Consider the following 288,358-nt stretch of genomic DNA (forward strand, 5'->3'; position numbering starts at 1 on the left):
AACTGCAGAGGAGGGGGAATTGGTCACTTACCCACCAGTGCCCTCCAGTGGCTCACACTGTGACTTGAGGAACTGAAGACCGTAATGCTGCAAAGATCTGACTGTTCTAGAGGTCAAACACAACATTTCATTGAAATTGCATCACTAATGGAGAGAAATGAAAATGCTGACATCTGAATGTCATATAGTAATTTTTCTTTTTAAGTTCTAGCATGGCAATCTCATATCTTGCTCTGATGACATAACATCATGTATAAACAACTGCATTCCATGAAGTGTATAAAATAGTAATTGCAAACCATGTAAAGTGACACAACAGAAACCAAAGTGATTCCCAAGACAAAATGTTTATTTGTACTAATTTTTCAAATGGGTATCCATTTGCAATCTTTAAATAAAAAAGTACACATGTCAAGGGCCAGTTGAGTATATATCATTAAAAGATAATGCCATTCCTTAGTGATTAATGTTCTTTAATTGGTCAGTAGTTACAAATTTAGGACCTTGGATGCAAAAATCGTACACAGGGGTTAATGTTTTCAGTAAGACCATCCCAGTACTAGGCAAAACAGAGTGTTTGTAGAATAGAATTCTAATCATTCAGTTCCAATATCGTATCACAGTTTCATAATTAGTAGTAAATATTAGTGGGGAAAAAACACAATGCCAAGCTGAATGTTCTCAAGCACTGAAAAGCAAGTACAAATGTTGAAATATCTATAGAAAGTAAAATAAATTATTGTAGTTACTGAAACCACTTTTTGTCTAGAATATCATTGCAGACTGAAAGAAAGTCCCATAGAAAGCCTTCCTCCAGATTTCTCACTGAATAGGCTTCTGTACAAAACAACAGCAGTTAAGATTTAGGGTTTCAGTGAAAATAAAAGTATTGGAATAATACAGAAATCATCTTAAAATATATATTAATTTACCACATTTAGCTCATATAGCCCTTTACATATCTTACAAAATACTATCGTTCTATATACTGCATGAAAAAGAAAATTATATATATATATATATATGCATATATCTCTAAAGGCAAAGCCAGCCAGCTTGGTTAAAAAACAAAAACAAAAACCACTACCAACAAAAAAAATGTAAGCAGACACACTGGAAGTTATGCCCTAACAAAGAGTGTATGCTCCATGTGTGCGTTAGTGTAACAAAGCCTCCAGCCTTAAAACATCTTTTTAACTAAACAGAGTGCTTTCTCCACACCAGCTCTACCAGTCATTTGCCCAATTGCCACAAATGTCTGATAATACTTAACTTCTGGCCATCTCTGTTATATTTAGCACTAAATTAGAAGGCAGGAATAAGGCAAAATAACCTTTCATGTCCCTGAATATCTGATGACATTCACATGATCTTCCTAAATTACTGCAAAACTCTACAGGAGCTCAAGAAATGGCACTCCTGAGCTGAAGCATCTTCCAGTCTATACAAAGCTGCCCCAACACTTGCTTATTCCAGGGTGACCCACGCTACTCAAGTATGGATGATAATTATTCCCAGGCATCTTCTTTGTTTTAGCAAGTACTGAATGCCATACTAAAGCTTCAGGAAGGGTTTGTGCTTGCAATTTCTGGTCTACGAACATCATCGAGAATACTGAAAAGAAGGTAATCACTTCTGATGTGGCTCAGAAGGCTGGAGTGGATGTTCAGACGGGATGCATGTTCCTGTGACTGGCCCAGTGTTAAGCTCTGTGAATCTCAATGCTAACCCTTGTCTCTCTGCTGCAAGGATGAGTCCACTCGTTATGTGCCTAGCATATATTTTACCAAAAAGTATACAGCTTAGTATACAAACTGTATACTTTGCTATTTGTAAAGAAAAGCAAGACAAAAGATTTCATCCATCTATCTTCTCTTTCATCAACCTTGCTAACAAACCACCCCCCCACCAAATCACAACCCAGTGCTGACCAGACAGTTGAGCATCACAAGTCCTCTAATAATAAATCAAATTAACCTCCCTGATAAAGCAAAAGTGTCTAAAAATACGCAGCTGAGGTATCACAAAAATAAAAGAGAGACGCCTTTGAGAAGCTTTCAGGGCTTGGTCATAGAGGACTTGAACCAGCATCCACTAACTTTTTTCAAATGAAAGAGTAGCATCAGAACTCATGATTTCTCTGTGGAGGCTGGCAGTCCAGCTGACAGGTCAGTCACCGGCAGGCACTTGAATGAATGCACTCAGCACACTGGTGTACGATCTTTTTGACAACACAAGCATGAGCTACCAGGGAACCCCCCAAACATTCTGTGCTGTGTGCAGTTCAACACATAGTACCTGATGGTTAAGGTAGAAAAATAGCATGACAGTTCTGAGCAGTGGATACCCCAAGAGTATCCTTCCCCACCCAAACTATACCAAAGAAGAACCATCACATGTACAGCACTAAAACAAACCCTAAGCGCCAGGATTCAGAACCCCCAGGTCAAAATCTCCCACTTGTTTTTTGGAATGAGATTCTAGAGGAGCATAACAACCAGGAATGGCAAGAGAGAAATGCAGAAATACAAAAATGCAAGGATTAAAAAACAGAAGGGGAGATAATGATCCCCCTCTAGCATATTCCCTTTAAAACAGTATACTTAAAAACTTTAAATTCACTTAAAAATTGGTTTCAAAATAGTCTGATAGTTTGAAAGACTTTCAAAAATCATGATATTGTTCAATGGAGTTCATTAAAACATTCCTGTAGCCTCCTGAATAACTGCTACCACTTGTTTCCATTAATATTGCTTAAAAGAATATAATAAAAAACATGCAAAACATTCAAATTTCAATATGTACGCACAATAAAAATGAGTTATAAAAAAAAAGACTCCTAATACTTTAAGATGACTGGCTTGATTCAGCCTCCATTAAAACCAGTGGGATTCTTCCCACCATGTCCAGTGGATTTTGGACTGGGCCTTCATGAGAGACAACTAAATATTGTTTATGTCTTATATTGTAGGAACACACACGCAGTACACTTGTGTATATACACTATATATGTAGTGCAAGTATTGAACTGCTTATCTTAAAACAGTTGTTTTAGCCAGCAAAATGACAGTCACCAAGCCAACACTACATGCTATGTTGAACTAGGCCAAAAAGCAAATAAACCAGTATCCACTCAGACACATTCATATTGTTACAGCTGCCCAGTGAACAGCTTTGTATGAAGCTTAATGATACAGCCACTTGAACCCAAATATAAATTTGAAAGGCAGAAAGCTGCATTAGTGCAATGGCCTGATTGATTTTATATGTGCTCTGGATGACTTTGAAGGCAGGATATCATCTCTTTGACAGGCTTCCCTTCATAGCAGATTTGATATACAGCAGTGAATAGTGGAAACCTAAGGAAAGAGGAGAGGAAGCAAACGCAGCATATGATTATTTTATAATATTCTGTTAAATGAAGGAAATAAAATAGAAGGGGGGAAAGAAAAATGAACAGAGACTGAAAAATCAATTTCTTTTCGTATTTGTTGGGCATTCATGGTGGGTTGAAAAATGCTGGATAAATAAGACCCTACATAACATCCCTAGAATGAGTCACTCTCTCAAAAGCCTAGCTAGCTATAACAGAGACATTCACTATGTATGGCACAATCACTAACTTCTTTAAAGAAAACAAAAAAGAAACACTTGCATCTTTCCTTGATAATCTTATAGCAGTGCTAATCTGGACAGAAAAGATGCCTGGCCTGTCAGTTAAGTATTATCTCTGAACAATAATTTGATAAAACAACTGCAGAATATGACAAAAAGACACAAGAAGAATTTGAAGATCAAGTTTTTAACGATAAGAGTCTAAAATTAAACATGGATTTTGAAATGTTAAATTCAAACTCTTTTTTTCTTTTTTAAATTGGCTACGTTTCCAACAAGTCCCAAATTATTTAGGCTTCTTTGACAACATGAAGGGTTATTACAGCCAAGACACTTTACAGAAATTTAGTTTATTTTCTGTCCTTCACTCAGCCTGGACAGTGAGAACGAGACAAGTCCAATTTTCAGACAGAGCTTGGTGGATTTTAGGGATTAATTCTCTATTCACCAAAATAAATAAATATGCAATTTCAGTGTGGCTTTATCTACTGATAAATTCTGGCCAAACGCACTAACTTATTTTGAATGAAATAAAAAATAAGGAGCATTGGAGATGCTGAAATAGTTAATTTCCAAGTGATTCAAAACAGATCTGAACCAGGAGCTTTTCCTCAGCAAAGTGATCCCATCGCTCACTCTCATATATATATCTGTGTATCTGTAACGCATAAATGCAACACAGAGTAGAACTCCTAGATAATACTGAGCACTATCCATGCATGCCAGTATACTCTGCCAGAAAGTGCTATACTGAAGTAACTCTGCTATCTCTACATCGCTCTGAGCCATGCCATATAGCAATCCCTCTGTTCACTTGTGTAGATGCCTCAGAGAGCCAGAATTCACAGAAGTCAAGAGCAACCCATTCAAGAGTACCCTTATAGCATACCGATAAGAACACTCTCACAGGCAGATACAGGATTTGTTCTGGGGTGAATGAAGTACTTCTCATTACTGCTCAAAAGAAAATGTGGGGGAAGGGACATGACTGCATACTTAGTCCACTGTTTCTGTGGCTTTTATTACAAGTACTTGAAAAAGAAGTGTTGTATTTTCATTATCAGAAACATTCTGATGTCCTGCTATGAAATGCATGTTCATTTGTTTGTGCATATTTTTGTGGAAAACAAGACAAAAAACAGCAGTGATAGGAAATATTATTTCAGGTCAATTCAACTGACTTTTGATTTTTGTTTTATTTCACCAGTGGAATCAATATTAGCATATAGCCACACAGCTCTTCTTTCAAACCCGCTTAAATGTGGGGACTAAAATTGAATTTGTCATGCCTGTGTGAGATTTCTGCTGGAGATGGCCACAAAACATACTGCACACCTTATGAAACAAAAGCAAGTTTCACATCATTTTTTTTAGATCCGGTACCAGGAAGTCTGCCAGGAAGACTGCCAGGTACCACGACGCTCAGAGAAGGGACCGCTACCACAGACCACATCTCAATACATAATTCTTGCTGTTTATCACAGAGAACATTACTCTGAGCACAGCTCAGAAGCACTTTACTGGAAGAGGGAGAGAGGCTTCGGTGCTAGTTACAGCAATGCGACACAGAGGTCTACCGCACTTCACCCAGCAAACGCAGAATTAAGGCTGACTGTGGGATCACGGCCAGCAAACTCCAAATGTGCCTTACATCAGAGCACTTTAAAAGGGTTAGTTCTACAACTGTTATTGAAATAAAAGACTGAATTGCACTGTAAATACTACTAGGCACCAATCACGTTACGGAAGCACCTCTGCTGAACCTTGTTGACTCTATTTGCAGGACGAGGGTACGAAATTTTACTCTTACTTGACTCTTACCTCTTCACTTCAAAACCACAGCTGTTTTATTGCGTTCTGTGTTTTAAAGCAACAGCAAGCCCTACAGTTTTCAAAAAACAGTTTGAAAGTTACTTTCAAAAGTCTTGTCAAATGAGACCTTTCATGAAAATTTGACAGATATATAGTAGAGGCTTGGTAGACCAAACAGAAATTAGCAACTGTCCTATTTCATATCTTTCATTAAAAGCACGACCAAATTAAGTGCACTATTTGTTATAGGATGGAATGGGGAGGGGGGAACAAAAAACACAGCAACCTATTTTATTTCAGGTATCATAAGCAGGAAGGACCAAAGCCAACATTTTAATTAGATTTTTCTGCAGTTAGCTAAATTACTATACAATGCAGAGACAGGACTTAGGTGCCTTACTCCTAAAGATAACGTTAACGAGTTGGCAATTTAATGCAGATGATGCATTCAAATAGACTTTAAAACTACTTTTTGGGAGAAAAAAAAAAGTATCAGGGCTTGGTCTTCTGACTGGCAAATAATTTATTTTTCCAATTTTGCTTCATCTGAGAAGAGGAAGAGATAAAAAATAATGCATCCCTTAATCTCATAAAAAGACAACTGTGTGCTTGGCTTCAGGAACCATGCATGTGCTGACTAAACTGAATAAAAGACAAAGAAGCCAGGACCACCTACCATATTTCATGCCACAAAAAAAAAAAAAAAAAAAAAAAAAAAGAAAAAAGAAAAAAAAGATCTAGACAAGCAGATGGCAGGTTTATCCTATATAACAAACTGGAAGTCACATAAGGAGAGAGAACTGCAGTATCAAAGCTAGAATCCATATGGATAGAAGAAGCCACTCTATTCAGCAGATCAGCTGTAACAAAGCTCCTGTTCCTTGGAGATAAGCAATTAATTTACTGCTACGAAATGGGCTATAGAGCCTCTTTACATGGCTCTTTAAGAAGCTCAGCTTTTGCTTTCATGTATTTTATTCATTTCACATGTTAAAACACACACTGCTATCTCTCTCTCTGATAGGAGGAGGCCACCATAGATTCTGTAAATGGAAAACTATTCACAAATTTAACACCACACTATTAGTTCAAACAGAAGTGTATAAAGCAAATATTATTTTGAGTTTTTATTCAATTATTTCCTGTGTTTTTAACCAGGGATTAAACTGCTTGTGTTATAGTAATTTGCTTTTCAGCCATTACCTTCAAAATCTCAAGATCAGAAAAGCAAAAGCAGTTAAGAAGATAAAAAAAAAGGGGGATGAGGAACTTGCTCGATTTGTTCTTTCTTACTTTTCCACCATTCCTTTCTGCTTGAGGATGCGATACACTTCTGCAGAAGTCTGTGGTCCTTGCAGTTTCTGACCATTCAGCATTTCTTGCTCCAATTCTTCAATAGACTAAACAACAGAGAGAGGGAAAAAAAAGGAAGAAAAGGAGAGCTTCAATAGTTTATATAAACCTGACATCATAATCTGGATGAAAAAAAAAGCCCTTCAGTAACATCTTTTTTTTTCCTGTGTCGAAAGCTAAACTGGGGAAAAGTCTGTGCCATTGAGTGAGCAGATATAATAGTCTCTCGTATTCCTTCTGTAAACAGTCTCCTTCTTACATCCAAATCTCCCAATCAAATCTCCCAGATCTCCCTTTCTTCCCTGTCTCCTTTTCTTTTTTCTTTTTTATTTAAAACACCTGTCCTTTTTAAATACCTTTCCATGCATTCTAGTCTTGTAACACTCAAAATGAAAGGAAAGAGAAGGGTACTCACTAAGAACAGCTAGTGTGTCTCAGATGGCACTCCTGGTTTGCTGGAGTCATAATATAGCTAATGCTTGCAACAATGGATTTTACCCAGTGGATAAGGTACCTTTCCAGTTTTGACAAATGCTTCTGCTACCCGTCGATTCCGGCCACCATAACACGTTGTGATAAGATCAGCAACTCCACAGCTCTCCAGGAAGGTGGCAGTAGACACCTGTCCTTTGCAAAAAATTCTGGCAAAGGCAATCATCTCCATTAGGCCAAGGCGAATAACGGCAGCTTTAGTATTGTCACCACAGCGAAGGCCATCACAGAACCCAGCTCCTACTGCCACAATATTCTAACGAGAAGAGAAAAAACAAACAGGAAATGAGTCAATTACTGTTTAGGTAATCCCAGAAGACACCAAGAGACATAGTGCAAGTATCCTTCAGAACTGCATATCGAGTTGTTTATAGGATAATCTAAAAAAGTCTTACAATAGGAAAGTATTTCCAAGGATAAAAGCATAGTTAAAGCTCTGGAAGAAGTTGCCCTGCAGGCTGTGGAACTATTGTCATTGACTACGAACAGCTTAAACTATACCCAAACATGGTTTGTCTAGATATAACTGATTCTGCCCTGAGGAGGGCGTAGAGCTACGCTGACATCTCAGATCTCGAGCCTTATTTTCTTTGTGATTAAAGCAACGCTGAATCTGAGAAATGTTTGTTTACTTTCATGCTAATATGCCGAGGGGCTAAATTCAGCTAAGCTAATAGCACTCATCCCTTTTAAATATGCAGAGTTCCTAGAACAGTAATGCTTAATAGAGGCTTCCCTGCAGGTTCATGACACAGTGAGACCTTTCCTAAGCACAAAAAGGTTATCTCCATAGACCTGGCTACACCCTTCTACAAGGAAGGTACTGTTTCTTCATGATCGGAGAGCTGTACGGTCCCTTCTTTGGCTTATGAACATAAAACAAAGATTAGTTGAGAGACTTTTGAGCAAAGTGACTGTAAAAGCTATTTTCTGGCCTGGAAAATAACAAGATGAGCCACCAGAAGACAAAGATTTGCCATGGTTAGCTTGCCCATCCCCCCCAAAACCACTCCAAAAGAGATGGAACTATGAAGCCCTGGTAAAGCAGACAAGGAAGCAACAGATGTAGTAACATTTTTCTGCAACAATAACAGCAGCAGCCCCCTCAACTGAAACCACAGGATAACTGGCATTACGAGCCCCTGCTGCAGAAGAAGAACTGTAACTTGTTGAAGCAACAGCAGCAGCATTTGGAAGTTGCTAATGAAAGCAAGAAGACTATTAACAGCTGTTTTTGTTCTGTATGTTGGATTATGAGACACAAAGACCGCAGGCAGCTGTAGTGCTGCGAGGCTGATCATAGCTAGATGACTCTCACTCAAAAATGGGGCCAGAGGATGAGTCATTGCTTTTTGAACAGCTAGCTGAGGTCTAAATGTGACCCTTGGAAACCGCTCTCAGAAGTCCAGAAATTAGACATGACAGCAGCAAAAGATGACCAGACTTTTAAAGCTGGCACTTTAGATCATCTTGGCTTAAATCTTCACTTCAGTGATTCAGGCAGGGTATCTTTACATGAGACACCTCTCCTAGAGCAACAGGCCATCACCTCCAATATTTTTTCACATGGTGGTTAGAAAATTTTTGGGTTGAATAACCCATTTAACTGGAACTTGTATGTATCTGAAGTCTGAAAGTATTTAGTACTCAGCTAAAAATGAGAACAGCCTTGTTTGTGAACAACCTCTGGACTTTTTCCATGCACTTTTCAAACACTCCAATACTATGTAAAGCTTCCTCTTCCCTCCAACTTTGTCTACTTTGACTTTCCTTTCCACTTTTGAAGCAGCCTATCCTATCACAATTTACAGTACAATTTGGCCCATGGTGTTTTGTTGTACGTTTCTATCTTCCGCAATGTTTGTCTTTGGAGCAATGGAAATATTGTTTCAAGGAAGTCCTACACAGACCAGTTACTTCTGAGAAAATGGAGGGGGGGGGGGAAGGGAGGCTGTGATCTAACTGGGAAACACTCGGCTTCTCTTCTGTACAGTGTCCCCATTGTAAGTTCTTACATACAGTTTGCAAATAATGAGGAAACAAGATGACTGATTATTCTCTAGAACACACACCCATACCTAAGAGACTATTATATTCTGGTCAACGTAACTCTTAGGCCACAATTATAAATTTACATGCTCTATCATCTGGTTTCACTTAAATCCTTGAAGAATCTATGGATCTCTCTCTTTCATTTGACATATTGTAGAGACCTGGATTACACCACATTGAAAGCTACACCTTACTGGAAGGGAAGTCTCTCCTCTTAAAACAAAAGGAAACAGAAACCCCACTAAGTTAATCATCTTTCTGCCCAAAACAAAACAAAAAACATTCCCCAAGCAGCCTGGTACCTGAAATCTCTGGGTGCAGGCACTAAACTGAGTTTGTTTCAGGAAGACGCATGAGCAAAACACATAAGCCTCATGCCACTAGCACTGTAGAGATCCTCTTGAGAACCAGATCAGGGAGGAGGAAATCACATTTCCATCTGGCCAAAACATCTTTGCCGTATCTGATGCATCCGAAGTATATCAGGCCCACAGCACAAGCACAGGTCAGTGCATGTGCAGTTAAGTCAAGACGTGCTTGACTCACCTGAAGAACACAATTAGCATTTGCCAGCCTCATGGACTTACTGCTCCTGCAGGCTTCTCTGACACTCAGAAGCTCTAGGCAGTTCTGGGTCACTGTCTCTTCTTCTGAGGAGTAAGTGGAAAATGAGAGGATGTCTGAGGAAACTTCAAATTTATGGCAGCTACAGCTTCTAGGAGAATAGCTTGAAAGTCTCCTAGATTTCAGTCCCAAATGTCTTTAGCTGTTTGAGCCTCCTTGTGTTCAGAGAAGTAGGATATGCTTACGAGTAAAAAAAGCATTGCATCAAAGATGTCCAACTACATTAACGGTTCTTCCTAAGTGAAATAACCTGCAAGCCCCAAGTTTTCGCTAGTTGGTCAAACTGAAGAATGATAATATTTCATTGTCAACATCTGGAAAAGCCTTTTCTTAAGGCTGCTCAACACCTCCCTTCAGTGTTTTCTTTTTAGCTCCTATAACCTGGAGAAGCTTCAATTATTTCTTGCTGTAGCAAAAATTGTGTTTTGCTGTAGCTTTCCCACATTAGAAGATTTTTAACTAAATTAATACACATATTTTAGAATGAATCTGGGAAAAATATATAGTCTAAAATACATAAATTAGAGGATTCCAAACATCCATTAATGGGTTCTTTTGGGGGAAAATGGGGGAGGAGGGGGGAGATTAATTAAAAGTTTGATTTGGTCACACTATGGGAAGATAGTGAGATTCTGAGATACCATGTTCCCACAGACTAAATTTTAAGAATTACTAATCTAGACTAGTCAGAAGATATGAACCTGCTGCATAAAATTCAGTGGATGATTCTTGCAAGAAGATTAACTGAGCATAACTCCTTCTGGCATTAAAATAAAAACAAACAACTGGGAAATGCAAGTTTTCAACAGCTGGATATTAAAAAAAAACAAAAACCAAAACCAAAAAACTCAGATCATGGGTTCTACATCTCTTTCTGCTTCAGCCTCCAAACCGGAAACAAAACTATCACAAATTTTAGCCCAGCTGAATGTCTTGGTCCATTACATTAAATGATGTGCATTTAATATCATCAGGAGTTTAAACCAGAAATTCAATATTAATGCCATCTCTGATTTAAAGGACAAGTAACATCTTCCCCGTGGCAACATATTTCAAAGCATTTCTCAAGGGACAATAATATAATTGTTTCCATTTTACATAAAAGGAAAACAAAGACACAAAAGGGAAGTGGTAGAGCTGGAAACTGCAGAGTATTCCTTTTTCTCGATACCCCGCTATACCACACCACCTACCTAGGATTAATAAGGTCAAAATAAATGTTTAGACACTCCTGCTGTCACAACAAGAATGATCCTTTTCATATTGTTGACATTAATAACTCCACTTACCCTACTGCTGAGGATGAATTCAATTATTTAAGAGATGTCAGCTTCAGGTACCATCTGCTATCTATAATATTTAATCAGTATTCCTATTAAAGTGAAGCAGAAATATCCTGAACACTGCCAGTGCCAAAGCCTACATTTGCAGTTACAAGAGTTCCTGCAAATGAAATGGGTATACATTTGTGCAAGAAAAGTGTCAAACGCTGACTATATCGGTGTATACGATATGGTGGGGGGACTTGAGGGCCCGGTAAGCAAGGGTGACTGTAGTCTACAAACTTGTTCTAAAGGTTCAAAAATACTGTCACAATGACCCCAGAATAACAGCAACTCAGTGTTCCTTTTGGCCTGTGGGATTAAGAGCACTCAAAACCACTTTACACTCAAGTGAAGACATTTCCCCCACCTTGGCATCAACAGCTTTTTACATCAGAGCATGCATCCTGCACGCAAATGTTTTTAAACTATTAAAACACTCTGCAGGACATCAAACTCTTTAGCAGGTCTAGTATCCAGAAACCAGTGCTAGTCCGAGTACTAATTATTCCAGAGCTAGGACAGACCTCAGTTATTCTGTCGCTGGGGTATTGAAGCTAAACTCCAGAAAAGAAATGTTGATGCCAGGCAGTGCTCAGAATATGCTTCAGAGCAAATGAGAAAAATTGTCTTCTCTTTGCAGATGACCTGGTGTAAGCATGCCAGAGGCCAAAGAGCAAGTTCAGTTGATGACAACAGGCTACCGAGACCACAGACTCTGCTGACAGATTCTCTCACACAGAGTCAGTGCTCTGGAAGATCATTTCCAACTTACAGTCCTACTCAGCTTACAACAAGTTTGTGGAGCGGTCATGCAGACAGCTTCAGAGGCTATTTCTCAGGCAACCCTCACCTCTCCACAATTAAATGGATCAGAGAACTAAGCACAGAATTCACCTGGGACATCCAGCCTTCCTTGAGGTAGTGTCACAGCTCAGCACAGGCTGTTTTCTCTCCTGCTTACAACACAAATTTGGAGGAGCTCCTTGCTTCGCACCATGGCTGAGAGAGGTCAAATGGAGACTCAGCAAATCAAAGACTATCAGCAGGACTGTCAGAGAAGTTCAGCATAAGCTGTTTGCCTACTCCTGGTGAACTTGAACATGAATAATGGATTTCCTTATCAGTTCATCTCAGAAAACAGTAATTACCACAATCAACTTCTCTTCTACAATAGCTGGACTGACTATCCAATAATGACTGCCATAAACACACTTTGCAGGACTACCTTTGTAAATAATAATGCAGGGTTACATAACCTGGTAAACAAGAAAACTGTAGTTATCACGCTGTTGCTTAAGGTTAAGCTGGAGCTGTAATATTTAGAGATGGACCTGAAGCTCTTGTGGGAAAGGCAACCACAGCAGCTGTTCTCTCCTTCCTGCAGTAACTTTCACACCTCTGTCTTGATCCTTGACTGCTACCACTGAGGGCACTTAACTCTCCACAGCCCTCAACAAATGCACCAGGCAGCTGGAGCCTGGCCATTATGCCATACCCCAAACTAGGTTTTTGTTCCTCCTTTCTTCATGCTCATCTGTAACAGCTACACTGGGTAAATGATTCCACTAAAGTTTACACATAAGAATACAGCTACACTGAAACTGCCTCTCAAGTATACGCCTTGGTTCATACACCAGTTCAGTCTTGCCTCCTGTCTACGCTGTTTGATTGCAAGTCTGCATTAGGGCACAGAACTAAGAACTCCTTAGACACCTCAAAAGGGATCAATTTGGGTCTGTGCTACTCTGCAGCACCACATCCGTAAGGACTCAGGAGCATATCCATAGATAAGCTGGGCATACAGCTCTTATGGTGGTGTCTTAACTGTTGAACACTTCCTAGGAGGGCTCCAACATTGGCAAATGGCAGCTGGAATTCGTAGGCAGCCTCAACTCAAAGCTGCCTGTAGAGTCATTTGGCCACCCTGAAGATGAGCTATCCAAATTTGAAGTTTGCTTATTTCTGATCTTAACCCTTGAAAAAAGTCAAAAAATGAATGCAAAATGTGCTTCAGTCCTCAAGAGAAAAATCCCTGATAGAGAAGAATATGCCAAGCACTTTTTCTTCCTACAGCCAACAAGTTACTGTAAGCAGCTGTTCTCCCTCCCCAATACTGTCAGATTGTGTAAAACTACCAACATTCCCTATTGAGCCAGTCTCTGAGCTGATGCAAGACTGCAGTTTCAGTGTTCTGATTTCTATACTTCAGTACATCTCCATCAGCCCATTGTCAGAAAAAATAAATACAGCAAATTAAGTGGATTTTCAGAATATATGCATCTCTGAATAGCAAAAAAGCACATGTTCTTTCATGATCACCCAGCTGCAACACCTATTATTACAGTCTGAATTTAAATATGCCTCAAAAAAAAATTTCAAGCCTAAAATTATCACTAGCAACAGGAAAAGCAGTGTTCAGAACACCCTCTGCTACTCTTCTGTTCATCCATTCCCCCCCCCCCCCTTAGTCAATCATCCACACTGGAAATTCTCCCTGCTTAGAGAGGCTTGCAGAAATAAAGAGTGAAAGCAATAAGACTTTTAACAAACACTAGTCTATTATGCCAGAAATACCAGAAAAGTCTCATTTTCCCAAGCTGACATTTATTGAAAATGCAGAAGCTGGGAGAATATACTATTTCTTATAGCATTAATATTTTTCATAGTACACTATTTCTTATCCTTTAAATACCAATACAGGAGTTGCTTTTACTATTTCCATATAAAAAAGAAAGTCTGGACTGGGACATGTGCCTGCTACTGCTGTTCTTCTAAAATGAGGTCTGCAGTGATGCTTCAGACAGTTTGAACTGGCAATACTATAGAAATTCATGTCAGAAGCTCTTTTTGTACCTGTCTCTTCAGATAACACAATGCTGTCCTCTCCTGAAATACGAACTTCCTCAATTCAGCAAATTAAATACCAGTATATTTTGCAATTTTTCATGAAGTAACTTTCCAGTTTCATAAAGTAACTGTCAGCTGATGGAAGCTACACTTGGGATTTCTCCCTAAAAATGATCACATGAAAATATGCTTAGTTTTCCCCCCACATTTTTATTACAAAGATTACCTGAATAATCACATAAAAGGCAACAAGCACATAAAATGCTTGTTGTTACCATTAATAAATAATTCTCCTGCTAATAAGCATGTATAGCTTATAAGAAAAAAAGCTCGGATTTATGTTTTCATTATTTACATTTGAGTTTTGTGTTTTACTTTGCATAGGCAATAAAAAAAAAAGAGACCCACCCATTTAATTTTAGCTTCTCATCAATGGAATACATGTTCCCAATGAATTAATAAAATTCAGCAGCAACACTTGACTGGCACAAAACTCCTCTGTCAAGCAAGAATTCAAGCTAGTCAGAAAGCATCAGTCTGAGTAGATTTTGAAGAAAAATAAATCTGTAAAATTTTCTGACTCATCCTTTAGGTCTATACACAGGAATTTATTTCCTGCTGACCTCCCACATCACCACTACAGTATTTTCAAGCAATAGCTATGGAGCCAAATTATGAGTTCCAGAGTCTTGAGTATAAATACAGTAACTCCAAAACACATTACACTAATACACAGTCCTTTAGACCAGTTCACAGGCCCATGATCTCCTTCTACTCAGGACTTCTAAAATGACAGTTCTCAATACAAAACTATTTGGAAAACTAGTATGCTAAAATTTATGTTATTATATCTATCAGTCTGCCTCCCACTGATTAACAGGAGCAGAAATCAGAATCTGTTAGGTTAAAGGCGTCATTCATTGGCTCAGAAACTTTGCAAGTGAATGGTACAATTTCCACATAATTTTAACAAAGAAAACAAGCAATGCAAAATAATTATCCAAAAAGTAAAAAAATAAAAAAGCAAACCATATTATCTACTGTATCACCGCAACCATCAAAAAAGGTTTCCATCACAGATATCAGATAATGTGAACTACAGTACTACTGGCCAAAGTCCCAAGCTACTAATAATTTCTCTTCGCAAATGGCCTATAAATTAACCTGAAGAAAATATCAATAAGAACATGTTTAAGCTAGGCTTCACTTCCTGCCAGCATCAATTTTGTTAAGGAAAAGAAGTCCAGACGCTTAACTCTTTGAAATAACCTTTTTTCTCTTCAAGTCATTTCTGAATGTGGTTATCCACATGAACCTTAGGCAGTGTATATCCACAAAATATAACAGTCCTCAAGTCAAGTAAGTCGATGAATAAGGAAATAAATTGGTTAACAGACAAAAAATTAATACTAACTTCATTCTCAATGTTCTTTTGTAAACACACTCTTGCATAAAGAAAAAGGAAAAATGCCATGTCCCTTTGGGAACCGAAATGGATTTAGAAAAATTCTGAACACTTAGACAAAACAAATGCTTGTTTTGTGACTGCATGCAAGCTAAGTAAAAGACATAGGAAGAGAACTTAAAATGCTATGAGACATGGGTATAAATGCCAGCTCTCAGAACACGCTGCTCTGCAATTTCCCGTCTGGTTCTTTCAGAAATTTGTTTCATATGTTAAATAAAATATAATAAATGTAACCCTATAGATAAAAATACCCGCTTGTTGCTATGAGGATCACTGTTCCACTTGTGTACGAAACCACGCCCTGTTTAACCTTACCTTTAGAGCACCACAAAGTTCAACAGTATCTGCATCATCTACTACAGTTATTCGGAAGTTTGGAGTCTGCAGGAGTTCTTTGAAGAGAAGGCCATTCTCCAAGATCTTGCTGCCTGTGGAGATAGAAAATGGAAGAATAAAAAAGCCAATGAATAATTTATTTGGGTATTATTTTGGCTTTCCTTTGCAAGTCAGAATACTTGAAAACAGAGTTTAGGTTGTTCTATCTTTATCCTAAACGGATTCCCTTGTTTTAAGTGATTAAGAGTGTGTCTACATCACATTGAAAAGCTCTGCACTGAGTTACTGTGGGCTTCTTCATAATTCTTTGTCTGCTCAGCAAGAGAGCCTAGAAATATAATCCCATTAATTCTCTATACTCTCCCTTTTAAATCTTTCTCTTTAAACAAACGCTAATAAAACAAAGGTAAGTTAAAAATACAACAGGCACAATTCTACCAATTATTTTAAGGCTGGTGTTCAAGAGAAATACCTACTGATAAAGGCAAGTCAAGGATATTTTAACTGAGCATGCTGACACTGGCAGCTAAGTTTCTGTGTATGGCAATTCAACTATTCAAAAATAAATGAAATGCAAAAGCTGTTGATGAGCTGTTACAAAGCTAAAAATGCACAAAAATGAAAAAAAACCCTCAACACTGAGACAATAACATTAACTCCCTGCTATTATGCATGACTATATGTGTACATATGTGCATGCTTATCCAGACACTGTGAAATCCAAGACTTGGCACATCTTTATGCAACGAAGGTGTGCAGAGACCAACACAGGACTAAAACTATGCCTAGGATTTGGGGGAACTAGTTATTCTGAGAACTTAAAAAGGATCAAAACAAAAAAGTTAAAAAAGTAAAAGTAGTAAAAAAAAGCAAAAAAAAAAAAAAAAAAAAAGTAAGACATATAGAAAGATACCATCTATGACCAGAACACCTGAGTTGGAATATATAATCATTTATCCATATTAAGCACCCAAGAAAAATCTTAAGCACAGCATTAAAATAAAGCAGTTTTATTTGGAGGATGAGAAAAAGTATGCTTAGTATTTTACCTGCTAAGGTCACAACAACCCTAGCGAGACTATAAAATTCCATTCCTCCCTCCCTCTGTTCCCAGTACTCTCCTAGTACTTTTGGAGGTATAAACATTCTAGAAAATTCAACATTAAAACAAGAAGGACCCCACAGTTTCTGATAACAGCTGACTAACGTTGAAAACTGAAACTTGAGCTATTGGATGTGCAATTCTGAGGACACAAGCATATTTTAAACATTTCAATTACTTGGAATATTACCTATTGTGGTTTCACAGAATTTCTCTGCCGCCACCTCATTGGCAATGTTGGCTCCCATCAGCACACTGATGTCTATTTCCACCTTCTCTCGAATAATGTCAGAGATCAGCTTGAGTCCCTCTGGGCCTTCATCTATTCCCTGCAGCCAACATTAAAGTGAATTACTAAAAAGGCATTAGACATAGTGCAGAAGAAGAGCACATCACAATTAGCTTTGCCCATGGACAGGAGCTACAACAAGGTCTCTTCAGAGAATAAAGGTGACAGACTTGTTAGCAGAGAGACAATTAAGTTCCATGAGATGCTTCTGCTCTCGTTCTGACCTCTTTAAGATGCCTTCTTACATGATATGAGGCAGCACCTCAAGAATAAGGAATAAACTAACAAAATCTAGATGATGTTAACAGGCTTTATGCTATGTTCAATAAAAACCTGATTCTAAAAAGTGCCGACTATTCAGCTCTGTTGTTCAGAATCTCAGCTGGTTGTAATCAGTGTGTGCCTACTAAAACCAGTGAAGAATCACTGAAATACCAATTGTGAATCAGCCCTGCACTTGGATCTGAAGCTGGACCAAAACTAACCAGATGGCATCCCAATGGCTTTTTTTGCAAAGAGGAATCTGAATTAAAATGTCAGAGAGAGATTCCCTTGTGTTTAAACCAACAACAGCTTACTACTGGAAAGACAATTTAATCATCTTGAAGAATACTGTAAGTTGAACAACAGTTCACAAATCTGTAGAAAGCTAAACAACTGAGAATACTTTCATGTCTAAGTACATTTTTAACCCATACTTATAAAGCACCCTTTACAGAAGGTGAAAGTAGGGGCAGAAACAGGACCTTAGAAAAGATCACCCCAGAGATTAATGCTGGAACAGACAGACTCCAGTGCTCTGAATCAAAGACTCCAAGGGAGGCCACTTCCTTCTCACAAAACCTTTCTCCCACCCAGCTAAACGCAGATTTTTTCTGTGCTTTGAAACCAGGGGGAAGACAGACAGGAAAGGAGGCACAAGCTACTGAAATGATCTCTCTTTCCCAAAATATGGCTTATATAACCTTCTATATAGTAGTATTTTTTAATCTTTGTGAGGAGGGAAAACATGATAATTTCAAATTATACAACTTAAAGGCAAAAAAGGCAGTGATCCACTACTACTTTGACATATACTCATATACACATATATATGTACATTACATATTACACACATTATATATTTAATCAAGTGACATTTCAGGCAGGCAGGATTTTGGTGTGCACTCCTTAAAGGTGCCATTCCATAAATAACATGGTGCAAGAGACATACAGAAATGCCTGTACAAAATCAATCAGTTAAAATATCAACAAGAGTGGCTGCATTTCTGCATTATTTTTCAACCTACAGTTCTTAACGCCCAGCTCTTTCTCGTCTTTTATGACTTATACGGAAAAAATCTGAAAGCAAGCAGATACACGTCATATTTTTCCCTAACAGTGCCAAAGATATCCCCACAAAATAACTATAAGATTTCTTCCCCATCCTTCTAAGCAGGCAATTAATAATCAAAAACACATACATACCAGGAACAATTCCCAACATGTGACATGCACCTCAATTATTCATCCAAGTGAAAGATCAGATATGCTTAGGTGCCAAATTCAGCTCTGCTATGAAACAGATGCAACTTCTGACAAATTCAAGGAGAGCTGCACCTGTTTCTTCCAGAGTCAAATACAATACTGGATGACAGATGACAGAAGAAAAATAAATAAATGAAAATCAAAGCTTCGATATGGGAATTTCTACCGGGCAGCAATGCTCCCCAAGCAGTGCAAGTCCAATTCTGTGGTCTTACCACCCGAGTCCTAACATGCCTGCCAGAGCAATCCCAGGGGCCTGCATGCAGTTATATGGAAATGAGATTAGTATTGAGGTTGTCTGAAGTGTATTTTGAGTGATGGCCACCTACCCCGAGTCCTGTGCTCTCTGCTGTACTGCATTGTAAGCTGTATACAAGTCAGACTCCATTCTCCTCCCGCAACAAAAGATTTGTTAGGTTTTGACAGATATCGGTGATCAGAACATATGCAAAGTAACACAACTGCAAATGTTTCAATGGGAGCACAGATTAACTAGCAGACAAATGTCTTTATTTGCCAGAGACTGTTTTATTTTCAGACATTAGGCTCTGCTTGAAGATTTGTTTAAAAAAAATTAAAAAAAGAAAGGGACTAAGAGAATACATACTGCTAACTCACCAAACAAGTACATCTAATTTAGAAAGCAGAGAAACAAAGGTCCCACTAATGACATTTTTAGAAAAGAACTGCACTTTAACTGCCAAAGTTAACACAAGCCACTTCAACAGCATTAGTGCCAAGCATAACAAGACAAAGACCACTAAAAGTCTGATGAAAAAAGCATGCATATAAAAGTTGCAAAAGTAGGGGACAGAATGCATTCCTGCCTCTATTAGTTTCATTGTTCTGTTCAACCTCTGCCCTTTCATCTTAAATGATACATATGCAATTATGCCTGTTGATAAAAGCTGACAACATGTACTTCGCATCCTCCTGCAAAGAAATTAAAAGGCCTTGCACCATTTCTTTCAAAAGACCACCTACTGATGCAGAGATGCAACGTGACAGTGGGAGGCTGCCTAATAATCAGTTCTGCTTTGCATGGTAGGTGTCACTACACTCTTAACACTGGACAGAGTGCGGATTTTTTATTATTATTATTATTATTAAAGATAAATGCCCCCCTCCCCCTTTTAAACAGAACCCATTAATCAAGACTCCATTAAAACACCGTAAGCAGTACTCCTAAAGGAATACAGGCCCGGATTCTGATTTCGGATATGCTGATACAAGTCCTCATTTACTCCACAGATTTCATTAAAAGGTTATTCCTAGGATTAGAGGCATGAGAACATAGCTTACATTTAGCAAATTAAAGAAGAATAAAGTTTATCTTGAGCATATAGAAGAAAGGGGCATAAATTGGCAACTTCAAAAGCAATAAAGGCTTTGACATTTAAGGGCATCCAGGACAGTTCTATTGTTTTGATGCTATGCATTCAAGTTCTTTCAGCTCTGCTTTATTTTATCCTTCCACCATACGATACGAAAAGCTTTTCCACAAAATGCAGGAAGTGCACTAGGGCAACATTACGTTTTCATACATCTCAGCACTGCTTCAGGTTAGCACAGACAAAACACAGCACAGCTTCAATGAGCTTAGCTAGCCAAACTAGAGAGACAAGCTTGCAGTCAGTAGCGATAAGGTTTTTTTTCTTTATTTTTAACACATATCTGTAAATGTATCATTTGCCAGAGAAGACAAGGAAATGCGTGCTGAAAAATACAAATGGCCTACTCTCAACAAGTACCAAACAACAACAGTGTCTTCTGAACCTCGTGGGAATAGCTTATCCTTTGCAGCTAAGCACACGGGGCGGCGGGGGGGGGGGGGGTTAACAGGACACGACACCCACATTTAAGAATTCTCTTGCCACCAAAACTACAAAAGCCCCTAGTGAAACACTAATCCTTATTTCCTACACCACTGCCCCTTCCTAGTTCCCATGCTTAAACTGGTTTATCTTTTTGGATCGTGCTGAACAGTCTCTCTTGTTACAACATAATCTTTGACACGAACAAGAGCACTATCATCTCAGTCACATGAGATTCTCTCAGCAGTTCTTAAAATGATCAGCTCAGTGTGTGGGATGTGCATTAACAACTAGACCATTATGCCTGTGCTCTGCTCTCCACCTAACGATGCGTTTGGAAACAAGTAAAAGATTGGAAAACTTGGTGGTGCAAAACATATTCCCTCCCCCTTTCCTTTTAAAGGAGGCCTTGTGAACAGCCTCATTTTCCTCCTACTGCAAGCACTAACCTAAAATAAAACACTGCATAACAATCCACTAATGGCTGAGAAATTCCAGTCGTATTTCTGGGAAGGTTTAATGGAACAATCAAGTGAACGGAACAAAGACTTCTCCTATCAAATTCTAAGCCTTCTGGTTTTAGATGATTCCACAGTACCTTCTCCATATTAACACGTAGCATTTATTATACCTTTATAAGAGTTATACCAAGAGCTTTCCTGGGTACTCGTCCTGTGATTTCATCGCAGATCTTATGAATGAATTGATGAGGAATGACAAAGACCAGCAAGTCTGCATCCTGTACAGCTTCATTAAGGTTTGGGACAGCAACCTGTATAGTTATGGAAGAGAAAGGCCATATAATCTTTTAAAATTAACACTATTCACATGTGTTGTCAAATACATAAAAGCACATTTTGGTCTTACACACAGTGCTACAAATTACTGTGCTTCATCATTGAAAACAAGTACTAACATAATCTTCCCACAAAAGCAAAAGAATTGAAGCTTTCAAACCAGCCACTTTATGCCTTGAAAGGGGCATCTCTACAGCCACCTGTACTGTTAGTGCAAAGAAATGCATAATTAAGTGAAGGAATTTAAAATACCAAATTTGCAAGAATCCAAATTCAAAATGCTCCTTAACATTCAAACACACATATTTTGAGTTAGAAAATATAAAATAAGAAGCTTCTTTCTCTTTGACAAAATAATCTCAATTTTGATACGCTACTGCATGCTGAAAAGTAGCTTCTTTACTTAGTTCCTTGTACACTCAGATTTCTTCTCCACTCCTTTTACACCTGCTAGTTTATACCCTCTTTCTGCGTACTCAGATTTTGTTTACCCTTTAAAGAGGTGACCTATTTCCAAATCACCTGCCAGACTCCACTTTTTCTAACATGTGATGACATGTTAAAATAAGTCAGGTTTAAATTCTAGCAATAAGCACAACCTACTGATAAAGACAACAAACATGAATGGGTAGGTCACAAACAGCAGAAACACCATGGGATTTCAGCTTCATCATTAGAGACAAAACTGCACTTCATGGCAATTTATGTTTTTCCTGCCCAGAATTTCGTACTGAGTTGTCAGCCACTGCAGTTTCTGCCTATAACGTTTTTGGGGCAAGATTCACCACCACCCACGTACCATTCCATTACACCAACCCAAAGTGGATGTGGTCCTATGACTCTGCCCTGGCAGAGTTAGAAACATGCTGGCCTAACTGACTGCACATAGCAAAAGGCAGCCGGGAAATCGATAAACTGGATATAAGCTTGAGTTCATTTGCTCTTGCTCTCATCCTGTAGCACTTTTTAAACACTTCCAGAATATCTGAAGCCTCCTCAATCCTAGTTGACCAGCCTGCAACCTTCCAAAGTCGAGGCCAAATTTTTGTATCAAGCATGGTCAGAGCCATTAATCTCTCCCTCATTTTCACATTTACTTCCATATACAGAAGCTGTAGTAACATAAAGATAACAGCCAGGCAAAAAAAGATTATATGTTGAATATACCCACCTCAGTAATTTTACCTGTTCAAAACTCTGATCTCAACAGTAAAATAGCACACAGTTTGAAATATGGTAAAACCTAAAGATGTCAACAAAACAAATTTCTACCTCAGTTCACAGCATGAGCAAAATTCCCTCAACTCCATAACTAGATCAAATTTAGCTTCTGATCCTTACCACATTATCTGGCAGCTTGTATCCAGGGAGATATTTTACATTTTCATGTTCATTATTTATGATATCTGTCAGTTTTCTCCCATTAATGTTCTCCTCAAACACCCACATCTTCACTGTAGAAGCAAACTTCTGCAATTTTTTTACATTATTGCCTATTATTTTGGCAACTGCAGAACCCCTGCAGAAAAGAAAATAAAAAATGTACATTCTAAAAAATATATAATTTTGTTCTAGAAGAAATTGTCTTTAAGATAAACAGAAATCCACAGGTTACTAGACCAATTACTATTTTGCTTTTCCAATCTAGTAAAAAGAGTGGAAAAAATACACCAGTTATTCACACCTGCTGCTTTCTCTCAAGCAAATATATCTAGAATACATTGGACTGAACCATTTATTGAAAACCTCCTTACATATGTTGTCTGCTTACTGGCTATCCAGTGAGAACTTGGGTAATTTCATTTGCCCAAATGAAATGGATTATATCTTCAACGCAGTGGTAAAAGTTACATATTATGATTTAATTCTTAATTCCTAAATTCATTTTTTAAAAATGGACTATTTTCACCTTTAACAAAGAGGAAGTTTTCTTTGCTAAGATGCCTAACCTATCAATTTCTGCAGAATATTGATAGGCATTTAAAGCCAGGAAGCATTAATATCTTGCATAAATCAAATGCATGGTCACGTTGCCAATCTCACAGAATTTAAGCGTTGTAATGGCATCCTCTGAATTTGCAGGCAGACAATGCCATTGCTGTTAGCCTCATTTTCTCCCCAAGAACAGCACAGCGAGGCTTGTAGGATTGTTATCAATTTTACTTGTACTACTCAAACCTCTAAGCAACAGTGAAATTACTCAGAATTAGTGAAGCTGCACACAAGAGGGATAAACGCAGCCTTCCATTCCAGTAGCCTGGATGCTCTAGACAAGGAAAAGATGCAATTTAATAAAGCCTATTAATCTAACTTCCTTTCTTTGGATCAGAAAAAGGCTTCATAATTACTGATAATCTAGTAGATTATCAGCAGACCAAAAAGATTAGAAAGATATGATAAAGATATGCAGAGTCACTGACCTGACGTTTACCCATTTCTGCATATTTCCTCACTTCTCTCTGTCATTACAACTTCTGATACTGTGACTTTCTAATACTTGCTATGTTAAGAGCAGGAGGGGAAAATGCTGCACACTATTAGAAGGTAAGAGAGCTTTAACTTTACAAACATAGCTATACACAAAACATGCCTCTAACTTTATTCAGGACATTACTTGTAATAAACTCATGGTTGGCAAGTAAACCAAGCGGATCCAGTCTGCCTTCAGAGCTTCTCATATGGCACAACTCATTGTGCTGTATTAAAAATGTGTGCAATCACAGGCCTTTCTAAGGTCACTAAGTAGTGGCAGAAAAATGTGTAATATCTGAAGTAGGTCTTCAGCTAAACCATAAAAACAGCATGTCTTAGAAGATGAGAATTTATTTCACTAACAGCAGTGCACACACTGCAAAGCTCCCTGGGTTGAGGAGGTGATACAGAAGCCTCAATTGTTTTTCAGACTAAACGTCTTGGCCACAACTAAGGCAGCTTGGAAACCACTCACGCAACTCCGCCTCAAATTAATTTCTTCACAAAACTGAAAGCGGAAACAAAGCAACTGAACCTAGACACCAAGTACATTTTGGCCATTAGATTACATCTCTGCCCATCCACCAAGCTGTCTGAACAGACCCCGCAGGCACTTTGGGCCTATGAGGTTACACTGAACAACCTTAACTTACTAAGCCACAGTTAAGTCGGTCGTCTCTTATCAAGCTCATATTCTAGACCACCACGCGCACATGCTGTGGTTTCCCCTGCAGTGGCAGATGACTCACCAGTTCAATCTGCCAGATTTCAGATCTGCACAAATGCAAAGTATTTTATTCACACCACAGAGGTGCGTTCTGCAGAAAGTGTTTTGAATTCCTTGAACAAAAGCAAATTCACAACTGCAGATTTACACACAAATATAAAGTCTGGTTCCTGGGAAATCACTGTCTTCAGTTTTGAACTTCACTAAGCATTCTGTATGCTTAGAGTTGATACGGAAAGACAGAAATACCTGATTCAGTAACTGTTCAATTGGGATTTTCAAATGGTGTGTCATCATAAAGTTTGACAGTGTGTACTTCTTAAACAAGACATTAATTCTATTATTATTTAATACTTAAATGTCTCAGTTGTCTCTTTTCAGCCTTTAAATTTATTATTTTTAAAAAGTGAGGAACTGGATAGTCCTAGTCCCTGAATTCAAGAAGATTCTCCAGATCCCCATTTTATTTTATGTTGCAAGAGCTGCTGTAGGAATGAATTAGACAAGGTCAAACAACTGACACTGAGTCCAAGACTGCTCTAAGCAAAGTGAAATATCAGCTCCCAACACCTGCTAATCCAACAAACCAGTCTCCATTCTCTTCTGCATCGCAGAACTCCTCAGTACATAATCTGGAATCATTTTCTGGGATTTCTGGCTCGTCTTGCAGCATACTCCTGACACACCGTAAGGCAAAAGAACTGGAATTCTTGCCCGTTTAGTTCTAGCAGTAACAGTTCTAGCGTGACCTGGATTGTAATACTCGGTACCTGCAGCAGCTCAGCTACACAAGAAAAAAAAGAGTGTGACGTTCCCTCATAAACCTTAATAACCCTAACATGCTCCAAGTGAACGTAAATGCTATTCAAGTCATGCAACAAGGTAGTCCCATGCCAAATAGCTGTTCTGCTCCTTGCTGCAAGTACAAAGGTATGCTCAAGTACAATCACATATACGTATTTAACACTGTTGGAGAACTGTATTTGAAGCTCACTGAGCAAGACAATGCACTTTGTCTCCTGCCCTTCACTGTTCACCAACTACTGTTCACCTACACCAGCTGTGTATCACTGTTGGTCTGCTTTCCCCTCATCACTTTAAAAGGAAAACACAAGCCCCAGAAACTCCTCAACTTACTGTGACAGACAGCAGCATCAGTGGAGGCAACAATATACAAGTGCAACCAACACCGTAACTGCAGCCCTGCCACTTTTTTCTTTGAAATCACCTCAGCTAAGCCACAAGCTTTATCCCCTCACTTTTCCCTAGCGGGTTCCTAGCCCTGTGAACCCCTCTGTCCCAATAACTTCCTCTCTCTCCCCAAACTCTATGGTTCAAGTTGAGCAATCAGATTAAAGACTGGTTCCAGCAAAACATACAGGGACAGAAAATGGCTGTGCACTCCTTGTTAACTTGTCATGAAAATATTTTCAGAAGAACAGGCTATGGTACATACGGGAGCCAATGCATGCAGTGTTTAAACTGAATCTAGGCACTGTCCTTGAATCCTGAGGCTTCAAGGCATATCCCCGAAGTGTACCCGCTTCAGGCTGAGGAGGGCCTTAAAGATTTTAATACAATCACATCTGCCAGATGAGCAACTACAGATGGACAAGCAGAGCAAAAAAGCACAGCTCCTGCTCTTCTGTGACTTCTGAACCATCTGTCCTGTCCCATGATCTTCCATGAGGTGCTAAGAGACCTCGCCCAAGTAACTTCATTGTTAAGGTGACCTTCCCCCAGCAAACTGACCAAACAAGTTTGACTGGAGGTAGTTTATCATCTGAAAAGATTAGTGCAACCATTCTAAACTGTCCTTGTTATGCCAAGCTCCTCCAGCCTGTTTTTTCTGTCTGGGACATAGGTTAAAGGGCTGCAGGAAAGCAAAGACACTGGCACTTGTGGGACAAACAATACAAGAGACTCTTGTGGAAAACACAAGTCTCCAAACTGCTAAACATGCAAAGTCCTACTCAGTTCAGCTACTTACATGCTTACAACCTAGGCATCGCCAGTTGTACTCCTGAAATCCAGGCTTCAAAAATATATAACCCAAAATTACCAATTATAAGACGCATGTAAGTGCTTCAATCTCCTTCTCATTCCATGCTTCTGAACCTTAAAGGCTTCTGCTTTAAGACCGCAGGCCCCAACTGAGCGAGACACTTATGCGCACAGATACACACTTCAGTTAACAAAGTCCCGTTTAGTTCAATGGGTACATACATTCTTGAATCAGGCTGCTCTCTTCAGTCTGGATCTGATGTCTGTCATCCCTTGGACTTGGAGTGGAAAAAAACCACCCGCCTCTCCAAGAGTTGTTTTCAGAAACATTCATGGGGGTGGGGGCAGGGAAAGCTGCTACACATCAAATCATTTGCTATTACTTCCTTTTCTTCTCTCCTGCCACATAAATTTTGCCACACTGCTATCAAATATGAAATCAATTATCAGTTATTTAAAGAAATTTATCCCAAAAAGAAAAGAAAGAAAAAAGCTGAGGCCCAGTAACAGCATCAACATTTTCCAGCATCACGGATATGGGCATTTTGCCATTCAGATATGCATCCCATTAGACAGGAGCTTTTCTCATTATTAAACTGATACAGTGAAGTGAAAACAAAACACATACGCACATGTTTATAGCTAGTATGTAACCTCCATGAATCCTGCTGCTTCTGGCAAGCTAGTTTCACAATGGCTCAACTATAAATACGGTTAAATTATTTGTAGAACTTTCTGCTAATTTCAAATATGGAAGAATGACATCAATATTCCTAAAAGACAGACAGGTCTAACTCCATAACTTCCTTTTGATACATACTGAAATGCACTGTATCTCCCAGTTCACCTTACAAAGCTAGACCAAGGCGAGCAAGAGCCGCACCACTGAAATGATGTCAGCCCTCCTTCAACAAGCCATCAGGAAGAAAAACATAACTCTGCAGTGGCTGATTTTTTGAAGTATGCAAAATAGCACCACAAGCCAATTGCGCTTGTGTAAGTAAGCATCAACTCTAAGATCACTTTGACCAAAGACTGTGAAGTTTTGTTTAACAACCCGTAGTACCTTGCTCTTGGAACACCAAACTCCCCTAATGTTAGACTGAATGTATAACATATTATGTCTACCTCACAAAACAGAACATTATCAGAAATAATATGCACTTAGCATTAGTAATTAAAGCAACAAACTGTGAAGATACATTTACATAATACTTTGTACTTAACTTACACCTTGTAAATAAAGATCCAATGCAAAAATAACAAACAGGAATGATAGAGAAATTGAGAAAATGGGACAAAGGAGGATTATGAACATGGTACTGCTCTCAGGAAAACGATTAGGAAAACTTGTTTTCAGTGGACACGACAGTGAGACCATAAGTTTATAAGTCTAATTATAAGCTAGTGATAGACAAAATAAAACCTTGTCTCAAGCCTTCAGTGTGCCTCAACATAATCTACTGAAAAAGAAGGGGTGTTTCGAATAATTTAGTGTCTTGCTACTCTTCTCGGAAAACAGGTAGTACAGAAAAAAAAAAAAAAAAAACCCTAAACTCACACACTGGCATTTCACTTTTGGAGGGTGGTGGGCTTGGTCAAGAAGCCCTACAGCAGCACCCAGTTAGCAATGACCTGCCGAAAAAGCGTTCAGCATCTTTAATGTCCATGTCAGCTGGAGTCAGACAAATCACTCGAAACATACCAGGTTAAGAATATCCCAAAATAACTTCTGTACAGCAAAGACTGGTGCCTACCACACCGCTCAATTCTTTAAGCTTTCTAGCTCCATTTACTTCTTTCTAACTCCATTTACTTCAGGAAAGTCTCTCTGCTCCGGAGAGGCAGGCTGAAAGGACGAGCTCTGGCCGCTGCAGGCATCCCTGGGGCCGCGACCCCACGCGCGGGCTCTTCACACGGCACAGCCCCCACCCGGGCCCGGCACGAACCCCCCGCCGCCGCTTCCCGCCCAAGGGGCGGCGGCAAGGCCCCAGGATACGCGGGGCCTAGGCGGCACTCACCAGTTCCCCGAGCCCACGATGCAGACCTTGAGGGGCGCCGAGGAGAACGCCATGGCAGCAGCGCCGCCCGCGCCCCGCCAACCGCCGCGGCCAACGGCTGCGGGAGGAGGCGGCGGCGGCCACGCGCTGCCCCCGCCCCCGCCGTCGGCGGCTCCCTCCGGGCCTGCGGCTTGCCGGGAAGTGTAGTTCAGTGTCGCCTCCTCCTTCTTCCCTCCGCCCCGTGGCTCTCCTGCTCCTCTCTGTGCTGGCTCTGTGGAGGGGCTGCGGCCGTGGCGGGGGGGGGGGGGCGAGGCTAACGGCCGCGGCCGTTAGCCTCGCCCCCCCCCCCCCCCCCCGGCCACGGCCCTCGACCAACCCCACCGTCCCTGAGGGGACAAGTAGCCTGATTTCGAGCACCGAGTGCTGCATCGTTACTGTCACCGTTTTCTCTTTGACCGATACCACACACTTAAATCACGCGTGCCATGAATGTATTTTCAATTCTTTTGTGAGCGTATTTCGATTCTTTTGTTTGCTCGAGTGTCGCTGAGTAGCCTCGGAGTAGGTCTCTACACTGAGGTGTAGAGGGACAGAGCTATGGCATAATAAAGCAGGCCAGGCCATGGTGGGGAATCTTAATAAATAAAAACGTTTTCAAATACTCCCCGCCACCATTAGCCAAAATCACGTTGTTCTCTGTCTTCCACGAAAAAGTGGATGTGCTGTTCAATTGGTTAGGTAAGGAAGAGTGGGTTTTAGACAGCTGTGATAAACTATTTTATGTCTAAGCTGTATTTCAGATTACCTCTTACAGCTGTATTTCATAATAACCTGGAAGCACTCAAATGCAGTGCCCTCTTCTAGTAGGGTGCACAGAGTTGTTGTCCCCCCTGTCTCTTAATTTTGCCATAATATATCAAGTCATTGCCCATTAGGCTTTTCATTTTAGGGAGTTGTAGCAAACTTCTCTTGCACCTTTTCCAAGTAGCTTGCGCAGGGCCTGACGGTGTTAACTGTTCCGGAAAAGCTCCTTCAGTTAGAGGCTACCGGAGACAAAAAATTGCACTAGATAGGTTGCTTTTCGGAGTCATTGTAGCTGAAGTGGTGTTAACTACCACCTGCTGTTCTCCTTTCTGCTTAAAAGTGGGGTTGTCATTCGCCCTGCTGGCCAGTATGCTATCAAATTAAACAAAAATGAAGGAAGAAAAGCATACCTAAATCAAATCAGCTTGTGCTAGTATCTTCGTGTCCGCTGGTTTCATTTTCTAACATGGAGAAGGCCCTCGTATTATTATTGTTTCAGCCCAGTGAGGGATTGTTTGCTTGTGTTTGCCTTAAGGATCCGGAGTCAAGAAGATGCAGCCTGGCTTTTGGGGGGACTGGGGAAAGGAGAATCCCGTAACATTGAATAAGGACACAGGTGATTGGAGTCTAAACACTTAATGAAGATAGGGGAAGTAAAATGATAGGAAAAATAAATTCTTTAAGCACTTCAGAACCATTTTTAAAAGCTGGACAGAAAAGATAAAAATATTAAGCTATATGGGAAATATAAAAAATACAAATTATAATTGGTATGGATACTCTTATAAAGAAGACAGTTCTTCAGCAGCGTGGAAGGCGGTGGTCCACCACTATGCAGCGTTCTGCGAAGAATTTTGTGTTTGTGTTACTTTTGTGTTTTACAGAGACTTGTAATTGTCTTTCTGGCAGCTTGCAGCCTTAAAACACAACCTCACCATAAACTAAACTGCAATCTAGTTAAACAGTTTAAGCTTATACAAACCGTTTTAACAATCAAATGTAATGTACATGTATATTTAGTGTTTTTCATCTTGAAGAATCATCAAATACAGCGCAGAAGTACATTGCAGAGGCAATGTGCTCATACCATTCCAAATGGAGATTTTTACCTAGGAATAAAGTATTGATTAATTTAAGCTGTCTCTCAAGTAAGAAGTGGCCAATGCTTTAAATAAAAACATTGCAGACAATAGAGAAGAAAGAGCAAGAAAGAAATTTTCTGTTGTTAAAAGAAGTGCTATCAGATTGTTAATGTTAGCAAGGGCAAACTGAAAAAAATACATTTATGGGCCTTATCTGCAGACCGAGACAGACATGTTTGGGCAATCTGTCTGTACTGATTTAAGATATTATCCTCATATTCTAGTAGTTTGTACCAACCTCAGCTGAAGAGTCTTACTTTTTTCTCAATGTTAACAGAAGAAATTACCTTCTGCATCTTGATGGCTTGAGTTCAGAGTCTGGCACCCTATCTTAAATTGTTACTGAGAGGTGCAATAGAGCAAAGGCAATCTAATAGGCAATCTCAGGGAAATCAGGAGGGTAGCACCTTTTGTAGAAGAGCACATGCTCATAATGGAGCCATGGCAGTCCAGGTACACATGTCTACACTGAAAACATCAATGAATTGAAGTGATATATACTCACATGCATATTCCATTCTACTGAACATTACTGAACAGATGGCCAAAAGGGAAGCAACAGACAGCTGGTGGCTCTAATATATCAAGCCAGACAGCTGTTTGCCTGGATCATATGCGTTAAGGCCCTAAAATTTTGGACTTTGTATTGAAGCAGCTGAGGAACAAGCATATGTTCCCTAATGCCAACTCTTCTACAGCAGCAGTATGAGCTCTTCTGACAGGTGAAACAGGCATCTGGGACTTACTAAACCACTGCTAAGATTTGACAGATCCTATCTGTCAACTTCCCTAAAGATTCAGTAAGCATTCACATCTAGTGTGTATCAGAAAGCAGATGGTTTGGTATATGAACCTATAATTCCATTACAGGAAAAAAAGAAGATTGATATAGACAACAAAGATACAATTTGGATGGGGGAGAAAGTAATAAACAATGAGATCACTGCTAAGTTCTTATTTTATGGAATAGGAGTCCAGTTTTTCTCTGTATTTAAGTGGTTCATTGCTCCATTGTCTACAGAGATTAATCCTTTTTTTTCTCCCATTGCTTTATTTGACTCTACATATGCTGATGAAAAACTGCATGCATTAATCATCACAAGATTGAGAAGAACAAAGACAACTCCCCTAAGGGCAGTATAAGGCTCTGATGTTCTCTAGTTGTATATTCTAGACTACTTATATGCAGAGTCACTGCACTTATAGCTTAATCTATTTGGACTATTCTAGATAGTGCTAAGATATCTGTTCCTTTGCTTCTAGGAAGTTCTGTATTCGTCTGACATCCCACCATTTATGAAAACCTGGAAGCTCCTTTTAAAACCCAGTAGCTAGAGATAATGAGATATGTTAGTTCTAATCTACAACTGCAAAGAGTCCTGTGCAAAGCAAAAACATATAGCAACAGGAAAATACAGGAAAGGTACAATAGTTAAAAATTTTTAGTATTAATTGCTAATTTCTGAAAACAGTCCTGATTACCTACCTGGAAAATTTCTGTTTAATATGCTGTATTTCTCATTGAATAGATTATTATACAAAACATTTTTCTTAGGCTACATTTAAAAACAGTCAATAATGTGTTCCTTTCATTTTCTTCTTATGTTCTGTGTGAAAGATAGGAATCTGATTAATAACGAATTAGGTAATTATGGCACTGGAAGCTGTTAAGGTCTTGAACCCCTTGAGTTATCCTAAATTCTCCTGATTTCATAGGAATTTCTTTTACATACATGCTGTTGGGTGAGTGTGGGACTGGCGAAACTATGTGACTTCTTTGTATAATCTCATTAGCTCAGCTATGAGTATGGATTAGGTAGCACAGCTCAGCCTCTCCGAGTAGATGACCTCGAAGGGAAGGAGGTTAAGATTTAGTAACTAATATTGACATAAGATGCCTCAGTTTCTGAAACATCTTATAGACAGATGGGATGAGGTTCCTGCCCAGTTTCAGCACACATAGATGTAATCGAATAACAGAATTAAAAGGGTATTCTGAATGTCCCCCAGTCTTTGACTTTTCGAAGGTGGGCAGAAGGGCAACCAGTTAGGTTTGGCTTTTAGGTGTTTTTTTTTTTTTTTTTATTCCCAGTGACTGGTGGGTAGTCTTAAGGTCACAAAAAAGACAGGCCCACTAAGGCCAGCAAGTGCTAAGAGACCCAAACATCTTTATCTTCCCTCCTAACTCAGATTTCCTCCTCACCACCAACTCCACCCCTTATTCCTGTTCATCCTTTCTTCACATAACCTGTTTGCCCACCTCTTATCTGTGCTTATTCTCTCAGTTCTGCACTCCTTTATCTGTTCAAAAATTTCTCCTTTATACCCATTCTCACCTCAGACTCCCCACTCCAGCTCTCTCTCTGGCTGACCATTCTGCATTTTTGATGATAAAAAGTTATGAGAAAAGGAAGGTGTTTTGAGTATTAAAAGCGATTTTACTTCTTCTTACATTCAGGCAAGTATAATCACTATCTGTAGAGAACTACCCACCTCCTGCAAGGTTGACAGGCACCTTCAATATAAGTCAGTCTTCCACATAAAACAGTTCTCTGTTCCCAAAGGGAAATGATTATTTTCAGCTTTGCTTGGAGATCATACTGCAGCTTAACAGGGATTACAAGATAAATACAATTTTATCCTAACTTGGAACCTAGGTCAAGCACAAATTATAAAGCTTAATGGATAAGGAAAAAATATGGAAAATAGATGTCTCATTTTTGTTTCATAAAGACTTTGTATCTTACAGATCCTGCAGGTGCTATTTTCTAATAGCTTGCCAGTCCTCATCTGTGAAGGCAGATTTTGGTTACCTGACACCTAAGTAAAACTGAAAAATCAAAGAAATGCAGAATAGGATTCATGTATGTGTATGCTTATGAGCCAGGTTCCACCTGCCCTGCACCTTTCAGTATTTCATGTACTCAGTGCTCACCTTATTTAAACCTAAGCAAAACAAGGGTTCTCTATGGGTCAAGCAGTCTGCACAGCTTCCTTTTCTTTTACTCATAACTTGTAGTTAATTGTATCTTAAGTCCATGCAAGAGAAACAACAAGAACCCAAGAAATATCAGCATGTATTCCTAACTTTCATTCTTGAGACAGATGGAGTCTTCCCCCTGCTCCTGCCTGCCATGGTGTACTTCTAACAGGTGACCTATTACTGACAGTCATTTGTGACCAATTATTCCATTAAGCCTTTGTGTTACATCATTATTGCTTAAGGTTATGACATCACAAACCTGTTGGTCAGTAAAAAGGCCTTCCTCCTCCAGCTGCTCATTCCCCTCTCTGTACCTTCTCTTCCCTTGTGTTGACACAACTGTTTGCACAACTGTAGTCCATATAGTGAATCAGTTTGGAGAACTGGCTGGGTTTGCTTGTTTTTCCAGCTTAGTGTTTGCTGGACAGCAATCTAAGCCCATAACATAAGACAAATATCTGACTAAGCAACTTACCACAATTAGATTTTTATTCTAGCATACAAAGCCTAAGCATGAAGAAGAGACAGCAGGAAATGGAATTATATGGGCACAGGGCAATACACCACACTGATTTTGAGAAATACAGGTGTGTACCAAGTAAGTGTTTGTTGCCTACAATCCCAAGGCAGTGGAGAGCTATTTTAGAAGATAGCTACATTCTGTCATTATTCTGTCCTATAAATAAACAGTATTGAAAGATATTCCTCTTAAAAGAAAAAAAAAAGGCAAGCTTTGTTCTACATATGTAGAGAAGAATTCTTTGTTTCTCTGAAGTGCAGAGGGCCCCAAATCTTTCCATTCTTTTGAGCCTTCCATTCTTATCTTCTTAAAGATGAATCAGTCTTCATCTCACCTTATTTATTGAACCATTCTGGGGGCACGGGAGGAATGCTTTCTTTCTAACCTTTCCCCTGCAAAGCAAACAATAAGCGAGACCTTTATCTTTGGAAGCTAGAAGAAGCAGTGGCGAAAGAATGTAGGGCCCATTTACTGCTGTTTAACAGTCAGCTTTAGTAAAGCAGTCAATTTGCAAAGCATAGATCAGAACTTCTGATATGACCCTTACATCTGCTAGAGACAAGCTAGTGTCTCCATTCTCATGCTTGTGGCAGCCATGTCCCACTCTCATCACAGGTCTGCTTTGCATATAACTTCTGCTCGCACAGTTGTCCCATCTTGGACCTGGCTTCTTCCAGACAATGTGGTGACTGGGTCTCTTGCAAATCTCTGAAATCAGCCTTGCACTACTGTGCAGCCCTGATCCACAGAACTGTCCTTTAGTAGCTAAACAGGGCTCTTGCCAAGGACAGTAAAGTATAACTGAGCTCTAGGAGGAGTGAGCAAAATTATTAATCAAAAAAGGTTTGGATGATGTGTCAACTTTTTCATGCAGTACATCAACTGCTAAGGAGATTATCGCAAAAAATGCCAATGAAACTAAAACCTGGATCTTTAGATAACTGTACTGGCTAGTGTCCATGTTACATAACTGTTAGCTGTTAACTGTGTCAGCTAGGAACAAAAAGAATACTAGATCTCTCTGTGCACGTACCATTATCTCATGGAGTGCTGCAATTAGGAAAATTCTCTTTTAACTCAAGTTAAATGGTTTGTGCCTCTTTGTTTATGACTGTGATGCCCTAGATGACTGCAGATCTGCTGCAAATTTGGACTGCAGTTTCTGTGGATTTTACTGGCATCATTGCCTCCACCTTTTGATTTCAGGGAGTTTTGAGTGCCATTGCAAGCTCTTAATAAGCAATAATGAGGATTTTCTTAAAGTTGCTGTTTAGTATCACTGGTTCCTTAGGTTGTTAGGTATATGCTGTGTGCTAGCATCATGTTGATACTGGGCAACTCAGGAGGCATTTGGCCTCGGTACATTATTGCAGTGAAAGATCTGGTAATAACGAAGTTAAAATGACTTCGGGGCTTGAAGTGAAAGCTGATTCTAGCTGGTCAGCTGTTAAATCAGTGTCTGGTCAGTTGAACAATGGAATCAAAAGTTCATGGATATAACTTCATTATTGTGGATAATGGTTAATAGGCTAATAAAGAGGGTTAGCTGGGGTAGATTTATCAGAAGTCCCCCTTATTCCCCATACCTCCCAGTCTGGTATACGCTTCTATTCACATGCCGGGGAAGCACAGCTAAGTGACTCCACAGCTCTCCCACCCATAACAGAATCTGATGCACTCTCAGACTATCTGCAATCAGCATAAATCCTCATATAGTTTTGCTTTACTATGCTCTGGTAACTTTTGCTACATCCAAAATTAAGTTTAACCAGTATGCAGCTACACTTCAGTTTGAACAGGTTCTGAAAAACAGCCTCAGCGCTTTCACTAAAAATTTTGGGTAAATCAAGATGTGAAATTTAGAATTTCCAAAATGAGGACTGAGACAGTGAAGGCAGTTCCATTAGCATGCTGAGTATTGACCTAGATATGTATGCCTTTATTTCTGTCTACATATCAGATATGCAAAGCCTTATGCAGTCTGAAGAAAACATCCAGATAAAGTTATTGTAGAAAGAGATGTATTGCCTGATTTTTTTGAAATAATTATGTTCCACAATTCCTGCTGGATCAGTGGTATGCTGACCTGGTGCTCTCAAGAGGTGTTTCTGAAAGTTGGTTTGTCACTGCTTAACAGCTTTTCATTGACATAGATCATGTGGAATTGCATGTAGTTCACAATTGATTTTTTTGTTGCATTCAAATTTGATTACATGTCATTGTCATTTTTGGAACAAATTTGTGAAGTGTCTATTGAGAGAAACTGAACTGGGAACCCTGGAACATGTTTTTCACAATGTAAATATTTTGAAACAATAAACAATGAAAATTCACTGTGAGCAATCAGTGTAAAATGCTAAAATCAGAGAGTAACTCTTGGTTCATTTTAAGCAAAATGAGAGGTTGAACGTTTAATGTAGCAAGGACAGTAAGATACAAGAGAAAGGTGCTCCATTTTTAAAAGCTCTATTTTTAAATTTTTTAATTTTTAAATGCTTGCTAAAAAGTGTTTCCTTAACATTTTAGCTAAGCTGCTGTCAGGGCCCTCAGTGCATGCAAAAGCTCTAATTGACCTGAGCAGTCTGTAACCATCTTTCCCTGTAACCCTGCTCTGCAACCTCTTCTTGCCGTTCCCCTGGCTTTGGCTGCCTGTGTTCACACTCAACTGTGGTATGGTGCAGCTGTGTAACCTTGGATCAGACTGCTCTGAAAACAGCTAGGTCATGAGAAAGAACTGTGAGAAACCTCATGTGGGACCAAGATGCACACTCCACTGATTGGCTCAGGAGCTGCATTTCAGCTCAGGCCTTGCTGTTGGTCCCTGCCTGATCTATGTTGTAGGTATGTGATGCCTTGTACACTGCCATTCCCCATCTCACCTTCCTGATTTGTCTTCCTGGCTTGATCTTGAACCTGCTGGATGTCTGCAGACTTTTCTGACCATCGGTGAACTTTCGGCTGAACCTGGGTGCTGTCACAAGACCTGCTCGGCTCTTCTTGTTCAGGTACTGTGGGACTGCACCCTTGCTGGGGAGGGTGCTGTTCCTGCCTGCCTTGCTGTCCCAGCTCACCTTTCTTTGCAGAGCAGCTCGTTCATGTTGCTCCCTGATGGCTGAAGCTAAAATGTTTTTCTACACAAGCTTTAAAAAGCTATAATCACACAGGTGTACTTAAAATTCACTTTTAGCACAGTAAAAGCATAATTATTTTCTTAGTTATGTGGATGTACCTGTACTGGTCATGCATAGGTGAGAGCAGAAACAAGCCTAACAACAGGACAAAGATCACCTGCATAGAAAGGCAATTACTTGTGTTCCTGTCTGATTTCTCTCATGCGAGCAGTCACAGAGCCAGCTCATTTGAGTAAAGTTATGCAGGATCAGGGGTTAAGTCCATAGGAAGTAACAATTAATACATGACTCACTCATAACAAGGAAGGTACATACAAACGGCAAATCATTCCAGATTACAAAACTATTTAAGACTGGAAGTGAAAACATGTTCTTATTCCATTGTCTGAGAATTAAAGCAAATCACTCTATTATTATGGAGATCACATTAAAAATAAATAAGGTAGGATAAAGGAAATGTATATCTATAATATATTATATATGAAAAGTACACTATACATGCCAAACAAAACTAATACCAGCATTTAACAAAAAGCAGCTTACTAACTCTTCCTGCAAAATGTAAAAACCCCAGCAACTGAAGCTAGCCAAAGCTATATTAGCTACGAAACACATAACAGACATAAAAATTTTGCCCTAAGAGGCTCTTGAGAAACTTAAGAGAACCGTCATATCCAGTGGCTCCACCTGGGCATTCAGACTGGTTACTTAGTTAAATCTCAGGTGACATGTTTGTAATCTGTGATTCTTCATAGCTGGAAGGATGTTTTGGAGCCTTTGGGCTCAGTACCAAGCCAGACTGGTTGTGGATGAAAACTGGGTTGCGGGATGTCACTTGTGTAAAGCCATATGATCTGTAGGAAGTCTACTCCGTGGGATTACAGGGTGCCAGTGATCCCAGGAGAAAACTATAGGCTAAAGGAGTAAGACAGCCTAGTTGTACTTGGTAGTTGCACTGGGATAGGCATGTCGTTTCTTGAGCTCACTGTCTTAGTCCCCTTATATCTCTATTGTAGAGACCCTCGTTCTCTACGGAGTATATGCTCACTTTGTGCTGTTTTAGCTTGTGCACTGTAGGGACCCCTGCCATGTGGCAAGGTACAGAGAGAAGTATCTTGCCAACATGGATCTGCACAGGGCATGTATATTGTCTAAAGTGGTGCTTTAGAGGTGGCCACCACATATGCTTCAGGAGGGGCTGCTTGTACTTCAGCTTTTAATCTTAAGACTGCAGAGCTGCTGGTTGTTTAGGACCATGTCAGGTGATATAGTGAGATGGGGAGGAAGACCTGACAGTACAGCTTAGTCCATTTCAGGAGGAAACACTGCAGCTATTATGCAAGATTCCTATGTGGGTACATCAGGGCAAGAAAGAAGCACTGGTTGGGCTATTATATAATTTCTTCTGGTATGGGTTGAGAGGGACATTCTGTAATTCCAAATTTAGCCCCAGTTGTCAAACAGTAGTTCTGGTTCCTGCACCATTAAGTCCTGGTACTGCTTTCCTTGATACAGATACTACCAGTACAATGGAAAGTGTGTCTCTGATACATATGGACTATAACAAATGTTAATCACAAGTGGTTCCTTTAAGGTCAATATAGACCCCAGTAATAGCAGAGCTAATTAAGACACCAATCAGAGACGGCCTGCCAAGTGCAGTACTTGCAGGCCCAGGGATTCACATCATATCTCATGCAAGAGGTATTTTACTGTGTTAAACAGAGCAGAAGCTGAGGGAGGACAGGACTGACCTCTACTAGTAGCCTGAAGTAACTGAAAATCAACAGACTAAGCCATAGTGGCTGTCAAAACAGTCTGTGGGAGGCTTAATGACCAAAGCCATGTAGCTGCTGGGAAGTTTGTTGAGCAGGAGGTGTAGGGCCATGCTGACCCCAGACGAAGACTGTCAAGGAGTGATTCAATAAAGCAGTAGTAATTATGGTATTGTTTCTGGTTTCATCCTTTTTCTAGGCAGTAGGTAGTAATGAGTGATCCTACAAAGGTTGAGAAACACATTTGTTTGGATATCAGATCATTTTCTAAGCTTTACAGCGCTTACTTGCAACAGGAATTTCTAGTGAGATCTCTTCTATGAACCCTGTTTCTTTTCCACCCACAGTGCTTAGTGCCCCTTCAGGATGGAGGGGAGGTCTAGCACTGCAGGTTCATCACCTCTCTGTAATGGAGGTGGGACAGTTTCCCTGCTGCTTCTGGGCTCAGTCGGTGGGATGCGATTTTACTTCTCACCAGCAGTGGGCTGTTTTTTACTGTTACCACTTACACTCATGCTGTCACAGGGCTGTACATCCAAAAACAATGTGAGTTGTGCGATCCTGACATGTGCAAAGCCCATCTGCTTTGAGCCTGGCAATCTCAGCAACCCTCGTGTACAGTATGTGCAACGTAACAGTGGGAGCAGCATCCAAACCCTGTTATCAGCATACCGAGCCGGCATGGAATGTCCCACATGGAACCAAGCTGCCTCAGCGAGTTGTTAGCTCAAGGGCGTAGGGCTTTGTTTGTCTCCGCTGCAGATGATAAAAACTCCCATGGGGGTGTTCCAACTTTCCGTTTTGTTATTCAGTGGTAGAGTCGATTCATGCATATTAACCTCCCAAGTATAGACACCTAGGACAAATTTAGCATCCACATGAACTATGACTGATTTCAATGTTTTTGTTTAGATAGAAATTATACACTTGTCATAAATGGTGAAAGGCCAGGAGGTTCTGAAACAGCTTTCAAAGATGGCAGCTAGCCAGCTTTAGTGCCTGTCTGGTAGGGTCTAAGTTTGTAAATCAAAGCTTTTCAGTGTGCTTAGCATCATTTGTTTTGAAGAAAAATTCATCAGTGCCAAGCAGTGGCCTGATCTGCAAGCACAGAAGTGTTTTTCCATTAAACTTTAGTGCCTGCCGACACTTGTGTTAACAGATACAACAAAGCCCAGTAACAGCGGAATAGACTTCTGAGTGCAATTTTCTAATGGGAAAATAATATTAATCTGCAAAGAATGACTTCCACTGGAGACTAATTTAGCATGCTGTGAGGGAGGAAGCTTCTTTCGCATTAGGGGGAGTCACTGCTTCCCAACCACATAACCTGTCCCATGCAGCTAAAATTCAGAATAGGTGGATTTTGCTGGTTTACAGAGTTTGTATGCAAGCTGGCTGAGCCAATGACCACAGTGGAGACAAAAGAGGCATGAAAATAATGTTTTCACTCAGTTTGCATATGTCAGTTGTTATTGCAATTATTAAAGAGGACTAAATGAATTCATCTTCCAGTATGGACTTAATTCAAGTCTCTCCCCTTTACATCTAAGAGACACCTGCATGTTCTTCTTAGCAAACCCAAAAATCTATGGATAGTTTCACTGGTTTTAACGTCTGGCTTAGGTTTCTGCTCAGCACAGGCATTTTCAAGAGAGCTCTGAGTTCTGAATTGCTGGATGATGCCTCAGTTAGTTTCTTGGGTGTGGGAGAAGCAACAGCAGAAAAAACATCTCTGCATGTTTATAGAAAAAGAGTGATGAATCATGATGACATCAACAATTTCGTCACTAATTTTGCTTTCCTTTAATTTTGGATAGATTACACTTCATAGTTTGTTGTGATTATATGTATTAATGTGGTATTCAGACCTAAAATAGTGTTCCAGTGCCTGAACTATTCATCCCCAGAGCTCCTGCAACTTGATCTCCTCGGATAGAGTTGTGCTGGGATAAATGATGAGTGTATAAGATGCAATCCTGTTGATTGACAAACAAGGTGGAAAAGAATTATGTTTGATCTGTGTTGATAGGAGTAACACCCAGTAAATATCAGTAAGCAGATATCAGTAAATATCACTAGAATATCGCAGTAACAGAATTCTAATTTTGAATATGCACAAGGGATAAATCCACTTTTATTTGTTGACTTTCAGAGTCAACAATATGCCACAAATTAATGTTTCAAAATGGTTATTGGCTTTTTTGTATAGAGGAGAGGTTCTAATACTTTTTGACAACCTAATTTGTATTAATTTGGTTAAAGAGGAAAATTCTTGACAAGTGTGAGCAGGAAGAGACTATCTTCCCCATAATTATCCCCATCTCTTCAAACTTGTCTCCTTTGCTCTGATATTCAAGTTTATACCTAATACATAATGATGGATACCAGGATGGTGTAAAAAGCATTTGAATTGAAGAATGAATTAATACAGTACATAATGAAACCTCTTATCCTTTATATTTGTTTTTCTAAACTGCTATGAAACATGCTGTATCTTTTAGAAGAAATATTACAAATTCTCTTGGAGATACAAGCATTCATATTCACTGCTACCAGAGATCATTCATTGTATTTGTTTTTTTGTGCACCCATAACCTCTATTGCATGACTAATTAAGCTGCCATAATAACACTGAACTTAGTAATGTAGTTTATGGCTTTGCTTTCAGGTTTGCAAGACTGTTTATTTGAAAGTTTTTAACTGTTCAAAGTGTTTGCCCTGCAGGCACTAAAATGTGCGTGACACGTGCATGCTTTGACCATTCAAAATTCATCATCAATAATCCAGTCAGAAGTCTTTTGAAGTATATGAGCTGTCCAAATTATAGTGAAATGGATAATTGACTTTGTAGTTATTAATTACCATGTTAGAAGGACATTAACTGGGCACATTCTTGCACCTTAAAACCTTGGAGATTTTATTAGAAAATTGGATTAAAGAAAACAAAATGATTTAGCTTTTTCTGAAAGGGGAAAGTGAAATATATAAACATTTCAAAATGGGCTTTTGCAGAAGTATCTGGAAGATTCTGAGAACAGATTGAGCAAAGAAAAACCCTTGGCATCAGCCGTGTGCCCTAAGTATTCCTTCCCTTTGAGGAAATGGAACAAGTTTGCTTTCTAAATATTTGCTGGATTCTTTGGAACACATGCATAAGTGGATCTTTTTTATGATGTTTGAATGTGTTTGCTTTTTTGGTTCTTCTGTTTGCTCAGTGACTCCCAAAATGGTGAATATATTCAGGTTCTCTTCTTATGCTATGTTACACAAGAGGAACTTTTCTAGAGACATGAAATGTGAAGTGCTTGTACTTCTCCAGCTCTATTCTGTAGTCTATGAAGACTTCCCTGTTCTCTAGGAAGATATGTTCAGAGTATCCTGAATTACTTTGTTTTCCCTCTAACCCTGAGTGTGGCCTCCTTAGAAAGACCAAGGATGTTAGTAACTTTTAATCAAAAAGTTGGGCTTTTTTTTTCCTTTGACACTGTTATAATTTATAGAAAATATAACCTAATTAATATATTATGTCAGTGGGAAGAAGCCTACCACTGTGAGGACTAGGTCCTATTCGATCTCCTATTATTAGTGGCTTTTTATTAGAAACTCTGCAGTTCTGATGATACATTAGTTTTAAGCTGGATGCTGGTGCACAAAGCAATATACACTTCCCATTTGCTTTCTAGCTGATAGTCCATTCATTTCATGGTACAACTCCTAGGAGGAATTAATCAGACTTAATGAGGCTCTCATTGTCTCCTTTTTAATTTTGTCCACCCTGCTGGTGCAGGCAACCCTTGCAAAAGGACCTAATGTATTAGATTTTTTGCTTCTCTTTCTACATGTTTTGTGGCATACTTTCCTAGATTGTGCTGGCTATCACAGAATGTAGGGTTCCTTGTGTTATTTTGTTTGACTTTGATTTTGAACTTTGCACACATATTTCTTATTAGTCTGTGAATGTGAACTGATACCTGAGTTGTGCTTTTTACTGGCATTTTGAATTTTCAGTCACACCTGCAGAATTCAAGTGCTGTCTGTCCACCAGAAGCCTTGTTCTAGAGTGAGTAAATCTTGAATTAGTTCTAAATAATGTGTCCAGATTTGATTTGGAATCTTCCAGTCTCTTAAGTGTTTTCTGAAGGTTTTTATTTTTGTCCTAGATTTCAATCTTCTTTTTTTTAAGAGAAAACGACGTTGATTCTTCATTTTTCACTCAGCCACCCCTAGGGTAACCTTGTACCCTAGATAAAAGCATATTTCTATGTTGCATTTTATGGCAGAGCTGTTGCACTTCTTACATTTATATACTGCAGCTTCACTATTAGTCCTTTGCCTCCTTTGACCTACGTTAGCAGGAGATGTCTAAACATACCATGTGCTTTGGCACCAGCCACCATAAAAAAGACGACAACCTTCTTGATGTCATTTTTTCTTTTAATGTTGCCCATTGCTTTTGTATACACAGTGTAACAGTGTTTGAACTTCCTTCCATTGTCTGCTGTATTTCCAGAGAGTTACAGCTGTGATTGAGTCTTTAGGATATGTATTTTTAATTTTATTTCTGATGCTACGCAACATTAAGAAAACTCTGGGACACAGGATGCTTAGCAGAGATCAGCTACATTAAGTTATTTGATTCCAGCTGGGTGTGAAATACTTGATCTCTATTATATAGCACAAATTTCTTAGAGGCACAGTTCCTCACAAAGGGTGCCACTAACAGTATGGAGAATGCAGGGGAAGTTCAGAAGCCAGTGCAACAGGAAAGTACATGCTTCCTGCTCAGTCCTTCTGTGTGTGCGTTGCTGGGTAGCTAAGGGCAACACTGATAAGAAAAAAAACCCTTTATTCTCCAAGGAAGGAACATCAGCTGCATTGTGCTACAGGTTGTAAATGAAAAATGTGCTACCTTGGTTATAGGCTACAAATGGATTTTTATCTTTTTTTTTTTTTCTGGTAACTGATACTTCATAGTACTTGCTGTTTATATCTACCTGCCCAGTTCAGGTTGAAGCAAACTGCTCTTGGCCAAGGAAAAAGAAGCCAGTAATCTTGGTTTTCATTTTTCGTGACTTGAAATAAAGTGGAGAATTTTCCTGAGTAAAGAGGCTGATGCAAGATTATTTTCCACTTTTCCTCACTTTTATTTTTTCCTTTTGGCAAGACCCAAGCCTGAGGACCTGTATTGCACTTAAACAACTTCAGAGAATTTCCAATTTTGAGGACTGTACTAGTTATATGCTAAGCAAAAACATTGGGAAAAAACAAACTGGAAACAAACTGCTTTGTTTATTTCTTCCCATATTTATTAATTAGCACTTCTGCATACGTGATCGCAGTTCCTATGCTCTGTGGAGAAGAGAAAATTACTTGAGTGCAAGGAATGCATCAGAGGTGTTATGCATACAGTTTATGTAGCTGGGAGTGGTATTTACCCTCAGAACTGCTAAACTAAGGAAAAATAATCTTAAAACCTATGGCATCGGTTTACCTTTATGTACCAAGAAAGCTTTTTTTTTTTTTTCTCTTAAACCCATCTTGCTTCTTGTATGATGGCATGGGTTTGCTTCTTAGTTCCATCTTCCCCTTGTAATATTTTGTTAAGGTTGAAATTGCCCTGAAACGTTGGTTGTCTCTTGGTTATCTCTGGTATCTGGTTGATGACCTTTGACTTTTTTCTGGTGTCCTGCATCACCGAGCAACATCAATTTTCCTTCTATAGTTGTATGAGAGTGCGAAAATCCTCTGGTTAAGTCAGGAGACTTCTCTTCTGTTTCTTCAGTTAACTGCCAGGATTTTGACACGTATGGTTTATGTGCAGCCTCTGAAGACTGCATCTAACCTAGCCTTTTTTGGCAAACTCCCCATTACACTCTTAGGCTGACACTGAAGTAACTCCACCTCCACTGGGAATTATAAAGTAGACCAGCTGCCTGGGTTGCTATCAAAGTGTTGTCTAAACTTGGTTAGAACAGATCTAGCTGGCATAATAAGGCAACAGCAGCTGCCAAAATCCTTGCTGATGCTCCTAATCTGGTGTTACAGTCCGCAAAGAAAAAATCTAAAACTCTTTCAAGCTGTCTGACTGATCCTTCTCTTTGCCTCTGTTTGTGAGCCCCTTTTTTCCCTGTTAGTAACAAAAATCTATGTCATTTACTGCTGAAAGCAGTATGAATTTGATTTCTGCCATGAATGAATCTGGGATCGGATTAACTTGGTACGTGGGCTACATTTTCCTGTAATAAGACCCTATAACAGTTTATGAAGTACATGCTGTGTATAAGTTTATTTATAACTTCTAGATGCTGTTTTTGTTCAAGCAGTCTTCTGAAAAAAAGGAGGTGCATGATCTTTTGAAGACCTTTCATTTTCCATTTGATATTCATACTAATAAATCTTTTCTATTTGTTTTTCATGAAATGTTTTGAAAAACATGTGGACAACTGATAGAATTATTAAATCTGACATCAGATTAAGTGAAGCCTAATTTAGATGGGGAATGTTCTTATTCAGGCTCTTTAAGGTTTTGGTATATTGTTTGTTCACATCTTTAGCTCCAATGACTTACAAATACTTGTGAGAAGATTGTTTTCTTAGAGATCCAGTGCTTGTCCTATCAGTTAGAGGTTGACCTCTCCTGATTGGGATGTCAAGGTCACCCAGAAGTAGTCCCTATTTTCCCCAGTCGAACAGCAAGACTAGACATTCCTTCTTCAGTTTCACACAAGCAGGATATTGGAGAAATTAAAACAAATTTGTCCATTCCCTATTTGTCTTATAAAGAAGAAAGAAAAAATGGTGTGTGTGTCTGTGTGTGGGGGGTGTATGTGCAAACCTCTGGTTTCTTCCTCTTATTGTCATTACAGGTTGCTAGTTTCTGGGACCTGTTTTACCAGCTTTCAAAACTTAATGGTATGTCATTTTCTGCAAGTTTAGCTCTGTTTTTAGGCTGTCACCCAGTATCACTGTAGTAGTGGGAAGTTTATGACTGATTGAAGCTGGCAGAGCTCAGAGTTTAGAAAATCTGGATTTGTGAAACTGCAGCTAAAGAGTTTCAAGCACTCTCTGTGAAAAAGACCCAAGGTCAAGAAAAGTTAAGCTGAAAAGCAGCAGCTTCCTGAACTTGTAGTTTGCTTGCTCTAAAAAATTAACATACGTTTCACCTTTGAAATACAGGCAAATACTCTCATATCAAGCTGGGTATGAATGCACATTCAGTTTTGCAGAATCAATTCTGAAAAATCAAAGATCAAAGCTGACAGCTGGGTTTTAGAAACTGGAGAGACAGAATCATAATTCAGCTCTTTTCATGTATGAGGTTGTCTCCACTGGATACTCCTGTCAAGGCTGAGTATGATATGAGAGAGTAAGTAGTATCAGCAAATTCACTGGAGGAGGGGGAGAAAAAAATTATGGGTATCTTTTGCTTTCCAGCACCCAGAAGAGAATTAAATAAATGACCTGGTCAGGCTTTTATAAACTTCTGTTTCTAGTGTTCTTCAAAAGCAGCCAAGTCAATATTCAATTCTGTGCTGCAGGGTCCTGGTGAACACAACGTGGCATATCTGCTATATCAGCCTTGAACCTGCAGACCACAAAACAAGTAGCTGAGCACTTTCATTAAATAGGTTATATGATGAATGCTGCCTTTATGCATTTTTTAAACTAATCTTAGTTTTTGTAATATGTAAGAAATTTTTGATTTGCATTTTTTGCACAAGCTTATTTGCTGACAGCTGATAATTTGGCTATTAAAAAATCACTCAGAGGTGAACCCTGGTAAACAAAATGTCACTTTGGCTTGGGATAATTGCAGATATCACACATTCTAGAGTTAACTGAAGTACAACCTTCAATACTGTGAATCCCAAAAGTATAAAAAAACAGTTTTGGACACTTACATACTTATGTGACTAAAATAGTTTTATTGGTAAAATAGTTTTACTGGTAAAATGTAAAACTGAATGACTAAAAATATGCCAGGAGTTTATTGAATTTACAAGAGATTTATTTTGATAGTGAAATGCAGTTAAAATATAGGTGTCATGATTTGTTCTAAGGTTCTTGCATTTCATGTTAATATTAGTCATAAAAAATTAGGAAATCTCTGCAATCTGCCCAACTTCTAAAACACTGTTATGGAAAGATGAGTGAACATAGTGATTGATTTAATAAGAGGTTCTGCAGTTTCAGATAGTGTTTCAGACACACTCAGTCGTCTGGCATGTCTCTGTATATTTCAATCATACACATTGAAATACCTATCAGTATTTGTTATACAGACTTGTAGGTTAAAAAGGAGCCAGTCTTGCTGCATAAGAAACTTCTATTTGTTTCAGTTAGGTTTCTATACTGCTTGCAAAATGGAGCCTGAAATTAGTAATCTGAAATACTTTCTGCATAAGTAGTTGTTAGCAAGTTTTATATAAGTTAGTTTTCCTCCCTTTTTCACTGCCAAAAAGTCTTAATGTTTGTGTTTTGCTTTTCATCTCTACTGCATAATTTTCTTTTTTTTTAACTGTCATCCTATTATGGAACAGATTCTAATACTGTTCCAAAATAGTACTTGAAAGTGCTATTAAAGATGTTGTAAATAAAATACAGGTCTGCCATGGGTGAATAAATGAATTAGAGTCAGGTCCAATTTGAATCAGACTGGTTTTTAAGATATAAGATACTGTAAAATATTACCTAATAACTACAGAAATTGCTGGTGGTATAGTATGAGATCAAAACCCAAGTAGCATAAGCAAACATTAAATTATTAATAAATATACACTCTGCAGTGTAATATCTCTATAGCACTACTTCTAGGACGCAAAAGTAGTTTTGAAAATTTGGCATAAGATTATAGGTACATGGATATTTCATACAGAAAGTCGATGGACAACAAGCTGGCTGTTTTTAGAGTGATATACAGCAACATGCATTATGAATAATAAATATTAAAACTTCACAGATTCCACTGGAACCACTCATCTCTCCAAGGAGATAAAAGGGGATAAAAAAAGAACTTGAGCAGTAGTTCCAGATATGATGTAAGAGTGCAGGGACCAAACAGATTCAATGTGGTCTTGAATCTGAATTTGGCCCTTTGTAGTGAATTTGGCCCATACTTTTCAAATCTCTAAATGTTTAACTATACAGATAGAAAAATGGTAAAAATGCCTGCATCATGTTAATATTTGGTATATTAACATTTTTGTACCCATTCCTGTAAAGGGAACTGTGCTGCTGCTGTCTCATGACAGATAAAGTATTCCTCTCAGGACTTCCCCTGAACTTCCACGTTGATCTATTATAACAAACAAAAGCATTAAGGTAGAGAAATTCATATGTGAAGAAAAGTAAAAATGCTTTGCTTTCAGATTCACAATTTATTTAAAAATCATTTTAGGAAGTCATCTTGATTTAAATATATTTGTAAAGGAGGTGATCTAGCTCTAATCTAGATGATTTTTGTTTTGATGTGGAATTACAGCTTTGCATTTTAGGGTTTCTGTTATTCAGTAGATTACATTAGACAATCTCAGTGTTTTCTTCTGACCTTAGTGTGTGAATGAGTCTATTTTAAGAACTGTATTTGTGATTACCTATAACAACTGTTCAAACATCACTGGAAAAGAATGAGGCTGTTCCCACCAACTATACAATACATACTGTCAGTGATATTTATGCTCAGTTTCTTTATGCGCTGACTTCCTATTTGCTTCCAGTTGAAGTTCAGAAGATTGATTCTAGCTACACGGAAAATTGCTTGCATCATAGTTATCATACACGGCACCTCCCCTGTGCACAGTTAACGACATCCTTTGCAAATATACATAATATAAGCTAGTATGCTCTCCAGCTAACCACCCCAGAGTTTGTGCTTCAGAGGCTCAAGCATTCTGATCAAGATTGTTTCAGCTGGTCTAAGCTGCAAATTACAGAGCAGTGCACTGTAGCTGAGTAAACAAGCTATAAGAAGTCTAGTTGTGGCAGCACAGATCTTAGTCCAGATGAATTTGCTCTGCCTCGTGGCAGAGTGAGTCAACCTGCACTGAGGTCTCTGCTTCCTGGGATATATTGTTTCTGGCAGCCAAGGTAGTTTCGGTATTTTTACACTATGCCATGTTTCTTTTGACTGTTTCCCTGTCACTAGCTTTAAGTTAAGTGAGCTTTAGAGCAGGATGGTTACCCTGCTGGATGAGAAGCTTGGATGAGAAGCTGCTGCTAACAGGATGAAGTGTGGCAAAGAAGCATGTTTACTGTACATTGCAGGCTTATAGGCACCAGAGAGGGAGAGTAAGATGCATACTGATTCAGCAAAGCTCATGCTAAAGTTGGCAGACACCCAAATTAATGGTACCTTCTCTATTTTCTTGAAATTTTCTTGTCAGAACTGTTTTACCCATGGATGTTATGCTGGTTAAATCTGAATGAAACTATTATGTAAAATAGAACATAGTAATTGTATTAAAATTCTTGTGCTGTGTTATGAAAATGGTCAGATTAGGGGGGGCCAGTGCTACTTTTCGACCTTCAAATCCAGGAATCTGTGGAAATAGATCTGAGGAAGGACTAGGAGAATGTGCTGTGGCTCTGCTCTGCTGCAGCTGCTGCATGTGTCCCAGCTGCACTCACTCTCTGGCACTTGCTGTAGATGACTGGGGAAGGATTAGCGAGGGCAAGCTTGGCGCAGGTGTGACTGTGGTGTGGACTGAACCTTAGGTATTATGCCTGATTCATTCCAATGCTGGTGTCTATAGACAGCAATGACAGAGATACACAATGGTATGTTTTTGCTTAAGTATTGCCTGCAGCTTAGTGACACCTGAATTTAGTCTCACAAAGCTTGTGGGAAATGAAGCAATATCTCAGGAGGACTTTGTAGGGCCAAAAGGAGGAGACAATAAAACTGAGGAAGCCTTGGGTTGTTTCCATAGAAAAAGTTCAATGTTTGAGTGTAGACTGGGCAGAAGTAGTTTCTGTAGTTAAATTCCTTCATATGACTATGACTGTAAGAAGTTGTGTGGAAATCTGATGGGAGGAGAGGGGAAGAGAGAGAAGAGGTAGAAAAAGAACCTGGAAAGTAGTTATAGAAAACTGCTAAAGAAGCATTAAAAAGGCATAGAAAGCCAAAGTAAGAGGATCAGGAAATGCTGAGGGGTTGGGAAATGGACTGTGAGCTGGCTTTTTTCTGGAAGCTAAAACTAGGTAACTTAGCAAAGGACGGGGAAACTTCTCCATTTCCTGATAAGGGAAAACACTGTTGAACTTGATATCTTACCAGACCATTTGCTCCCTAGAGGATGGGATAAGTAATGAGTTACTTTCATTTTAGGGGGGGCTTTTAATGGATGAGGCAAAATTTTGCTTTGAGCAGAGAGTGAAAATAGTGTACTTTGGAGGACTATGAAGTTGCAGCTGTGTTACCTTGGAAACAGTGAGAGCCCTCATTAGACCAGTTGCTGTTAATAAATAGCTAATTAAGAATACTTATAACAAAGCATACATCATGCTGGATTGCATCAGACTAAGTCAGCATGCATTATCCTAAAGTCTAGCTCCTCTAGGACAGACTGTTAGCTAGTAAAAGTACAGGTTCAATCATTTTGAAGAACTTTGATGACTTAAATGAGCATAGGGCCTCACTGATATCAAGATTGCCATGAAAAGTTGTCTAACTATGGTAGATTGTAACAGTAGGTTCATACTGGGAAAGGAAAAGGGATGGAAAAGTTGGGTCTAGCATATTCTTGTACTTAAATACAATGCAAAGAGCTAAGTATAGTGCCAATGTTTGACTCAGAAGGACCTTTGCTTAATAAATGGGAAAGAAGCGTTAATATATGAACAGCTGCACTGTAAGTCAAACCAAAAGACTGTCTAGCCCAGTATCTTATTCCTGCCAGTAGTAGATGCTTAGAGAAAGTCAAGAACATGGCAAAGATAAGGGGTTATTGCATCAATAAAGTAAGCACACAGTCTTCTGGAAGTTGGAAGCTTAGGGCCTTTCTGAACATAAAATACATCCAAAACACTGGTGAACCTTGTTTAAAGGTTGTTCACAAACAATTGTCTAATTGCTTTTTTTAAAACTTTCTCGACTTTTGGAATCCAAAAATGTCTTGTAACAATAAGTTCCATGATTACAGATCATGTTAAAAAGTATTTTCTTGTGCTGATTTTAAACCAGCTGCCTCTGTACTTCTTGCTTCATGAGAAACAGTGAAGAATCATTCCAGATTAACCTTTTATAACCATATTAACAATTCACAATTTTATATACCAGTTGCCTCTTTTCCAACTGAAAACCCTATATAGTTAGCTCTCTCCTCATACAATAGTTGTTTTTTATACCTTTTCTTTGTCTACTGTGTCCTATATTCCCTATTGACAGAATTTTATAAAAGCAGAGTATACAGACACTGGGTGTACTATAGATTTATATAGCAGCATGCTGATACTTGTTCTCCTAATGAGCTCATCACAGATGTTTGACTTGATTACCCTTGAACACTGAGATGGGTTTCTCAGAGGACTGTTTAAAAATGACTCCAAGATCTCTTTACTGAGAAGCCACAGCTAATTCATGCACAGTAATTTTTTCCTCGTATGTTTTACTTTGCTTTTTATCAGCGTTCAATTTCAGTTACCATTTCATCAGTGAATTAGCCACTACTGTGAAATCCTTCTCCTATTTTTCGCAGTTGATTCTAGTTTTAACTATGAATGAATGAAGGGATTATGATTTAAGGTGAAAGGGAGTAACACAGATCTGAACTCAGAGTTGTGGGGTCCCTCTATCTGAAAACTGGCTGTGCATTCCTGAGTTTTGTTCCCTATCTCTGAAGTAATTAATCTGTAAGAGGACCTTCTATTTTATCACATCACAGTAATCCTTCTAGCAGCTGTGAAGAATGGTTTGGGATTCTGTGAAATTATCCTGGGGCATAATACACTTACAGTTTATTGTCCCTTCCATTTCAGAAACTCCATAATGGGCATGCCCTTGTGATTTGGGTTTTATTGTATGGAAAGGTATCGAGAGTGTAGAAGGCTTCTCTTCCTGGCATAGTTTTATTCCACTAAATCCTGTGGAAGGTGGGAAAATTCATATTCATTCATAGTGTAAAACATACATAGTCAATGTGTTGCAAAGGCTAATGAGAGACCTTATGATGCTGTCATTTCATTAAACCATTTTGTTCCACTGTTTTGGGCTGTAGTTGTAGCTGATTATGAGGAGAAATGAAGGGAGGGTCTCATGCATATCTCTAAAGAGAAGAGCCTGAGCTTCCTGAAAGACCAAGGCCTTCTTCATTCCAATGTCTTCTGAAAACTGTGGGCATCAGAAGCAATGGAGCTATCCGAACCTGAGAATGGGGATTTCCAGGCTGTGGATGTGGAGTTCCTTTCCATGATAAACAATGATCGGGGAATTTTATGCAAAGTAATAGTTCTGACTTGAACAATTAGTTACTCTGAAATACTTTCTGTATTAGAAAATAACTAGATTTGTAATCTTCTTCATCCGTACTGCAAGAGATGCGTACTAAATGTTCCACCAGTGAAAAACTAAATTAAAATTCAAGTCTCCAGACTGTAATGCCTCAATATTTAGCTACAACATAAGAAGTTTAACTACCCAAAATTCAGGATCAGGCCCAACACTTCAGTTACCCAACTACAACACATATGGCAGGATTTTCAAGAGGTAAAACTGGGAGAATCTGGTTAGGAGCCCTCCTCCCTATGGTGATTTATATAGGGAACTTAGGCCTCTAACTGTGAGCAGATTTGGATAGTTTGAGTATCTCCTGAGGTGCAGAACAGAGGGCACATGATACTTGGTACACTCCAAATATCTCTAGTACACAGAAGTGCAAAACTTCCCACAAGTTTAAAGCGCGGAAGCTAAACTTGGTTCATTTTTTTTTCAGACTCCGTGAGCTCCTCTATTTTTCAGGTCTCCAGTCATAAAAGAGCGTCAATAATAACTACATCTTGGCATGCCATGAAGATGCACTCTAACAAAATTGAGGTACTCGGCTAAGGCAGCGGGGATGGCCGTTGAATTGACTCGATGGGATGTAACCATATAGCTTTGTACCTGGCTTACGGTACGAGGATCTGCAGACCTCTTTACAAAGATCTTAAATGAGTAGTAGAGGTTACATCCTCTCTTTTCAGGAGATGTAACCCATACGGATGCTTTTTGAAAGGCCTGGGATCAGTGGTATGACTGACGTGGCATGGTGATAGACACGTCGCGCAGCGGTGCGTTGGGCAAGGCTGTTGTGCCGTTCCTGACTGTCGGGCACGCCTGCCTGCCGGGTGTTTCACGGGGCTGGCTGCGCTCTGCCTGCCTGGTGTACTGTATCGCGGGCGCTGGTCTCCCTGGTGCCGTGCTTTACGCGGTAACCCCCGCCCCACACCGCCGCCTGTGGGGTCGCCGCTCCGCTCCGCTCTGCGTGTGCGAGACGCCGCCGCCCCTGCCTGCGCGCTCCCCGCGGCCAGGGCCGGGCCGGGCCGGGCCGGGCGGGCGCGCCGAGGGGCGGCAGGAGGCGCCGCAGGGCCCCGCGGCACCAGCCACCGCCCCGCGCCCCGCGCCCCGGCCCCGGCGGGGGGAGGCGGGCGGCGGCGGCCGGGCCCGGCCCCTTCTCCCTCGGGCGCCGCCCCTCTCCGCGCCGCCCATGAGTCAGGGCTTTGCCGGGCGCTGGCGGCAGCCGCGGCCGGAGCGGGCTCGCAGCCTCTGCCGCGGGGCTCCATGGAGAAGGCGGCGGCCGCGGCGAGCGAGGGCGGCGGCGGGAGCAACAGCAGCAGCCGCAGCAGCAGCCGCCCCACGTCGGCCGGCTCGTCTCCCTCGTCGTCCTCCGCCAGCCGCGGGCCGCCGGGCCGGGCGGCGGCCGCGGGGCGGCTGGATGGAGGCGGCGGCAGCGGCAGCAGCCCCGGCTCGGCGGCGGCCAGCCCGGGGGGCGCGCAGGCGCCTGGGGGCGGCGGCAGGCGGCGGGAGCCGGTGCTGGAGGGGACGCTCAGCAAATACACCAACCTCCTGCAGGGCTGGCAGAGCAGGTAAACCCGGGCCCGGCGGCGCCTCCCCCCGCCCGCGCCGCCCCGCAGCCCCAGCCGCCCCCAAGATGGTGCCGGGCAGGTAGGCCGGGCCGTGCGGCAGCGCTGCCCGGGGCAGCCTCCCTCCCCGGCCTCCTCCCGCCGCTCGGTTTGTTTTCAACCGAGAGAGCGGCGGGGCACGGGGAGGGGGGCGGTGGGGCCGGGGCCCGGCGGCGCCCGCCAGTAACGCTGCACAAGCCGCTCCGCCGCCGGGCTCCGTTTTTAAGCTCTTCCCTGTCACGTTAGTTTCCGTCCCCTGCGAAGTTATCTCGCAGGGCTAACGAACGAAAAACAGGCAAGGAGCTGCCAAAATAACTGGGGAAAATGCCAGGCTTCCGACTGCTTTATTTAGATACGGGGTGGGACAGCGAGGAAGCGGTTACCTGTGCGTTTAGTCGCAGCTCTTCTGTTTGTCCGTCTAGTTTGGCAAGTCCTGATTCGCGTCGGTGCTGGTGACGGGCCCCGCTCTCGCAGTGCGGGTGCGGGCAGGCTGCCGTGCGTCCCCGCGAGTCCGGGGCGGGCAGGCGGCGAGTGGAGCGGCTAAGGTCTCGCGCTGGTCCAGGGTTGGAACCGCGTGGTGGGATTTGTAGTGCTGCCTTGGGGTCTGTCCGAGTCGAGAGAGACTTATTTGCGTTTTACTCCTAAACTTTGCCCTATTGGTGGATGGATGGGGGTGAACATCTAGAACTCAACTCTGTAAAGTGAGGTGTCAATGCGATGGTTTGGAAGAGGAGCAACGCCGGCGCGGAGAACGTTCTTCACAGGACTAGTTACAAACTTCTGTACAAAGCATTAAAAAAAAAAGCCAACCCCAAACTACTGTTGCTGGCACTAAGTGGTCCTAAACAGTAGTAACGTAGGAGTGGCTGGGTCCTTCATCTTCTGACAGTAATTTTTAAGTATTTATAAGTGACAGAATTAAATGGCACAAGTGCTCATGATGCCGACTTGTGCGGGGCGAGCTCAGTGGAAGGAGTGCCGTAGCGATGCCCCTGTACGGTTCCAGATCAGTCTGGTTCCGTGCACTGGGAGGCGTGCATGGGTGCACTCGCTGGGGGCGACAACAGATAAGCCTTCCGCAATATGGACAGGCACTCATCCGCATAAAACTAGGCTGCTTCATATAGGGAAGGCCCTTGCCCATCATTTGGGAACGGTAGTTCTGTGCGAGGTGAAAACTCTTATGTGTTTGTTAATTTATACAGTCCTCCTGTTGTTTTGGTAGCATGACTGAAAATTAAAATCACTCTTCTATCCCCCCCTCCATTTTTTTGGTACCTCTATCTCTTTTTGTAGAAACAATAACTTTTTTTTTTTAATCACATGAATGATTTAAGGGTTATTTTCATGTAAGCTGATGAGATTACAAAATAATGGTCTTTGCTTAGAAATCTTTGGGTCTAGACCTGCCTCTGTTGTGTCTGGGCAGTGCTTAGCACTGATTAAATCTCTGATAAGGCTGACAGCTTAAAATAACATGTATAATCCATGTATCTACAAGAAACTTTTTTCTGAAAACATCATGGAAAAACTATAAATGTGACTTAAGTAATTCTGCCATAGCACTTGGAAATTAATGTCATTTACTTTCAGCAGTCTTTTAAATGTTGCTTTATCATACTTTGTCAATTGCCAGTTTTATTTTGTGTAAATCTGGCTGTTTGAGCAAGTGGCTTATGACGGTAGAGCTTCTATGCTTAAGTAACTTTTTTGGTTTGTTCCGTTGTTCTGTTCTATCCATCTGTCAATCTGTATAGCTGTTTTTTAGGATGGGGAATCTTCAACAAATTTTAAACAAAAAATGTTGAAACCTGAGGCTTACAAAATTTGATCTTATTATAATGTCCAATAAGCGAGTAGCAATTCACAAGTTAGAGGGTGGTTGTCTGTTTGGCCATATGAATATTTGCTGTTGAGTCTGTTTCCTGTGAATCGGAGCTCAGTCTATAAGAGCTGATAAGGGATTTTGTAGTTGGCACCTGCACAGTTATCCAGAATGTATGTGTTGTTGAACAATTGTACAAATTCCTTTGAATTTACTTCAACTGAAAAAAAACACAAAATTGTTTAACCTCATGATCAATACAGCCAGATGGCATGAATATAAATAAAATGGAAAAATAAAAAAAAATTCCATAATCACTGAACTCTGTCAGTTTCTACTTTAAGATATCTACTCCTTATCCATTAGCCTAAATAATTTAAATGTATTTAATGTTAGCTGCTGCCATGTGGCATTGAAGTTGAAAGATTTTTCTAGCTTATCCAACACTTGGTGCACAGAGTAGCCTCTGCAATCCTAAAGAAATTCCTGTCTTGTCATTTGGATTATCATCCATTAGTGTTACTCTTTTGTATGTTATCCTTTAAGAGGCATATGCAAGATATTCTTATTTCATAGGAGACAAACAAGTATGGATACTGAAACATAAGCATTGACTGAAGCAATTGGAGGCCTCAAGTTCTGTCAGTCTTAAGGCCAGCGTTGCTTTTTCTTCTAGGAATTTCTGAGGGTTTGTTGTCTGTTACTTAGAAGCAATGGATGTGTCCTGTTCTAGCAGGTTTAGGAACAGCCTTATGTGTAAATGAGTGAGATTCTTCTTTACCTCAAAGCAGGCAGAAGGAAAGGCCTTTTTTAGTCTTGAGGCAGTTTGTTGCATGATAAAGGTGTCGGGGGGCCAGGCATGTGCAATGTCTCCACTAAAGTCAGTAACTTTCTCTGGTTTTACACAAGTATGAATGCAGGGAACAGAATTTAACTGAAAGTACAGACATTTTGACACAATGATGCTTGTGTCTGGCCTGAGACATCAGGACATCTGACTGTCTTTACTCTTTTTACCATGAAATTACAAATAATTATATTTCTGGAATTGAAGTACTCTTACAAAATGTTTCTGTTGGGATTTACTTGCTCTACGTGTGTGGGAGAGCGGTAGCCTGTATTTTAAATGGGAATTGTGTGGGTTTAATAGACAAACAAGTCTCTATAGGATTGTCATGTCATGCAGAGCCTATTTTGCATGAGCTAATTTGATATTAATGAAATACTTATTGCTTGTGGCATTATTATCCTGTTCTTGAATTCAGTTCAGTAGAATGTTGCAAAGTGTCAAAAATCCGTTTGCCCAAGGTAGCCCAAAATTTGCATGTGGACTGCTTCTTCCTTCCTCCCCACCCCCGAAAATGCTTTTAGCACTTTAGTTTTTAAGGTTTTGTCCTGCAAGCATGTATAAACCCCTGAATCATCTGTATCTGGGCTGGGGCTTACATTTGGAATTGTAACAGCAACAACAACAGATGGAGTCCCAGCTGATGGATGTTGCTGCAGCTTTTCTGGGTTGAACTGCTCTTTGTAGATTATTTTGTAGCCTGGCTGTTTTCTAAGGCATTACTTTAGCCTGTCCTTGTTTCCCTTCTCTGTTGAGAAACATAACTTGTTTACAGTCTACGCGAATTGTGCCCTATGTGTTTCTTGTGCTTGGACAGCACCAGACTTCTCTTTGGGATTAGCTGTGTTCCTTGTAGGTCAACAAAAGTGTACTTTGTTTGGGGTAGTTGGGGTATTTTTGCACTCATGCTCCTCTTACTGGGCTCCACAGCACTGTAGTGTGGTCTCTTTGCTTGTTTGGCTGAAGAGAAGAGTTGAGGTCTAGGTGCTGCCACTGCAGAAAGACCTTTATTTCCACTGCCCGTAACAGCAGTTGGATGCTGCTGGAAGAACCAGCAGACTCTGCTCCCTCTGCTCCTTCTGGGGCTGCTCTTTGGTTCCCAGAGGTTGTGCTGCTCTGACTGTGCTGTTACAGGAGGGTTGTTGTCTAAAGATGTTAACAGAAAGTGACCATCTTCTTCTTTTCTTTGTCCATGTCTTACAGAATAGCGTTATGACTGCTCTTGATATACCATCACATGTGCAATAATGTCTGGATTTTTGACTAGGGACACCAAGTCCCAAAGCTGCCCTATTTTACACTATTTATAAGCCTCATGCTCTTAAGTGAGAGTAAGCTAGATATTGGGAGGAAAAATGCTTGTGCCATAAATACCAGGTGAAAAAGGTCCAAGGACAATTTGAAATGAGCAATCTAACATGAGAGGTTAAAGGCAAGAGAGGAAGATCTGTAAGGGAACAATTTGGTGATTGATGGAGAGAAGAAAAGTCAAAATGAATATGGCTGGACTCAGTGGCATTGGACTGTCATAGAGTGTGTTGGGTGGGTTGTGAGGGAGCAAACCTGGGTTTCTAGAGAAGAGGAGCTTGCAGAAGGTGAGATAAGAATGACTGATCTGACTTAAAATTGCTGTGAGAGGAAAAAATGCAGATTTTTGTAGGTGCTGTAGTGCAAAGCAGTGAGTTTTTGCATTATATATAGACATATATGTATTAAAAAATAAATATATAAACATATATGTATGTGCTGGAGAAAGAGATTGTGACCTTTTAGGACAAAGGAAACTGTGCCTTTTTTCCAGTACAGAAATGTAGAAGATAGTTACCAGAGAAACAGATGATCATTGTTGTGTAGGTATGCAACTATATACCTATACAGCTGTTGGGAGGGAAGTCTGTCCAAGAGAAATGAGCTGTTTACTTTATATATAATAAGCCATACTGTCAGCACTCTAACATAGAGAATATCTGGGAAAGAGGACGTACTCATGCATTCTTTTCTTTAACGTTTGTCAAGTTTGTTACGTGTGTGTGTGAGTGTGTGTGTGTGTGTTCTTTCACTAGAATCAGATTGACCACTGATTTCTCCATTGCTTATCATTTTGTCTTTAAATAATGTTTCTAGCCCTGTCTATACAGGGCTTTGTTTAGTGTTGTAATGTCTCTTATCTACAGAGTTCAGGAAGGGGAAGACTCTGTTCTACAGAGCTGGAGATACAACCTTCGCTCTTTCTTCTGTTGTTGGAAATCTGCTTGCTGAATTTGGAAACATTGATTATAATTTGTGTGTTACAATTGGGGAAGCAAACACTTTAAAGTTTCAAGGCATTTTGTTAACCTAAAACAGAACGTTAACTCATTATTTTCCTTGCAAAACAGTTTTTACTAGAAATAATGTGGTCCCTTCACATGTAGGTTCTGTTCACACTAATAGGTAATATGGAAAGGAGGAAAACTACCTGAAAGTAATGTGTTTTATTTCTGTTGAACATATGAACAGGATATGTGATGAACGTTTAAGAGCCGTATATCGTATGTTACTGAAATTGTCAGGATATATGTCATAAATTCCAAATAAATTTGGAATTCAAAGGATCAAAAACCAGTTATTAATAAATTAAAGCACTAATCTTTTTTTTCTTTTCCTAATCCCACAATCTATGTAGCAAAAAGAATCGTGTTCAAGTATAAGCTTTCTTATTCCCTCCTCTACTTTCACTTTTTGTTATTGAAACTTTTTTGCTAGATACGTATTATTGAAGCTTAGTGTTTTGAAAAAAAAGCTTCACCTCTTCAATTGTATTCTACTAATTTATTTTTAGGAACATGAAAACTTTTGGTTAAGATACACGATGCCTTTTTCAGTTAGTGATTTGCTTCATAATTTTGCTGTTGCTCCTAAACCATCTCTGTTAGGGGAATGGAGAATGCTGTTTGAGCAGTGGAGTGAAATTAGAGGAAGAATTTCAACAAGGTAAGAGGCACGCTGAGAAATCTGTCTCGCGCTCTGATCTTTGGTGGTGTTTACAAGGAACATTTGAAAGAAGACAACTTTAAATCTTAGGCTGAAATTGGAAAGGATGGTCTTGTGATTAGTTAAGGGATTGGTCTGGACTGTAGAGATGTGGATGCTGTTTGGAGAACTGCTGTGGACACTTTGTTTGTTCCCAGGGAGGTAACCTGAGTTCTTTGCTCCTCAGCTGCCCACGTCATGTGGGGTCAGTGCTGCTTATGCCAATGTGGAGGATAACTTCACTTAATGCATATAAGATGCTAGATGATTGGCAGTGTAGGAAAAGTCTGCTTAAGACGAAGGAGACTTGAGCATTTTCGCTCAGATGGTATATTTGGGACTTGCAAGTGCGTTTCAGAGCTGAGGAACAGTCTTGTACTAGAGAGAATGAAGTGACAGGCAAAATAGAGCGTGGTCTTCCTTTCACCCAGATGTCACACTTAGCTTTCAGACTGTGAAAAGAAGTGGCAGTTGGCACTAACGCTGAAGCACTTGCATCCTCTTATCTGGGTTTTGTTATTACTGGCGCATCTTACTGCTAGCTTTTGAATGGTGATTTCTGTACTTAGCAATGGAGTGATAAATTTGGTAAGAGGGAGCACATGTGCACTTACTGGCTTAGATTTTTCTTTTTTTTTCTTGGTGGATACAAGATTATGTTCATATAGAAGGAGAAGTGACAGTAAGTAGTTACACTAAGTAATGTGCCTGGATTCCTTTTATGAGTACATAGAAATGTATTAACAAGATTTCCCTACTCATTTTATGCTAAAACCAATTGTTTAATAAGAGTGCATTTGGAGTTTAGCTTCTCTTCAGCTAAGTAACACTAAAGTTCTTATCTGGCTCTTTATGATGCATTTAAAGGGTTGAACTAGTTTCCTAAGTGAAAAGGATGCTGAAATTCACCACAGCTATTGGCTTTTAATGTAAAATGATATTTGCGAACTTCATATTATTGAATTTGGTTCAACTAAAAATACTGAATTTGCTCCTTTGATTTTAACACACTTCCACAACTTCCCCCACTCTCCCCACCTCACCCCACCAAGTATCCTGGCATCACACTTTAAATCTCGTAGGCTTGTTGTTGTCTTACTGACATGTCTGCATGTGTCTTAGAATCCAAACCAGGGAGGGGAAGCTTGCTTTGTATTTGTTAACTATTGCATGTAATAGTGTTTCCAACGTTGTGTAAATACTTCTGCACTTCTCTTTCCAGGACAGCATTTGATCAGTAGGTAAATTAAAGTTGGGGAATGTAGATGCTTGACTACGCAATTATGTAGCACAAGCCATAGGATTTGCCCTGGTTTCCTTTCCACCTAATTTTTTGTTTATCTTTGGATGTCTATCTACGAATTTTTCCTCCAGTGATGGAGAATCCCTCACTGTAGATATTTGAACAATTTGCCCAGTTTTCATTGCTCACTATTTAAAAATTTGCCTGTTGTTCTTAGTGTGCCAGCCCCCCCCCATCCTTGTTATGCTTATTATCTGTGAGATTGAAAATATCTCTTACTGCATTTCTGTTCCTTTTGCAGTCCTTTTGGACTGGCTAGTTTGTCTTTTGTCCATCTTGGAATATGTAGACTGATGGAGTCTTTTTTGCTGCAAGTCAGGTCTCCCAGCAGCTTTAATCATTTTAGTGATAGTTCTGGTTATTACTGAGTATTTCAATGTTTTTCTTCAAGTGTGGACACCGGAGTTGTATATGCTGTTGCGTTAGTGGTTGCACTGGATCCAGCAGAGTAATGCCTCCTGTTTCCCCTTACTCAATATTCCCTGCTTAAAAAATTCAGAAACTTCTTTAGCTTTTTAGGTCTCCATGATTGTTTTTCTAAACCTGGGTTGTTAGTTTTGCCTTATCAGTCTAACTGTTAGTCTGATTACACACAACACCTAAGACCTCACGTTCCCTAGCCTTGCCTGGGTTCCCCAGACAAACGTATTCACACCCACAGTCTCTTGCTATTTCCTTCTTGCCTTGCTCAAGCTCTCGGTAGTCCAACACCCTGGTGCTTGTTACGCTTTCTTCCCTGATGTCCTGGATACTCCTTTATCCAGTCACGTACTCACTTTGGTAGGAGTGCCTCGTGCCCTAAGTGTCAAAAGGCAGACATAGCCCTTAACTTCCTTTCTCAGATGGGAGGGTAATAAAAGGGAATACTGTGGGAGTTGTCTGCCTGCGGTATGCTCTCTCCCGAGTTAGCATGTTTTCTGGTATTTCCTGTGATAATTCTTAGGCTTGCTTATGATGTGTGCACGCTCTCATTTTGAGGGGGAAAAATAGTAAAAAATTATTTGTTTATAAAAGACAATATTTTAAAGATATATTTGGGGAAACTGGTTATTAGTTGGAAGAATCACTCGGACCTAGTAATCAGTAGATTATCCTTACCCTGAATTTTTGGAGTCACTGCTTTTCAGCCTCTATCCTGTAGTTATGACTGTTTTCCTTTCTTTTTTTTGTCACTAGATGTATGATTTTATTTTGACAGTATTGGGATGCATGTTGTTTGTTCAGAATAGCTTATTTTCATGTCATTGGCAATCTTTATAGTTTTTTTTTTTTTTTGTCTTCTAGGTCATTGCTAAGCACTCTAGAGCCAAGAGCTGATTGCCAAGGAGCCCTGTTAGAACTACATTCCCTCAGAGATCCCTGTTTAGTTATATTTTGAGAGTGGCCACGTCAGTTAACTGTTTTCCAACCCATTTAACATGTCTCATGCTGATTTTTGTACTATATTTAAGCTCAGTACTGCATTAGAACATTGCTTCAATGCTGTTAGCAAACTTCTAATATCATCAGAAACATACCAAGTTTTCTGGAGGAAACTTATTTTTTGTGAGCTCATACTGATTGGCATTACCTACCTTGCTTTAAATCTTTTTGTTAAAGATGTCCTGTAGCATTATTTCATTGAGCATTGTGTGGGCCAGGAAGCCTATAATTAACTAGATTTTCCCATTTATGTATATGTTTTTAAATGTTGGCACAGTGTAGTTTCTTCCAATTTGAGAACTTTCCCATTGTCCTTGGTGGAAGGGAGCTGGGTGCATCAAGGAGCTGTACTGGCTGGTCTCAGCAATTTGAATCATTTAGGATATGTTTGGCAAAATCTAACAATTGCATTGGCAGTGTCTTTCTGCTAAAATGCAATCCACGTTTTGGAGTACAGCTGTTTACAGTAATGCTGTGTGTCAGTGTGTTTTAATTGCTATATGCTGGATGCTTGTTTGGGGGCCCTTCAGCAGGCTGACTGGGGTGGCTTTGTGCCTCCAGTGCACCCACTGGACTGCGCGCTGCAGCATTTGCAGGTGCCTTAGGGTGCTTGACTGCGAAGGCCTTAGAGTTTATCAGTTGGATTGATGTAATTTGAAATCCCTAAATTACTGTTTCTCTGTTGTTTTGAGTAAGCTTGTGACTACCAATTCATACATCAAGTATGTATTAGTGACCTGGGAAGTGGCTTTGCTTCAACTACGCAGCCTTTTAGAGACTAGCTGTTAAAATATTTAGAGCTGTGCCTTGTATACTTCACCTTTCGCCGGGTCCCCAAGAGCTTTTGTAAAAAGAAGTCAATATTATTAAACTGAGTTTCTTGAGAATAGGCTTGTAGCACAATTAAGGGTTGTGCCAGAGCAGCTTGTCTAGGTTATTCAACAGTATGCTTAAAAGTTATTGATAACTTTTACAGTGCCTAAATATAGGTTGGGGCTCTGTGCTGATAAAGCTTCAAAGTTTATTTTTTGTATAGAATCATGAATTGCACTGCCACTTACAGCTGTACTCGTTGCTGCATCTTTAGTTGAAGTAGGATGATACTTTTCTGTAAGGGGACGGAGATGTAAGGAGAGGTCTGCGCGCTGGAGTCGGGCGTCGGGAGCGTTTGGCCCCGCTCGGAGCGAGTGTGCGCTTGTGTTACCGAGTCTGGAACTGGGAGAAAACCTTCCTAGTGAACGAGGAATGGGTTAAGCCAGTGCCAGCAAGACTAGGTATTCTGCTGTTGGTAACCTTCAGGCTGTAACAAAATGGGGCAAGGGGGGAAATGGCCTATTTCTTGTGTGTTGCCATTATTTGGAGCTGGCAGGATATTGAAGAAGAGTATCAGTTTCACTATACAGCTTTTATGCTAATCATAGGAGGCAGATAATGAACCTGATTCTGGAAGAGATGCCTTAGTGTAGGAAAAAGGAAGAGTCAAAAAATATCTAATTCGTTGCTGCAAGCATTAAGGCATTTTGGGCTGGCACAAAAATCTCTCCTGAAGGTTGTTTTGTTTTGTTTTTTTTTTTTTTCAGTTGCCTTATCGCAGGGAGCTTTTTATAAAGGCTCCTGCTGTTGAAAACAGACTAAAAAGATTTTTCTCTCTCACCTCGCTCTCTCTCTCCCCCCCACCCCCCTTAAATACTGGAAGGTTTGCCTTCCACACCATAAGGTGGGTTGTTTTTCTTTTCTTTTTTTTTAAATTTTTGTTGCCCACATTTTTATCTTATCTGCTTAGTAGGCTTCTTGGTTTTGTGACTGTTGGGTTTGTGCCAAGCTTTATGTTGTTTTAGTGTGCAAGAAAAGGATGATTTGGCATTAGAACAGGGGAGGAAGGAGAAGAGGTGTGGAATGGTGGGATAGGTTCATGAAGAGGAGTAAAACCTTCTTGGGGAGGACTGACAGAGGAAAAGAGCCACAGAAAGGGAAGAAGTCAAGAGAAGAGAAGAAAGAAGTAGATACTGAAGACAGTACAAGGAGAGACCTTGCACTTTTGTTTTTTGGTATTTAAAAAAAACAAAAGGCTAGTGGAAAATACAACATGAATCTAGAATGATGTCTAGGAACCCAGGTGAGGTAGTTTGCTGTACCTTATCTGTTTTCTGTTTTAATATTGCCATTAGGAATAGCACAGACAAAATAGAAAGTAACTAGTATTTTTCTAAATCAAAAAATGTGTAGTGCAGAGAGGATTTTTTGTTTTCTATTTTCTCTCCTCCTCCACCTTCTCTAGCAGAGCCAGTCTCAGGCTGGTAGATGACTGCAAATAGCAGCCAGAGGAAGCTACTGACAGCGTCCACCTGGATATATATTAACGTGCCAGGCTTACCTTTGCCCTTTTCAACGCAGTATTGTTTGTGTGGGAATTAAAGCATATGTGACGATGAAACTGTCTTCCTGGTAAAGGTCATAAGATTTTTCTTTTTTTTGACAAAAATGAGAATCTAGGTTTTTGTGCATATATAGAACAATTTTTGTTGTTTGTTTGTTTTTTGAAATACGTGTGTATGAAGCAGCAGCGTAATGCATGCAGGTCTTTAGAAGTAACTGTTGCTTGCAAATCAAACCACGCTGTCTGCAGAAGAAGTATCATAGCTAAGACACTGAAGATCTCACAACATATTGATGAAACAGATGAAACAACCCTTTGATGGACTCTGTGAACGCCATGCATACGTTTCTTAGAAACAGTGTTGAAAAGGTACTCTGTTATGAATATGGCTGGATATCAACTGGATATCAGACCACACATAGAAACTTTTCATTTCAGATGATGAATTGGTGGTCTCAAGAATGAACGCAAAGAAGTCCCTGTTAGATTGGAAAGTACTGGCATAGAAAGCTGAAAACTTCCAACTATCCTAAGATGATAGATGGTGTGAGAAAGGTCTGATTTCTGCAAAGCTTTATTTGAACTAGTTGGGGTGGAGAAGAGATGGCAATTAGCCAGCAAGCTAGTAACTTGAAAGCAAGCTTCTGTAGCTTGTGTGTCGTCTTTTCTTCTATATGATCTGTAAAGACAATACTGCATAGTCTTGGATATGTTAATTCTTTCAAACGGGGGATTTTTAGACTAAAAAGAACCTCAAAAGCTAGGAAGAACAAATGGAAGAGAAGGGAGATGTTGAAGACTTCAAAAATTCTGAAAAGCAAGACCTTCTTAAGCTATCTTTTGTATTTTTTGGTTTTATATAAATCTGTGTTTAAAAAAAAATGTATGCAGCTCACCAAAAAACAGTGTTGGTGTAATATAGCTGAGTTCTCAGCCCCCTATATATGAGCATGGAATGAATATTACTTGTTGAACAGGTTCTGTCAGTGAAATAATAATGTAAATGAGATGGTGTTGGGAGAAATGCCAGAGTTCATGTAGTTCAATATTAGGTAATAAATTATCTGCATCTTGAAAGAAAAAATACCAGTTGCTATAAACAGTACAGTAATAACACAATAAATTTAAAATCGGGTGTTTTTATTCCATAAACTTTCACAAAAATTAATGACTAACAATAGATATGTTCAGAAAGCTTTTGTCAGCTAGAAAGTGTCTGATGGTTCATACCTTCACTTAGAAGGTATTCTAATAATTTGTGTTTAGGACAGCTACTGAGGATAGACCCTTAGTCATATATGTAAGAAGTGCAGTGTGGCCTGAGAGACAAATGAGGAGTTGATATGAGGACCATTGTCTCCTGGCATCATGTGTATATCTTTCTCCATCAGGAAATTACCTGTGAAATTTTTGTGTTTACTGCCTCGATAGGTAGTGATCAGCTCTTGTTATTATGTGTTACAGGGTTTGTTTTTAATTGTCTTTCAGACTGTTTCTCCGTCATAAAAATATGTGAGTGATGTACATATCTCCACAAGCCAAAAATAGCTAGATGAACCTGAGAAAGACATCAGGAGCCAGATCCTTGTATGTACAGATTTAATATTGGCATTATTACTCTGATGGCCTGGATTGATGAAGTCAAGCACAGTTCAGGTGAAAAGGAAATGTTATCAATACTTTCAGCATACCACAATAGATTAAAACAAACAAAAAAACCCCTGTTTGTTAACTCTTACGTCCTTGTCAACATTGCAGTGCATTACTCAGTAAAAATAAAATACTGATGTAAAATTAAGTTGTAGCACAACTGTTCTTTATCTTCAACTTGTTTAAATTTTGCCATCGTATTTTATGGAGGCAGTGTTCCCGTATACTGGGAAAAAAAAATTCTGATACTATTTCTACCTGAGAATACCTTAGGAACTTTACAAAATTTTGGCAAGCTTCAAATGTGGTACTTAAGCTGCTGAAGTTAGAGGAAGAGGTGTTTGATCTCTAAGTAAGCATATTTTTCCTCATTAAATTGAACATCGCCAGCTGTAGGGTTTTTTTTATTTTTATATATAATTTTTTTTTCTTGTTTTGTGGAAAACTGAGATCCACCAGTGGCTTCCACTGATTACAAGGTACTGTGGCTTTCACAAGGAAAGATTAGTCTTCCCATTTACAGGAAGGTTATCACATCTTGAGTCTTTTAGGCTTTGACGTTTTTAGCTACAGGTTAGAAAATAATAGTGAAGAGTTGCTGAGTCTCGGCAATGATTCTTGCTGAGGACAGGGCATTACAAAACAAGGGTGAACTATGAAGGTCTGGCAAAGAAATCGGTGAACTGTGGTATAACCTCTATAAAACTTTGCTGACTCAGGGCAGCTAATTGAAAATTTATACTGTATTATTCATTGATGGGATGTGGTTATTCTTTGAACCTTGTAATACAGTACAGTCAATACATTTCTCAAGTTTTTGTTCTTAAAAATTTGACTTGGACAAAATAACTTCTGAATATTGAAAAGATGTCAACCTGAAATCTAGTTGCTCTAAAAATAAACAAACTGGGATTAGTTTTGGATATACTTGTCCCAAAACACTTTCTGCTGTTCTTTTAAACATATGATAATAAAATGAACTGCTCTATACTTGGCAGTCCTTAATATAAAGTATACTGAGAAATACTTTTCTGATGTATCATAATGATCTTTACCTAACACAGTTACTTGCTGTTGTAGAAGAGTAGACCTCTCCTTTTAAAGATTTAGTTTAAATTGACTGTGCAGTCATGCTGTACTTTTATTTTTTTCCCCCCTCCCCATCACTAGTGTCTCTTTATTGTCTTTGGTTCAAGTTTTTTTTGGGCATCCTAAGGCTTTTCCGTAATTCCTTGATATGGCTAAGAATTCTTTGGAAGATATGCATATTGCTTGGTAGATGATGTGACAGAAGATAACATTGGAACTCTTTGTAGATTTGCGGAAAAAGCTTGTAAACTGTCGTAAAGATCTTACAGAGATATATTTTATGTAAACTTCTAGGGAAAAAATAGGTTCCTCCAAGTGCATAAGGAATACATTTATGCTAACTTGCAAAACTGTAAGAACAATTACTGTTAGTTATTTTTCACAGGGTAATCAGAATTGATTCATATTTGTATGAATTTCACCTGCAGATCTACTACTTAATGGCCATTGACAGTCTCATGTTCAGAGCAGCATCTTGACTCTGACCAGTTCACTCCAATAAAATAAGGTGTGTCAGCCTCTACCCATGTTGCTTGTGTACCAAAGAGATCACATACTATATCTGCAAGTAAACTTAACAGAAACAATCAATTTAACCATTTGCCATGGCTGTTATCCTGTTTCTTTGTTATTATGAAGTGTTTTTGTTGTGATGATACAGTTTCTCCATACATGAATCGTCTTACTGTATGCGATGCAGGGCTGTGATGTTTATGCAGGGAAAGAATGAAGCATTGCCTCACAGGTCATCATAGTCTACTTATAAAGATGTCTTCTTTAGTTCCTTTCATATAGTTGTCAAAGCATTTTCCTTTGGAAAATAAAACTGAGCAACACTACATTTTTGTTGACCTGTCCTCCAACTCTTTAAAACGTACGGTTACAACTAGTGCAAGTTCTGTCCAGTTAAGCCTATGTGTATGGTTTACTTAATGCTTACCAGTTTTCGTACAGTACACATCGGCTATTGTTCCACAGCCAGTGGGGAATGCAGTTCAGTCTGCCAAATAAATTTGCTATGAGGGAGATAACGAATCCAAATGCAAGGGAACTGGAGGTTGCTGATAAAATGTATGTGTGTGGGGTGGTGTTTTTGGACATGTAAACGACTAAATGTGCTTTTGGGGCTTTTTTTAGAATATCCTCTTCTCTTCTCAAGTTCCAAATTGCCCTGGTAAGGGGGAGATTGGTAATTTTCTCCAGAAGAGAAGCCGGGACACTTTGCCTGAGGCTGCCTCTGCCTAGCTGCATCTCTTCGCTCCTGAATGAGAAACGCTAACCAGAGAATGGAAGAGCAGAAACTTAATTCTTCAGGTCTCTTCTGTGGTTAAATAACTGGCTAACAGGACTGACAGGTTTTTTTTTTTTCCCAGTTGTTATGTTTTGATAGTAAAAATCCTAGTGTAAATATAATTATTCTGGGAAAATAATCCCTTTACTGGTGCTGTTAGCCTTCATTTTTTATTTAAGATGCTAATTTGGACTTGGTAGTGATAAGGAGATAAGATAAAAGCCAATATCTTAAAGCAGAGCCCTTAGATGCAGATCCAAGCATGCGAATTGATGGCAGCCAATAAGTGACTGATAACCTGTCAGCTGCAACAGGCTCCTGCAGCTGCCCAGTCTTTCCCAGGGAGAGGAGGCTCAAATTTCGACAGTTTTTTTCATTCTACAGCTTTCCGGTAATTCTTGTGCATTCCCAGCCCTTACGTCCTCGCTTGCCCTGTGCTGCTTACAGGGTGTGTGGGGTGTTACTGTTTCAGAAAGCTCTCTAACATACTGTTGTGACCGTTTCTAACGCAGCCCGCACCGCTGCTGTGGTACGCTCAGTGATACGCAGGTGGGGGTTTGTGTGTGCGTGTGAGCTGAGGGTGATACTGTTAAGGTAAACTGAACTAATTCACAGTCCGTGGGCCCGAAGGAAAAGGACAGCTTTCAGGTATGGTGTAGCTTACTTTATTCAATACAGTGGTTTAAGAAAAAAAGAACATTCTTTCCTTCAATGTATACTGTATTTTCACCAGGTTGTGGACTAAAGCCTGCCGAAGTGTCCAAAACTAGACAGAGCTCAGGGCCCTGAGGATGTGCTCCCTTAGCACAACTTGTCCCTGTCAATGAGGGAAACCTATGGGAAATGTCCTTCCATGTGTGCAGCTCTTTGTAGGGGGGGTCAGATGACTGTAAAGGTAAGAGGCTTAGGTGGGTGATCCTTGGGCACAGTGGTTCTGGCAGGAGTCCGTGAGTCCAGGGACGAGCCACGGGAAATGGCTAGACCTTCTAAGCAGACTCTGGAGCAGGTTATCACTTTTAAGCAGGTAGTAGCTTAGGTTCTTATCTCTTCTCTGTACTAGTTCTTAAGTGGAAGAATTAAAGATAAAACCTTGAGGAAAAGGGTTGAACAGATGCCAGATAATACTGCTCCTTCTTGGGCTGAACGAACAGATTGACAGTTAAATATGAAACTCTTCTTAAGGAGCAGAAAGGCGGTATGACTCCACCTGTCCTCCTTCCTGTGTTCCAGGGATCTGTCTTGCCTCATTCGCCTTTACTTGATCTTGCATTTGATACCATAGGAGACTAAATACAGGAGGAGTAGTGCTCTGGGCGAAGGACTGAAGAGAGAAAGACTTTTGAAAGTAAAGAGACCAGATATGGAAATGTTGTGTGTACTAAAAATCGGAAATGGTCAAGCTACAAGCTGAGGTCTTGGAGATGAGGCTAATGACATGAAGAAGCTCTTTTTGGTTTTGTTTTCTGTTCCCCTTGAGCTTAAAAATAGATTTTTCAGAAGTGACATTTGAACAGATTGAACACAAGGGATGTGGAATAGGTATCTTGAGCAAGGGATTTGGAAAGCGTAATGGAACTGTCAGTGGTAATAGAGGAGGCAGCTGGTAGAGAAAAAATATAGTGCAGTTTCTCACAGATTGCTTACTTGAGCTGGTGTCAGGATATCGAGAGCAAATGTCTGAGACACTGAAAATACCTATTCTACTCATGTGCTGAATTTTGACTCTCGTTAAATACTCTCAACTGGATTTAATTACTGGAATACTGAATTGCACACTTTTTATTGGAAAATACATGAATTATGAAACTGTAACTTAGTTCTGGACATGTAAAACCTACTAAAGCTTTGCTCTTGCAATTTATTTATTGATAATGATTCTCCACTTGTTTGAGGTGGTTTTTGTGTGTGTGTGTGTGTTTTTAGTAGCATCGTGACCTATTAGAAACTTGGACTGCTGCGATGCGTATCTTCTATTTATAGAGTATTTTACCCCTTTGAGGTCTCCTGTTCCCCCCCTTTCTGTTTGCATTTGCTAATGCTGAGTTCAGGGGTTCAGTTAAGCTGCGGGGTGTTAAACTACTGAAGGAAAAAAATGACCACCTTATTTCTTTCCCTTTTTGGGAAAAGAAATTCTATTTCTTGAAATCCCTCTTACTAAATTTCTTCCTGAAATCCTTTTTCTGCATTGTTTACCTGCTCCATTGTTGTTTCACAGACTGCACAGTACTCAAGTTTGCTATTGCAGTCTCTTAACAGCAAGCACAGTGTTTACTAGAGGGAGCCTAAGGAATCCCTTAGGCTTATTTGCTGGCATTTTGGTCTGTTGTTGAGCACTCTTCTTCTCCAAGCTACTTAGGTTGTTTTTCTTGGTCCTTTTATCATACAGTCCACTTGTTGCTGCTCAGAACGGAGTGAAAAGCAGAGAGGGTGGCTTGTCTAGATGCTGCAGCGCAGGATCCGTGTGAGCACTGAGAGTGCAATGAAGGAAGGTCGTAGGGTACCAAGCAGCACTGCAGAACAGGAAAGACCTTCAAATATCAAATCGCTGTTAGGAAAACAGTTTTTTCCAGGTTGAGTTCTCTAAACTGAAGGACTGACACTTCTTTACAATGTTTTCTTTTGATAAATAAGTGTGCAAAATAATGATTTTAGAAATGGCTGTTAAATGCATCTCTTCTTGTAGTTCCAGTTCTCAACTGGGACTGACACTTCCTTTGGGGAAGCTTTTCTTACCAGCATTTCTGGTTATAGTTTGGATGTCTCAAATACGAAGAGTGAGAGGGGTTATTTTGTCGGAAGGAATAATGGTACATTCTGAAGCTCCCAAATCAAATCTTGTCCATTGGAGGTGGCAGGTAAGAGAAACTAACAGTTAAGGAGCAGTATCTTGTAAGACTGTTTCCAAACAGTTGACAACATTTGAGAAGAAACTAAAAGAAAACTATAAAGAAGTGATTAAACAGAGAAGTACTTACTGCAGCATTGATTTTTGCCATAATTAGGGTCAAGGGAAAAAGCAAGAAAGCTTTCTGAATTGCACTTAGAGGAAAAGAAAATAAATTGTAAGTCATTATTAAAGGGACCTTAGTGCAGTAGAACAATTTTGCTTGCTCCTGATTTTTGAGGCTGCAGGCTTTTGGTAACTGAAGGAAAAACATTGCTTATAACCTCTAGTTGGGGAGATGACTAACCTGCAATGAATTGATCTTTCCTTCTGCCAGATCTCCCTGTAGAGTTTCCTTGTTATGTCTGTGGGCGTTCATGAAGCTATGTTTCTAATGCAGCCTAAATGTTCATGCAGTAAAAATAAGGCTTGGAGTTCTAGCTAGTGTAGGTGGCGTACTAGAAAGTTAATGGAAACCCCACAACTTGAAGTTACCTCCCATTAAATAATAAAAAAAAGCTATTGTATTGCTGTAATATATTTAATACTGATCTTACCAAAAAGATGAGCACAAATCTGACCTGAGAGGATCTGTTCAAATCTGAACTGGAAGCAGGCTATTAATTTTTTCTCTAAAAGATACTTCAGTTGTCTCACTGGGTTGGTTGTTTCCGTGGTTTCGTCTTCTACAGGCAGAGAATTCTGAAAATGTGTAGTTTGAATGCATTAGTATTTTATTCCTAAGTTTGTAATGTGTCAGATGTAGTCCACCCCCCCCCCCCCGACTGCTTGATGCTATTGATAAAAAGTGACATTGTCAGCATGCTTTGCAGACATTGGGTTTGCTATCATATTTGCATTACTGGCAATATAACTTTTAAGGTCTTCCCATTTTTTTCCTTTAGAGCTGACTTTAACAAAAACACTCTTTCTATTGCCAGGAAAGAGTAACAAATAGTAAGTGATGACAGTGAAAGAAAAAATTCTCTGCGTATCCCATAGGAACTCAGCACTAGATGTGTGGAGTGCAAAGGTAACTAAGGTGGTCTTTAGGTTCTCAGTTTCTCCTGTTTTCACCCTCTCTGCCCTTCCTGCACTCCACTGGTGCAGTTGTGTTAGTTTTCAGAGTCTGCAATAATGAAACAAGATTGTTTGGAGGTAGGTGTTTTGCTCTGAAACCCAAATACCTACCCAGGATGCATGCATTAACTAAGGTGTACGCACTAGGAGGTTGAACCTTAAATGCTTATTTAAAACATCCTCTGCCCTCCAAAATCCTTTCAAACACTCAATGTTTAAAAAAACAAAAAGAAAGACCCCCGCCTCCCCCCTGCTCACCCCCCCCCCCAAAAAAAAAAGAAAAGTGGGCAAGTGCAGAGCAGATGTACCTGAACCCTAGTGACCCACCACTTACCTTATCATCAGGTTTTTGCATCTGGAGCATATGCTGCCAACACAAAAAATAATGAGAGCATCTGATAACAGGAGGGGGTCTTGGTCCAGTGTTTTCACAAGTTACAAGAAGAGTCTCACATATGCCCTAGCTCCTATGGCTGTTCAGTCAGCAAGCAAGTCATGGAAAAATCCTGCCTTCTACAGGGTCTCTTTTGAAAGTGAGGGTACATCCTACTAGGTACTCAGAGGAGAGAAGAAGTATCTGTATTTTTCTGTCAGATTAAGGTCAGTGGAAAGTAGAACTTTGATCTTAAATTTAAAACCATTAAAAAAAAGCTTCTTGGGCTAGCTACGTTCTTGGGATAGTTCAACTGGGTAAAAAAAGGGGGAAGCTCTTTCTATGGAATTTCTTTAATATCCATGTACTGGTTTGCTGCAAAAGGTAAAGAATTTAAACTTCGTTTTCAAAACTGTTACTTCATGATTGTTCATAGCTCATGATTAGTTCATGATTTCAGTTATGGTAAAAGAACTCTTTATTTGGAGGATGAATTAAATCAGAAATTTCTGAACTGCTTTGATAACTAATACGACTAACTACAGGAGTGATAGTAGAAATTATGTGGTTTAAAAAAAAGAAGTTAGTGAGTCTGCCTTTTTATAAAGTAAACTGATTACACTTGGATTAAGAATGTTGTCAGGTTTTATTTAAAAGTACCTACTTGCTAGCTGACTAGTGAATATGGGTCTTCTGACCAATTAAGTAAGATATTACAAGGGATTTTGCAGAAATGTGTGTAATATGTAGGCTGATGCAAAATGCACTTTTTTGATAATTTAAAAATGGAAATTGATGTAGGACCTGAGTACAGTGAAAATTATACTTGGTGGGACTGCTGGTACTGAGTGGTAAGAATTGTTCTTCCTATCTGTTTCCTTTTAGCAGCTATCTAAGATTCATATTAGTAAAGTTGTTGTTAGTGTAGGGAAGGCTGTGTTTTCAGTATGGGAGAAAATTGTTGCAAATAAATTACATAAAAGCTTGCTTTCCGGGAGTCTGGACTAGTTGGAAGTAGTTGAAAGCAGCAAGGGAGCTTCTGTTTGTGTATTGGACAAGCTGTCAAGGAAGGACTCCCATGTGCAGTGACTAATACTTGCGACCTACAGCTGAAAATACAAGCCCAGTGTTTTCCAGGTATTGCTAGTAGCGGAGAGAAGAAACAGGTCTCTTTCCCAGTGGATGGGCTACTTTGCAAAATTCCTCTTCTACCCAAAGACTGACCTGGCAAGAAGCATGCCACATTATCCTTTAGCTAACTACTGCTCTTATTTCTGTATGAGCTCTTGGAACGCAGTGCTGAGTATTACTAATGACCAGTGATGGGAACAAAGAAATTAAGACAATGCACCAGTAGTTCTGACTTGATCCTGAATCATGGTAGGTTTGTTTAGAAGAACTGGGTTTTGAAATGCTAGTCAGCAATTTTTTCCTTGAGGAGGAAGAGTGAGAAGTTACAACTAAAAGTATTTTTCACATATGATTTTTAAGGGCAGCTATTTTCACCTTCCCTAATTATGTTGGTTTAACAATTGACTGAGATTTTGGGGGAGAATTGCTGTTTTGGTTATCTTACACCACTGCTGGGGACTGTAGTGTAAATGTGCAAGACATTGTATTTCTATCTAAAAATAAGTAATTTAGAGACTAAAGGAGTGTATTTGGATGTTTAGCCTTTTGCATTTAATTTACTGATAATAAATTGTAGGTACTGATAAATGTCGGAGCTACTTATATAATAGTTGTCTTCAGTGAAGCAGCTTTGGAACGGAGTTGTTCACATAGAACATGAATGTAAGAGGATGTCTCTGCCGATTTCCTAAGTGTTCCTCTGAAAATGTGTGAGATGTAAATCAGATCAAATGTTACATTTGGGAAGGCTTTAACTTTCAGTAGAATGTCATGTTCTTTGAAGTCTCATATCAGTAGCTTGCACAGACTTAGATATCTCTGACTTCCCTCCAAATAATAATGTTGCAAAAGCAGATAAGGACAAGAAAATGTAAACTTTACTGTATAGCTGGGGAGGCAAAAAAGAACATGAATTATCTCTCTTTGTAGGCTTTTATAACAATTTAGTAGTTACGAATTGTTTTGCAAATTCTACCTGCTGCCTGCTGATGTAATAAGCAATAATATAGTTTGTGGTCTGGGTCGAGCTGGTGGGTGGTGTCTGAAAGGACTCCCTTTGCTTTTTTGCAGTAGCTTGTACCAGCCGGTTTCATGAGAGCAGGAGAGGAGCTGCTGGGTCCCCTTCCTGCTGCTCGAGGAGGAGGAGGAGGGTGTTCCCCACAACCGGCTCTTCCTGCTGCTTACTGTGAGCCAGTTCTTCTGCTTGCTGGATCACCTCGTTAGTTGTTTCTACTCATTAACCTTGATAATAGTACTAATGAGGAGAAGGAGGTGGGGAGAGAAAAAAGGTAGTGTTTTTTGTTTGTTTGTTTTTTTCTCTTCTGATTTAGCAAAGAGAATTAGTTCACATGAGGTCTGATGAGCACTAAAGAGGATCCAAGGGATGGAGCAGGACCGCATGGCTGGGGAGGAGAAAGGGAAGAGGAGCAGGACTTCTTAGTGGTGCTGAGCTATGAGTTTGAATGAGGTTTTTACAAACAGTGGAGCTGTAGACATGAAATGAGGTTAACTGCCAGTGTTTTGTGAAGGAAATTTTAGATGTGTAGGTGTAACCCACGGTTGGCAGCAAGCCTAGAACAATAGTTTCTGAGGGAGAGGGAATGGGTCATTCCTCTCAGTGAGGTATTAACTGAGGCTTCATCTTGATTGCTTATTTACCGTTCTTGCTTCTTCCCCACTCATTTAATTATTGTAGCTAAATCCAGTGGAGGTTGAGAGTCAGTGCCATGAGCTGCTGATGCTCATAACTTGGCATAGTGACACCCTGTCATCCACCCACAGTCCATCAGGTTAAGTTTCACTGAGCTGAGAGTGTTGAAAGCGTTGCTTGCTCACCACTGCAGGGGATGGTGATCTCTGGCAATGAAGTGGAGGGGAGCAGACAACCAGAAGACATAACAGCTTCACCTGCCATAGGATGCATTACTGGCAGTTACGATTTGGAGCCTGCAGATGTTCGGTAATAAATGTGACTTTTAAATTTTTATTTTTAAATAGCACCTGTCTGAAGTCTTTCAAGATTTGGAATGCAAAAATATGTTGCGAGAAAGCATGCATGGAAGATGATGTGTCTTTAGCGTCCCGTGTACCTTTTCAATATGTCCCCGTTTGCTCTACATGAATAAATTTGTGTGTCTGGGGGGGGTGTTTTTCTTTTCTCTCTTTTTTTCTTTCTTTTTCTTTCTTTTTCTTCTTGGTAGTTTTTCAGGAAGATTAGGGACAGCTGGAATCAATATTTCTAGGCTGATACTACAGGAGAAGAGCAGCCTAGGTATCTCTCATACCTCCCAAAGAAACAAAGAGGATGCCTTTTCTGTTTGCAGGTCACCTTTAAGCTTAGCAGGAGCTGTATAACTAGATCTACATACGGCATGCTTGAGGGTATAAAAGAACATACAGAATATACTAGAATTTGTTTGCACTTGTAGGTTTACTTTTTCCATAGTAGCTTTTTAGATTAGCAGATGGTAAGACAGAAGCATCAAAACAGATGCTTCAGATGACGGAAGTCAAGATGATGCAAGCTAGAAATGAATGGGAAAAAATAATATTATGGTTACTTCTCAGTAATTGAAAAACAACCCCCCAAATCTCTCTCTTAAAAAAAACAAAACAAAACAAAAAAACCCAGCCCCAAAACCAAAAGTGACAAAAAATCCTACGTTATTCATGATTCCTAGTACTGTTGGAAATAGAAAAAAACAAATCAGAATGACAGAAGCATCAAAATTATTTTCTATAGTTTTATCCCTGCTGTTAAAAACAATACAGCAGTGTGTCACATAACAGCCCTATGAGGGTATGGTTTCACGAGTTTTCTTGAACTGAAATAACAGCATGTTGCCAACAAAAGGGGAGATCTCCTTTCCTGCTCCGTACTGTGCACCCTCCTTCTTACCTTGTCCTGATGCTGGTGTCCTGCTGATCCCACAGTAAGGGAATCCAGCTTACTAAAATGGCAGAAAATGAACCTGGCCAAAATGAGGATAAAATCTTAGACTAAATATTTGGTGTTGACATCTTTCTTGTGCAGTGCTCCAGCTTCAAAGATAAGTTACATCTTTGCTGTTTCCAGTATGTACTTGCTTAACATATTGAAGCTACACCAGGACCATGAGGAAGTCAAATGCTCTATATAACTAAAGAAAGAATGATATGAATGTATGGTCAGAGTGTGGTGTAGTATTGGCTTTTCCCTGTCAGTCATCTGTTGAGGATGCTCTCTGGAAGGAGTGACCAACTAATTCTCATCTTTAAGGATATGTTCTAGATATTAATGAACTAATTTTGGTGAGAACTAGGGAAAATTCCCATCTCCGCTAAGCTAGTATTTAGCCTGTAGCATGTGTAATTCTGTGAAGAGGAATGCTTTGCTCTGGTGGTGGTTGGAAATCAAGGTTATAGGGTGCTTTATTCTTGACTAGAGTATCCAGTGGTTTTGATTACTGCTTGCTTAGTTTTAGACGAATCTACTGAAAACCTTTTGACTCCTCCTCTGACCAAGCTGCTCTGCTTGTCTTCTCTCCTCCATTGCTGTCCCTGCTTTCCTCTGTTAATTGTCCCTCACTTGTTGGCAGCAGAGTGGTTGTAATAAAACTGAAGTCCTTTCTCCATAGGCTTTAGTTAATTTACAGTAACATCTTTCTGTAGAAAGCTTATAGACTGGTGTCTTATTTTTATTAAGAGAGTTTGTGAATCCTATCCAACTTATTACCTTTCATGTTTATTAATTAAAAATGAGCAAAAAGCTAAGTAAGAGTTAGGTATTGCAATTTAGGTATTTTGTTCAATTAACAACATAACATGTACAAAATAGACCAGATTTCGTAGCATAGGATTTATCATTCTGTTGTGTGACTTAAGATATCTGTCCTATGACTTCGGGGTCTTTACACTCTGTCCTAAAGCAACCTTGGCTTCCAGTAAGGAGTAAAAATGAATTGGAAGAAACTTCAATGACCAGTCTGCTTGCATTGACACTTACTGCGCTCTATTTATATGCAGGTCTACTCCCTGTAATTCCCTGACTTACTGCTGTATTGTACCTGTTTAAGTGATAAGTTGTCACTGTTGCACGCGGAAGTGTATTCACCTGTGAAGAACAGAAAGGTTACGATACACCTACACAGAGATTTTTCTTTGGCTCTTAACTCGGAGACATTTCAGCCCAGATGCTTCCAGCTGAAGCATCAGGCTTGTTTTCTTTGGGTAGTGGGTGCAACATAAACTTTAATTTCTGTTCTTTCATTGTTTGAATTAAGCTAAAAGCACTTAAGGTAGCTGAGCAGCACTCGCGTTGAAGCTATGGTATTCTTGTAGTTTGAGCTACTTCTACTTACAGTGTACTTTATAGCCTGATTATCTGAACAGTTTCCCAGAATTCCCACCCGGAGGGGTTTGGTCTGTCCCTTTGTCTCTTGGGCAGAATTTCTCTCTCCCCAGGGTCAGTGTTTGCGCTGTTGCCTGGGGTCACTCTCTGCGCCTTTGGTGTTTCATGAATATTTCAGTCTCTGGAAGTGTTTTATCTCTAGGTGAATCCAAACTAACATCAGGTCTTGTGGAAAAAATTCAGGCCCATATTGGTGGTCCTGTGGAAGGTGCTCTTCTGTATAGAAATTATTTGCTTGGAGCGAAAAAGGAATGTGAAGAAACTGCAGGTAATTGATATATGAAGGTGCATCCCCAGACAAGGTACAATATCCAGTCACAGGAGTCTTGGAGCTGGGGTTAATCTTTACCAGTGAGCAATACGAGTTGTTGCAGAAGAGAGAAGAGAAGTGGGGAGGCACCAGTTAGAGAAGCAGTTTTATCTCTGCAGTTGAAGATTGGATTCATCATTTTTATGCTGTATGAGGGAAGTGATATGAATGCTTAGGACAAGGCTAGTGGAAGATGTTCATGTTACAGAGAGGAGGATCCTGGCTCTTTGCTTCCTGTATACATTTTCTGCCTGCCAGACACAGAAATAGTGTCCGTCTCTGTTAACATAGTACAGAGAGCAGGCTCTAGCTGCTGCGGGCTTAAATAAAGGGTGGTGGTCGGGGAGAGGGAGGTGTGTGTGGGGGGTATTTCTATTGGAGATATATATAGATATTTTAATTCAGCAGCCTGTTTCTGGTCTGTGTGTTTAGGATCCCAAAAACTTAGGAGCCGCGAAGTGTAGAGGATTTGGATTATGGAGAGCAGTAAGGATTTTGAGTTTAAGTCGTGATTCAGAAATGGCTGGCTCATGCAAGTTCAATGGGATGTAGTTTTCTTTAAGTTCTAGAAGGAAAAAGAACCGTTGTATTCTTGGTGTGGGTGGGCTTTTTATGTTTGGGGGGGGTTGTTTTTGAGTCACCCGTCGCATTTGCTGGCAGCTGCACCTCTTTGTTGCATGGTGGTGCTGGGGCAGAAACAGCGATCCTACGGCAAGTTGTAGGCAGCAGTCTCTGGAAGACGCTGCCCTATATCAAGTGTAACTTCATTATTGGTCTGTCTTCATGTCTGGCCTTCCTGGCAATGTGCCCTGAGGGGAATCCCATGTGCATCCGTCCCTGTTTAAAGTAGAGGCTGCTGAAAAAATGATCTGTGGTAGCGTCAGTCGCTGTTGGACTTGTCAGTGCTCGCAGCAGCTGCGTTCACAGTGACTGCATTCACTGCCATCTTCCTTTGACTGCTTTCTTTCAAATAGGTCTGCGAGATGCTTACATTTAAAAAAGGCAGTTATAGTGCGTTTAACGTATGTGGGCAGAGCTGTCTTATTCAATGCTTTAAGCTTCCAGAATATGGTATTTGACTTGTTGAAAAATTGTGTTTTTGATATGTTAGGCCACTTTCTCAGCTGCTTATTTTATATTGTGCTTTGTAGTTGCTTTGTGGAGATGGCTTGACACGAGATGCTAGACGAGTTTTGCAGTGAAGCCTGCGTGCCAAGCCCATCAAGTCGTAGGCATCTCCTTACAGAAAGTAACAAGCAAGCTAGTGACAAGCTATCTTTTTATGGAAGGTCAAATATTTCTGTATTATCTGCTGTTCTTGGTCTGTTATCAACTGCTCTTTTCTGGAACAAAATAAGTTGGCCATAGGATAAAGGCTGGTGTGTATGGTTGACACTGTTTTGCACGATCTTTAAAACTTTGTGGTGATGCAGCTGTTGGGTCAGCAGCAGTTTTAACAACTGCTAATGTGAGCAGAGAGAATTAAAAATGCTAGTATGCAAAAGCTGCTTTCATAACCTAGGGATAACTGAATACCTCATTAAAAATGTATAATGTTTTAATTTCAGGGGAGAAACTCAACTTTTTTCCCTGATTTTTAGTCTTTTGTTTGTTTTTTTTGGTAGGTGATTTGTTATAGTTATGCAAGCAGATGAGGAATTTTCTCTTACTTTTTTCCTCAATTCATTTTCTCATAGGTCCTCCAAACAGTTGTTTCTCTGGAAAGTCTATAGGCACTTCCTGCTTGTAACTTTTTTTTTTTGGTTAAGCAAAGCAGAAGCATTCTGCATGGTTGCATCCTCCTGGGATGACTAGATGAAATCCAAACATCTTGATGTAAAATCCAGTTTAAGTGTATTTTGGGAAAACTGAAAAGATGAAGATAGTTTGATAGCTGGGACACTGTGTGGAGACTTGGAGCAGAGATGCAGTTGTCCGTTCAGGTTCATAAGCAGGCCTCTCTAATTTTACTTTCTCAAAGGAACAAAGTCTTGCTCCACGATCAGATGGAAATGAGGCGTTGAGAGAGGATGATCCAGGCAGCTGCTGCTTATTTCGGTGCCCAAATGACTATTCTGTGGATCTGGCTTCAGTGAGAACTAATTTATCAGCAGAGTCTTGTGTCATATGGAGCAGTGCCTTCCCCTCTGAGTAGGGAATGGCATTTGGGTGTTTAGTGGATTGTGTTATATATGTTTGTTGTATGTTGTTTTAGAATTGCTTAAAAGTATGGCTTTTTAAAGCTTAACTTCCTTTCATTACACTTGAGTTATTAGAAATGACGTGGAGGTATTCTGTTCATTGCTTTGTTTTATATCATAGCTGTTTCTCCTGCACAGGATTTTCCTAACTGCAAGCTCTGTTTTTGATCTGTGACCCCCATCAAACTGGATTAAGATTACGCTTGCCCAGTTATTCCCCCAGTTATGTCCCTGCTAGCCTTTCCTCTGATCTGCAATACAAAAAGTGGAGTCTGCTTTATTTATTAAGTAGTAGTAAACTTGGAACAAATAAAAAGGAAGGTGGGAGGGGCTGCAAAATGGCATGAAGTAGTGTTGGGCAGCCGGCCAGTTCAGTGGCAGGGCAGCGAAGTGCCGCTTATTGCATCAACCTCGGCTCTGTACCTCTTCTTTGTCCTTGCCCGCTAAATTGTTCTCCCTCTGTGTTCTGTCATCTCAATGTGTTCTTACATTTTTTTCATTAGAAAATGACAGATTGAAGAATCTCAGGAGTCTGTTAACAGGAGGTTAAACAGTTACTTAAATGTAAGTGTGGTCTCCCAGCCACCTCTCTTTAAATGACAGCTTTAGAGATTTTTTTTCTCTTTTACCTTGAGCCGTAATATTAATGGAATTATTCATGCTGGTAAAGATAAAGCACTGCACACACATTTGAAAATCAAGAATTTGATTATTAAAAATTAAGTAGTTGCATAAACGTCTCCAATATTTTGTCCTGACAAAACACAGTTTCATAAAATGAAATATTTGTGTGACATCTATTTCAGTTACTGGAACAATAAACTTTGTTTTTCTTTGATACAGTAACTTGCTTTCTATCCCACAGTTTTTTTTAACTACATAAGAAGGAAGAGAATTGCTCAGTAATTTGGTTCCTTATTCTTGAAAGTGGGTTTTCGAGAGGGTTTTTTGAGGGTTATGGAAACACTGAAGAAAATGCAGCCAATACAGTGTTTGGATGAAAATTGGAGCAGTGTGCAAGTAGCATGTTCCTGGAAACTCAAGAGATTTTAAGAACAAAGTGAAAGAAGAGAAAGCAGTGAGATTCTGTTGCTGAATATTTGAGCTAATTTGATGCTGAAATGTATAGTGCAGCATAGAACTTGCCACATTGTCTGGAGTAATAAATTCAGTGGTCTGAGAAGTAATACATGAATCATTGCTTGTCTAACATGCTGGAGAAGATAACTACTGAGGATTTAAATTTGAGTGACGCCCCTGTGCTGTTTCAAATCAAGGTATTTTCATTTGAACAGTTTGCATTATTGTGGTTAAAGCAAAATAAAAAATAGATCATGAAGTATTATTGTGAGACTGATTTAGGAGAAAAGTGGGTCTGGAGAAGAGCTAAAGTGGTGTTTGGAGAGAAACATATCCGTTAGTGGGAAAGTAACAGAAAAATCCTCTAAAAAGCCAAAACCAAGGTCAGCCTGCTGTAGAAATACAGTTTGCTTTTCCATCCAGTAGTAGTAGCTGGGTTAGGTCATTGTGTAACGTTAAACACTTTATTGCTTGGAGATTATGGAAGATTTTGTCTTTAACCAAAGGACTTGCCTATGCTGCTGTGCAATATTCAGGCACCCATGCTAATTTTAAACAAATTAGCTGTGGGATTAGACATAGTCAGTGTAGCATGGATCTCAAGCTGACTAGTTTAGGAACCCAAGGACATAATTAATACAGTTCTGCTTTCCAGATGGGTTGAGTTTTGGCAGATTGTGAAATGTCCATAGTTGAAGACATGAGTGGGATTGCAGTTGTCCAGTGGCAAAAGTCTTTTTATAAACTGTGTCACATTTTGTGCAACCTCCGGTTTGATACCATAATCTGGAACAGAAAACTGATTAATGGGGAGTGGGAGGTGGGATTCAGAGCATTAGAAAGATTTGGCAGCCCTCCCTTGAAAACCTCTTGGGATTAAAGAGTAATATAAAATCTTAATTTAAGATGGTTGTTTAGTTTCTGAAGTGTGTTCAGGATAAGAGGTGAAAAGAAGGAAGCTGTTGTAAAAGATGCTTTCCTGCCAGGAGCGTACCTTCGGGGAGCATTGCAGGTTACGTGTGAGCGACAGCTTCTGTGGGCAGCGCGCAGTGTTATGGATGTGCAGCTGAATGTTGAAATGTCAGGAAATGTTTTGGTTTGTTCTTCATCAAAATAAAATGCGTTTCCATCTGAGAATATTGAAATGCTTCATTTTACTGCACGTGTGCAAATGAAATTTCTTTACCCAGTGAATAGAGAAAACTATATGGGAAAGGTGCACATCATGGTTGCTTCTGTGTTTGTTTTGTTTTTTAAATCGCCTCAAACTGGGACAGCACTGAAAATGTCGGAATTTGCTCACGGAAGGACTGTGTAGCTGTTGCTCTCTGAGAGGTTCTGATGGTAGATCATTTTGATCTCCTAGTACACCACTAGCATTTAGTCACTTAAGCTGCTCTTGAAGGGGAACTCTTTCCCCCGCCCCCCCACCCCCGCCCCCCAAAAAAACAGGCTTAGACGGTGCTTCCGAATGGGTAGTACTTGTTCTGCTTGACTTCTTCTTGTTGATGTTTTTTGAGTAGCTGTCAAGGTGAGTAGGTAACGGGATAGGAGTGAGACTTCTATGACGAGTGCCTAATTGACAGGTAGTTACATAATTCGTGAAACTAAGTTAATTAATTCTGAGAGGGAGCAAGTTTTGAAATATGGCAGGTAAAACAGAAATAAAGTGTCATTAGTGGATCATGTTGACAAGATCATAACTTGCAAAAATTCTGGCAGTCTCAGACTTTTTTTTAAGCTTGATAGAACAGCAATAAAATTCTAGTTGGCGGAAGGTGGCAGAATGCTTTATTTTGTAACTGATACCGTTTGGTAATGTATCTGAATTTGGTTGCTGTACTCGGATAGCTGTCAGGCACTTACAGATATTGAGAAGTTAAATATTTGAAAATATCCTGTCACATCTAGCTAACAGTAATGCAAACTGCCTCTTCCATTGTGTGTTTTATGATACATTTGTAGATGTTCAGTGTCCTTTCATCAATCAATTGAATTGAAAGCAATTCAGGAGCAAAATACAGAAATATAATCAGTTTATTTGGGGGTACTTGATTTACCTTGCTGCATGGTGCTTATGAAGAGAAAATCTGAATGTGAGTATGGATTAACTGCAGATGGTCTCTTCGGTAAATAAAATGCCTGGTAAGAGACCACAAGGGCTGCAGCGAGGTCAGTGGCAAGCACCATGAAGGCAGTGGGAGAGAGGGGCCATCCTGGGAGCATCCCAGGAGCTTGAGGAAACTGGTCAGCTGGAGCCGGAGGCCTGTGTCCTGTGGATGGGCTCGAGGCTGAAGTGAGACGTTCATTGGACAAGGTTGCTCCTCTGTGAAAGGACCTGCTTGGTCTCACATGTCCACATGAAATAGTGCATAATCAGTTTTAGTTTGTTAAAGTAATAACGCTCTAGCTTTAGGTGGACTCTTCTAATGAATATTAGTTACAAAAAATATTGATTTTTGTCCATGCTTGGAATAATAGAAATACTTAGCTGTCAGTCACTTGGACATCTGGTCATTTGGACAGTTGTCAGTTATTTAATCCCTTCTGTGTAACACTGTGTTTGCGTGTATGTCTAGTATTGCATAGCTCAGCTCTGTTACCTCCCACCTGGTTATTCTCTAAAGAGTATATAAAAGTTTTCATCAATGTTAATCTTAAAGTTAATTACAGAAATATGACATCATGGGTAAATGTGTGCTATGGTAGGAAGGGCAGTAGAAAGAGAGAGAATAAGGTGGCAAGATTAATCAGTTATAGAGAGGTTAGTGATGTTATTTCCCTGGTGTGCAGAACAAGTGATTTCTGAAGCTCAAGTTAAAAGATGTCCCTGTTCTTTTGATACAGTTGCATGAGGCTTCTAAAATGTGATACGTGCCATTCTTTTACTTCTGCCCTGCTGTATATATTGCCTTTATATCCTCAGAATGAAAGACTCTAGTCTCCTATTTTTCCTGCGTTTTTGTGATGGTCTGAACTGGGTCATCAGCTGTGACTCAAAAAAATGTTTTTGGAAGCTGCTGCTGCTTCTATCTCTTTCTGATTTTTTTTCCCTCCCTCTGAAGTCTTTCTCTGCTTAGGTTAACATTTAGTGCTTTTTTTCTTCTTCTGCCTTATCCTATCCTTTGAACTATCCTAAAGTGCCTCATCCCCCTGCTTCTGATGTGAGACTATTGGTGTCTGTGCAGTTTCCTGCTGTCCCTCTCTTTCTGTGATACGGCTGTGTGCAAGGTGAAGAGAGGAGCTGTGCATCAAACCCAGGCTCTCGAAGAGCAAATACCTGGTTCTGTGTCATTTAAGCAATGTCATGGTCAAGGTGACTGAAAAATTCTTGAGCTGTTGGCCTCTCCAGAGTTGCAGGAAAGCTGTCGTGTTGACATAGCCAGTTTTTGCTGGGTACTCAGGATTTAGGTTTTTGTAGATGATTCTTTTTTTCCCCTCTTGTGGCTTTCAAAGTTGGCAGAAATACAAACTGATTCATCTGGGACAGTGAAAAAGGTAGGATGCTTGGAGAGGGCAATGCGAAGGCTCACAGCAACTGGTTATTCTTTCTTTCTGAAGATTTGCACTGAAAGTATGTTGCATACTTTTACAGGCAATTAAGACATCATTACAAGTCCTAAAAGCTGAAGGTACAAGGCCAATGAAAATGTTCTGTTTTTCTGCAAGTTACAGCTGGCTGGAAGCTCAGATTAACATCTGTAGCTGTGATGACAGTAATCTGGAAGGATGCTGTCTCTGCGCATATGCGGATTTGCAGAAGTGGCTACTCTAGGGTGTCTTTATACAGGTATGGCTAGTTTACTTCTCTAGGGTAGTTTCATAGCAATGCAAAGTGCACCTTTGTGGAGCTACATTCATTCTGGGGGTGCTTTGCCTGGGGGTGTACACGAAGATTTCTGAGCTGCTGAAGAGCTGGTGGTGTGAATGTAACTTAATAGACTCCTTGCTCTAATAGCCTCAAAGGAACTCTTCTTTCCAAGCGTGTTGCTCTGGAAAGGAGAAGGAAAGATGATTGTTCTTGCTTGCTTTTGCATGTGTGTGTGGCAAAGAGTTGTAAAGTATTAAATAGTTGCTTTGCGTAATAGCGTACATGGTTTCCACTTGGAAATGGAATTTAAGATCTGTGCTGTTAAAGATGAGATTAAAAAAAGAATTGCGTTTCTGACTCTTGAGACTTGGACACTAAGTAGAAGCGTTTTCACTTGTGTTTATTTAGTGCACCTGCACAAGGCAATTAGTTTATTTTGGTCTTATGACTGTGCAGTCCCAGCAGTTGGTTTATTGTGGAACGGTTTGTGCCACTCAAAACGGAGTGAATGAAGACTGACGGAGAGGAGGGGAGGTTGTTTAGGCTTTATTTAGTGAGAGGGATCCATTGCCACTTTGCTTCCCCACAGCGCTACCTTGGGAGCAAAACCTTAGTGCTCTGCAAACAAGAAATGTTACTTAGCTTAGTAAGCCTAAATAGGAATATGGGCATCCATTTGCTTCTAAAAGTATTCTCCGTTTTTGTTACATGAAGCATTTGCTTTCTCTATTTTAACTTCCCGAGACTTTCCTCAAAATCCTATGGAAACGGATTCTAAGAAAACCAATTTAGGAACTAGATGATCATCAAACTCGGTACCTTCCAGTTAGGTGTTATGTGCTTAGTCTGTCAGGTTTTTTTGCTTATGTGTCAGAATAAAGTCGTGGAAGAGTTTTCAGGCAGAGCTGTTAAGCTCTCCCCCTCCTTCTTTCCACCCCCTTTATGCTCTTCCCTTCCCCTCTCTCTCCCTCCTCAGTCTACTGTGACTCTGAATAACTCCTTTTTTTTTTTTTTTTTTTTTTTTTTTTTTCTTAAATCTTGGTGGTTACTGGATTTTTACTGCCTGAATACCTCCTGGTCCTAAATATATGATCATCAGTAAACAATTTTTTCCCTTGTTACTAGAATTTGTTAGCAGAGTGACTGAGCAGGCTGTAGGCTTTTACATCCCTCTCCTCCTAACTGTCGCCTTATGGGTGGGCTCCTGTACTTGTTGCCTAGTGTTTAATGGGAGCTGGATGTTTGTTTGCTTTGGCCAGTCTTCAAAATCCTGCTTATAACAGCTGCATGTGAAATATGATCATGCAGGTGAAAATATTACGCTATCTTAAATTGTGCTCATCCCTCTGTGAAAACACTATCATATTTCAAAAGAGTAGCTGTAGGGAGGAAGCATGTATTTCAGGGTTATATATACCAGAAAAAGTATTAAATAATTGCTTTGTGTAATAGTGTACATGATTTCCACTTGGAAGTGGAAATCAAGATGTGTGCTGATACTTCTTCAATGAAGCCTCTTCAGTTGGAAATTCAGTTCCTTGCTTCACCTCTTGTGTGAACCTCACCATTAATTTAAAGAAATAGGGGTAAAAAACCCCCCTAAAACCTGTCCTTAAAAAAAAAAAAAACAAAAACCAAAAAACCCCCAACCCTACCAAACAAATAACAGTATCTTATAAAACTGAGTTCTTACCAAAAAAAAAGACTTTAATCTCATTTGTTTGTTTGTTTTTTTGTTGATGGCCTTAATATTAAGATCAATCTGTGCTTCTGTTTGAATAACTGCATGTAAAACGCTTTAACAGAAACACTATACAATTGCAATTTCTTTGAACAGGTACTTTGTGCTGGACTTTGAGACGGGGATTCTGCAGTATTTCGTGAATGAACAAAGTAAAAACCAGAAGCCACGAGGAACCTTGTCTTTAGCTGGAGCTATAATATCGCCCAGTGATGAAGCGCCACACATGCTGGTGGTCTACTCTGCTAATGGAGAGATGTATAAGTTGAGAGGTACAGTGCTGCTTCAAGTACCAGCAGAGTTGTTGTTCTGCCCTACTCCTATTTCTGCCTCGCTTCTCTCATTTCTTACTTCCTCCTACTGCCAGAAAGTAGTGATTGTATTGCTATGTTTTTGCATATTAAATTATAAAACACAGTGGAACAGTAATGTGAATTTAAATATGTAGGCATTTACAGTATAGAGAATATTAGAGCTAGATGATGCCTCAAGAATCCTCTTCCCACTAGCTGTTAGAGTGGCATATTGATTGCAGTGTATCTTCTTTGGTCCAAAAGATGCAAGAATTGTTTTTGCTGCTGTCCACAGCATAGCATTTTATTTCTAATATTGTCCCCCCTTCCCATCATCCTGCAGCTAATGTGCAATGATGAATCTGCTGGTGGGTTGGAGAAGGTAAAAATGCTGGTGGAGGGCTGTTAAGATACTCCGTTCTTGTAAGTTTTGGAATCATTTACTGCACTTTTAACATAAAATTTTGCATTCTCTTGCCCTGAAGTGTAAGAGAGATAATATAGGATATCTGAGTTCTCTTGAAGAAAACGTTATAGACTGCAGACAATATTCTCAATAACTTTTACAGCTGACTTTTAAGGGCGGATGGGGGAGACTAGTGTTCATTCTCGTTTCTTTATGTTGCATGAGAATAACATAAGGGTTTAAGGAGAGATTTAGTCAAACTATTTAAAAAAAAAATTGTGAATTTTTCTGGGAACTGGTAGCTTGTTTAATTGAAGAGCTGATTGACAGCTTTAGTATAGGGGTTTCACTGATTTAAATGCTATGGTATGCTCCCTTGCCTTTAGAGAAAGACATGAATAAAGCAAAAGTTGATTAAAAAACACCTTCTTGGGCTTGGGATAACTATGCCTTTAATAATACTTGGAGGAGATGACTGTGAAGGACCCTTGTAAACTTCTCTTCTAATTGGCCACAGCATATTGAATTCAGGTTTAGACATGTTGTTCTTAAGAATTTGTGCATATTTAATTAGTGTAAATTAAGATTTACAATGTGTCCTGACTGATAAATAGCACGCACACACTATATATAATACATGCTTTTATATGCGTGCACTTGCATGTAATAGTATATATAATCTACATTTAAAAACTGTTGCCTTCTCTTATGCAAAAAAGGAGTATCAATTTGTGTGTGATGCCTTCGTTCTCTTTTTTCTGTTCTAGCTGCTGATGCAAAGGAGAAACAATACTGGATAACTCAGCTTCGATCCTGTGCCAAACATCACACGGAAGGTAATTCTAAGGTAAATAATTAGGAGAGAGGAAATAACTATTGTTTTAAGTAGTGTACGTAAAGAACAGCGTTGTCTGGATGATAGATTGGCTGCAGTATTTGGTGTGTACATATTTAGATAGAGGCCTATGAATAAAAATACTAAGAAATAATGAGTTGTCTTTCCTCACCTACTACTCAGAAGGAGCAGTGGTTTTTTTTGTTGTTTTGTTTTGTTTTTTTTTAAGTCAGTCAGGCTTCTTTTTTAGTAAATAAATATTGTATCATAGTGAACTTACGGGAATTAGGCAAAATTCATGAAGTGAGTTTCATAAGTTGTCAGTAGATGGTTATTGCCTGGTTGGATGAACAGTTTATAAACAAATACCTGTGTAATATCCTGATTAATACTTAAAATGTTAACTAATACTAATTTTATTGGGAGTCCAGTTGGTGAGAGTTTAATGGCTCTTCCGTAGTAAGACTCATGTAGTTGTTAACAGTGGACAGCTTTTAGTCTACCAAATCTGAAGGAGGACATCCTATGAAGATTTATATTATTTATCTTTCTGTAGAAGTGATGTCTGAATCTTTTCTCCTCAAACAGATAAATATTTTGGACAGGTACTTTAAAAAGCAGACTGATTGGGGTGGGGGTGGGGGGTGGTTCCTTGTCACCAAGTAGTAATAGCGTAAATCTTGTTTAAGCTAGAATGGACTTTGATAGCGGGAGGGATTTAAAAAAAAAAAAACAAAACAGGATGCTGTGATTAGAAGCAAAGGAATATACTGTTTATTTTATATATGCTTTTAGTATTTATATTAACCTGAAACAGTTACTAAAACAAAATAGAAGTTTTGCTCCTATCTTTAGTCTTCCAGGCACTTCTATTGATATCCTTACCAGAATGAGAATGTTTTCTTTCTTCATGACTGTTTATAAATATTAAAAATTACATATAAATATAACTGCAGGTGGAAAAGGTTCCTTTTATTTCCCCACCTCCCCAAGATGGTGAGAACGTCAATCCTGTGTTAACTGCGGTGAAAGTCATGATTCTGAGTGTCTTTGAAAATTAGACTCCAAGCAGCTAGGTGGTATTTTAGGGAGGCTGGCAGTCACTGAAGTGTCTGAAGTACAACAGAAACAGCCTTTTTTCTCTTTGAGGCAATGTTGAATTGCCAGGAAGCTATTGTATTTAAATAAAGAAAAACCTTTTTTGAGGAGAATAAACAACTCTTAATATTTCAGTAGTCTGTCTTTCAGTTCTCATGCTGAATGGTTAAATGCTATTTTTATACAGCTGTAGCCCAGTGCTATTCATAATACATTTTATTTATATATACTATATAATCCCATAATAATATTTTATAGTAACATTCATAATATATTTTGATCTCTTATGACACTTTGTTCCTTATCTGAAGTCTCTCTGGATTCTTGCAGGCATAAGCAGCTGTATAGCTAAATCTAGATCTGACCTTATGATATGAAGAAGGGGTCTGAAGATCCTTTTCTGATATGAATGTATGTTGTGTTTCTGTTTTTGTTTCACAGATCAGTCTTTATAGTATGCTAATTATTTTGGCCTCTTCTGCAACACAATATTGGTAGTATTTATATTTTAAATAAGCTTTATCAGGATTTCTTAGCATGTTGCTATTTGAATCAAATAAACCAAATTACTATTCAAGTAAAGCTTTCAGAAAAATGCAATTATTGCCATTCTTCTTCTTCCATTTCTTGCATGGCTAGCAGGGTCAGGTCTCTATATGGATACAAGAGGAAATGATACCAATGACTAATGCATACTAAATGAGGTGAGACAGCACTTATGAAAGACCTTCAAATGATACAGAGAGGTTGCAAAACCTGTTAGTACTAATGTAGTAGATGGCATTCTTCCTTGTGATTTAGTGGTGAATCAACAAATAAGCAGAGATTTGCTAAAGAAGTTGGCTTTTGGATGCTAATCAAAATGAAATTCTGGCCAGTCTTAATGGCTGCGTGCTCTAGGCTGCTCACTTCTGTACTGTGGAAACTAGCCATATGGCAGTGGCACTACGTATTTTTCTACATACTTGTCTTTTGTGTTTTATGTTACTTTATACAGTAAATCCCTGCCTGCTCTCCTTTCACTCTGAGCAAGAAATGAACAGAAAATAAATCAAAATCTAACTCCCAAATACTTCATGTTGATTTCTTCTCTTTTTTCCCCCTTTTGAAAAGGTGTAAGCATGAATACATGAAGTCCACTCTGGAGCTTTGTGCTATTGGAGAGTTTTTGCTGTTTTGTATAGAAAGAGGTCAGATAGAGAGATTGGTGGTAGTACAGAAACTCTTAATTGTGTTACAAGAATCATTCTGTAGTTAGTCAGCTGAACCTTTTAGCTAGAGGTCGTTATATGTATACACCCTTTAGGTACTTCAGACTTGTAAAAACTAATGTGATAGGACTCTTACACTGAAAAACCCAAAGTTGTTTCGTTTTGTTTATTGTTTATTAAGTTTGAGTAAACCTCCTAGAACTTTGGTAACATTTTTAACCTAAATTGTTGAAATTCTAACTATATTTTTCTATTCTTTTAACAAATTTGAATTTTTAAGAATCTGCTGGGTGTGGAGTTTTGCTTTTGGTACAGATGGCAGAGTTACAAATCACTGTGGAGTATAGGAAAATGAGAGTCCGTGGTGATGCAGAGGCAATGGAATGTAGTCTGTGGAATATTAAAATGAATTTTGTACTTATTAGTGTACTTTAGATGTACTTTATGTCTTTAGGACCTTTTGGATGCTCTTACTTACCCTTTGAAGTAACTTTGAAATCCTGAATAGGGAAGCTGGATGCTGTAATTAATATCGAGACTATCAGCAGGATTTTGCATTATTAGTTGCAGGCTGGTAAGGTGATAGCAGTTAGTTTTTTGAAGAATTCAGGTGTCTGGCTTGATCTTGGTCAGTCAGTCAAGGTATATTCTCCGTTCTAGAATTAACAAATAAAATCATGATTTTAAAAGGAAAGGGATTAGGAACTTGTTTGTGCTCTAAACGCGATTAACAAGTGTGAATACAGTGCAAATAAATGAACATTAAGCCCTTTCTCATTAGGCTGTAGTGCTAGGATGTAGGTTCAGAGTTTCTCCGGGAGGACAGAGGGATAAAACTAGCAATTTTAAGCAGATTCAAGACATATAATATCCAGAACTGAAATCATAGCATAATGCACTCTTCAAAGCTTTTTGCTACCTACAATTTACAAACTTCAGATCAAACTTTTTATCTGTATGTTCTATATATTTTATTTTTCAGTTTAACAGTACTTTTTGTGAAGTTACCTGAAAGTCTTAATAAATCCTTCTGCAAGCAAATCAGCAGTAGAAAGCCTGGTAGGGAGTCTCTGGGACTAACAGATGATCATAATGTAAAAGACATGCTAAAAAAAAGTGAAGACTATTGCAGAAAAACTGAATTCTTATACCTATGTTCAGTGTAGAGAGACTTGTTGAAATTTTCACACTGGGATTTTGCTTTATGGATGGTGCATCGGAAAGAATAGCCTTACTGGATCAGACCAGAAATCTCTTTACCACAGTATCCTGCATCAAGTAGCCAGCTGGAAGTGCCCGGTGAAGAGCATAAGGGCAGAACAAAGGTGCAACTCTACTTGGTCAGAATACTCTTGCTGTTGATGTGCACATCAGAGACTTCCTGAGGTAGAGGTGGTATCTTTATATATTTAATTTTCATCAGTTATTTCTTCTTTGATAAGTTTTTCTGGTCACTTCTCAAAGCCATTTAAATGTTTAGCACCTAGTAAGTCCTGTGACAAAGCGATAGAACTGTTGTCGGTATGTATGATGTCAGAGACTTGTGCAGTGGCATACTGATGGCTTTACCTTTGTTCTCTGTTCATTCGCTGATATTTCCTAGTACTGGATTTGGTTTTCTTTTTTTGCTTACTACTGATCAATAGTTCTGCGGAACTGTCTATTACAGTACCAAAATCTCATTCCAGAGTGGCAATAATTAAGATGAAGCTTAATCATATGCAGTTTGGATTGCTTATTTTTTCCTTTAGGTAAAACTTTAGTAATAATTTAAGTTTATGTTCTGTTTTTAACATCTGGCCTCTCCATGCTCTCTCTCTGCAGTATCTACATATTTTGAGAGGCTCGGAATTAATTATTATGCCAATAGAAAGATCTTGGTATTATAATAGTGAGAATGTCCAGCAATTGGTAGTGGTCCAAAAAAAGCATGTAGAATATTAGGAATGATCAAGAAGGAAATAGAGAAGAAAACTAAAAATACTTAAATTGTTCTATAACTCTGTCATCTGTTTGTGTCTTGAATATGTCTTATCTGTTCTACATGTCCTCTTCCATTTCTGAAAAGGAAATAAAAACTGGGGAAAGTACTTTTCATCACCTTTGCTATTCTTCTGTACAGAATGAAGTCTGTACGAGGAAAGATTGACTGGACTGGAACCTCTTTTTGATGGTGGAGGGGAAAGAAGGCAATTAGGAGGAGCAAGGAAGGGTAGTGTTAATGAGTGCCATGGAATGGTTCAATAGGAGATATTTGCTGGCTGTTAATATAGGTATGAGGGAACATCAAAGGAAATAATCAGATAAGAGGTTCAAAATAAATGATTGCAATCTGGAGATTGATATGGGATGTTTTGGATGCCGAAAGCCTGTATAGATTTGAAAAGCAATTAGAAGAATTATTAGGAAAAAAATGCTTGACCGGGTGAGTAGGAGGCTATTGAATATAAGGACACAGCTTCTGTGACAGAAAATCTCTGAGCTGCAAACTGTTAGAAACAGGAAGGGCTTGGAAGGGGAGCATCTTTTTAGGCTTGTTCAGGCTTAGACTCTTGGCTAGTAACCTACTACTGCCATGGTTTTCTTCTGGTTCCTAGGCCCATCCTGCAAGAAAATAAAAAGATTTCCGTGACTGAGGGGTGGGTATACATAACTGAGGAACCAAATGAGTGGTTATTTTAAACTGCAGGAGGAGGTAAAGATCAAAAATGTTGGAAGAGGTAATAGTCTGAGGACAGCAAGCAGAGCACCAGCAGCACCCAGAAGGGGCAATACAGGAAAAAAGACTCTGCGGTATTCAGGGAGGTTGCAGGGCACAGCAATGTAGTGCTCTGCTCTGGGTGCTTACAGGTGTTGTGCAAGTAGGCTCTGTAGTTGTTGGGGAGCTGGGGATTTGTCTCAAAGTCTCTTGATATATTTTTTCCCCTATCTTCTGAGACTTGAATAATATTACCTGAGAGGTAGATTTTCCCCTGAGCTTAGCATTACATATAGTGCTAACTTGGTTTTCACCTGGAGGTATGTTTTAAAGCTTCTCTCTGCTTTTATCTGTAAAAGGCAAGTGATCAACAGCTTGATTTCTACAATAATTAGACTTTGGAGATGAGATACTGGTTACAAGGGAGCGATACTTCATGTAGTTGCCAGAAACTAGGAAGAAGAAAATGTGTTTCTGTAACTTTTTTTTTTTTTTTTTCCTCTCCAAGTCTCTGATTTCAAAACCACTGCAAAGTAGGAGGTGAAGGAAGCAGAAATGATGCATTTGTTCATGTTTTTTTTGTTTTCATAGTTTTAATACTTTGAGTGCTTGAGTAAGTGATAACAGCAAATTGTCTGCCTCTCAAACTGTTGTCAGCGAACAGGCAGATGGATACTTATGTCTCTTAACCTTCTAGAGTTTGAACAGAGCCCAAGCACTGTCTCTGCTGGGGAAAGGCATGTTTCAGCATCTGGAAAGTTAGAGCCCATGTATTTGCCGCTAGCTACTTCTACAGCTTAAACTCAGCTTTTAACAGAAACTATGAAAGGCAGAATATTCTAGCTACTTTAGGAATCACTTAAACGTATGAAATGCAGTCTTGCATTTTCTCCCCCTTCCTCATCTCCATCACACTTGGATCACAGCTCACCAGCATAGTCTGTCAAATACATGTCTGAGCTATCATTTAACATGCTATGTGTTATTCTGTTGCTAAAACATTTGCTGATTCCTGACTAGCTAAGTCAAAATTTTGTCATCTTGAGTGACAGGCAGAAAGAATCAGAACAGCAGGACACCAGCGTAAAATACGTTCTCTTTAAAAAAGCTAGGGGATATAGAAATTTCACTTTTACATATTAAAAAAAAATTGATAGCATGCACACGCTGATACACACATGAGAAAGAGATGGAATAGGAAGAGTAAAATATGCAGTGGGGATGGATATATATATGTATGTATATATGTTTCTTCTTTTGCAAGTGTGATTACATGATATCTGGGGGAATATGATGGGATAGCAATGGAAGGGACCACAAGAATACCAGTAAATAAGCTCTTCATACTGAAGTAAAAACACATTTTTGAAGTCTTGAGTAGATTTTACTGGAAGGAGATTCATGGGGAAAATGTAAAAATTTGGAGAACATTCTTAGAAGCTCATGGTATGTCACTATTTCTGTAAAATATTGGTAGGAGAGCATTCCTTCTTTCTGCATGGGATCCAGATCAGGACTGGTTTCCTTTCTTTTTCATAATTATTGCATGCTTGTGAATGCTACTGTATGACTTTCTTTGAAGCTTGGATTGGGGACTGGAGTGGTAGAGAGAGGAAATTAAGCAGGGTAGTGATTAAAAAAAAAAAGCTATTCCTTGCATACTGATGACTGAATATTGTCTAAAGGTGAGCTATATAGCTAACACGTGGATGTAACATAAGCTAAGTCTGTCGCTTTATTTTAATTACATTTTACATCTTAGCAATAAAAGCACTAAGAGGATAATGTTTCCTGGCAAATAATTGCTATGCTGTAAGATGGTCTTAATGTTCTTGTAATTCCTGTACAAGTCTTACATTGCTTAATTAAGGATCCCTCAACCTGCCACAGAATGCCAAATCATACTGTATTGGAAGAAGTCATCCATGTCTGGATAGGATTGGTGGTTTTTATAGACTGTTTTAAGTGAATTTGATTGTCCAAGTCTTAATTAAAGCATTAGTCAAATTGGAATTCAAGGTATAAAACGATTCCAAGAAAAAGTAGGCTTATATGTGTATTTCAGTGGTAAATTCCAAGAATAATTTTATTCCTGTGAATTGTCAAAAGCTTGTTAGTTCTTCTGTTTCATATCCCTTTTTCTTGACTGTTTATTGATGGAGGCTGTGAAAGTAGTACTAAAACAAAGCATAGAGGTTTTTATAGCAGCTCTTATTGCCAACGTATGCAGCAGTTGCTGGATTGGCACATAATCTCACAGATTAAGTGCACATCAGGAATGTGGCAGGGAACAGGAACCTTCAGCTTGCGAAGTGGGTCGTATCTTAAATTGTAGTTAAGTGGTAACTTCCAGTGTGGGTTTGTGCAAGAGTAAGGGGCAGACTTCCCCTTGTTCTGTGTTTGGCTCGTGGAACTGAACAGTGAGCTGCGTCAGGGAGCTGATACTGTTAGAAGCTGGCAGGAGCAATTTTGCAGTTCAGCTGAGCCTGTCTGCTGGTTCCCTGCAGCTGTAAAGGGCGGTCCATCCCCTTCCTTCTGCTGCCACCTTTTGTGCAGGCTCTGGTGTTTATCTGGCTCTGTAGTAGCTTGGGCTTCTGAAACGGGAAAAAACACATCCTGCTTCAAAGGACTTAATTCTCTGACCAGCTCCCTGAGGGGGTCAGATGAGCACTGGTGCAAGGGAAGGAGGGGAGATGATCCTGCTTCTAGCAACCCCAGGTGGGAAGACCCCACTGTCTTTGTCCTCCACTGGTTCCTGTCTTCTGGCTTATTGGTGCAACTGTTAGTATACTGAAACCATCATGGATCCGGCCAAAAAAGCAACCCTTCTCTGGTTTAGGCTGGGGCTTTGTGTTTACAAATGAGCCAGCTAGTGGCTGCTCAGCTCTGTGAGGGGCAAACCTGCCCTCCCTCACCTCAAGCAGTGCTCCTGGTGCAGGTTCTTTTCTTCATCTAGCCCTTTAGGAGAGGCATTTTGAGAGATAAATCAGCAGATAACTCTGTGTGTGTGTGTGTGTGTGTGTGTGTGTGTGTGTGTGTGTGTGTCTGTCTGTCTGTCTGTCTGTCTCTCTTTCTCTCTTTCTTCTGGTTTAACTGCCTGAAATGTTTCTCCATGGGGTCAGACAGGCCTCAGAGTCAGCATGAGGAGGTGGTGGAGAAAGAAGAGCAAAACTGCCTGTTTCAGTGGCAACTGCAGTAGCAGTTTAGCTATAGTGTGAAACAGCACCCGTAGTAATGCCTGGAAATTTGAAGTCAGCAATTTTCTGAAATCTTTACAATGCAGGCATGTAGTTCCTCTCCACAGCTGGAAGAATGGCTATCACAGTGCTGGGACTTGGAGCCCTTCGTCAGTTTTATCAGGTTTTGTTTTGCCTTAGTAATGAATGGCCATGGAGACTCTTTCCAGATGGATTGTTCACCAGGTATTTTGAGCATCCACGATAGCTGCTTCCATAAAGCTAATTTAGTGAAACTTTCACGTCTTTGGCAGTATCGTTTTGGTTCTTATCTCCGTGTCAAACCTCTTACTCCTTTTGAGTAAGTTCACTCTTCCTTACTCTTGTCTGCTTTTTCCTCTTCTTCCTCTCTTCACTGCCCTATAGAAGGCAACTATAAAAGTATGGTGCTTCTAATTAAAATATCTTTTCAGTTTTGGAAATCCTCATGGTGATGAGGCTGAGAAGGAAGCACAGCTTGGCTAGAGATGCATGTTTTTTTGACACTTATTTTTTCCTTTAGAAGTTGCGTGAAGATAGTTGCTCACATCCCTCTGGTTTCAAAATCTTTCTGCAAAAATGAAAAAAAAAATTGATGTTCAGGGTTGAATGTGAGTGTGCTCAAATGCTTCTTGACAAATAAGAGATTTTATGATCAAATGATCATCATAGTCTCTTGCTTAAAAGCAGACACATATATTGCCTTACCTAAAGATGATAAAGCACACTAATAGATTCTGTCTGAAGTTTGGATGTTATATAGATTGTCATTTGCATTTTAATATTTGTGACTGATCAGAATGTAGATTAAACAGATCTCCATGCATATTTTTCTTTTTCGGCATTTATTTACTGAAGATGCATTGGAAAAGATGTAGATGGGAATTAAAATACTGAATGGTGGTATCTCCAAACCATTATTGCTTGCTGATGGTGTGTGACTTCTCGTTGCTCTAAAACTTTACATAGGGGTTGGTGCTGTGTGTATATTAGGCTTACTGCAGAGGAGTAAAGGAATGTAATTTCAGCATTTATAGTTGTGCAGAAAACATCTGTGGCTCAGTGCTTGTGAAGGAGATGATGATCAGCCATAAACAGATATGACAGTCCACTTCAGAAATTAGTTTACTGATCTCTGGAACATTGTATTTACTTTCTGAAACAAACAAAATTGTGAAAAACAGCTTCAGCTTCTATGTGAGGAGGAGGAGGAGTAATCTCCTGGGAGAATGAGTCACGAAAGCATTAGTATAGTTGGAACTTACTGTTCTACAATTACATTATTTTAATTGGATTTTTCTTATTCAAATGGAATCATTCAGTATATTGCTTTTTCATCTTGGAGGTGGACAGTCTACTAAAAATAAGTCTTAACCCAAATCTGTATTAGCTAGGCATGCTCTAAATAGTTTTAGGTCCTCAAATCAAGATGAACGCAAGTTACAAACTATTCTTTTATTAGCTTTTTGTTACACTTTTATTCATTTTCATTTTATTAGCAGGCAAACAGTTGGAGCTATGGTAATGGGAAGCCTTGTGAAAGAATATTTGTAATCCCTTTGGGATGCGTCTGCCCATGGGCTTCTTGACTCATTATTAGCACCTTGTATTACCAATTACTGAAGAGCTCATTATGTCTTCTTTTTATCAGTCCGTCATTATCTCTCTTATTTGTAAACCAGAAAGCAGCAGGGCTAAAGAAAACCACGTACGATGGTACTTGGAGGGGGCAGATCAGTCACAGCAGCAGTGCTAGGGAGAGCAAGGGACTAGGAACGAAGATCCCACGGTTATTGTCTTGTCTTTGATTTTTCTGGAGAAGTAATGTTAACAATTTTTGTAGTGTGATGTATAATTAGATATTTGTTAGCTGTGGAAAACATAACACCGATTTTGACAAAAAATGGAAATTCTTTGGTTTTGCACAGCTGTGTGTCTAAATATGAGAGATGCTTGTCATTCCCAGTATTTAATTTGAAAAAGTTCTGCAAAAGAAAAGTCAAGTATTTGGCTGGGACATAGGTGTTGACAATGTGCTGTGAAATTCCAAAGCGCGTGAGGGTGCCAATATGTAGTTCCAAAAGAGGTCTCTTGAAGTGGCAGCAGAAGTTGGCGGAAGGAATTAGCTGCTGTCCCTGTGTCCTTGGGCTGAGCAGGCACAGTGCTTCCCTGTCATTACTATTCTCTATGGCAGGCTTCGTGCTCCTCAGCCACTTAGGAGTGGGGCCCCGCTTCCAAAGGCTTTGAGTGATTGTAGAAACTGCTTCCTGCAAACATTCTCCAGCCCTTTGTTAGGTGGCCTGCTTCTTGTATCTTCACGTGCTTCCTCCTTACTGGCATCAACTCTTGCAGTCTTGTGTCATTTCAGTCATTGTTAAGTTTTGTAACAATCTTTTCAGATGGTGTGGAACAGAAGGACTTACATATAAGTTGGAACTGGTTAAATTTATCTTAGAGACTTGCCTAGGGAGAGAGAGCCTCATGGGTAGCCAGAGGTCCTATTACAGAGTTCATTCAGTTTAGTATATTATAGACATACTATAAGGCATAATCCCAAATTAGGTGCCAGGGGATGTGTCGTGGGCTGGTAGAGTTTTCTGGCACACAGATTAGAGAAGCTGGATGACTAGCTGGAAGGAAGGTGCGAAGGGGCAGAAAATGAAGAGGTGAGGAAAACTTCCATAGGAGCCATTCATATCGATGTATTCTGCTTTGATGTTTGGTACAGACTGTGGCTGCATGTGCTAATTCCAGTTGGCTGGTCTTTCTGACTTGAAAATTTTTGAGCTGCGCAGGATTGGTAGGTATCTTGTGCTCAGAGGGAAAGAGGAGGACTCTAGGAGAGGCTCACAGGCATACATGATCTCTTCTGGGAGATTATGTAGTACTACTGTGGGGCAAGGTGTACTGCTGAATGCCATGCTCGTGTGGCAGTGTTGATCTACAGAGCCCTTGTTGTGCCATGAACTCACACACCTGGAGAGTCGGGGTCTCCCAGTGCCCCTCTAGCAGTACAACCTTGCTGTTGGCCATCTGACATAATTCTAGTTTGGGATTAGTTTTGGAATCTATTGAGAGCCATGTGCTACTAAAACTATAGATGATCTGTTTTTCCTGACTCTCTCTTCTTGTCTGCTGGTTTCCAAACTCCATACCCTAAATGATTGTCTACCAACAGCTGTTGTGAGCTGCCACATGCCCTTATAAAATGAAATTAAATTAAATGAAAAAATGCAAATAGCTTGATGGGGGGAAAAAGGCTAACTTTTTAGCATCCTCAAACTTGAAGGAAAAATTCTCAACTTTTGTGCTAACGGTCCACTGTAAAATTCATAGGATAAGTGGGGTCTGGTGAAAGGCATGTCATATGTTAGGTGACATGATGAGAAAAAATGTGAAGTGCAAGCTGCAGCCAAGGTGTCTGGGGACACTTTCGAGCTGAGCCTGTTGTGATCCAAGAGTCAGTTGCAGACAGTTTGTTGTGGTTTGAGAAACATTGTTTTGAAGGAAAATAGTATCGAATCACAAAACAACACCATGGACATAGATATTAATTAGAATATATGTACAGGTCAGTTTACTAACATTGCTCTCCAGCTGTGCAAGTTAAATGAGAATATTTTGACAGATATTTTCTGTGAAAGCTAATCTCTTTGAAATTTTCTTCCTGATTCTGTGTTTAGATAGAAGTAGTACATGGATTCTTCAGTATTTGCTTTATATTGTTTTTGTTATTTGCAGATGAACTTATTTTTCCCCCAAAGGAAAACTGAAACATAATACAACTTCACTTTTCAGAATGTTGTTTTCCTTCAGGCAAAACTAATGGCTGGGCTTACTCTTACCTTGTTTCTGTTGGTCTGAGTTCTGTGATAAGTTTTGATGCATGAAGGTAGCAGTGATACTGTTAGTATCTTGGAAGGTTTCCTTCCAAAACCAAAATAACTTACATTAAACTAAGATAAACTGCCAGTGAGTCTCTCTGAGAGTCCTCTCCTTCCCTTCTCAGCACAAGATACCTATTAAGCCTAAGCAGTTCACTGAGTCAGGAAGAAAAATAAAAGTTGATCTTTCTCTCTTTTCTAAGATCTTCCTCCGCATCCTAAATTCCATTTAGAACTATTCTCGTGCTAGTCAGTATTAAAATATATATATATATATATATATATATATATCTGGGCATATATTCTGCTGTGAGATACTAGGGATAGCCCATTTCTGTGAAACTTCTGTTTTAAAAAAGAAATGAAAACACCAGTTCTCTTCAGTCCCTTCTGCCCAAACACCTTTCACTGACTCTCTAGTGCTGTTATTTTCACCTGTAAATGCTGTTATGTCTAAGCAAGGCTGTTTCACATACAAGACAAATTTAAAAAAAGTGTGCGTGTGTGCGTGTTGTTTTTGGCCTTTAGCATGATGCCTGCCTGACTCTAATTCCGGTGCTAATTGGAACTTGTCCACTTTGAATTTAAAGCCCCTTAATGAAATGACTACAGACCTGCAAAGTTTGAGAGTGATCTGTAAAGGGTAAAAAGATTGTTCTTAAGTAACGTTTTTGTGTACTTGCAGACACACTCAAGTACTCTCCGCTTTCTCAGTAACTCTTAGTATGAAGGCTGCCATCTTTACTTCTGCAGAGTTTGTAGGAAAGGAAAATTAGGGTCCTGGTATTTCACCCATAGTGCTATATCTAGTTACCTCACTTAAAGTTCTAATAAGTGTCATTCTGTAATGTGGTTTATGAGGTAAGAATTACTTTGTTTCAATTTTAACCTTACAGAGGTAATGAACAGTTTAAATAGAAGAGCAGAACTGTCATGCTCTTTCATATAAGGTATGTCACACTGTTGTGATGTGCCCCTCAGCTTGATTGAGAACAGCTGTCCTAAAGAGAGTCTCCAGGATAACTCAGGCTTAAGGGTTGCAGTAAACAAACTGAAGTGGCAACACTGATAAATGATTAGATAGGAAGAGCAAAAGTTCCTGAATATTCATACTTATTTTATTGGTTGCATGTTTAGAGTGTTCGTGTTGCAGATGCTGTTGGAAATTTATTTGTAGCCTGTTTTGTCTTATCTGTTCATCCTAAGCTTACTCCAAAACGTGTTGACAGCTTAACGTTTGAAGCAAAAGCACGGCTCTATGTTTACTTGGTATTTGGATTGGCCTTCTAAAATTGATGCCTCTTGAACATTAGGAGAGTTGCACTCAACTGTTTCAGAAGCTAATTAGGTGGAAGCATTAAGATTTATTTATGCTTCCTGCTCATACTAAGCAGTTTGATGAGTTATAGGTCACTGACTTAATAAAAACTATTTGTGTTGGCCTTGTTATTAATCCATCTTCAAAATCTTTTCTAATATTTCCTAAAACATATGGTTGTACAAACTTATCGACAGCATGTTAATATGTAGGAGTGTTTGGAATTTTTGGGGGGCCTCTTTCACACCATCAAAGAAACCAAGGCGATAGCCACAACACTTCCAAGAAGATCCCTGCTGAGCAATGCAGATGGTTCAGAAGGAATAAATCAGTCTTGAGCACGGTTAGCCCTCCATGCTCCGGTTTGTGAGGGAAGTAGAGCAGTGCAAATCTGTAGCCTGAATTGTAAATTACCTGCTTTTATAGTAAAGGTAGTAAAAGTCAACATCCCATTGTTTGTTCTAGAACATTTCATCCTCACGAAGTAGAAGCTCATCTCTTCTGCCATCTGGGACAGTTAATTCTGCGTCGCCTAGTGGCCAGAAACACATGAATCAAAGCGGGCCAACCGTTGTTACCATCACGCATCACAAATCCCCTGCAGCAGCCCGAAGGGTTAAGAGCCAGCGTTCTGGACAACTCCACGAAGTCAGAGAGGTAGGAGATGTCCATGTGATGTTTTGCTATAACTTTAAAGTGCTTATTTTGCTTTAGAATAAGCAAGCAAAGTCTGACAAGTTAAGCTCTCTTTGTTTCCTACTCTGTTTTGTTTGACTGCTTTGTTTTGGTCCCCTCATTGAGCAAAAGGCTGTCTTTAGCTTTGGTTCAGCTTGAGTCATGAGGTATATACAGGCTTCTTAGGCCAATCTTAACGTTACTGTGTGTACATGCTTTAAAAGCTGGAATAGGTTGGCCACAGCTCCCAGACTACAGTGGTGCCACAACAGTGGAGGAGCACTCTTTTAAAACTACATGCTGCAAATCCCTTCAGATTGGTAAGAGAGTCCTTTAAGTATTTATGTGTAACTTGGAAAAAAGACTCAGGTAAGTCTGAATAAGAAAGGATACACAGCTCCCCGTGCTCAGAAGTTTGTTTCTTTATGGCTGTGGTCTTAACTTTGTCCAGTTTTTATTGCTGGCCTTGTGATGGTAGAATGCTTTGTCCTTTTTAAACTCATCAAAAGCAAACAAAGTATATGTTCTTTTCAAGGTTTTTAAATGCTACTGCAGACTTTCACAGAACTCACTTTTACCTGTCTTTTGTCTCGTTATTTTTGCTTTGTCTGAATTTCTCGCTATTCTTTAATAGCGCCTTCCTCCCTCCCTCCCTTACCAAAGAAACCAGCTGTTTTAAAGCATTCTTTTATCATATGCGTTTAAAATTTCTGGCCAAATCCTCTTATAGTTACTGTATCAAGAATCTGCTTTTTAAGCTTATACTTCCTGAATGTTTTATAACCTGAGAACTTTTGTAGTAAGAATTTGAAGACATTATCTTAGTAGCCCTAGCTCACAAGGAGGACTTAAAATATATTGCGATATGATGTCACTGAAGAAAGGTAAATATTAAGGCAAAGCAGGAATGCTGCAAAAGGGCCGTCCTTCACTTGGGGACTTATGGTCTTCAGTAGCTCGGAAAATGTTCTTGGGAAGTGTTGAACCTGGAATTGCTGCTCAGTTCTGGACCAATTTGTCTTGATTTGACAGTGTTATTTGCAAACAGTGAAGTGCATCTGTATTGCAAATTGAACAGATGTGCTCCTGTATTTTACATATTGCAGCGATATTTTGTAATACTTGTTCTTTTCTTTTCCTATTTTTTCCTTTGACAGTAAGAATAAACAACAGGTTGTTTTCTTCTGTTTATTCTGTATGATTTGTTTGTTTCGTAGAGAACGTAGAGCAGAGAATTTTAGTGCAAAAGGACTGATAGCAGAGAGGTTTACTTAGAACCATACAAATGTGCAAAACTTTATGAAGGTAGAAAAAAACAACTATGTGGTTCCCCAAAATGACACAGTAAGTGTTTCAGTTCTAAAAGTAGAACTTTGCCTGTTTTCAAATTCCTGGTAATCTTAAAATTGAACACAAATATGGAGCTTTTGCACTGCTTTAAAAATTAACTTTCAATAGTCAAATTACTTTTGTATAGTATCAAATTGCAAAGGTACTCAGGAGTATTACTTTTCATTATAACGTAGGTTTTTTCCTGTTTAAAATATTGTTCTTTAAATGATATTTTTGCTTATATTAACTTGTTGTTAATAGTCCAGTCCGTATGAATTTAGAGTATAATATCAAAATTGCAATTGACCATAATAATTTGGGAGAGCTGGCATACTTGGTGTTGCACTTTATGCAGGGTTATTCAAAGTCCTACCTCTTTTATTCACTTTAATGATAAAGTAGTGCTTTCAAGTGATTTTTAGTAAGTTGTGCAGTTTTTATGGTAACATAAGTGAGTGTGGTCTTGAAATTGCATTCTGTTGTTTTAAACTATGCATAACTATGCATTTTATTATTCTCCTGGCAATTTTGTGATAAAAGGGTTATACTTGCAGAATTTTCTACTGTAGGTGGTTAAAATTAGCTGGAACATAAAGCCAAGCGGCTGCATCACACTTGCTTACTAAGTTTTGACTGCCACTGAATGATGCATCTCCTTGGAGATGCTCGAAACCCGACTGGACATGATCCTGGGCAACCTGTTCTAGCCAACCCTGCTGGGGCGGGGGGTTGGACCAGACAATCTCCAGAGGTTCCTCCAATTGCAACTATTCTGTGATTCTGTGAAGTGAGTGGCAAGCTTCGTTTCGGAATGATGTTTATTTTGATTGAGAAGGTTTGCCTAGAGTATGACCTGTACCAGTGTTCCCACTTCTGTTAGAGAAGGAAGGCTTGCAATATGAGAATGTTTTGTAGTGACTCATAGTAATGATATATTTATTCATAGACATTTAGAGAAATTAAATACGATTAAATGGAACAAGTCTAGAGAAATATTTTTTCCATCATTTTCCTATTCATATCCTTGTAGACAAGAAGCCAATTTATACAACATAAAAACAGAGGAAGCCATCTAGTATCTTTTGTGGCAGTCTCTTCTGAAGCTATTTGTCCATAAAAGTATGATCTCCTAGGGCTGCTTATTCTAGCTCAAGTTAGTACTGTGAGATCAATTAAGAACATGCCTCTTTATGGGATAAATGGGATATTTCAGTCTCTGCAAGTGTCAGAAAATCTGACAGAAATCTGAGTTATTTTAGTATCATAAAGCAATAATTATTAAGTCACATATGCATGAGTTGAAGACTTTTCAGCGTTCTCTGAATCTTTGCCTTGCTGTTGCAGTATCTCTGAGATCACTAAGAGTGCACGTAGCTTATGTTCTGTATATTTGATTTTTGTATTCATGCAAAAATCAAGTCATCCTGGAATCCAGATACAGCAGCAGGGAGCACTGAGGTTGCTATGGGAATCACAGAGCAAATGTTCTACCAAAATTACACCATTTGTCCATGGGAGTTATGTCAAGAGTGAACTTGGTTCATTGTGTGTGTGTGTGTTAATTCTAAATCTGAACTATTAATGATGCAAATATGACTTATTTTTATTAAGATTTTTTTCAACCTGTAGCTTTAGCAGTAATTGAATACGTGTAAAGATCATTTTCAATCACTCAGAACTTAATACATGGCAATTTATAAATTAGGGATAATATGAAGTGTATGAGAGCCAAATCAGGAGACTGTTGTAGCATTCCTTTTCTTAAGCAGCTGCAGACAAGCTAAGATTACCATTCATAGTTATTAAAGCACTTCATTAAATTTTAAGTGTTTAGTTTCCAAAGGAGCTTGAGAGAAGTGAAATTTGAAGGGAATTGAGTGTCCAACTTTTGCATGCCTTCAAAACTGTCATTTGATTTTGTGTATAAAACAGAATTAAACTATTTTAACTGGTAAGAAATGGTATGAAATATTATAGGGTATAGCATATACTTATCAGTCTACATTTTTGAAAACCTGTACGTCTGTTTTCTTTCACAATATAAGCACAAATACTGCAGCAGTTTCAATTTAGAGTCAACAGTTTGAAAATGAAGCATTAAAGAAAACATACTTCTGTAAATAGTTTCTCTAGATGAGAGTATCACATTTCATGGCTTTTTGTCTGGTGGCCATAATTTCAGCACTGCCTTCTCGTTGGCGGGCTGATGCAGCAGCGTTACTCACAGCGAAATCCTAGTGCGACAAGGTGCATCAACCTTCTGCAGCTCTGTTTGTAATGGGATGCTAGTATGTGTGCTGTTTTGTTAACCCACACTTTAATGCTATTTTGATTAAATTAAGTTGACAGTACTTTTGAATGTTCTCAGGGGTAATGGATGACAGTATAATATCAGGTGGCCAGCCAGGTTTCAAATATGAAGTGCAGAAACTGCTTGCTTGTAAATGCCCTCCGGAAGAAAGTAAGCATAGAAATGGCTCCTGCATTTTAAGCGTACCATTCAGCTTACATTATTGTACACAATCATGGAGGGACTTACTACAATCTCCAAATTCTTGTGCGACTCCTGAAGTGCTGCATGCTACAGCAAGAAATACAGGAAACATTTTAATTTTTGTAACAAATGAAGTAGTAAACACCATAGTTCTCATCTGTTGTATAACAAAGATCTGATCTCTGGCAGCTTTAGCTAAAGATCTGATCTCTGGCAGCTTTAGCTAAACATTACTGTGATTTCCTTCTGTAATCTTTGCATTTCAGGTTCTGAATGGGTCAGAACTCCTGTTCTGAGTTTCTTTGGAAACTTCTGATGTGTTACACTGATGCTTTTAAGCATTTCAGTACTTTTGTTTGTTTCTGAATCTTCCCCTTAAACATCAGGTTCTTTCTGCTGTGTGTTTTGGTTTGGAAGGGGGAGATGTTCTCCTCTTCTGATATTAAGAACTGAGAAGGGACTCTCAGAAGAACTGGGGGCAGGGAAGGGGGAGGGAGGAAAGCATTTTTTTTTCACAGTCATGAAATGTGAAGACATTCAAAGGAAGCTGAGTACCTCAGGATATTGATTAAGTTTAAAAGCATTCTGTAGTTCAGAAAAGCCAAGATTGCTCGTCTGCTTGGTTGCAATCCTGACTTCTGACAATAAGCTTTTAAAAATACAGCTAATAACTAAGATGGCTATTAATACTTCATCCCAACCAACAGGCTAAACTGAACAGTATCTGCCTGAATTTGGCATATGCTTTTATGTACTTTTGTATTATAGCTACTAAGTGTATAGCTGTAACTGTTTTTTTTGTTTGTTTGGGGTGTGTGTGTGTGTGTGTTTGTTTTTTTTATTCATATATTTGTCACTCTAGTGAACAGGCTCAGGAAACATTAACTCATGTTTTTGCACATAGTGCTTAGATTGTTCTTCAGATAAGCTGTCAGTTTACTATGTTCTGGGATGACTACTTGTATTTTTTTCCCCAACAGAGCTCCCCTCTTTTCCAATTATAGTTTTACTAGTAGGTGCAGACTGGCAGCCGCAAACACACGAATTTGTGGAGAAGTTGCTGTAGAATTGCTATTCAGTCGTGTTGCAGCGTGCCATAAATTGGCTCAAAACCGTGGTTGTGTATGCTGAATCACTTCAGTGCTCTGAAGTAAATGATGTCAATTTAAACCAGTTGACTGTGTGCTTGGTGACGCTGGAAGTCAAAAGGGTGGCTTTGTCTCCGAGTGGCTTATCACAAGTCGTGGGGTACGCTTTATTCAAGGCTTCCCGTGTGGTCCAGGAATTGCAAGATTAGATAACGTTAATGGGGACAGCTCACTTGCTTCTCGGGAAACACAAGCCGAATTGGTTAAGATAGGGAAGTAATATCTACTCTGAATAAAATGGAGTGTTGTTCCAGTGCACATCTTAAAGTCATTCAAAGCATACTTCGTGGCAAGTAAAAGCAAATCTAGTTCTCCTCTTGCTCAGTGGCCTCCCAGATTATGAAAGTAATCTTGGCTGCGATAGTAGTAAAATCTTACTTTACGCTCGGACACTACAAATTAAGTGGCTAACTGGGAGGAGGGTGAAAGAAAGTAAATGTGAAGTTTGTTGAGGAAGGGGAGAAGTGCTGTTAATACCTGTCTGAAGTTTGGAGAAGTAATATGTGGCATATTGGGCTACCCTTGTATGGCTGTATGGGTGTTCATAAAATTTCAGTGTTGCCCAGGTGGAATGAGATGATTTTTGAAAAAAGGGGTGGGGGAGAACCAAGGATCCAGTTATATATGCTAGCGAGCACATATTCTGAGAGACGGCTCCCCATCCACAAAGGTACACCTCTTGCACTGTATAATTAAGGTTCCAGTGCAATGTGGCCTCTTCTCTTCTGTGGCCAATTTTACTCAAAATGTGGATTTTATCAATAGTATGCCATACAGCGGTAAACTAATAGAATTTTCCTGTGACTGCTGATGTTGATGTAAGGACTAGCAACCTTTTAGGTACACTCTTGAATGCTTAAAATTCACAAATGTGCCTTAACTGCTAATAAGCAAAATACACTTTCCAGCTGTGTGGTATAACTATTAACTTCGCTGAAGTGATGGTTTTGAAATGTAAGGAAAACTGCTACTCTGAAGCGCTCACAGAATAACATCTACTTAGGAGCAACACTTAATCCCTAAAACTAATGGCTTGGCTTGCAGATTTTGAGGTAATCATTGTAATAAAATTGCACAAGAATTATTTCCCACGAGAAGCTTCTCGGAAGCTGTGTTCTCGGTGCGGCGTTCTGTGCCTTAGCATACAACAGCGTGCTTCCTGCTTGGCTGGATGGCAGCCAGTTGCCGTCCAAGATTTACTTGAACTTGCAAGGTCCTTCCTTTGCTTCTCTAATTTATGGCTCTTGATCGTTGGAAGCAACTCATACAGAAAGCAACCTTGGCAGCCACTATTTGCCTTTTTCCTTTGTGCTTTTACCTCAAGTTCCCTATGCCCTGCTCCCCTTGAGTCCTCTTTGAAAGTGAATGGTAAGTCTTACTGGAAGGGTATTAATGGGATAAGATTAATATACCAGGTAAACTAGCAAATTCTCAAGGAAAGAGCTCATGAGGTATAGAGGGAGAGCCTAGCACTTACTAGCTGTGTATTAGTAAAGCTGTGTGCTGGTGTAGGAAATGGTATACATCACATACATGTGTGTGGAATACCTACAGGGAGTCATAATATAGCAGACTAGCAAGCAAGAAAACAGGTTGTATCTCCTGCAATAGACCCTGATCCTCAGATATTTCTTCCCAGTAGCAAAATAACCACTGCTAGATTGATACTGATCTTTTTGCAAAAAATATATTGCCTACTCACCCCAATAGAAGGAAAGAGAAGCTGATTTGTGAGGAAAAATAATGGTCATTGCTACAATCTGTCTGAATCATGCTCTCTTACTTATTTATTATGGCAGTCGGATGTAAGTAAAAAGCTTTAACTTCAGCTCACCTAAAGACTTGCTGAGTGGCTCAATGAAACAGTCTTAAGATAGCTGACACTATCAGAGGAATTGCTTTCCTTGTGTGTTTCAGTAGTTTTGTTTGTTTCTGAATCTTCCCCTTAAACATCAGGTTTTTTCTGCTGCGTATTTTGGTTTGGAAGGGGAGATGTTCTCCTCTTCTGGTATTAAGAACTGAGAAGGAAGGGACTCTCAGAAGAACTGGCAATTGGGGGGGAGGAGAGCATATTTTTTCACAGTCATGAAATGTGAAGACATTCAAAGGAAGCTGAGTACCTCAGGATATTGATTAAGTTTAAAACATTCTGTAGTTCAGAAAAGCCAAGATTGCTCGTCTGCTAGAACATTCTGTTGAGGTTTGAACTTTTCATTCCAGTCCATCTCCATGGACACAAGGTCTTTCTGTAATTTCTCTCTACATTTTTTTTTCTTCCTCCAGTTTCCTTTCCTTCTTTCACTGACTCATTCCTCAGATGAGGAGAAGGGCAGATTGTTTACAGAGAACATATATTTAACCTTGAGTCTGGAGCTGTGATCTCAACCAAATGTGGTAAGGAGTCCTCCTGAGGTAGCAAAGGGAAGCATCTGATCTGTTTTGGCCTGAAGTAGGTGAGCTGTTTTTCTCCGATTTCTGCTAACACTCTCTGGGATCCTATCTACTAATTAGTAGATCTGCTGTACTAACTAATGTACATGTTGCAAAAGATGTGAACCTGTCTGATGTCTCTCCTTATTTTCCTGGTATAAGAAGTAGAGTTTCATGGATACTCACAGTCAGGTTGCCATAGTGCGTTCTGCACCCAAAGAAAGTGTCTGCATAAAGTCCCAGGGAACATTAACAGTTACAAATATTTCATATGCTCTTTGGTATTCAAAGATGAATCTCTTCAGAAGAGCAAAAAACAAGATATTCTTGACAGAGATATGGTTTTGTAAAAACGGATGGTTAGGTCAGCTCAGCAGTTCTTTTTTTTTTTTGCTAAGATTTCACCAGTTTTAAAGCCTTGAAGGAAAGAAGGAATTTTCTCCCTTATGCTTGAGTTGCAACAAACTGAGATTTCTTTGAGGAAAATAGATTACATCTTCTCTGGTGTTTGAAGGAATGTTTAAAGCTTCCAGACCTGTTGCCAGAAGAGACCCCCTGTCCCCCAGTCCCTCACTCCCAATCCAGCATCTCCATAGGCTAAAGCAATACTATGCAGAGCTGCAGAATTCAAAGTCTGAATACTGTAGCTGTGCAACTAACATTAAGGGAGCTTGAAGGTGTAACTGATAAGCTACTAGATACTAGACCAATGAGCAAGAAGTCTGTAGTCCATCAGGTGACTAATGAAGGACTGTCTACACAAAATACGATATTATGTTGAAAGGATATGCAGCAAGTTACAGAATTTAAAGATATAAAGCAGAAATTGAACATGCAGTTCTGGTAGAGAATGGAGCATAGGTTCATACTTAGTATATAAATAACTTTAGTTAAATTAAAAGCCAGTTTAAAAGGTGCATAATAGAAGATGGTAACTAATGGCTGCTTTCTTAAGAGTAGATAATGTGCTGAGATCCCTGGATAGCCAATAGCCTCTGAAAGCGCTGATGGTGACCAATGGAACAGCATCATCATCAATGGAAACAGCAGAATCACAGAATAGTTGGAGTTGGAAGGGACTTCTGGAGATCATCTAGTCCAAATCCCTTGGTTGAGCGGGGATAGCTAAAGCAGGTTGTCCAGGACCATGTCCAGTTGGGTTTTGATTATTTCCAAAGATGAATCTCTAGAACCTCTCTAGACAATGTGTTGCAGTGTTCAACCACCCTGACAGTAAAGTGTTTTCTTGTGTTCAAGTGGACCTTCCTGTGTTTCAGTTTGTGCCCCTCGTCCTGCTACTGGGCACCACTGAGAAGAATCTGGCTCCATCTTTTTTACACCCTATCAGATATTTATAAACGTTGATAAGATCTCCCCCAGGCCTTCTCTTCTCTAGGCTAAGCAGTCCCAGCTCTCAGCCTCTCTTCATATGAGAGATTCTCCTACTCCTTACTGATCTTTGTGACCCTTTGCTTGACTCGCTCAGTAAATTCATGTCTTGTACTGGGAAGCCCAGAATTGGACACGGTACTTATGATGTGGCCTCACCAGTGCTGAGCAGAGGGGTAAGATCACCTCCCGTGACCTGCTGGCAGCACTCTGCCTAATGCAGTCCAGGGTGCTCTTGGCTGCCTTTGCCACAAAAAGCTTATTGTCTAGCAGGACCCCCAGGTTCCCTGCAAAGCTGCTTTCTAGCTAGCCAGCCCCCAGCGTGTGCTTGTGCAGGGAATTAGTGCGCTAGGAGAAGACAGCAAAAGACTCGAAACAAAACCCCGGAGGAAATTTTGTCAGTTGAGAAAACGAATGCATGTAACAGCTAGCTTTTTAGTTGTTGCCTTAAACAGTGATGGTGTGGATTCCTTGTTAGGGAAAGGAGAGCAGAATGTTTTTTGGTTTTGTTTTGGGGGTTTTTTTTGACCCTGCCCCTCCCCTCCCCCCCCCCAAAAAAAGTGAAAGCAGTGGCAGAGGCTGAAAAGAAAAATAGGCCCTGGTGATCAGCTGCCATCCTGATTGTGAGAGGTATAGTTCTGTTTGTGCTGTCACTTTTTGTGGCTCTGTCTGCAAATTATATGCCAAGTGAAAATTAACTTGCTCCTTTGAAGCTTCGTTGATAGGAAGTGTGTGTCTAAGCCTTAATAACTATTATATAACAGAGTCCTTCCAATTTTACTGTTGATTGTTTGCTGCTTTAAAAATGATTGAGGTCAAGCAGGCTGCTACACTGAGGTGATAATAATGGAGAATTACATGCTTTTCCTCTGTAATGGGAGGAAAGTAATAATCAAGAAAGGATAATTGATACGGATGTCATTGTCTGGTTCTATTTTTTCTTCCAAGATGTTTTCGGAATATCTCACTTAATAGTCTAGGATCCTTTCTTAAAATGTATTTTTTTCCTCATTAGCATACTAATGTTCACAGAGGCTAAAGCTGATGGCAGCTTTGAGGATAGAATGCTGTTCTGGCAGTGGCTCTTTTTTGCCAGAAGCTCCTGATTTCATTGTAGGCAAAACGTACAGATGTGTTACTTGTAGTCATGTTTGTAAGTCATCTCTTCTTGTACATGTTTTTATAGCAGATACTGCTAAAGCTGGAGTGCAAAATGCTGTGTATAAGAGACATCTTGTATGCTGCAGTGCCTTTGGCAAGAACCTCTGCGTTTAGCTGTTTCACTTTAGTTACATATTAAGCTCTAATTTTGCCTTCCTAGCTTGCATGCTGTTGATGGAACCTCATTATAAGATCTATGGATGTGACTTGACTGAAGAACAGGGAAAAGCTTGTAAGTCCTTATCAGAAAATTTTCTTTTGTCGAGTACTAAGACCCACCTCCAAGTGACCTCAAATAAGTTTGAGAATGCTTTTCAGAAGTTAAGCCTATGCAGAATTTCTCTTGCTTTGTTATTAACACTTAGCTTGTAACAAAAGTGCATTACATTGGAAAAAATGCAACTTTGACTGCAGCTGTAGAGGTTTTCTTTATTTGGCAGACTTTTCATTAGGAGAGGTGTACCTACTGAGCTGGTGATGGACAGCACTGAGTTCTGCAGCAGCTGAAGTTGAAAGCCAGCAAGAGCAAGCAGGCAATTTTATTAAAAATAGTCTTTCTGCATATTTATGTGTCTGTGCTTTTTCCTTTCTCAGAACAAATAGTTGTAAGTGGGAGAGTTTTGTGGAAATACTGGGAACTGTGAATTTCAGCTGAATTGACAGCCAGTGTGTCAGGTTAATGACTGGTATGATTGCTTTGATGACAGTGGAGTTACTTGTTACATTTTGATATATACTTCGTACGTGTATCTAGATATTATACTTTGATATATAGTTGATTGTCTGTTTTAACTTAATTTTTGCGATATGAAAGTTTTTCTTGTTGATCAAATCTCTGTCAGGAACACATTGCAAGAGAAGTACTTGCTCAAGGTCAGAAATAATGACTCAAAAGGTTTTTATTTTTTTCTGTGTGGATTTTCTTCTCTTGCATCATGCCTCTTTTTGTTTTCAAGAAAAGCCATGTTTTATGTTTTTTTTTAAAAAAAAGCAGTTGTGGTATATGTTTGTTTAAAAAATGTAACAAAGGTCAGGCCTAATAGCATTTATGACTATTCTAGGGTTGTTTCAAAAGCTGGCCTATTTTCATATCCCTTTCTAACCTCTTTCAATATGCTTTTCTTCTGGCATTATATTTTAAAAGCAAGAAACTATACATCCATAAAATGTCTTTTGCTATAGCTTCTGGTTTGTGTGTGTGTGGGGGGAAGAGAGAGAGAAATCGTGTTTTCATGTAACATTCAAAAAAAAAAAAAAAAAAGCAAGTTGACTATTTGTCTGCTTTTAAAGGGAGTAAGCCTATCACAAGAGCAATTTGACACAGGATTGGCAAGAAAGTGAACCTGTTGCTCTTCTGTTATTATTTGAATGTCCAAATCTTTTCCAGCAAAATCCTATGTTTTTACAGATTCTCTGTTCTCATATGAGCACTGTTCTGTTCACAAATCCTGTTTTACAGGATTGCTAACTGCATACAAGTTGAAAACAATGAAAAGGATTTAAAAAAAAATCTTAATACACAAAATCTTTCAGAGGAAATGCACAGAGAGAAGTAGCCAGACCATGTGCTGCTAGTGCTGGTGTTACTGGCAGCCTGTGCAGAGAATGCTATGATAGAGAAGGAGAGTTATGAACTGACACAGCTGAATGTATGTTTGATGAATGCTTTTGAGTGCGTTGCAGAAAACTTGATGATACAGGATGTCTGTGGGTTCCTAGTGCTGAAAGAATGTTTTCATTTCGCTCCAGACTGTATTGGATTTTTTTTTTCCACGCACACTTGTAGGCATGTCTTTAATACCTACTATAAAGGGATTCTGTATGTGTGAAGTTCGGTCGTAAAAAGGAGAATCCCACACATTATATTTTGAATTTCTGAAGTATTCATCCACATTGTGTCTGGGAAGGTCTGAAGAAACTTCCTGAAGTTTTCTGTTCCAAAGAAAGCGTAGGAAGATCTGAAGTACTTAAATCTTTATACAGAAAGACTGAATTGATGACACTACTTATTTTCTTGCCATGCTCCACGTGGCCCGTATGACAAATGGAGAGTGCCTGCCTGCCCTTTCTTAGGTAATACAGCTGATGCCGTTCTTCTTTGCAACAGGGAGCTTAGAGTCACTGTGTCTTAGGATGCCCCTGTGGCTGCTGTGGGTTGGGCAGTTTTGTAGATAGCTCAGGGCTAGTGTTTGCTTTAGGTTATTGTGATGTGCTGTATAGTTGAGCAAAATCTTGTAAGTTTGGTAGTTCTAGAAAGAAAAATGTTCTCATCATTGTAATGCCCATCTGGGCTGGACAAGCAAGACTTAAGTCTGTTAGTCTTGGAGTCTGGATAACAAAAGCACTTCCACTTTAAATAAAATCATGTCAAAAGCAGTCATATGCACCTCCATTTAGGTGTGTCTAATCAGGCTTCTTCGTTTGATGATTCAATTTATCTTTTTTTTAGGATGGGAGGAAAAATCTTTTAAAATATAATAATAAACCCTTTAATAAAGTAGGAATCTCTCTCTTTCTCTCTGTCTCTGTCTCAGTCAGGATTTGTAAGATGGCATCTCTGCATTAGAAAGATTAATATATCATCTAGCACTTTAACAAAATACTGAATTATTGTAATTTCTCTTGATTATTTCTTAAATGAATTTGTAGCAGCCAATTTTAGCTTGCTTACTGTATAGCAGAATATTCTTTCTTCTCATTTTCTCAGAAGCGCCCTAGGTTTGGAAAGAAATGTGTCTTGGAGCTTTTTTCTGGTTTTCATATACTCTGTGGGTGACCCTGAGAATAGAGTCGTTTCTGTTTACCTATTTGTTTGGGGTCTTCTCACATAATCATATGGTCCCGTATATTATTGTTGGCATTGTATTCCCAACACAAAGACCCGGGAGGTGCAAGTGCAGCTGCAGAGGAGTAGCTAGCAGTTGCTTTGACTGGGCTAAGTGGGGAAAGCAATCGCATGGGATTTTCAGATCAGTCAGGGAGAGGAGGAAGCGGGCAGGCGCGTGCGGCTGGGAGGTGGCTCTTTGGGGGCAAGCAGCAGAGGAGGAGTGACCTTTTGATGCAAATATCGGAAACTATTTCCTTGCGTTTTTGGTGTTCTGCTGAAGGTGTCATCAAGTGGCAGGTTTCCGTGTGGGTAGTGTTATCTACAGAAAATAGCAAAAATAATTGAGATTTTCTGGCTGGCGAAAAGGTCTGAATTTTCTTCAGGCTTCAGGCATGTCTGCTGATAGGAATATGTAATGCGGTTTGCTTGCTCTCCTCTTACCATGGGCAGAAGATGGAGGAAGGAGTAAGACACACACACAAACTGGTCTTTTCCTAGTGTGATGCTCCCTTTTACTGAATGTTTTGCAGTAGGTTGGATCTGGCCCCGCTAGTGTTGCATATATGCACACAGATAATTCATTTAATGCATGTAATCCTGATTTAAAAAAAAAAGAAAAGAAAAATCTTTTCATTCTTTTTCTGTTTTGTATCTAGCATACAGTTATATTTCTGAAGTCTAAGTGGTATTAATGGGAATGTGGTTTCTGTTACATATTGGGTGAAGTTGTGTACAGGTGAGCAGGGTGTGCCAAAGCTGAAACAGGAGTGGGAAGAGAAACGGGTTGAGGCTGGGTGAGGAGGCAGGCGCGAGTAGGCTTTGCTGTTATCAAAGCAGAGAGGAACTTCTTTGAGTGGTCTTTGCTTTCAGGTGAGGAGGAAGGGTGGCTGGAAGCCACAAAAACCACCCAGTGTATCTCCATGTAGAGCAAAGTCATTCAGACTCGGACAAGTCACTTAACTCTGGAACAGGAATGTTGCTGTTGAACTTTTCTCCAAATCAAGGCTTTTCATTCTGGTTTTGAAACCAACCAGCTTAAGTGTTGATAAATCATATAACCTAATAATACGTGGTTCTTGGTTTTACTTTGTAATTAATGCCTCAAAGACATACTGTGAGCTACTTCCCCCCCTCCCAGCAAAAAGCAGACTCTCAAATAAGAAGATTTTGCTGTAGCTTGCTATAACTGTCTGGCCTAGAGTCTGTGCTATTAAGGAATAATGTTTTTAATGAGTTTCTTCTAGCATCATTTGGTCCTTTTGTGTTAACTTCTCAATAGCTTATTCCTTTCAGAAAAAAACACCTTGCAAGTCTTTTTAGATCTTTTATCAATGACTTGCCAACAAAAGTGTCAAGCATGTTTAAACAAGTAAAAAACCTGTCAGTTTAATAGTATACCTTCTTCCCTTTCCTGTAAGCCACAGAGATTTGGTTTACAGATCTCTGGAATAGAGGGAGGTTTTTCTTTTTGTTATGTTTATGTAGCATCTTAAATAACGCGGTTTTGATGAGCGTGTGAGCAGTAAACGTTCATCAGGAAGTCGCCATTCTTGGTGTCTGCTGCTGTTTCAGGCCCCTAGAAGAGCTACCAAGTTTCCAAGTATAATGGGAAGCTAGGTGACATAGATAGGATGAATCAAAAGGGCCTCTTAAGACTTTTTGATCATCTAGAGAGTATTGAGACCCAGAGCAATAGCCATGTCTTGGATGGAGGGAGAGTGAACAATTGATTTTTATTTTAATTTACGCCTAATCTAGGAAGACTATAGTTGGCCAATGCCTGTGGAGCTTTGGGCTAAGTGGTAACTGCAAACGGTTAATTTTCCAAAAGTTTCCCAAGCTCTTTGGTTGGTTTAACTTGCACTCTTGTCTTAGCTGCAGAGGAATATATTTGTGCTTTATTAAGGAGGGAGGGAGGGAAGCTTCAGAAAAATTTACTTCTGCACTACTTCTCCTTAGAAATTTCTTACGATGATCTTTAGAACCTCTTTATTATAACATACTACTATTTTCTGGCCATGGATAATGGCAGATCATTCCTCTGCAGGTCATTTTTCCGGACTGTGGGACAAGCAAGGCTGGTGTGAGGAAACTGCTGAAGTAGTATGGGCAAATCAGCATTTCCTAGAAGAAAAGGTTGGTCTTGAGGCAGATGTGTTAAAAGGGAAAGGACTAAATTGTAGCTGATACTTTTAGAGAGGAAAGTGGACATGTTTGAAATTTTCAAAGTTTTATTTTGGATTTTTCTTTCCTCCTATGGAAACATGTTTTTGGAAATGTAAGCTGATTATACGAGAAAATGGAAAGTATGAAAACCGATCACTTTGAACTGAAAATAAAGCATTTCTGTTGGTGTGAAGCATGAGAGAGTCAGCGTTTCAACTTCACACCCTTACTCAGAATGGGAAAGTGGGCGGAAAGTGTTCTTCCATAGAACTGTATTGTGTAGCCTTTTCTAGAATATTTTCCTCCCTTTCATGGCCGTTCCTTCAGTTTGCCTCCCCGAGCATCTTGCCTGGCTCTGCTTTTGGGGGAGGGAGGGAGGGAGGGAGGGAGGGGGAGAGAGAGAGATATGGAGAGAGAGAGAGATATGGAGAGAGAGAGAGATATGGAGAGAGAGAGAGATATGGAGAGAGAGATGGAGAGAGATGCTCTTGTTTTAGCTCTGCCTGTGCTGCGGTGCTCAGTTACCTGGGTTGCAGCTTCTCAAACCTGGAGCAGTGCCTGGCTCCATGAGTAGTGTCTCCTGGGTCTTCCTCGGTGTCTGAGGGATGGTTTTGTTGTCTGACAAATGGAGTCAAAATTGACCATGCACATCTTGCTGTAAGAATTCTCATAAGAGTAAATTTTCAGCAATAATTTGAGAGTACAGTTCATCTCGGTCTTTCTAGCCTTTGCACTTGCTTAATTTATATGTGGTTACTAAAACTAAAAGAGTTTGGCTTTTACTCAAGCTCTTGAATCTGTTTTTAAATGTTGACACTTAAAATGTCATTATTTTAACTTGCAGCAAGAAGTTTAACTATATTTTCTTACTTATCTTCCTACAACAGCTTTTCAGCTAATTCTGCTCTAACTTATTTGTGAGGCTGGTTATTTGCATCTTTGAGTTCCATTTCCTTTTTTTCTGTTCAGTGCAGTCGATGTATACTTTTTTATCATTGTTTTTACCAGCGTGGGGAGACTACAGGAAGCACAAGCTGTACTATTTTTTTTTTTTTTTTTTTTTTAAAAGGGGTTATGGGTCATGAAGTTCGTCATGCCTTTTTACAATATAGTAGTTTGGTCAAATGGGGCTTGAATTTTTATTGCTTATAAAAAGTGGCAGCTTTTTTGAAAGTTTTTAGCATCTCAACTATATGCCTTTAATTATCTTATTAATTAAACTCGTAATTTTCTTTCAAGCCTTTTGTTTATATTTTTTGCAATGAAATTATTCTTTTTAGGAAGACAAGTTTAAAACAGTATGCTTTAGAGAGGAGTAGTTAATTTTTGCGACTGCATCTAGTTCAGTTTTATAGACACGTTTTAGCAAAACAAACAGTCTTTTATCAAGTTATGACTTTGCCTAGAGGTACCTTTCCTATCTGTAACCAGTATATAAACTTCTTGTTGACATACAGCGTCACATTAGTGCCCACAGGCTCCAATCTGGCTGGATTATTATTTGACTGTATTGGAGAAGAGATGATTGTGTTAGATGTTGCATGGATGTAAAATAAGGAGAATGAATACAAGCCAACTCCCAACCTGCTTTGAAAAGTTTGTCATGAATTTAATCTAAAAGTTGTTGTATAAAAGAAAATGTACACGCTTGTTGTCTCATAAACACTGTAATAATTAAGCCAAATGTGCGTGTTTCTTTGTTCAGGCTAAGTTGGGGAATCAATAAGCTGTTACAGAAACATTGCCATTAATGTGATCCATCGTATGGTAAATGTTATCAGTGTTGACACATTCAGTAATCTGGGCCATGTATGAATACAGATAGCTGAAGGAGGTAGGCTTTGATTTATTTATCTCTAGCCGTATTTAAAGTTTGAACTTTAGCATGTGAGATTGAATTTGTATGCTTCAGAAACCTATTAAACATTGATCACTTTTTCTTTAAATAGTTTCCTGCTTAGACTGCCTAAAAATATCAGATTTAGCAAAATACACTGAGAGGGGAGGGAAAGTGACCTAAGGTACTACTGATGGAGTATCCTTCATGTTTTGTTTAAAAATCCCTCACCAGGTACATATAAATAATGTATTTTATTTTTATTTTTATTTTTTCCCCCCAGCCCTTTCTTCCCTTTGGTTGGAGTTTGGGAGGAATGATTGGCACTTGATTGTCCTACCTTTCTGACCTAGGAAATTACGGTTTTTAAAGTGCTGCAAGTCTGAGAGCTTCTGGAAATAGCAAAGAAATTTCTCCCATTGTATCAATCTGGCAGAGAGTTGGTAGGTTATTTTTATTTCACCTGCCATTCAGGAGCGTAAGCCTGTAGATGTACTGAAAGTAGAAAGATTTGAAAATCAGGTTTTTAGGGGAAGTAAGACAATTCAGCACATTGTAACCTATAACCATTATTCACTATGGATGAATGGGAGAGCTTCCACCGGTAATTGAGCCTCAGGTTTTTATTGATAGATCTTAGATCTGCAGGGGAAAGTCCCTGTGAAATGAAGTTGTCTGCCTGGTAGTATATCATCTGTGGCATGTCTTGCCAGGTTGATGACCAGTGGTGAAGAAGGTGAGAGATTTGATGCTGAGTCATTGGAGAAAGTTCTGAATGGTTTAACCAAAATTATTATTTAGATGTTGTAGTCTACACTGTAATTGAACAAACGCTTCAAATTTCCGGGGTTAGGGGGCCCCAATTGCGTGCCCATAGTTTGTTTTGTTTTGTTTTTGTACACTTATCAGATACCATGATAAACTTGTAAGGAGTAAATCAATAACATTTGAGGTTGTCGAGCAGAATGACACAATTCTCGCATTATCCCTCTGAGATTAGATATATAAACTCTAGCTCTTTAGGCATAGGCTGTTAGGATCTCAGTGCTTTAAAGAAAAACATAATCCTGAGTTAATTTGAGTTCTGGCCCCCGTGGTTGTGATTATGGTGTATTTGAAAGACACTCCCAAATGTGGTGTGGTAGATGAAGGTGGCTTCTGGTCTTCAAGAAAGGTAAGTGGAAGAGGAGACTTGTCGTGCATGTATAATTTCCTGCAGGCTGCAAAAGTGGAGAGAGAAATTTTAAATATCTTCCTCTTTCAGCTGTAGGAAGGATTCTGGAAGCTTGCCAATTTGTTTAAAGAGCAGCCTACTCAGATAGCGTTGTTATTTCATCTGCTGTGCAGGCATGCATTTCAACTTCCTCTTGATGGTCCAAATCTAGAAACAGATTAACTTTCTTGCTGACAGCTGGTATTCATATCTGATAGTAAATAAGTACTGTACTCTAAGTTGCATCCTATGATAATGTCTGTAAACTGTAAAATGCCCTTTCTTAGACTGTGATTAAATGGTTCGTAAAGGAAAGAAGGCAGGAGAGCAGCTTAGGTTCCTCTGGTGTCTCAGATCATGCACTAAGGAAAGAAAATCTAACCCTAACTTAATAATGCGGAAAGAGGTGGAATGTTCATCTCTTTCCTTAGGAAGACTTCTAGAAAGTATGAGTGACACAGTTAACCCTATTGTGAACTTATTTTGAGAGATTGTTTTCTTTAACATAGTGTTGAAATTTTTACAGGCCTGTGTCAGTCTCGATCCCTTCGTTTTTGTAGATAAGCATATGGTATGTTTGGATCAGAACATTAATGTTCATTTATGGCAGTTCTTTAAGTTTAGTTACTATATCAATCCATAAGAACTGAACAGCTGCATAGTGTTACTTCATATGACAGCAGATGCGTTTGGACCTTTACAGATCATGAGCCAAGTAGAGGGACAACAGAAGAATCTTGTACAAGCCATTGAAGCTCTTCCAAGTTCTGGGCCCCTTTCTGCCTTGGATCAGGACTTGCTGCTTTTAAAAGCTACCTCTGCTGCCACCCTGAGCTGCCTTGGAGAATGCCTGACTCTACTACAGCAGAGCATGCATCAAGTGGGTCAGCACCATAATAGGACATTGTCATCAGGTGAGCACAAGCTGTCTTTGTTATTTTTTTATGTGCTTTAGAGGGTTGTGTGTGTGTGTGTGTGTATTGGTTTTTTTTTGGTTTTGTTTTTTTTTAATTATGGTCCCAAAGTAGGCAAATTGAACTCTTTCTCAAAGAGGCAGGTTGGGGTGAACAGCATGTAAGCTTCTACAGCATCTAGTATTGATATTCTAGTCTTAGTCTAAAAAAAAAAAAGCTGCAAAATCTGTTGAAATCAGAAAAGAGAAGGAAAAAGTGGTTGTCCTAAGTCTTTTCAGAGAAATCAGGTTCTGAAGAAAGCAAGAAAAAAATGGGGGCCAGAAGGATGGAGAACAGGGAGAAAAGCCTATATTCTCAATGATAGTGCAGAATCTGTTTGGTATTTTTTATAGAGACTTTTTATAGAGACTTAAATGGTGATGTATTTGACTAAAAATACATTTAATATTATGTACTGTGGTAGTGAAAATCGTATTTATAATTTTCTAGATGGAAAGATACTAAGGTAGACTCATTCCAGCCTGTGGTTAGCTTTAAATCTGAGAGATCTTCCTGGTGCTTTTTAAATAAATCTGTAGCAGATTATTATGAGCCTAAAAAGACAGAGTGATTCTACATTTAGATCTGCATCCCTCTGAGTCACTATGTAATGTGTCGTGCCTTTTTATTTTGTTTTATTTTGTTTTAAATTCACCCCATTCTGGGTATGTGTCTACAATATAGGAAGTTTGATCTTCATTTTCCTGAAAGGGTGATCAGTTCTTCCTTATACACAAGCTGCGCTGCTTAATCTAAGAGCAGGATCAGGACTTGATACAAGAGGAGCAGCAGTAGCAGAATTCTGGATCTGGGATGGCTTTTCATCATTTCTGTATTGGCTTCAATAGCAACAAAATCCAGTTTCAAGTAGACACTTTAAAAACAAGCTTCCTTAGTTACAGTAGGCTTACCGTGGGGCAGGATATGCCCTCAAGGGCTGCTGAGACAACAGGTTAGGAAACGCTCTGAAGAATTTCCATTGTGGGGAAAATAGAAATGTGAAAGCATCAGCTGAGAAGTACGCAAATGATGTATTAAAAAAAAAAAAAAGTGAGAGGAAGGGTTCTTGGCAAAACCAGTGTAAAAACTGACACCTGTGCTATGGTGTATTGAGATTTTCCCTAATCCAGATTCTGAAATATTTTATAAATGAACATAAAAAATATTTCTTTTACTTTCTGCATTTTGGTTTTCCTCTAGAAAATGCAAAAAAAAATCTTGCACACATCTGAATAGTAATGATAAGGAACATTTCTTTTGAATTATTTGATATAATTTGATTTCGGAAGAGAACATTTTGGAACAAAGATGAAAAGCATCTTTCAAAGAAAAAAGTCAGTTTCGAGTTACTAAGTCCCTGGAGGTTGTTTTTCATGTCCAGGTGATTTAACTGAGCTGCCAGCAATGGACGACTTGATGAGTGGTACATCCCTTGAATATGTGTCCAAATAATCTTCTGAAAAAATCAGTGTCTGTATTTTGACTAGATAATGCTGTTTTGAGGAGTCTATGCACAATAACAGAGAAAAGCAAGCATAACATTACTAACTGCTATAGGGTAATTCAACATTTGGAAATAAGTTGAAAGCTGCTATTATGAAGTATTTAATTTAATATAAAGTGTTTTTTTTTCTCCCTGAGACTGAGTTTTGTTCAAGAACTCCTATAGGAATCGAAGTACTGGTTTGGTAACTGAGAACCTGAATGCAAACAGTTAATTCTTCAGTGTCTACATGTGCTTACACTTCTGTACGTGATTTAAAAAAAAAAAACAAAAGAAAAAAAAAAGAAATAGAGAACCTAAAAGCTGCTGAAATATTTAGTCTCTTCTCTCCTTGGCTGAAAGAGTCTGCAAAATCTGCAAAATGATTTTTTTTTTTCTTTTTTTTTTTTTTTTTCTCCAGGCCTTGTTATGCAACATAGTTGCCTGAAAGAAGCTGGACTAAAAGTCTTAATTACTGATTTTCCTACATGCTTAATCTTGTTCAGGCCTACTTTGATAGACTTAACATTTCTGCAGTTGGTAGAGGTTTCTAAGTCATCAAAGCTGCATAAACTCGTACCTAATCAGACTAATGCCTTTAAGTAATCCTCTAGCAAACTCTAATTCTGGAAGATAATATATTTAATTTTGATTCTGTATTCTCCAGGTAAACTCTTTTAATTTCAGCCCCAGCAGATGCAACCAAAGGAGGACCTGTACTGTCTCCTCTTGAAGCTGACAAGTCAAAATGACTCTTAGTTTAACAGCCATATGTTCCCCCGATGGGAAGTCTAAAACACTGTCTTTCATGTGTGACGGGGTGGCCCTGTGGCATGTATTACCAAAAGCCAAGTGCTTTTAATGCTGCTGTTCCAGTGCGCTCTCATTACCCGCCCGCGCAGGGTCTGCGACGTTAGTTGAATAACTCCTGAGGGAAGGCAGCAGGCATTGCAGGGGCAGGATCCCCAGGTTTCGTATAGGCAGACAAGATAGAAATCTGACAACTCGCTTTCTTGCCCTCAGTTCATCAAAACTGGTCAGCAAAGCAGGGCAATCCTGCTTACATGGAACAGGAGAAGTAATCAACTATTCAGCCTAGATGAGCTGAAGTTACCCTTGAGTTTACTGTCACGTACCATCAAAAGCTCTCACTGTTATGCCATAAAGAGAGAAAACTGCCTGGAAAGCAGATATGCATGTTTCCTCATACATTTGCTCTGCTTGTGTTTTTTGAAGTCATTATTGCTGATCGGTGCAAGGAATGCTAACTTTTTCTCTGTGCACCAGGGGCCTTGTAACCTTATCGCAGGCTTCTAAAGCAAGGACTTGAGCACTACATCAGAAACACTCAGTTACTTTAGATAATACACCAGAAAGATTATTAAATGCCTACTATTTGAAATGTATTTACTGACCTTTACTGTTTTAAAAAGAAAAAACAAATTACGTCAAGAGAAAGGAGACAAAATTTTTTAGTTTCACTTTTCAGTAGCATGAATGGAAGGGAAGCAGCTTGGCATTCAGCCTTGCAGAATCTCTTCCAGATTCTAGGATTGTATAGGTCTCGACCTTAAATTCCTCCTGACATTGTTTGTTGTGGAATAATTTATGGAAGACATGACTTTTGCTCCTCATTTCCATGTGTTTCATGAGTTGTCAGTCTTAGACCTCAAGACTACAAGCAGTCGGGAAGATTAAACTGAAGCCTTCAATCTTGTCTTGAATGATAGTCAACATATGCTTTCTACTCTAAAGCTTCAAAGAAATTTTTTTATGATGCTGGATCCTCTTTCTGCTGCTAGTGCTTATTTATTTATTTATTGGAACTGCATCAACAAGAACAGTCAATGAATCAAATTCCTGTCTAGGGTTTACTCTTGCGTTTCTATTTTTGAGTCATAATAGTGTCAAATTCATATCTAGCTGTCTTTAGTAAAGATATGTGCATTGATACCTGGTTAAATTGTTGTCTTTCTTACATTGAAAAATGTGCTGGAGAAAGATATTATTTGTGTTGTCTGAAAAGGGTTAGTTACCGTTTACTTTGAATGTGAGATCAGGAAGGAGGATTGTGTTTATCTGCACAAGACTGTTTAGGTTTGGGATTTTGTTCTTTTTCTAGGTGAAAGAAAACTTTCAAGGTATGTGGGCTTCTGGAGTGCGCGCGCGCGCGTGTGTGTGTGTGGTTTTTTTTTTTGTTTGTTTTTTCCTCCAAGGACAGTTGTCATTTGCATATGTTTATAGTATTTGCTATTTTGGCATTAAGTGCTTTGCAAGAAGCTTGAGTTCATTTAGTGTGTAGACAGGAAAAAGGTGCCTTTTTATTAAAAATGTGGAGAAGAACTTTTGTCTTCTCTTGAAACTTTAAAACTTCAGTGTTGTTTTAATCTTGTGTGTAGCCTTGGACAGAAGGATCTCTCTAGCACCTATTGACTGCTATGCTTAACATCTTTCTTTTTCTCCCAGATTAAGAGCACAGCAAACTTCAGTGTCTGGTCTCATTTAAATGTCACTTTTTCACTTTATGTTGCATTTTAAGGCTGTTTTTTATTTTATATTTTGGGTAAATAGAATCCTGTCTTACAGTCAACAGCCTATACAGATAAATCAGTTTTTTAAATTTATGTTTCACGTTAGGCATTCATTTAATGAATAAAGCATCTCCCAGAGAGGAATCCTCTCATACGTTTTTCTTTCTCACTTCTCTGAACTGTAAAGTAGAGCTTTTTTTTTTTTTTCTGAGAAATTTCTTTTTAAAACAAAGAACTAACCCACCTTCACTATGGATTTACTGGAGTTTGGAAATGCTGGAGTGTGCAAATGCCCCTTTTTTGGCTCCCATGACAGTAAATGGACTGAAGAGGATTCTGGAACCACGGCGATGTGCTTGAACTTTGTTTGAGCAGAGTCTCTGGTGCCCTGTTCTCGAGAAAATAAATTGACAGGGGAGACAAGACCTGCATGCTTTCAACTTGGGGTTCTTTTGTAGTTGAGATAGTGAGAGGAGAGAAAAATGAGGAGTCCTCTTTTCCATTAAAAAATAATAGGAGGCAGGGAAGGGTGAGGAAAGGAGAGAGAATAAATTCTTGCTTACTTGTTCAACTTGCTAAATTCTGCATGATCGGTCAGGTCTCCCTTAAATGTGTTAGCACTAGGCTTGCTTCTCTTGGGAATAATTAAAATATGTTTGCTGTTCTTTGTATATACAAATACATTATCCTTTATATGTTCCTTCTTTCTTTTGGAAATAACATTATTTTCTAGTCCCTATGCAGTATTAGCAAATAAAATGGATTGAGAATAGAGCAAAACTTTGGCTTGAAAACGGAATAGTGATAGTGGTTTTGTCTTTTTCTTACCCAGCTCTCTGAAGATACATCTTTTTTCTCTCTTCCATGATATGTTTATTTTTTATATATTTTTTTCTTGAAGTCTTTAAAAGGATAGTAGTGAATTAGTGACAGAAGATTAGAGTGCCGTAAGTCTGAGTGAAATTATTTACTGATGGTGGCTTAGTCTGGATGAAGGAGAGTAAATTCCAATAAAATACTTGGGTTGATAGGGGATAGAGAGCAATTAATTGCTTAGTTTGGTTGTCTTGGAATCGGCATCAATATAATTGAAATTAAGATCCTGAAATACAGAATACAGACAATTTGTGTTTCCTGTTATGTAAATAAATCTCTTCCCCATTGTAAATGCATACCCTACTTTATAGGTTGAGGAAATGCACCATTGTCTGGTAAGAGTAGTTTATGCTGGTGCAGATGAGAACGCTTTGGATATACAATTGAGTAAAGTAGGACCCATGTTTTCAGGTCCTCTCACTTTAGATATGGAGATTCTGTTTTGATTTATTTGATTTTTGTGATGATTTTTAAGGAGTTCTCTCTTAGTACTTAGCACTGTACTTTTCAGACAAAAGCAATACGAGATATATGCCAACTCTTTTTGGATGATACAAGCATGCTGACATCTCAGAGCAAGACTGACAGATTAAAGATAGTCAGAGATTCCCTGATGGCACTTTGAAACCAGGCACGGAATTTTTCGAACATACTCAGAGAGCTGACTTTTAATATTCTTACTTCTTTAGGTTTCTGTGGTGTATGACTGATATCTCTTACTGTCCCTTTGACGGAATATGCCGAAGGAATTTCACTTCTGCTTTGCTGAGAGGCTGCATATGTCCGTAGTCAGGTTCCAAGCAAATACAATATTACGAAATGATTTTTCTCTCATGAAGAGATGCTGGGGAAGCAGATAGACTTTACTCTTTGGACCTTGATTCTTGGCATCCTGTTACTGTTGTTTAGGACAGAATGTGTTGTTAAGACCTATAAAAAAAAGTATTTTAAAAAATCGATTAAGCTGATAGCATTTGTTGTTCTGTGAGGGTAGCAATTGCCCTTGGGGCAGGTGGGAAAACATGCTTGCGTAGTTCTGATAGACTCTATTTCTGTAAGAGAGTTTAAAACGTGGGGAGAATGATGAAGCAGCAAATGATCCTTTTTTCTTTTTCTTGTTTTTTTTCTTCCTTACAAGACATGTTTGTGCTGAAGAAAACTGCTATAGTGTTTTTTTAAAAAAAATGTAAATGTTTGCATTTTCAATAAATTTCTTCTGAAGTGAGGTGTTTGTTCAAGCAGTGGTTTTCTCTTGTGTCTATTTACAGAAACAAGGTTCTAAAAATATATTTAATTAAATTAATTCTGTAGGGTGAAGGCCAAATGTATTATTTTGGAGAGCAAAAAATAGATGGCCTAAGGGAGTAACTTGGATGACTTATTTCCAGACTTGCTTAAAGAGGAGTTGCTTCAATTTTTTTTAGCCTCTCTGTAACTGGAAAATAGCAATAATAATCCAATATTCAGCTGTTTGACAGGGAGGAGCAAAACAATAAATTACGGTTAGTTACTGCTAAGTAATGAAGAATGAGAAGCACAGGTATGTGTATTGTTGAAGGGCTGAAGTGCAAGCATCAAAAGACATTATGACTGCAATCGTTGTGCTCTCCATTCCTTGCCGTGTATACCAGTATCATTTATGTGTTCCTTTAATCCCATTTTTTCAGTGGGGGCAGAGATTGGCTTTCTGATGTGTAGGACCGAAGTGTAGGGCCAATCAAACATGGATATGTTGATAAGTTTTCTCCAGCATGGCTCACGTAACTCAGCCCGGGTTTAAAACATCTTCTGGCGTAGTCCTCAAAGTCATTGAAGCACAAAAGGTTTTGCAGTATGTCACGGTAGAAGCCTGACAGCAGAGCTACAGAGATGTTCTTCCTCTGTCAATGGGAAAATGGAGTAATTGTGTGAAATATGTATTTAAAAAAAAAAACTTTTCTTTTTTTGTGTTTACTTTTCTGATCTTTGAAAATCGTTTCATAATTAACTATTTATTCATGCTTTCTTCAGCAAAAGATGGTTCCAGCAAAATCATGCTGAGCAAGTAGACCTGTTTTTAATTTTGTAATGTCATCAGTTATTGCAGGGAAACATGGAACATTCCTGGTATAGGCTGTCAAGTAAGCACAGGAGAAACTGTTCAATGTTTGAGTTCTAACTCAGTTAGAAATATATTTTAGTAATCTTTATTCAAGATCCAAATGATTTAAGACACTTAACATGTTCTAGAGAAGAGGATTTTTTTTTTTATGCCGCAGGCCTGTACTTGGACACACTGTGGTCTAGAACAATGTGAACCACTGAAATAATTTATGAGCATAATGTACACATTTTTCTTTACAGACCCATGATGTAGGGGATAACTTAGTGCCATGAGATGACGAGAGGAACGTTCTGTGATTATTTTATCTTTGAATTTAGTAAGAGTTCAGCTACAGGATGCATGTTCCATTTTCAAAAACATGAATATTAAGAAATGTACAAAGCATTACCTTACCAGATAAAACCACTGACTTTATTTACTAGGCAACCTCTGGTAACACCTGATACGGAGATACGGAGGGGTGAAATTATGTATCTGTAATGTACTTCCCGTTAATTTGGATTATCTTAAAAAGTTGGCAGTGACAGAGAGAGATCCTCCCTATGGCACTAATCGTATTTTCGTATTCTTATTATGGTAATGACTCAAGAGCTGCAATTTTGTTATCTGTAACTCTACATTTCATAACACTGTGTAAATAATAGCAGAAATTTAAGCCCTGTGCTGAGGGCTACGGATTTTAATGTAGATACTGTGTTATAGAGCAGTGAGGGGGGAATGATCATGTAACCCCTCTCAGCTGATTGATCTTTCTGTATTTGCATCCTTAAAGACTGGCCTGTGCTGCAGTCCAGGTGCCCCCAGAAGTCAGGGTTCTTCTGATGTCTAGTTCTGTTTGATGCATATTTAATACATTAAATACACATCTTTCTGATGAGACCTCTTTTAGACTGTGTATCTGGGGACAGGAGAAGCATTTTAACACTTAATCTAGGAAGAGCTCTTAATGGTACGGAAGGAAATGAAATGCAGCTGCTAAGCTTAAAACTCTGATTTCAGATAGAAGAAATGGAGGGAAAGGCGACGTATTTTCTGACCTGGTCCCTGGGCTGGGGTCTGGTGCAACAGATAGATAACCAGTCACTTTTCTGTACTGATCCATACTTATGAGATGTGGCAAACCTTTGCGCCGTATTAGATTCAAGAGTGTTTACTTGGATGACTTCATAACTGTTAAAATACAGGATAGAGAACACGTGTTGGCTTTAATTACCAAGGTGTGCCAGTTTTTATATTCTTTCAGTATAATTATATCTGGTGGTAGGAATAGCATTTCAAAATGGTATTCCTCAATTGACTCTCTATTTAAAAATATTTATCATAGATAAATTCGTATATAAGATGCAAAGTATTTTTGTTACTGAAGTAAAACTGTACATGGAAGCAGAGAACAGGTAACAGTTCATTTATATTAGCAGAATAATGAGAGAATTGGAAAAAATCTGTAACTTTTGTAAGTTAACACTTGTTTTCTGCTTTAGAAGGTATCCTGGGATGGCCTGGCCCCAAGTCACATTCCACAGAGCAACTGAAAAATGGTGCCCTCAGCTCCTTATCATCTGCTAGTGCGAACATTACATGGGCAATAGTACCATCGGCAGCCCAAGATGGACACATGCTCCAGCCAAATACTGAGGTAAGCATGCTAGGTCTCTGTAGGCCAATTCTGTTGTATCTGAGACTTGTCACATTGATTAGATGCAAACCATGTGTGATGGTGGATGCTTTTATTAATTACTCACTGTCCTTTTTGCTTTACAATACCCTACTTTTTGAAATAGTTGTTAAAATACTAGCCTTATGCAGAAGCACACTCTGAAAACTAGAGAAATGTTTACATATTGCTGTGTGCTTTTGCATCTCTGAGGTCCTTTGGATGGAGACAGAGGACTGTGGCAAGTGTACAGTCTCTTTTCTGGTTGTAAAAGCAATTAACAGACTGTCAATATGTGTTCCTGTCTTCTGGTGACAGAAAAAGCTGTTTGTTTTCTATGCTGGTTTGAAACAGGAGACACTAGGATCACTGGATTTGCTTGCTACTTGATCTTGGTTCCATGTTGCTGCTTGCTCTTGGGCTTCTCCAGGTACAGCTGACTACTCTCTGAGCTGAAAAATTCTGTAGTGTTTTCTGACACCTTCTCCTGTTAAGGGATTAGGGGCAAAAGTTGTGCATGTTATCCTGCACCAGCCTGCTGATTTGTGCGTTTGTGGCATTCACTTGATAAAGGGTACTTCTGGAGTGAGCCTCTGCAAAGGGTTGGCGTGGCTGTGTATTAGGCATTTGATGCACTTAAAGTCTCTCGCCAGACTTTGCTAGCTTCCACCCACTGCTTCATTTATCAGTACCATCTTCCAGGAAAACCCTTCACTCTGAGACCCTGCAGATTGTTGGGCACCTGGAGTGGTTGAGACCTGGAGAACCAGAAGGAAGTTCTGAGAGCACTGCAGAAAGTTTTCTACATGTGAATGCTCTTTGGCAATTGAAAAGGCTTAAATTAAAACGTATTCCCTTTAACAGTGTGTATAATGGCTGGGGACATAAGTAAAGCCATTTGCTTTTTCCAGTTCTTTCATACTATCTTGAGTTTGAATGCAGTTCAAAAAATCCTGGGCTAAACCAGATTTATTTTTATTTTACTCGTTACTTAATCTTTTTCTGGTTCTGCCTTTAGAAAGTATTTTCCAATTCTGTTACTTGTTGTGTCCATTAATCTCAATGTTTAAACTATCTAAATTTGCTTTCTGTTAGGAGGTTGTGTAATTTGTTGTTCAGGTAAGCCATCTGCAGTTCTTGGTGTGTTTTTAAGACAAAAGGATAGTTGAGAATATTGCCACGAGAGTTGTGTCATTATTCATTGATAAACTGCAGCTTGTTTTGTTAGTTTTTTTTTTTTTTAGGTATTTCTTGACCACCTGGTACAACCAAATGTGATGTGGAAGCGTGGGCTTTGCAGCAAGACTGTAAACAGCAGCAGCTGATTTAATTGGTCTCAGTATCATTTTGCAGTCAATCTGAGCCATTTATGATTTGTTTTGAATTGTAAAATGTCAGTTTGAAAAGAGCCAGGAAAAAGAAAAAAAAGCCTGGTCTCCCCCTCCTCTCTTGCTGCTTTAAGATACTGAGTTGTGTGTGTGGCTTGAGGTACTGCTTTGCTCGTGGAGCTCAGGATTTACTGAGAGGGGAGTACCCTGGAGATGACGCGTATGAGTGAGGGAGCAAAACACGGTTTGCAGTACGGAGTTCTGAATGCTTTGTGGGCCATCTTCCTGAAGTCAGCAGCCTGTCTTTGGTGCCCCTGAGGCACTAACCCTTAAAAAAGTAAAAGAAAGAGAAGGAATAAGATTTTTAAGTTACAAAAAGCTTGGGTGAAGATACAGGTTTTTGCTAAAAGTGGTAGCTAGATGTTGGGTTGGTGGAGCAAAGAGAAGCAGCTGAAACTGAGCATGTCATTTTGGTTATGGTAGTGCAATTGATTAAACAGGAAATATGTCCTGTCCTATCCTCCCCCCCCGCCCCGAAGATGGCCTGAATCAGGATTCGTTCAGGTTCTCTAGGAAGCTCTTTCCTCAGTTACGTTCCTTCCAGAGTCCCTGTGTGCATCATGTTGTCTGGCATTGATACTGTTGGCTCACAAATTGAAGCGCTCTTTTAAATATAGCAGGTCCTAGGTATGTTTTCAGTTTAGTCATTTTGATCAAGACATTAATGCCCCATCAGAAGGCTGAAGCACAACGGCCTGAACTGTGGAGGAGGTGAACGCCTGCATCTAATGTAAGTTGGAGCTTTTTTGTTTTTTGTGTTCAGCTTCAGCTCCAGCAAGCTATCTTACCCTGTTAGAGAGGTGACACCTCTCCTGTACCCTGTTAGAGAGGTGACACCTCTCCTGGTTGCTGTGGTCAGATCTTTGTCTGCGAGAGGAGATGAAGTTTCCCTACAGAGCTGCAGGTTCTGCCCAGTAGTCTAAGCTGGGCGACGCGTGGAATCGGAAGCGGGGGCCTGGACTGTTGTGACTAGAGGAAGGAGAGTGGGAAAAGAGCAGACTTTGCAGACGAGGGAAATCTTTTCAAGAAACATAACTGCTACCCTGCCAAAGATGCTGTCTAAGCCAGATAATCACCTTGGAGATGGTGTCTGGCTTGTCTAAAGTTATCAAAATATTTTAATTAATACTCTTTAACAATTTTGTATGCAGGATTTCAACATATTTTCAAAATATATTCTGGCCTGTTCTGTATCTGAGGGAGGAGCCTAGGATTGGCTCTAAGGAGCCAGTTTTATTCAAAGGTATAAAATACTGACTGCGCTATTTACTTAGTGTGTTTAGTTGTGAAATTAGACATAAAAGCAACTGCAAATCATCACATGCTAATTGCTTCCTAGTCCAGATACATCCTTGTAAATGACTGTGGTGGCATCAGTGAAGAATGAGAGTTGTTGACATGTTTTTGGTATTGCAGGCCATGATGGTTTCTTTTATTTGTCAGATAGTTACGTTTAGATGTGGAAGGAAAGAGGAATTAGCAAATGTCATTCAAATGAGACTTCTCTTAATGATTTTCTTCTGATAAAAAGCCCAAAGACTCTTCAGTGATGATCGTCACTTCTGAAAAAGATGGTTATCTGTTAATTGGGCTAAGCTTTCAAAATATACCTGCTGAAACAAGGGATCCTTACTTCTAGGGAGGTTGAGAGACACAAGCTCTGGTTCCTCTTTCAGTAGAAATCAAAATTAAATTGAGTTTCCTCTTTGACTGTGCCTGGGTTTTTATTAAAGAATTCTGTATGTTTTATGATACACCCTGTGTCTCTTAGAAGCTATAGCCCAAAGGAGTAGGAGAGAGCTTTTTGGCTAACGTTCAGCTTAATATATTAGATGTGCGAACTTAACAAAATGTGAATTGACCTGTAGCCTAAAATAGAAAAAGCCCTTGAATTGCTAGCCTTGAGGAACAACCGCCTCAGCGGCTTGTATTACAGAATGCTAGTTGCAAAGAAAAGATTGAGTGTTTTGTTTTCCCAAATGGCATAGAGACTTACTGTATAATTAGAATCTGAGTATCTGCATCTGATTATTACTTAAAATATCCATCCCAACGATAAAGCAGAAAATAAATTTCTTTTTTTTTAAATGCTGTTGCGAAAGGTGTTACATGCTGTTTAGCTACATGGATCAGTAGTGATTTAAACCAAACCAAACCAAAGGTGTGTGTTGTGTTGGGGGGAGCTGCTGAGGAATCCTTCGCTTACAGCAGGCTGCAACTGGCAGCAGTTTCCTGGCAACACAGCCAGGTTGCCGAATGCCTTTAGTGATAGCCGCGTTAATTCTCGGCACAGCATGAAGCCACTTTGCAGTGGTGCATTAAGCAGCGTCATTAACAACCAACGACTTGCTCTCTGCCGTGTTTTATATGTTTATGAAGAAAGCCTGGGTCTTTGTAATTCTCCTCTGGAATAACAAGGCTCGTTTGATGCAATTTTCTGTTAGCGCTTAAACGTTCTTGAGGGCTATAATAAGTTTTGGAGTTGAGTTTGGATGCCATGTGTAACTACAGTAAAAACCACCTCTTCTGGTCTGTCACTGTCAGCATTCAAGGAATGCAAAATTTCTCCTCTGGTGAAATAATGTAGCATCTAAAGAGTCTTATTTTAGATAATGTGACAGTGTTTACTTGCTTTTGCTATTAGAGAACTTCTTTCTCCCAAATGTAGGGATGATATTTGAGATATTTCTTAAACTAGCTCAGAAAATATATAAAATTCCATGACAGAAATGATTTTCCTGCATGTTTGCTCACCTATTTTAGCTTCTTTCTTGATGTTATTGTTGTTTTTCCAAGCTGAGAATTTGCTTTTAGGGTCATGGTGTAGGGCAGCACCAAGTTAAAGCCTGCGTTATTCACTGAAGTAAATACCATTGACAGTGAAATGCCTGGTCAAGTGCCTGTATCCTTCATTTTTTTTTATTTTTATTTTTTTAATATATCTCCACGTTTTAGCGCAATGCCACTTTTGGATGGTTTTTATTTTGCCTGCCTGAAACATCAGATGGAAGTGGGGATAAGAGTTGAACTGGATAGAGCTATTCTTCACTTGATGTGGGTTGACTTAGAATAGTTTTGTGCATCTTCTGATTAAACCAGTTAGAACACTTTGGCTTAAATTATAATATAACTTCAAGGTCTTGCCTTTTAGGGTTTTTCTCTTAAAGCAGAACAGGACAAATCTGGCATAAGATATGCCGGAGGGTACTCTTTCCAGAACTGCCATGTGAACTTGGTCCGTGTTCAGCCTGCAATAAACAGTCACCTGCCCCCTTCGCGTAGTGGTTTAAACTTTTGGGTTCCCCTTTAAGAAATTCTGAAATTAATTAGTTTTAAAATATCGAGGCTCATAGTAGATTCAGTTGTAATAAAGCTTCGTGCTTAAGTAGGATAAAGTCATGAAGCATTTCCACGTGTGAGCTGCTGTTTGGGTTCTCCGAACTGTCCTTTGGGGTGTCCGATTCCCCCTTTTGAGGAGACAGCATATGGCTGCAGGCCAGAGGTTTCCCCCGGCAGCCACGTCCAGATGGGAAACGGGCTCTTACGGAGATCATGAGAGGGAAGGAATCATTTTCTCTTGTTTTAATGATTTGGCTAAGTCGGATTGTAAAAATCGTGCTGCAGCTACAGCTGGGCCGTTGCTCTCTTCCAGGTGACTTTATGCCTTAAAATGTCGTGGCAGCTGATTCCTGCTATGTTGCGGATCCAGGATCTATGCAGTCTCCCTGCTTTCCTGTCTCTAACTTTCCCTCACTTGTATGCGTGAGAAACTGTACTCGTGTTCCATATTGAAGGGCCTTTTTAATAGGATTGAAGCTTTAGCTCTGCAGGATTGAGGCTTTAGCCCTGATTATGTAATGGCTAACCAGGTCTGAACTGTGGTGGTGATTACAAAGGTAGTTAAGTTCAGATCGTTAATAATATTTCTTTCCACTAGTTGATCTGAACCTCAGTGTTTTCACCTGTAAGAAGGGTCTGCTTTATTTGCAAGAGATACTGTGTTTTATTTCATTCTCAGATGTGTTTTTGTCCCGTCTGTTCAGGTGATGGCTTCTTTCAGGCCAAAGTTGTTTCTGTCTGTAAGTTAGTATGATGAGGCTCCAGCCCCTACAGAGTCTTTAGAGCTAGTACAGCATATGTTAGAGATGATTTAAAAAACCCCAAAAAACAACCGCCCCCCCAAAAAAAAACCGTTTGAAAGTCTTTGTGTAAACTTCAGAAATTAAATTGGATACAAGAAATAGTAAAGAACAGTTCTTTCTATTTCTGTCTCCCAGCAGACTTGCCCAAGACACTGGCTTGTTTCCTAGTATTTTTGTACTTGGCATAAATCAGTGTAATTGATGTTTGAAGATCAGCCTAATGATAGACATATAGTGCTAGCCACAAGCACGATAATGGAAAGAGAACAGATCGGGGTGGGAAAGTAACATTTGCAGTATTACAGAGAGTTCCTTTCCACTGTTTAGTACAGATATTAGAGGATTTATAAATGTGCTCTGCTTTTTGCATTCTGTGTGATTAAATACTTTTTGGGCTGAAGAGGACAGTAAATGGCCTGTAGTGACTTGGACAGATAATTAATCTCTAGGCAAAGACGCTACTAGTTAATCCATTCACTGTCAGACCATCCAAAATTAAAATCTGAGATAATCAACTGAAAATTTCCAGGGAAGGTATAGTTAAGGATTAAATATACAATTAAACTAAAAGTAGAATTAAATGATAAGCCTGCTACAGCAACACTGATAGACAATGGCTTATAATAGTCTAACTAATCTTGATTTTTTTAAATGGTTTCAGCAATAGTTACTGTGTCAGCAAACAATCTCTAGTAAAACTGATTATGCAAATAGTTTATACAAATTTACCTCCAGCCAAAGCCCTTATACTTTGAGTCACTCCCACCTCCATAATGTATGCATTCCACCTGCTCTTTAAATAATGTGTGGATATGTATTTGAAAGTAATATTCTACTTATAAAAAATGTAAAGCTTTAATACAAAATCTGCATGTAATTTAAATAAACATGAAGCTCAAATTCATGTGGCATTCCATAATTACTAGTGAAATTCAATAAGGACTTATCATTGGCGTATAAAGTATTCAGATTCCCCTGCAGTAAGGTTTAAAAATTGAATTTAAATGGATCAGTTGCTTGCTTTGTTCATCATAAAGCCTATGCTCTCTGCAAAGCTAATAACTCCAAAACCAATGTTAATTTTATTTCAGGATTGTGTGCCGATTGATTTGTTTTGTGTTCTCAGTTTTATTTCTCATTAGGTTTACATATGTGGGGTTGGCAACACTGCCCGTTAGTAAGCTGACCCAACCCATCTCATTAAGACTGCCAGTAACTTTGCTAGACTTTAATGAGTTGGGCTGAACTCTTCTACGCCTAGTGTTTGTCTCAGGTTGGAATTGCTTTATCCTTCTAAGTAAAAGCATCATCCAGACAGGCTTCAGGTGTTCCAGCTGGTCTGGCTAGAAGAAACTTGGGTTTTCTGCCTGTGATGATGAATGCCAGCAACTCTTTATTTGAAAAGCCTAGATTTCAAAAGAGTTGGGATGAAAGTATTTAAGAATAAAATTTTGCCTCAGCTGAGGAGCTGGGTACGGAGAGGTGAAAGAGACAGGACTCTTCTGCGTTGGAGCGTAGGCTAGAAGAGACCCTGTTTGGGGAAACAGCCAGAAGCGTGTGCCCACAGAAGTGCAGTCTCCTTCACAGTCCGAGGTGGAGTAAGTGATTGATGAGGCTGAGAACAAATCTTTGAAGCTTTTCAAGCAGAGTTTTCTACAGTCTCGAGAATTTAGCCGTATAAAAGATGACAGTCCACTAGGCTCAGTTTATTTCATTTGTAGATTAGGTGTTCTGAGATGATTTATTTTATTTTGAAAGACTTGAGCCTGTTTTTTTTGCGTGTGACAGCAGTGAGAAGGTATATAGTGAATGGGGTAAAAAATTGGAGGATGAGACAGGACAGTTAAATGAGCGTGCTGCCTTGAGGAAGGATTGTTAATACTGCTTGTGTTAACATGGCTTTACCATTTTTCCCCTCAAAAATATTCTGGCATGTGATATTGCATGCAAGAAATAGCACTACAAGAACTGATTTTGCAGTGTAAATACATACAGATGATTGTAAAGGTTAAATTTATAGTTGTCCATCTTTTTTTGTCTTCTTTGCATATGTGAATGGCACGTTATTAGCTGTTCACTAACATTGTGGCTTTTTCTACTATAAATTTGCTTAGTTAGCATACAAAATGATACCCGAGAGAAGAGAATTAAAACTGGCTGAATGACTTGAGATCTATTACTGCCTAACTCTTCAGGTCCTTGGCTTTGCGAACAGATTTACCATAGAATCATAGAATAATTTAGGCTGGAAGGGTCCTCCAGAGATTGTGCAGTTCAGTCTTCTGCTCAACGCTGGTCTAATCAGATCAGGTTTTACAGGGTCGTATCCAGTCAAACACTTCCAAGGATCCTCTGATGAGGTAGTTGCAGGTAGCAATGAGGTCTCCTCTTAGTCTTTTCTTAAGACTGAACAAGCTCAGTGCTCTCAGCCTCTCTTCAAATGTCATTTTCTACAGCTCTGACCATCTTGGTGGTCCTCTGTTGGGCTCACTCCATTATGTCAGTTCTTCTTGTCCTGGGGATCCTGTATCCAGTTTTGGGCTCCCAGGTACCAAATGGAAGGGATGAATCACTTCGCTGGACTGTGCCTTACTAATACAGTCCAGGATGCAGTTGGCTGTCATTGCTGCAAGGGCACAGGCTCATGTTCAGCTTGCCACCTACAGCCCCCAGGTCCTTTTCTAGCTGTTTCCCAGATGGTCAGCCCCCAGCCCGTATTGTTGCATGGGGTTATTCTATCCCAGATGCAAGGCTTTACATTTGCTTTTGTTGGACTTCATAAGGTTCTTGTCAGCTCATTTCTCCAGCCTGTCAAGGTCCCTGTGAATAGCAGCCCTGCCCTCCAGTGTATTGACTGCTCTGCACAATTTGGTGTTGTCAGCAAACTTGCTGAGTGTGCTCTGTCTTGTTATGTATCATTAATGATGATTTCCATTACTGTTTACAGTATTGAGCCCGAGGGGACACCAGTGGTTACTGGCTCCCAATTGGACCTTGCACCAGTGATCGCAGCTCTTTGAGCCTGGTAGTCCAACCAATTTTCCATCCACCTTATTATCCACTCTCACCAATTTGGTGGTAGGGAGACTGGGAGACTGTGTCAAAAGGCCTTGTTAAAGTCAAGGTATACAACATCCACTGTCCTTCCCTTGTCCGCAGGTCCAGTCAGCTCATCACAGAAAGCAATGAGTGATTTGCCCTTCGTAAATGCATGCTGGCTGCTCCCAATCACCTTCTCATCTTTCATGTGTTTAGAAATGTCTCCTAAGAGGATTGGCTCCATTTATTTCCCAGGGACTGAGGTGAGGCTGACCAGCCCGTAGTTCCCTGGATTCCCCCTTCTTGAGGATGGGTGTGACATTTATCTTTTCCCAGTCATCATGAACCTCCCCCAATTGCTGTGACCTTTCACAGATGTTGATAGCATGCTGATAGGTGAGCTTGTAGTGGATTTCTGAAATAGGTGATGAATGTGTGATCCAGCGGGAGCTTGCAGGCAAGGACAGAGAGGTGCAGTGAGCCCCTGGGTCTGTACTATTTCTTTGTTTACTGAAGTAACAAAGTGAATTAGTTTACTTTGAGGAATGAGCTTTTGTGTTGATGCTATGTTACCTACTGTAGTTGCATGGTATGATGTTTTAGGAAAATAACCCATTGTGCTCTGTTGAATCATTGTTGTGAAGTAGGATGAGAATGGAGTTTGATTCAAAGCAAAAATTACTGGGGTTTACTACGTGGTACCTAGCTCTCGCAGCTGACAGATTCCTCCATGGATCTGTGTGCAGTGCTTCTCTTCAACTGTGTTAGTCCTCCATTTCTCCCTTTTTCCTAAGCAACATTTCTAGAAGTAGAGAGAATAGTTGTAGGGAGGCACAAATCCACCTTCCCTGGGTGCTGGGATTCAGAGTAAATAGGAAGCCTGCATTTTTCTTTAAGCATTGCCAAGGGCTGTGTGAACACCTTTTATCAGAGGAACTCATTGGGGGAGTAAGAGGCAAGTTGCTCCTGAGCATCCCAGGGGCCTCATTCTGGAGACGATCCCTTTTCATTCAGGGGCAAGTCTAGGGAGTAGAGGCTTCTGCTCTTTGCTTTCTAGCATACTGCCCTTAATCCCCCACACTGACCTGCAGCTCAGTGCAGTCTTTTGTCTTTGGCTCCTTAAAGGCTGTGGGTATGTGACTTCCTGACCCCTGAGAATCCCAAAATCCTGCCTGGCTGCTGATGGGAATCTGTGCTACCACACTGTGTGGTTTGTAAGCTTATAAATTCCAAGCAATTTATCTTTGGTAGTGTCAGATGCTGTATTTATAGTCATATATTAAAAAAAAAACAAAAAATTTGATTCACAAAACAACACTGAACATCTTTCAGGAAAATTTTCTTCGCTGTTATCTTTTGCATTAGGAATAGGCTTTCTTAAAATTGTTTATTATGTAATACTGAATTACTTTTGTTTGCCTAGGTTAGCATAAAATTTGCTATTGTGATTTATGCTAGGTTTTAAGACTTTTTTGCCTCAATTTAGGGCAAGTCTGTGGGGCTTTTCTCTTTAAGCATTTTTTTTTCCTAATCTCATGTTGCTGTTCCTTTTACTTTTCTCTGATGATACCAGTGATGAAAAAAGCTTGTTCCCAATTCTCACTGAGTCAATGCAGTGCTGCAAAGTCTCCTTGTGTGTTAGCATTCAGATTAAATGGTGCTGTAATTCAGTAGCTCTTATGTTATGAAAGATGCTCACAAGATGTGTGGATGCTGCAGGGCTTTGGGCTGCACTGGTAGGAAGAAGGGAAGCAATGAGAGAGCAAGGTAGGAGCTGTATTTCGAAAGCTGCTGAAACCCCCTGGCAGCAGATCTTCCTTTCTCACCTGTCTGCGCCTATGGTGCTGTGAGCTTAGCGGTTTCCTTTGGGAAATAGGATAAAACATCCAGGCTGGTGAGAAGGCTGCTGGAGCGGGAGGTGGGCCTGATAAACTAGCCTGTATTGGAGGTGTAGCACAGCTTTAGGGGACTGGAGCGAGGGTAGTGAGTCATCTTTTACTGAACGGTGGCACTGAACTCAGATGTGCTTTATGGAGAGTAGGTGGTCTTGCTTATTTAAGGGTAGCTTATGCTAAACGTATATTACTATTGGGCTTCAGTACCGTGTTTTGTGTGATACCACACCGGAAATAATTAAATTAACTGGGGAAGTTTGAAATAATTTAAAGAGTAGTTAGGTAGGTGGTGCTCTACTGAAGAGATGGTAAGAGATGCTAAAACCATTTGATTGTGCTATAGCTATAGCCAGCAGAAGCATTTGAAAGTACAGATCCTCTCTGAGGAGTCAAATGCTGCTATCTGATCACCTTTTGCTGTGGAGTCTGTGCTTGGGAATTAGCTGCTTTTCAGAATTGAGTTTATGAAATCAAAACTTGCAAGAGGAATTTTCTTATCATGATGATTACGTTCATATTGGAAAAAGGGTTGTCTGACGAACATGACTTGGTGCGTAACAAGATTATAGTGTTACAAGTTACCTCGGTGAGGGTCCCTGTGTTCAAAAGGATGCTGTGTCACTAATGATTGCTTTTTTTCTTAAGAAAAAATGATTACTGGTTAGTTTCCACCATGTTTTTGGAAGGCTTCTACAGGCTATACTGCAGCGTAAACGCAGGTATTTTGTGTCTCATGCCACACACATTTTTTCTTGTTCTTTAAGCAGTGAGACAACTCTTTTTCTTAAAATCTCTCCGCTTGCCTGGTTCTCATCCCGGCTATTCTGTGTTTTGTTTTATCTGTGAATGTGGTCATAGGTCAGACTTAAAACACAACTGCAGTGTAGGAAAGGGAATTTTTCTGAACTTGTTTTTTATGTATAAAAAGACTCTGTCCCCAGAGATACTGCTCCAAAACATTAACAAAAATAGGGTCAGTGAAGCTCCTAAAATACTGAATATCCAGCTGAAGTTCTTGCCTTCAGGTGCCTGGCAGACTTTTTTGGGGGGAAGAAAAAAGATTGCTGACCTATCTGTCACCTAAGATACAAGTGTATCGATTATTTTTTCTTTGCTTGCATCATCTGTGTCAGCTTGCCTACATTTACTGAGTATTAGTATCAAGATGTATTTCTACAAAATGGCTTTGCTGAAGCCTTCACAGTGAAGGGTCCACTGAAGAGAGCAAGTTATTAGTGCGTTCAGTAAATGGCTCAGCTGGTGCACATTGTATCCAGTTAATCTCCTGTGGTAGTCAGAGATTGTCCATGTTGCCACGCTTTGATCCTTGTACTTCTCCCTAGCTGGAGAGATTTTCTAAACATCTAGGTGTGTTTAGCATATTCTAATAAAAAAAAAAAAAAAAAAAAAAAAAAAAAAAAAAAAAAAAAGCAAGCTGTGTATGATTTATCCACTGAGATTTGTTTTAGTCGTTCAGGAAACTATTTTGAAGAACTTTATTTTCACTGAAGCCCTGCGTTGTCAAATATGAGCGACAGACTCGTTGAGAAATGACTTTTTGGGCACTTTGGAAGCATTCTTTCCTGATGCAGGCTTTTTATACCAAATACTCTGTGCTTTTACTGTCAGTAATGAACCATGTACCTGGGGTTATAGAAAAGCTTCAAACCTTCCTCTTCCTCTTCCCCCTGTTCCAACCCAGTGGTGGCAGTCACTTATCTATCTGGATAGATATAGCCAGATTATTTTTCTTGATATGTTTAACTTAATAATCTTAGTTTTCATATAGTTAGATAAGTAGAAAATCTGCCTCTTACACCCTTCTACCTTCATGTAGTTGGATGAAGGAGGAACTAAGTGTTGTGCTGATTGGAACTAGATGTAGGTGGCTATAGTTGAGCAAAGAGAAAGGTAATTTTTCTGACGTGCTGTTGTTGTGTGCAAGTTATAGCTTGCTCGCTTCTTGTTGTATATAAGTTATAGCTTGCTCACTCTTTATTTTTTTAAACTGTAAAACCCTCTTCTGATTGTCATCCTCTGTTACCTGCTTTGATACATTAAAAAATTATCTTAGCTCTAATTTTGATTCATTGATATCCTATCTAAGCTATAATGATCGAATACTAGGGAAAGGTTGGTTGCTTTGTTTTTCTTGAGGTGGATTTTTGCATGTCAGTACTGTGGCAAAACTTTTCCTAGCAACTGGAGTAAAAGCTACTGACGGACGTAGTAGAGGAATCGGCTTCTATGAAATACCATTGAAGTCTGAGTACATTGAGCCACCTACTTTCGCTGCCTTTAAGAGACCTTTTTCAGGGTGAAGCCGGAGTGTATGGGCTGTAATAAGTTTTACTTTCTAAATTCTCCTTCTAAGCTCTGCTTGCTAAACCTTCTGTAAAAAAAAAAAATACTTGGACACTGGGGAGCCTTAAGTCTCTTTGAAAGTCATTGGGACTTGGGTTTCCAGGTGCCCACATTACAATTGGAATATGGGATGTTGGTACTTTTGAAATTTTACCTTTGATCTACTCTCTTTGCAGTGATCAATCTAAGGGTTACCAGGAGTAAGGCATAATAAAGCTACAGTAGGATGGAGGCCAGGGCTCAAGCAATGAATGACCTGATCTGAGTTTGCTCTGATGCTGCTATTCCAGCCCTCTCTTTTTTTCTCCTCCTGTGCTTATACTGTGTAATGGGGGGTGGTAAATGCTGAGACAAGTATTTTTGGTTTTATTTGAACTGTTGTTGAGGAGGAAGAAAGCTCACATAAAGAGATATGGGAACTTGCTGAATATAAAGAGTGCTGCTACCTTATGGTTAAGCTTAACTTTGTTAATCAGTTAATGACAAATGCACTTGTGAGTTAAGAGAACTGCATAGGTGGTGGTGATTTCAGTTTTTACAAGTGAGTTTGAAGTAAGTGTGTATCTGAGGTTTTTGTTTATTTTGTTTCAAGATTTAGGTTAATCTCGACTGAAATTTTTTGTTTCCTATATGAGGATTTTTCTTTCTTTAAGAGCACACTAATAAGCTAGTCCACATGTAAAATAATCTAAAGTATTCAACCTACTGGACAAGCTAGACTGGAGATTCAAATCACTGCTGATAAAGGAAGGGGTACTGTGTGCTCACATGTTACTCTTTCAGGTGCCTGCCACAGCTGGGAATAAATACAATTAAATATTTGGAAGGAGTACATGCTGGAAAAGAGAAGACATATGCAAAGTCTGTGCAGTTTTGTCAATTCTGATAGAGTGGCAAGCCCTGCAAGAAGTTAGCAGCTCATTATACATTATTACTTTTGGAGTATTATTAATGTATTTACTGTATAAAGAGAATTCTAATTCTGGGATTGAGATTGGTTAAAAAAAAAAGTACAGGGCTAACATCACATTAATGTAAATGTGCTGAAGCTCTCTGGCCTTCCATGGAGTTATATTTAATCTTACACCCACAGGAAACCTGTTTGCAACCTGTCAAGTTGCACAAGTGCAAGTGTAAGTCATGCTTGCAAACCTGTATCATTAATGAAGGGAATCTTAAAATCAAAATGAAGCCTTTGACTTTTATGTGCACTAGTAGGACTAATTGTAATCAACTGACTACATAAAATGTGGCAATTCTTCCCTACTCCGAAAATGCTAATTACATTTAATGTTGCTTCTGAACAAGCCCTGCAACTCATTTATTTCATCTTTCTCTCAATGGAGAAGTGTTTCATCCAATATAATTTTGCACAATCTTTCCAGTCGTTCTTTGAATAAGGAAAGACTTCTTAAGACTACTCCCCTTGGAATGTTTTTAAATAATATTTTTCTATCTAGATGTTTGAAGCTTGTCAGATTCATTCTGTTCCTTATGACTACAGTCCTTTTTGTACTACATATTAACTTTGCCATGCCTTAACATAAATTCTTAAAGTATTTTGGTCCAATTATAATCCAGGATTGCCTGGCGAGTCCTATATAAGCCCTCCCTGTGTGTGTGACAGGAGGCATGGTCCCTGCTTATTACTCTGGACTTGTGTATTCCTTTCTCTCCCTCAGAACAAAGAAATGAGCTTAGGAGATGCACGTCACAGTTGATAGTACTGTTCCCTGATATGACTTGTGAAATATGTTTGAAAACTGAGCCCTAAGCCTGAAAAGTTCAGTTGCCGAACAGCAGTTAAAACTTGCAAAATTGAAAGTTGTGGGAGAGGCTTTGGAAGAACAGGGGGAGTTGTGCCCTTTGACAGGACCATAGCTTTTAACTCAATTATTTCTTTTAAGGTTTGAAATCATCCTAGCAGATGACCTCTCTAAACTAATCGGTGCCAATTCTATTGAAGCAAATTGTTTAAAATGATGCTATTCCAGAGCGTGTTTTCATGTCTTCTGCCTTTGAACTTTAAACCTTGGAGTGAAAGTAGTAGGCTTAAAACCTTAAATAGGATTCCTAGAGATGATCTGCTGTTTCCATACAGATTTTTTCAAAAACTGTGTTTGAAAGCTGATTTTGATTAAAATGCCTTTCAATATAAGCCCCTTGTTTGATGCGTGTGTGGAACTGCTTTTGTATTTGACTTTCTTAGGGTTAGCATCCAAACCTAGCTGTAGTGGTCATTTCCAGGCTGAGCTGTGCAGCTCAATAGCATTACACCCACGGGAACGGAGCAAATCCCTGCCTGCCTAGTTCAGCTTTGCAGTTGTATTTTACAGGGGGAAAAAGATCATTTGTATGTCTGTCTGTAATAATTCAGAAAAGCTGCCATTAAAGGATAATCACTCAACATAATCTTTTGCATTCTACTGGATTGTTAGGCATAGGTTTATATTAAACTGCATACTATTTCTGTTGAAAGAGAGAGAATTAAAAACTTGATTGGATTTCTGTGACATTTTAAAGATAGAGTAGCTTTTTTAATTTTGTGGTTATATGTACGCATGCCTTATATGGTGGTTACAGTTTTTTTTTTTTTTTTTTGAGAAGATCTGCATTTCTGAAAAAAGAAATCGCTATTTTCTACAGCCTTAACAGGTAATTCAGGTAATTACCTTTAACAGCTAATGGGAAGAGAGGAAAATTTGTAAAGGATATTGCTTATTGAAGATGACTGCTGTTCAGTTCCTGTCATGGAAAATGGTTATTTAAGTTTGCTCTTTCTTGGAAGGTGAGAAGAGATGCAGGCAGCTGAGGTTGCTCCAGGTGCCCTTAAGAGCACTAGTGTGTTGAAACTGCAGCAGTAGAGAGTAGGATTGTGGGTGTGTTGGTGCCTTTGCACATGTTCTTAAAAATAGGGAAAAGTGAAGATGAGCAAAATTAAGGTCTTTATTGCAGAATGGTCATTAAACATGTGTGATCCTAATGTTACAGGTCGTTAACCTCTGTGGTAAGCAGAAAGTCCTTCATTTAAAACAGTGCAAAATCTACTCACCTTTGCACTAAACTGTTCAGACTGTCGCTCCCTCCTGTTGTATTCATTTTGTAGGGAAGCAGTGACAGGCAGTTGATCTTTTTTGTTGGTAACTCTTTAAAAGGCATGGAAAACTTGGTATCTATTTTAGCAAGCAAGAAAGAGGGATTTTTGCCCTTGACTGAATGTGTAGTCTTCAGGAGAGAAAGAAAATTCTCAATATGTTGTTTGCTCATTAGCTTAGTCTCTTACCTAGCGGATTTGTAATTATTTACTGATGCCGTTAACAACTACAGGTTACGTAGCTATTGCCTGTTCACTTACAACACTAGCAGGTGAGAAGCTTTCAAGGGTCGTACACACGCGCGCACACAAGTCAACCTTCAGTTCATGATGCTTTTGCTGCCGGCTGTCAGCCCACGGGCTGCGTGGAGGAGCCAGCGCGCCCTCCCCAGCCCTCCCTGCAGAGCAAACCCCGCGAGCGGCTCGCCAGGATATCCTTTGAGAAGCAGCAGCAGCGTTTTTCCAATTGAAGCAATTTGCGGTTAAGCTTGTTGATCCAATGTCACGTGACTGGAAACGCAGGGAGCAGATTGACATCTAGCACGCTCTCTCAAACTCGCTGGAAATTAAAAAAAAAGGCGCGGGGGTGTGTGTGTGAGGAGGGAGGTTCCCTGGCTTGTTTCTAGCACTGTTAATTCCTGCCGGAGCTCGTTCGCTGCGAGCTCGGTTGGCAGGAGCAGAAGCAGCAGTGCTTATTCAGTAGCTCTCAATGAGGTCAAGCTGGATCAAAGGGAAAACCCCCGTGGAAACGTCTGCTGTGAGTTGTTCTTCCCTTTTGCCACGGTTTCTGCCAGTGAAATGCAGCCTCTACAGCAGAGCTGGGCTTCAGAGTTCTCCATTTCCCTGGCTGATAACTCTGTAGGAGGCTCTCAGGTTTTGTTAACTGGGCTTGTCAATAAGGCATCAACTGGATAATAATGCGGTGCATGTTGGGAGGAAAGGGGTTATCACGCTGTGTATTTTTTGAGGGAGTGGGAAGGGAAGAAGAAAGTGTGGTTTTGTCCTTTTGAAAAGCTCCAAGATATTGAGGTTACAGCTCACAAGATTCTGTTTTATGTAATCTGCATATATAACTTTGTAGGTAAAGTAGTTGCAAAGTACCATTTAAATGTCCTTGGATTTCATCAGATAGGTATTCTTTAGCTAACTCGAGCTTAGGGGGCTAATAATAACTTATTTGGGGGGATACCTGTCTAAATATGTAATTGATGGGGAGGGGAAAAGGAAAAGCTTAATTCAGGACTTGGAAACATCTGTATGTAACTAAATTTCAGGAACAATCAATCTCCTTATGTAAGCAAGCTGCTGCTGTTCACTTGAGGGGTCTCTAATGTGATCACTCAGAAATGTTTTTTCAAAATCCACTTCTGAATGTCAGCTATTTTAAATGAAACTTTTCAGTGGCGGTCTTTCACGATGAGCCAAAAAATTTCTCGTGTAATGAATGAGCCGTTTCTCCAGAAACACTGCTCTTCAGCATGCAGGAATGCTAACTTTGGCAGGTCGTGTTGTCTCCTTTGCAGCATGGTATCTCTGGGGAATAACGAAATGCTGGGCTGTAAATGCGTTAGTGCCGTAGCCCAACAATTTTTGTCAAAAGCAAACAAAGCCCTTTCCTGAATATGTATCTGGAAGGCTTGTGGTTTTATGGACTACTGAAGGATGTGAATTTCAAATTAAAACTGAACAAAGTAATTACCACCTCTTTGGAATATTATTATTAATGTATTGTAATCCCTGAGAGGAAATAAAGTATCACAGATCATTATCCTCTGCTGTCAAGTTCCTCTTGAAGGGAGATGGCATGATGCTTGTCTCTTGATCTTCAGCTAATATGTCTGGAAAATGGTCAGTGATATCACTGTTGCACTCTGAATTACGAGCGGCATAACGTTGCAAATGTCAGAAAGACTCGTGGCATTGCCATACCCCTCCCCCCTCCAAAGCACAGTATCCTTGTATTTTTGAGGTTATGTACTTTAATTTCAGTCTTCTGTTTATCTCCTTCAGTTAATGGTCTTGACTGTGGTGATCAGTGAGCTTTGGTTAACTTTTTTAAGGCTTAGTTAGATTTATAACTTTTGAAGTTGGATGGAGGAATGGAGGAAAATAGTGTGAAATTCATTCATGTAATATCTAGGCATAAAGTATGAATATTTGCTGGAGAGATTTGTGAAACAAACTCCTGAAGACTGATTTTCAATTATATACTTATATTTAATAAATAGAAGAGCAATAATTGCAAAAATGCTGTGATTCTGCCAGGCATCACTGCAATATAAATATAAGAAGTATCAGATGTTAATTTATGCACTCTTATCACTCTTGTTTTGAGGATAGAATAAAATTGCTCTACAAAACCCATCACTGGATTTTTTTGTTTTAAGAGGGACTGTCTTTGTTTCCCTTTAGCCAGCTTCATTTTTAAACATAACGGAAAAAAATCATATTGTATCTTATTGGTCCAAATGGCGATGTTTTTTTTTTCATTTCAGCATTCAGCTTCTGAGTTGGTCCTAGTTGAAGATGAAATGACAGATACTGAAGATAATGAAGAGGAAGATTTAGGAGTCATGGATGATCAACGTAGTGTAATTCTCCATCTCATCTCTCAGCTCAAACTTGGCATGGACCTTACCAGGGTATGGACACTATCTCTCTTTTATAATTGTTTATTCTTCTTTGTGTGTGTGAGTAATTTGTGTGAGCATGTTTTACCTTTGTAGAAAATCTGAATCAGAGACAGCTCTTGCAGGTTTGCTCCTTTATGAAAGTGTGGTTCCAGAGAGCTGTGGAGAGCTCTCTCCTACTATACAGGCTTTCATATGAAGTGACCGCAGCAGATGCTTCAAAAAATAAGGATGAGTTTCTGTTTCCTGTTCTTACAAGTCATATGAAGTGACTGTATGTTCTGTATGCATCCCAGATGTATGTTAAGTCAGGGTGCATAGTGTGTGCAAGGAACCATAATATTAATTTTCTGGATGAAGGAGATACATGCTCGAGTTACTGCTTTAAGGCTTGGATTCCATTTAGTTACTTGATAGCTTCAAAAAAATCTTACAGGAAAGAAGCTACAGTCCTCTGTGCATCACACTTCTTGTCTATGTTAAGCAGCTGACCAGTTCAACCTTCTGTGCATCCTTCTTGTCCTGGAACCGTATCAGTTTACCCACACTGATGTGAGTGGAGAGGATATGGTGTCTGAGAGATTTACCATAAGCCCGTAGAGTTCTGAAAATCACGTAGATGTTCTAGAAATAGGAAATTCATCCTCTTAAGTAGTCTTACGTTCCTGTGATATCTTCTCATGTGGCTCTAAAAATCAAGTGGATTTTTCTAAAGATACGGAATACCTTTTCCTTCCATAGAAATTTTCTTCTTAAAAACAAGCAAACAAAAAAACCCATAACCCCCTCCCTCCCTCCAAATATAACTTACTCTGACTTCCACAAATAAGAATGGTTTGGGATGATTGCAGAATTGCACTTGTGCATGAAGTAGCTTCTGCAAGAGATTCTTCTCATTGGCATTTTTATACTCTGAAGAGTTACCTCTGATTTCCTTTCGATCTTACACATTAATCAAAATTTATTATTGCTTTCTTACAAAATAAAGCTTTCTTAATATAGTCTCTTCTGCTTCCTCTGAAACAACTGACAATATTTAAAAACACTTGCCTTTTTAAGACTGAACAGTCCTGTGATCCATTGCTAAGTATAGCTATTGAATAGCTGCACTGCAATTAATATTTTGTTCTGAATAGAACAAAAGTTTCATCATTTCGTTTGTGAATAATTTATACCTATCACTACTAAGTATCGCCAGGGTTATGTACAGTTCATTTTTGGTTTTGTTTTTTTACATTCCTCAATTTTTCATAGCTCTTCTTCTTTTCTATTTTGGTTTGTTGAGGCTGTCTGGATTCATAATGTTTAAGCTAGGCTAAGACTGTGCATGTGTGTGCATGTGTTAAAATATTTTGTCTTCAGTGATGAACAAGATTTTTTTTCCTTGATATCCAATGTCATCTTTTTGTCACAGCAGAGGGACAGAAATCCCAAAGACACACAATTAATGTAAATAAGAAAAGTGTAAATACTTGCAAGAAAAAAGGAAGGTAAATGTATGTTAACCTATTTCTTATACATTGTTCCAAGATCATAATTTTTGAGGGTAATGCCATGCTACAGATCTGATAGTATTCGTCAAAATATTAGCAGGCATGAATGTGGGTGTATTATACACCCAGTCTGAAAGGAGGTACAGGCATATGGCTAAGTTAGATACATCTGTAGTCTGTGTGATGCATGAATACACATATGATGAGTATTAATGAGACATGCCACATGTGCACATCACTTTTCTGACCATTTTGGGGATTAAAAAAATTGCAAGACAGCTGGCTGCTTTTCTTTTTTTATTATTTTTAATTAACTTTGCTTACTGACATGAGGCCCTCAAGACCACAGACATGAGATGATAAAGCTTGGTTTGTTGGCTGTACCTCTTTCATTTTTCGTTATTCCTCTAAAAGCGAGATTTCAGATAACCTTTGTGTTAGTAAGCTTGTACTGCAACTAGTTGTGACACAGTTAACGTCAGAGGATGTTTTAAATGTTTGCATTTTCCAGTGCCTTTTCCCCTAGGGTTGTTTCTTCAGTTCCTTTTATGAGCTAGAGCTTGTTACATGGTACACACATGGACAAACAGCTCTTCTGAGCCCAGGGTGGCTTTTGGTTCTGGATCCCTAATCGTTATCTTCATGTACCGTATCAGAGGAAACAGCATCTTTTCCTGAGGGGGTACTTGCTTGTGTTAGTGTTGGCCTTGCTTGCCGTGACACACATTCCCTATGATGATGATAGCCGCATTAAATGTTGGAGAGGTGTTTCACTTTTAAAATGTCATGCTGCCGTGCCTTTTAATGAAAAGCTAAACAGTAAAAATCTGCTGTGATGGAAGAGCCACAACGAAGTATCACATCTGCATGGGGATTTGCTAGGACATGCTGCAGTGGACAAAGCGACTTCAGTAGCTGCTAGAGCGCCCTTGGTGGGTTCACAGTAGCAGAAAATAGTACAAAACGGATCCCTTGGACTGGTCTAGGATTGTAGACTTCACTTAGAGTTGCTGAAGAAACTTGCTTCTAATTTGTTGATTCTTTAAACTTTTTTTTTTAATGAGAAATAGTGCCAAAAATCATTGTCAGCCTGATAAATGTATTGGCAATTGGCATCTACTGGATTAATGCTAACAGTTTGTACAGATGGCTGATGACTCTCCCCCATTCCTTCACCTTCCCTACACAGTTACTACTGTGCTAAAAATAAAGGGCTGTTATTGTGTATAAAAATGATGCCAATAATTCTGTAGGGTATTAGCCTGCTGTAAATTAACATTGTAGTTTGCTTCCTGTGTCTGAGTTTTAAAGTTGTGCTTCATACTTTACAATGTAAGTGGGATGAAAATAGTCTGTTTTATTCCTGCAGTGACACAGATGTAAGTGGAATGCTTTTTTCCCTCTAAGGTGGTGAAAATCTCAGCATGGCATGCCCTGTTCAGATTTCTGGAGGAAAAAAAAAAAGCAGGGAGCAGTGCTGACACACATGTTTTGCCTCAAAGTAAATAGTAGAAAAAGGGATAAATAGCTCTGTTCTTAAGAAGTTATGCTCTTACTTTTTTTAGCTACATTCAGGTCTAATTAAGTATAGGTGAAGTCAAGCCTAGAAGGAGATTAAAATCAAACTCTGAACCAATACCCTTTTTCTAACCTCAGGAAAAAGGGAAAAATATGTGTTAAACCATTTTCTTTTCACTTTGAAGCCTGAGGGAGAAGAATAGAGGCTCTTCTGACTTTTTTAGAATGTGGTGGGGAGAGTTTTTGCTGCAAGATTTAAGCTACTTGATATGTGTTCGGCAAGGCTGCTGTTCTAGCCCTTTAGATGTCATTGCCAGCTTTTCCTCAGAGGGGAAAGAGTAGGCTGATTTGTCCTTTTATGCAATTACAAAAAAAGTCTTTGTAGTCCGGAAACAGTATAGAGAATGTAGATCTGACGTGTAGTTTTCCAGGTAGTGTATTCTGTTTGGCTACAGAAGAATTGAAAACCTTGTTCCTCTTGAAGCTGGAGTACTAGCACAAGGATATGATGGTCTAATGCTGGCAAGGAGAATACTGAATGCTTCCAAATTTTATTTGTTTCTATGAAAACTGAGCAAGCCAATTCAAGAGAGGACCAGTTGCCAAAAAAAAAGAAAAATTGATTGGTGTATGGTATGGCTATGGTAGTTTGTGGTGAAGTTACATATTGGCACTTACGGGCTGTGAGGATGTTTATTAATAGGGAATGTTTTCTAGGCATTTTTTGTAATATTGTAATTGTGTAAGCTTTAAACCGCAAGTATTTTTCATATGTAGTTCTGCCTCCTTTTGAGGAAACAATTCAATTATTCTGTTTTGCAGTGGATCCTTTCCCGCTTACAAGCGAGGATGTAGATTCCCTGTTTAGTTGGGCTTTTAAAACAAAGTAACTGAGCTGGAGTTCAAACTTTATTAAAATTTTAAATTGGTGCCTGAAACTGAATAATGAAATGTGTCCAGTGGTTCTTAATGTCTTATTTAGTGACTATGTTGGCATAGCTCTGTTAAGTGTATGGTTGCAAAGCATATAGCTGGTAGTTGAGGGAGTAGATACGAGGGCTGTGTTTCCATGAGCAAGTTGACAGGATGAAAACACTTCAGTCTTTATGTTGTATCATAAAATTTGCATCATCTTAAGTGTGGTCCCTAGTTTCCTTGCTTTCTCTCCTATTTGTGCTAATAAAAGCCACTCTTCATACAGGCAGCCACTTGGGCATGTAGAGAGATGTGGAGCAGAGTTTACTGAAATAAGCTTTCCTACCTTTGCTTGCTTGAAGTCTACGTGGTGAACTCATAGTCGCTTCTAGTATTTCTGGAAACAGCTGCCTTTATTTATTTATTTTTTCCTTCCTATGTTTTGGTGTTGGTTTCCCCTTTGATAGCCCAGTCTTTGAGTACTCAGTTTATATCAAAATGAGATCTTGTATTGAATATTAGTAATGCTGAATTGATTTTTTTTAATTGTATCAGACAAGAAATATTTTGTCAGAACGAGAATGCTACAAGTAAGATCAAAATGGAGTTGTTTCAAAAACTAAAAATACCGTAAGACAATCTACTAGCTTTCTACTTTTCCTTCCAAAGTTTTAGATTTCACTTTCTAAAAGTCAGTCTCCTCAGCTCCTGCTCCATCACTATCATACCATCATGGGCACCATAGCCTCTCTTTAGCACTGAAGAGTTTGTCATACATAGTGTGACATTCAGATGCTGCATCTTTAGGGAGCTCCATACAGATGCAGAGATGCAAATACATGCAGCAAGTTGAATGATTATGGCCTAGGCTAGTAAGACAAACCAAGCAGAGTCCTCAAGGCTTACAGAATCGGAGGAATATTACGGGAACAATTTTGCTTGATTTATATCTAATTTGTAAAAATTACTCATCTACAAAACACTGTATATTTTTATATACACACACATATATAGTATACATATATATACATTTATATATACGCATATATATAATATATACATATGTTATATATATAGTAGGTATGTATGTTACCAAATTGAACAATGACCTGTTTTTATGCACTTGCAACATGTTGACTTACTGTGTAGATACAGATTGAGTTTGGACCATTGTGACTGGGGGAAAAATATATTTTTTATTTTTTAAAGAGCTAAACCTTCAATAAAAGTTTGATACTTTCTTTTTCATTATCCGTGGGATCCGAAAGGATGAAACTGTTCTTTGGTCTGACTCGGAATTGGAGGGAAACAAATTTAAGTTTCAAGGGTGGTTCCTTGCCTGCTGTAAATAGCCCTCACTTTTGGGAAAGGAGGAAGAGTAAATGCAGTGAAGAACTAAAGAGAAGACAGAAGGGAGCTAAAGAGAGGAAAGTAAAAGAATTTGTTTGTGTGACCCTGGTGTCACATTTCTCTGTGACTGTTTTTAATAGAGTGGGGCAGTTCTGCATGGAGCGTCATCGAGCCGCTGGTTTCTAGGTAGATTTTTGTCTGTCAAGGACAGATCTGTTCCTTGTCATCGCTGGAGGGACCTCGGAGCTCCCCTGCGGCTGCCCTGCGCAGGCTATGGAGGGTTGGGGCACGGGGTGAGAGAAGGAATGGGGAGAAAAATTCTTCCAGGTTGCTCAGCCCTTGCCTCTCCTGCAGTGCACTCCATGATGTTTTACTGAAAACTTTTAATAAGGTGTTGTTTCTAAGCAGGTGACTTTGACATCTGCTTTGCTAGATGAACCACTGCAGAGATTGCATCTGGGTTGCTTGGGGCTGGCCCCCTGCAATGTAGACTGCCCAGGGCTCAGTCCCGGCTTTCCTCTGGGCACCATGGGGCCTCTGTAGCCCTAGGACTTAAATGTAAGGGTTTGGGTGCTTTTTGTTTGTTTCAACAAGTCAGAACTAAGGAGAAGATGTGCTGTGGTCCACCACAGTAGTATAGTGTAGTATGAAACCAAGGGGATGTGCTGTCAGGAGAGCATGAGGGTGGCAGGGAGTTTGACAGGGGGACAGTATAGGGCAGAGAGAGCTGAACCTGGAGCATTTTCTTCCCTTGGGTCTCTTGGAAGGGGTTCTGGGGCTGATTTTTATCCTTGGAAACGCACCTGAGACTTGTCTGGGTTGGACCTTGTTGACTTGGCTCACGCTTGGGAGTCCAGTACATATGCAGTGGGTGATCGAGGGTCCAAGAGCGAAACAGGGAGCCTGGTTGTTTGCTGTGATGGGCAGATGTACCCCTGTGTCCTCCACCACTTGGATGCTGGGGATGTGCTCGTTTACATAAAATACCTGTCTTCTAGTGGTTTGGGAGGGCTCCCCTCCCTTTTTTAGAGGGTTAATGATCAGTTGGGTTTGTTGATGTCAGAACTAAATTCCCATCAAAGTATGCTTTTGTGTTCTGTAAACAAGGAGAGCAACTAGAACAATGGTTTGTTTGTGAGCTGCGAGGGGAGGAAAAGGAAAATTTCCATGCGATTGGAACAGCACATCCCTGTTGCCCGATCTACTGTCGAGAATCATAATGAAATAGGAAGCAGTCTGCACAGCTATCAAGGCTGTTGATTTTTCCTTGGCTCATTATTTACCCTGCAAACAAACCGAAATTTGCTGTGGCAGAGGGGAGGAAAATACGCTCTCCTGAAACTTGGCTAAGCCAGAATTGCAGCTGTCTTAACTGTTCCCTCCCCCCTCCCCCTCCGCGCTGTGGTGCGATCTCGGGGCAATCACATCTGCCTTTGTCTGCTTTGCATACAGGTAGTGCTTCCAACATTTATTTTGGAGAAAAGATCCCTGCTGGAGATGTATGCAAATTTCATGGCCCATCCAGACCTGTTTTTGTCAATTGCAGCTGGAGCCACCCCCGAGGAAAGAATTATCTGCTTTGTGGAGTATTATCTCACAGCTTTTCACGAAGGCCGAAAGGGAGCCGTTGCCAAGAAGCCCTATAACCCTATAATTGGGGAAACGTTTCATTGCTCGTGGGATGTGCCTACGGACAGAGTGAAACCGTTCAGAACTAATGGCGCCTCGGCGGTTTCTAAGGAGCCAGCCAAGGAGCTTGGCCCGGACCAGTCCACGTGCTACAAGCTGAGGTTTGTAGCTGAACAAGTGTCCCATCATCCGCCAGTATCTTGCTTTTACTGTGAGTGCAAAGAGAAGAAAATGTGCGTGAACGCTCACGTATGGACCAAAAGCAAGTTTATGGGCATGTCAATAGGTGTTTCTATGGTAGGTGAAGGTAAGAAATACGCTTTTATTTTATTTTTTGAGGAAAATATTGTGGGTGTCACTATGACAGAAATCCATATAGCTAACTGCTTGCTCTCCCCCTGACTTTTTATTTGAACCTCGTGGCATTTGTTTTTGCGAAGTTTGGAATTAAAACTGTAGGGTTTGTGTAACTGTTCAGATTTTGTTGTTGTCCTTTCCACATGTGTATGTGAGACATTACACATGTAAAGATAAGCACGTGTATCTGAGCTGTTTATATCTGATTATATCTGAAATGTAGTAGTGTGTTAGATTGTAATACCAGATGGATACTGACAGTGTATCCTGTAAGCATGTTTTTAATTGTCTTGATCGTTTTTAAAATAGTATCCAATTCAGAATGGAACAGCTTCACAACTGAAGGAAACTAGTAGAAAAATTGCATGTTTGTACTTAAGCCTTTCGCTCTTTTTTCATAGCTTCTGTGAAGAATTGCGGTTTCTGTAGTTTCCTGAATTAATGTATTATCTCAAGCTTTATAGCAAGTCATGTAGGTGAGATAAAAATCATGATTTGTTCTATCATACACCAGCCTGCTTTGTGATAAAACATTGCTCAATATGAATTCAGAAAGGCAGGGAACTGTGACAAATTATTAATGGATGATCTGAACTGATAAATACGCCTGGACCAGTGTGGCTACTGACTGCTAATGAATTGATTTAGCGTTTCTAAACAACTTAGTCCCTATTTGAGGATAGTTTCCTGTGTGTGGTTTTTAGTGTTTTGTCTTAACTACTTTTAAGACTGTGCTCTTAATAAATAATCACAAAAGCACAAGGGTGACTTACAGTAAATGCTTGTCTTGGCCAGTAAAAAAAATAGAATGAGAAACAGTGAATTGGTTTTGGTTACTAAGAAAAACAAAACAATTATTGTGATTTTTAAAGAAAATTTGATATCCGAAAACATACAGAGATATGTTCTGTTATCTCTACTAGGCAGAACTAAAGGACAAGCAGTAGAAAAAGGCTACAGTGGCTTCTTTTCTCATGTCAATATTCCGTCTTCTGTAACTGCAAATGCACGAGTCTTGAAACTTCCTCGTCACTGGGTTTGATATTGTTGTGATAACTAAAGCCTATAACAGCACTGCTGTCTCATTCTCCCTCGGATTTTGATATTTTGCTTTGAATATGGAGTTACAGGAATTGGGAAGAGAGTGTCAGAGAAAGGAAGGAAATGGGTTCTCCTGTCTCTCTCCTTGCTGTGCTGTCTCAAGCCTGAGCCTGCTAGTTTTCACAGTGAATTGAGATATTTAGTGGAAATATAAGGGAGCTTGCATTTCATTTTAATTATGCAGGAGTAAGGAAATTTCTTTTTCTCGCTGCTAGCACACATAATTCCCTGGGATTGAGGGTGTCTACTGTGGGGATTATTTAAGACTGCGAAGTCCTGCTATGTCCTAGTTTTGCAAGATGACGGGTGTAGGAATTAACTGCTTCCCTAGCCCAAAGATTGTTTAATGTGTATTTGTGAGAATAAAATCTTCTTCCCTGCCTCCCCCCTTTTTTTCATGATTTCATGATCCTGGAGGGAGCCCAGGAGTGTAGGCAGGTTTTGGGGAGTCTCTGTAATGGTGCACCCTTTTATTGCAAGGTTTGCCGCTGTCTTTATGATGGGGATTTAGGGAGGAAGTTTGGGCTTACCAATTAGTAGTTGTCACTTACATTTTTTTTTTGTTTCACCTAAGCATTGCGGAAGTGCGTGGCCGTGTTGCAACAGCCCTTCTGTGAAGCCATGGAGAAAGTCTAGTGCCGCCCCAGCATTTCATTTCAGTTGTGTGTTGAGGACTGGAAATAGGAGCGGGAGGTTCCTCCCACTGGATCTTTTTTATAACTTGCAAATGCACAGCCTAAACGTGACAACGTTGGTTTACAAAGATTTGTTCACAGCACAGTTTGTTCGCTCGAAACTATACTTTGTCCAAATATCTGTGTATATATATGTTTTATATTAGTTCTAGGAAAATTTTCCGTTTGGATAGATTTGTCAAGCTATGTAAAAATTAAAAGCTACTGCAGATGCTTCTCTCGTGTTATATAAATATGAATTCTGTAGTAAACTGAGGTCAGCGTGAATACTGGGGAATACATTGCTGAACCCTGGATTTATAATGTGAAAAAGTATGTAAAGGTAACGCAGAAACCTGAAATCTCATTTGGCAGATTTTCTTGGTATTTAAGGACACTTTTCGCAATGCAGCATTTCAAATGGGCTGAGTTAGTCTGGCAAAGATTAGACTGAGGAAGGACGTGGTAGTAATCGGAAAGTACATAAAGAGGTAGTTAAGATAGGTAGAAACTTAAGCTTAGCTACTGGGAGAAGCTTTCTGACAATAAGGTTGGCTGGAGAGGCTGTGGGATCTCCTCGTTAGAAGCCATTAAAACCAGATTAAGCAAGGTTTTCGGGCATGATACAAGTATGGCTGAGCCTGCTTTTGGTAAGAGACAAACTGACGTCTCATGAATCATAGAAACCTCTGATTTTTGTTGTTGTTGCTACTGTGTATTGGATGACCTAACTAGTCATGTTCTATTGATTTACTCCCCCCCCCCCCCCCCCCCAAGAAAAAAAGCCACTCAACTTAATTTTCTTGCTCCTGCTGGCTACCTGTTTGGTGACACTGACAATGCTTAAATAAGCTGTAGAGGTTGCTTTGTATACGCTGATGCCTTTGACTTTTTACTTGGTCTGTATGAATTTTAGATTCGGCAATATGCCCCTTGAAAGGGAAGTTTTCTTAATATTTATAATATACCTATGCCCATCCCAAGACTCAGTTCAAGTCATTCTAGTGGTGGTGTAGTGGTTCCATTGCACATATTCATTCAGTGTGATTTGACGTATGGGGAGAAAATACCCGTTCCAAGCAGACTAGTGGACTAGTGCTGGTAGTGACCACCTTGGCCTAGTTAACAGACGTTTCATGGAGTGATTTCGTTTGATCTTGTAACTCTGCTGTGACCTCAGTATCGAATGCAGGCAACAGTGATGTATCTAGAAACTTTGTTCTCTACTAAGTGTTTTTGTGTGGTTGTCTAACAGTTGAATGAAGCTTGCGGTTGGCTATTTATGTAGAGTAGTAGTAAATTTTTGGATTGATATCGTATAAGGAATTTCTGTGGTGCTTCCGAAGCTCCTTTTTTTAAAATTGTCACAGTGTCCTTGGATATATTTGGGATGTTGCTTTTTATGCTTTATTGTCAGAAGGACCCGTGGACTTGCTGAAATAGGACAGACTTGGAACGTACAAAGGTTTCTATAAGAATATAAATAGTCATGAGATTTAAGGACAGTATGGTCCTGTCATACCGGTGATATAGCTCAGTATCTTAATTTTACAATATTTAGTGTATGTTGCTTCTCAAAGTGAGAAAGATTTTTTTTTGTCTTTCTGTGATTTTTGTTTATTAGTTCAAAGTAAGTATCAGTTGCAGAGGTGCAGAATGAGTGGGAAAACACTGCTGGAAATCCATGTGAAAGGTGTTCGTTTTTTTTTTTTTTTTTTTTTTTTTTTTTTTTTTTTTTTTTTTTTTTTGTGCTACCCATTCATCTTTGGATATGTATGATTTACCAATGAAATATGGTAGCTTTTTGCTTACTATATGACAGAAAGTGTTTCTCAGAGTAGTCAGAGTTGAGTTTCCTCATGAGAAAGCCACCCTGAACAGAAAAGAGTATTTTTGCCTTTAAGAATTGATGTTGTATGCATGGTCCCTAATTCTGATTGATGTTAATTATGTACTAATGGGTGAGTGAGGGAGGGGAAGAGGGTGTAATGAATAGAATCATATTAGGATTTAAATTGGCAAGGGATGGGAGAGTTAAAGTAAATATTTAATGTTTTCTACATGATCCAAAAAGTCATCGGACAGATGCTGGTGGTTGTAGTATAGGATGCTTCAGTGGAAAAAGCTGTGTTGAACACACGTAAGTGTGGACTATATGTGTTCCTTTACTGCTACTGCTACTGCTTTTTGCTCCAAAGCGGCAAAATCCAGCAAAAACCTCGATTCACTAGTTAATTTTGTAGAGGACATCAAGTATCTTTAGGTGGGTTGCTCTGTGTAAGCAAGTGGCTAGCTGTGTTGTGTTTTTACTGCTGCTATTTTAAATGTTTTAAAAACTAGTGAGGCATAGGCTTCTAGAAACTATTTTCAAAACTTAAAATCAACCTTTGAAAGATTTGGTAGGTAGGGAGAAGATTTAGTGCATTTTCCAGGGTAAAGCTAAATGAGCCTTGTCCTGTGTGAATCTGCGGCTGAGGACACCCTATGCCCACGTGTGGTTCATCCTCCTATGTAACTTCTTCTTTGTGCCATGCAATGAATAATGTAAATAGTGGGAAGAGCCTGATAAATTGAGAAGCTGCCCTAAGCCCTTTGTGACCCAAGGCCCGTTTGTTGTTTGTATTGATGGCCAAACAGTCAGGGGGAAGCATTGAATTTCACATGCCTCTTCGGCCCGTTTATTGATCTCGAGCCTCCTCTCTGTGTTTTGTCAGTATGTGGGACTGGAAAATCAATTCTCAAAGCTACAACGTCAGCGAGGGCTGTGTAACAGTCAAACAGGCAAAATCATATGGTGCTAACATCACTTCCTTTAACGTAGGCTGAGGCATCACGGAGGGGGAGCATCACTGTTGCCTTAATTGAAGGTAGGCATGATTGGCGTCGAGGACATCTCTGGGGGAATTTCAGAACTCCGAACCCGTTTATCAGATATTCACCCTTCTCTGGGATTCTTTCCAACAGTACACTAGACTACTAAGTCCACTTTTTCTCCTGGAGTGCGTAACTGGTGCATGTTTTCCCTTGCATGACAGCTGCCTGTAAATATTTAGGATTTTTGGAAGGAATCTGCAGTTTCCAACAGAATTCTTTAATGTGAGAGGAGGAAATGTTACCAAAAATGGTACAGTCTTCTACAACATTTCATCTGTGTTTACTTATAGCCAATTGCTTAAAAAAAAAACCCTTACAGTAGGGGAGCAAGGGAAGAAAAATAGCCTGTATATTTTTTTAGCAGGTATTTTTAAAGATTGACTACATACAGTGAAATGATACAAGCAGATGTCACAAGTACACATTACTCTCTAAAATAACTATTAGTGTTTAGTTTTTTGTGCCTTTAATTGCTCAGAATTACAGCTGGGCAAGCTAGGGCATGGATTCATATTCTGGTGGCCAATATAAATGTTGTCCTTCAGTGTCATTTGGGCTTCCTCTTCGCAAGGAGAACGTGAAGCTCAGCTGGGACGTGGCGCTGTAGCTGTAGTCTTTGTGGTACTCCAGTTAAGTTCTGTATGTGGGTTCTGCAAATGGCAGAGCGTAAAATTAACAGACAGCTGTTGTTAATAGAAGTAATATCATGGTAGGGATATTTAAAATCTTTCCTTTATTCTTGAGAGTTCAGCTCGCTAATTAGAATCTAATTTCAAGTGAGATAGCGCTTCATTAAAAATGTGTTTATTCAGGTGTTCAAGGGAAAAAAAACTGCTGAACCCTGCAAATACTGCTCTGCCGTATTTACACCACTCATGGCACTGGGAGGTTTCACCTTTGGTCTTTCTAAGGTCAAATATCTAATTGTTTTTACTTAGAGGTATTACTACAGCCAAGAGAGCTGAGTTGAGTTTTTAATATCTAACTGCTGTGTACGTTAAAAACATTTACACTGAAGGTCGCTGCAGTTTTTTGCTGTGTGCTTCTCAGTGCCTTCGGCACCATTCCTGAGAGCCCCGGGCCATCCCCGGTAGTGGGCACAGCGTCCGTCCACAGTACATTAATATTAGGCCTTTTGTCTTAGGAAAGCCGTCAGGCTGGAAGCTGGTGCCTCCGGGTGGGCCGTGCTTTGGGAGGACCATACGTTTGCGTGGCCTGCTGCGGCTGGGAGGAGCGACTTTGCTGTGCCCTGCCCTCGCGGTGCCGGCACCGCCGCTGGCGCCTGCTGCGGGGCTGCTGCTTGTGTCTGCAATGACGCAGATGGAGAATAAATGGCAGGAAAAATAACGCCCCAGAATCTGGTTTCTCGAGAGCCAGGCTCGCAGCTTCTCAGCTCTTTGCCCCCTGTCGGTGCTAAATGAAGGATGTGCAGCCCCAGCCGACCCGAGCCCGTGCCTGTGGGCTCCTGCCTGGGTGATCTTGCTGCCAGCCCCAGAAGCAGCCATGGTGCAGCCAGAGCCCTCGCTCTTCTTTTTTTCCAGTTAGGAGAAAAACCCAGCTCCTGTTCTTAGTCTTTGAGTGCCCCATCGTTGTCCCTGCTATCAGGCTGATTTCCCTTCGTGCAGCTGGCTGGGCTCAGGAGCGCCCCGGGCCTGGGCAGCCATATGGCCTCGGTGTCAGCGCGCGCGACCGCAGTCCCCGTTTCTGGGAACCAGGGAGCCTCAGCTTCAGCCTCCCTGCTCCGCGTGACAGAGGTGGGTCTCAAACCTGCGGTGGCCCTCCACGTGGAGATAGCCCAAGGGCAGACCGTCAGCTTTCCTTTCTGCATGTTGCATCAGCAGACATTAGCCAGCTTTGTTTCTTTTTTAATTTCACAGTCTAATTGAAAGGTTTCTTTAATAATGTCATATTATAATATCATCCTTTTAATGACTGCCAGGATAAGCAGAGCTTTCCTTTTGAATTTCCTTGCCAAATTGCGTAGTTCAGTCTTCCTGCAGCATCAGGAGCTTGGGTTTGCCTAGACGTGTGGGGCCAAGGAAGCTGAAGGCAAAACATGTGTGTTTGAGCTAGCCACGGCCTGACTGTCTGCTGTACTGGGGGCTCAGCGCACCACGCAAGCAACTTCTGACAGCCCAGGGCGAAATGACTAAAGGTCCTTTTGCGACATTGCTTTTCTGTGCTTTTCTTTTTTGCACTCTTTAGGCCATTTGCATCAAAGCTGCCAGAGCGGAGGCGCTGGCTGTTTCATTATCGGCAGGCTGCCGTTGCAGAAGTCCTCAGCGCGAATCACCGCGAGCAGCGTTGCGCTTTGCCGAAGGCAGTTTCTTGTGGGAGAGGTTCAGTTAGGACAGAAGTGATGAGTTTAGGAGCTTCCTTTGCCTGTATTCAATTCGGTTAATTAGGAGGCCGTTTTTAAAATGATGATGCTATCAGAGCTCTGTGCTTTTAAATTCTGAATGTTGTTTAGGTTTGCGCTTTCTTACAGCATTAAGGGCATATTTTTATACTGGCAGTAGTAGCGCCTTGTTCCTACTTAGTGCTTTTTCATCATTATATTTCACATCATTTTGCAAGATTAGTGTCATTATTCCCTTAAACAGAGAGACAAACTAATAAATACTGCTAATAATGTGTTTCGGTTCTTCCCCTGTCTGCCTGGGGGTGAGGGTAAATTGGCTCAAGCTCATCTTGTAGCTAAACAGTTACTATTACTGTTTGTATGTCAAGATTGTTTTCCTGATTTTTTTTCAACGATCTCTCAGTAGTTCCCATGATGGGTTATTTTTCAATCCCCGTTGTGAAAAATTCTTTTCAAAGCTATAACTTTTGTCCTTAGGCAGTTTTTAAATGGGGCACAAGAGAGTGTAAAGCTCTAATCAAAGATATGCTGCAGATATTCGGCATTACGTAATGCTGCATGCAGAGTTTGCAGGCACTCTTTACCTGATCTTATGCACTGTTCTTTGTCATCCTGAACACCAAACTACAGCTATGGTGGGGACAGAGCTGTATCATTAACCTGGGGAAGATCTTCTGGCCAGGCATGGAGCTTTCTTTGTAGATCCAAGTAATCTTGAAAACTTCTGCTGTTGTTTTTGTTGTTGGGTTTTTTGTTTGTTTGTTTGTTTTTAATTGTAGCCCCATAATGCTGCGGATGGAGGAACTTTTACAGTTTGAAACAGAGTTGCCAGTAATTTGATCTCTGTGATTGAGAGATTGGTCTCAAAGGTAATAGAGCGTTGGCCCGTTTCCATTTTTAGCAATTGATTGCTTGTCAGCAACACAAAATAAGTAGTCCGGCCAGTTTTTCTGGTAAGCCACTTGGTGCCATGAAGGACCACAAAGTAGCCATCAGAACGGTACATTTCTGAGCAGGTTTGCCTCAAGAGCTTTCTTTCAGAGGGCAGGTTTTTTTCTCGGTAGGCGTCCCCTCCTTCCTGGCGAGCTGCACCGTGGGGTCTCCGTGGGGAGTATCTCTGGATGGCAGTAACTGGTCAGTGACTGCCAGGTCTTAAAAGTGAAGTTTTATTATTTCACTTTCGACCTTCTTCCTACCTAGGTGTTCTTTACTTGATGGAGCATGAAGAGGAGTATGTTTTCACACTGCCTAGTGCCTATGCTCGCTCGATACTCACCATCCCCTGGGTGGAACTCGGAGGTAAAGTCAGCATTAGCTGTGCCAGGACTGGCTATTCTGCTACGGTCACGTTCCACACCAAGCCCTTCTACGGAGGAAAAGTCCACAGGTATGGGAATTTCTGTCCAATTCTTACCTGCAGCTGGATTTCAATAAAAAGACTTACGTGGACACCTGTTTAATTCTTCTGTCAAACTGTTCTATTGACAGAAATCTGGATTTCTTTTCCTCTTAGTGTCTGAAGAGACTTGCAGCTTTAGAGCACACTTTATTGCAGTTATAAATTTTGTATTATTTAACCTAATGAAATGTATTTCTCTCATTAAATTAGAGTGAGTGTATTCTTGCAGGCTTTTTCATTTACAAAAGTTGCTGTGAAGTATTTAAATGGCTTGCCCCATATTATGGCTTGTATACTAGTGCACAGCGCAGGATCAGAAAAGCATGTGTAGAAAAGGCAATACTCCAGCTACGCCAGTTGCTGCTTCTATGGGAGCCTTGCAGATGGACTGGTGTGCCAGGCAGAGCCAACTTTTGTTCCTGTAAGGAGCAGAGAAGCACAAGTGCCTTTGCCCATAGTGGTAGCTCCCTGCTGGACACTCCTACTTCTGCGCTGAAATTCCAGATGAAAATATTATTTACCTGTCTTTGGTTCCCCTTTACAATGGAGTGGAGAGTAGTGCAAATCAGTTTCCTGGCTTGTTTCCTCCTCAAATTGATGGCCTCTCAGTCACAAGTGTACACAGACCCTTTTCTTGTTCTGCTGTGGATTATAGCGGTTGCCATAACAAGGTTCTGTTACCTCTAGGGATAGCGTGTTTTTGTATGGTTGCCTCTGTTTTACTGCAGTTGATCTAATTATTCTTCCGTATGCAAGTCAACCATTTTAATGGTTCTTGTGTTCAGGCAAAAATATCAGCATGAGCTGTTTTGACAGGGATTTTACTAAAAGACACGGATTAGTAGTTGGCACCCATCAAAGAGTGCAAATTTGGGAAGGCCATGCTGTATTACTTTAATAATTTTAAAACTTATTTAAGTTTATAAATTATTTGTCATGTACTGTTAAAAGCACATGCACACGTGTGTGCCTACACACCATTCCCCTCTGTATTTTGTTTTTCCCATCCTGCTTCTCTATTCTGCTTGCTCTCAAACTGTGGCACTGTAGCCATTGAGGAGATTTTAATCACTGCCTCTCAGAAGCCGAAAAGTAAACTTGCAGATCTGAGATAAATATCTTTAACGTAAGTATCTAACAGTGTTAAGGTTCAGGTGTGAAACGTGAACTTTAAAATCGTGTACTGAAAATTTCAGACCAATTTTAGGGATTGCTTTTCAGGCCAGCGAGGTAAGAAGTTCTGGGTTAAAGCTGACCGTTAGCATTTTCAGTCGTGTGCTTTAGGAGAGTGGTATAAAAGCTATTGCTGTGAAATGTTAGCAGAGCTTTCTTACGCCAGTGATTCTTTTTAGGGGCAGTCACTACTTTGCTTGAATGTTATTTTGTAGATGTAGAAAGCTACTTGCAGGCTTAGTTGCGATAGCCTTCCCATGTGCTGATAATAAATGGTACCAGTTACTTTTGTGTGTGTGTTTTTTTTTCCCTCTTCTCTTAGGGTTACAGCTGAAGTGAAGCATAATCCCACTAACACTATTGTGTGCAAGGCACAGGGAGAATGGAATGGTACGCTAGAATTTACTTATAGCAACGGAGAAACCAAAGTGATTGACACTACCAAACTACCTGTTATCAGGAAAAGGATTAGACCAATAGCAAAACAAGGCCCGCTGGAATCAAGGTGAGGACAGAGGCATTATAGTATTCTGCTTCTGAACTTCAGGTGAGAACAGAATAGAGAAACAAGCTGCAGTTAAAAATGGTGTGGTTCGAAAAGGCCTTTCTTCATATAGCATGTTGATCTAGGCACAAGTAGCTGAAGCTGTAGGTGCTGGTTCTTCAGTACATAAATTACATTATAATGGCGTATATTTTAATTTTGTACAGGAAAAATGCTTGTATTTATTTTAATAAGCATTTGAAAAAGGTAATGAAGTGTTCTGACTATTCTTTTGAGTGGTTGTAACATGATAGTCTAATTACTCAATTTGTTGTAGGTAACTGCATGTTCACACTGGAGTTTCATGTAATATGCATGTGTTTTTAAAGCTCTCAGCACTCGCATCATGTGCCTGACTCAGTACATCAGAAAAGACTTGTTCCAGTATTCATTGTCAGTATCTGTTTCTTCAGAAATAGACTGTTATCTTCAGAAAAATCAGTATTTTTATTGAATTTAAGAACACTTTATTGAAGGATTTACAGAATCACAGAATGGTTAAGGTTGGAAGGGACCTCTGGAGATCATCTAGTCCAACCTCCTGGCTTAAGCAGGGCCACCTAGAGCACGTTGCCCAGGACCATGTCCAGATGGCTTTTGCGTATCTTCAAGGGTGGAGACTCTGCAGCCTCTCTGGGCAACCTGTTCCAGTGCTCTGTCACCCTCACAGTAAAGAAGTTTTTCCTCATGTTCAGATGGACCTTCCTGTGTTTCAGTTTCTGCCCATTGCCTCTCGTCCTATCACTGGGCATCACTGAGACAAGTCTGGCCCCATTCTCTTTACACCCTCCCTTCACATACTTACCCATATTAATAAGCTCCCCCCTCAGCCTTCTCTTCTCTAGGCTAAACAGGCCCAGCTCTCTCAGCCTCAGGGGACCTCAGGGGAGATGCTCCAGTCCCCTAATCATCTTAGCCCTTTGCTGGACTCTCTCCAGGAGCTCCATGTCGCTCCCGTACTGGGGAGCCCAAAACTGGACACAGTACTCTAGATGCAGCCTCGCCAGGGCTGAGTAGAGGGGGAGGATCACCTCCTTCGACCTACTGGCAATGCTCTTCCTAATGCACCCCAGGATACCATTGGCCTTCTTGGCCACGAGGGCACACTGCTGGCTCATGGTCAACTTGGTGTCCAGCAGGACCCCCCAGGTCATTCTCTGCAGAGCTGCTTTCCAGTAGGTCAACCCCCAGCCTATACTGGTGCATGGGGTTATTCTTCCCTAGGTGAAGGACTTGGCACAACCCTTTGAACTTCATGAGGTTCCTCACTGCCCAGCTCTCCAGCCTGTTGAAGTCCCTCTGAATGGTAACACAGCCCTCTGGTGTATCAGCCACTTCTCCCAGTTTTGTATCATCAGCAAACTTGCTGAGGGTGCACTCTGTCCCTTCATCCAGGTCACTGATGAATAAGTTGAACAATACTGGACCCAGTATTGACACCTGGGGGAGACCTCTAGCTGCAGGCCTCCAGCTAGACTCTGTGCCACTGATCACAACCCTCTGAGCTCTGCCTTTCAGCCAGTTCTCAATTCACCTCACTTTCCACTCATCTAGCCTGCACTTCCTGAGCTGCCTATGAGGATGTTACGGGAGACGGTGTCTAAAGCCTTCCTGAAGTCAAGGTGGACAACATCCACTGCTTTCCCCTCATCTACCCAGCCAGTCATCCCATCATAGAAGGCTATCAGTTTGGTTGAACATGATTTCTGCTTGGTGAATCCATGCTGACTTCTGATCACGTTCTTTTCCTCCACATGCTTAGAGATGACATCCAGGATGAGCTGTTCCATCACCTTTCCAAGGATCATGGTGAGGCTGACTGGCTTGTAGTTTCCTGGGTCCTCCTTCTTGCCCTTTTTGAAGACTGGAGTGACATTGGTTTTCTTCCAGTCCTCAGGCACCTCTCCTCATCTTCAGTCATCTTTCAAAGATGATTGAGAGTGGCTTAACAAGCATGTCTGCCAGCTCCCTCAGCACTCATGGGTGCATCCCATCAGGATTCATGGGCTTGTGGATGTCAAGTTTGCCTAAATGAACTCTAACCCAGTCCTCCTTGACCAAGGGAAAGTCTTCCTTTCTCCAGACTTTCTCCCTGGTCTCCAGAGTTTGGGATTCCTCAGGGTTGGTCTTAGCAGTAGAGACCAAAGCAAAGAAGGCATTCAGTGTCTCTGCCTTCTCTCTATCCTTTGTCACTAGGGCCCCTGCCCCATTCAGTAACAGGCCCACATTCTCCCTAGTTAGTCTTCCTTTTGTTCCTGATGTATTTAAAGAAGCCCTTCATGCTGTCCTTCACATCCCTTGCCAGATGCAACACCAAATGGGCCTTGGCCTTGCTTGTCGCATCCCTGCGTACTCGGACAATGTCCCTGTGTTCCTCCCAAGTGGCCTGTCCCTTCTTCCATCTTCTGTGCACTTCCTTCTTCTGTTTGAGTTTTGCCAGGAGCTCCTTGCTCATCTATGCAGGTTTTCTGCCCTCTTTCCTGAATTTCTTGCTCATTGGGATGCACCGTTCTTGAGCCTACAGGATCCTTGAATATTAACCAGCTCTCTGGAATCCCTCTTCTTTCTAGGGTCCTATCCCATGGGATTCTTCCAAGCAAGTCCCTGAAGAGGCCAAATTATATTCTCCTGAAGTCCAGGGTTGTGATCCTACTTTTTGCCCTGCCTCCTCCTTGCAGAATCCTGAACTCCACCATCTCATGGTCACTGCAGCCAAGGCTGCCCCCAGCCTTCACATCTCCTACCAGCCCTTCCTTGTTTGTTGGTACAAGGTCCAGCAGTGCACCTCTCTTCGTTGGCTCCTCCATCACCTGTGTCAAAAAGTTATCATCAATGCTCTGCAGGAACCTCCTGGACTGTTTGTGCCTAGCTGTATTGTCTTTCCAGCACATATCAGGGTGGCTGAAGTCCCCCATGAGAACCAGGGCCTGTGATTGTGAGGCTACTTCCAGCTGTCTGTAGAAGGCCTCATCTACTTCCTCTTCCTGATCAGGTGGCCTGTAGTAAACACCCACAACAGTGTCACCCATGTCAGCCTGCCCTTCCTTACCCCTAAGCTGTCAGCCAGCTCATTGTCCACCCCTAGGCAGAGCTCGATACATTCCAGTTGCCCTCTCACATAAAGGGCGACTCCCCCACCTCGCCTTCCTGGCCTGTCCTTCATAAGGGACCTGTAGGCATCCATGGCAGCACTCCAAGTCATGTGAACTCTCCCACCATGTCTCTGTAGTCGCAGTGAGATCATAGCCCTGCAACTGCACACCGATCTCAAACTCTTCCTGTTTATTCTCCATGCTGCGTGCATTTGTGTACAGGCACTCTGGGCACTTCAGAGGGGTATTCAGCAGGCTCGTTTCCCAGGAGGGATGCAAGAGGTTTTCCCATAGTCTTGTCATGTAGGTACTTACTTGGCTGCATGCAATTGCTGGAGGTATCCCCACTTGAGCCCTGTTTTTCTGACTGCATGGTTTCTGTAACTCTCCCCTTCCTCTGTCTTTCCTGGTTTAAAGCCCTCCTTATCAGGTTGGCCAGCCTGTTGGCAAAGACACATGTGCCCTGTTTACAGAGGCGCATCCCATCTCTCCCAATCAAGCAAATTAAAAACATGAGTCTGCTGAGCTTTATTCTCTAATCTGTAAATATGTTTTCTTTATTGTACAAATGTGCGTCTTGAGTCATTGTGCAGGGTCAGATATCATTTCCTACTTAAATTTTCTACTTATTACTTACCTCTACTTATTTATGTACTTTCAACTTCCATTTTCTACTTATTTATCACAAACTCATTTTTTCCCCCTAGTTTTCATACTAGTAAGCAAATTACAAATATCCAGTGTTTCTGCAGGATATGCAGTTTATCAGGTTATAAACGGAAGTTCATTTAAATAGCCCTGGAAATATGTGAAAGCTTCACTCAGTTTCTTGTCAGGATCTTTCTGGGCAAAGTTGTTACTAGGCTAATACAGCGTGACAGGGTATTGTATCTGAGTATTGTCAATCACGTGGAAAAAGAAAATTGGTTATAAGCTGATAGTTACTGTTAAGTGGGAACATATAGCACAGATCTAGGAGGGCTGCTTAGGATCAGTGCATCGCCTCCCCTGCTAGTAACCTGGTGGGAACAGTCAGTGCCCAAATTTAATGGCTTTTGTATAACATTTCCTTATAATTTGAAAGTTATCTGCACATAAGTGCAGAATAAATGCTTCTTATTTAGGGGTGGATCATCAATAATGAAAATGTGAAGAGGAAATGATTAAAAACAGAAATCCTCTGTTTAGAGGGAACAGGTCAGGTTGTCAAGAGTCAGGAACATCAACAAAAGAAATTGAGAAAGTTAACTTGCATGGTGAAATACTGGGAGCTGAGCAAGTCTGAAAATCTGGTCCACAAATGCAATGACCATCCTAGAAAAAATGATGGTTCACAAGCTACGTGACTACGGCAGAGAAATTCTTACTCTCTCGCTTGTGCTTCTTATTGATCACTCAGGCACCTTTGGCAACACGTCACCAATTCTCTGAAAGAAGGTAATATTGATGCAGCAACAGAACACAAGCACCATCTTGAAGAGAGACAGCGAGCAGAGGAAAGGCAACGTATGGCTCTTACAACGCCATGGAAACCAAAGTATTTTGCCAAAGAGGTACGTACTTTATCTTTTTGAGACCCAATAGCATCTTTGTGCACGTGGGGATGCTGCTGTAAATCAATCAGCTTGTGGTTTTTACCATGGGCTATTGTTACTATAGATCACTGGATGTTTCCTTTGTTTTGTGTCACCAGAATTTGGTGCTCAGAGAAGAGCAATGGGCTGTTCCTTGTGCGTTTTTATAAACTTTTACACCTTCCCTTAGTTACATTTATTTTAACCTGAATTTTTAGTGGTGTGACCTGATGTTAGGCACCCTAAAGCTATACTTTTTACCTTGAAATGCATACCTTGATTTGCAAACGCTCTGTGCTCACATCTCCTGCTAATCTTGATCTTGGCATATTAACGAGAACATGATCTTGGGATATTTGTCCAGTGTAAATGTGGAGATACTAAACAGAGTCTTGGATTTCATCTACTTTAACTTGGTGAAAGCTATTTCATTTAAGCTTTGCTCTTTCTGAGAGGAAAGGAGAAGGGGAAATAAGACTTAATTAGGGAATTACTGTGTGACCATATTGTTAAGTTATCCAGTATGTACAGCTATTTAAAACAGCAGTTCTCAGACTTGCTTCTCTTCCCTTTTCTTTCCTCCTGCCTAAATTATTTGTAAATGCATTATGCACAGAATTTTCAGATGACAGTTAGGGTTTCTTGTGCCGATTGATACTATTTTAGTTTTTATGTGTACGTACACAGATTCAATATGTATGAATCTTGTTTGTAAACTCTCTCTAATTTTCTTACAGGGTGATGGCTGGCTGTACTTGAATCCCCTCTGGAAGACCCATTGACAAGATAGAGCTGTTGTCTCACAACATTTACCTTAAAGGCATTAAAATGATACAGTATATAACTTTAAGATGTCATTGAATAGTTCCTGTTATCAGAAGATACAAATGAGAAGCTATATACTGTGAATGATGCATCTCAAAATAACCACAAGCTCAAGTTAATTCAGGAGCCATTTTGTGTGTATGTATAGACACACACACACACGCACACTTACATATATACACACATATATATACACACACAGTGTGTGTGTGTGTTTGTGTGTGTATTATTTACACTACATGTAAACAAAGTATAAACACTAACAGTGATTTAAAGACCTTATCCCCTTAAGTGTTAGGGCATAAAACTCTCACTGGAATCAGGTAGGGTTCCCTGAGTTGAGTGCTTGCGGGATCAGGCCCTATGTTAGTATTTAAAAATACTTTTTTATTAGTACTGGTTAAGGTTTTCTATTTTTCACTTTTGCCAAAAAATGTTTTGCACTTAAAATGTGACTTGTCACTTAATGGCAGCCATTCAGTCTCAACAGTCATTGAGTAACTGACTTTGACATACGAGTGATACACTGACTGCACTCTCTTTGGGATGTTGATTTAAGAGCATGTTTCCTATCACTGTAAGTGTCAATTTTCTGCCATCTTATAAGAAGTAGCAATACCTTCTCAAGATCTTTGTTCGCGCTAACCCATTGTGTCCTCGCTCCTTGGTTTGTTTGTACTTCGAGATGTTCAGTAGATCTCTGGTCACTAGTGAGCCACCTGCTCTGATAGTTTTGGTCTAGCCGGGTAACATCCTTGGCTATTGTCATGCCGATGCATTGGGTTAACCTGTCTTATCTGTTCTGTTAAATCACTGCTGGTGGATGGAGCTGTGGTCTTCAACCTTGCCCTCGCCTCAGCTTTCCACCCTCAGATGAGAGGCAGCGTAGCATGGCGGTAGCCTGTGTCTGAGCCACCCCAGTTCGCAGCCTGGCATTTCCAGTGACACTGCTGCTGCTGTGCTCATGTGATGACGCCAGACTGGCGGCTGAGGCTGGGCTGAGTCCTGCTCCAATGGGTGCAAGCCTTCCCCGCTAGTGGAGACACTGATTTCTTATGCTGCTGCTGTGAAATTGGAAAGAGCTTAAACGGTCAGAGCCCTGGATGCCATATTAAAGCTCCAGGCAGAGTTGTGTTTTGATTTCTTGTCTTTGATTTCTTTCTTTTCCTTTTGGCCCAGTTAATTGCTTTCTGATGCTTTCTCATGAAGAGAGATAGAACCAACCTTCCCAGATAAATGATTTTCTGATGTAAAAGTCACTATTCAGTAAATTACTACACTAAAATAAGAACATTATTAATGAAACAAATGAAATGGGACATAATTTGTTTTGTAAAGTAATCAAACAATCTTGTAGTTTGATCTTGCTTTGTAAGCTAACCACTGTGACTCTAGGAAAATGGATTCTAAAAATTTGAAAGCTTAGTTGCATTTTAGTATTTGTTAAAAGATGTTTTTGAAAAAAAGTGACAAAAAGAAACAAATGTAAAATGTGCTGACTTCTGCTCAGTGCTTCTTTTTACAGTGCCCCTTTAAAAAAAACAAAACAAAACACTAGATTTCTAACATACAGTAGCATGGATGCCTACCTTTCTATAGTACTGATTAATTTTGTGCCTTTTGTCTGCTTTCTTAATGCAATAGCTTATGCTTTGTAGATATTACTCAAATATATTTAGGTTGAAGCACTGCTTCTATCTGTTCTGGTGTCTTGCATTTTATAATACTTTATTTTTTGGTAGATATTAAAATCTCTTGTGTAACTGAAAAGGCTATATAGAGGTGTGTACATAAGGCAGCATCCCATTAGCTGTTCATTTGGACATGACATTTAATAGATCTTTAAATTTTGAACTTCAGATCCTTATTAAATGAGCTGTGGTCGTCTTCTCTTCTTAAATGCTATTTTGTCTGCTTGTATATACTTTTTCTTGCACATTAGAAAGATTAGTGTTATTAATGACTTAAATCCTATTTTTAAAAAAAAACACGGACTGTATGAGCTTGGTTTTGTAACTGATACTTTTTTTTTTTAAAGAAAAATTATTTTTAGGTATAGTTAATGTTTTTCTGTAACAACATAAAAATGATGCTCTTGCAGTAAGCACTGAACTACTACCAAGTATCATCAGGAAATCTCATCCTTTATCACCTGCAAGAATTAATTTATAATGGATCCATTCTTGTTTTAGAGCTTAGTCTGGTAAGTAACTAGAACTATTAATACCGATTATAATATCACCACAAAGAACAATCGAAAATGCAGATTTAAACGCATGGAATGTATCCTCCCAGAACTTGGACTTTCATACACCAAAGAACTAGCCACAAATTCATTAAAAATAGCAATTGAAAACCTCTTTTGTCAGGCATGCGGGCCTACACTGCTGAAAGAGTAGACCTCTTACAGCTTTGATGGTCTGACTGTCGAAGCTACAAAGATGCTGTAGCTCTTCTTTTAGGGAGAAATTTGAATAATTTCATGCTTGTAACTTACTGAAGATTTCTGCCTGCATGGTTGGTTGTTTCTGCATGCCGAGAACATTCCACTTGTGCTCTGAGAAATGCTTTGTTTTGATGCTGTGAAGAATCCCCTGATGCTGCCACCGTTTCTTTTCCAAAGTAACTTGGGAGAGGCAGGCATAAAAATAATCCTTTTAAAAAAAATCTTATCAACAAGAGATTCCAGAACAAGATTCACAAGAATTGTCATTTTATTTTTCTGATGCTTATGTATTCAGTAGATTTTACAAGACTGAAAATTAAGTATTCATGAGCCTTATTCTGTAAGTTGTTCCAATAGCTGTCTTAGACTTGCAAGTGAATATTTTCCTTTTCAAGTAGCCAATGTATAGTAATGTAAAAATCTACATGTACTTCAGGTCTTTTTTTTGTGCACACCTGTAGAAAGCCTATGCAACCTTTTTCTTCCTTTCTTCCTTTCTTTCTGTTTTCTTTCTTAAAGTAGAAATGGTTGGAACACAAATTTACACCTTTATCATTTAAAAGATGCTCTGGCAGTCTCTTCTGATTTGCCTTCCTTTCGTAATTTGTGAATTTAAAATGACAATGCTCATGAATAAAAGATTTGTTTCATTTAGCAGTGGGATACCCTTGCTCTTTCCATTGAAGCATTAATTGGTATTATTTACTCAGATGTCCAGAAGTGGTATACAACTTTGATGGTACATGCAGTCTATTTTCATGGTTCTGATATAAGCAACTTGTCAATTGAATCCTTTTCTTGTTTTTCTTCTTCTTCCCCTGGTTATTATTGTCACATACCTTATAGATAAGTTTTTGTTTAATTTGGACAGCACTGGGCAAATAAGGGCTGGGCAGCATCAGAGCTAGGGAGTTTTACAAACATAAAGGAAACTAGGTTACAGTGTTCCCTTGTTGCTGAAAATATTATTTCATTTAAAGTTTGTAATTATAGAGATTCTTGATCAGTGTTGCAATAAGATGCAGCTAAAGACTGTTGTATGGGAAAAAAATATGCATATGGGAGACTTCAATGAGCCTGAGCTGTGTTTTTCAATTTTAGTGAATGCAGTTCTGGTTTATTCTAAATATTTGCCCACACTGTTGGAAACTGTCATGCCAGAACAACTTGTTATTATGCAAAATGCAGAAAACAACACTGGCTGTAAATAGGACAGGAAATGCTATTCAATTGTGTTTGATTGCATTGCTTCAAGGCCATGGCTTGGAGGAATTTAAATTTGGTTCTGGGGCAGAGTAGCCTTGAAGCTTTGGCTGCTGTGGTTCAGACCAGAGCCTGGGGCTGAGCACTGCGGGGCGTCAGGCATTGATGTTGCTGATAGGTGTCTTGTAGCAGCTGGAATTAACACCAGCATCTCCCATGGTCACACAAGGATCTGTGCAATTTAATACACAAATAAGTAATACTGCTAAGCTAGCAAGATCTTTAGTTGTCAGGTAAAAGCCAGGCTGCGGCTACTCTCTACCATCAGAGTAACTTTTCTCAGTGAACAGCACAGATATAGTAAGAAAGAGAGGACAAAAACACCCCACCACTAAACCCTGTACCCTGCATCATCTGGCTGTCTAGCTAGCACATGCTGAAAACATGCATTCTGACATATCAAAAATAGCTTTATGTCCTTACCTTGGAGGAACCTAATCATTAAAATTAATTTGTTAGCAACATCCTCTCTGTTTTCTTGAACAAAGTTGGTGTTTTTAAATGTCCCATATTTTGAGCACTCTGCAGGTCACATTTAGTTCCTCAGGACTACCACCAGCTGCAGAGGGCTTCCATAAAAATGGTGCATGTGGGAGGACAGGGGTGCTAGCAAACTCAGTGAGGAGGAAGCTCTTGCAAAGAGAGCTCCTGGGAGCTTTGATTACATTATGTCAAACAAGGTTACCCATTTGGCCTAGGTACATCACTGACAGTTCTAGTCACAGCAGAGTATGATTTTAGTTTTTATTGATAACAAGGCTGATATGTAGAAAGGGCTGAGTCACAAAGCAGTTAGCTGGGGTTTTTTTTTTTTTTTGTGAGTAAATATATCAAGATACTTAATTTTTTTCCCATTATGGAATTACCTACACAAATCAAGTAACTTCTCCTGGGATAAGCAATAGTACTGTCTGTTCTTTGCTTTCAGCAGGTGATGATTGAGTGACATGAAATTTAGCAATACTGGCTTCTAGACACTTGCCTTTTTACTTTCTTAGCAACTGAAGGCCATAGCCTGGCTTAAGCATTGTCCTTGGCCTAGCAGAACAATGAAGAATGTTCTCTAAGGAAATAAACTAGTGTGTAAGGTAGGTTTGGTATTGATGCAAGATTCAAGTGTTTTCCTTTGCTGGTACATGTGTGGTTGTGGTCTCTAGATGAGCTAGACATTACTTTAGCTGAATAATTCTCAGCTGCAGCTGAAGAACCAGGTAACTTAGATGCAAGGAACCAAGGCAAGTCATATAATACCCGTCATCTTTTCTCTGGAGTATTTTTTTTTAAGTGGTTGCCTTAATGACTCCAAAGCAACTTCTCCTTTCCCTTCAATGCATAACATCTTCAAGCTTCCTCATCAATAGCAGACTTTAGAAGTTTCAAGCAGGTGGTAGGCAACTTTGAATCCAGGCTGACGTAAGAGTCCTTTTCTCAGCATTAGTTTAGCCTTTTCAAAACAACTTGAAAGAAGGCTATACAATCAGATCATATTTACTCATTTTTGGCTCTGTTTGAAAGAACACTTGTCAGCTAAGGTGTAAAACAATTTTTGACAGAACTGTAAAGATACTTAAAGAGAATTTTTTTTTAAAGCAAGGTTATTTCTTACTGGTATTGAAGGGGTCAAGCTGTAGAAGCAAGATATTACAAATTATGCATCACACACTCACCCCTTGTATTTGCTTACATGCAAGCACAACAGCTTGAGCTTCTCCAGATGCTATCAGGAAACACTGCTGCATGCATTTTTTGGGAGAGGCCTGCTGCTCTCTGAAGATACTAGAGCCACCTTGGATTCTCACCATAGTTTGGTCCTACTTTTAACTTAAACTGGGAGGACATTAAGGAGCTGCTGTGGCTGCACTGCAGCAAGCTCATACAAGGTCAGCAAATTTGTATTATGGAGGTTGAGTGACTTAGTCTAGTAATAACTTATTTGGAACATGTTTTCAAGCTAATCACAACAGAAGCAACATGACACCCTTAACACAAAACTTGAATTAACTTTATTTTCCCCTACAGTCAACAACTGGTCTGCATTGAGCTTTAAAGCAACAAAGTAAAAAGAAATCTTCAAATGACAAGGGGCCAGAAATCCCAATTGAGTTACCTTTGTGAAAATGTTGCAGCTGCAGTATTGGTCTGTATAAACCGTTTGAGTCAAAAAATGAGTTCACAAATCAAAAAAAATATTCTACATCTTGGGAAAGAAGTCAGCAGTAGCATTCTCACAGAACATTGTAAATTTACATTTTCTTCATGAAAGGTACATACTATTCTGCATTTTACATCAAATTACTGACGTAAGTTTTGTTTCTATAAAAAAGTTACATCCTGCAGCAGGAAAACAAACTGCAAAACCCTTTCTTGCATTTTATTAAAAGATTTTTCAAGTCTGTATAAAGTTTTCCTATAGCCGGAAAGTGAACATGTTCAATCTCCATTTATATTTTAGTGCATTTAATCTGACAGTTTTCACCATTACAAAAAAAAAGAAAACATTATAAAAGACAGACAGAGCAAATAGCACTATGGCAGGAATTTCTTCAATTGATTTAAGCACTCTAAATAAAAATGCAGAGAAATAGATTTCCAGGAAAACTCTTAACCCTCACAGGAGAAGGTAGGGGGGGAGGAGGTCATGTTGCAAACCCTCTACCTCTGATAGCCACAGAAAAGTGTTTTGTTTTTTTTTTTAAATACCTGTCAACTTTTTTTAAACAGGCTCTATTTACCACTGTAAACATTTAGCTAAGACAGTTTAATTTCCATTCTGAAGCACCAACCACTCTCTGGTGCTCAGTTGTATGTTACTATAGCATTCATTACTGTCTTTTCAGGAGGATACAAATTTAGCCCTTGTGTCTACAATGTGCAAGATTTGCCTTGTCTACCTTATGAAATGATAGTGTAAGGCAGCAATACTGCAATCACATTTTAAACAAAAGCAGCTTGTTCAACTATCAACCAGTTAATGTAATTTGTCTCGTCATCTCTTGTGAAAACTGCAGCTTTGCTTCTTTACACTCCAAATCAAAACCAACCTGCAGCAGAAGTATGTTTAAAGAAACCATTAAAAACAATCATGAGAGCAAATCACTTACTTTAAAAGTTTAATTTCAGAGATCTCTATTTGCTCTTAATTGTTGAAAACAAGTCATTTTAAATGTCACCATTCCAGTTTACATATTGCTATTCAGCTAAACAGTATCTTCCAAAAAGGATTGACAAGTATGCATGTGCCAAGGACCAAATTACAGGGTTCTTTGGTGCAGTCAGTCCAAATTCTCAACAGATTTGAAGGATAATATGTACCAATAAAAATTAAAAAAAACAAAAAAACAAACTGCTGCTAGACTTGGACAGCAGCTCTGTCTTGCTTCACATTACAAATCTAAAACAGCTGTTCTCAATAAGCCAATATTTTTAATCAGACATTGCCTGAAAGTTTTGTACAATAATCTGGACCAATGATGGTTCTGTACCCTCATGTTGCTGTGAAACATGACTTGAGCTAAAGGCAAAGACTGGTTATCTCAAGGACAACTGCTTCGTATTAGCAATCAAAACAGTGTATTTAAACTGTCTTCCTGTTCGGTCTCTTGCCTTTCTTTAAAATTAGTTTATTCTTAATGTAGCCACGCTTCCTTTTGGAGGTCTAAAAAGAAAAACAGAATACAATGTATTAGTGATTTAGTCTTGACCCCATTTTAATAATGTGCATTTCAATGTCTGATCTTTAGATTCATTTAAAGAGCCTAGATGGTGAATCCTGAGCTAGGTATTATCTATTATGTTTAAATTTGGGATTGTTAATTCATGCCCAATATTTGCTTTTGCGTAAGCTGTACTTTTGCAAGCGCCATACACCAGACATTTACAATTATTTTTGAAGTTTGTGCTGAGGCAGAATTCGTAAGTAAGCCAACATAAATCTCTAACATGCCTAAAGAGCAAAAGTGATGTAGAGTGTTGTTTTTGTTTGGGGGTGGGGGGGAATTCTTCCATCTTTTACCCTATTTGAATCTCAATACTGAGCAAGATAGTAATATTTTATAGTCTTTAGTCCTGTGCTGTTCAATCTGTAGACTAGTTAGCTCTTTCTACTCATGTACTCTTATCAGTGTATTTTAGATTTATCTTTTTCTAAATGGTGATGAGGGGATGCATTCATGTTGGTCTTTCCTAATATTAAAGTTAATGTTGCATAGTTACAGTTAATTCTTAGCAGGTAGTATTGTTCATTCAACTTGCCTACCAGAACAAATTAGAAAGTAAGCAACTCCCACACTTGCTGTGCTTACTAGCAGGCTCTCTCTCTTACGCCAATTGGAGATAATTTTTTTCTTTTTGTTATGCTGGCTAATAAACATTTTTTACAAAGTCAAAGACTAATATTTAATACTCAGACATTTTATACCTCTGAATTTTGAGCAATGTCACCCTTAAAATGGAAGTGTGACAGAAGATGGACTGAACTTCCAGTAAGAAAGCGCTATTATAAAACTTGTAGCTACTACAGAGCTTCATGTATTTAAGGAATCCTAGTTTAGACATTCAACCCATGCTATTTGCTGGTTCTCTGCTTTCTTAATGGGAAGTAGAGCTTGTATGTACTGCAAGAGTGGGTGATGGATAAGAATTTGCATCAACTTTTACGCTCTCTTTAGGCAGAGAATTGACACATGCACAGCTTAAGTGTGGTGAATACCTCTATCATTAATAAATGTAGCCTTGCTTGTTACCTAAGATCAGAAGTTACACTGTAAGTGTATGATGGCCACAGTGAAGTTTATAATTTTTTTAAAAAATAAGTCTAGTTCCACTGGCAACTCCAATTCAAAATATTTTATACTATGAACTTGATCAAATTCACATAAATTTGCATCTTTACCAATAGCAGTCCCCTCTAACATTCCTTACTTTTACTTCTATGGAACAGTATAGATTTCATACTATTTAATACTAGTTCAATTTATTAAACATTCATTTCTGACAGGATTCTGGAATTTTTTGCAATATCTATTTGCATATACATGCTATAAAGGACAGGGCTGCTAAGATTCTCCCCAACACCTCCGATACACCTCCTTCTTAATAGGCTGAAGTAGCACACCACAACTAACATATAAAAACATTAAGATGACTTCAAACAGTAAGCAGCCAGACACTTCAGTTCCGTCAACAAGAGTTTCAAATTTAATTTATTTCATACAAAATTGCCATTTTTAAATTTCTAGGCATCACTACTTTCAAACAGTCAGAAAGCTACTACCACATTATTTTACTTAGTGAGCCATAGTTACTGAAACATGAATTGATGTTCTTCAGAGATTATACTTCCAGTTACACGAAGACTTAAGAATTGTAACAGCCAGTGACACACTCTTATTTCCAGTTAGCATTCTCCCTAAAAAAAAAAAAAATCTAGCTTTTTGTCTTCACATGCTTGTAAGTTAAGCAGACAGTAAATTAACAGTTATTACCAGCAGGCAGGTCTGATATTGGACACTAACGTGAACAGTATCCGTAACATTCTGGCTATTGGAAATACATAATTCACCACCTATGTGATTCACTATTAAAAATAAACTGCCATTTCTAGACCCCTTTGAGTTACTTCACTAGGAACCCACCTTCTTTGACAAATACTTCTGTTTCGGTACAATGTTGGTTACTCTAGGTTTATGATCCAATGTCTCTCTGTTGTCTAGTTGTTTCACCTTGTATATTCTAACAAGCCAGTGCTCTGATGTAAAGGCTTCCTCCAAATGTTTAAATTTAATGTCCTTGTTGCCAATCTCAGCATTGCGTGTACGATCAAATCCTGGGGGTGTCCGAAAATCCAGCTAAAAAATTAAAGTTGCTATCAGTTTGAGACAAAACCCAAAACACACATCATGGCAAACTGAGGTATGGCTCCATATCTTGTACCACATGTCAACTGTTTCCTCTGGTCTAGGTAGAGGATGACACTTTTCTTACAACGGTCATTGCCATTAATATAGGAAACACTTTCAGTTAATTTTTACAATTGGAAAAGAGAGAAAAAAAGCCTTATTTCTACAGATGACTCAGGATACAGCACTGTCTCAATAGGAATATAATTTCCTCATTCAGAAGTGAAGCTATTCAAGTGAAAGTCTGAGGTAGAGCAGCTTGTGGTAGCTTTTTAGCATAGCTGCTCACTTGTACTCTCCACTATCTCTTATATGAAACAGCTTGCACTTTCACATTTTTCCATACAGGTCTGATAAATTTAACTGTTAAGCATAAGATGAACTAACTCCTGTGTTAAGTATAAGATCCACTGGACTCAAAGTTTTAGTCAAATAAATGAAATCTGGTGTTAACATGTCAGAATGAAGGGCCCTTTGAGGGGAAAAACAGGAAAGGAAAAAACAAATGGCAGATTTAGCTGCATACATCTGAGCTTGATGACTCCAAAGGGGACTGACAACTCTGAGAATTATGCTGTTACTGTATAGTGTAGTGTTGTTTAATACACTGATGTGACTTGGATAGAAATCCGTTTGACATATATTAAATAAAGACAATTAACATTTCCATTTCTGTGTTGCTATTACAAAAAACAAGCATAAACCCTCCCACAACCTAAATGTTAACGCCTAAGCAAGTGCACTACATAACAGAATTAAGTGGCTTGTCTGAGGCAATGTGAAGGACAGCAAAAAGCAAAGTGCAAGTCTAGGTTGGCAGCACAAGTGCTTTTGTCTAAAGGTTGTCAGGAGATCATGTTTGTCTCTTACCTCTCATTCTGCTAATATAAACACTACTCAGTAATCGAAAGATGGAAAATGCATCAAAATAGCGTTTGTTTGCTTACATTTTAATTGAGATTCAGTAGAATTTTAACCACTAACCTGCATCTCTCCAAATCTGTAATATGACATTTTATACATGAGGCAGTTCAGCAAAGTTGGAGAACCTGCCTTGTCTACCCGGAATTCTCCCTGAGGAGTAAAATAATCACTTTCCTTTGAAAATGAAAAAGAAACAAGAAGTCAATATAAAGTAATCCATCTTCAAACTCATTTCTCATTTCCTTCTGCACCTCCCCCACCCTTTATAAAAAGTATCTAAACTGACTGCTACAGTTTAAAAGTAGATTCAAGCTAGCCTGAAACAAACAAACAAGTTGCCTCATTAAAGGCAAAGTAAAACCACCTGCTTGTAACCCAAAACCCAATGGAACAATCTTCCTAAATCCATTTTATTGTCCTGGTATAAGTTTTGTCACTTCACAGTAAACAGTTATTGGAAAACTAATCTCAATATGCAAGAAAAACATTAGTTTGGCATCTACCAAAATCATTCTTTAAAAAGGTGAAAAGCACTGCATTATGAATATACCAGGTTTGTAATATTACTGTAAACTTAATGTATGCAGAGTATCTAAAGAAGAATTTCCTGCCATTTTCATCTTCTGGCACAAGATGAAACTAATCACCCATGTAAGCTACTCCTTGAAGCCTGTGCTCAATATCTAGAAGTTTTTGTTAGGCTTAAGAAAATATTACTACAGATTTCTGCAATCTCTGAAATATTTGCATAACTTAAATTCTGCATAAGTAAATATTCACACTTTAACTTGTCTCCTACTATTACAGAGTTTGAAGAATTCCAAAATGCCAACTACTTAAACATTCTGAACATTCCTACTTTTTTTTTTTTTTAATGTATGAAGGTGCGTAGTGAGACACACAAGAATTACAGAAGATATCCTGTACTTTTAGTATCATGCAAAAAAGTGAAAAGCTTTTGAGGTTACTGACCTTTCAAAACCATAAATATTGAAAGAAACTGGGCTACAAGTCTCTGCACTCCTACTGTTCTAGGAAAACAACCCATAACACATTTTTCAAATAAAATTGCAGTATGTAGTACAGATTTCCCTCCACTGTGATAAGCACCACCAGAAAAGCAACAATGTAAACAAAAGTTAGGAAAAAAAAAGAAAAGTACTAAGACAAACAACAGAAATAACGTATCCAGCCAAAAACACTCCAGTTATACTGTGCACTTACCCGAATGTCTTTGGGATGTTCCCCCTCTGCTATTCTCACCATCCACAAGAACTTGTTGATATCATCACCAGAGTAGCCAATCACACCACCAAAAATAATCAAAACATAATCCACATCCAGACTCCTCATGATCTCGTATGCTGCTGACTCATTTGATGACATTGCCTTTCCCACCTGTATCATAGCAAAAATATCTTAAGTATCTGTATAGCTGCTACAAGACAGATCCTCTGATCAATAACCTGTAAGACCAAAGTCCAAAAATACATACTTAACCAACCAAAGCCATACTTTAATTCTAGATAAAGAAAGCCCATTGTATCTATTTAGAAACTCAAAAACCCAACCTAAACTGAAATATTTTCTTCTCTATAAGACAAACAGTGCCTGTTCAAGTGATGTTTTGAGTATAAGATGTAGCATTATGGTTTTCTTTTTGTGGCACCCACAGATTTTTCAAATCACAGCTGTATTGCCGGTAAGTTAGTGTGCCAGATAAAGTACCTAATCAAAGGTTTAGACACAGACTAAAGTGAATAAATTATTTGAAATGTTAGTAATTGCTTGTTTTTTTTTCCTGAGCTCTGTCCTTTCCTAATGAAGCAGCCACGTTCAGTACTCAGTAGCATGCAGGCATCCTCAGTGTTGAAATTCAGGGGAAGTTCATGCAGAGAAAAATGCCAGACCTGCAACATCATTTAATTAAAATGTAACTGTTTTGGTCACAAAGAAAAGCTTTCTAAAGCTGTATCCAAAACCTCTTCCATACTGCCTATTTTCCTGAACAGAAGAAAAAATTCTGGCATCAGTTCAGTAATTTCATTTCCCATTGAGGCTCCTGCACTTAAAGGATAACAACATATCTTTGTAGTAAAAGGGTGCAACTACAACATAGATACTATTACATTCAAATTGGTATCGTTCAGTTAAGTTGAGAACTTAATTAGGAAACACTAAGCTTAAATTGCAGTCTGTAAGAAAGACTGGTAACTTCAGTTTCCTGGCCATTACCCGAATCAATGGGAAGTTACTCAATGGATTTCCATTTCTGTGCAGGAAGAGGTCATCTGGCACATATCTTGGGGGCATGCCTCAAGCACAAGCTGAAGCACTTGCTACAAAATACATTTATTGCTTGGTCTTCCTCTTTATGGAATATTTGTTTAGAAACAGAAGCCAACAAGGCCAGCAGTCACACTGGAGAACTTTATTAAAACACCACCTTTGCTAACTGCTGTAATGCATATGGTTACTGTGCTTGTGAATTACAGCTGACGGTTCTGTATTCTCTCGGTTAACCTGATACTCCTCTCCTGCAGGGATCTGTTGGTTTACATTACAGTAAATACTACTTCTTGTAGAAAAGGGAGAACATAGATGGAGATTCAAACCTGACAGGTCTCTAGAACACACTAACATTGTCAGGTCAACAAACAAAATAGGAGGAAAAGTACCTTAGCAGATGGGAAAGCTTCTTGACTAATATTAGCACCAGCAGTGCAATTTCCCAAGCTTCCTTTGTGACTGGTGCTTGTCTCCTACCCTTATCAAAAGCATGTATTAATCTCATACATACGACACTTTCCCCTAGAATACAGTTTTTCACGGGACTTTATATGCTCAAAGACCAGCTCCATTAGTTAGTTAATTTTGAACTCTGGACCATTTGTTGTACTAATGCAAGACAAGAAACTATCCTACTAGATTCCTCAAGTTCCTCCCCCATTCTGCCCTTGCAGTGTAGCAGAGATTCCCTGGCAAAAAACAGCCACTGAGTGATGACTGGCTATTATTACACAGCACCTAATAAGATTTCAGCCCAACTACAGCTAGGAGCACTTATTTTTCTTTTAAAAAGTCTTTAAGTTGCCCAGGATGGTCCCCCTGTAACCACTGGCAATGCTAACAGCCCTGCCTTGGAACATGTGCAAAAGGCTTAAACTTCCTCTTCAGAAGTGACAGAAATTGAATGTACAGACTGCAAATTCAACAAGATGGAATAGCATCAAATCAGCAACACTTCTATTACTATTCATAAATTTTCTCAAATTTCCAAGATGACTGAAAGTTCATTTCAAATGGTCAGCTTATATAGTGCCATTCAAAATCCATTAAACAAAGGGACTGATGAAGTTAATCATATTTGAATACTGCTGGAAAAGTAGCATCAGGTAAGCTTTCATAGAGCCAATCACTGGGAAAATGGTTATACTACTAGATGCTGTCTGCCCTCTCATAAAGAAAAGAAGTAAAACCAAAGTGGTAGTAAGTTTTGGAGACTTAAGGTAAACAAAACAGAAACTCCAGAAGCAAAACTGATTCCCTCCAGGTCCCAAAGCCATCTTTTATACTGGAGTTCTAATAAACGCAAAAAATCTATTCCTTCCACCTCTGTTTCCCACTCCACGTAATTTTTCCTAATATTATACTATTTATAAACAGATGCTTACAACTTCATACTCAACTGAAACGTAAACATTTTGGTGTTTTTACTTCATAGGAAATTACTGTATCACCCTTACCAGAGCTATGTGGCTGTTGTTCCAAGTATTGTTATCAACTAAGGTTGTCCGGTTAGCCATTCCTGCTATCTGGTAACCATAGTCCCACCAAGACATTACTCTGGCATGTTCGTCTGTGTTTTGTCTCAGCCAGTAATAGGCTTCTCTGAAGTCATCTAGAATATTCCGAGTACTGAAAAACAGAGTTTATTTTATTCATATTCATACAAATATTGGCAACAAATTAGCTGCGCCACACTAAATCTGGGTTCTGGAGTAAGACCTTTCAACACATTCAACTCCCTCAGAACAATTTGGTCACCAACCTGCACTCAGAAGTTTCAGCCCACTGAGAGCTGGATGGCCAGAAGCTGAACTATTTTTGAAGATGAGACTAAATCCATTCCTAATTGAATATATATTCATAAACAAGTTTTCTCAACTGACTCTTAAATACTTAAAAACATAGGATCCTTAATGACCTTGCATAGAATTATTATGTATTTATATAAAAATGTTGTTAAAACTTTTTTTTTTAAGAGTATTAAAAAATTTTCATTCAGATGACAATTGTGCCTAAATATAGCTAAAAGTGATTAAAAGAAGGCAAAACAAATCACTAATACCAAGGAACTAGAAATGTTTTTGCCTTTAACATATTATTTTCAAACTTGCAGACCTTACTTACCCATCATGGTTATAGGAAGCAAGAACGACACTAGGGCTGGAGTATGCATTGCTAGTTACCCAAGTACAGTGGACAGCAAACATCATCAACAGCATCAGCATCAGCATAGTAACAATGCTCTTGATATTGGGACCTAGTCCTTCTTCTGTTTTTTCCTGTTCAGATACATGTTTTCTCACTTTGCCTGCCTAAACAAACACATACACATCTGTTAGGGCAACTTTTATCTGAATAATTCTCCACCTTTGACAATGGAACTCATGGCTTTTTTTTTTCCACCACACACATCACATAAATGTTATGGGACACTGAAAAAGCTAGACCAGTTTGTAGTGTAAATTAACTAGGTATGCACAAGAACATTTTGACAATCCAGCAACTTGTAAAAATGGATTCTTCACAGAAAGCCTCCTTCAGAAGATGGTAACTATTATATGAGGGTTGATGCATGACATTATAACATACGGTGGAAGAAAGAAGATACAGATAGCTACTGCTAGGAAAAGGGGAAAGTCTGAGCCTAACTTATTGCCATGCTCTAATATCATTTTTTTCGGGAAGAAGACAGTATGTAAGTTTATGTATAGAAAATCTTTCCATAAAATATATTATCTTTTAATTTCACTGTGTCTCAGAGGAAACACAATAGGCCAAAAGGGGCAACATTCAGGGACACAGAACTGCTATAACTAGTTAAGGAGAGTAAGAAACTGTGCGCCATCTCTGGAAATCTTGGTCAACGTTGTGGACTTTTAGGTTAAAGGCTTATCAGTGGTTAGCAAGAAGGAACCCCTTCCATATTAACATATATATATAAAATACATATATAAAAATAAATAAAAATTAAAAAAACGTGCCAATGTTCAAACACCTGTCAAACCAGCACAGGCAGAAGCCAACTTTTGCTCTCTCCCCTCACCTTATCATACAGGTTGCCTGGGTTTCTTTTGTCATCTTCATCACTGCTGTCTTCTACTGGCGGATTTTCCCTTTTCATATCATCACCCAAATAGTGCTCAAAGACATTGGAGAAGGCAATTGCAGACAGCATACAGACCACTGGAGTCAAAGTGAGCATCAGACGAACCATCACACCAGCAAAGTAAACGGCACTGATTGCATACAGAGCAACTGCAGAGAAACAAATCTGCTGATGACATTTAGAAAATAATATTCTGAACACATGCATACATGCTTGCCATAAAACTATTTTTAGAAGTGGGTTGAGCATGTCTTTATACAAAGATTTGAGTACAGATTTTTTATTTCACTGCTTTTTAATTTCCAGAGATACACTGATGCAGTGTATATCCCTTTTAAGCAAAGCTTTCCTGAAGCTCATCTTGATAACTGTTAACAATACAATAATCTGTCAGAAAAGATGTTATTAGTGAAATTTAATACCACACACCAAAAATAATATATAGTTTCATTTGATTAAAATGGCCAAAAGGCCCTAGACCAAACAAGTTATTGAAACTGAAAAAGCAAAAGAAAGAGTTAGACTTTCATACAAATATCAAATTATAACTTAAGTTAGAGATACCTGTGAACAAACTGGGGGCTTGTCTACATTATAATTCCATACAGACAAATAACATGATTTTGCTAGCCCTATGCTCGAGCAAGTTTTTCTGGACCATGTTATCTCCACTCTCTCAAACCACAAAATCAGATTTTCAGAACAGCAGGAATATTAAGAACACTTTTCTTAGAAGAAAAGGAAAGTCCTATATGCATTAGTTAAGAAAAATCTATTCTTCGAGTAACAGTGGTTATTGCTAGCTTGCTACAGTTTAATAATAGCTTTTTTTGTGAAAGATTTGTCATGGAAATCATCATGTGACACTGATTTATCAGATTACATTTCCTAAGTATTTTCCGCTTCATAATTAAGTAGAAGGGCTCTCCATTCTCACTCACAGGTCTCTTTATGCTCGCTTAAATGGATGATGCAGCAATAGGAGGCCATAAGATCCCTAATCCTAGGTGAAAAGGAGTTTCCTGGCCCTGGTCTTTACCAGGACCCATTGCAAGCCACAGAGAATAAAATATTCCAGGGTCAGAGGATTTAACACGGTAAATGTTCTCACTGCTCACAGGGCAATCCTATGGACAGCCATAGGGTAATCCTATGTGGCAGCCATAACAGACGAGGGCTCCTGTCCCTGCAAACGCCCAAAACTAAGAGCACATATGGTTTGGAGTGATCTTCATTCCCGTTTGGGTAAAATGCCAAATCACATCCTTAAAAGCCTCATTTAAGTGTGCTTTTCATGATACAACTTCATACAAATAATAATTTGTTGCCACTGACCCAGGGAGACCCCACACCAAAACACCAAAATTTTAGACTTCTGCCTTATCTGGCATTTGTTCCATGGCAAGATTCAATTCACTGGAACAGCAGAAAATCTGGAAAGAGAAAGGTGATTCTGCATCACCTTCTGTGCCTGGATGAGTGCCAGAGACTCGAGGAATAATCAGGTGCCTTGGCATCTCCCTTCACAGGTGCCCCGAGCAGTTCACCAGCCTGGGGACAATGAACTGCTGAGCCTGGCTTGCGAGATCAGCACATGGCAAACCACACCACACTAGCCAAAGAGCACAACCACACTTACAAGTAGTTTGATCCCATTTCTTAGAAAAGATATTCTTATCATTCCATCAATCCCTGTTATAAAACAGCTTGTAAATGTCCAGTTTAATTACTGCCTGCTGCAGGTGACTTAAAAATTGTATTTAAACACATCACTTTTAAACTTTTTTTTTTAAATACAAGCCATATCCTAGCTTTGAGCAAACAAAACAAAATAGAATTGAATTGAAGACAAGACTTTTCAAAACAATTTTTAAATATTTTCTCTTACCAAAGACTCTTTCATCATTGATGTTTTTGATACAGAACCACAGCCCTGCTGGGAAAGTACACACGAGAATATGCAGATCAAAAAAGAAGGAAACCCATGTTGTAGGCTGATGCTCAGACACAGAGGCAATGATCGGGATGTGAATTTTCGCATACCTTTTTTAAAAAAAATTCAGTTCAAATTATTTTGAAAAGATGAAATTATTAAAACTTGTAAACATTAGGAATTCTGAAATTCATTTAAAAGGAAGCATTTTAAAGTGTTAATGCTTTATTCAGCATTTGAAATGAAACTGATGAAACTTTTATACCAAAAACAAGTCCCCACGTGCTATTGTATTTAGGAAGTATTTGGTGTACAGAGTTATTTTAAAACGTCAATATAAAGGCTTATTTTCATACTAAGTAAAAGAATGAAAGTCACAGATGTTTTGTTCTATTATGGCTAACAACCAAGCCAAATCCACCCAAATGAAAACATGCAGCTATGGAAGCTATTACTACATTTTAGAGTGATAGCAATCCATGAGAGTAAGTCTCTAAGTTTTCAACATTGAATCTGAAAAGCTCTCCTGTATATAGGAATATTTTCATTTTCTTGGTACAGAAAGTTAAAGTCCTAACTACCAGGCCAGTTACTGTTGCCCCCACATTTTTTCAGATACTGAAAATCAGGCCTTGTCTACACTTGGAAATACATGTTAACTAAACAACATGTCACCCAGTGCGGACGAGGACAAAAACATGTTCCCTATTAAAAGACAGCTATACATACAGACCTAATCTGGGGCGATACCCAACCAAAGGGCAAGGTATTGAACGTGTGTCCTTTTCTTCACTGAGATCTAGGTCTCATTCAAAACTGCATTAACGTGTTTTAAGGCAATATGATTTTCTAATGTAGACAAGCCCTCAAAAGTTTGACGCTTCGTATACATCTATCTATCTATCTATATAGACCACTTCATTTATAGGCAAAGAAGAACATTTTTATGTTCTTCAAATAAATGTGAGGCTTCTGTTACTGACATCTATTCTACCACATTTATCACAGAGTTGGTAGAGAATCCTGCATGAGCTGGACTTCAGAATGTGAGCAAGATACACTGAAGTGGGAAAGGTCTCCTTATCCTTGGTTTTAATCTATAAATTGAAATCCACCTGAAAAAATATTCACCTACAAAATATCTATATCTATATATATAGTTTTATTCAGATTTTCCATTACTTAAGTGGCTAAAGAATCAAATACTGGCTTTTTAAAGGTTAACTAAAAAAACAAAAATAAACAAAAAACCCACCCACAGTCACACACATGAATGAACCAGAGTTGTTCAGAGCAGATAATCTGTATACACATCTGTAACAGATGTATAAACATAGTAAACAGGCATAGTAAACAAGCAAGAACATACATGCAACATCTTTGTGCTTTTGTAAGACACTGCACAATGAAAACAGCTAAGTTCAAGGCTCCTAGTCATTTTTAAATCTGTCCTCAAGTGTTGATGCAACTTTTGGTTATTTTATGCTAAGAAACATTACAGTTTCACATAGAAGAATATACCATTAATGTTCAAAGACCTCCAGAGAAACAAGCAATTTAATAGACAAATTACTGACAAAGGTAAGATGGTGGCAAAAATCTTGAAATTGTTGCTACAAATGCTCTTTTCAGACAACCAATCGAAACCCCCTACATTTTCCTTGACAGAAACAAAGGGTTTGAGAATGAGGAGAACGAAGGAGCATGTATTAGTTTTCAGTAGAATGCTCCTGATAGTTAACAGTTATATCCTTGATCCCTACTTACCCGGTGTCCCACAATGAATAAAATCTGCCACTCCAAGGAGCAATATAACCTGAAAAAGACAAGGAGAAAATCTCTTTCTGCTTAGGTATTTAACTGCAATATTCTTTCTGCTGCTTCAAATTTTGACACCAACTAAATACCCCGATGGCTTGGTAACACAAAAGCAGAAAAAATTTCATTAGATGTTTGGGTATTTGTGAACTAGATTGACCACGCTAGACAGTATACCAGCCACAAACCTAGTTCTATAAGAACATACTCTTACAGGACCACACTGTACCAGTTCAGTATCAAACACACGCACCCCTCAAAAAAAAAAAAAGTGTGATGCAACAATAATTAAAATGTTTCCCAAAGAATATGACACACAGCAACCGAAACTCTTTAAGGAAATGTAAGAAAAAAAATATAGTTGATACAAAATCAATTAATTCTTTTTGAATACCTGAGTCAGAAACTGGGAATGATTTTAGCCAAGACATTGATGCTCAGTTAAACATTTGTTTCACACTGTTTCTCTATTGATGTATCTATTTGTGGCACAGAATACAAAAACTGCTAGTAGACATGCTGATAAGCTTTACATGCATCTTTTTTTTTTCTATTTTTTTTATACAAAACCTCAACATATATGAATACCATAATAAAAAAAAGAATATCATTACAAGATGAAAGATAAAAATTTAGCAAGATTCTTAAACTTTACTTCCACTTTCCTGGCTACTGTTTCAGCTTCTTCTACATACATCTACAGAGAAGCTGAAACATGAAAAAACTAGATCCTGTTATTACCCAAGCAGGCTTTGTGCACAAAGCAGTAACTCTTCCCTCTATTCAAGATTTAAACTTAGCATCAACTGACTGAACATTTTAGTTTAATATCTTGTTTAGATATTTAAAAATTTTGGTTCATGTTTTATGATAAGGCAGCATTTTTTTCTTTCAGTCTTTAGAGGCAAAGCTTGCTCCCAAACTGCTGCTTGCACAAGAAGGAGGAGCTGTCAACAGATGCGGAACAACAGGTTATGGGCTTCTTAGAGAAAGAAGCTGGAGGCATCTAAAACATGAGACCAGACGGGATTCACCAGAGGATGCTGAAAGAGTTGGCTGGTGTGATGACTATCCATATCTTCAACACGAAGAGGGAGGGCCCTGGTGGTTAGAAAATGACTAATGTTACACCTTTATGAAAGGCAAGAGAATAGCCACAGGCCAGTAGCGTGGGTCCCTGGGAAGATCACAGAGCACAGCCTCCTGAAATCTATTTCCAGACATGTGAAGAACGAGAAGGGAATCAGGGATAGTCAGCACGGACTTACTAAAAGCAAATCATGCTTGACCAACCTGACTGTATTCTGTGATGAACTGACTGGCTATGTGGAGGAGGGGAGACCAGTGGATGTAGTATACCTTGACTTTAATAATGCTTCTGAACCATTTTCCACTTTCTCATTTGTAAGCTGAATAAGAATGGGCAGGAGAAACAGACTGTTAGATGGTCTGAAAATTGGCTGGACTGACAGGCTCAAAGTAGTACTCAGCAGCCTGGCATCCAGTTGATGGCTAGGAAGAAGCAGAATACCCCAGATCTCAATACTATGAACACAGCAAAATTAAGGGGAGTGTCTGGCATGCCTCATGGCAGGACTTCAACCCACAGCGTAACTGCTTCCAACCAGGTGCTGACAAGGCTGCACCCAGAACAGAGGGTCTGGATGGGGGTGCCTTGCGGCAAGACAGTTATTAAGAAAAGAGAGATCAACAAAAGCTTAGAATACATGGTATACAAGAAAAAGGCAAGGAAATTGTGTTTTTTCTGCCTGGTGAAGAGGCAGTATCTAAGTGGTGATCTAATAGCAGTCTACAACTGTTTAAAAGGCGTTTAGAAAGGTAATAGAGCCAAACTCTTTTCAGTAGAGACATGATGTAATAAAGAGCAATGGCCATAAACTGTGGCCTGGGAGGTTCAGTCTGAAAATCAGGAAAAACTTCCTCACCAAGAGAGCAATGCATCACTGAACCAGGGGGCCCAGAACCAGGAACATCCACCCTCAGATGTTTTCAAGCTTCAGTTAGACAAAACCTCTGCTGACAATGTCTAGTCCTGAGGAGGAAACCTTTCCGAGCAGAGGCCAGACAAAGGCACCTCCGCAGGTCCCTTCCAGCCAGCATTTCTATGACAGTAAGAAAGAGCAAGTGTGCATAGATGTGTTTTTCCCCCAACAGTATCATCTTTTTTATGCTAATATACGTACACTTTCTGTGGGCTTTTACATTTCTTTTACCTCACATTAATGAAATTACAATTTATCCAGTTTTGCTTGCAATCTTTTGAAAAAGACTGCAGCTTTTAATAAAGCTCTTTTAAAATCAGAACCAGAAGCCTACATATTAGTGAATATTTCAAAAAATAAATTGCAATCAAGGCAAATTTTGCCAGACATTGAAATTAGAAGACAAATTTTATCATGGCATGCTAGTCAAAGTTTTTACTATACATTAGTAGGACTTGTTCATACGTATTTGGAGAATAAGAATGATAATCAAAAAATAAATTAAAAAGTTATATGGACCAAATTGTTAAACAACTGGTAGAAAAAAAAAAGTCTGCACTAGAAGCATTACTAAAAGGAAGAACAAGAAAGCAATGAGTTAAAATATAAACAAGTTAGGTCCCAGGAATTTTTTTTTTTAATAAAACTGACAAAAAGGCACTGTAAATGAGGTATAATATTAAGATCACACAATTTATACTAAGTAGAATTCAACTTTGGCATAGGTAACATATTAAATAAGGAAAATAAGACAGCTTTTTCTTGATGAGGGGAAGGAAGTATGGTATTAGATCACCAAGAAAGTTCGTCCTTGAGCCAGAAGAAGGTAGTAAGGCATCTGGGGACTGCAACTGAGCAAGGATAACCTTGTTTTTGTGAGCTTGGACAGAGCACCTCAAAGACTGGAGGCTGTAAAGTAGAACTGATGGACATAGATGAATTCTAGTCACAGAGACATCAGGTTCAGCTATTTCAGAAAGTAAGTAGTTTTATACTTTGAAGATCTCTGTATATCAGTGCTATTCATAATGTAACAGTTATGCTTATCTTCATAATTGACTGACTATAGTTATGCTCTTCATTCCAATCTAACAATCACAATGTGGATCGTGGACAAGCTTGAAATACTGCAGTGATGCTATAGAGTTATCTATGCAAAATATATTTGCATGTACCCCCATTTATTTTCAGTAATGACAGAATTATTCCCACATATACACACACACAAAAACATTCGTCACCTCTCATTCTTTAATTCTAAATGTACTCTATCTTGACATGAAATTAATCTGTGCTCTTCAGCCAATTTAAAAGCCTTAATTCCTCTAGCATCCATAAAGCTTTGCCTGAGATTAAGTGTCTTGCACTCCGCTAACTTAAGCTTGCATAAAAACTAGAGTCCTGTATCTGCTTTTATTCACGCTGAAGCCCATTACCTTTGCAGAACCAATTTGAGCATTCATTATCTTTCTGTTTTATCAGAGAAATTATGGGAACACCACTAACATTTCTGGACAATTGACAGATTTTTCTTAGGCAAGAATCCTGCAGCCCACCAACAGAAAGCTCTGTGAATTCAGATACACAGAAAAAATAAGTAACATGGGCACAGCTTTGCTGTGGGGTTGCTAACGCGTACTCTAGACTAAGCCAAATGCTGATCACCTGGGTTAGCTGCTCTGAAGAAAAACTAGTTTCACAGTGGAGGTTATTTACCTGTGTATGTCAAATAGATGACACTCAGGAATACAATACCAGCAGCCAGTGACACACCCAAGAAGAACAGTGTCTGAAATTCTTGCTTGGTTAATCTGTCTCTCAGATATTGCAGAAAGGCATACGCCTGCAGCAGTGCAAAAACACCTAAAGAAAAAGGGAAGTTATTGTTTAAAAGCTCAAAGGCAGCGCTAGCTGTTGTAGCAATTGATATACTTCGGCTATATTTGAAATAGAAAAAAATACATGTACATCTTTATGTCTGAAAACCAGTATAAAACCACTCCTTCTGACAAATAGCCTTTAATACTTGATAGGGATTATTCTTCCTTCTAATGACTGAGAAACTACTTTCCAAAACATTCTTTGCTTAGTATCATGAGCTCCAACATCCATTACTTTCTTTGCCTCCAAACTAACTTGGGGTGAGGGAGAAGATCATCTGAATACAGTTTGCTTACATTTTGACAAAAACACAGGTTAACATACCTAGATCTAGTGAAAAAGCATAATACAGCTCTTGGCTAGCTGAAGTAATGAGCTGCAAGGAGAGAACCCAGAAACAAGGCTAATACAGACACATATAGGAATTAAGTTAGTGAACAGTACAGCAAAATTTAATGAAAAAAATCCCAGTAATTCAACAATAGCTTTGTATAATTCAGTTGTCTGTAACAGTGGAATTCACTTGGTATGCACCCTGCACTCTCAAAAAGGCAGCTCAAGTGTTTAAGACTAAACAAAATCTTGGACATTTCAACATATATAACCAGATCAATCCAATGATTAGTCCATTCAAAAGTGAAAATTCACTGGTAGCTGACAGAAGAAAAAAAGACAACTCAAGTTTATGTTCCTTCTCCAATTTCAGAATAAAATTGACGTGCACGCTGTTGAAATCTACTAAGTCCTAGAGAAAGGCACAAATTCTATTCGCTAAATCCACGTAAAATTCTTCAGAATTTGCAAACTATGGTTTGATAATCTTTACTTTTTTCATTATGTTCAGAATATTGAAAGAATCATTCTACTAATAATTTTTAAATATTGTTCTGGTACCTTTTAATAATATGCCAATTACTGCCCCAAATGCAACTTGATAAGTGATTATTCATAACAAAAAAAGTGAGGAGTCTAAAACTAAGCTATAATCACACAAACAGTGTATGGTCTTATTTAAATCAGATTTAGAATCTTGTCATCATTGACAAGAAATCAAGATGTCTGGATGTTTAACAGCTATTGAAAATAAATTTACTTTAAAGAAAAGAAAAATCGAACATGATTTAAATCAGTAATTTAAAAATCTCTTTCCTGAATAGTGATTTAAGTCATTCATATCTAATTAACTTTGTTTTTAGAGTTGATAGTCTTCAAAGTGCCCAGTAAAAACCCTGTTTATCAATAACAAATGTTTCAGTTGCACAATGCTTGAAGGCAACATTATATTGCAAAACAGTAGAGATTATCAACTTTTAAAATAAGTGCTTGTCAGAACGAGTAACTGCTCCAGTGTTACAGAAGTGTTTTACTTCCATTAGCTCACACAAAGAAGGTTAATGTGTCAGCTGGGGAGAAAACCTCCCCACCGATACTAAATAGTGCCTTTTCTTCTTTAACACTTCAGTTTGTTACCACAGGGAACAGAGCCACCAGGGCTTGGAGTTTTCTCCTGCTAAACAGATCGTTTGGAAACAAAGACATTTGGTCTTCTTACCTGCAGCTGCCATGTGTTCACTTGTTCTAATGGGCTGAAATCCTACAAAAGGTATCTGCATCGATAATATTAAACCCACAATGTAGAAAGTGCTATATGCTAGAAAAAGGGGTGGGGAGAAGAGAAAGGTGGGAAGAAAATAAATGAGTACACACATTTCAAAAAGCCTTGGCTCCCTCCATATTAAGAGTCCATCCGCCCGCCCGCCCGCCCCAAACTGCAGTGGCACAAACGGAAACGTATCATTTTAAGTATTTTGGCTGTACTAATTATTTTTCTTTATCCTTTGACTAGCATAAACATATACACTACATTCAATTTTGGAGAAAGGAGCAGTTTTGTTGTTCCTAATCACATTGTTTTCTCTCTCCTACACTTAAGGATATAAACTGTCTACTCAAGACACTTCAGCTTGGAAAGAGTTTCCTCTTCCTCTTTTGCTTTCTTGCTTTGGGCGGGGGAGCAGGGGGAAGAGCCAAAGCAGAGATCTCCGATAACTCACATAACAAATAACAAAAGCAGCTTTCTATGAGGAGAGACTGAAGGGACAGCATCTCAGAGAAGCAAGACAGGTAAGAGAATCTGTTACCCACTTAGGAGATGTAAGAAGGTGTGCTTGTTTTTTTTTAAAATACAAAAACAGAGGCATGCAAAGAAACTAAAAAACAACAGAATTTAAAGTGAATATTATGCATGTGTACTATAAACCTATATCAAGCATGGGGACTCATAACCCAACAGAGGCTAGAAGCCAAGAACACAACAGTATAGTATGAGTAACTTATGTAAGTGTTCATGTACTTTATTTTGATAGGATTTCAGTTCTAATTATTCCAGGGTGAGGAAAAGAGGGGAGAGGAAGTGGGGAGGGAAGAGAGAAACACCAATTTTGAGCAGACATGAGTCCGATTCAGTTCACTGGTTATTTCAAATGTAAAGTCCAAATGAAGTTTTCTTCATTCAGTGACAAATAGCAACAATCTACTTCCTAGCTTTTTAAGACTCCTACAAATGATAGGCTACTGTCTTTGTTATGGCCTCAACTTTACGAGGAGACTCCTGATCTCATACAATCCTTTACCAAGCTCCGCGTGAACAGGCCTGGGGCCGACATCATTTACCAGCGGTACTTTTTTCATAGTACCTGGGTGGTGTCTCTCAGGGATTATGGTCACAGGGTCCTTTATGCTTTGCCAAACATCACAAAAAACAACTGATGATGGTTCCAACTGCTTGCCACCTTTTCTGGTGCATTCTTCTCAACACTGGTATTTCAGAAGTTGGCCTAGCTAGAGATCTATTCCCTCTGATGTCACTGAAATATTTTTGCTATATAAAATTCAATTTTCGAGGAATTCACTACAACATAAATCATTCACTGTTTCTTGAAAGTGCTACAACACTGCCATCCTGTGGAACTCCAGTGATTGGCATCAATCACTACATTTCACATTTGTTTAAGTCAGACCATTGTAAATCACCATTTTTAAGCCTGGTCCCACAACTGTTATTTTCTATTTAATAATTACTTATGCCCACTTTTTAATGCATCCCTTGCTTTCCATCTCTTTCAAATGGCTATCAGATCTGCCTGCCTGGGATTGAAAAAAGACCCAATTTACATAGCAATAAAACTTTGCTAGGAACTTAATACATCAAGGTGACACACCATCACAAACTTCCCATGTTCCTTTACGTTCTACTGTTGGTAGAGTCTTTGAAAAAACACTAAATTCATTTTGCTTCATGCAGTCCACTCTCATGATCATAACTTTAATTAGGTCAACAACAACAACCTAACCTGCTGGATAAAGCCATTTCAAAAACAGATGATAATTTAAGCTGCTCTGCACTGCAAAAACATGAGAATAATCCACTGGAAAGCTTATCTAAAGAACATCAGCAAATACTTCACCACACTCTTTCAAGTGATGCATTACAACCACCAGAAATAAGTTTGAATCATCTGAACCTTTAGAACACAGAAGTTGATAAATACATGCCTGAGCACCATTTAAATGATGAAACACAACACAGAGAAGAAATGCATTACTGAAATCAAGTTTAAAATTCTGGAATATCCATAAGCGCTTCTGCTATCAAATACTTTGAAAAGCATACAGAACTTAAAAATTGTACAGGAAAAAAAAATTACAAGTTGATTGAGGTGCAAATTACTAAGTCTCTGAAGTGCATAATCATGACTTAAACCTGTATGGTACCTTTCCAAATGTAAAACCATTTACATTTTAAATGTATGATAAACTACAACAAGAACTACAAGTACAACAATAGAAAATAATATTAGTAATTCCTGCATCTGAATAAGTATGTTATTTTCCCTATGCAAATGTTGCTAATACACTGGAATTGTAAGCTAGTTGATCTTACTTACTAACCCAGTAAGATCTGAATGAAAGATACTGACCACTTCAAGACTTAATAAAAGACAAACCTCACAGCTTGATTTTACGTGTTCAAATGTATTAGCATGGTCACCATTGATACCAAGTGGGTCAGAAGTTACCTGGTTGACATATTCATCTGCCTGCAAGCCATAAAATACCTTAAAATTGGCAATAAGTTCATGTTCTTTTTTCTTTTTTTTTACCCATTAAATGATTCTGAACTACACTGCACAGTAGATTATGTCCCACTAATCTTTGCTTTGGTATATGACTATCTGTATGAAAAATATATCCTATGACACCGTCATTTTTTTTTAAATCTTCACGCTGCCAAATACTTTCTTTTCTATGTATTTTCTATTATATTAGATGAAGTGTTCTTCAGTTACAAAATTAGGATTATGCTAGTTTAGAATAAAATTAAGCAACCAACCTGGAGTTAAGGAAAAAAACCCACTTAATAAAACTACTATAGATGCAGTTTACTAGCCACTGTCACCTGTTAATAGGTTACAAGAAGTTTTAACTGCACATTGGTAATTTTGAGAATTTAGAGACTCCTGCATTCACATTAGCAACTACGTAACACAGACACTCCAAAAATATATTTATTCTCCCTACTTTTGTGAGCTTTTGTAAACTCATCCCCTTATCTGAATAATCTAGAAGAGAAGCACAATTTCATTTCTTCCCAGAAATGCTTGAGCATTCTTACCTATTTTACAAAAACATCCTGTTAAACAAACCTTTCACATATTGACGCAAGATGTACAGACATCTCTGTGTGTAATGCTTCCCATGGAAGTTTAAATTAAGCCAGCAGTGCCATGAAACACTTGAGCATCAAACACATTTTCATCCTAACAACCCTGAACTGCATCTCCCTCACAGATGAAGGAGGGTAACGTCTCAAAACATTGTAGCTATTTACAAAACAAATATGTACCAAAAACTTTAATTTTTATTGAACTGGTAGCATTATTTTCCCCAGATAAGTTAAAAGCCTAGTTCATTAGGCTGAAAGCTGAAAAAGCATGAATACTTATTCTTTTTTGTTTCTAGTTTCCACGTCCCTTTAGGATTTCATAATAGATTTCAGTTTCTCCTGCTTCTCATGCTTCACTCACAGAAACTGGAAAATTAAAATGTTCAATACACCAATTTGGAATCCAAAGCAAGATGAATTACTCCCTCCTTTTGTTATGAAGAACCTAACAAATATTATCATTAAAAATTAGAGAGTCGGCACTTTTTTTTTTTTTTTTTAAGAGTTCCAGTTTCTGAATTACATAAATACATAACTAAGAAGCAAAAATATATATGTTTTGATAATAAAAATGAAAAAGTCCCATAATGAACTTGCATAAATATTATCGTGTATAATTTTTTAAATATGTGTAAAAATAGTAATTTCTATGGCAGGCACTGATAAAAAGCTTAACAAAATTAAAAACCTAAAACATATTTACAAATATGAAACATTGTGAGATTTTACACTTCAACTCATACTATGTTCTCAAACCACCTATTGTAAAGTAGCGAAAAACATTCTAACTTATAAACATTTGAATGTCAAAATTGCTTGTTATTTCATATACCCACCCCCACCCACCTACCCCATGGCCAACTGATTTAACTTGTAAAGTCTATGTAAACTGTTGACAGAGTATTTGAATGTCAGTCAAATCAATTAAAGTTACTTTCTTAAGATCACCATTCACATATCCCTGAAACTGGAAGGAAGACTGATCTATTAAACCAATAAAATATTAAGGATTCATGTGTATTGGACAGACTCTTAAACTGCTTTTAGTCCTGGTTATATAAACATTATACTGGTGTTTAAAATTTCCTATGACTTTTCTCACATATGTCACAATATGTTCTAGTGCTTGTGTAATTTTTGCTGCACATCTTTTTAAAAATAGCAATTATTTCACACACTAGGAAGAGGCAGGAATACAAAACATTATTGTATTCATAGCTATTTTATAAATATATTAAAAGGCTTCTACAAGTATCAAATCATCTAGTTATTTCCTTTTTACCTCAGTGCACTAGGAAGAAGAGAAAAATCAATTAGCAACTATATCTATATCCCTGAGGTTTTGGAAATGTTTCAACTCCCTGTTTCCATGTTGTGCACAATAATCAACTATCTTCTGTAGTCGAACTAATAAAATGCAACCTGATAAGGAATTATTTCATTACCACCTAATACAAAACATAGGTATAATTATTTTCATATATCATGATTTAGCATTTGACAATGACTGCTCAGTGAAGAATATATTTCAAGGAGAACACTTACCGATGTAAACCCTCCTGCTGTATCTCTGCATCAGCAACAGAACAAACACGTGCAGTGGAATAAGGTTGATGATGAAAACATAACCACCCCATGCAGAGACCTATGAGAAATGGAATAGGATATCAGATCATTTAAATATGATCTAAAAATACCTGTAAATTCTTAGGCTAGCCAATACTGGATTTATACATACTGATAGTCTAACAAGAAAACATAAACCCCATCTAGATAAATAGCGAGAAGTACTACTAATACCACTGGAATCTTTCTCAACATTTATTACTAAAAAAGAAAAAAAAGAAAAGAAAAAACCCAATATATGTGGTGTTACCAAATATTAAATTCTTTGAAATAAGCCAGTGGATTTTCAAGGCTATCTTTCTTGCACTTTCCCTTTCTCCCAAGCTAACCTGGTCTTGCTGGTGAACAAGAATGTGTTGCCAGGGGCTTTTCCCATGGTGGAGACTGCAGCACAAGGTAGCAGCAGGACTCCCATCTGGGATCCAAAATTTTCCTGGGACATACAAATTTAGCACTACACTCTGCGCTTTCTGGTGGGGACAGGGAACAGTACCTCTAGCCAGAGAGAGAAAGGGAGCAAGATATACCTCCAGGAGCAGAACTGCTGAGGCAGAGCAGCCAAGGCACATTGCAGCACACAGAAGGAAACAAAAGCAATGGGGTAGAAACACAGGGAAGCAGGGCTCAGTGCTGGGGTTTGGCGTACAGTAATACCATGGATATTGTGGACTAGCAGTAATAGCAGCACTTGAAGTATCGGTACAAGGTACTTAGTATTGAAATACTACGATGTTATCAACATATTACTTGTTGTGAGTTTACACAAAAATTTAATGAGCTACCATTACAATGTGTTAACTAATTTTTTAATGCATTTAGAAGGGCCAGTGTTGACAAGGCAGTCTATATTTTAACACACATTCACTTGTCAAATTTAAGTCTAGACTTCTCCCATATGTGCCATGCCTACCCTAGTTCTTCATTTTCAGAATGCACTAGCCAACATGTTTATTTTAATCATACTTTAAGGCTTAGATTCACGCATATACTTTTAAAACCCTAGCATTCAAAGAGAAACCCAAATGACTTTATGCTCTTTAAAACAAACTTGAAAATAAGGACAAAGCAAAGTACTGGGTTTTGGTACTACTACTAAAAAAGCTCAGTGTTTAAAAACCTGGGGTAAACTCATTCAGACAATCTGGAACATGCAGAAATGAAAATTACTACATTTTCTAGAAAATCATTGTAGATTATCACGATTCTAATGCCAAATCACTAAAATGAAGTACCACAGTATACACAAGTAATTTTATTTATCAAGACAAAATGTTGTATAAAGATAAATAAGACAACAGAATGAGAACAAAAGTGTAATTAGGACACTTGTATTTAGGGAGAGGTTTGAATGACGCAGGTAGCTGAGAGTTTGTATGGACTAAAAACCTACATTTTTAATTAATATCTAGTCTCTAAATATCCAAAGATTAAACCAAATCTATGCACTTAAAGAAAAGAACTGAAGATTCATTTCTAAACTTCAAACACAGCGGAGGCATCCTCATAGACTGAGAAAAAGACAGCAGTGGAAACATGCTATCACTCCTATGAGGACTGCCTCAGTGTATGGCTTTGTATCTATTTTCAACCGTCCTCATAAATAAAAAAGCTATCCCAAGCCAAACTGACGCTAGTCAAATAAATGCTAAAAATATCATGAATGCCTGGAAAAAAAACATTCTCCTTGTGGATGCAATGCTATGAGTCAAATTACCACATCAGTAAGTCAGACATATTTCAAGCAGATTTAGATACCAACAAAGATTTTTGTCAGTCCATGCAATATCCATTCCTCTTTCAAAGAGCTACTCTCCCAATTTTCCCAGTGAGGAATGACTCTTATCACCTCAAAGTTGAGATTTATTTAATTCTCAGCTGGTAATGTAAAGATGCAATGATCCCATCAGAGGAAAACAAATGGGTACTACATAATGGAGAGTATAATTATGTTCTGTACTACAACTTCACTTGAGCAAAATGCCTAGAAGACCACGTTAACAAAATCCTACCACAAAAGGAAATACATTACACAGCAAACCACCACCCAGGGTGGAAGTGAGTACACTTTGTGAAGAATAAACTTCTATTATGTTCAAGAATTGAATGTAATGATGATGACACTGATTTTGTAACTTCTGTCACCATGCACACTCCAGGTTGCATCCCTTCCCTCCCATACAATTCCACAGACCAAGATGCTAAGTCAGACTAAGAAGGGACAATTTTCTCCTGTGATTTTTCAGCAGTAAAATTGTAAAAGTATCTTATTTGCTATCTGTGTATTTAGGAACACCCCTTTCAGAGGAGGCCATCAGATCGGCCAAACATATAAGATAAATAACAGCTTAAAACCTTGTTTGTCTGATTTTGTACTGCACAGAAATCTGTACCACACATACAGGATCTCTTCACTGTAACATAATATAAACGGCAATGCTATGTTGAAGTGGCTGTTTATTTAATGACTAAGCAGAAGAAAAGAAGGAGAAATGCAGGGAGGAAATAAATATACTCTTCATAGGAAACAGCTGCCCTCTTCTGTGACTTGCACAAAATGCTAATATTTGCTGTTAAAACAGAAGGAAAAAAAAAAGTCCCGCACAACCAGAAACTGAACATAAAAGACAGAGAACTCTAGGCAGCATCCAGACAACCTCTGAATTAGTCTTGTATTTTAAATTAAGACATGTAAAACAACTCCTAAGTTCCTTTTTCTTGCAAGTCTACTTACCTAGCTGTAGAAAAACAGTATTCGATACCTTGATCTTAGCACCAAGCAATTATCCTGAGTGTCCTGCCATTAGTCATTTTGAGGCTATTTTTCCTCCCCAAATTATTTTTCAGGTGGCCACAAAAAATGTTCATGAATTAGGGGAAATAAAGGTCTTTGTTTCATTCAGATTGGAAAATTCTTCAAGTCTAAGTTTTCAGACGATAGGGAAGAAACCCAATTCCCCCCCTTCTACTGCTTGTTTTATCTCCCCAACTTTACTACTGTTTTTTTCTCTGTTAGCTTGTAGGAAGATCTCTGCAATAGCCTCCATTCCCATCAGTCAAAAAATGAAAAGGGACTTTATGATAACTTAACCTTCCTGCAGAGCATAAGTCATTGAATTCATTCAGTAGTTCTAATTTGTTCTATTGCTTAATTATATCCAGAGAAGTAGCTTTCAGTTATAAAAATATAGCTGTGTATATAAAATTGTCATCATGTTTCAGTAATAACATACCCACAAGAATATCAATCAAAATGCCACCTTAATTCACCTGGCCCAAACCAATTCCATTGAATCAGAGTTTCTATTCATAATGGAAGAGGAATTTGCAAGTTAAGCTACTATATTTAAATAGTGATTTTTTAAAATTGTTGCAGTTATGTATGCTTAAATTTAAATTATTTAAGTTTCAAAGTATTTATCATGTCTTACTCATATTTAAGTATTTGATAATAAAATGAACAAACAAATTTACATTATGGTCCCATAAGATTAATATCTCATTCTGCTGGGCTTTAGCAACATATGAATTAGGTCAGTCTTGCTCACATAGCTTATCTATAATATATATAAAAAGCTTACCATGTAAAAGTAGGATAGACAGCAGCAGATTGTCCAAAAGACTGACCCAGTTTTCACTGACTTGACCTTTAAAAATAATCAGGTATTTATGAGTGACAAACAAATACTGGACAACACTACTAAATTTCACTCCAAGACAGAAGAGCTAAATTTTACTGAAGCATTTTTACAGCTGTCAAAAGAACTTCTTTAGCACATACCAAATTCTACTCATACGCTTCTAATGTCCATAAAACCAAACTGCAAGTGCAATTCAGCTGACATACAACATGTCACTTATACCCATCTCTCTAGTTAATAGGAAGGCAGGCTGCAATGCAACTGTCTACTTCATCATCTGAGGCACAAAAGTAGCTGCAACACCTCCGTGCTACTTTGCCCAACGTATTACACCACATTATAATTGTATGTGTGGACTATTATAGAGGTAAGAGCTATTCTATAATTTTGGAAAATTCACTTAAGGTTAATGACAGCATCCATATATAACTAAAGGTTTAGTCGGATCCATAAACTGGGCCAGAAATATGATTTTGCCCAAAACTGGCAGTGGCAACTGTGGTGTGGGAAAATGGGAATGAAAAACTGACTTGAAATGAAGCTGTGAAGTTATCTGTAAGATAGATCTGATCCATGTATAATTATACAAAACTTTATGTAAACGTTATTGCACTACGCAGTCTAGTCAAATGAGTTCCATAGGAACGGTAAGTGCTATCATGTCTTAGGTATTACCAAGTAACAACATCAGTTGATTCTATTACTGTTATCAAACACAGCATGAATCTGGAGCTGCAGATAATTCCAAGTCAAGATTAAAAAAACAAAACAAAACAAAAAAGCACCACACACCCTAATAAGAGGACCTTTTTTCAAAGCCTGCACTTCAGTAACATCACTACTCAAACATGAAAAACTTGAACTGCTTTCTCTTCTACTCCTACCAGCAATATCCTGAGTCTGAAATATTCCAAAGCTAGAAAGCTTGTGAGTACATGTCTACTTGTGAAAAGTAGAACTCTTCACAAAATTGTGGGAAAAGCTGTATTGACCATGTATATATCATTCAACAGACATCCAAAATGAAAAGTACATAAATTCAGGGCAGGCACAAGGGACAGTACTATGCTGTGTTGGTGCCGAATTAATGATATGGCTATGGCATTTGTGATATTTCCATATTAGATGTAACAGTCCAGAAAAAACTCTGGCTTATCTATACCCCTTCATATGGAACTGCCTTATGACAGTCAAGCAGTGCTAGTAAGCAGGCTAATTAAAATACATTAGACGAGGTTTTTTTTAAGGCATGCAAACAGCTTTGGGTATTTAGTCTGGATGCTTCAAAGCCTAGACCCTCCATATAGTCAACAGCTCCCCCAGTAGGCAATTCAAAGCACTATATTCAGAGTCTACTGCTTTCCACCAGCTAAATAAGGAGGATAAAAGTTTGATACTCAGATAACGAGTACCTCCAAAATTGAAAAGCAACAACAACAACCATCTGCTTTTTGTTTTAAATTTATAGATCCCTTATTATTAGAGGATACTGTACAACTGAATAATAGTTTTACATAACAAACTAAAGAACATTACATTATTAATGAAGTGGTTCAAATCATGTGAATTCTCAGTACTTGCCTGATCCCAAGCCAAGGGGAAGAGAGATGAGAGGGAGGAAGAAAATGTAAGGATTCAATTTGGATCCTAAGAAAAATCAGTCATTTGGTTGGAAGAGAAACCAAAAACTCTCCCAAAGCAGAAGACTTAGCAAATACTTACCCATAAATAGTATGTGAACTGCAGTGCAAAAATAGCTATGCCTTCATTGTCAAATGATCCTGCTACAGATCGAGATATGTAACCTGGAACTATGGCAATAAAACAGGCAGCTAAAAGCCCTGCTCCCTGGTTCCACAGTTCTCTGGTGAGCAGGAAAGTAGAAATAGCTGTAAGGCCGCTAAAAACTGGTGCTAGGAACACACATACATCTCTTATATGGACCGTCACATTAAGCATATTTAAAATCCAATGTATAAGGCCTGCTGTCACCATCAGTCCTGGGTATACCTGAAAGGAGAATAGAGACACCCAGATTAGTGCAGAAAATGATTGAGGTAAGTTTATTTGCACATAATTTGCAGTGAAATATAGTCATTTCTTAAGCCAATATCAACAGTGAGCAGATAAAGTTAATGAAGTTATTCTAGTATTGCTTTAATCATGTTTTGACAACAACTTTGAACACCAGAAGTTTTTAAAGTTTTGCAATTGAGTAACAATCCTTTTTCTAAACGAAAAAACAGCACAAAAATAGCATTCTATCTTGCCTGACATTTACCATATAATGAAATGAAATTGTCGTTAAGGTATGTAATCAGACGCTAAAGTTTGCAAGTGAATTTCAAGACAGCTAAGAGTTTAAAAGAAAAAAGAAAAAACAACACTCCCAGCCTTACTTGTTTTTCTCCAAAATACACCATGCAGCTCTATTTCTCCTTGCCCATAGAGAAAGAAAATGTATATCAACGAGCTTTCTTTAAGCTAAAAAGCTGACTGACAGCTGGAGAGCTGAGTGTGTGTGTGTGTGTGTGTGTGTGTGTGTGTGTGTGTGTGTGTGTGTGTGTGTGTGTGTGTGTGTGTGTGTGTGTGCAAGATATGTGTAGACATCTTTGGATTTGAAGTATTAAAATAAAGTCCTCTAAAACTGAACTAAGGTATGCTCCAGGAAAGTATAGACTTACACAAATCTACTGAATCTATCAAAGAATACTGGAGAACGTTAAAACACTCTTAATAGTAATTTTACCCTCCCACATTTATCAACATCAGAAAAAACAATATGTATTAGAAAAATTAATAGGGATATCAGGTGCCTTAGTTTCGCTCCAGAATTAGAACAGCTTTTGTATTACATTAAATTCACACAGATGATGGGACGTTCCTCTGCATAGATCTTTGATTTTCAAGATAAACTACAAAAACTTAATATGCCGTAAGACTTCCAAAATAAGGTATGCAATTACAACTTTCATTTTCTTTGCTAAGGCTTTTATTTCAGATAAGACAGGTATGGAAAAATGTTACATAAAAAGGTACCTTACCAGTACCTCTAAGATACTAAAACAAATGGTCATCTGGTTGTTACAACAGGCTTTGTAAATGTACTTACATGGTATTTCCTATAATTAATATAAGTTTTAATGCACTTTCAAAGTCAAATGTGACTGAGTTACTTAATGTTACTAAAGCTATTCTAATGAAATATATTCATATTCTGATCTGATAATGTTGTTTCTTATACCTTTTCTGTTTTGTAACACACATCAACACCAATCTCTCCCATTGATTTAATTTCAAAAGTCTTTTCCCCGTGAAATCCTAACAACATTTTCTAAATACAGAAAAATGTCCACCCCAAATATGCTATGGGATTAAAACTCGCATGCAAAATGAAAAAAGGCAAAAAAAATCCATTTGAAAAATGGCTGTCTAAATCTTTTAAGGCATCACTGTGTAATGATATTTTCTCCACACAAGAAAATTGTAATTACAGGAGTCATAACATCCCTATTTATTACTATTAGAAGTTGATATGCAGGAACATATCACTCAGTTTTGTGCTTCTCATTCACAGTATGCTGCTGGATAAGGACTAATGCATGTTGACTTAGTTACTGCAGCTAGAAATTAAAAAACGTCTTGCTATTCCCTCTGCAGCAACTGACAATGAAGAGCTTATTCCATTAAGATTCTCCTTTTACCCATGTCAAAGTTGTATTTGAACTTCAATAAAATTACTGCAGAGTCATCTTTAAGTAATTATTATAATACTTACAGTTCCACCTACTATTCTTCCCAGTGGATACCATGCTCTTTCATCAAACCAATTTAAAAATTCATAAAACCCGTGGGATGCAAGATGATGTGTTGATCTATAGTTAAACCTAGAAAGAGGGGAAAAAAAATGGGGGGAGGTTTAAAAAAATATGAAGAACCATCTAAGCTTCAGGCATACCCTAATTCCTCTGTTTTCCAAGATATAGAAAGTAGTTAAACACCAACATCTCATGTAGTATATAAACACAATGGTCCGCCCTAAAGAGTTTTAAACTAAATTACCAAGCTCTGAGTCTCCCACTCAGTTATTAATCACTGTATTTCCTTTAGCTCTACAATCATTGCACATATGCAGACAAAATATGACAGCCATTTTTGGTCAATGTTAAAATGTTTTCTGTCACTGACAAACATCCCATTCATTTTCTAATTCCCTTTTAAAGTTAGTTTTCAAATGTAATGTTAGTCAGTTGTTTATTACATCCAGAATATCATTTAAGCAGAATTAGGATCATAGAAGAATTAGTGCAAGACTTCCATTCTGAAACAGGATATATTACCTACTGCATCTTCTGCTGTTCCATGTAACAGTGAAAGACGAAGTAATGCAATAATATGAAATGGAATCAGTCTATTTGTCCACACAGTATCAATCTAATGGCCTTGACATACTCCCTTCTTTTAATAAAAAACAGAATCTACAAAGCAGTTTCATCTTCCAAACTGGTAAACATTCTCTGCAGCAGAACACTCCTTGGAGGTCAAAAGCCCTCCCATGCACACCTTCAGTTCAGTCTTCCACACTGCCTATTTACCCTTAAAAAGGCATGTATGGATTGCCATCAAGTCATTACTCTTTCACTTCTCTAGCAAATAATCAGTTTTCCCTACCTCAAATGGCAAAATCTTCCTCATACAGAAGTCTCATCACTCTTTAAATCGGGTATCAGACTGCTGTGAGAAGAACTGCAGCACACTTTACCCCAAATCGCAACTGTTTTTTCATGATCATTCAAAAGCTAGACCAATAAGGCTACAGGTATTGATGCAATACAATTTTTTTGGGGGGAAAAAAAAGTTTAGTTTTGGAAAAGCCTGAGTAAATGCCAGCTCTAACGCAAGCAACACTCATAAAACTAACCCTCCTAACAGATACTCCAACTGAAATTCAGTTAACGAGAAATTCATTAGCGAAAGCATTAGTAAAGAACTACATTAATTTAAGCACAAGTCCCATAATTAAACGAAATACCATAATAGAGAGCAGATCAGATGAACAAACCAACATCAAAGACCTCTAAATAAAGTTAGCATACAAGACTAAGAGCTTATGTATTTTTCATTTTGTCTGTTTCTGAAAGTATCCATTTATATCAGTAATATACATCACTTCTGACACAAATTTAAAATCTACATTAAATTCTTTCTGACAACTAACACCCCCAAAAATATCATCGCTTTACCTTAAACTAATTTCAACAGAATAAAGCTAATGTTACTCAAGACTGGAAGACCCATCACATTCCTGTTTAATCAGTTAAACAAGAATAGCACCTGAAGCACAACTACACCGAGGTCATTAGCAGATTTGTCTACACCATGAAGGAACAAAGAGAACCGAAATCCAGATGTCAGCAGACTTGGCTGTTTCCACTCACTGAACCATCACAGCAACAGTCAAGGGATACGAAAAAAAAAATATATATATATATATATAATCACACCCCCACACACACAAAGCCTACGTGTGCGAGTGAGCACACGAGAGCCAGCACGTGCGCAGTATTTTTAGGAAAGCTCTCCTTTATGGTTAATAAGCAGTTATATGGGATACATTAACGGATAAAACTGAACTTTCAGAAGTAATTAGTCATGTTAATATATGGAAATTCACACAAACATCCGTCCTGACCTAGAAATCCTTGTATCAAACAGCAATGCGACATTTGTTTCTAATAAGCCTCCAAATATTCCCATTTGACTAGGTTTCCAAATATTAATTAATTCTCCAGTTCCAAATGGCCAACTACAATGATTTGTGAAACGCTGTACCTGTAAAATTAGCCTCTTATCTTGGTATAGCAAGTTTTATTGTCAATGTGTTTAGTGCCAAGTCTGCAGCATTCTGCAGGACCAAGCAGGAGTTGCGCATTCCACAAGAAACCTATGATCTAGGCAGCTATGGACATGACTTAAAATGCACTGCAAACCCAGTCAATGGTGTTAACCCATAACATTAAAAAGGAAACAAGATAACTTATTTACTAACAGGAATTAGTTTCAGTTTTTTAAATCTTGACTCAAATTCACAGAGGCCTCAAAAATATGGCTAATGTTTACTTTTATAGCATTAAAAGATTAGTTAAACAAATGAAGTAGCCAAGAAGAGTACATATTGACATTCTCCTCATGTTTCAAACCAGTAAAGCTTCCTAACTGACTTCAGAGGGATGGGAACAACTGTTGCCTGCTTTGGCAGCAGCACATTAAGTCTTTAATAAGACAACTTGTAAGAATGAATTACCACTCAAAATTGAAACACAACATAACAGCATTTTTACTTTTAACACTTAAGATGGCAAAAGATGGCAAAATTTAATTTTCCCTCCCAATATACTTTTGGATAGACACAAATCTACAAACCCCTCCTTTTAAAAAGGGATTGATTTTTTTGCTGCAGATTAAAAGCCTGCAGAGACAGCTGAACATGCCTTTATAGGAGAAATTGTTATAAATACTACAGGTAAGTTAATTTTTCACTGTGGAAAGAGCTATAGGTGAGAACAAGAAATGGCCTTCTGACTAAACCTTAAGAAAGATTTTGAGACTTAATTACAGCATCTCACTTTGACTTCAAGAAAAAAGTGCTCACCCTCCTCCCACCAGGAATCTTGAAAAAACGAACACGTGCAAAGACAGGGATCCTGCCGAGTTATGTAGCATAACAGGGCCAGCTTCAGGAATCGACAAAGTAGCAGCAATAGGCAGAGTGCACTTAGGGTCAAACAACCACATACCAGTATCATGCTCTGATACTACTTATCCACTTCACAGCACTCTACTCCTTTAAGGACAGGCCTGAACCTTCCAAATGTTTCCCTTTTGGCCAGAATGGGCAGAGCTGCTAACAGCAAAGTCCTGCAAACAATAATTACACAACACTTTCACTCTCTTGGCACTTTTCACACTGTGTTAATAGTATAGTGCTATCATATTTCCACTAGTAGTGTTACAATACCTATAACTAGAAATAGGACCAGAATCTGACAGAGTCTGTAGTTTGAACCGTCTCCTCCTCTGGGCTAAGGTTTAGAGAAACCTTCAAACAAACTTCAGCTGTGGTATGTTTCAGAACTAGAAGTCCTGACTACCAAGTTATAGCCTAGTATTGGACTTCGAACCTTTCTGGGGATGTTTTAATGATCGCAATCAAGATGCCCTACACATGGTGCCATTCATTTTGTGGCACTATGGGAGATACCAATTAACTTCAACTATCTGCTCATGCTTAGGTTTGATTTTATTTTACCCTGTGAACTGCTTTTTTGAGGCTACAAAGTAATGCTGTAAGATGATTACTTAATGCTATTCACTATGGTCACTTGCTATATCTATGAGCTACAGCATTCTGCAACACTTCACAGTGACAGTTACTGCTATATTTATATGGAGACAACTTTGGCTTTGACATTCCTAAGGTTAGAGCTTTCTTGACAAAAAGTGCTATTTCATATGAACATGTTAAGTAAAATTCATCTTACTAAGAAAGTAAGAAAACATTGCGGGGGGGGGGGGGGTGGGTGGGTGGGTGGAGGACAAATACAGCCATGCAGTTACTTCATCTAGATCTTAACAACACTTAAAGCAAATTACACTAGTGGTAATGAAATTCATTTGACCCTTGCCTTACAACAAAGTGCAAGATCAGAGAGAAGTTGTTGACTGCTTAAAATCCTATCAGTTTCATGTTAAAATTGCCTGTTTCATCTAGACTTCTTATCTGGGCATTTCGTACCTAGCTATCTGAGAATATATAATCTCCTTACTAGCGGAATATGTTGAAAGTTCCTAAGCCTGCATTTATAAAGGCTTCTGTGCACTAAAAGCCTTCAGCTGCAGATGCACAAAACTTTCACATCTGCAGACTCAGAAAAACAACATGATATAAACTAACTCTGAACATTACAAACTATCTGAGCAATTCTAGGAGTCAGTTTTTAATGCAAGTGTAGATTTCAGAATCAATTATGCAAGACAGTGTCTAATTGCAGATGGCAAGTCCAGATTCTTGAAAAAGATACAGTCACAGATTGACTCCAAATCCAACTTATTGTTTGCATCCAAAGGAAAATATGTATTCAGTGCAACACTTATATGGAAAAATCTAACGAGAGAGTTCAGTAACTTCCACTGAATGAAGGAACATATATACAGTATTCCATATCAAATTTAAAAACGATATGTAGGCAAGCAGGTGTATGAGCACATCATCCTGAAAATCTTATTCTGAAGTCTGTATCTATGAATTGGAAATTACCACAACATGAGTTTTGCGTGCATTTTTAAAATGGAAGCACAGTACCCCATAAATCATATAATGGATTCAATGCACTGTGGCATTACTTCTCATCATGAAGATACTCACTTGTGTTTAGTTTACAACCTTCAAAAAGCATATGCAGACAGGTAAGCCAGTTTCAACTAAGATCAGAATTCTGTACCAGCAATACCTGTAGGCAAAAATGACAGGTAAAGAGCTGCCGTCCTTCTCCCCAAGCAGAAAAATAAGGTGCTACAGACTTCACAGTAGAAGTGGAGAAAAAGTACACCAAGTTCTACACTTGTAAGAACCAATGAAATGGAGGGTGGTCCTCAGTTCACTTGAGCAAAAGAGCAGCCAGGGAATTTTATTTCAGAAAAACTGATGTTCCTTTCTTTTTAACTTACAACTGATCAACTGATTGTTTCTATTAGGCCTTAAATCTAATAGAAACATAAGATACACTGCATGAATTACCCCCAAGTAGAACATACATACATACACACACACACACTATATTTTTTATATATGTAAATCAGACATTCACATGAACACAGATCTTTTACAGATTTTTTTTCTGATATTTCTCTAGATGCACTCCTACCACAGCTTTACTGGGGAAGATGTTATCACTTTGCACACTCAGCTAGAGCTTTGTATCATCAGCCAACAACCAACCAGAAGTCACGAACACAACTTCCGCCAGTCTTGCACAGAAATTGTGTTTGCAAATTCTTACTGAAGTTGACTGATAAAGACAATTACTGAGCCAAACCTGCCAGAAAGAAAAACAGCACAGCTCTGGCTGAAGTAGAGTTTAACATAGCCTAATTCTGTTCTTTTGGGGGGTTAAATACAGAATTTGTGGTGTTATAGTCTGTGATTTTATTGCAAAGATAAGGATACATAATTACTCTTTGTATTCTGAGATCAGCCTCAACTAATACATGAAAATTAAGAGCATGAAAGCACTCAAGAGAACCCTGTATCAAGAAATCCAATTGATCTTTATACTTTTTTCTTGCAAGTAGAGCCATTTGAAAAGAGAAATGCACATCTTGCAAGCTAATGGCCACCTAGCAGTCACATGTTTTATAACAGAATTGGAAGCAGTATCATTATTCTGGGTTTCCTCAGGTTCAAAGTTGGTCACGATCCTGCTTTCGATTTCAAAATTAGGGAATCTGAAAAAACATCCTCACTCAGAAAAATGCGGTGAAGCCTTCTGTTATTCAAAGGATAAATAGGATCCTGAAGTAATGAGACGGCAAGATGAAGACAAGAACTGCAGTGATGTGGGCCACCTAATTTCAGATAGGATGAAAATTCTGAGTCAGAGGAAGTAGTTTCTGTTCCTGGAATCCAGCTGAGCAACCAGACTCCTCCCGTTTGTAATGCAATGACCGTAATCCCTGATGGGGAAGAAGGGGAGAAAGCCTAGACCAAAAAAGAGCTGGAGGTATGACCAGAGGGACAACTATATTTTTTCAGATACATTCAACCATGCTCAGTGGAAATCCTGAAGAATATTAGAATGGTTCCCACTGTCCCAACAGATCTACCAATGTGTTTTTAAAAAAGGTTACCACGCCAAGAAGTGACAGTGGAAATGCTGTATTTTGACTTCCTGAAATCAGATCCAAGTCCTGAAATCAGGAGCTGCATATTTCCAGTAGGTTAACAACAAAATTCCATGGGGAACACACAGGCACTGCAACTTCTTCTGAGAGCACGGGCCGTCGTCAGTATTTTGCTAAGCAGCTGCAAGCTTTTTAAAGCATTCCACAACCACAGCTTATACTTTTCACATGACACACCAAATCTGAAGCCAGGACACTCTTCACATCATCATTGTGCTGGCATATATCTGTCTGCAGTTTCAGATGCTTCCACTGACGCCTATAAAGCCTCTTCATGATCTTTTTTCTGTCCTGCCTTTGAACTATTTCATCTCTCAAGGAAAACTACTAACAAAAGACTTAGTTTTATCCATATTAAAAATCATACTTGGCTAGTGAAGTCTAGCATTCATAACATTTAACAACATTTTAGACCTAATAAGAAAGTGATGATGCAATTTTTTTCTTGGGCAGTTAAAATTAAGAGGTTTCAATGGTAAGATACAAACAAGATCATTCAAAATTCCCAAAGAGAAAACCTGAATGCTTGTTTTCTTCTCCAATGGATATATACTTCATTGCAGATAGCACACTATGACTGACATCAATACTGGTGGCCATGTTTGTTCCATATCTTCTGATAGCATCAGCTTCTTGAGAGGTATCACTTCCCTGCTCAGTGCAGTACTAGATACCATAAACTCAAAAGGTACTATAATGTTATGTCTGTTTTTTTCCTGAGTGGTGTTGGGCTACTCTGTGGAGCATTAACCTTGCATCCTGCAACTTTGAAGGCTTTGCACTAAACACAAGAACATGTTCAAGGATGTTTCTTACAGATGAAGCAGACTTGTGCTGTTCTTGTCTTTAATAGGATGAAGACAACTTACTTTCAGGAACTTCAAAGTTAAAGGCTGGTAAATGAGGATCTGGCCAGCAAAGCAGAATTCAGAAGCAGTTAGTCAACTAACACATTCTGAACACTAGAATATCCTTTCCTTGAGGAATGTGACACTAAGGATCAGTGGGCTGGACATGATTGCCTCACAAGAAGTGACTGGAAACAGAATAGGTAGCTCCCAAGCCTCTCCTTATGACCATACTTCCGACCTACTATAGAATGAAGCAACCTATAACACCTACACAACTATAATGGACTCTTTTATTAAGCAGATCCCAAAGATACTGCATGCATTCCTGTAGCAAGATCTGATATGCACTCAAAAGAATACTAATTTTTGTAATAGCCTGAAATGTAGAGTAAAATACAGGATATATCTTATTCATTGTAGCTATTTTAATTACTTTTTAACTGTTTGGGAGTATCTGTTACAGTCATCACATCTATTTCATGAACAATCATTTATGTATCAGAGCACAGTGGCAACCAGGTAAGTGCTAACTACACTGAAATACAGTTGAACAACAGAAAGTTCACAACCACTCCCCATTAAGTGAAAGTCTGGATCGAAGGTGACTTGACAGATCCTTCCAATCCTGTAAAACATGTAACATGGTAGAAAGTAATCAGTAGGCTGTGCTACTTGTGTGTTACTTGAACTTCCTCATACCATCAGAAAGAGGAGGCCCAGCCACGATCAGAGATTAGATATCAATCCATTCCGTAAAAACCATTTCCTCATACTGTTTTTCATGATACTGCATGCCCAACAAGCAGTTATGTCAACAGTGAGATTTTTTGTTAGCTCACAAAAATGAAACAATATTTAAAGTGTACATCATCAGTCTAAATCAGTTTAGCAAGTTAAAAGAAGGTAACATTTCATCCAATAGTCTATTCCTTAAATATTTTCTCTTTAGTAAATCCTTTAAAACATTTGTTATTCTTCCTCTTGAGCTCTAATTATCTCAATTCTCTGTGTGCATGCTTTCTTTCGATTGTCCTTTCTGGATGCAGATTGTGTTTAGTTGAAGAAGCTGGACCTCTCATGGTGCACCTGTTCAGCACCATCTGTTGCAATATTGACTTATTGACTTTTTACTACAATGGATGCTGCAAAAATAAAAATTAATGTTTTGGAGTGGATAATACAAAGCACCAGCAGAGCAGAATCAGACAGTCTACCTAAACCTAACTTGAACAGTATCTATCCAGTGATTGAAGTCAGTTTAAAGACCTAAGTTTATATGTCTGCTCAGAAATTCTGTTTAAGCAGTCAGTAATCTAACTGATATAGATGTAAATACTGCATTTGTCAGATTACAGTAGAGATCCAGGCAATTTTCAGCTGTGGGTATGCACATATCTACATAGATATGTATTTAGCTGTCTGCAGATGAAACAAGCCAATATTCCCAGGCCTAGGGGAAACCTAGAAATAAATCTAATTAGGCCCTAATTAAACAAAACTGAAAAGGAAAAGGCATGAATGCAGCCCAAACTACAAAAGGATAAGGAGGGGAAGGAAAAAAACAAAAAAACAAAAAACCCACACAGCTTTATGATGGCTGGCACCGATTTATACACTCTCCCAAACTTAGTTGCAGTAGTTATCCTTCAGCTGGGCTTTGCTGGTTAAAAAGAGCACTTTTTGGGATTGGGAGCATGCTCCCAATCTGCTTCAGTGCAAAGATCAGCTAAATTAGCTTGACTCACAACTAAAAAGCATAGCACTCTAAGGATGATTTAAATTTTTTCACTTGATTTTTCACTGAAGCAGATTAGGAGTACTCACATGATCTACTAATACAGCCCAGCAGAAGAGGTGGTAGCCTCCAGCTGTGGGCAGTAACAGTTCCAGCTGTTTCCAAAGTGACTGCATATTCCCACACTGCAGGGAATCAGCATAGGAATAGGAGCTTACTGATAAGTTAAGCAAAAACCAAGAAAGTAGATAACAGAAAAAAGTGGTCTTCATGCTCCCCTACAGCACACAGGTAAGAATTTACCTTTTAAACTATACTTTGCATTCTTGATCCACTTTTAGTGGCAGATTTGTTCCCAGAAATGAGAATAGTAAGCAGAATTTAAAATCAGTTCTCCAGTACATGCATTCATATCTTTCATACTGTTTTAAGTAAGTCTAAATCAAAAGAAATGCGAATTTTCACTGAATTGAATTCAGCTTGTTAAGAACTACACCTAATGGTTACATTTCTTCAAAGACTAAGTACAAGCATCATAAAAATGTAATAACAAAACATTACTTGTTTTTTATTAGGTATCCTCATGAAAACACTACAGATTAAGTGTACTATGGTGTCTATTGTTCAGTATTTAAGAGAAACAGTACTTATAATTAAGCTTCTGCCATGTACGATGTGAAATTAGAGTTGCATGTTTATTATCTCTCTACAGGATGGTATTTCTGAATTGCTTAGTGTTACTATAGTATAGATTTCAAACTACTTTCAAACTATTTCGCTGTACTGTCATGTCCCTTTAGACATTTAGTAAAAAACAATTTTTTAAAAAAGTATATGGGGGTGGTGTTGGGTAAGACTTAAGTAAAATAGGTTTAATATTACATGCATATGCCTTGAAGCTGTGATGCCCAACCTTTCTGCCACAACATACTGTTACAGAAATATTCACAGAATACACACACCATTGCCTCTTATATCACAAGTCCAGAAGCATGTCCTTTCCACGATACATTACTCCATGACCAGTTGGCTACATCAATGTACTTTTTGACAGCTATAGCCTTCTATCTCTGTTAACGAACAGTAGAAGGGCTGAGTTTATCTTCTAAAGCCATTTTATTAAACAACAAGCACTGACTTGGGGTGCCACGCTTTCCTCTTCTGGCCCACCGGCACTCATTTTAAAGCAAACTGAACATCTGGTTGCCTATGAAAGGAAACAGGGAAAGGGGGATACTAAAGCAAGCAGATCAACTGCAGTTCAGGGAGGGAAGAAGAGCGAGTGGTATACAAGGGGATACGAGAGCTGTTGGGAAGAACCTAGCAGAGGTTGTCAAGGAATATTTCTTAGGCCATTTTATCCTAAATCTTCTTTCCTAGCTCTCCAGAGATGAATTAGATCGGCGTGTTCCAGGACCTTCCAGCCCTGTCAACTCTCCCACCAAATGACCACCTAAATTAGAAAGCTGGAGTTAGCCTTTCTGATCCAGAAAAGGGATTTGGCTCTAAATCCCTGACATCCCATATAATCATTAAACAATGACAAAGTTATTTCTGGCAGAACATTTAAATAGTTACAGCACAGTAGAAGAGCTTTGGCAGGAACCATTGATATGTTTACCTCTGAATAACCAACAGCCTGTCGGTCAGAGAACTAAGGGGAACTTGAGAACAAATCAGGGTACAAGATGTGCCAATATAACAGCTCACTGTCACTGGAAAAGGGGAGTGTTTCCTTCTTGCTGCACCCAGCTTGACATCTGCACTTAGCAAATTTTCGGGTTGCTTCAACTTGTTAACATGGCAGAAAGCTATCCCAGGGAGTGTCCAACAGATGACAGGAACTTCAGGAGAGCTGTCCCACCGGATCGGAGGCAGATAGGGCCACTTGTACTGGTGCAAACAAGCCTAGCAGCACTTCATCACGTTGTAGATATTCAGAGTCGGGTTTTACTCAAAACACTCTGAACGGCCTTCCTATCAGTTAGAACAGATTAGGAATCTTCAGAATAGTTTTCCACATGCTTTCCCACTCCTTCTGACATGCAAGTGATATCCTCAGGTACTCCAGCATAGCGTAACAGATACTGAGCTGGACATAACACTGCTTAATATCCTAGATAAGAGTACCATTCAGCTAACATTTAAAGCTGCCCTTGGCTGCCTCCTCTTGAAGATATCCCTGAAAGAAGACAACAGATGGCAGTGTACAGAGCATACAGTCACAAAGCCATGGTGCACATAAGTAAGATTATTGTGCTGAAGTTACTACAGTATGACCGAAACATAGGGAAAAAGGCACTCTGAAGAAGACTCACTAAAGCAAAAGCTAGAATACAAAATTCAGTGATGGAACTGTTACAAGCATGATGCATTTGACAAAAAACACATTGTTCAGTGTTCTCCACATAAAAATCACCTTCTACTGGTGGGGGGAGGGGCTGGTAAAGTAGCAGCTAATTACAAAATTAAAGCAAAAACACAAAAAAAACCACACCCAAACCCAACAACAACCACAAAACCCAACACAAAACACTTCAGCTCCTGAACATGTTTACCCACAGAATAAAAATACATTTGTCATTACCAGCAGTAAAATGTGTCTGACCCGAGACATCACAAATTAAGACACCATTGCAAGTGTTTAACATTATCTCTTCAGTGTCAAAATCCATTTTCTTTGGCAAATAAAAGACTAAAACCATTACGGAGTAAAACGAACTGACAGACATATGCAGCAGTTTTTCAAATACTACTTCAGACATTTGATATTAGACAAGCTATTCTAGTCACCTGTATAAGATACAGTAGTCAAAGCACATTAGCATTACACAACTTTTTGGAAAGTTCAAAAACTGCATTGGCTTTAATGATTTTTTGTTCTACAGTAAAGCAAGCCACCCATTAACTGCCACTGTCAACATCAATATAATGCAAAAGCTCCAATTTTCTTTTATTGACTTTCTGAATTAGAAAAAAGTGCAACATTTCCTCTATTGCCAATAAAAAAATTGAAGATGTTTTAAAGGCCATTAATACCGAACACAAAACTTGAAGTATTTAAACTGTGCAGACAAAAGTTTCTTTTTCAAAGATACAAAGAGGAGCTATGCAGGACAAGTAGACTTGTTTTGTTCTGTTTTGCTTCTGCACACAAGTGTGGTACCCAACATGTAGTCTTCCTGGTGAGCTGTATCCTCAAAAAGGTGCTTTCCATACCCAGCTTTCCTTAAAATAAACATTTGTTGGAAAGATCAGAATTAAATAAAGCCACCTTTGTGTGCCACCACAAAACCAGACTCCTTGGAACTTAAGAACAAGTTGGTTACCATATATGGTACAATAATTGCAAAAAAAGGGGGGGGGCATAGTTCTCACAAAAGGTAGGCTGCCCAACCATGTGTGCTGTAACAGTTTTAAATTACATAGTAACATCCTATATTTCCTTTCTATAAAATCTATTTGCCATTCAACAAACAGGGTAGACGGTGCCCATGAACAAACAAGAGGCATGCAGTAAGCAATCTTTTTTAAATAAATGTACAGAATACTGTGTAAACCAGTCTAGAAGATAACAGAGATCACATTAAGAACAAACCCCAAAATGAACACATCAAATTCACATCCTCAACTGTAATGCAGTTTCACAGGATTTCTTTTTTTTAGGTGAAGAAAGTTTTGAAAACGTGTTTTGCAACTTTATCTCCACAGATCACGGAGGTGTACCCTTTAATGTGCATAAATATCTGATGCAAGAGTGCCAAGAAGATGGGGCCAGACTCTTCTCAGTGATGCTCAGTGACAGCACAAGAGGCAACAGGCAAGAACTGAAACAAAGGAAATTCCACCTGAACACAAGAAAACACTTCACTGTGAGGGTGGTTGAACACAAAAACAGGTTGCCCAGAGAGATTGTGGAATCTCCTTCCTTGGAGATATTCAAAAGCTTTCTGGACACAATCCTAGGCAACCTGCTCTAGGTAAGCCTGCTGGTGCAGGGAGTTGGACCAGACGATCTCCAGAGTCCCCTTCCAACCCTAACCACTCCGATTTTCAGCTGAACAGGACTCCAACATGCTCTTCAACTAAAAATCTTATTTAACCCATGTAAATCAATTGCTTGTAGAAAGCAGTATGATGAGTGTTATAATACCCAAAAGTAATTCTTATTACAGTCCACATACCCAGTCATTACATTACACAAGCTGTTTAAAAAGTAGCATACAATTGGGTCTTCCGTATCAGACACATTTTAAATACCATTTCCTGCTCTTAAAAATGCCTAATATACAAATGCTCAGTTATTCCTTGTTTAAAATAGACTGTTTCTCTTTCTAAAGCATAGGGATCTGGCCTCACTTAATAGCAAGAACTTTGAAGTCTAAGAGCACTTAATTCTCCCTATGTCAAAGAGCTTATACCCAGGGAAAGTAGCATTAAGTTGAGACACAGAAGCTGATCTATTTTGCTTGTATCTATGTCCCTAAATTCATTCCTTAGGCTGCTTCAACTTCTGTAGGGTGTAGTGCAGTGTTAGGGTCAATTCCATGGTATACCTCAAGCCCAGACCTACTGGCTACCTACATTAAAATGCCTCAGCTTGATTCTCAGCAACAACTCAGATAAAGGTCACAAGCTCTGCTCAGCTATAGCAGCAGAAATCAAGTCTATCTGTTGGATATATTACAGATTTACTGCAGACACAAAGCACAGATACAGCAATGATACCACTGCTTACTTATCCTAACTTCATTTTCTTCTCCAAGTATTAAATATAAGCAAGTTGATAAGACTGTTAGAAAAAGCTGTGCTAAAGGATTAAAAAAAAAAAGTGTGCGCACTGCTACAGGGTGCAGGCTCCACAGGATCCAAAGGCAGCAGCTTTAATGGCTCTGTCAAGTAGCAAGAAGCCCTCAGGTTTAGCCATAAAGGTCAGTACAAGTGTACCTCAAAGGGACTTCAAGGACTGGATTTTCAAAAACTAAGGAGCAAGCTTTCAGCAGCATGTGCACAGACAGACATTAAAGGGGAAATAATTCGACTGAATCAGAACAGAGTTCTGTAGAACAGCAAAGGCATTTCCCTAAACCTGACTACCCCAACCCAGTATTAAACTGTCAGTGCTTACACAAGAGGTTGACTTTTCCTGCTGGCTTTACTGTTCAAAATTTAAGCTTAAAAAAAAGAAAAGAAAAAGGAGGAAAAAAAAAAAAGAGAGAAAGATTTGAAACGTGGACTATTAGGATTACAGTTTGCCAAAATCACAGACAATAACAGAGAGTATTATGATAGAAAGCAAAAGGTAACCTTTATAAACCAACCTGACCCTATGTAATCAAATCAAATTTCTGTTTAAAAACGGAACATATTAAGCTGCTGAAATAGTAGGATATTTGCCCAAAAAGTCAGTTCAAGCATTTTCACCATAGCATTCACTCAGTAACACTTGACTAGCTAGAGCATTTGTCGAAAACTTAAAAAACAAAAACCCCAAAACAAGAAACCCACCAGTATTAAAAACTAAACCAGTCAGTTCAGTTCAACCTAGCCTTCACAAAACATTCCAATATGTGTTCCTTTTCAAGTTTGATTCCACTATCCACTAATTAATAAACGGGACATTTTGCAAGTATTCTGCCTCATCTCCTATGTTTTCCAGAAGAAAGCTGTATGGATAGTCTCATTCAAACATATACTACACATTTTATGAACGCTGTCTCATGCATACCCCCATGATGGCACCCACATGAAGTCTGATGGCGTTTTCAACTCAATTACAAGTTGTGCAAGTGAGGAAAGAAATACTGCCTACTGATAGAAAAAAGGTAGAAAACAATACAGCTTCTAGAAATGGAGCAGTGTTTTGATTCTTACATGAATTATATAATTTCACATGGGGAACTCCACCTTTTATTAGCCTCAGCCTAGCCTGACTAAATTTGAAGTCTCCCTCTTCACAAAGAGTATTCTCTCTGCCATGCCATCAAATTTCTGTCCAATGTTGTTCTTCCAGATTGTCCTCCTTCCATGAACTTTCTAATATTTATTTCTGCAATTTCCTGGAAAGCAGCAGTAAAGTCCAGCATAGTCGGTTTCATAGCTTCTCCATGCTGAGGACACCTTACCGGCCTTCTATAAAAAGTTTACTTAGCTTCAAAATAGCACCCTCAGAGTAGCTGAGCATGGAAAAGCTGTTCAAATCCTTAGACATTCAGGGCTTATGGTCTAGAAAGTACCAAACAGCCAAAGACTGGCCTGTGCTGAGAGTTTCTCAGCATGTATCATATTCCAATAGATGTGATCAAAAAAGGTGCCTAATCTTCCTCATTATAAAGCATGTTAGGGAGGGGAAGATACCTGCTAGGCTATTCTTGGAGAATGTAAACATCCTTAAATTTGCCTTTTATGTACAAACAGGCTCTGTTAACTCAGATTTGTAGACTATGCTATGATTTGTGAAGAAGGCTAAGAATATCTTTCTTACTAGAATAAAACAGCAGAAAGAAGTTTAAGGTATCAGGCTACTTGAGATCCTACTAAAATTATTACTATTACTGGAGTACAGGCATTTTCATCATTCAAATGTAAGATCCCTCTATCTTATATTAAAAAAAACCTCACCAACTATTATAATCCAACTGTTCATTATCAGTGAGAGCATAATCTTTTCAGGTTTTCCAGACTGAAAAATGCTTTCTCATTTCTTATAATCAAAAAGCTTGTTAATGAATGTAACATAGTAAGTTTTTAATATGAGTATCATGATACTTGTCAACATTTCAAGATCAATCCAAAGTGATTATATTCAAACTGGATTGGAACCAAATGTTCTTCCCAAGGTCTGGAAGTTGTCAAATATTATAAACAAAAGGAAGTGGTTAGGAAAAGAATGCTAAAATGGGTGGGAAATGTCTCCTAGAGAGAGCCACATTCATGCGCTTACCTTCAACAAGATTATGCGATGGACTGCGCTCCACAAAGACAGCAACTCGGAGATGATAGTGGCTGCCATCACTAGAGAATAATACATTTATTATGCAGTCTGCTGTCAGTTTGCCCAGCCAGAAGAGTCACTAGCAGTTAACCAATGGCCAGACGAATTACCTGGATGGGACACATCAGACTACAGCCTGCGGACTGCGCATTCTTAATCAAAATTATCAACTATTTATAAACATTATATCATTCTCCTTACACAAAATACTTGCCCCATTATAAACCCCAGTTTAAGGTAACTCTCATTCATTGCCACTGACTACTTCTTTATTCATTTCTGTTGCTCCAGCCTGTTAACATGTTCTTTTGTATATGTATACACATATCTCCACCTCAACACGCACTCTAATTTCAGCCTCTAAAATCAGTTACTCTCTACATTCCTTTTTAACGTTCATACTCTTCCTCAAAAATAAGAGACAAAGCTGCAATATGTAATCTGATAGCAGGCAGGCTCAGGAAACTAAAATGCTACAGCATTCTAACAATTTACCTCATTGAATCAACTCACCATAAGCGCTTAGAACAAGTGCAAAGAAAAAAAACAGGGCTGCACAGCTGGTGAAAAAACTCCCACTCCAAAAGGCAATCATTAGATCTGCTAACTACAATATGAAACTACAACCTTACTCTTTCCCAGTGAAATCAATTCATTTATACAATCTCCAGTATTTGATCATTTCCATACCCGTTCTTCTTGTGTTCACTTGAGTCACACTTGGCATTTTTGATGAAGTTTTCACATCTTATTTGTAAGTATTATAGTGGAAGTTTTCAATAATAAGAGAGTTCCAAAAGCTAAAGAATCCACCCAGCAATTGTGACTTGAACCAAGCAAAACCTGTCTTGCTGGCAGTACTCAAGATAAAAATCCTCATTTACCTTAATAGATGAGCCTGTCTATCTCCAAAATGCAAGCAAACACACTGGCCTTATGTTTACTTCGGCCATTTCATCCACATTCACTAGAATCCACTAACTGCAGGTGATGGTAGCAGTGGAAAGTGTGTTGCTATCACATTTATAAACCATTCCTCCCACTAGCACAGTTATACTACCTCAGTGAGGCATGATAAACAGTGGTCATCCTGATGACAGTTAAAAAAAAAAAAAAGCAGCTGGTTTGAACGGATCAATAATGTCAGTTTGGAAGAGGCAAAGATCTTTCTTAATCAAGAGCTGCATCCTTATGATGCATATGAGACTGCTGTCATGCGATTTAGTACCAGGAGCTGGTAGAAAAGGACAACACATACCTGCTAGCAGTAAGTGGTTCGGCATAGCTGACAAGATCACACTGGTGCTGTCTATCACACAAGCAAAATAGGACAGACGGCCCCATGCTCAGAGACACCAGTTTCCACATTCCACAATCCAAACTGATTTTTTTAAATCTGGTGTTTGGTACGCTGTTAAAATTCTCTCAAAAAAGTGAAAGTTTGATGTAACGTTGCTGGATATGATTAATGATCAGAGACATTTCTCACCCATGGGGCTTAATCGGCAAAAACTGTGCAAGTAGAATGAATGTTACTATTTCAATCGTACTCACTGAGGACACTATTGATGTAACTCTGGTTGTTAACTTTTTACTTAATATCAGTACCAGTGTGTGACAGGGTGCAGCTGTCTTGTTATATGTACATGTGTATGATACGAGTGGCCAAATTAAATTGCATACCAACATGCTGGAGCTATACACTAGACAAACAGTTACGTAAGAAGTACACCGGTCCCTATTCAAGTATTCAACAGTTTTGATTGCCTTGGTTCAGCAGCCACACTGGCATTTAAGGCAATGTTTGAAAGAAGGAATGACCTATCTTGACAACAGAGTTAAATACACTGTTAAACATTCATGGAAAGCTTTCACTGCGCACTTGCATGCCCATACCACAGAAGTTATGGTGTCTTTGGTCCACCCAACTGCCAAACCAGCCAACAGTTTAGCCAACTATCAGACATGAAACCAGCCCATCTCAGTGCAGCATCACCATCCAAGTTTCAAGTTCTTGGCCTGACAATGAAGCTAGATGCTGAACGCTTGTTAATAGCTGAGCATGGCTTGCAGTCAATGCTGATTGACTGTATGTATCAACTCACCCGACCTGAGAGTTGCCAAAAATTCACACACATTTTTCAAAGTCTTTGGGCCAGTTAAAATATGGTAAGTAACAAAGAGATAGGCAATAAATCTAGATAAAGCGGCAATACTATATGAAAGAGGTATTCATCATAGAAGAAAACAGGATGCAAGCTCATAAGGCAGTACAGTGACAACAACATACCCTTTTTCTCCCCCTCACGCAGGCATTGTAATAGAGCTAGAGCAGCTTTTGCTCTCCACTGTCCTGGACTATTGTACTATTATGGTCATTTCTGACAGAAATGCCAAGTAGAATAAGGGTCAGAGATTAGCTCCCCTCCTCGCCCCCCAAAATCAAAACTAAACCCAACCATCAACGGAACACAATTTGAAAGGGATATTAAAAAAAAAAAAAAGTCAAAGGTGGTATTTGATTCACAGAACATACAAAAACCCCAAAGCAAACCTCCCTCTCTCCCTACCCTGCATCTCCTTTCCTACATCCCTATCATTAAATTGAATTCTTAAGCAATGTAAAAAGCTGTCTACACCCTAGAGGCAACAATAGTTTTCCCTTCAGAAGAATTTCAGATTGGCCTAATTCTCCCCATTTTCTCAAATATACTGCAGCCCCCCCTCTTGATTACCAATGAATAATAGAGAAAAGGTGGCATATCAACAGATGCACAGGCAATTCAAGATGGCCCTATACAAGTTATACAACCCTATACAAGTTTGCCTGAAAAAGTCAAAGAAATGGAAAAAACTATGGAACTGTTCTACCAAAGATTATGACCACTGTTCTGAAAAAAATGTCCAGTTTACCTGCATAAGCTGCTAAGGAAGTGGGGTTTTCTTTCTTAACCTACAGCACTGCTTCTAATCTCTCTTCATAAATTCTTTTCTCACAATAGATACAGACTTGTAAGAGCCTTATAACTATGAAATACTCCTATCTAGCTACTAAACAGTATTTAGGAGCAACAACTTTTTTTTAAATCTCTTTTCACTAAGATTACTGCTGCAATAGAAAATGTTGTTTTTTCCACGTTCCTTAGTTTCTACCATTTTAGGTTCTCTTTCCAACCAATTAACTTAAGTGCATTTGCCTTCAGCATTTCTGGCATGCAGCAACATGACACTAGCATGATACTTGACATTTCAACTGCTTCCCACAGATGTGCAGTAAAACCAGTGAGTTTTGTCAACTTCATCTGTTCTCTACTTAGCATAGTTACATCCAGCAGCCTAAGCAACATTGCCTTCTCTTTGCAGACTCAGGAAGATGACTCCGCATTAACTTACATATTGCTCAAAACCAGAAGATTATCTTTACAACCATAATTAAGGCTATGAACTGAACTCTCATAGCACCTTTTTAAACGTGCTACTTTTGTTACCAAGTCTTGAAGGACAACTGAACATTGCAAAATTTCCACTTCTCCGAGAAGGACAATCCCTGATTATAAAAATCAGTTAAAGCTGTATGAAAACATAGGCTGTATGCTTAAGAAAAGTTTTCTCCATGATAAAAATGGAAAGTCTTTTGTTTAAATCTAGATCAGAATAGCCTTAGAAATCACCATACAGACATAGTCCCTAGTTCATAGTCACATTACAGATGCATTTACCTCTGCTCCCCATTGTTAACTTTATCAGTTAAAAGTTTGCATTCCTCCCATTTATTTATGTTTGCAGAAAAACACTTGAGTTATAGGCAATTACTTGAATTTTTGAAAATAATTTTGCTTTTCTATCACGAAGTGTGTATTACTTCATACAGTGTTTAAAAACAAAGCAATCCCTTGTTCTCTATCCACTGTTCTGTGCCATGATTTCTGAATGGATTACATGGAAGAAGAAAAAAAAAAAGAGGAAATTGTACTTTGGAAACTGACTATCAAAGCAGAGTGCACGCTTCACGGAAGTATAATTAGAATAATAATTTTAAATTTAATTTAAGTTTAACAGAGAATACTGTGTACTTCAGAACAAAGCACAACCTTCATGTGACTAACAATACGGCCCGAGACATAAGATTTCGATTAAAAACACAGAACTACTTATTCGAAAGTCATCTTCCACTTACCCTAAAGTTCTTAAAGGAAAAAAAAAAAACCAAGAACAAAAACGCCCATTCCTAGGATTAAGTAGCTAGTAATACAACACTTCATCGCTTCATCGTCACATTTTTGCGTTAAAAAGATTGCCCCACAAGCTCTGTCATCTTTCTCTTAGCCAAAAGCTTTGCTGCAAGGAATTACCGGAGCATTTCTTGATCTTTTGCACGAAATGGTTCCAGTCCCGTCCAACAGGGAGCGAACCGGCAGCTTCCATAGGAGTAAAAGTAATATTTGGGGGGGGGGGGGGGGGCGGGGAATCAAGATGCGTGGGAAACGGCGAAAGTCCTTGGGCTCGTAAACACAGCTTTAAAACACCTGGCGGTATATCAATGTCAGCCGTTTCGCTGTAATCCCTCAAGCCAGTTTTACGGAGATTACTTCCCGCGGCGCATTCCTTCCCCGGCCACGAAGGGCTCTAACGAGCCGCCGGGAGAAGCGGCGCCGCACATCTGGACACCAGCGCTGCGACACCAAGACTTCACGCCCAAGTGTCACGGCCGCGCCTGGCACAGCTCGGGCCGCGGCCGGGCGCTCCCGCCGCCCCTGCCTCGACGCTCCTCCACCCGCCCGCGGCGGCGGCAACTCTCCCCCGAGCCCTCGGCGCCCGGGCGCAGGGTCCCGCCGCAGCTCCGCCGCCCCTAGCCCGCCACGGGGGCAGGACAGCGGAGGAGCCGCCCCGCGGCCGGCGCGCGCTGCTCGCCGCCCCGCTCCGCTCCCCAGCGCCCCTCCGCGGCGCTCAGCCCGCAAGTTTGCCAAGTGGCGGAGCGGGGGGCCGCCGCCGCCGCCGGCCCCGCGGGAGAAGCCGCCGCGTCTGTCCCCCCCCCCCCCCCCCCGCCGGGCTCCGCGCCCCGGCGGCGGCCGCCCCGTCCCGTCCCGGGGCGTCGCGTCCCGCCCGCGCGGGGCTCACCAGGGGTCGAACTCGTGGATGATGCTCTCGAAGCGGATGACGGCGAAGAGCCGGGAGCTGAAGCCAGCCAGCCAGGCCAGGAAGAGGATGGTGAAGGAGAGCAGCGACTGCCAGCCCGCCGGCTGCGACAGGCCCCCCGACAGGCCGCCTCCGCCCGCCGGGGGGCCCCCAGCAGCCGCGGCCGCCGCGCCGCCGCCGCCGGCCCCGGCGCGGCTGTTGAGCAGCGCCACGGAGTTGGCGGCGGGCTTGTGCTTGTTGTCGGGGGCCGAGTGCTCCGCCATGTTGTACCCGGGGCTCCCTCGCAGCCTCTCCGCCTGGCGCGTGCGGGGAGGAGGCAGGGGAGAGGGAGGGGGAGGAAGGGCGGGGGGAGGGAGGCTCGGCAGGGCAGGGCAGGGGAGGGGAGGGGCAGAGCCCGCGCGCTCGCTCTCTCCGCGCTCCCTCACTGCCTCCCCGCCGCCGCCGCCGCCTCCCCGCCGGGCCGGGACCTGCCTCCCGCCGCCGCCGTCACCATGCCAGTGCGGCGCGGGGGCGGGGCCAGTGACGAGTGGGGCGGGGCTGGGCTCCAGGCGGGACTGCCCGAGGCGGGGGGAGGGGGCGGCCGCGCGCGCGCGGGCAGGGCCGGCGGGATGGGGGGGGCTGCAGGCGAGGGACGCCGGCGGGGCGCGCGGTGAGGGGCGAGGCGGGAGAGAAGGGGAGGGGCGGGGACGCGCGAGGGCTCCCGGAGCGGGGCCTCCCGCGCGAGCGGTTTGACATTGCCGCCCTCCCGCGCGGGAGGAGCTACGCGGGGCGGGGCGGGGCTGGGAGGAGAGGGCACGGGTGGCGGGGGAGGGACCAATCCCCTCCGTAGTCGCTCCAACAGGAACTCCGTGACGGCCTGTCACAGAGCGACAGGTACTTAAAAGAGGCGGGGCGAGGCCAGGCAGCCAATCGGAGCGGCGGGGTGGAGGGCATGCGCTCATCGCCTGCCATTGGGGGTAAGTAAAAGGGAGGGAGGTGGCTAGTGGCGGTTTGCGCCAATGAGCGTGAGTCTGCGGGCGTGGCGTACAAGTCACGTGAAGGTGCAGGCGCCGTCAGTAGCGGCGAGCCCCTTCAGCGGCTCCCGGCGCAGGGCAAGGACGCTGCGGTGCGTATGGGCTGGCGGGGCGGCACCGCTCCCGGCGTGCTCTGCGCGAGGTTCCCCCTCCTCCAGCTCCGTGGCGTGAAGCATACTGGGAGTCGTAGTCAGCGGGGTGGAGGCGTCCTTGTGGCCCTCTGCGCTCGAGGGGCTGCTCCAACGGTTCTAACAGCTCTAGCTGCTCTCGCTTGCCGGGTGCTCGTCTTGTGGCACCGCAGGGTCCCGGCTCGCTCGCTGTGGGAGGGCGCAGGGGGTGACGGGAGCCAGCAGCAGTACCTGCCGTCCACAGGGAGTCCTGGGAGCTCACCTCCCTGCCCTGAGGGAGCACAGGGGTGGTGTTAAGCAGTACTCACCTGCGTCCCTGCCCTGGAGCCTCCTTTTGCTTGTCCTTCACGGTATGAACTTACTCTTTCTAGGCTCTGGCTCCTCCGGGCTTACGTACCTTTGATCCATTTGTGTAGTACGTTTAATTACCCTGGCTGGCTGCTGCAGGCCCCAGCACCAGGAATGGGCACTTAGGCAGCTAGGAGGAGTAGCTAAAGGCAAGGCCTGCCCTGTCTGAGGTCTGGGAGGACTTGCTGCCCTCACCCCTGCAAGCCAACATGGGCGGCCTGGGCCTGCCTGCCACTGCTGGGAGCTCTCCAGTTCCAAGCTGGTGCAGAGACTCACAAATGGAAGCTTTGTGGGTTTTTTTTATGTGATTTTTTTCTTGTTTTCTGCATTTTCATAATGAGATGTTATTTGGTAATCTCATAATTTCCTTAAATATTTTGTAAAACCCCAAAGTCATAAGGAAAATCTGAAGATTTCAGAAAACTGAAAGCTAGTAGAGTTTTGAGGCCTCACTCTTACTTTTTGAACAGTCACAATAAGCAGGACTCTTGCAGATGCTCAGCCTTGCGGGCCTTCATTCGAATTAATGACATAGAGATGGCAGGAGACCATGTGCTTTAGAAGCTTTGTATGGTGCTAAGCACATTCAAAATGAAAATGTGTGGTATTAAAACCACTTACACTACAAACTCCTTTTCTGGCTTTACTGCCTGAGCTTTAGACACTCCTCTTGATAGGCAAACCCAGCTTGTCAGAGGTCCTGAAATTTTCAGTTCAATTTTGCTAGAATCCATGGAGACTACACTTTTCAAAATTGGGCCCTAGCGGCCTAAAATTATTCTAATTCTTACTACTCTAGTTGTTTTTTTTATTTGCTGAAAGAAGAAAGCAATATCTTTCTTTGTAAGTGAAGTGGTATCCTTTCTATTATAGATGTTCTTTTTGTGGAAAGCCCTGTTTAACAACTCCTAGATAATGTAACTGCTTTTCCTCAATCCTTGCATTATTTTGCAGCTGTGACCAAACTGCTAAGTTTGAAAGCAAAGTTACTGTACTGTATAGTGTGTGCATGTTTGAAGATGAACACTTGGCTATAATGTTGTTCCTAAGAGATTCCATTTTTATAGTCTTTTACAATAAGATCTGGAAACTTCCAGAAAATTGTAAGGTTCAGTTTTGCTGAATTTGTCTCTTAAAAGGCTATGTTTGATTTTTTTTTTCCAGTATCGTATTCGCCGCTATTCTTGTTAAAATAGGCTAATAATATGTCCAAGAGAAATTGGCTAATAATATATTCAAGAGAAACTTAAGTTAGACATTTGTCCCTTTTCTAGTCTTTTCTGTGAGATTTGTCTAATGAGCTGACCAACTGGCATTTCAAGTGAAGGATTCTTTTTTTAATTGGCTCGTGAACAAAGAGCAAGTGGAACTAGAAATTTGCAAATATCAAGTGTTTTCTGAAATGCTTTCACTGATTTTCCAACACGCTCAATCCCGGTCTACTGTTCTGAAATGATGATGTGGTTCTCCCGTTCTAACAGTTTGGATTCTGTCTTTTGGCAACAGCAGATCAGGTTTAATGCTACAGTAGAGGAACTGCTTTAAGTGGTGGTGGTGGTGTATATAGGACACCTTTATCTTTTCTCTCCCTCCTCCTCCCGTCCCCAACAAAGACCATTTCTCTAGTAGATGAGGAGTCAGATGGGGTTGGTGATGCACATCAATCTGGAAGAACGTGAATATCAGCACTTCTTTTTTACATAAGCTTTAATATCAGTGTTAACTTGTTTTTATTAGGAAATTTTTTATTTAGAAATTATTGCAGATCTTGATATGGATGAAGTTATATAGTGCTCACTCTAAATTTCACTGCTATAACTTTTACTTTCACAACAGTGAGGTTTTATCATTTTAACTATACTAACAGAGTTAAATCAGACAATTTTCTGAGAATAGACGAGCCCAGACAGAGGGGCTTGATTTATTCGAATGCTGACTAGTGGTAAAGTGTTTCCTTGACCCTGGTAACAAATGATATTGTTCCATATTCATTTTCAAGCCATTCAGAAGTCTGTACTGTTGAGTACCTCAGCGTTCAGATAATGAACTTTAGTGGTAGCAAAAGCACAGTTCTAGTAAAAGCTTTTATTAATGTTTCTGTAAATAAACTGTTTGAATTTTTGTATGAAATAAGATTTATTAGTCTCAATAAAATCGATCAGATACACGTAGATCAAAATTCATAGCCTCTTGTAGTTAGATGGAAGGATTCAATGATTTTGTCATTATTGCCATGACAGAAATGGAAAGTTTAGTTCTGTAGAGGACATGCAAAACTTGTCTACTGAACAACTGCATTCAAGCTGTAGTTGTTACAGCTTGATGGGATGGAAATTTTTAATCTCTTTTTCCTCCTATCCTCTTGTGTTCCTACTTTTTGTTTTAAGGTAATTTGGTTTTATTTGTTCTACTGTGTGTGGTGATGTTTTCTTTGAACACAAAAAAACAAAAAATGTCCACATTAGTGGTTGAGGAGTTGAATTTGCCTAACAACCATGAATGATTTTGCACATGGAAGATAACTTCCCTCATCTGAGCTTGCAAAATAATATCCAAATGCCATAAGAAAAAAAAAAAACCCTTATTTAATTTTCAAGCATCCTTAACAGTGGAATTATTAAGGGAATAATGCCAAGTGCAGAATTCATGTTACAGTTGTACAAACTGGAGAATCTTGGAAGTTGTGGATCTGCAAACAGGAAAATGTCAGATGAAAACTGATTTCTTAAGAAAGCAACCATGTATCACTAATATTCAGCCTGCTGTTGAAAGAATGGTAAACAAAATTCATGCAGGAGAAACTAGACACATGTGTAATAAAGTATTAATCAGAAGTACAGATTTATGGTTGGGGGAACAATTCATACTTCTCAGCAGGCTCTATTGGCAACAGTTCAGCATAGTTTATAAGCAGGAGTAGGTACCTCTGTTAAGAAAGCTATAGCTTCAAAAACCTGTTTAGGTTTGAGACGAATAAAAGAGACTCTTAATCCTTCCAACTTGTTTGTCTTGTAGATGAATAAGTTTGTAAGTTTGTTGTTAAAATTTTTGTGGATGGCTTTAGTAACTAATGAAACAATATTTCCTAGACTAAAGGATATTACAGTGTAAGCAGTACAGTGCTGCATAAATTAATGTATTTGGTTTCAGTGATTGTGCTCAGTTCATAGCCTGTATGGTCATTGTTGAAAAATGTATGGCAGTGTTTAAACCAAAGAAAACATAAAACTTGAGATTTTCAAGGGTAATTATGTGCAACAGTATTTAAATAATAGCTGTATATTAGACTCTAAGTAGACAAAATGGCACAAGTTTAAACTAATTTTAGAATCAGTTTAATTAAGCAGGTGCAGCCCTTTGTGGAAACATGTAAATTGCTTAAGACAGTTGTAAACTGATGTAAGATTGTCTACAAATGGCTTTGCACTTGTGTAACTGTAGTAAGTTTTAAAATTGATTTAAATTAAGCTGGCACAACTGTTGCATTTAGACAAGGCCTTAGTCTAGCATGTAATTCAGCAATAACAGTAGAAGCTTGACTTACTGCTGATAGTGTTCTGTCATGATTTCCTCCTTCCTTTCCAAGAATTTAAAAATGTGTTGCTGTACCTCTGCTTCTCCTGTCTTAATTCTGCTGCTTAGTTTCTCTTTCCTGTGACTTGCAGAGCAATAAAAGGTCGCTCCAGTTTACACACATGGACCTGCCAGGAATCACAAAGGAAGTGGCAGGACTCAGTACTTTTTCCTCTCCCTAGCTAGCTCCTGGCATACTCTTCTGTTGCTAGCACCTTTTGCATCAAACTTATCTTCCCTTTTTGGGAGGAAAAACAGGATTTTTTCCTCCAGCAGACTTGTACCAGCTCTGCAAAGATCTCTTCCTTTGTCACAATAACTGAGTCAGAGGCATATACTGATCCTTTCTTTAAATAAATTAATACCATACTCAACATTGTATGTATATATGTGTGTGTGTATATATATTCTCTCTCTCTCTCTCTCTCTCTCTCTCTCTCTCTCTGTCTCTCTCTCTCTCTCTCTGTCTCTCTCTTGCACATGCGCACACGCACACAAACACACCCACACACCCTCTGACATTTAAAACTTGCGGACCTCTGAAGTACCCTTCTTAAAGTGTTGTGTCTTGTCATCACTAATGTTTGCAAGTACCTTAATCAGCACTTGGTTGTTGTTGGCAAATGCTTCAACCAAGTGTTATTGCAAAATGTGCGTTGTGTTTTCCTTCTGCTAAGAAGGAATGTGCTTCTTTTGGATGATCAGCAAATGAAAAATGTAAAGGCCATTTACTTCAGGAATGTCACTACATTGGCCCCATCAAACAGCTGAAGAGTGACATTAAGCACATAAATGCCAAGTCCCCAAAAGTTACAGATACTGGGTCTTTGGGACATCAAAACTGCTAAGGGGCCCAGCTGGAAAATAAAGCTAGCCTCTGGAGAATGGAGTAAGATACATCTCTATTTCAAATATATGGGATCTGGTACTGCTTAGTTGCAATTAAAGTGGATCTTGTCACTATACTGAAGTGAAGGGGGAGGGCAAAATTCAGGAAAGAGGCATTCTGCAGTTAGCTGTAACACCAGTTGCATGTTATAGTGTCAGGATAGATGCCTGGAAACTCAGATGACAAGGGAGGGAGAGAGAAGATGGTTTGGATGGTGTTATTTAAAGCCTGCTGAAATCTGTGTGATTTTTTTGTTAGCAGGACTTCCATCACCCTTTACTGGTATTTTTCTTCATTGTCTCCCTCACCAAAACATTCCACACATTTCGGATATGAATTGAATGCAGGGGAAGGGGAAGAGAAGATGGTATCACTTGCACGTTGCCTGTAAGCTATTGCCATGTTTTTTCAAAGTTTAACGCTTCTGATTTTATTTTGGCTCACAAATTTCAGCAAGTTGTTTACCTTGGAAAGTTCTTTATAGTATTAAAAATATTGTCTTCAGTACATTAACTAATTCAGGTGGAAAAAAGTTGAAGATCATACAGTGTAATGTCAGCAAAGAATTCCCCATGCCTGAAAAAGAATTTGCTATGCATTTTTTCCCCATAATCGGGTTTGTAGTCTAAATGCATCTAGCCTTGAGGAAAGAGAAGTTATTTTGCAAAGGATTGTTTCCAGTGTTTTTCTGTTCCTAGCAATTCAGACTAAATATTTTCTCCTTGCTACTTTCTAGAATCCTTGCAGATACTCTTCTAGTCAATTGCTGCATTAATAACTGCATCAGAATTGCAAAAGGATGTAAGTGCTTTTGTTGTAGAGTGAGCTGTGCCAAAATTCACAATGCCATACAAAGCAGGAGTTTACGCATGCTTCGGCATAGTGTAATTTCAACTGATCCTCACATATAGGTCTGAAGTGAGGACTCTGTCATTGTCAATAAGAGAATTGAGCAATGACTGTAATTTACATTGAGCTCTTAACTTGAATATTTTGGCAGCTGCAATTGCATCAAATATTATGTCTGCTTCACAAGTGCAAAAATTACTATATTGCAGAAAAGTTACTAAGGGGCATTTAATGACTTCTGTATGCATATAGGCTGAGGACACTATACTCTGTAATATTTAATCTGTGGGTCTTCAGTTCTTTCCACAGGAATCTCATAATAAATGACTGTAGCACTTTAATGCCAAATTTATTGCTATCCAGTTGAACTTTCTGGCATGTTTTAAACTTTTTTTTAATTGTAGTTGTATCTAGAATCATGAATGTTAATGTTTAAAATCATATCCTGAGGAAACTGATCTGACAGTAATTAATCCTTACTGCTAAACCCTCTTTCTGTGCATCCCTTTTTTAACTATTTGTTCCACGTTTTTAGTTCTTAGGGCACTTAGAAATCCCTATTGATACTTTATGCCCGTTATTGATAAGTGCTCCCAGAGTTAAAAGCCCAGATAGAGTTTCAGATTAAATTATCAGAAGAAAATTTCTGATTTCTAAAAGAAAGCAGCCATGTAAATCTGAGATAAAAGTAAAGATGCTTTCTTTTGTGATTGTATAAGAAGTGCTGCTGCAAAAACATGACTTTGACCAGAGGATAAACTCTCCTGCCAAAGCAGTTGAGCCATTGATCAAGTCAGACACTTGTGGGACACACCACTCAGATTACATGCCTATTGTGTGCCCTGGTTTCCTTCCTTCAAGTGGCAATCAGCCAGAGTAAGGTACTGTTATGTAACAAGCCATCTCTTAACTTTTAAAAAGCTTTCTTGATGCTTCCCGGTGTGAATTGCATCCTAGAGAACTTTTTCTTGCTATTGTTTGTTCCTCTTATGCTCTCTATACTTCTGCATTTAAAAACCCTTTGGGGTTGCATGAAATTGTCTTTTCCATAAATATGCAAAGATGGCTTACAGATACTGATTTAATAACTCTCCGCCCCTGGCACGCACACACACACGCGCGCGCGCGCGCGTACACACACACACGTTGATATTCTGTCTCATTTTCCATTTTTGTAAAATGGAGCCAGTGTTGCTTGAGACCATCTAAAGTTGCCTAGACCTGTTCAATAATTCTTATCTCATTTTTGCTCTTTTCTGAACTAGCCCACATACACATTGGTTTTGTGCAAAGGGCTATTGTTCGGTGCTGCCTTAGCTTCCTTGTGCCAAGGAGATCTCAGGGTAGGAATAGCTAAACTGTTGACCTTCAGAATCTATGGGTGAGAGGTGGATGAATCTTCCAACTGTTCCCTGTACTGATGCCTAAAGTGTGTATCATTATATATAATATCCAAGTGTTACCCTGCTCAATAGCCTTTTCTGTCCCACAGGCCACTGTGTCAGACATCCAGACTGTATGTCAACTCCTATGCCTGCTCTCAACTTCTGCCATTTTACGTGCAGTGTCATAAGGAGTGTATCAGTGTTCATCTGAGAGATGTGTTTTGTGAGTGTAGGTGTGGGTACTTGATTGTCTATTTTTAGTCTTTCAGGTGTACAGAATAAAGTTAGTGTGTGCCATCTCCTGCCTCTTTTGAATGTGCACTGACATGACTCATGTCAGCAGAGTTCTAATGATGACTGTTAGGAGTTGCTGTGGCAGCAGAGAGGACAGTGCAGACATTTTTTGTTATTTTATTATGATTTAAGGAAAGAAATCAGTGTCAATGTGATGGCATTGTGAAAAAGAAATCTGTGAATATTAAAGGATCTTCCCCAACAAATGATTGTTGCAAAGGAAGTGAAATCTGGGAGCTATATTACTAACTGATGCCACTATTATATAAAAAGGGGCAATTATAAGGAAATTTAAAATTAATGTCCGGACTACTGAAGGACTTGATTCTGAAAGTTCACTTTACTGAGAGTCAGCTGTTCAGAAGTACTCGGAAAGTGGTTGTGAAATTGTTCTAGATTCAGGCCTGAGAGCACAAGCTGCCCTCCGCCCCCCAAAGGTTTGTACCCTCTGTATCACCAGGGGCACTGCAGGGAAGAAGCTTGAACTTCACGCTTGAGCTTGAACAGGCTCTCAGACTATGTTGAGAACTACATTCGGAAAGGATGATGAGAGTTATGGATGAATAAAATACAGTCATGAATGTTAGTGTTTTCTTCTCAGACTGTTTTCTGAAATAAAATTCTGACTACGTGTCTAATCATTGTAGAAGTTCATCATCTTGTCATCTAATAAGGCACCTATGGTTTCCAAGTCCACAGGCAAGGTGGACAGAGAGGGTGACCAAACTATCTGCATCATGGTATCTTTTTGCTGGCTATCAGGAATTTTTTGCTTTACTCAAAAATCTTCCTAATTACGTACTATTCTTGTTTACACAACACCAGAATATTCAGTATTATGCTTAGAAGCCGTACGTGTATATGGTTCACACAACTTTTTTTTTTTTTCAGAGAATGGCATTTATTAATATCAAGAATAAGTTTAGGAATTTCCAGCTTAATGGACCTCTTTATTTAGAGAGAATACTCCCATATGCTTGACATACAAGATTACAAATAATTGACCAAGAGTACTAATGAAAGTATTAGCTGTTAGTCTTAATTTGCTGAATTCATGTGACTTCCACAGATACAAACCCTGATTTTTATTGTGAGCAGATGGTAAGATTTGTGTAGAGATCATATGCAAATTTTACTGGGTTGTTAATTACTAACACTTGAAGTATTAGGCATAGTAATCTTTTCTTATTTCTGCAACAATTACCCTTCTTCTGGAGAGAACAGTGGCATCTTTTAGCCTGTGACTTTTCTGCTTGCTTTATTAACTCAAATCGTGTTAGATAACAAGGGGGAGACAGTGTTCAAATGCCCTTTTAACAGTCAGAGTCTTTTTGTCAGGCTTGGGAGAATGCATTGCATTTTTGTCCCTGCATCCAATGGTGGCCTATAGTGTAGCGTGCACTGTCCTAATCTGAATTGTCAAGTAGAAGTTTTATGTGGTGTCTTCTAATGTGATAGGAGAAAATTCTTATTAACACAGTCACTACTAGTTCTCACAGCCAGAAACTGGGAAAGCTGTGAATACTAAGTATGAAGAATGACTGTATTTTATTCAATACTTTATTTTAGTTGAGATAGAGATAGGCTTCTGAAGATCAGACAGATCTTCCGGAGTATTATAAGCACTGGCTGTCAGCATAATACAATTATGTTTTGGAGTACTATAGAGAGTCCTAAAAATTTTGAAACACAAGGTCAAACTCTGAGTGCTTCTAGCTATACAATTCTGAATCATATTAATTTATGACAGGAAGGATTTTTCTCTGTATCTGTCACACATTAACAAAATCTGAGGAACCACAGATCCCCATTAGGATTAAAAAGTGAAATTTCAGTATTTTAGTTTTTCTGTGTTGATATTCTATTATTATCCTTTCATTCAAACAGCCAACATCATAGCACCTTGTTTCTTGACAAGGAAGCAGTCCTGCTCAGCTTCCTAAGCACCAATGCAAGATAGGGCTGTAAGAAATGTGTGTGTTAAGCTTTCCTTTTCTCCAGAATGAAACGTGTATTATATTAATAACTTTTTCTATCCTTCCTGGCCTGAGAAATGACTGTCTCTCAATGCAGGTTTTTAATTTGGCAATTAGACATTCTTGTGCTTTATGTTAAGTTCATTTTGGAAGCAGTACTCTCATCATTCCTAACCATCGCTTTTTATTAACTGTTGGGAAGCCACCCCTTTGTATATTGGGAGATTAACTGTAATTAGATTCCATCTCACTAAAGCACTGCTATGTAAACCACTTCACCTCTTGTTTAATTGAGTAACAGAAAGTAGAGAGGCTTTATGTTAACAAGGAAAGAATGAATATTTAAATTTGCCCAAATGATATTATGGCTCTTCTGGGCCTCTTCATACAGAGATACTGGTGTTGCCTCCGTTCTTACTCTTACGTAGTCCTTATTTTCAGGCATCCTCAAGGCTTGAGAAATGCTCTGGAGTTATAAATAATACAGAGGTTGCAGAGTTGTGATGTTGAGTGTTCAAAACAAGCTCATCACTGTATATATGTCATGAGTGAATAAACATTGCATATGTATCTAGACAGCTCTGAATTTTTGGAAAAATACCATCTCTTAGGCCTAACATACAGGTGGCAGATCTTTTTCCCATTGCAGGGCCAGTTGCTTTGGTAACAATGCTTACAGATTTGAAAGTGCTGTCTGTGAATCCCTGTCGTGGGTTCTGCCAACAACCTCTAAGGAGTTTGCAAAGGAAAGCCTAATGCCAATGACCTTAAATCAGCTATAGAGAGGTACATCTTCACTGGAAAAATTTTGGGGGTGAACAAATGGAAAACTGTTGAAAATAGCCACTCTGTTGCAATGTTTACTCTCTTGGTCTAATAGTCTCCTACTGTGAGCAAGGAACTGCCCCCATCCTGTCTGCTGGGAAACAGAGTTCACATCTAGACTGAAAGAACTAAAATCCACTATAGCATATTTTACTATTTTACTTTTTAGGTACAGAGTCCAGTTTTCAATGCCTGCCCCTAAAGCTAATACAAACCAGGTTTCTCAGAGCTCTGAAGAAGAGTACTGCAGATTGACAGATGTCCTGGTTTGATCGGAGATGAACTTATCCTTAAACCATTTAGCACTAAGCAGTCCTAAATTTCCTGCACTTCAGCTGTGTAGCAAGGGTCCCTATTGTGGTACCTGAAGCAGAGAGGAAAAAAGCTATGATGACAGTTGCGGGAGACTTTCCTTCAGTTCTAGAGAAACATAAAAAGTGCTTTAAATCCTGAATTGTTACCCAGTGACTATGATGGATGGAAAAGAAAAATGCCTTTGCCTTAAGGATCACATATGAAATCCTAATCAGCAGGCGCATTCTTGGTGCTTAGCTACCTGGTTAATCTAAGCAACTTGCCTACAGTAATAGAGTTAAGCATTTCTTGCTGAGAGTTTTCAAATTCTTTTGTAGATAGAGTTGCTTGGATTCTGAATGGGCTGCCTGAGTCCAAAATAGCAAAATGGGGGTTGTAAGAGGAGAAAAACTGTAGATTTGCTGTTAAGGTTTCCATCTAGGTGAGGTGCTGCCTGGGTACACTTATAGTGACATATGTGTTAAACTAATGTTGCTTCTGTCACATCCTTCCTAGAAGAAGGATGATGACACAGCTGACTGTTAATCAGGGTCATCGTGATAGCTTCTTGCAGAAGCAGTTTGGTTCAGATACTGGTCAAGCAATCATCTCCTCCTATAGACATTTTTCTAGGTAAACTGTTTCAGATCTCCGTTTGCTAGGAAAATTACCAGAAGAGCTATGATTTAAAAAAAAAAAAAAAAATAGTTGCAGTACAACCTCTAGAGTTCAGATTGCCTTGGACATTTGTATTTTGGTTGTATGCCTGGATATAATGAAAGAGCCAAATTTGAAGCTTTCCTCTAACAGTAGATGAGATGAGGCTGTCCCATAAGTGATGGGAGCAAGGCTACCTGCAAGTTGGGAATATTTTTATGCAATCCATTTTTCTAAGATCTATTCTGGCATGTTTTCTTGAAGACTGTCATTTAAAAATTGTTGAAATACATAAGCCTTATGTCAAGCAGTTAAGCTAGTATTTCACTGTAAGCACGTGAATAGCCCCATTAAAGTGCGTAAAGCTAGTCTTATGATGAAGTGTTTTGGTGGATCGAGTCCCTAGGGAATTCAATGTGCACAAGAAAATAGATCTAAATGTGAGCATTGTTTCCAGGTTTGGTGGAAATATCTTTACTTTTTATGTGTACTTTTTATTATACCTTTCCCTTGAATGCACTTTTAATATAATTCAGCTGTTCAATAAGTCAGATATGGGAGCTGTGCCATAGACGTGCCTTGCACCTCCTTTCCTCCCTCCCCTGAAATTGCATTTGATGAGTATATCATTGCTATTTATCCATGTTACTATTTTATTAAGAATTATAACATGCTGAAAAATCGTAAGATACCATTCTTTTCAACAGCCTAAGGGCTGGATTTGTGCACTGTTCCATACTGTTCTATAAGTACAGAGAAAGTGCAAGACATCACCTGCCCTCCTACTCTAACTGAGCATAATACCAGTCATTGTGCTCAAGAAACTCTATTATCTCTCTGCAAATAGGATTAAGTCACTGCTGTCAGTAGGAGTTATTCATAGTTTGTTTTGGAAGAATCAGCCCACAGAAATGGATCTCAGATTTTTATTTTTGGTGAGGGGGGTGTATATGCTCTCAAGAAGATGCATGGGATGTATCCTGAAGGAAGTGAGAGTGTGAGGAACTCAAAGTTACTCAAAGACCACCCAACATAAAACAGGAAACTCTATATGGTCCCAGTGTATGACCCTTCTATTCCCTTTGGAGAGGAGAGAAGGCAATAGCTGAGGCTACATATCATTACAAGGTCAGCCACTGCTCTCTGCTGTAAGGGGTGAGTAGCTGGGGTCATGTAGAGCATTATCTGCTAAGATTTCTGAGGAAGGATTTGTAACTGGATGCCCAGGAGCGTCTCTTAAACTCTCTCCCTGTTGGGGCAGGGGTCAATAGGTGAGGCCTCCCGTTCATTCTGTCATTTCTTTTGGTTTCTAGGTGACCTGAATTGCATGGCAGAGCAACTTAATCTTAAGTGGCTATAGATGGAGTTCAAGGTGACTATGCTAATTTTAGGCATCTCAGTAAATACCCCAAGGTAGGTGGGAAGAATCCAGGCCACTGTGTCGTTTTTCAGAAGTTCTCACTGATACAATGAATCATTTCTCTCTCTAACTTAGTAGATTCACAGTTCAAATTGGGCTTCAGTATCTATTGTGCAACCTTTGTTTGCATGTACAACTTTGCTATTTAATTTTGCTGTGGGCATACAGCAAGTTGTGTTGGACCAAAGTCAAAGGTAAATAAGTCACCAATGTAATATTTAGACGCATAACTGTAATACAGTACTTGTGAAATGTTACTTAAATTTGAATCATTGATTTTATCTTGTTGCAATTTTAGAACCATTAGTGGACTTGTCAAATTACTCAGCCTTATAGTCTTCCAGAATAGTGAAGCAGAGAGTTTTCGTAAGGTGCTGTGGTTGTCAAGAAGCATCTTCATATAATATATGAATCATAGAATTTAGAGATAGGAGACACCTGTTAGGTCACATAGTCTATCTCCTTGCCACCGCAAAATGGTTCTCTACCATACATTTTTCCAGTGCTTTATCCAATCTAGTTTTAAATATCTCTGCAAATAATAAGATTTGACCACTTCCCTTGGGAAAATATTCAACCTTTTTTTCAAAACCATCTCATGATATTTTCTGTTATATTTGGCATGCATATTCATATACATATACTGCTGTCCTTTAAAAAAATGCATATTTTTTTAAAGGTCAGTGATTTGTTATCTGATCTTTTCTGGGGGAGATGGAGAGAAAAACTTAAAAAGTATTTTTCCGGTCCAATGCCGTAGCAGATGTTGAGGTTTCACAATTTTTTTTCATATATATTTTGCTTCAGCAAGGGGCCCTCCTAATGAGCAAGAGAGGATATACTATTGAAAAAATACTTATGAAAACATCCTGACTAAAAGAACCAAGATTCCCCTGTTACCATGCCTTTTCATCACAGCCATTTCATGTACTGCTAGTTGCAATGATAGGTAAATAAAAGAGTAAGCAAAATGAGATTTGCAAATTATATTTATGTTAAAAATATTACATTTATGTTAATTTCATTTCTACATGTCTTTGCTACTGTCCTTAACAGTTCTTACTGCCAACTACTCTAAATCTTCATAGGCATTGCTTCTGAACTAACAATGTTATCTTTGAAACAAGTCTTGCTAAAAGATTAAAGATCAAATAAACAATGTTGTAAAGACACAAAAAGCTAACATTCACTTCCATTTTGTTTCCACCTTTAATGAAGCTTTTACTGTTCCTGCTCAAAGATGCCACAGAAATCATTTCTAGTGTTCTAAAATACATTTTAGCACATCTATTTGTCCATAACTACAACTATCTGACAACTCTTTGGGACAACTTATGTGATAATAATGACTTGCTGTATAAGAGTGTATAGTGAGGTGATTAATAGAAAGCTCAGAAACTAAAACAAGTCAGCTTAAATAAATAAGCTCCAAAACATGACTTGATAAACTAGTTTGTATCAAAATAAAGTGAATATTCCAATTTAATGGAAAAAAAAATAAAACTTTTATTCATTTTCCTAATACTTATAATCCTAATTAAGGACTTCCAGTATTACTATTCTTGGTAGTATATTCATGGTTACAATTTGGCATGCTTAAGGTCCTTAATGAGTTGCGACTTAATAAAATAACATGAATGTCTACATAGCAGTAGGTCAGTTCATGCCGTAACAAAGTGGGTTGAAACGCCTATGGCTTTAATCCCTTCATTACACACAGCAAGTTCCTGATGTTTTCCATCTGTAATGATAAATGCCTTAAGAAACAGGAACAGACTCTCTCCCCTCCCTTCCCAAAGTACTAATGAGACTTATGCCCATGCTAAAATGTGATTCAGTACTTAAGCACTTTTAAAATAATTTGGATTAGGCACATGCCTACATTCTCTTCTAGTAAGGACTTTAGTTTTGTGTGTAGGATGCCTGCGGGGATTTTTTACTTAAAATTAAAATGCGAGTTAAGGTAAAATGAATCCATAAGAAAGTAGTGCTCCCATCTGAGGAAACTTGCTACTTTTGCTTGTTGAAGTCACTCAGCAAAATAAGCAAATGAACAAACTTGTTGTCCAGGAAACTAAAAATAGAAATCTTCAAAATTTGTGTAGCATTCCTGAGAAGAACCTCTTGCACTGGACTAAGTTTCTTCCAAGAAATCTTCCCACCAAAGCTTCAAATGACTGAGGAAATGTCATGTGTTTCACTAGTCAGGAATTTACTGGATAACCAGCACTGGCAGGAGCCAAAACCACCCTGAGCAAATGTGATTAGATTGTCATTAATCAGGCTTCATGTCCAAATGGCAGTTTCCAGAAAGTAAAATCTTATTTCCTTTAAAAAATCAGTCTTTGTCTCCTTCCTGCTCTAACCCTGGGCATTTTTTTAAATTTTTAAAGCTGATGAATATCTCTAGTCATCTCTCATATCATACATCTACACTGCCATCTAGCAATGCAGGTACTGCTCCTCGTGCTATTTTAAAGTTGGCTGAGGTGTGTCTGGCTTGGATACCAAACATAACATAGCCACACAGGGGCCAGGAGCTCCATTTATACTGTTTTGTGAAGTATTTATTGGCTTTTCCAGTCTTTACTGAGACCCATCCTGCTTTGGGATGTACTTTTCTCAGTGCCCAAATAAGTTAGTTAAAAATGAGCTTTGATTGTTACACACAAGCTACACTGCCAAATGTCAAACCAGCGTAATTTTTATTCCACTCAAAGTTTCACAGGGTAAAGAATTAGTAGCATGTCAAGACCCCTCTGGAGGGAATAAAGAGCTTCCCAACATGTAAGTGGTCTGAGGTGGCTTCAAGCTGAATAAATTACAATACAGGATTTATATCACTATCTTGAGAGTTTATAGTATTTGATTTCTCTCCACAAGAGGTTCATAAATGACCATGTTCTGTCAGAGCAATGGATTTGGAAACATCAACCTCAACAGAGAATCTTATAGCAGCCTAGACTATTCAGCCCAATCCTCAAGCCATTTAGCATAAAAGCAATCAAGCAAACCAACTTCTCACAACACTCCTACCCTTTTAGATTACTTACCTGAGAGTTATTTTTACAAGTTTCCATTTTCATAATATATTTTTATTACCTTTGACCAGAAAGATAATTTTTTCAAGCAAGATGCAGCAATAATCCAGTGTGCTGCGCTTTGTTCCAGACTGTATTTTATTGTTTTTTCATAGTAGTAGTAACAAAAATAATATTTAACACTTGTATAGTACCCCATGTATTGAAAAGAGCTTTACTTGCTACCATCTCTAGGATAGCTAGATGTTATATCTCCATTTTAGAAGTAAGCTGAATCAGAAGATGTTTAACAGCCGCCCTTCATAAAGTAGCCGTAGTTGCTGCTTTCTGAAATCTCTGTTGTGCAGCTGCGGTTTCCAGAGGTTCTTGGCACACCCACCTTTTCTGTTACCTTCAGTGGGGGAATTGGTTACTGCTCTGAAAGTGTGAACTAAGGAGTGTAATTGGCAGGGTGCCTGGATTTGAGCAGGCTGTCATTGCCTTATGTTTGCATTCTTCCCTTCAGGCTCCGGCTATTTCATGGCACACCTACGCCACTGTATGCTCCACCCATCTCACAGCCACAGTCCACTGCTAACCTCAGCAAACAACCTCATGGTCTCTAGCCACTCTACCCTTCCTTTCTAATCACCTTCCGTCTATCAATCCTCTCTGTAGTCCTCCTTGTTTACCTTCTGGTTTGTCTATGCAGTCTCTCTAATTCTTGTCCTTGCCTACCATTGTTCTTTTATTCTCACATTCCTGTGCCTGCTTGCAAATGGCTGAAAAATCTTCATGGTATAAGCACAATGAATTTACCAGTCAATAATAATGTTAAAATGGAACTAAAAGCAATGTACTATCATGTATTTCAACTCCCCACCTTGCTGCCACCATCTTTTATATGCAGGAGTTCACATACAGCGCTGCTTTCCTTCCCTCCTACCCTTACATTTACTTCACACACACAAAAACACACATCTGTTTTCCTTTCTCCAATCAACAGTAAGATTTAGCAAATGTGTATGTATTACTGCTCAAGTAAAAACACAGTGAAAATCCCACTGGTCTATCTGTGGATGTGCAGATAAAACATTCAGAATGAAAATGCCATCAGTTTTATCCTTTTGTGATAAATTTTGTACAAGAACTTGTCAAGAAAGTATTTCTAGTGCAGGAAAAGAGCAGAAGGCAGCATGAAAGATTGTCATGTAGGACTCTGTGGTACCTGTACTGGTATTATTTCATAGTAGAAGACTGATCAGTTTCATGTGTGACTATTTAATATGCATTAAGAGGTACTTGTATTTTTAGTATTTCTGCAGATGCTGCTTATGTGTGAATTTATTACACAGGACAGCATGAGAGTTTTTTTATCACTGACTTTTAATCAAAACTGGGTAGAAAATAAAATTGGATAATCCCCTTTTTCATTTTGGGGGAAATTTCTTTTAAAAATAGTTCATCTCTTCCCATGTTGGTTTAAGTACAAAAGTTCTGATCTGAGATGGGCTCTTGAACAAAGGTCTAATTTAAATATAGATAGAAAAGGGCAAAATTTTTCTACATGCAAAGTTTTAGCATATTCTAGCAAAATCTGCCAGTGCATGTTGACTGTTATTTACAGAAAAATCCCAATAAATACCTATACTAAGCCTCTCCCCCAGGTATCTTGGAATGCATCTCGGGAATATCATCATCTCCAAATAGCGGTTTCATGGTTAAAGTTGTAAAACTTTTTCTTTTAAAAGATTTTAATCCCAACCTTCATAGAGAAAAACTCTTTTCTCTTAACTTTTGCAGTGTGATGTGTAGTCAGAAGAAAGTTATTTAGAAAAGACTTAAGTTTAACTGGACAAACTGTTTTTTAAGAGGATGGAGACTAAAAGTAAATTGTTTTCATTTTTACAACAAAGGACCTTGCTTTTTGAAAAGCCATACAAAAGCATCCTGTTTGAGGACTTCATACTCTTCTGATTAGTATGAGAAAACATCAAAGTTTTTATTAAGTAAACAGGATTTTTCCTGTAAGACTGTGTTCAATGCATTGGAGCTACTACAAACTTGAACTCAGTTTAAAAAAAAAAAAATCTATATCTTGTAATACTTAACAACTCATTTTACACATTCAGCAGAGCTGTGCCCCTGGGAAGCAAGGGAAGAGAGAAGGCAGAGAGGGTTGCCTATTTTCAGACATCATACTGTCTGTAAACCTGAGCCCATTTATCAGTTAGCTACCGCTGAAAGGAGTATTTCAGCTTCTGCTCTGCCCTGCTTCCTCTTCTGCCCTCCCTTACTTCTGCCCCCATGGTCCAGCCTCTTTTTTTACAAGCACTGGTACTTATTCAGCCACTCATGAGCTGATTCAGCTCATTAAGTCAGCAGAAAACAGTTTGTTTCTTTGCTGAGCCAGGCAGACTTTTGCAATTTCATTTGTTGTATTTGTCATGGAAGAGTCTATACAACCCCCCCAAAAGGACAATTAGTGTCCTGAAAAACATACGGTATTTTAGAAATCAGTAGGATTTAGATATTGTGCTTCAGCCATTATGAGTTCAGGGCCCAAAAATGAAATAGATTACATGTTCCAGTGGAAAATAAAATCAGGATATTCCAAAGGACAACAGCATACCAGAATCTCAGAAACATGATCAGCAAAGTTCTGTGATTCCTATCACCCCAGAATAATTGAGAAACATGTTTTTTCATTTAAAGCCCTGCTTGGATGTTATGATTTTACAAACACTGGAGAAGTCAAGGTTAAATAGGCTTTCTCTTGGATTTTAAAACTGGCACACTTTCTCCTCCTTAATTTCTCTACTTTTAGCCCCTCGTGATTTCTAGAAAGTTCAGACATGCTCAAACATGAAAACAGCGATCAACAGGGGAGAAGTCAGCATGTGCTCCATACTTTAACATGATGGGCTAGAACTGTTCATGTGGTCTCTGCAGAGGTCAGGCCTGCACAGATTATCCTGTCCACAAGGAGAATTTTTGAGTTTGCCTCTCTTGAGGCATAAGGTGGATGCTTTTAGCCTTAGCTACTACTGCCAGTGGTGTAGACAAAAGGATCTGAGCCAGTGGTTCAGCAGCTTTTTGCCTTGCTCCAGCCTGTTCTTCACCTTTAACTACAGCCATACCCTCTGAACAGCATTAACTACAACCCATCTACAGTGATATGAAGTTCTTTGCTCCACATATCACGAGAGAGATCAGAGGAACTATCTTGTTGTGAGGAAAACCTATTTAAAATGCGTGTTACTAAAATTTAAATGCATATTTTTACATTACACCTCTTAAGGAAAAGGAAGAGAAAACCTTGTATGAGGGAATGAAGTCATATGCACACCCTGAATCTGAGCATTTACTCTGCTGTAGAGAGTACAGGCACAGAGAAAACCCTCAGTGCACAGTGGAAGTCTTGCTGGATCTGTATGTTGATGTAATGATAAATTCCTGAAGGATGACAATGGTAAATTAGCTGAGTTTACAACAAACTAACTGGTGCATAATTTGACTCAAATATCTGTAATATTATAGATCCATGTAGTCTTTCCCCTCTGGAAAGAGGATATTGAGCTTCCCTTAAAGCAGAAAGGTTAGTAATACCATTTGTTCCCCTGGGTTTCTAGTACCATACAAGAAATTGATTGAGTAGAAGTTGTCAACCATGGATTACATAGATTACAGAAACTGAAAAAAGAAATGAGAGAGTCTTGTTTTGTTTAGCTTTGCCTCAAGCAGTTGAACTTGGAATGAAAAAAAAGAAAGGTTCTTCTTTGATAAGTCATAGGTCACAAGCTCTGTAGCTACTGAATTATAAATCTAAACCTCGGTCTGAACATCTTCCCAAAGTGGTCAGGATTTCCTAAAATCTATGGCGTTAGACTAGCTGAACAACAGTTACAGAGCAAACAGTTTTTAGTGTGAGCAGCATGGAAGGAGCCTCGCTTGGGCATTTATTTAAGAGAGCCTGCTTCTAAATCTTGTCCTTCAGTATGCAAATCCAGAGCCATTTTGAATACTTCCTGTTGCCTTTGCAGATAAAAAAGCTCTGTTGTAACTGCTTTTAGAAATGTTTTGTTGCCATTAATTTAGTAGTCACTTTTCTTTTTGTGGGATTTCCTGATTTAAGACCTCGAGATTTATCTATACAGAGCAATTCAGGAAAATTAATGTGAATCAGCTAAAGATGTGACATAGAAATGGAACAGTTAAACGTCATTAAAACCCCCAAGGACCTTCTTATCCAGAATTCAAGTGGTCCCAGTTTAATTTAATTTACTTCTACAGTGAAGTTAGATCATTCAAGTGTAATTCTAAAGGAGAACATCCACATCAGGGTTTAATGCAGTTTTACAGCTTCTCTTTAAAGTAAAGTCTTCAGTTATTTCTCTTTCATGATTGTCCCCATATAAATAAATCCCTAATCCCACAAGTGTTTTTAGTACTGCCTAATCCTTGACACCTCTTAATAACGGACTGCATAATCCAGATAGTGTCTATACGAGTTGCTGAACTGGAAAACATCCACATTTCAGTCCCTGCTGCATCTGTTAAGATTTGGTCCTTGACTATTGGAGGTTTATGGGCAAACTGTAGGACAGTAGTAAGACAGGGTAAGGGTTATAGGTTTTTGTCCCCCACATCAATTAGCTGATCCTAATACAACCAGACCCTCATCTAGCAACCAAGCTAAAAAGCTTTTAAGCTGATCTGTAAGAGAAATCTTTTACATCTTCATTCATATTTTCTGTGAGGGATGAACCATTTTCAGCTAAACATCACTGGTGAAAGAAAGCTTGAATCTAGCTGTAATAGGGATGCGTAATTATTGGATAGAGAACTTGAAAGTCTGCGTAGGGGATGAGATTTAAACTCCATACTGGATTTCTCAGGTATCAGTCAGCAAAGGCTGCCTAGAGGTTGTGTAGAATCAGTATATTTCTCAGCAAGCAGTTCTGTGCCTCAAGTATTTAGATAGTTTTAGGTGCAAATTTTGGTAATTTAGGTGTAATTTTGAGTAAATTGTGCCATTATGTATTTCTCCAAGGGGACTTACTGCTGATAGGGAATGATATTGTTTGAGCTGTGGTGGTAAACCAAATTTGAGATGTTAGACTTCTGCTTTGTTTGCTTGTGAATGGAGCTTTGAAGTAAAGAGACAGAGATGAAGTAAACATACAGTGTGGAAGTATGGTGGCTCTTACGGTATCCAGAGATATGAATTTCAGCCTTGTGACAAAACTGTGTGGTTGACCCTGCTATAAGTGAGGACTTGGTCATTTGGGTTCAAATGCAATCGGCTGATAGATACATCGCTCCTTTGTATACAGCTGGCTACAGAAACTGGTGTATCTTAACCATGCTAGCCTTACGAGCTGCCATGTCCAGAACAGACTTTTAAGCTCAATTACTGTCTGGATTCTGTTAACTATATTGATTAGATCCCCACTAACTACAGTGGGAGTGAGGACACCTAGCTTACATGCAGAAGCTTATGTTTAGGCGTCATAATCTAGAGCTGAGTCCCATTCTGATGCCTTTTTACTGAGCATCAAATTGTTTTTTGATCTGGATCTATGTATAGGCTCTAATGCAGTGACACAGTAAATCCAGTGTTAGAGCTCCTCGTCTTGGATGGAACCCCCCCAGCCACATTACAAAGAAGCACTTACACTGCAGGGTTAGACTTCTTCAAACTTTCTGGTGGGCTAACTTTGTTCCTGCTGACTTTATGCCAGATCGGGTATGTTCTGTATTACTCCAATTTTAGGGGGAAGCAAATATTCCTGCAGTGGCATATGGCTGTCACAAAAGCGTGAAGACAGTATGAGATCCATGTTGTATCATCTAGCAGATTCAATAGAAATATGGTTATGTGCCCACAATTAAACCAGAACAAAGTTGTACCGCTGTGTGATTGGGCACTACGGAGAACTACAGCCTTATATCCTTCTGAAATATGACTACAGGTATCTCCTCTTATGAAAAAAAATCTTTTGAAAGGCTGCTGATAATTACACTTTTTATTTTAGATCTAACTCAAAAGAAGGTAATTCCAGTGGCCAGGTACCTGTTAGCCTTGTTCTGAGTTTATAGTACTGTGACAGTATCATTATCACTTCTTTCTTCAACAGCTAGTTTTCCAAAAAGGTTTCCTTTCCAAGTATTTACAAAGGCCCTCAAAGCTTCTGAGCGTTGGTGGAATCATAGCCTGAGGTGGTCTGGCTGGAAAATGAGAAGCCACTGAATAAAGAAAGTGCTGAAATTTCACTCTCCATAGGGATTACCAGTTTCATTAGCCTCAGTGAAAACCACATTTCACTAAATTTAGACCTGCAACAGAGCTCAGTACTGATAATACATTTAATAGATGCTCTGGGCAGTGAAGTTGAAACTATTTCAAGTGATTTTCTTCAGTGTTGGATGCAGCCATCCTGTAATTTTCCTGATAACTTAGTTTTTTTCTTTCTTTGCACAGCAACTGATGCTCTTCCAAAGCAGCCAACATCCTCCATGACAAAGCTGTATCATCATTTCACAGTCTAATGTTTTTTCACCACTAACTAATATAATGTCACAGTATGATAGCACATACACTGCAAAGATACATTTTTTCCCAGTTCTGTGCTTGTGGTCAAACATTGCTGAAGAATGTAGAGGCTTTTTTTCCCCCATCTTAACGCCACCAAACTAAAGACAGAACCAGGTGGGAAAGCAATAAAAACAGACATATTCGCTTCAAAAAATGAAGATGTAGCTATTGTGTACCATGCAACATAAATGTGCCAACAAGACAAGAAGTGGAGATACAGGATGCAAAATAAAATTCAATGACAAGTGCAGTCTGTTTTCTTCATAGTATTGCTAATTGCAGAAGTATGAAATTGAATTACACTGTATCGAGGGTAGAGGAAACTACACATTTATCTCACTTTTGGTGACATCTGTGTGTTCAATTTTCTGCCTTGAATTGTTACCTTTGACAATGTACAATTAAGCTCAATCACCTCATTTTCCACAGTGCATTTTAGGAACACTTCTTCCAGATTAAATGTGCAGTTTGCTAGGGCAAAAATATTTCTTTCTAAGTAGGTTTTTGGCTATACATTTTAATTAATTTGTCTATATGGTAATGTATCAATATTTAAGAAATTGGGTAAGGATGGGCCTGATTCTTTAATGTGGAGCACCTTGTGTTATTACAGAGAAGGTGTAAAATATTCCAGTCAGTACTGGATGGCCACTTCATATACTCTTTATTCTAATTTAGAATAAGTATAAATGATTGCACAGGGAACAAGACATAAGGGAGTCAGGCCAGATAGAATTAATATCCCAGTGAAAAGATGACTGCTTTCAATGTTATTGATGTGCTGCATTTTACATGGCTGGGTGGTACCTAAAAATTTCGGGACTCTTGTGCACTGTTTCCCTAAATGTAGTATTTGATACAAAGATTTTTAGCAGAGACATTTTTTCTTAGCAGGTACTTGTGTCCCTTGTGATTGCTGTAAGAGGAAATAGCAATCTTTCCCACATTACTAAACAGGTGGGAACATTACATAGAATAGAGTCTTAATATGGAAAAGATGAACTGATCTACAGTATTTTGCTTTCTTTCTAAGGTGCATTTGATTTTCCAGGGCTCCAAGTTGGCTAAAATTAAAAATCTTAGAAATAAATATGTTTTTGGCATCATTGTTCATTAAATGGATTATCTGAAAATAACGCTCGTGAGATCCCTACAATTTTTTAAGCTTTTTTTTTGCACAAAGGAAATGGTAGCCAAGAAATTCAGTTATACTAGAAGGGTTCCCATAAAGCATGTGCTTTCAGGAGCTGTATGGAAGTCTGTGGTCAAACTGGCAATCAGATGATATAGATGAGCATTGAAAAACAGTTCCTGTCTCATAAACCCTGGCATTTTTGGTTCACAGGAATTGTGTTCCAAATAAGCAACTAGTTTGGCGGCAGGGCACCATTCCATGTTTAAAATCCTGCCTAAATTCAGATGGGTGAATCCTAACAGTGTGCAGTCTGACTAGGGATGGTGAAGAGCTATCTAGGAGAGAGTAGGTCTTCTGGGGTGACAGATGCAATAGCTGTTTCCAGCAGGCTAACCATTTAGGAATGTGGTGGCTCACTGCTGGGGGCGATTTGGATTTGTAAGTTGATTAAAGCTGTAGATTTAGTGGCTGAAACAGTGTTTTTTAGTTAATTGCTGAACTGAGTTAATGCAGTGTCTAGTGCTTGCTCCATTCAGTGGATTTCAGATTCTATTAGCAATGCATACAAAGTGAAGATGTTGCTTAAAGGATTTTGGGAGAGGAACTCTATATTCTGCTCTAACGAGTTGCATGAGTTGCACAGCAGAGAGTTTTTCTTGCATTCCTTGACCTCTTTAGAAGAGCAATGACTAAGGGGAAGAAATACACTTAGTATAGGCAGGTAGATCTCAACTGTCTTTCATCTAGCTGAGAGCAAAGTAGAGCCTATTCCCATTTTAGCAATTGTGAGAAGAGCAAACCCCAATCTGAAGTGTAGAGAATTACATGTTGCCTACTAAGTCTCCCAGGAGCTTCAGTTAGATTCTTCTTTATTTTGTTTCCTAGATTGCGGTGAAATGTTATTATTCATTCTGCAACAGATACCACAGTCCCCACTAGGGATAACTGTGTAGTGCAGTGATGCAATGTCAGTGATGTGATCTCTGTCATATCCCCAGTCTACCTCCCAAGGTAGTTGCCAGTCTTCACAAATATTAATGAACCACCTTTATCCCTGGGCCCTGGCCCTCCCTACTCTGTGAGTTTTCCCCATTCTGCTCTATAAAACTCTACTTCCTCCAGGGTTTTCTTGACCCCTATTTTCCCCTCACCACTTCTTTCTAGCCAGCCTGTTTACCTTTACCTCTTCCTTCTATACCTCTCCGTTTGATATACCGCCTCCTCCAGGTGTGGACCTGCAAGGATGAGGACACAGGAGATTAGCATCCTTGACAGCAACAGAAACAGGGGTGGGATATATTTTTCTTCCTTCAGTGTTTCTTTAGAGGCATCCCTGCTTGGTAAGGCTCTGCTTTTGAATTCCCTGGCTGAAAGTGACTATAAAACACAGCTGTTGCTACTTAAAATGCTGTGAAATGCAGATGAGATTAAAAACCACTATATGAAGGCCAAGTGTTATTAGTATTAGTAGAAACAGTTGTTTAACTACCCTTTTTTAAAAAATAGTACCCATCATTCTTCTGTGCTATGCACCTGGTTGTGTCTCTCACAAAAAAGAGCCGGTAAGCTAATATGCTACCATCTTTCTTAGGAAGCCAGTTTAAGGTGTTGTTTTGTATTTCTTTCCCCTCTATGGAGTTGACTATAAATTAGTACATTTTCTCCCTGTAATAGATGTGTTTTCTATTATTATTCTGTCACATCAGAGCTTGTCTATTATTCACTGAGATAATGCTAATATTGTGTCAACTTTATTCCACTGCTTTCCTGAAGCAGATACCTCTTGTGTACAGTGTTGAGATGAATATAGTAGAAACCCTTTAATAGGGTTTCTTAGGATAGTGATGTCCACAATCCTTTTGCTTCAATGGCTTTTTCTTTTGCTGGCTTTGCCAGCATTTCTTATTCAATCACACTTTTATTTATGAATTAAAAGCATCAGTTTACAAAAAATAAATACATCTGGAGATAATTGTTGCAAGGCAACATAAGCAGCAACATACAGCTATTGTTTCCAGAATGCAAACAAGAAACAGAAATGAGACTGGTGATGGTTTGCAAATAAGATTACTCTCTCTTGGAATGTTATAAATACTCTTTTCTTTGTCAGTACTGCTGACTCTGTGGGTTGATCCTGAAGTGAAGATATCATTAAAATGGGCAAGAGCCCATTTTGGGAACCTTCCCAACTCCAAAGAAGAGAATAGAGGAGAAGAATGGGTGTCAGAAGAATGTTTATTGCAGACCAGTAGTCCCCCCTGCCAGTTCCAAGGGATCTCGCTAGTTTGGAGAAATTTGTGAAGGAATCTTTGTAGAGATGGAACCTTCTACTGTTTTTTCATTACAGTGGACTCAAAGACTCTGAAACCCTGGGCACTATACAGACCTGTATCACAAGACAGTCTTTTTTCCAAACAGATTTGAGGGTAAGGCTTGACTGTTTATTGGCATCCTCATGAGAAGACCTTGGAATTATTTGCAAGACTGGGGCCTAAACAAAGAAAAACAACAAGCTAAGGAAGGGCAAATGTGGATAACAGTCATCGGAATGTGTAGAGCAATATTCAGCAGTGACCTTCTTGTTTTATAAAAAACTTAGTAGGTAGATACAAAGATATCACAAATGTTAATAGCCTCTGGCTGCTCCTACATTATGTGTAAGCTGGGTGGCCCCAAAACGCTTTGAAACCTTGAAATGGTATGTCTCTGTTACAAGCAGTTTTCCTTGAAATGGAGCTGAAACTGTTTACACATCCCAGCTGGCTTTGCAGCAGGACACAGTGGCATCCTCATGGAATAACCTTCAGTCATCTCATTTTGCTGACCTCCAAGACATGGTGCCATCCTAAGCACAAATCAGGCACAGCAGCCTGCAGCACATCCATGTAGCAAGTAAGCGTAACATTAAGTACATTCAAAAGTGTGTGGGGTTTCTCTACTGGGAGTACTAGCTGGATTGCTGTGGAGCTGACTGTGAAAGGGCTCATGCAGGAAAGTACTGTGGAGAAGTGACAAATTCAGGTTTGAGTCTGGGCTTAGGGCTGTTCTGCACAGTAGTGTATATACATCTAGTAAACCCAGCTAGCCACTTGATTAGGCAATGCCAGTTAACTGACAAATTATTGTCAGCACCAAGCTAGAAATGAAACAATCATTTTAAAGTTCATAGTTTCTTAAGTCTTTAGACTCCTCAGACCTCATTTTTCTGCCATCCTATTTTGACTGTTATGTTCAGTTATATTCTCTTCTACAATGTTATTGTTTTGTACTTCTGCTCTTTATGTTTGGTCTAGCAGTGCTCAACAAAACCCTTGCAATGACAGTTCGTATTAATGTTAGAAACTGACTTCAAAAACCTGATCTTTTAAAAACCACTCTGTTTATTACAAATGACCCTGCTTCATTTATAATGTAGAAATCAATTTCCCAATAGTATTATGAACATTCCAGAAGACAAAAAGAAGGTCTACTCTTAGGGCTGATGGAAGCCAACATAAAGAGGAAAAGAATTACCTGTCAAATGAAATATATTTGGATGTTGATAATAATTACATGACGCGGCCTACTTAAAACTAGTCATACTCCATCACTCTCATGACGAAACAAAACCACCACGATCAGCGTCAGATATGATGGAGTTATATTGCAAAACATTTATTTAGTTGTAAAGACCTAGTACACATTTTTGATGTATTTGTGTTTTAGGATTATGCCAAACCAAGGAACCTCAAGTTCTCCATGAATTTTAATTTCTACTTCAGTCATTTTCAGGTTGACTGAATATTTGTTAATTTCTAGGTGACTAAAAAGGTGTTTTTCTTTTGTCTTCCATTCACTTCCCAGTGAAGGGCTAAATGTAGTAGGAGTGTGACATGCCTATTTGCATATATCGCATAGTTTCCCCATGAAAAACAGGAGTTCTGTACAGCGCTGAGATTTTCGCTCACTTAAAACCAGCCTGAGGTATAATGCAAGCTGTAGAATTGCTGATATGACACATCATACATCATTGCTTAAGAAGACACAATGTAAAGTATATTCCAAAACTTTATGCTTTTTATTATGTTTATAATTGGCTCTTGCTATCTCAAAACCTAAATCTCTTAGATTTCCCTTTTACTATTTAGACAATTTGGCTACTTGCTGTTAGGTGTGTATCGCTGAAAGAGTTGACATTTATATGCTTGCTGCGTAAAGTAAAGTAAAAAGAATCCAACCAAAACCATTCCGCAATGATAAAATCAGATAGATCCACAATAACTTATGATGCATACACATTTCACTTCCCAGATTATAAATGGGTGTTTTCTTTATTGTTGTTTTGTACCTATACAGCTGTCATTTTAGCAAATGCCTCTTCAGTTGGATAAACTATTGGGTGGGAAAGCTAACCTGGCAGAAGTCATGGAGGTATTTGCATCAATAACCATCTTTATAAAAATGTTTATCATTGGACTTGAAAAGCCTTCCTATTTGTCTATGGTTGAAAGCTGTAAAAAGTTTCTCTCTTGTGAGAGGGAGAAATGGCACCAGGTCATTACTGCTCTTCACAGAAACACTGGAGGAAATATTTACTGTTAATATTTCTTGACTCAAGCTCTAGAAGGATTTTTATAGAAATAGCTGTTCTGGTCATGTTTCTCCAGTAAATTAAAATCCCAGAAAAATGCTAGAAAATAGAATTTGCAAGGTGCAGTGTGTCCTGAGTTATCATTTCTTATGACCTGAGGTAATCTGGGTGGATTTCAGATCAGAGCATATGAAATGACATGAGTAAAGGTCTGTTCTTAGAAGCTGTTATTCATCAATCGATCAACTCAGGAAATTTTTAAAAATTCTAATCTTCCTGCTTCAGCTATATTGAATTAAACTGTGACACCCAGGCAGTTAAATTTTCACCTTGAAATATACACTTTGATACAGTATGTGAACATCCATCTGCTTTCTGAAGTGAGCAGATGTGGCCACTTCTACTGCAGTATGAAGTAAGAAAACATACTGTGCTTTTTTTCTTAGAAAAATGCAATATGCCTGTACATATATATATTCATTTTTAAGGAAGACTGAACATATTTCATTTTAAGTGAAAATTATCTGATTTTTGTTAAAGGCAATGTAATCTTCATTTTGTAATTGGTGCCACATCTTGGATTTTTAGCTGTTTATTTAACTTTTAAATGTTTAATGAATCTTACATGGCTGTTTTAGGCTAAAGAACATGTACTTTGAACACAAGGTCTGCACTGTCATTCATTTTTCAGATTTGCCTGAATTATTGCAGGGTATTTCTAGAGTAACACAGGAGTCACTAACTAAAAAGCCCTCCACACTAGCTAGCACATTTTAATGAACATGTTTAAATGTTCTGTCAAAATATTGCCATATATGTTTCCATGTTTAGCTGCTTGAGTCAAAAACCACAGGATAGCTTAGAGCTTATTTTTAGTAGTTCATATGTTTTAGAACATCTCTGTATACATTTAAATTTAGAAATGGTAACATTTTTATATTAACATTAAATATTTAAATTAAGGTAATTTTATATATACCTTTTATCCTTATCTTGGCAATACCATCAAAGTCTATGATCGAAGAGCAAATCTGAATACATTAAGAGTTTTTCTGTCAGCACAATACACTGCTTTATTAGGCGCAGACTTTTCTGACATCCTGACATTCTGAGTAAGATAAGGTATACAAGACTAGTGATGGATTTAAGAAAAGCTCATCAATACTGAAAATTGGTAAATATATCTGCATATGCCTGTATCATATGTGCAATGTGAGCAAGGAGTTTTGAAAATTTGCTTTCCCGGTACATACCTAAAGTTGCTGGAGCTAATACATAAGACTCCCTTTTTTGAAAGGATTTTGTTTAACATAGATTCAATCTTGCTTAAGTGAATAGGTAAAAATAAAGGCAAACTGGAGAAGACAGATTTATTGGAATAACAGCTGCCACCACTACTGATAAGTGCTCAGCATCTCTAGCTGCTGTTAAATCATGTACAGTTCTTTAGGCTGGGAAAGTCAATAAATATAACTCAGTATAGCAATCTGTGTTAAACCAGGGAGAATAACATGGGTTGCAGGGAGAAGACTTGAAAGAACACCCGTAAACTAATCTGCATGTGCATGGCTTTGGTGTTAATTGCAGCCTCAGCATCTCTGTAAAGATTTTTTCTTATTAAAAAATCAGGTTAGTTTTATAAATGTGGAGTCTTCTTGCATTATTGTCCAGTACATGGTGCAGCGATAATTCCAGAGAAATGCACCTCCCCCTTCAACTATGATTAACTACAAAATAAAGCTAGGAGTAGAGCAAACAGATGGCTTGGAGGGACTTTCACAACTGTGATGGTGTATTTCCAGATAAAATAACCTACACAAACAAAGAAGTGGTTAAAAAATAATTAAGTATATGCACAAAGGGATAAAGATGAGAAAATGACAGTAAAGGGTTTTTTACTATCCTTTTGGGAGAAGTTTGAAGAGAAGTGAATGAGATGCTGTTGTGTCTGAAAGGCTGGAAAGACTGATTAAAGTATTTGATGAGTAATGTGGCCCCACAGAAGGAGATCATGGACAGAGGCTGTGTTGTGCTGTTTTTGTTATTTTCTGCTTAAAGTCAAGGAGAAGAGGAAATAATTATACCAAGAGCTGATAACTCTTGTAGCCCTGTGAAACTCTGGAAACATTAAAGATTCCTTGTTTAATGACAGATTTGTATATGGGAGGCAGGATTCTCACAGGAAAGCCTGTCAAGAGATACATCCAGCACAACAGCATAGCTCCCAATAACTGAGACATGCACTGTCCAGGGAAACTATCAAAGCAATAGAAGCTGCTACAGAAAAATGAGTGTACTGGCTCAAATTAAAGGAAGCCAAGAAGTAGGAGACATTCAGGCTGTGATGTAGGATAGACACTAGAAAGCAGCATGAAAAGCAGAAAGAAAAATGACCAGTCTGTGGGCAAGGATGAGGAAATAATTTTTACCCCAATACTGAAACTACCATAGGCTTACTAAGCAGCAGTGTGGGAGGTAAAAGAAGTCTGTATAAAAGATGTCTGCCATGTGTGTTTGATCCCCAAACTAATATATATATTCATGGCAACTAATATTTGCAGCTATGTTATTAGACTGGCAGCCAGTTAATTTCCAGCTTTGTTATAATATCAGCTGATAAGTAAGACTGATAACTGGTTAGACTTAAGAAGGGTGTCTACAGCATGATGAAAGACAATAAAACCTTCTGAAATCAATGGAATAAGTATAGACTGTCCAAAAGAATCCCACAAAATATGATATGTTATTGGTTAGAATTTGTAGTAGTCCAAATGCAGGTGTATCTCCCACTCTTGAACAACAGCAATGAAATTCTTGGTGAAGGAGAGAAAAGAGGACTTTTTAGCAGCATCCAAATAGGAGGCTGATGTGTATTTTGAGGAAAAAGGCACCTATAGTGCAAGGTAATTTTAGAAGTATATTCACATGTGTAGTTTCTGAGACAATTAAATGTTTTTAAAATTCCCTTGGGAAGGAACTTGCAAACCTAATAGCAAACTACCAAGTGGTTAAAGTAATTACCTACAGCAGACTACAGTGGTAGTCTAGCTCCACAAAGAATAAGAGACTCTTCAGGTAGTATCAGAACCTGCAATGAAGTCACACTTAAAGGAAGTCATTACCCAAGGACTGCAGATATATGATCTGCCTTAGGACAAAAAAACTCATTTTAGGTGAAATTGAGTATGAGTATTGGCCTACTAAGCCAATGCAACAACCTTTATTGATACAATTTAGGTGGCACTGCTGACCATGAATAGCTTTAATTGTTTGTACATCTTCAAAGGAGTTCCAGTGTCAATTGAATAAGCCACTGGAGAAAGTCCTAGGAACAGTACTGATGGCATTCTTGTTGTAGGCAGAGGAGACATCATGGAACAAGCAAAGCAGGATCATAATATCAAGCAGAAACAATTTCTAAGCAAGTGCTGGGAACAGAACATTAGGCTGAATACAGATGAGGTAAAGGTGAGGAGAATCGACCTTTGCAGACTTCTAAGAAATAATGGCCAGACCTTGAAACACCATTAAGAGTATTCAAGACTGATGTATATATCCAATGATCTGTAGGGATGAATAACTACCTTCCTAGATGCTGCACACTATTATTACTGCACACTTAAAAACATAGCTAAGACCAGTTGGAGAGCCTATCTGCTTGGTAGGCCTAAATATCTAATAGAGGGTATGTGTGGAACTGGATGATGAATTCAAAAACTGTACGCAATAGAAAATTTTACACATCTCAGTTCTGACACAAGGTTAAAATAGACTTCACTTCTGGTAACAGTCACTGCTGTAGGACACCACACATTTCTGGGAAGTGCCTGTCTGAAGGAAATATAGGAGAGAGGTCTGATTAGGGAAACAGGTATGTTTTGCAAAGTATATATCTAGCCTGAGATGACTGTGCCTAGACAATGGTCCACTCTGCCCTGCAGCTGCATTTAACCAAGTCAGCATCAACAGGACTTTGAGCCCAAGGGCACCTTCTCATGGATAACACAAAACAATGGCATGGCAGAGTTGGCAATCAAAACAATCGAGAGGCTGTTAATTTAAAGCAAAACAGAAAGGAAGACAAACAGGAAGAGATCCTGACAGATAAACAAGAGAGTGCGTGGGAGTAGGTAAGGGAATGCTCAGCTAAGCAGGCAGACCATTGCAATAGATAAGTGAAGGTTCTCAGGACAGTGTGCCAGATCTGGCTTGGGTCTGTGCAAAGTAGAGGCAAAAGGCAGCAGTACAAGATGTAGTGGGATACCAATTATTTGAGTAATGGATGTAAAATTGAAGAAACCAACAGGATAATGGTAAGTGCATCCAGCACAACTGAACGGGGGGGGGGGCAATCAATAGGATTTGGAAAAAAAACCTCAGGAAACAGCTGGCCTGACACAGAAGAGGCAGAGGAAATGAAATGTGAGCAAAATAGAGAACACACCACTGCACAGAATGCAGGGAGCCTGCTCTCCTCAAGCAGCAGCTGAGTAAGTAGGAAACCAGCTTAAAAATTGGCACTTCAGCTCTTGAAAGGATACACACCAGTGGGCTGGCAGGTAAGTCTACATCCCTGTAGCTGGCTGTATATTAGTAACTTCTGACTGACTGAGTCAGGTAATACTGGCATAAAAGACACAGAAGCTTCAAAAGCAAACTGAAATCAGGGAGCACGTATTACGAGAAGGTGGTATGTGAGTGTCAAGGTTTGAATGCTTGTTGAGGTTGAAACATCTAAATAGATTCCTTAAACCTTAGTTTAGTTTTAGAAACAAGAGTCCTCACACACTGGGTGGCACAACATGCTGTATATTAAGCACTCGGAAACCCTACCAAAGAGGTGGATCAGAAAAGAAAAAGGTAGAAGCTTCTAGTTTGAAGAGTCATTCATAACCATCTGCTGACTTGTTCAGAGGAATGGTACCCACATGAGCTTGATAAAGGAGAGAAATTTCTGTCAGAGTCCTGATCCTAAAGTGCTACCCAGTAATTCGTGCTACAATTGGGATTGCCGAGTATTTTTGGTGATTTAAAAGCTAAGATGTAAATGTGAATGATTAAAAAATACTCCTGCTGCCAGAGCTAGAGAAGACTATGAAGGATTTCAAAAGAATATTAAGAAATATTAGGCAAGTGTGAAGAATGTGATAGTAGGAAAAAAACCTGTTAAATACAGTTTAGGCAAAATAATGGACATTGGAACTGCTTGCATACACTGAGAAGTCCTAAATGGACAGCAGCTCTTCAGATGAAATACTATTCTGTTTCTGTGGCCAGCCCATTGAAAACATCTGCACAGGTAAGAAAAAAGATGTTCTTGAAATATAAAATAAAATGAGTGTAATATAAACATCTTACATAAACCAATGGTAACCTTCCATTTTGAATACATGTTCACTTTGGTCACTTTATTTCACACAGGCCATAGGTGAAATAGGAAATTCAGGGAATAATAATGAGAATGATTAGAGGCATGGAAAGACTTCCATACATGGGGAGATTAAAAAGATTAGGGTATTTACGTAAGAGCGGAGGTGAATAAGCAGTGAAATGAAAGAAGTGTATAAATTATTAATGGTTTAGAGAAGGTCAAGAGGGTACACTGTTTTAACTCTCTCAGAATACGAGAACAAAGAGTTCACAATGAAATCTTAGCCTTCCCATTTAACACTGATAACAGGAAATCCTTTTCACATAAATGTGGCCTCATTGCCTCAAGATTTGAACTTCATAGGATTAATTAAAAGGTCTGACATTTCTCTCTACGTTGGATGATCACCCAATATCATAGTATCTGAATGTTTAATAATCCTGAATGTATTTATCCTTACAAGAGGCTTCAGAAGTAGGAAAGTACTATTATGCCCTTGTTCCAGAGAGGCGAACTGATACCCAGAGAGCATTAGATGATTTGCCCTGGACCAAAGACAAAGTCTCTTGTAGAGCAGGAAACAGAATCTGCAAAACTGATACCTTAATATATGGACCTTTTAGGGTTTTTATGCTCTTATTTATTTATGTTCGTCATGCCCACTCTTACTGACATGGTTGGCCATATACCTTCTTATGGAAGCACTTGAGTCACATGCCATGGCTTTTCCATTATCACATGGCCAGCACATACAGCACTATCCAGAGGATATGCACTGGCATAGTAAATTAGATTAATTCTTACGGCATATGATTTACTGAACAGGAACAAATCAATGGGTTGGAGCATGTTTGCTAGATCTGATGCTTCCCTGATGCAGTGGAAATAATGCTGATGCATTATGTAGCATATATCTATCCATCCATTTCCATCAGGGAAATCCTTGGGTATTCTCAGCTGCCACCTCCAGAACCATTGATTTGTGCCAGTCCCAGCTGCTTTTTTTCACAGCATCCCCTTACTGCCATTTTTCCAGAGTGTCTATCCATCACCTGACCAGAGCTATGACTGCCACAGGCTGGGCTGCTGGAAAAGAAGACTGAGCACAGGCTGTTGTCCCCAGAACTATTAAGGTGGCTGGCTGCTCCCTCCCTACTTGTGCCTTGGAAATAATATGAGAAAAGAGCAGCCAGACTGGATCAGTCATTTTGGCAAGACACATACAGCCCCATGCTCCAAGTTGGGCATTCTCACTTTATATGGACTTTCAGTACACAAGTCACAGTAATGCTAGTCTGTACTAAAAATATTCAAGGAATGGCTGTCCTCCAGGATATAAGTCTTCAGGATGTAATCGAACCTCTGCCTGGCAAAGGTGAGGAAGGAACTTCATGCATCAATATGATATTGAACAGTTTCTTAGCAAATAAAGTTTCTTATCAAAGTTTAAACTCTTGTGTAAATTATCTACTTGTGGCTACTGTTGAAGACAAGATAATAATGGTCCATTATTTTGATTTGTTGCAATTATAAGTAAGCAATTTATAAGTAAGATATACGCCAGTGAAAGTGTAACAGTGAACAAGTATTTGGAGGAATGAATGAAAACCCAGGTTTTAATGTTTTGTTCTGTGCAGCCTATTTTTGCTAATACTGATTTTAAAAAGATGTTATGCAAATACACATTTCTTGCCTTAATGGTCAGAACACAATCTTTTTATTATTTAACTGGCATTTTTCTTTTTGCTTAACCTGGGAAATTTAAGAATGTGAGGCTGTAAAAAGTCTTGGAAGGCAGTATGTGTCTGTGTGTTGGCTCAGGCTGAGAGAAGCTTTCATTACAGGACTACATTATGATGTGGTGATGCATAATTGCCCTTCTTGCAAGAAACAATAAATATACCACTGTACACTTTCGTTACCGTTTTTTTCATTGGTATATGATGCACTCTTCTACAATGGCATGAATTACAAACTATGCAAACAGAGTTGTTACTATTTTTATTCATCTTCTGACTATCTCTGAAATCTTGGATCTGTATAACTCTAAAACTTTGCCAAAAAGACAGTTAAAATACCTATGCTATTGTGAGACTTTTTTTTTTAACTCTGGTTGCTTCTAGTTCAGCACTGTCATTATGTGGTCTTGAGCTTCACCTTCAGTAGAGATAAGCTAACAGTGCAGATTTCAACCCAAGAAAAACTGGCTGCAACTTCAGCTTCAGTGCTCAGCTATAAAGCACTCTTGTGCTTTTCCTTGCACCTTTTCTCCACCTTTCTTTGTGTCTGCCTTTTTTTAAGGAGTGACTGGAGTTGTCACTGGTTACCGATGCCTTCTATAATGGCATACATGTTTCTGTGTGTCCACAGAAAATACCTCAAATAATACATCCTAGTTTTGTCTTCATTTTTTGGACCACATTGCTCATAGTCATTCTGTGATCGGTTCCTGAGCTCGCCCTGATCTGACTGGGGATCAGGCAGCTGAACAGCTGAAATCACATCCGATGTGGTGAGAGTGTGTATGCTGTACTCACTCGCATGTGCTGGTGCAAGAGAGGAAGGAGGTTCTAGCTTCCTGGTAAATCTGTGCCTCACAGCTAAGATAGGTCCTTTTCTTCAGTCATTTTTTGCTAGTGACTTCTACTGCATAAAGATTTGCAACCAGGTCCTCAAGTGATTAGCGCTGCAGTCCACACTCTTTTCTCCATTACTCCTGTCCTCAGACTGTTCCAATTCCTCTCTGCAGTAGTTTGATTTTGTTTTATATTGACAATGCTTCTTCGCTTCATGTCATCATACCCCTCACTTTTATGACAAGATCATTAATGAAAATTTAAAAAGAACTGGCCCCTGAACTGATCCTTGAGTAACTCTAGCAGTAAGCTTCCTCAGGTGTCAAATTGCCCCCGTCAACACTGTCAACTTATAGTTCTTCTCTTACATCTTTCTTCTCCAGCATTATTTATTATTTTCCCACATAGCCTGTACTAGGATTTTACTGAAATCCAGACAGAGAAGATCTAAGGATTGTCTTTTAAAATCACTTCCATTTATAAAAGAATGCCATCAAGTTTAGTCTAGCCTTGTCTCTCCTTGAATCCGTTTTGTATTTTGTCTTTCTGTCTACCAGCATCATTTGTTCCAAAGCACTGTGTTCCACTGAGGTCCAAATAACTCTTCAGTGACTGTTTGGGTCACTTTTTCTGTCCCTGCTGCTTCATAAACACAAGCTCAATAATTGCTGTTATCTGTTCTTATGACAACTTGAGACTTTTACTGAATGTATTTTCTTGTGAATGCATGTGCCAAGTCTCTCAGAATTCCTGGTTTGAAATTGGCAGATACTCTATAGGTCATGTGAAGCCCCCTGAGTTTTATTTCTACCTCCTCTGTGATTATTACCAATTCATGTTTGCATTCCCATTGTTCAGCTTTTCTTTGCCCCCAGGTCAACATCATTGCCCTTTTTGCAACCTGATGGAGTATTAATTTAATTTTAGGCCTATTCATCTTGGTTTTCACCCTTTGACACAGATCAGAGAAACTGCTAACCTTTGAGACTTTCAACATCAGAGGCCGTTTCAAAGGATCCACCCCACTGAGCACTCTCTCATATCTAGTTACTCAGATAGCATTTCAGCCAGTTCCTCTGTAACTGAAAACATGGAAGAAAATCCTTGCCCCAGGAATCATTTCCAATTTTTCTATCCAACACAACTCTAACTTCTTCCAGAGCCTTCTGGGTCCTCAGTACATATACATGGGTTTATATATGTGCGTGTATATATATATATATATATATATATATATATATATATATATATATATAAAATTGATTCCTTGACTCCTGTAAGTCTTAGTGTGGGGCCTCCTGATCCCTTTTTTATCACTTTGTTATCACATTCATTTAAATGGTAAGTAAGCTCCTCTAAGGCATGCCTAACCTAGCCTTTCTTTAAGTGGCTGCTGTCTTGAATGTTGTTTTTATTGTTAGCATACCTAGCACTTTTGCTCATCTTTCTACTGCCCCCCTTCTCTGAGCTCTGAGTCAAACTTTCCCCCATGTCGTTTTCAGTCACAGTGTAATGCTGAGTATAATATTAGACCTATGTGGCTGTCGATATTACCTGTGGTTCACTGTGCTTTTTAATGTTTTATTTCTGTCTTGAAGGCTCTCTGTCATCTGCAGCTGATGTGTTGATAAAAGGAGCTTCCTGCATTGCTAAAGAAACTGAGCTGGGGACTGGCTTATCACAGCAAGAGTTTAGCTTGTCAGGATCAAACTTTGCCTTGGCAACCCTGATGTAGTTCTATGAGCTCAGCATTCCCATTAAAATAAATCGTGCTTTTATTTCCTCTTGGTGTAACCTACACTGAAGAAGTTTCATGCTTCATTGTTATGATGCCTTTCTTGAATCATACTGTATGTGTGTATGTGGGTCTTTAGTACCTTGCTAGATCAGGAGCACTCATATGTTCATTTTCCAAGCACTACAATATTCCCTTCATTTTCACTGTACAAAATTATAAGCAGCTCAAAGTGAGGTAAATCCCTGGAATCTTCATTGGCTTGGCCTCCTTTGCCTCCACCAAATTGATGGTGGATTTCTTCTGTACTGTTACAGACTGATAGCTGTGGAAAAGACCACACCTCAAACTGTCATATAGAAATTCGTAACATTTGTAATAGCCTCATATTTGTCAACTAGAAATCACATGTAGGCATTATCTGGAAACAAACATTTGTTTTCCACTATCACTGGATTTGAAGTGGGTTTGGCATTTAACAGTAAAAGCACATGTATTCTTTCTGCTTTATACTCAGTGATGAGCACTGACCACTGATTACGAGCAAAGATAAACACCTGAACCAATTTTCAAACATTTGTTTCAAAATAATAAACACTTTCACACCACAGTAATAACTAATCACTTGAGAAATTTCCTACTTCATCCTGAAAACAAACCTCGTGTTAAGTAAGGGCTAGCCTACATGCTTTCATTTTGTTTCACAAGAACTAGTTCTTTTTTATTTACAGGTAGAGGGGAAAAAGAAAGAAATGTGGCTTTAGACTTAAACTTACACTGTAAATGTTAGTTTCAATTTGGGGCCAATTCTAAATCTGTATTGATGTGACTCATTAACAGGACTCTTTTCACAAGTCAGGATTACTCACTAAAGTAAATGAAGTAAGATGAAGCCATTATCTTTTAAGGCTAAAACCTGTAATGATAAAATTTATGAATTAGACACTTATAATAGAACTATTAACAATCTTTAATTACAGTAGAGCTACCAGCCACAGCAATAGTATATGGTAATACATACTCATTTTTTGTCTGCTGTTTCAGTGTGACATATCATTATGGAAGGAATGTTTAAGTGCTATTTTTAGATTTTAAATTTTGCAGACAGAGAGCAGCCAAAGCTGGATAAGCTCTATGAACAGCTCTCATATTATTTCAGGCAGCCTGAACAGAAAAGAACACACATAAAAAAGTAATTACGTCTTTTGGTAAGAGGGGCAACCTGTTGGGCCCAGAGGGATGCAGAGTCAAATGCTATGTAGTGTGCATTTGCCACATGGCCTCAGTCTATGGCCTCGTTTATTAGCATTATGGATGTAGTCATTCCAGTTAGGTGCTAAAAAGGATTTGGAACCATATTGTGGCCCACTAACAATGAGAAAGCTATGACAGATGCACAGTATGTCTTGTCTAGGACTGCCAGACCTTTTTTCTCTATGCAGTCTACTTGGAAAAGTGTGAGGTGTGTTTTGGGATCATAGAAGACTAAATTAATTATTGCTCCTAATTTTCCACTTACTGTATAGGGAGCCAAGTCTTACAGACCCAGGATAATATGTAGTATGAATAACCAATTGATCCTGAGCTTAGATGCCTTAGTAGGCACTTAAGTCCTCCTTCATGCACTGCGATAGGCAGTTTTGGATTCCCTATATTGCTTGTGGTGTCTGTCCATTTGTCTATCTTGGAGGACTGTTTTATTAATAAACCTATTATAATTTCTGTGTGGATAGAAACTAATGAAAAATGGTACCTGAAAAATATATTCATTACCATAAGGATGCTCAAGAATTTAGGTCATAAATTTTCTGATGAAACATTCCTTTGCAAAAAATGTTGACTTAGTAAAACTAAGACTTTCTACATAAATATACTGATTTTCATGAAATGTCTGTTGAGTTTTCCAGGGGTAGAGACAGAGAGAGAGACTCACCTCTCCTCTCGCATGTTGCAGTTAAGGGCACTTATCTAGGATACGGAAGACTGCAAGTCAGGGACATATATTGGTTTAGTTATCAGCTCTAAAGACTTACCAGCTATAGTAAAAGGTGTATTGTCTTCATTGGCAGGATATTGACTGTTCAGGGGTGCTTGCTCTTGTCTGCATCTCTTTCTCTCAGAATTCTGACATTTAAATATTGAGTCACTAAATTAATGATCTTGTAACTTGCTCAATATCATGCTTTCTGTAGAGTAACAAAAAGTAAATCAGTTTCCATAAGATCTTAAGTGAAACACCTGGTTTGTTCATGTTTTTGAAGATCACTTGTTTTAGTTCCTTGTCTGATACTGAACTTGTCTCCTATTTCTCATTTTCTCATTTAATTCTTCTCTAGTAGATTAATTGTGGTTTTTGAGTCCCAGATTATGCAAATTATTTTTCATTTGTACTGTGACCATTCTAGGGTATAGCGTATTCTTGTTTCAGTATTATAGACTACTAATAAAAAGGAAGACAGTGAGATATTCTTATAATGTAATACTCAAAGGCTGGGAAAGGCTTTGTTATTCAAGGATGGAAAGCTTTTGGATTTTTAAAAATAAACTGAAATTATGTATGTAAATCATGCAGAAAATTACAACTGCCTTGTATAAATCAAGGTTATAAAATTTATAAATGACTTCTGAATGTACATGATCGTTTTTTGTTATAATAGGAGGTGCTTTGAGATGATTTGCCTTGACAGTGTTCTGCTGAGGAATAAAGAAGAGAATTAAACAAATACAGGATGCCTGAGAATCTGTACAGCTTTTAAAAGACATTAAAGAAAACTTTCATTTATTGGACTTTTAAAAATGCATCTTGAATAAGTGTTCATTTTTTAAGATAAAAATTTTCATCTTCTTAAACAGGCAAATAAAAAAAAAATTATGTAGCTCCAGATACAGCCTTAAAGAAAGCACACCATTTGCACATTTTTTACGACAATAATCTTTATAGCTCTGTTTCCTAATTCTTTATTACCTGGCTTTCAAAATGTTGCTGCTGGATCTGCTGAGGTCCATACAACTCCAACTACAGTGTACTTTAGAATCTGTCTCTTTGATTAGGTTAATGTAGAAAAAAAAAGTGATGGAATGTATGCGAGTATGTTACTATTCCATATGAACCCCAGTAATTGCTCTGTTTGGCCCAGGTTTGAAAGGACAATAAGATTTGTGTCTTTGGACAAAACTGCTAAAAAACACTTCCTGTCCACAGTAAATGTACCTATAATCTTGTGAATTTGTTGCTTAAATGAAAAAATGATGTGAAGGTTACCAGACCTAGACTAGTGCAAATGAAAATTTGATACATGTTCTAAAAATACAGACCCTTTTGGATTTGGTGAATGAGTTTTGTCAGAACTTTACCATAAAAAAAATCAAACAGTTTCCATTGAATCAATCTGATGTTATCTGGCGCTGTTGCAATGCAAAATAGCCACCTGGATGAGTGATATATAGAGCTAGGAAGAACTGTGTGTTCATTGTTGATGGTGGGTATAATGCATTTATATTTTAGGTTCCGAATTGTTGTGGGATATTTAATGTTTAGCTTGTCCCAAGCTTCTCTTATCTTTCCCACTATGTTTTGGTCTTGTATTTGGGGGAAGTAGTACAATCATGTGAAGCTAATATTCTTCTTATTACTTAAGTAATACTTAAGTTTTGGAAATACCAGAACTGTAAATTTACAGCTACTTCCACAAAAATGTTATCTGAGCAAGCAGTGCTTCCTCAGCCATAGACTGGTGTCCTAGAAGTGCCATGTTAGTTTTAGGAGTCACATTCAAATCAGATAAAAATCTTCTGATTGTTAAATTCAATATAATGGGAACAAACAGGATATTAATCAAAGTTGGGCATGCTTCTTCCCTAATCACATATTTTAAAGAAAAAGATAGTGACTAATGCGTTGTCAAGGAAAAAATTGACTTTTCATTAGTGTTTGATTTCTCTTGTGTCTCTATTGCAGTATCTCTGGATAATGCCAGTGAATTCCCCTCTGGAGGAGTCAGTCTAGGATGTTGCTGAATGCATTGCAATATTGTCCTGCACATACATTGCCACATTTTCTAGAGGAAACAGATGTGGAATAGAATCTGATTATTTCTCACCTTGGTATGTGATGTTGTAGAATAGATTCTCTTCTGCACTGAAAATATGAGTGCACGTAAGGATGTGTCTTCTTCCTCCCACTTCCTCATCAGTCACATTTTTGTGCTAGTATTTCTTTGTATCCGAGTGATTCTACTTTGTGTTTCTTCTAATATTTAATTTCCACACAGCCCAATCTCATTTGTTTGGAGTAATAAAAGCAGGTAAGGAAATGACAGAACTTTGCCTTTTCATTTGTTCCATACTGTATGTGTACATATTCTATTATTGAGATAGCATATTGCAGATTTGTAACTTCTTTTGTTTGTTGATTTAAGGCACAAGGTAATTTATTTTCTGGGTAAATAGTACTCCTGTGAATGGAAGGCAGTCTAGGAAGTAGGCATGTGACTTGGGAGGAGTTTCCAGTTACCTTTTTATAGCAGTGGCCAAGCACAACTGTTCTGCATCCCACTTCTTGCTTCCATAATGTACCTGAGTGACCCTGAGCAAATTAGTTAACATTTGTGTTTAATTTGTTCATCTCCGAAATGAAACTGAAACAATTTCATAATTTTCAGAGAAATTATACTGCTTAAGTCTTCATCAATATTTGTACAGCTTTCCAAGGTCTTTAGAAAGAAGTTGCCAGAGAAGTTCAGAATGTTATTGCTATTTTATTATTCCACCTTTTAATTACATAACTATTAATTTTTACTATTTCAAAGGTGGATTTTACTTTGAGAAGATTTCAAAATAGTCTCCTATGACACTTGTGCTCTGAGAAATAGCATCTTGAGAAAGAGAAAGAGTATTTACCATATTTTTAAAGGGGACTATTTTAAGATTTTGGATGTTCCTCATAAAAGTGAGAAGCATTTGGAAACCTATCTATATTTGAACATGATGTTTGTTTGAAAGACATAGATTATAATGGCGTAAAATGTGTAAGGAGTCTACAGGTTTTAGTTCTTCTTAATGAATTCTTATTAGGTATATGATTTCCATTAATTTTAATTAGACCCATGTCACCAAAAACATTTTTTTCCAAAGGGCCCCTGCTTCATTCAGGGCACAGGATGAGCCTTCTCTGGGGTTTAATCAAAGCTGAGTAGCAAGGGAGGCTGTTGTCTCTGACTAGTCTTTTGTTGTGCCACCACTCCTCCGTTCGTTCTATTAGTGATTCCAGCTTTTGATATCCCACTCCTTTGTTTCTTCTTTTTTTTATGGACTGCTGGGCACAGGACACTCTTCTATCCCAAACAGCAGCCTATCATTCTCTGTTCTTTCAGACATCTCACAGAGACATCCTTTCTCAAGGATCCCTCAAATAAGTGAATTTAAAAAGAAAAAAGAATACAAAATTTAAAAAAGAAGGCATGAAGTTAGTTGCTCCTCTGGGTTTCTCACTTTATCTTCCCAGTATTATAGGCTGGATCCTGATCAACTGGGGATGCAGCAGTGTGCCATTAATTTCAGGGACAATGAAACAATTGAAAAATGTTGAACATCTGACCCACTGCTCTTTTAAAAATGTTATCTTTAACACATCAGGAATATTGACATGTTAATGAACAGCAAAAGAAAATGAGAGGAAATTATGGCTGTGGCAAACAAGTCTTAGATGCAAAATAACATGCGGATTCGAAATACTTTGAAAAATCATACCTATGATTTAGGGCAAATTTTCAACATAGTATAGGAGATTTTTAGGATTTTCATTAATGTGCATGAGAAAGTGCCGATGTATCTTCAAATTCACAGAGTAAGTTTACCTCTAAATATGCTGCGGCAAATATAATGAAAAAGGTTTCCAGACAGCATACCAGATGGATGTCAGAATTAGATGCATTCTTGTGTGTAAAATGAGACTACCCCCATATAAACATTTTTGTGGAGAGAGTAATAATAGAAATGTGAAAATAATTGAAAACTGAAATACAAATGGCAATATACATTACTGGTATTATTGGAACTTTATGCCCTTTAACTCAAAAAGAAGCTTTATAAAATATTATGCTGAACTGTGGCAAGACTGAAGTTATTAAAGAGGACCACGGTGGAAGTACTTCTACATTAAAAATTGAATATTTTTATGGAAAATATGGAATAAGGATCTCTAATGATAGCATTAGAATGGACTTGTAAAAGGACATTTGCACACCCTGGTATCTGAGCACAGTTAAGCAGAAATCTGTAGTTAATTCAAGCAGCACTGTTCTTATGTTATTACCAAAGTAGAGCAGTAAAAAAAAAAAAATCTAACATCGCAGATAACAGAATTTATTCCTAAAGTACTCTTTGATGTATAATTAGGTAGATACCGTTATATTTTTTTCTTTGAAGGTTCTTAAGATATGTTATCTTGCACTTCAGCTAACTTTATAATGATTTATTGTACCAAATGAAATTATATAGTGTAGAAAATTTTTTACTGTGCTAAAAATGTGGACTAAAACTAGTCTCCTGTGCTATCCATGGAACCCTTGCTATGGGAAAGAGCGAGAAATGTAAGGAAAAGTTGTTAATGCTCACAAGATATGTCAAATGAACAGGCCAGTAAACAAATCTTGCATTTATTCCCAAGAGGAACAAGAGAAGCACAATTTTCCTCCAAATTGGACATCTGCAATCACTTGAAATACTACTTTGGAGGATTCTTTCTGCTCTTCTAGGCTCTGTTTTCCCTGAGCCCGATTGTGCCATAGCAGTTTATCTGCTAGATGAGTGCATCTAGTAAACCAGCTTACTTCCCACAAGTTGCATTTGCATCAGTGGGTTGTAATTGTCCAGGCCTGGCTAGGTAAGAAGTTGGAAGTTAGAAGTGAAAATATGATCCATCTCCTTCTTACTTTATGATTTTATGCTAAAATTCAGTGATTCTCCTCTGAAGAATGTGTTTATATTAGAAAGTTCTCCATCTAAGGGCTATGATGCCGAATTAAGTCAGAAGCCCATAACTACAAGCAGGGCATGAAAGGAGGTCACTGGTTGTACCTACGTCACACCAATTTCTGATGCTTTCTCAGGAGAGTGGACTCCAGGCCCATGACTAAGACAAACCTGGGCTCTGGGGACACTTCTTTGGTTCTTCTCATCTTCCTTTACTGACAAGAGAAGCCTTTTCTGGTATCTGTATTTGTAATCTGTTATCCTTTTTCTTCAGAAGCCCTATATGGTTAAGACCAACAAGCTGGACAGGTGCAACCAGAGCAACCAGAGCACTTTTAAGCACCTCCTAGCAATTTTGCTTACCTCTGTTGCACTTATACACTAGATGAAGGAGTGCTAAGGATCCAGTAGTCCCCCACCCATGTCACCCTTACCACTTGGTATGGCCTTCATGCCCCTGGCAGGGTAATGGCTGCCTCATTGTGCAGCCCTCCCCTCATTTTCCTAGGAGGAAGAGTACATGCAATGGAATTTAGGGTTAAAATATGTACTATACATATTGTTGTGCGTTGGTGTTAGAAGAAGAGAAGGTCAAAGAAAGTCAACCTGTAGCTAGTGTGGTGAGGTTTAGACTGATTCCATTGAGTGGGCTTGGCTCATGGGATTATATTGACCATAATCTTCATTCTGGAGTTTTTATTGATCCTTTTGACACCCTGCTATCTGGTAGGCATGGACAAGAACCTCATATATTTCTCTTTGAGCAGCCACTTTAAAGTGAGCGGGATAGGCTTGAAATGCTCACAGTAGCATATGTTTCTAGGGGCACATGCTGCTCTGCTCTGTGCCAGCTGGAATTTCCAAAGTGTTAGAGGTTTTGTGTTGAAGTATCCTGCAAGTCAAGAAAGGACAAAGACAGAAATAAATGTGGCCAAGGTCCTCTTTTGTCTGAATGGTCTGGTGCTTCCTAGCCAATGAGATACAGTAAAAAGCATTACTCACCCATCTGCCTTAAAACTGGGGAAGAATCCAGGGAACAGTTCCAGCTCTAATTGAACAGTTCTGCCTGTATGTTCTCAACAAAAAGAGACAGTTTTCTGACTGCAGACTCTTCAAAGGCTTTCCTATGCCTATCAGCATGTTTTACTTCTTCAAATAGCAGTACTTCATCACACTGAAGAGTGAATCATCCTCTCAGCAGTGGTAAAGTCATACGTGGTGAGAGATAGGTGTTGCTGATTTCAGCAGAAGGTTCTGTGTGTTTTAAAAATCTAATAATTGTGCCTAATTTAATAAACTAATATGAATTTTAAAAGTGATTTTAAGGGCCAGTGTTTAAAAAAATCTTTGGCCATTTGTTTCCTGGCATTATTATATTTTAAAAAGTTGCTTTAAAAGAATCCCTTGAGAAATCAAGTGTGCTTATTAAAAATAAAGAAGTTTGCTCTTTTGGTTCTCTCTTTTGTACAACTTGTTCATTTTGATTGTATCTTGCTAGAAATCCTTGCCATTAAGTGCTTATGTACCTTGCAGCATTTGATGTTTTCTTATGAATGGAGTAGATCAGTTCCAGTAGCAGATACTGTAATATTTATAATTGATTTTGACAATGGATTATGTGGAACTGACTGTCCTAAAGCATGAAAGTAAATCACATCAGCCTCAGGTATTCAGCCATTGCTTCTGCTGCTTTGATATTTGGTGCTGTAGTTTCCTTTGCTTGTTTGGTTTGACATTCACCTGCTTCTTTCCTTCTTTTTCCCCTTCTTTCCTTTACACTCCTTCTCACTCACTGACTAAATTCTTTCTTGGGTTTTAGAATTCAGTGGCACCTCAGGATGAAGACAGAAATGATTGACTGCAGGAAAAAAGGAAAAGAGGTCCTCTTGCTGCTTTTGCAGGCAGTTCAGTCAATACAGTATTGCAGATGAGAACTAGAAAGTGAAACTATAAGGAAACAGTTTTTCTTTATTGTTTTTATTCTGTCTCACTACTGGAAGACTTAATAGCAGTTTTCAATATAACCTTTTCCTTTGTGGCACAGCACAACTCCACTGCACTTGGTTGAAGGAATTGTGTGGGGCTCTTTATCCAGACATCTATGCTTTCCCCTCCCTTTTTAATTCATCACCAGGGCCCCTTCATTCCTTGGGCCCTGTGGGAGATTCACGTCTTTCAGGTTTGACAAGTATCTCCCTGTTGTGTCTCCTCATGTTCTAATTCAAGAGCATAAAGATGGAGTGGCTACATTCCTTCATTAAATTCCTTCTAACTTCTTCAGAAATCCTTTGAGTGACTTTGGTTTTGACAGCTGTGATCATATCGATCCATTTTGACCTACTATTGATGAGCTTACTCCTCTGGATGGGCCTACCTGTATTATCATGCTACTCATGGTTACATCTGTTGATACACAGACTGAGAAAGGGTAGCAGCTGTCTTCAAAGGACTTCAAGTACATTAGTATATACCCCAGTCCAGTCTCCTTAGTTGTGTCCGTGATGTGGGAAATTTCAAACTGAAGGAAGTGCACTCCCAGAGTTAAGGGCCAGCAATGACAGAGGAAGAGACAGTAAAGCATGGCCTGCACTTACCTGAAGCCACCTGCCAGTCCCAGTTGCTCTGGAGCTATAGCACAGATCACCTGCTTCACAAATGTCCTACTTTCAAAGATCTACATCGGTACAAAGTGAAGGAACCCTCTCATTTCTGTAAAAAAAACTATTCTGTAGATGTGTCTGCAAGCAAAATGCTGGGCTACATCAGTCCTCCAGTCGGTCATGGACTGATAATCCTGGAACCCCTCACACCCATTTCAGGAGAGACTGCTGGCCAGTCACTCGTAATGGCATCTGCACCAACATGAACCTGAGAGACAATAGTTGTTGTTTCAGATTTTGTCATTACGGCATGACATACTTGCCATTCCTGCTGCCGGAGTCCTCGAGTACTGTGAATGTGAAAGAGCTGAGCACCCTTATGTCAGTCTTGTCCTCACATGGAAACACAAGGAATTGCAGCATGTGTGAAGGGCCCGGACAGAAAGTGTTACCCAAAACTGCGCCATCTCCTTTGCCTAAGGGATTTTTTTTTTTCAACTATAGCAAGGGCCATGGAAACCAGAGTTTAACCAGTAATGGCTGAAACAAAATCCCCAGGGGAACGGTTGATTCACTACTTTGGTAGATAGGCATTCATCAAACATGAGCTAGAGAGTTCAGTGCAGTGGTGACCGGATGAAACACAGTGGATTATGATGTACCTGAAGTGGATGGGATGATCCGATGGTGTCCTTTGATTTTAAACTGTATAAAGCCATGAAATATCTGACTTGTATTTCCTGCTGGGATACATGTCCGCCATTTGCATTTCACTTAATGCAGTGAAAACAGGAAAAGCATACAAGCTCTGTGGTGAATCAGATTGTTTTTGCAATAAACTGTTTTATTAAGCAAATGGATTCAAAACGTAGATATACTGTGCATATTTAAGTACAGTAGGACACTTCTCAATTTTCTCTGCTAATTTTCCCAGGTTAGTATGAATTGCTGAGAATAACTAGCAGAAGAGAGCAATCACCATACATCAGCAATAGTTTCAATAGACGCAAAAACAGAAGTGTTGGAGGATCAGCCTTTAACATAGCACTGGCAATGTTGCTTTATTTTAGAGCCTGTGCCAGCACTTGAATGACAACAGCTCAGAAGGGCCTTTCTCCAAACCACCAGTCTGTACCACTTATACCCACAAGGACATGCTGAGGAACATTTTAATGAAAATAAGAGATTTCTGAGAGTTTGCCTCTGGGAAAGAAGACATTAGAAACATTTTGACCATCTGTTAAGTTGTCACTGAGTATTAGTAATACAGGTGAAATTATTTATTTTAAATATATGTTTTTAAATTCCTAGTATCTCTTCTTACTAATGAAAAGTAATAATAAAACAACTTGGCTTTCTCAGTATCTTATGAGATATAACATCAAAATTTAATGGAAGAAACAACTAAATTGGACTATTGAAAAAATACAGAAGAGGCTTTTTTGTGCAGTTTAAGGAACTTCCGTTGATCTTTTCTTTTAGATTTTTGGCCTTAATCTTGCAAACTGCTCCGAATAAGCCATCTCCCATGTCAACTCCAGTTTTTCTGATCTCAAGTAGTCGCAGCAGGGAACAGTTTCCTGGATCAGGACCTTGTTTACTCCTGTGGGTGCTGAGATGTTTTGCTCTGTTGTTTTAGTGTGAGTGATTCCCAAACCATTGGGATTCCTGTAATGGATGAAACTCAGACTATTAGTTCTTTTATTTAGAAATCAGATTGGACATCTTGGGCAGTTAAGTTTTTTCTGTATAATTTGGCACTTCCAAGCCAAAGCAGTATACCAGATAAATCTCTTTTGAGATGTTCCTGTTCCAAAACACATACAGAAATTCTCTTTTATACAGTTTGACATTAAAGGTTGATGACAGTAAACCCTTTGATACTGATTTGCAAAATCATAAGGAGTTTACTAATTTGATTACTTTTTATTTGTGTTGTTTTTTTCTAGTCATTTAAATACCCTTCTTTAATATGTATTGGTTTTAAGGGAGTATTATGATTCAGTCTAATTAGCTATAGCTAGTCCTTAAGTCTGAGGAGCAAAAGGTTTTACATTTTTAATTTGGATTGCTAAAGCTCTAGAAATATTTCATGTTATCCAAGCATGATAATTTACTCTTTCTGGGTTACCTGACAATTTTCTCAGTAAGATTAAATTTCAAAAAGGAGTAATTCAGATATTTATGATAACCTTAAAAATGCAAATATTTCCACCTTTGAGTCATTTGCAGATGTGAAAGACTAGCACAGTTGAAAGCTTCTTGGCAACAAATGAGAGTCTTAATTGGAAGTTCTACTACATTCTACCACCGTTAATTTTGGCCCATCTAATGAGAAGGTTAGAAAAATTTTTTAAAATATAGATTTACTAGTGAAAAAAGCCTGCTAGTTGTGGTATAGTTGTGGTATAGTTGTGCTATTCTGATCCAGCATTCTAATTGAAGAATATATTAGCTTAATTTAAACCAATTTCTAATCAAGTTAAGCTAAATTAAAATAAACCTATGTTAAACATTATGGTTTGAATTGACCTACCTTCAGTTATTTTAAAAGCACATTTAGTTAAACTAGTGCTACATTTTATGGATAGCTCTGAAGATTTCCATCCAGATAAAGAAAATTGGCACCAGTACCAATTTAGTTTAGACTGATATAGACCCGTGATAACACAGTGACCGGAACAAGGTGGGGTTTATCCCATTTTAGTTTGGTCATTTATTTATTTTCCTTGCACAGAAGTTGAAACAATTTTCTTGTATTCTCACAGTCCTCATGAAGTGCAGTGGCTTGACAAGATACTGCATATCAGCTGATCCACAGTGACTCTGCATCTGCCCAAGACAGATGTGAAATTATTTGAATTAGTTTAGGTTTCACTGAAAAATGGCCAAGTTTTGATTATCTCACTATCTGGTGTATGCTAAGAAAACTCGCAGGGACCATTGCCATGGATCAGCTGATACATAGTAGCTTGTTGCCCTATTGTAATTTTTCTGTGTGGCAATTTCTGACAGTTTCCAAACAGCTTATTTTGTGTGCCTGAGTAAATCCACTTAAAATGTTTGACTAAATTAAATAAAAACTATTTTCTTCTGTTGACATGCCAAATTAAGCTACACTGTTTTAACCACTCTATTGTATGTCTAAATACACACCCTGCTTTACATCACAATAATTTGTCTGTGTGCCCATACTGTAGGAATTTGCACTGACGTAACTAATTTGATATAGCTGCTATTAAACTTGTGTCTTTGCCAGTTTTTAAAATCTAGACAGTCAAGTAAAATAAATAAGAAGAAGGAATTTGATTCTGATTTTGTCATAACTAGCAGGAATAACACTTGTGTCACCATTGTGTAAAAACCAGCAGTACACAGAATTAGATTGTGTAGATGTAAAGAAAGAAGAAATTATGTCTTCTGGTCCTTATTTGTGCTGTAGTCCTGTGTGCTAGGCATCTACTAATAATTAAATTGGATAATTAATAATTGCTAGATTAAACCTGGCATTGCCACCAAACTGCAGAGTTTATTTGGTATGCTTGTCTGCTTTTCCACACAACTGATGTTGCTAAAGTACCTTATTGCTAAGAATGGATCTCTACACACATCTTTTTGTGCCTAAGTAAATAGCGTGGTTCTCGTCTTGTTTTCTTTCACTTGGTATTTCCAAATATAAAACTCATGTAAAACCTTTTATTTTGCCTGGTACTATTTCCAGTGTGAATGCCACAAATATGCAGACATCACGTGGTTTCCCTAGCAAGTGGCTATGATGAGCTTGAAACTGTATGAATAGCAGTGATAAACAGTTGTTGACTTCTTTGTTTTATTATGGCGGAATTGAGATATACCCCATAGTATGGCTCCAAGGTTTTGTTGCAAAGGAAAAAAGCTGAGACAGCTCTGCATTTTAGTGTATGAGCCACCTGCCTCTGTCACAACACCAGTATCACACTGTAGGACCCTTATGAAATTCAAGTTTGCTTGCATTGATAGGGGCCTGCAGTCTGTATTAATGTAATATATATTAATATAGTAACCAATAACAGCGATTTGGGATGTAATAATATTTGAAATTGAACTGTGCCTTTGATTTAAGGATTTCAAAGTGCCTTAGAACAAAATATTTAACTGTTACCTCAGCATCAGCATCAGCTTTAGTTGGAATAGATTATGACGTGCACACCTAAAAAAGCATTAGACGGCAGTAGGTCATGAGAAATGCGATCTTCTAAAAACACTGGTTGGCCACATTTCTTCTATTCACCCCAAATATTTACATTTCCAATGAGGGGAGTGGCACATTACTTTCAGCTCAGAAGATAAAATACCTCACGTAAGTTATTGTTATGGCACACGAGGGAGTGATTGCTCTGCATGTATAAAACAAAGGTGAATCTGAAGAGACTTTCTTCTACCCTCAGAAAGGCCAATTATACAATTAACATTTGAAATTTATAGAACAATCACGTATTTTGGTACAAAAGAAATAAAATCCCAAAGTAAAATATTATAAAGTGTGGTTCACTATCAAGAAGAAAGAGAAGTCCGTGCATCGTAAAAAAATTCTCTGCACTCCTAAGCTGCAGGACACTGTTACTCGTGACATTCCACGATATATAAATGTGATTCATTTTTAAACTTCTGTTTATTACGGAACCATCTATTAGCATTTAATGAGAATACTGTCAAGACTCTGTGTAGGAAATAGTTTATACTTAAAGAGATGTTGCAATTCTAAACATTTTTTAAAATTAATAATTCAGTATACTATTATATCTTGATCCTATAACTTTCCCTGTGTATATGTTTCTTCTGCCTGAAGGCCACTGAGAGAGGGCAGAGGGGGGTTTTTGGTGTGGGGTGCCGTCTGAAACCAGGCTAAGAAATGTGGTCTTAGCACTCCAGGCTGCTTTTGGATTTTTTTGATAGGCTTTGAGTATCTGTTTCCATTGCTTACTGTACCTCTGAAAAATCATTTCTTTAATACTGACCATGAAGTGTCTCCTTCTTCTCTTGGGAAGCTTGTGTACAGATTAGATGAAGATTTAAGAGAACTGAATTCTGTTTTCAAGTCTAATAGTAGCTTGCCAGGTTTTGATGAAGGCACTTCAAATCTCTTTGCTTCAATTTACTTATCCATAAAATGTGTATAATGGTACCTGCCTCTTTCATGTGTTTTTTTGAGATGTACTGAAGAAAAATGCTGCTAGGACCCTTTCTGTAGTTATTATTTCCTCATAAAAGGTCTGATTCTGTTAGATGCTACCTGAATGATAAGACCTCTTAAGGCTTAGCAGCATCAACTGCTGTTCAGCATGCACCCAGTACTGTGCAAAAATGCATCCAAATAACAGTATATTTTTCACGTCAAGTTTGTCTTTATTTTGTCCCATTAGAAGACTGTGTTATCTTTTCTATCTGCATATTTTGGGAGTCTTCAAACAGACGAACAAGAGCGCATACTGCACTGGGTTAGTTTTGCATTCAGTTTTAAAGTTGAGTGCGGCTCAGCCAATGCCACCATTACTACCAATGTTAAAATGCATATGCCTTCTCGTTGTTTGGGGCTAGATTATCCTTGATTCACATGCATAATAGTTAATTCTGACTGCAGCAATGCTCACTAATACTAATGAGTGTGGATCTAATGCATGACAGGATGCCTTTCTGCCAAAAAGCCACTCATTCCTCTGGCAGCTGCTGTTTTTGCCGTTCAGCCTGTAAGGAATTTTATAGGCCTGTTTTATAGACCCAGTGCTTCAGGAGAGAGCTGACACTGAAACTCATTGCAAGTCAAAATGCTGACCTCTTAGTAGAACCCTCTCAGGAGTTTCCTGAGATGACAAGATATCAATATATAAGTATGTGTACAGTAATCTCTCTGTGACACCCCGTCTACCCTTTCCTCCAGGTCTAAGCATGTTTGAATGCACTGACATATAGCACACTTATTCCAATACTTGATAGCCTGTTAACATTTTAGATAACATAAAGCAACTTCTGGAATAAGTTTAGTGCTAGCTCAGGTAGTCAGCTGACAAAGTTTCTCAGGTGGCTGAAATAATTTACTAAATCTAGTATGGAGAAGGTAGCTTGAGATTTCTTCTATCCTAAGGTGAAGGATGTTTTTTCACAGACAATAGTGCTTTGTTGATTGCATATGAAAATAATAATTGTCTTATTCTTTCTGGAGTTGTGGGATAAGGTGACAGTAGTAGGGAATCCAGTATTCCGTCAACTCATTTTATCTGTGAAGAAAAAGAAAGAGTGAGACTGAAAAAGGCAGCAATCTGTTTACTTAGTTAGAAGTGTTTATAATTTGTGTTGCTGTAGGTCAACAGTTGTCTAGAGGATCACATCAAAAGCCTGTTCTACTTTGCTTTCTTTGGTCCTCTGCTGAAATGGATTTTTTTATTTTTTGTTACTTGGCCCTTTTCACAGGTATTCTTGGGAATTTAGCCCAAATGATTTGATATGATTTCTTCCAAGGGAAGAGTGCGTTGTTCTAAATGTACAAATTATATTTGCTTTATTAATGGTTCCTTTATGTGGCAGTCCATTGCCTAAAGGCAACAAATCAGGACTGGAGTCATTCCATTTAGAACTTGGTTGTTTGATGAAGCTGCATCCTTTATTGTAGAAGTGTCTAATTTCATGCATCTAGCAAGCGAGTTATTTCAGAAGGTTTCCAGAATGATTTCTTTAGGCAACAAATTAATGGCAAGTGTCATGAGAGTCAGCACCAAGGAATGGAGACAATCAGTGCAAATATTGAGCAATCTGAAAGAAGCCAATGACAAGGTATGGCTCAGAAGATAATACTTGGAGGATGCAAATAATTTCTGTGCAATTCATGAAGAAGGATACAATTCTTAATCTTAGAAACTGACTTGCTAGTAGGGAAGGAAAAGAAATTATACTATTAAGATTACGGGTTTCCTGAGTTGTGATGCAATCAAACTTTCAGAAATTTATTCTCAGATCTTCTCTGTGGCCACTTCTGATATAGTATGCACAAAATCTTTCCTAATTTTTTCTGACTTGCTTGTTCTCTTTAGTTCATGTTTTATATCCATTAGGTTACTGATGAGAGAGGGAGAGAGAGTTATGTTAGTTTAAATCGGTCTCTTTGTGGGGACAGGGTTTGGCTGAGCAGATCTGTTTATTAGGTGGACTAATAGATTAGATGGCCAAGAGAGTTTTAGTGGTGTTTTATTTAAAATACTCTTTGAAAGTCTGAAATCCTGACTTTATGATTGATTGTATAGCTGGGGCTTACATGTTCAGTGAGGTGATCTCACTGCCTGATCTGCAGAGCTCGGCTTGAGACAAAGTTCAGTTTATAAGGTGTTTTCATAATTAGACTGGACCCAGATTATATCTGTACAGGGATAGAGAGACCTGTCTGTGAAGTAAATTGACAAATGAGGAGCCTAGGGATAAATATTGAATTTTTGTTTTAAGAAGGAGTATCTGTGTTTTCTAGCCTGAAAACCTCTAACAAAATCTTGTGAAGATATCTGTTTCATGGATCATTAGATTAGAGAGGCTCCTTACACCTTAATTTCATGTTTATATTTTTGTGCTGATGAATTATTAAATGCAACAGTGCTCTTTGTAAAGAAGCATTAGCACAAAATGATTTTTTCAATTGAGATCCCATAAATAGAGATGCTTCCAAAGCACATTCTGCTCCCATAAATGATGATTATGAAAAGCAAAGCAGAACAGTAGTTTGATGGTCAGAAGGAACTAGGCCAGCACCATGTGTGTACCACAGGTAGCTAAGATGGGGACTGGAGGCAGCCTAGTCATGTTAGGGTAGCATATTGCCTGGGTTCTGTGGAGAGTGGCTATTTATACTTGGCTACACAGCCCTCCTTCAGCAGAGTCTGCTGGTTCTCTTGCACATAAAGATATGAGCAATAGTGTGACAGAGTGGGCAATATGTCCATGTTGGGACATGAATTCTTTTGTTTTATGGGCATCATTTATGATTGTAACCTTCAGTGTGGAGAAGAATATTCATTTTATAGTAGCACTGGAATGCAGCTGGGAAGCAGAAAGAGGCCTGTCAAGGTCTCAGCAAGTATTTCCAGTGCAGTAGAACGAAAGGGTTTCTACTAGCAGAGCCACTGAACAAGTGTTCCCTGCCCAGCTGCTGCTAAAGAAAGGAAGGCAGGGGGAAAATTTCAAGTAGGGGAAGAGGAGAAAGAATAGTGCTCAGATACTGTAAAGGAGACATACTCATGAAAGAAAGGGATGAGAGGTGCATCCATTCCCTTCTGGGAACAGAAGACAGCTGAAAGAGCTGGGGACAAGTGGGGTGTTGTCTTTCCTCAAGGACATAGACCAAATCCAAATGATCCAAAGGGAGATGTCTTTCAAGTATTTGTGTTTTTTCCAAACATCTCCAGTGCTCTAGCACTATCTGAAATTAAAGTGCATACTTGTAAGAAATTCCTTTGAAATGTCTGTTTTACTTTCTTGAACATAAAACTATGAGCCAGAACAGCTACAGCTAGGTGTAATTCTGATGGAACATGCATAACAGCAGAGTTGAGCTGGGTTTTACCACTGGTCTCAGGCCCAGGGCAGCTGGACTACAGGGTCCCATACAGAAGGCTTCAGACAGGGTTCCTGTTTCTAGAAATGTGTTGAAGAGAACTACAGTAAAGACAGTATTTGGAATCTTGCCATATCCAGCTGGCTTGGAAATGTGTGGGATGCGACTGTTGGGTCCAATTACAGCAGATTGATGGTTGTCTATGAAAGGGACTCAGCCAGGACTGTGACAAACAGTAATATGACTTTCCATTGCTTTTTTTCCAAAATCTTTAATGGAAAATAAAGAAAAAAGATGCAAATATTTGCTGGCTCAATAAAAAGCTCAGGCAATAAATAAAAATGATAATGTGTTTGTGTGTTTATGTTTTTTAAAGAGGAGAAGAGATGGTTCCCTTCCTCTGGTATTTTTTCCTCACTTCTCAGCTTTTAACAGTTTCAGAATGGAAAGAGAAGAAAATCCTAATGTGATATTAGAGATGATCAGTTCAGACTTTTCACTGTTTCTCTGCCATCCACATGTCCTGGCCCCCAGAGCATGCTGTTTGTTATCCACGGAGATTGGTATGTTGTCTGCAAGCAGATCAGTTAAGAAAACATGTTTTCATTTTGATTTTCATTTTTCTCTCTGAGAAGTCAGCACTGTAAATTAATCTTTAATGTGTACTAAGAGTAAGCCTTTAAGGGAGATTCATTTAGTGGATACATTTGTGAGGCAGATTTTTAAAGAGGAAGTATCCTTATAT

General features: G+C 39.0%; 3 protein-coding genes and 1 long non-coding RNA gene across 8 annotated transcripts; 2 read left to right on the forward strand and 2 right to left on the reverse strand.

Annotated features, from left to right (window-relative positions):
- Positions 1 to 328: 328 nt before the first annotated feature.
- GPD1L (glycerol-3-phosphate dehydrogenase 1 like) lies at positions 329 to 28,820 on the reverse strand. Its single transcript, XM_026098692.2, has 8 exons — positions 28,678 to 28,820; positions 22,795 to 22,972; positions 21,288 to 21,428; positions 17,217 to 17,355; positions 15,904 to 16,016; positions 7,295 to 7,528; positions 6,721 to 6,827; positions 329 to 3,359 (listed from the first exon to the last, which is right to left on the reverse strand). The coding sequence occupies exons 1-8, from the start codon at positions 28,728 to 28,730 to the stop codon at positions 3,263 to 3,265; spliced, it is 1,062 nt and encodes a 353-aa protein (XP_025954477.2). The 5' UTR covers positions 28,731 to 28,820; the 3' UTR covers positions 329 to 3,262.
- Positions 28,821 to 53,669: 24,849 nt separating this feature from the next.
- OSBPL10 (oxysterol binding protein like 10) lies at positions 53,670 to 175,687 on the forward strand. Of its 2 annotated transcripts, none has more exons than XM_026098654.2 (12): positions 53,670 to 54,071; positions 88,021 to 88,196; positions 89,391 to 89,470; positions 103,348 to 103,539; positions 122,258 to 122,468; positions 130,983 to 131,137; positions 149,573 to 149,719; positions 156,436 to 156,919; positions 165,181 to 165,367; positions 166,875 to 167,057; positions 171,588 to 171,741; positions 172,500 to 175,687. In XM_026098654.2, the coding sequence occupies exons 1-12, from the start codon at positions 53,767 to 53,769 to the stop codon at positions 172,542 to 172,544; spliced, it is 2,319 nt and encodes a 772-aa protein (XP_025954439.2). In that variant the 5' UTR covers positions 53,670 to 53,766; the 3' UTR covers positions 172,545 to 175,687. The 2 variants fall into 2 exon arrangements, with proteins under 2 accessions (XP_025954439.2, XP_064362207.1); XM_064506137.1 differs by having other exon boundaries at positions 130,986 to 131,137.
- A 2,589-nt stretch (positions 175,688 to 178,276) lies between these two features.
- On the reverse strand, positions 178,277 to 231,334 carry STT3B (STT3 oligosaccharyltransferase complex catalytic subunit B). Of its 4 annotated transcripts, none has more exons than XM_064506135.1 (16): positions 230,796 to 231,334; positions 209,916 to 210,024; positions 207,860 to 208,147; positions 206,078 to 206,143; positions 202,419 to 202,518; positions 197,700 to 197,798; positions 195,983 to 196,129; positions 192,213 to 192,261; positions 190,401 to 190,555; positions 188,450 to 188,661; positions 187,531 to 187,718; positions 186,864 to 187,035; positions 184,342 to 184,515; positions 183,178 to 183,291; positions 181,930 to 182,142; positions 178,277 to 179,951 (listed from the first exon to the last, which is right to left on the reverse strand). In XM_064506135.1, the coding sequence occupies exons 1-16, from the start codon at positions 231,074 to 231,076 to the stop codon at positions 179,871 to 179,873; spliced, it is 2,448 nt and encodes an 815-aa protein (XP_064362205.1). In that variant the 5' UTR covers positions 231,077 to 231,334; the 3' UTR covers positions 178,277 to 179,870. The 4 variants fall into 4 exon arrangements, with proteins under 4 accessions (XP_064362205.1, XP_025954440.1, XP_064362206.1 ...); XM_026098655.2 differs by lacking the exon at positions 230,796 to 231,334 and adding an exon at positions 230,030 to 230,052; XM_064506136.1 differs by lacking the exon at positions 230,796 to 231,334 and adding an exon at positions 229,855 to 229,873.
- A 499-nt stretch (positions 231,335 to 231,833) lies between these two features.
- LOC135327459 (uncharacterized) lies at positions 231,834 to 254,332 on the forward strand. The gene is made up of 4 exons (XR_010387604.1): positions 231,834 to 232,304; positions 237,023 to 237,151; positions 244,358 to 244,457; positions 253,969 to 254,332. It is a non-coding gene; the product is annotated as an uncharacterized LOC135327459 (long non-coding RNA).
- The last annotated feature ends 34,026 nt before the right edge of the window (positions 254,333 to 288,358 follow it).

Source organism: Dromaius novaehollandiae, chromosome 2, assembly GCF_036370855.1.
Source record: "Dromaius novaehollandiae isolate bDroNov1 chromosome 2, bDroNov1.hap1, whole genome shotgun sequence".
In the NCBI taxonomy this organism is placed as follows: Eukaryota; Metazoa; Chordata; class Aves; order Casuariiformes; family Dromaiidae; genus Dromaius; species Dromaius novaehollandiae.

Bases quoted from the DNA above. Each gene is read 5' to 3' on its own strand.
- GPD1L (XM_026098692.2), bottom strand. From the start codon at position 28,730: ATGGCGTTCTCCTCGGCGCCCCTCAAGGTCTGCATCGTGGGCTCGGGG. The intron at 21,429-22,794 runs GTAAGGATCAGA...ATAACTATACAG, and splicing joins ACAAGCTGCCAGATAATGTG to GTTGCTGTCCCAAACCTTAA. The intron at 6,828-7,294 runs GTACCTTATCCA...TCTGTTGTTTAG, and splicing joins CATTTGTCAAAACTGGAAAG to TCTATTGAAGAATTGGAGCA.
- OSBPL10 (XM_026098654.2), top strand. From the start codon at position 53,767: ATGGAGAAGGCGGCGGCCGCGGCGAGCGAGGGCGGCGGCGGGAGCAAC. The intron at 89,471-103,347 runs GTAAATAATTAG...TGTTTGTTCTAG, and splicing joins ACACGGAAGGTAATTCTAAG to AACATTTCATCCTCACGAAG. The intron at 131,138-149,572 runs GTAAGCATGCTA...TTTTCATTTCAG, and splicing joins TGCTCCAGCCAAATACTGAG to CATTCAGCTTCTGAGTTGGT.
- STT3B (XM_064506135.1), bottom strand. From the start codon at position 231,076: ATGGCGGAGCACTCGGCCCCCGACAACAAGCACAAGCCCGCCGCCAAC. The intron at 192,262-195,982 runs GTAAATAACCTC...TGTCTTTTTCAG, and splicing joins CATCTATTTGACATACACAG to GTTATATTGCTCCTTGGAGT. The intron at 190,556-192,212 runs GTAAGTAGGGAT...TTTTTAAAAAAG, and splicing joins TATTCATTGTGGGACACCGG to GTATGCGAAAATTCACATCC.